The 239927-nt window shown below is 34.9% G+C and overlaps 5 protein-coding genes across 7 annotated transcripts; 2 read left to right on the top strand and 3 right to left on the bottom strand.

Annotated features, from left to right (window-relative positions):
- Positions 1–7576: 7576 nt before the first annotated feature.
- LOC128201124 (uncharacterized) lies at positions 7577–17095 on the bottom strand. The gene is made up of 4 exons (XM_052896913.1): positions 16817–17095; positions 10841–11014; positions 9508–9670; positions 7577–7750 (listed from the first exon to the last, which is right to left on the bottom strand). Exons 1-4 carry the CDS (start codon positions 16907–16909, stop codon positions 7671–7673), a joined length of 510 nt encoding a protein of 169 aa, XP_052752873.1. The 5' UTR covers positions 16910–17095; the 3' UTR covers positions 7577–7670.
- Positions 17096–76591: 59496 nt separating this feature from the next.
- Positions 76592–163602, bottom strand: LOC113509533 (octopamine receptor beta-1R-like). 2 transcript variants are annotated; one of them, XM_052896884.1, is made up of 5 exons: positions 163445–163602; positions 103076–103988; positions 83039–83236; positions 82095–82262; positions 76592–77915 (listed from the first exon to the last, which is right to left on the bottom strand). In XM_052896884.1, exons 2-5 carry the CDS (start codon positions 103864–103866, stop codon positions 77741–77743), a joined length of 1332 nt encoding a protein of 443 aa, XP_052752844.1. In that variant the 5' UTR covers positions 103867–103988; positions 163445–163602; the 3' UTR covers positions 76592–77740. The 2 variants fall into 2 exon arrangements, with proteins under 2 accessions (XP_052752844.1, XP_052752845.1); XM_052896885.1 differs by lacking the exon at positions 163445–163602 and adding an exon at positions 163331–163419.
- A 14306-nt stretch (positions 163603–177908) lies between these two features.
- On the top strand, positions 177909–205819 carry LOC128201104 (uncharacterized). Its single transcript, XM_052896822.1, has 5 exons — positions 177909–178014; positions 179832–179988; positions 181152–181304; positions 204869–205019; positions 205746–205819. The coding sequence occupies exons 1-5, from the start codon at positions 178004–178006 to the stop codon at positions 205817–205819; spliced, it is 546 nt and encodes a 181-aa protein (XP_052752782.1). The 5' UTR covers positions 177909–178003.
- Positions 203794–227629, bottom strand: LOC113514497 (uncharacterized). 2 transcript variants are annotated; one of them, XM_052896878.1, is made up of 14 exons: positions 227128–227629; positions 225943–227010; positions 223412–223554; positions 216865–221873; positions 215980–216110; positions 215324–215405; positions 213603–213751; positions 213036–213131; positions 212450–212648; positions 211376–211524; positions 209822–209978; positions 208874–208973; positions 207949–208059; positions 203794–207152 (listed from the first exon to the last, which is right to left on the bottom strand). In XM_052896878.1, the coding sequence occupies exons 2-14, from the start codon at positions 226817–226819 to the stop codon at positions 206796–206798; spliced, it is 7560 nt and encodes a 2519-aa protein (XP_052752838.1). In that variant the 5' UTR covers positions 226820–227010; positions 227128–227629; the 3' UTR covers positions 203794–206795. The 2 variants fall into 2 exon arrangements, with proteins under 2 accessions (XP_052752838.1, XP_052752837.1); XM_052896877.1 differs by having other exon boundaries at positions 227149–227629.
- A 381-nt stretch (positions 227630–228010) lies between these two features.
- Positions 228011–230220, top strand: LOC113514305 (ER membrane protein complex subunit 6). The gene is made up of 2 exons (XM_026898354.3): positions 228011–228241; positions 229003–230220. Exons 1-2 carry the CDS (start codon positions 228112–228114, stop codon positions 229209–229211), a joined length of 339 nt encoding a protein of 112 aa, XP_026754155.1. The 5' UTR covers positions 228011–228111; the 3' UTR covers positions 229212–230220.
- The last annotated feature ends 9707 nt before the right edge of the window (positions 230221–239927 follow it).

Genomic DNA, 239927 nt, shown 5'->3' with positions numbered 1-239927 from the left:
ATATCATAGATTTATGGTTATTTACATGACATATGGTACAGATTAGTTATTACAGTATAAAAGGTAAGTATATAAAGCATATGACACGCTTTTTTTTAATGGATGATACTCGTAATGAAATGGTGAACCCGCCTGCACTATCGGTATACACTGGCGGGGCACCAGTGAGGGATGATAGGTGTGTATGAAAGCATGGTCAGTTAGCCCATCGTGGCGAATGCAAGAAGTATTAATCACAATGGTTTCCAGGAAGAACCGTGTGGAGGTCGACCTAACAAGACTTGCTAGCAATGAGGCCATTGGTACACAATACTAACAATTCCCCCCCCCCCCCCCCCCCCCCCCCCCCATATAACACACTGTAGTGGCACCGCAATTCAGATAAGAATAATATCCGCGGTCTTTTATAATTTAAAAATACAGTACAGATTTTTAAATAGACGTCTATGGATGCAAGACCTAAATACACATGTAATGAATGTTGCACCTTCTACATAGTTCTGATCTCCTAGTACTTTAGAGAGTAACTTGTATCAAGGAATCAAGTTGTGCTACAGAGTAAGAATATGAAAAATGTCTATCAAAATCGGTTGAAAATTAAAAAAAAAGCTAATAAAATGCGAATAGGACTTGCGCAATAAGGGTTCCGTATAAAATCGTAATAATAATAACTGCAAATTTACGGTTTTTGGGTTTTCCTTTACTTGTGCTTACATATCGGCATGGCTGGCATACGAACGATAGTGAATGGCGTACATGTTTACATATGTGATTCAGAATATTTCATACAATATACAAGAAAAACCAACTTAATTATTAATTGATTTTGTCACAATTAAAGTGTTTTTTTTTTTGGGACACAATTTTTTATTGTAACTTGTGCCGTTGACTGTACAACGTACTTATGTTTGGCGGTAAGATCATAGATTATATATAGTGCCTGAAGGTAAGATCAAATGAAAATTGTCTGTTTGAGACCTTAGACATTCACAACGAATGAAAGCTATTGTGAATAAATGCTAGTGAAAATTGTAGACTAATAAATTATCCTTAAATTCTCACGCGTCCGTTCACAGTTGAAACGGTCCGAGGTCATTGACCGCAGGTACGAATTGTATTGTTCAAAATTGTCTAATTTATGTACTTCTATCTGGTTTTTAGTCGACTTCAAAAAGAAGAAGATTCTTAATTCGATTGGAGGTTTTTTTTTATGCAACTTAGAATGGCAAACAAGCTGACGACCCACCTGATGGAAAGTGGTAACCGTCGCCTATAGACATTAGCAGTACCATGAACATAACAGAGTATACTGTTACGCCCATTATACATAAAATTCAATATATAAAATTCAAATATTTATATATATATATATATATATATATATATATATATATATATATATATATATATATATATATATATATATATATATATAAATATAAATATTTCTATAGGTACACATTACAGAGAATTAACAATGTTATATTAATTTATACAGTACAATAATGCTTTGTTCAAGCTAACTCTCTAAAAATATGCGTATACAGCATGATCAAATCAATCGATAATTAAAAAAATATATCTACTCCTACTGTGTGAGGGTGTTCTTTAGATGTCAAGAGTTTTCAGCCGCATTCGAAGGCCTCTGCCACGGGTCACTGCACAACGGCTTTACGTGTTCCTGAATCGGTTTACAACTGACGCAGTTGTAAGGTAACAAGCGTAAAAAAATTACAACCGTGTCGAGAACCTACTTCTTTATGTAGTCGATGGAAAATTGTTTATTGCAATATGCAAAATTAAAAAAAAAAAAAACAAATTTTATATGCACTGTGTACATATGAACATTTTTTAAGCACACGTAATATTCTTAGGTATTTTTTTGATGAGTAAAAATGGTATAGTAACCCCGGCTGCGCTAACGGGATACGCTGGCGGAGCACCAGTGAAAGGCGATAGATGAGAATGATAACAGGCCAGTTAGCCTATCGTGATGAATTCATCAGGAATTAACCATGATAGTTTCCAGGGGGAACCATGAGGAGGACGATTTGGTTGGGTATATTGCTAGCAATGGGATTCTCAGTTTCCATTACTAACAATCCCTTTCCCCCCATTATTAGGTATTGTCATCATCATTATATCAGCTTTTAAATGTCCACTGCTGAACATAAGCCTCCTACTTGGAGGGATAGGGGGTTACCAGTACTTACCACGCTTGGCAAGCGAATTGGCAACCGCAGTTAAGCTTTGGAGATATTTTAATAGGGACGCTGCTATCCATCACTCGCCCTCCCTTAGTCACCTCTTACGACAACCACGAGAAAGGAAGGGGTGGCCTATTCTACGCCGGGACCACACAGCAATATTATAATATCATTCAAGTATATTACCCATACAAAGAGGAAATACTGTCAGTTACTTTTACCAGAGGGAGACTTTGTACAAAAGTCGATTGCTTGGATACCTCTGTCCCATTCGTGTTTCAACCGTGAAGCAGTTGTGTTTGCATGGCTGTGTTTCGGTTTGAAAAGTGGGATATGCCAGTGAATTTACAGGGTACAGAGGAATAACACCTGAGTCCTTAGGAATGGCAACGCATGGGGGGTATCATGGGCGAAACAGAATACTCTTATGTCCATGGTACTGCTCATGTCTATAGGCGACGATCACCACTGTCCATCAGGTGGGCCGTCAGCTTGTTTGCCATTCTAAGTTGTATAAAAAAAGTCATATTATGCATAAACTACTATAATTACTAATGGAGTGGATTTAATAGAGGAATACCAGAAGGGGGAGAGTTTTGAACAAGTCCAGGGTGATCGCATGGATATTAAGCTTGTAATGTACCTATGACGTTAACAATGGGACCGCTAGTTCGCAATCCACGTCGAAACGTAGGCAATAAAGAAACAGGTATGTAAGTACTATTTACATGTAAAGGCTTTTACATCGCGTTAAGTCTCGATTGTGTGTTAAAACTAAGTGTAAACAATGCAAAGGTTTAAAACTAACTATTCCCAAATACTATCAAGTTATCAAAAGACATTTTATCCTGAAGTATAAAATAAATAAAACTATTTAAACAACACTCACTATGCTCAATTTTGATTTTTTTTTATACAACTTAGAATGGCAAACAAGCTGACGGCCCACCTGATGGAAAGTGGTAACCGTCGCCTATAGACATGAGCAGTAGCATGGACATAACAGAGTATACTGTTTCGCCCATGATACCCCCCATGCGTTGCCATTCCTGATTAGCTGAGGACTCAGGTGTTATTCCTCTGTACCCAGTAAATTCACGCCATATCCCACCCTTCAAACCGAAACACAGCCATGCAAACACAACTGCTTCACGGTTGAAACACGAATGGGACAGAGGTACCCAAGCAATCGACTTTTGTACAAAGTCTACCTCTGGTAAACATACTGGATACAGTAAATACGCCGTCTTTGAGTTCTATACAATATAGACATTTATTAAATGTAGGTTTTTGCACATTTTAGGCACATTGTTCTCTTCTATACAATGTCATATTTGGACACGTTATCTTGAAAATCTGTTCAAGTAATCCTTTATATACTCCTCGTTGATATAAATCGAAAATTCTCTAAATGTAGTTGCAACGTTTTAGAGTTATTTGACATTAAAATAAACGTTCGGAAATTAATGATGTAATATTTCATTTTTTTTTAATTTAATTTTTTTTTTAATAGGCTACGACCACGAAATGTATAAAAATGATAACCTTAAATATTGGGGGGAAAAGGGATTGTTAGTAATGGAGACTGAGAATCCCATTGCTAGCAATATATCCAACCAGGTCGACCTCCTCGCGGTTCTCCCTGGAAACTATCATGTATAGAATAGAATAGAATATCTTTATTTCCTTTAACAAAATTAGCCTATGGTACAATATATCTATGACCCCACACTAGGCAAAGCCTGTCTCGTGGAAGTCAAAGCAAATTCCTATGATGGGCTAACTGGCCTGTTTTCATTCTCATCGATCACCCTTCACTGGTGCCCTGCCAGTGTATCCGCAGGCGGGGTTACCACTCCATTTTCATCCAATAAAAAAAAAAAACCTTAAATATTGAGACATCAGAAAAAAAAAGTTGAATATGTTTTTAAAAAGATGTAAGTAGGTGTATTCTTATAAACAAATCAAAACTGATAAGAATAATATTCAATTAATAGTATATAAACTATGAATTGAATTAAAATTATTAAAATATATTGTAAAACTATTTATGTGTATAAAGAATATAAAAAATAAAATCGCTTACTCAAAATTAGAGGAAGGACCACGTGCTAATTGACTTTATAAGATACATTGATAACTACAGGGCTGTTAACAATTCCCCTGAAACCGAGGTGTGTTATATAGTAAATAACACTCGTACGCTTAAATCTAAATGATCGCGTAGAATGCAGTTTTAGAGGAGTTTTCTCTCACGAACCCTCAGGTTGTTCGATACCGAATTAATGCATTGAGAGCCCAGTAGGTTTATTCTTGAATCGATAATGAATACTTGTCGTGTGGTCCTGGCATAGAATGGACTATCCCTTCTTTTCCCGTAGTTTTCGTACGAGGCGACTAGAGGAACTTAATGGTCAAGGGATATGCAGTAGCATCCCTCTTAAAATATCATGAAAGCCTAACTGTGATTGCCAATTCACCTGCTAAACGTAGCAACTACTGGCAAAACCTTCCTTATCTTATCTTATATTCGCATATGGGGTCAGCTAAGCCGTTGCACGTCGACCCATCGGAATCTTTTGTGCTCCCCCTGCCTTATACCATAATTTCATAGATCCTATGTGTTACCTTAACGATATCCCGCGGTTTAAGATATCTGTAGTCCCCTGGAAAACCTTCCTTACTAGGGAAGCCTATTTTCTGCAATGACCATTTAATGGCTAAATATGATGTGTAATGAATATTGATATCAATCCAATTTATTACCAATGATAATTGTACTGCCCTCATGAATTTACAATTTGGTTAGAACCAGGATCGGTTTGCAATAGTTTGCATTGGCATTGATATGCATCTATCCGAACAATATGAAACCATTATGTCGCTAGTGTTGCAATTTAAAATTGCGAACCTTTCCAAATCCAATATCCATCTATTGGAATTTAATTCATAACTAATTCCACAGGTATTGTTACCTTAAGTGCCTATGCTTAACAAAAACCTTAAAATGTCAGTGAATTGGCCATTTTGTTCGAAGGGTAAACGGTCCTCGAATCAAAGTTACGATCAAAGGTTGATTAAAATAAGCTGAAGAATTCGAGTTTGGGAATACTTGGAGTGTTCTTTCGCAGCGTCTATTGCTTTGTTGTTGTTGGCAGATTTATTGATTTGGAAGTTTACAAGTATAATTTGCTAGTTCTTATGCTTCGAACATTGTTTGCGTGTACTATTTCGAAGTTAAACAACTTCTGAATTCTTCGATTGAAAATTAACCTACTGGCGGATAATTTGTCTATTTGAAATTTTTTATAGTCACACATACATACATCTGTGTTTTCTGAGATTTTGGCAATCGCTACAGTGAATTTTGTAAAAAAAGTCCAGATTTTAAGTCACGGAAAGCCAGAGGAAAAGGACAAACCGAATGTTGATCAGTAAAGTAGATGACGTGTCTGTCTTGGGTAATTCTTTTAATGCGATTTGAAATAGCAAACCAACTTTTAGATCACCAGATTAAAATTAATAACTAGAGCCAAAAGACGTGAAAAGCACCATAAATATCACAAAGTATATTGCAATCCTATTCTGAGTTTGGGCACTTAGTTATTTTTTTATAACGATAAGTATAGCAGCTTAATATCAGATATATTAGGAAGATAATGGTAATTAAAATAAGAGCATTATTTTAATGATGAAAAAGGGGTAATAACCCCGCCAGCGCTGTCGGTATATGCGTTAGCTAACTTAGCTGTCTCCATGGTAAATTCTTCTATCGAGTCGACCTTCGAGCAGTTTCCCCTGAAAACCATAGTGGTTCATTCTCGTCAAATTCGCCATGGTGGGTGAACTGACCTGCATTTATCCTTACTTGTCATCTCTCACTGGTGTCTCGCCAGCCTGTACCATAAACGCAAGCGGGATTACCATTCCACATTCAGCTATAAAAAATACTGTTGTTAAAATTCGAAACCATAGACTATTTTCATGTGTTAAAAAAATCCTATGCAGACATTATACTGTCCTCGTCTGGTATCAATTTTACAGGGTGCTTTACACAAGTGAGACTGAAAGAAGATATATCACATTTATGATCTTTGTTTCTATTCTGAATACCTTCGAACTTAGTTGAGACAAAACTTCGCGAGAACGGAAATGAACGGCTGGTAGAACTGTGTTTAGCGGATTTACTCAGACGGCCGGTAAATGTCGCTGTGGCAGATATTAATGTTATGCTGGGAACATTAATCTGCTATGTACAAAAGTGTTATTATTTATATATGCTGTTTCTTATGACATCGCAACAAACACCCCCTATATTTCAAGCCAGTATCGATTGACAGATGACTGCCTAGTTTATCATTAGGTATTTATGTTTGGCTATATTGTGTTGTGACAATTTATTATCATATTTTATTTGTGAATTTCTAGCAAATTTTACCAGAGCGAGGCTATGTACAAGTCGTCAGTATGCGTACCTTTGTGCTATTCGTATTTTTTTTTTTACAACTTAGAATGGCAAACAATCTGACGGCCCACCTGATGGAAAGTGGTAACCGTCGCCTATAGACACGAGCAGTACCATGGACATAACAGAGTATACTGTTTCCCCCATGATACCCCCTATGCGTTGCCATTCCTGAGGACTCAGGTGTTATTCCTCTGTACCCAGTAGATTCACGCTATATGCCACTCTTCAAACCGAAACACAGCCATGTAAACACAACTGCTTCACGGTTGATACACGAATGGGACAGAGGTACCCAAGCAATCGATTTTTGTACAAAGTCTCCCTCTGGTATTTTTGATGTAAAACAGCTATATTTGCATAGCGATATTTCGATTTAGAAGGTACGCTCATCATCATCACATTAGCCTTTAACTGTCAACTGCTGAACATAAACCGCCCCCTTGGGAGGTTTCGCCAGTAGTTGCCACGATTGACAGGTGCAAGCATGCATAACAGCACGTATTTCACACTCCTCTCTAATCACACTGTTTCTTAATCTAGCAGCCTCCGTATCCTATAATATATTCGTATCTATCTATCCTATTTAAGAGCTGCGCTCTTGTCGGTGGAGCTCTTGCCACTCACTACGATTTTCAGCGAGTCGCTTCACCTCTTGATACGACACGACACCAACTCCTTCCTTGATCTGCCTGATGTAACTATGTCTCGGTTTCCCTCTCCCCCTCCTTCCTTCTATCTTACCTTCTATTATAATATTATATTATTAGTATTATATTATCTGTGCCAATATTATTTCAATAAAAAAATATCGATAATACAATCGATTTCCTAGAACTATCTTTATCAATTTTTAATTGAGCCACGATTCCGTGGAAGGGCAAATCAAACAAAAAGGAATGTGAAAGTCTAACACTTTATTCACGAAAAGTTTCACTTACAAAAAACAATTGACGAGTTCGCAGGACGATCTTGTTAATGAACAATTCGGGGCACGTTCAAAGCATTAGACCTTCACTGCTGAGGAATTTCAACGACATGCGAAGACTGTTGGCCACCATCACAAAATATGCGGTCACTGAAATGTGAATGAAATACAAATAAATTACACTTATTTCGTTTTTTTAAAATTTCATAAGTACACATTATATTTTAATATAATAACTACTGGTTTAACTTACTTGTAATTTAGTTGAGAAAGCTCGACTAGACTAGAAATCCCAAATGTTCCCGAAAGAATATTCGGGATTTTTAGTCGTGAATGACTAGGACGTGAGCGCTTGCGTTGAACGGACCGAGGTGCGTAGTCAGGGTCGAAATTAGTCGAGATTTCTCGACTAAAATATACGTAACTTAAACTGATAGAAGGGCAATGAATTCTTCACAATTCACCTATTACCCCTCAAGGTACGAGAACTCTGCCAACATATACTGTTAACGCAGGAGAGGTTTTTTTTTAATGAGTTATAATGGTAACCCTGCCTGCGCTATCGGGATACGCTGGCAGGGCACCAGTGAGGAATGATAGGTGAGGATGAAAGTTGGTCAGTTAGCCCATCGTGACTAAATCCACTAGAATTAACCACAACGGTTTCCAGGGGGAACCGCGTGGAGGTCGACCTGGTAGGGTGTATTGCTAGCAATGGGTTAATTAGACCCCATTACTAACAATCCCTTTCCCATTACTACTAGTATACTGTTATATAATTAATACCATTATATTTTCATCCACAAAAAAAAATTCCCACTCATTCTTCTTCCTTTTATTCTAAATCCTTTACTGTTCAGACAGTTCGCCTATGGAACTCACTACCTACCCTCGTATTCGGTGCGCTAAAACTCTTACTAGCTTCAAAACCTCTGTTAAATCTTACTACCTCTCACTTTAGTACTATTTTCCTGTGTTCTCTCTTCGTTTTCCTTCGTCATTTTTTTTCTGTTGTATGTGTGCTGTTAACTATGTGTATGTTTATGTATATATTTAATTGTGTATATATTATATATGTATGTATAATTATGTATGTATATATATTTGTATATGATAATATTTGTATATGATAATATTTATTTAATAGTGCGCCACCTACACTTTGTCTTTTCCTCAATGTCCTCTACCCAAAGGTTGTCTGGAAGAGATTGCTTAGCGATAAGGCCGCCTTTTGTATCACTTCTCATTAATATTTACTGTATTTGTTATTTCTCTTTTTACTTGGTACAATAAAGTGTAAATAAATATATAATCTATTGAGTCTAGAAACAATATATTATTCATAGGATTTCCTGAGCTATGTTATAAAGTAAGTGGGCACTAGAATACATTCCATAGACAGTGTTGATATATAAAATCTTAGTAAATAGAATGTACAATGCATTATGTTATTCTCAGAAAAGAATTTTACCGGTTGCGCAAAGCTTGAGCCACCTAAGAGCAGCGTTTGGTTTTCAAATATGTTCATATTATCTTTGTTATAAAGGATTGTATGTATCTATATATATAAATCTCGTGTCGAAATGACTCGACCGATTTTTATGAAATTTTCAAACGACTTCAAAAAAAAAAAGGAGGTGTTCAATTCTGTCGACCTTTTTTTTATAATTCCGTCAATTTTAATAATAATATTCTTATCCAATTGAATTAATCACATTTAGAAGACGTATGAAAATGAAACACGTACCAGATTAAGTTGTATCTTCAGGAACACAACTCTGAAAACCGCTACTAATTTGGCGTAATGCCGGAATATATAATGAACATTGTCTAGTTACAAATTATGTTAATACGTTAAGATTAGGCTGTGTCATTGCTGGCACGGAAAAAGTTAATGGCATACTAACGTAATATGTTACAAATGATAAGAGCACAGAGGACGCCACCCGCCAAGTAACAATTGGTGTGTACGAAGAAGCAGAACATAGCCAGAATAAAAAACAGCAGCGTAACGGTACCACTGTACACCACCGCGCCCCACTGGTATATTTCTATAAGGATTGGCAAGTTCTGGAAAGTATACATAATTATAACTAACTACATTTATTTAAAACTAATTCCATTCAAAAATATAATAATAATTATAACTCCTTCTAATGCTCCCGCTAAATCCACTTCGAGCTTATATTGTGTAGGTGAATGACCTACGTGTCTATCTCGTTCTAACGTAGCCGTTTCTCTTTTACATTACCAATCCATATACTTTGTGGTCTAAAATTTGTACAATTTTTATACTCAGAAGGACAAACAAGCTGACAGCCCACTCGATGGTAAGTTGTCATCTATAAACATGTATAGCTGCAAATATATTATAGAATACATTGAAAGGAAGAGAGAATACTAAGTACTTATCATGTATTGCCTTTACTTACGAATACCATCAGATCTCAATCTTTTGCTGAATATTGGACTCTATGGAAATCATCTTGTTTAATTCTTGTGAAATCGGTCACGATAAGCTAACTGCTTTCATCTTTACCTATATTCTCCCACTGTTACCCCTCAAGCATATACTAATAACGCAGGTGTGGTTACAGTAAAAAAATCCACGGTATATATACACGCATCATCATATAATCCGTTGATAGTCCTCTGCAGAATCTAGGCCTTTTTCTGCTAAGGGGCTTTTGCCAGTAGTCGTTATGCTTGGTAAGCGGGTTAGCTAGGTCAGGCTTTGGTGATACTCGTATTTAAAAAGGAACCCTCCTATTCCTCGACCTCCTAATCCCCGTTGTCGCCTCTTACGATACCCAGAAGAAAGGAGGCGATGGCCCACTCTACGCCAAGACTACACGGCACTACCTCGCGCATACATAGCAATATATCTTTTTTTTTACAACAAACACAAGGAGCAAACGAGCATGCGGCTCACCTGATGGTAAGTGATTACCGCCGCCCATAATCACCCACAACATCAAAGGCATTACAGGTGTGGTGCCGGCCTTTTAAAAAGGAATATGATCTTTTCTTAAAGATTATGTTGTCGTATCGGTTCGAAAATACTGCTGCTGGAAGTTGATTCCAAAGAGTGGTTGTGCGTGGAAGAAAGTGCCTTCAAAAACGCACGGTGGAGGACCGCCAGATGGTTGGGATGAAATTTTAGTTTATGGCGGGATTCAAGAGATTCATTTGTTTCTTATTTAAAGGAACAGGATGGTAAGAAATAGAGGATCAACTAACACAGCAAGCACCAATCAGTAGCAATATGCTGACTGCGCACAGCATAATGGACATTAAGCCAAGAGTGAGTTGTATACCGCTCTCTGTGGCTGAACTGTAGTTGGACAGTACAGCATTCATGTCCCAGAACCCTTTGACATGATTCACGTTGGGTACGAAAATGAGGCCAGCTATCTGAAAAAAAAATAGAATTTCTTTATACTGTTGGTGGGTCCCACGATTGATCACGATCTCGGTTTAAGATGGAGCAAAAATGGGTAAAACTAAAAAAAAATATTTAGATTATAATTCATCCGATCAATAATCTGGTGGAAACGTATTCTTGTTTATGTGGATGTTATCTAATGTGCTTATGTATTTGCAGAAAAAGTATTTTTTTACCATTGGGGTGGTAAACAAGCAAATGGCCCACCTGATGGTAAACAGCTACCTAAATATAGCCTGAATACCAGGCACGTCAGTAACACCAGGGACATTACGCGCGCGTTATGGACTCTGAGGAGTATGTGATTATGTTTATGAAGTTGTATAAGTCTACCATCTGTAGCCATAATCTGTGCTTAGTTTGGCTTTGCTTACTATATGTCCATTAGTATTTATATTCTTACTAGTTGTTGCCCGCAGCTTTGCACGTTTGGTGTCTGACTTCCCCTTTAAATTGAGATTTTTAAAAATCCTTTCTTAGTGAATCTTGACGTACTGTAAACCTGTATTGAAAATTTCAGTTTTTCTAGACTTAGTAGTTTTGGTTATATGTTCATCATCATCATCAAATCAGTTATTAACTGATCACATTTGAACAAAGGTCTCCCCATAAAGGGAGGTAGCAACTGTTGGCAAATCAGCCCAGGATTTGCCAATAGTTGCTACACTTGGTAGGCAGGTTGATAACCACAGGTGATATTGTAAGACGCCGCTGTCCGTCCCTCGGCCGTTATGTTCCCTAAGTCGCCTCTTACGACACTCACGGGAAAGGAATCCCCCATTATATGCCGGGACGGCACGGCAAATTATACATGTTTAATGCAAGATAATTATATTGTTAGTGAGAATGTGGTGTATATGTAATTCTTATAAAGTATAAGACATGCATTGCTATTTCAAAATAGATACTCGTGTAGGTAAAATGTACATAATATTTGGGAGTCAATGATATTATAAGGAAGTCGCGTACAACTTTGCCATAGGATAAAATTGGATTTTTCTTTTATGACATTTCAATTTGCATTTCTATGGTATTGGCATTCATATTGTGTACATTTAAAGCAATATCTCCATTCCACCAATTTTTAAATGGTTTTCATTATTCTTTTTGCAATCTTTAGGGTTTCCTTTCATTTATATTTTGTTACGATCGAAGTCTTTGTTTATTTTTTTAACACTTTATTGCACCAATATTACAGGGCATGTTAAAGAATTGTCAATAAGTATAGTGTGGTACAAATGGCGATCTTATTGCTAGGCAATCTCTTTCAGATAACCTTTGAGTAGTATGAATTAAAGAACAAATAGGTAGGTGGCACGTTAAAAAAATATATCTAAACATGTGTAAATAAGCACATTTATATCCACTCATAAATACATACATAAATATATATACATATAAATATATAACATTAACATATATGTATAACACAATTTTGGTAGAAAATAAGGAGGACTAAGTGATTATAAGGATAGGTAGTGGGATTTAACTAGGTTTTTAAAAATAGACAAAGATTGAACGCACCGTATAGAGGTAGGGAGTGAGTTCCACAAACAAACTGCTTGCACAGAAAAAGATTTAAAGAAGAAGAATGAGTAGGAATTTTGAGTTGGAAGTTGTCAGTACTACGTAAAGAATAAGAGTTGCTCTCGCCAAGTAATACAAAACGTTCTTTCAAATAAATTAGGTGTAGCTGGATTAATAAGAATTGAATAAAGAAGAGAAAGGATATATCAGTTGCGACGAAGACAAATAGAGAGCCACTTGAGCTGTGTACGATATTGGGATACATGGTCATATTTGCAAAGCCCAAATATGAACCGAATGTATAAATTTTGAAGACGCTTAAATTTATTTAACTGCTCTTCAGTGACATTTGAATAAAAGGAATCAGCGTAGTCAAGGATTGGGAGGAACAATGTAAGAGCAAGCGCGATTTTCGTGTCCGTAAAAAGAACCTTACGTAGCCTGCAAGGGGTCCAGTTGCCGCAAACATGCTTCTGTTAATTTCAGCAATCTGAGATGACCAGGATCAAAATTAATGCCAGGATTTTTGACGCGGTCGCTATAGTTTGTCTTTGTTTATTGTAAATTTAATTCTAATATGAAACTAATACTTGCAAATAATACAAACAGTAGATACTATATGTATAGTTTAAAATAATTATAGTTAAATTTGTAATTAATTATGCGAAAACTTATAAATACGTATCTAAAATATGGCGGAAACAGCAGTTTCATTAACTTGTGTAACCCACTGTAGTGTAATTAGGTAAATATTAATTATAACTTTAGGTAGTTACGAGTCAGAAATAAACTCACGTTTCAAATATATAAAATAAATAAATAATACGATATAAAAATAAAATAAACATTACACAAATTTTTATTTCCGCGAAAACTGTATGTAGTTTAATATATTGGAAATTGTACGAAGCTATACAGAGTACGAGAAATATAAGCGAAAAATATTTATATTTACTCATTTATATACGTAAATAAATAAGCGAAAATTCACTTGAAAAACTGGAGCGGAAAAATTTCGAAGTACTACTTATTTATTGATGTCTGTATATATGTATAACAATAATTGTATGATCTAAAAGAAGAGATAGAGCTTTGGGTATCAGCTTGTGTTGGATAGCTTAGAAAGTAGCAGCAGCAGAGCCAAGAGTCCTTCGCAGTCGACTACAACGCCACAAGTACCGGAACTGTATTAAGATACAGCGAGTCATTTCCTCTCTTGCCACCAGTATTTCCGCCTCAGGGTTGTGAGATGTGAATTCTTTATTTTATTCGTAAAGCGTAGCGGTTTTTGTATTAATTGCCGCATGCATTCTTATGTAAAATGTGAATACTATAACTATCAGATGGCAATTGTGAGTAGCTTTGACGTGGTCTAGTGTTTTGAGTAGTCATGCTCACTAAAATGTCCAGACTTGTGGCGGCGTGGTGGGCCGGGTCATTGGGCTCCCTAAAATATGGTCGAGCGCAGTGATGGCTGGCTCATCCGTCATACTCGTGAACGGGTGCTGCTTGTAGGGACTGGTCTGCTCTAATCACTATGACTGATTTCCTCTTATTAATTGTTTAACCAGTTGGTTATGTATTCAATATTTTTTCTTTTTGAGTATTTAATTGAATTAGTGCTAATTGGTGGTTTGTATTCACACACTTAAACTTAAAAATGTAAAGTAATAATAAAATTATTTAAAAGAGCAACACGCAAGTTTCTTGCTCGTTCTTCTTGTGATGAGACAGCTTTCCGAACGAGCGGTAGATTAAAAAAAATGTAATGACTTTTCAAAAGTGCTTCAATGTAAGTTTATTTGAATAAATGATTTTCTATTCTATTCTATCCTATTCAACTGCCAAATATTTTCGTCCAAATCGTTACGATTTCCCGAACTTTTTACCTTACCACAAACTTGTATAGTTTTTCACTTGGTTTACCATGTATCAGCAAAGTGAACAACGAAAATAATAAAAGCACCTTCCTTCTGTTTCTATTTTTACCTTATGTTAGCTTCTTCTTTCATATCCCGTCCTCTATTTTGTTCCTTCATTCATATATTTTATTATATTTTTATACCATTTTATTATTACCATATTATTTTAGTGTGTGGAACACTTTACAAATACCAAAACTGTCAAGAAATATTAGCCCAAGTTCTCCAAGCCAATTTTACTTTTCTACAAAAAATCTTCCAAGAACTTCATTCTTTGACGCAAAGCGCCAAATGCCCCCTGAAGGAGATTTCCGGATTAATGTCGAAACAATTATTCAAAGCGACAAACATAATAAGTTCATGAAATTGTCGTTATTTATATAAATACATACAGACATCGTTCAAAATAAACATAAGTTTTAATAATAATTCTTATACGAATGGTGTGCTTATAATAATAATAATAATCTTGCCAACACTGAGTACTTGCACAGACACAACCAGGTAGCCAAAATACTCCATCAAGAGCTAGCTCTGAAGTACGGCCTCGCGAATGAGAGGTTGCCGTACTATAAGTACGAGCCCCAGCCGGTCCTCGAAAGCGACAGCGCCAGGCTCTACTGGGACCGATCCATAATCACGGACAGGACCGTTCTTGCGAACAAACCTGATATCGTGGTGATGGATCGGGCACTTTCGAGGGTGTTTTTGGTGGATGTCACCATACCGCATGACGAGAACCTCGTGAAAGCCGAAACTGAGAAAAAGAAAAAATATCTCGATCTGGCTCACGAGGTGACCGAAATGTGGGGAGTGACATCCACCGAAATCATTCCAATCGTTATGTCGGTGAACGGTCTTATCCCAACCAGTCTGGAACAACATCTCAGACGGTTGGGATTTCAAGGCGGCTCAGTCCCAGGAAAGATGCAGAAAGCGGTGCTCTTAGATTCTGCCCGCATTGTACGCCGGTTTCTCTCCATAGGGCCCTGAACCCCGGCCGACTGTGCTTCTGCCGGGGGTTAGTTTGCCATCTCCTCTCCTTAAGAGGGGAGATGTGAATTTTGTAAAAATTTAAAAAATAATAATAATAAATAATTTTAATTCAAGTAAACTTAATAATCAGCATTTTTAAATAGTCACTTTTTTTTTATAAATCAACCGCCCAGTTCGGAATGCAATTTCAGCTGAGAAGAATGGCCAAGATATAGCTGTTACTTTTTTTTCAAATAAAAGTTAAGTTTACAACGAAAATTATGAACGGATAAAATGACTATCACGAACTTCATATTGATAAAAGAAAGAAAATAAAATGCTTCAAAGCTACAATCTATCACATATACAATGTGAAGCTGTGGCCTATCAACGTTTAGAAATCCTCGGAACGGTGAGGTCGCTCCTTAATGCTTGTGAAGATCCCAGGAAGCTTCTGTGCTTCTGGGCGGAGCTAGGTTGGCTGTACTAGCCACGACTCATACGCACAACGGCTCAAATGTGAGGCTAAGCGCGGAAAATAAAGTCCTATTTACATTTACAATCTATCACAGCATCACTGTATGTATATGAACCATTAGATCAATTTGTGGAATCATTAATTCCAAAAATGAATATTGCAGAACGTAATAATTCCAGGGAAATCACTAATCTTTCGCAAATTAATGTTTTTCTAATAGGTTTTTTATATATTTTTTCTTAATCGTTATATTAAATATGAACAAAATTCATTTATTAAAATATGTATTGTATTATAATTTTTTTTATTGTGCATACTTTACATGGACACATTAAAATGATTTAATGTATATAAGTTTTAATCATTAAAGTACATTTATTTTATATTTTACTAAATAAACATTATAGATATAATTTTATAAATATAAAAATAATCCCATTTTTTTTTGTTTTATACAACTTAGAATGGCAAACAAGCTGACGGTCCACCTGATGGAAAGTGGTAACCGTCGCCTATAGACATGAACAGTACCGTGGACATAACAGAGTATACTGTTCCGCCTATAATACCCCCCATGCGTTGTCATTCCTGAGGACTCAGGTGTTATTCCTCTGTACCCAGTAAATTCACGCCATATCCCACCCTTCAAACCGAAACACAGCCATGCAAACATAACTGTTTAACTGCTTCACGGTTGAAACACGAATGGGACAGAGGTACCCAAGCAGTCGACTTTTGTACAAAGTCTCCTGCCATTTCTCATTAAAACAAAGATTGTGTAGAAGTGTACTATGGCCTTGAAACTTTAAAACCAGTATACTAAGTAATATAGCCAAGAATTAAACTTTCAAGTTAAAGCATGTACTTACAAAGGAAAATATAGCTATCATAACGGTCCCAGCTCTAAGGAAACAGCAGAAGCAACAGCTGATTACTGTCGGCAGTTTGTCCATGTAATACATCTTGATTTTTGTTTCTTATCACCAGATTAAGAAATTATTTTATAATTACATATATTTACTTAAAATTTAATAATAAAATTACTTAAAATTTTATAGTGACTTTTTATTGTCTTCAATTTTACTATAATTTGACGTTAATTATACTTTTTTTTATCTATTTTTCTAGGAAAGAAGATGGTTGACAAATTATTAATACATATATGTGACGTAAGTTATTAGATAAAGAATGACAACTAATTCTCTATCGATTTAATAACGATTTAAGAAAAGTTTAGATTCTTTATTTGTTTATAATAAAACTTAGAATGACAATTAGGTCAACAGATGGTCTATCCGATTTAAAACGATAACCAGACAAGTGGTAACCAGACACAGTGGTAACCGGCACCTATAGAAAAGAACATGAATACATAATGAATTAATGAATGATGAATGATTATTCATTTATTTCTGTCATATCTCTCTGTTTACGGTATATCTGTCTGTTTATTGTATGGATAATCTGGTGGTATTATTTTATTGTTACCCTATTCCCTTTGGTCGCAACAGAATATCAGTGCTTTGCTCTTTTGAGAGCGAAGCAAAAACTGAGTTGTGATCATTTTGTATTGCTATGACACACGCATAAAAGGAAAAATTTTACTTTTTTTTTTCAATATTTTTTTTTTATCATTTCTCTTATCTCGCTTCTTATGTATATCAGTATCTGTTAAAGTTTGTGTTCTGTAAGTAATGCAAATATCTATCTATTTATCTACCAGAGGGAGACTTTGTACAAAAGTCGATTGCTTGGGTACCTCTGTTCCATTCGTGTTTCTACCGTGAATCAGTTGTGTTTGTGAATGTATTGGGTACAGAGGAATAATACCTGAGTCCTCAGGAATGGCAACGCATGGGGGGTATCATGGGCGAAACAGTATACTCTGTTATGTCCATGGTACTGCTCATGTCTATAGGCGACGGTTACCACTTTCCATCAGGTGAGCCGTCAGCTTGTTTGCCATTCTAAGTTGTATAAAAATAAAATAAAAAAAACTAATATCTATTTATTCATAAATATATAATACCAATTATCTACTTTATAAGTTTTATCAGCTTTTATCCGCGACTTCATCCGTGTGACCGGGATATGTTTACTGATCGGGATAGAAAGAAGCCTGTATTCTTCTTTATCTCACGTAATTCGTGGATACCAAATTCCATAGTTATTGGTTAAGCTGTTAAGGCTATAAGGTAACAAACTTACCGTGGGAGAAAGGGATTGATAGTAATGCGGACTACTGGTCCTATTACTAGTCCAGTCAGGTGGACCTCCACGTGGTCCCTCTGGAAAACATCGTGATGATTCTAGATGTATTAAACCCGATGGGCTAACTGGCCTTTTCATTGCCTGCCTTTTCATTCTCACCTATCGTTCCTCACTGCTGCCCTGCCAGCGTATACCGTTAGCTCATACTGGGTCACCATTCCACTCTCATCCTTAAAAAAAAAAACAAACTTACCGACACGTCGACACAACTCGTTTTTCAACTGCTAAGAAGCTATTTGTATAATATTTATTTTTGAAGACTGAGACTACAAGGGAGGTATAACAAATATGGCTACTCATGACTATTATGGATTTTTTATAGTATTTTAGGGGATCCATAGTATTGTTTATATTTGTAAGTGATCATTATTATTTTTTTTTATCGAATATTTTGTGTTTATCATTGGTTTGTTTGTCATTGCATATTGAAAAAAGTTAGTTTCGCGCTCACATCATGCCTGCTCATGATTGAGGGTTTCGGATGGGCCCGAAACTAGTCGAGCTTCCTCGATTAAAATGCACGTAAATCAAACCAGTAGTTATTATATTAATATATCGTCATAGTCGTAGAATACTGACGGATCTTTATATGTAATATTTGTCAGATCCGTCAGTATTCTACCACTATGACGATATAATGTGTACTTACGTAAATCTTTAAATAATAAGAAAAAATATATATATTTCTCATAGAATTTCAAGGTTGGAAAGCTAAACCCCTCCGTTTCGTGTCTGATATAATTAATACGCGTGTTCGCGTTAGTTACGGACTATTTGGATGCAAATTGATGGTAATCGCGGATGGAGGTTTCTACAGACTTGCGACTATAACGGTTGCGATTAGTCGACAGTTGAACAACATTCACGAAAAGTATTCAATGGTAGTTTGAAGCAGGGGTTCCTAAACTTAAGATAATTGAACGCCCACCAAATATCTTTTATTTTATCGATCCCTAAATCAAATGATTGCAAATAAAAAATACTGTAATTTAAATAAAAACGAAAGCTTTATAGTTTCCTTTAAATTTTAATGTAAAGAATCTAATTGTTTCACTGTGTAAATAATTTCGCAGAATTCTGGTGACTTTATTAATCCCTAGGTTTCGTAGAACCCACTTAAGGAATCGCTGGTTTAAAGGATCGCAAGCTATAAAGACAGTGAACCGGTTATACAGTTTGAAGAATTGTAGATAAATTCTCGTAATAAAAGTCGCATCCACATATTTTAAGGCATTTTGTCTAACATTAAATAGAAAATTTAAAACATGGAGACACATGTTATTAGAATTATCAACATGAGAGTAAATTTTATCCGTTTTAAAAATATGAGTAAAAATTGCTCCATAATTAGTGACGTAATCATATCAATAAATAAAAATTTTTTTAATTACCTTTATGTTTCCAAAATATTCTATAATAATTTTCTTTTCTATAATAATTTAATTTCTCCAAAATTTCGCTAACAGAAAACTTTTTACCCAAAATTGCGGAAAATACCCCAATTTGGCAACACTGATTAGTATAGGCCCTCTTAATATTATTTGGCCTTGTAAAACTGGCGAGGGTCGGTTAGTAATAAGTTAAACTAAAACAACATAACTCTATTAGTGATACGCAAAATTTGGTACTATCTGGTATTTGGTAGACCGCTCGCGCTCACGTACAAGTAAATTTGCCAACTAATACGTGAACTGTACCGTGACAATGTGGAACGGCCTTTCCTGTGACGTGTTTCATTCATTTTATAATTATTAATTTTGGATCCTTCGAAGGTAGCGTGAAAAAGGACTTAGTAAGCCAGCATAGTGTTCATAAGCAGCATAGTTTCAGTTGGTCGTATTCATAGGCCATATAGTCTCTGTCTATTTTTCGTGTGGTCTTGACATAGAATGGGCCGCCCCTTTCTATTCCGTGGGTGTCATAAGAGGTGACTAAGGGAGGTCAAGGGATGGGCAGTAGTGTCCCTCTTAAAACATCTTTAAAAGCCTAACTGCGGTTGCCAACCCGCCTGCCAAGCCTGTTGTGTGTGTGTGTGCCAAAGTAAGATGGTAAAAAATTAATGAAGGATTATGAGGTAAAGGACGACCAGAAGGAGTCTTTGTACAAAAGTCGTTTGCTTGGGTACCTCTGTCCCATTCGTGTTTCAACCGTGAAGTAGCTGTGTTTGCATGGCTGTGTTCCGGTTTGAAGGGTGGGATATGGCGTGAATTTATTGGGTACAGAGGAATAACACCTGAGTCCTCAGAAATGGCAACGCATGGGGGGTATCATGGGTGAAACAGTATACTCTGTTATGTCCATGGTACTGCTCATGTCTGTAGGCGACGGTTACTACTTTCCATTAGGTGGGCTGTCAGCTTGTTTGCCATTATAAGTTGTATAAAAAAAAAATGAATAGGTGGATACTATAGTTGTGGAAAGAATTCTGGTCTTATCAGTAAATTGATTCGCGAGGTCGGGATCGCACACTTTAAAAGTAAATTTCGGTTTAGTATGTGTTTTACCAAAAATGACTTATTCCCTGTAGTTACAGCACTATCATCTAGATTCTAGAACAAAACTTTAGATGCTGGCAACCCTTACTCGCGAATATTTTATAATAGGCGGCCATAATTATGTTATGTATAGAGAAGAACGAACTTCTGTTAAGTGTAAATTTTATTAAAGAGCATGATGAGTTAAAATAATTTATTAAAAGGTACTAGACACATTTTCACATGGCAACCCTAAGTTGAGGCTAATTGAGAGCATGAAATCAGGGTATATTTTATTAAAATTTAACCTCTTTTTTTTATACCACTGAGGTGGCAAACAAGCATACGGCCCACCTGATGGTAAGCGGTTACCGTAGCCTATGAACTCCTGCAATACCAGAGGTATTATGCGCGCGTTGCTGACCCTGAAGAAACCTCTTTAGCCCCCTTTTGAAGAATCATCTTTCATTTAAATGAAGTTTTATTAAAAATCTCATACCTGTAGAAATTAACAGCGGGATCTTAAACTATGAATAGGCGTGACCGGGAATTGTACCCTAGACCCTAATTTATGAAGGTCCTACAGGAGCAGGATTACCTAAACTACTACATGAAAGTTCATCAATCAAACCTGATTTAGGGCATGCGATTATTTAAGGTGAGCTAATTATTCGGTGTAAATACTAATGGTGCCTTAGTTTGCGGTTATAGCGTAATCTCAAAGGGCTTTTAGAGGATACACGTTAGGGTTGACACCTACACTAATAGTTGTTATCTCTTGCGGTTCTTGGTTGTGTTCATTAAAACAACCCGTTTATGTTCCATCCTTACTGCTTATGGCTTCTATTTATCTATCCTATTTAAGAACTGCGCTCTTGTCGGTGGAACTCTTGCCACTCAATACGATTTTATGCGAATCTCTTCATTTCTTGATACGACACGACACCAACTTTTTCCTTGATCTGCCTGATGTAATTATGCCTTGACCTCCCTCTTCCCCTCTCCTTACTCTATCCTTATGACTTAGAATAGAGTATTCTTTTGAGTACAAAATATGGCGTAAAATTTTTACAAATCTTTTCTTACTAATGTATTTAAATTGTAATTAGAGGACGTCTGTACATGGGACATCATCATATCATCGACCTGTTATGGGAATAGATTAAAAATTTTTAGGTAACTATCACCTAATTGTACAGACAGCATTATGAACATTACGCTGTGGCGTTCATGGTACATCTAGAGGGATGTCATTAATAAGAACTGAGATGTAAAATCCTGTAACTCAACTTCAACTTCACCTGTCCCCGTAAGAATGGAATACCTCTTCCTTTCTCGTAGATATCGTAAGAGGCAACCAAGAGAACTTATTGGTTGAGAGATGGACAGCAGAGTCTCTCTTAAAACATCACCAAAACCTCCTGCTGAGCGTGTCAACTACTAGCAAAATCCCCTAATAGGGGGAGGCCTATGTCAAGCAGTGGACAGTTAAAGCTGATATGGTAATGATGATCCACTTTTCAAACTGAAATAGCAACTCAATAATAGTGATAAATATAAAAAGACACGATTTAATAGATTTTAATGAATAATTTAAATATTACGATAATAATTTAGGTGTAGCCGTGTAGGTCCCGGGATAGAATAGGTCACCCCTTTCTTTCTCGTGGGTGTCGTAAGATGCAACTAAGGGAGGGCGAGGGATGGGCAGCAGCATACCACTTAGAGCATCACCAAAAGCCAAACTGCGGTTGCTAACCCATCTACCAAGCGTGCAAACTATTGGCAAACCCTTCTTTATTGGCGAGGCTATGTTCATCAGTGGATGATTAACGGCTAATAATTTACATCTTATCAATCATCAGACCTTCCCAATAAACTGCCATAAGGAGTGGTCCTCAGCTACCTGGATCCATTGACTCCCTTCGATTCAATAATTCACATATTACAGGCTATTTATGCTATAATACGCAAAAGATAAACTTGGCCCCTTCTAATTTTATACACCATCAATTTTCAACGAACCCGAGCAGCTATAAACAAGTGCGGGGTATCAAAATAAATAGGCGAGCTCGAATGTTCTTTTATACATACGTTAGGAACGGTTCCACACAGGCAAGAGGCCGTGACGGGGTCGTAACGTGAGCGTCGTTCTCGTAATACTGACGGCTGAAAGAAATTATCAACTTGTATTGTAAAATAAAATAGTACTCTGTATTTTTACTAGTATTTTTTTTTTAATGGGTGAAAATGGTATGATAACCCCGCCTGCGCTAACGGGATACGCTGGCGGAGCACCAGTGAAGGTTGATAGATGAGAATAAAAACAGGTCAGTTAGCCCATCATGATGAATTCATCAGGAATGAACCATGATAGTTTCCAGAGAGAACCGCGAGGAGGTTGACCTGGTTGGGTATATTGCTAGCAATGGGATTCTCAGTCTCCATTACTAACAATCCCTTTCTCCTCAGGATTTTACTAGTATTGTAAGGTGTGAGCCAAGTCAAATCTTGAGCTTCTTTTTAATATTGAAGGATCCTACGATTGATCATGATCTCGCCTGATGGAAAACAATGATGTGGTCTAAGATGAAGCTTGCGGCCCCACATATAGCCTATTCACATTTGTCCTAAATTAGTGCAGATTATGTTTAAATGGAAAAATATTAGCAGGCAGGGAGTTCCACTGCTTGACGTACGTATGATCAAGGAAGACTCAAAGCACTTCATGCGTATGGCACGTCTCTAATGTAAGGGTGGAGGCTCTCGCCCCGTCTGACCATCCAATGCCGAAAAGCTTTTATTTATCCTAAGTTTATTTATGTTGCTTTTTGTAAATAAAGAAAGTGGTAACTGTCGCTTATAAACATGACCAGTACCATGGACATAACAGAGTATATTGTTTCGCCCATGATACCCTCCATGCGTTGCCATTCCTGAGGACTCAGGTGTTATTCCTCCGTACCCAGTAAATTCACTCCCATATCTCACCCTTCAAACCGAAACACAGCCATGGAAACACAACTGCTTTACGGTAGAAACACGAATGGGACAGAGGTAGAATATATGTAAGCAACGCATAAGTTTAAAATTTATTATATACTCGTAATAATATACTTATTTATAATTTTTGATTGATGAAACATTGATTTGTATTTCATGGTTATGGAGGAGCGTGACCTTCTGACACAGGTGATAACCCTTACTAGAGGGTCACAGAAACTATCTTAGTATTGTATCAATTTTGTTACATATTTTTTTCATTTTTTCTTTTTTATTTTTATTTATAATTATATTGTCAAAGTAGTTTTTCGTGTGGGTTGCAACATATAAAAGTGGGCGCTTATGATCAATCCTTGCCATAAATAGAAAGATCCTTCGCAGCAATCTTTCATTGTTTCTACTTTTACAACAATAAAAACTTGTATTTTGTTATTGCGTGGATTGCGAAATAAAACTTTCTGTTTCTTTGTGTGAAACAATTAATTGTTCATATTTTTTTTTATCCAATTTGATATTGTCAAGTTATTTGGAGGCTTCATCGTCATATCAGCCTTTAACTGTCCACTGCTGAACATAAGCCTTCTTCTAGGATTTTGCCAGTATTTGCCACGCTTGACAGGCGGCTTGGCAACCGCAGTTAGGCTTTAGAGATGTTTTAAAAGGGACGCTGCAATATTTATTTATTAATTTAATAAATATTTATTTATTTATTTATTAAATAAATAAATGAATCGACAAAAAATAAATGAACTAAAAAGTCAACATGAAAAACTTTTACCGTTCTTCCCTTACGAAGTCTATCCGTGAAGTTCGGAATGTTGAGCCAATTCGCTCGCCATTTGTAAACCGGGACACGTTGCCCGGTAATAGCTTCACGCAGGGCATCTATGAACGATTTAGTTCTATTAGATACTTTTGTATCGAAGAATACCGTACAAACGAACTATGGAACTATAGTTTGTTGTTGCGTGTCTTGAAAACTCTATGGTTTTTTGTTTATATGAAACATTTCGAGGACAGTACACAATACTTCTAAGAGATGTATTAGAAATATTTTAATGACAGTGAACTGATTTTGTGACTTGATGCAGTGTCATTATTTCAGCTCTTAACTGCCCATTGCTGAATATAAGCCTTTCCCATAATGTCGAGGCAACACGGCCATGAGAGGGGGAAAGGGGTTGTTAGCAATGGAGTTTGACAGCCCCATTGCTAGCAATATGCCCTATCAGGTCGACCTCCACGTGTTCTCCCCTGGAAATCATCGTGAACAACTCTTGTTGAATTGGTCACGATGGGCTAACTGACCTACTTCATCCTCACCTATCATTTTTCACTGGTGCCTCGCCGGTGTATACCGATAGCGCGGGTGGGGTTACCATTCCATTATCACCCATAAAAAAAATACAGCCATGATAGTTAGATAAATAGGTAGATAAACACTTTATGCCATTTATGACACACGTAAATTAATAAATGAGTTTATACAATAAAATTATATACACTTTTTCAAATATAAAACAAAAGCTAAGATATGAAAATATGTTTTCGCCAGGTGTGTTGTCGTACAAAATGTGCGTTGCAATATTTTGATTAAAGATTTTGTTTCACAAAAAAAAAAAACAGACATTAGTAACAATACGTGTTATTTTGACTTGAAAACTACTATATTTTGATAAAATTTCTATGGCACCAATCTGTAAGCATAAATTCTTGTTAGATAAAAAAAAATCCTAAATCTAACTGACGAAGTTAAGAGGTAATAAACAACCGAATTGAATTCCTTTATTTTGAAGTCGTTTAAAAACAGTTTACATTTAAATGTAAAAAAAAAAACGTTTACTTTATAGCACGTACCCAGTCTCATTTACCTGTACGACAAATTTGCTCAAAAATACCGCAAAACCTTACTCCAGTTCCCTCCTAAAACTTGAGGTAAGATATGAAAATTTACATAATACCCTTAATTTACATATGTTCAGCCATATCTTGGGACCCTCTGGACCCTTCTATTGGTTGAGTTTTGTAAGCCTTTTATTTAGTGAAGTGAAGTGAGGGTACATGGGACCGGTCGTATGGAAGGCTGTAATTACTGTGATTTTTAATTAAGGCCCTTCATACTAAAGTCTAATGATTTTCAATAACATTTTTTTTTATACAACTTAGAATGGCAAACAAGCTGACGGCCCACCTGATGGAAAGTAGTAACCGTCGCCTATAGACATGAGCAGTACCATGGGCATAACATTTTTCCTTTGATGTGGCAAAGAATTAAACTTAGGAACAAGAAAGGCACTTCCGGCCTATCATATGAAAAAAGGTAAGAGTCGCCTGTAGAAATAAACAGCACCAAGGACAGAATGTCATGTTAGGACAGTTAGAAAAATGCTAAGATCTTCATCAGCCGTTAACTGTCCACTGCTGAACACATGCCTTCCCAATAAGTTATGACAGTAGATTTCATGCTTGGTAGCAGATGTGTAACCACTTTTAGGCAATTATGTTTGAAGAAGGATGTTACTGCCCACTCCACGCCTATTAATTTCGCTTAGTCGTCTTTTACGACACTTACGAGTACGGGAAAAGAAGCGGTGGCCAAACGGACACGATAAAGCACGTCGGCAAATACTTAAAATACTTAATGGCAACGCATGGGGGGTATCATGAACGAAACAGTATATTCTGTTATGTCCATGGTACTGCTCATGTTTATAAGCGACCGTTACCACTTTCCATCAGGTGGGCCGTCAGCTTGTTTGCCATTCTAAGTTGTATAAAAAAAAAAAACTTAAAAATAGATACTACGAATTATTGTTTCTTTAAAAGGAGAACTTTTAAGAGACCTACATCGTTCCATCTGTATCTCCTCTCGTTACTGCCCAATTGTCGTAACTCAACACATGTGATTTATATTTTCTATCATTTCTTGATATATTTCCATACCCTGTAATTTCACTGCCATTCATGATTTCACTATTTAAATCAAAAGCATGCGACATGTCAGTACAGTAGAGACTGTAGAAAATATGCGAGTTGGACCAAAGAGATTCAAGCAATCTCTTAACAAAATCTTCAAAAAATAAAGAGTATCTATCTGTCCATCTAGCTATCTTCCTCCATTTATCTATTTAAGTGGCATCGAGTAACATACATCCGAACATCTGTACAAACTTTCACATTTATAATATTATGTTTATTTTTAATATTAAAAATTAATTTTAATTCAAATGTTGCACGACTTTGGTGAGAACGCTCTTAAGGGCACTTAAGTTTGGACTTTGCAGCGTTGCGTGTAAAACGACGTGTAGAAGTAGGTTAAAGTATATTTAATATTGTCATATATATATATATATATATATATATATATATATATATATATATATATATATATATATATATATATATATATATATATATATATATATATATATATATATATGTAAAATGTCTGTGTTAAGTTAAACTAAACCACAGAATATCGTGTGTGTTAAGTTAGGATATAACTTATTCGTGTATCAAATTTCATTGAAATCTGTTTAGAAGTATTTGCGTGAGAGAGTAACAAATATCTTTATAAATTTACGATGAATGATTACTGCAATTAGAACACTTAAAAATCATTATAAACATTACATTTAGGGGTAAAAGCATTATTAGCAATGGAGTTTGACAGCCCCATTGCTAGCAGTGTCATCATTGCAGTCGTTAACAGTAGTTGCCACGCTTGGCAGGCGGATTGGCAGTCATAGTCAGGCTTTAGAGATGTTTAAGAGGGACGCTGCTGTCCATCCCTCGCTCTCCTTTAGTCGCCTCTTACGACACCCACGGGAAAGGAAGGGGTGGCCTATTCTTTGCCGGGACCACACGGCCCAAACATACAAACGAACAAATACATTTTTTTTATACAACTTAGTGGAAGTGGTAACCGTTACCTATAGACATGAGCAGTACCATGGACATGAGCAGACCCATGCGTTGCCATTCCTGAGGACTCAGGTGTTATTCCTCCGTACCCAGTAAAATCACGCCATATCTCACCCTTCAAACCGAAACACAGCCATGCAAACACAACTGCTTCACGGTTGAAACATGAATGGGACAGAGGTACCCAAGCAGACTAATACATAGACTAATGTACTTTGTTTGTTATTCAGTAGGTATACAAGATTATTTTTATCTGTTAATATTGTCAGTTATTAGTCAATTATTAATTAGTTCATGTAAATGTTACTACACACTTCGTCATATCAATTCTTCCTACAGCATATCCCTTCACCTTGGCGTCTCGTAAAACATTAATTTATATGAACTTGTTACTGGTATCTCAGGTGTTACTGTACAATTCAAGTGTCAGAAGTCAGGAGACGCTCTGTTCCAATATCAGTGGCGTCACGTCACATGTCAAGACTTCAAGAGCAGAAGCCTGCCTACATATATTGTTACTTAACATTTAATAAAATAATATATTTGTATAAGAACATTCGTAGAGAATGTTCCCGAGTGAAACGTAGGTTGATATCCAACCACGAATCTATATATATCAATACATATAATAAAATCGTAACTGCTCGCTGTCTGTATATGAAAGAAAGAAATCCTATTATAGGGAGGCTTTGTGAATGCAATAGAACCCAAACCAGTATTTTTTAGAATTTTTGTCCATATATATATATATATATATATATATATATATATATATATTTAAATAGACTTGTTTACCAGCACTTTTAAATCGTTTTTTTTTTTTCTAAATCTATAGAATTTAAAATAAATATTTACATAAATTATAAATCAATTTCAATTTAAATCACACACAGATAGATCTATTAGCAATCAGCTAGCAATATACCCAACAATGAGGCTGTATTTTTTTAAATGTATGAATATAGAATGGTATCTCCGCTGGCACTATCGGTATACGCTGGTGGGGCACCAGTGGGAGAGGATAGGTGAGGATGAAAGCAGGTCAGGTAGCCCATCGTGTTTTTTTTTATAGGTGATAATGAAATAGTAAACCCACCCGCGCTATCGGTATACACCGGCGGGGTACTAGTGAAGGATGATAAGTGAGGATGAAGCAGGTCAGCTAGCCCAACGTGACGAATTCAACGAGAATTGTTCACAATGGTTTCCAGGGGGAACCACGTGGAGGTCGACTTGATAGGGCTATTGCTAGCAATGGGACTGTCAAACTCCATTGCTAACAATCCCTTTCCCCCCAGCCCATCGTGATGAATTCAATAAGAATTAACGACAGTGGTTTCCAGGGGAACCGCGTGGAGGTCAACCTGATAAAGAATATTGCTAGCAGTGGGGCTGTTATATCCAATTACTAACAATCCCTTCCGCTTCTCGCAATGGAGTTGTCAGATCCCCAATACTAACACTCCCGGATTACTATTATTCCCGGATTTATTTTCTTTTTTTTTTTATTGAGATTTTCTATAGACGAAAGGGATGTACTAATGAGATACGTACATCGGACGTCGGACCACATAGGGAATATGTGAAATATGTTGAATAGGGAATAGATAGGGGATGGATTCATGGTTGGATGTAAGGTATAGATGGGTTATTGGTTTGTGGATCAATTAGTAGATTGGATATTTTAGGATGGTTTCATGGTTGGATAGATGATTGGAGATTTGTCTGGACATTGAAAGAAGGATCATTGACACGTTTTTAGGCTCTACGAGGTGCAAAAAGTGGATGAGTATAGCAAAAGATGTAATTTTATATAATTTATTAGGTGATTAATTGATAATTGAATAGTGATGATGTTGATTGATTGATTGATTGGTGTGAGAAGTTAGTAATTGATTGCAGTAATTGATCAATGAATGATTGGTATGAGTAATTGATGCTTGTTGCAGTAATGCATCGATGTATGATGGGTGTGTAATTGGTAATTGATTGCAGTAATCTATCGATGAACGATTGGTGTGAGTGATTGGCGATTGATTGCAATAATTGATCAATGAATGATTGGTGTGAGCGATTGATGATTGATTGCTGTGAGTGAATAATAATAAATTGAGGTGATTCATTTGTGATCGGTTACAATTATTATATATATATATATATATATATTCTTTATTGCACTAAAACATACAGTAACAACAATAAGTTAATAACAATGTTAGCAAAGGCGAACTTATCTCTAAAAGAGATTTCTTCCAGTCAACCTAACGCAGTGGCATAGGAAGTAGTGAGTGGGCAGTAGTAGTGCAAGACAGAAATTTAAATAAATATTTACATAAATTATAAATAATTATATATATACACATACATACACATATATATATATATATATATATATATATATATATATATATATATATATATATATATATATATATATATATATATATATATGTTCAAATTCAAATTCAAATTCAAAAATCATTTATTCATGTAGGACATTTTAGCCGCTTATGAACGTCAAATTTTTACATTATAATTTTATTTTTTTCCCTACCGTCCAGTTCGGTATATAGATCCAATTGAGAAGAACTGGCAAGAAACTCAATTGAATTACTTTTTTTTTTAAAGCCAGTTTATTTACAATGTATATTTATATAGGTGTCTATGTCTAACATTAAATGAAAATTCAGTGCATGAACAACTATTGCCATGCACACTCGTCATTCAAGTAATCGTTTAGTGAGTAATAGGCTTTGCTCAGTAAATATGATTTAACAGATGTTTTGAATTTATTTAAGGGTAATTCCAACATATCCTTTGGTATCTTATTGTAAATTTTTATACCTATTCCCATAAAAGACCTATTAACTTTTTCTAAACGATACTTGGGGACAGCAAGTTTGTCTTTAAATCTAGTATTAATATTATGAATATTGCTGTTTTTTGGAAATAAGTCAAGATTTTTATGAACATATAGGATATTTGAATATATAAATTGAGAAGCAACGGTGAGAATATTTGCCTCTTTGAATTTCTCTCTTAATGAGTCACGACTCTTCATACAGTAGATCGCTCGAACGGCACGTTTTTGTAATATGAATATATTCTTAATATCTGCCGCTTTTCCCCATAGTAATATTCCATAAGAGAGTAAACTATGAAAATAACTAAAATAGACTAATCTAGCAGTATCAGTATCAGTGTACTGTCTAACCTTACGCACGGCAAAAGCTGCTGAACTTAGTTTCGCTGCAAGGCTTTGAATTTGTGCACCCCATTGTGTTTTATTATCTAGTAATATATATATATACATACATACACATACATATACACACATACATACACACGTTAAATACAACATATAAATATCAGATACAAAAGAACACAATGATGACAGTCTTCTAATCATTTTTATATTTAAATTAAATTGGAAAGATAGAATGATTTTAATCTTTTTTTGAAGGAACTGCTAGACGGGCTATTCTGAATATTCACGGGAAGTTTATTCCACAGCTGTACAGCACGATATGCAAATGAGTTACCCATAAAATGGGTTTTACGGCTGGGAAGCTTCAGTACCCTGAACTGGTTCAGACAAAGACGTCTAGGCCTGGAAGGAGGAGGTAACAATTGGAACCGGGAACGAAGGTAGGAAGGAGAATTGGGATCATTAAGGATATTATATAGGACTGCTAGGACATGTGTCTCATGACGATGTCTAATTGGGAGCCACTTTAAACGAGTGCGGTATTCCGATACATGATCATATTTTCGTAAGCTGAAAATAAACCTTATCGCTAAATTTTGCAACCGCTCAAGCTTACTTAGCAGTTCCTCGGTCACATCTAAGAAACAGACATCGGCATAATCCAGAATGGGAAGAAGAATAGATTGTGCAAGCATAATTTTGGTATTGAAAGGGAGAAAGTATTGGAGACGTTTGAGAGAGTGATATGAAAAGTACATCCGTCTACTAATGTCATTAATATGAGAGGTCCATGACAATGTACTATCCATAATAAGTCCTAAGTTTTTCACTTTATCAGTATAAGATATCTTAGTACCCTCGTATACCAATGGAGGAATCTGAGACCATTCCAACTTACACCTCAGCCTGCCACTACCGACAATTATAGCTTGAGATTTGGCTGGATTAACAATAAGACCAAATGATTTAGCCCAGGAGTGAATAGCCAGTAGATCATCATTATTGATGCGAATGGATATCTGTTTCACTCCAGGATGTTGCACTTATACTGTACAGTGGTACTGTACAGGCAAAATAAAATATATTTTGTGAAATTATTTTTTTTATTATAATTTATTTTTTACTAACGTTTTCCCGCGACTTTGTCCGCGTGACCGAGGTATATTAATTAATCGGGAGGAAAAGTAGCCTATAACCGTCTCCTGGATCCCATCTATCTCTGCCCCAAATTATAATAATCGATTCAACAATTTAGACGTGAACGCGTAACAAACAAACAAACTCACTATCGCATTTATAATATTATATATTCATTAAGGATTATACATAATCATAGTGATAAAAACACTAGATATATATAAAATTATACTTGTTAAGTTCACAAGTCGCCAATAATTGCCGACTTAAAGCATCGCCAACGAAAACCATCCGTCTCCCTTACTCGTGATTTTGTCTGACGCACCAAAACGCGACTAATGATCTGTTTGCACTTGACACAGCCTATTCTATCACTTGTCACGTTGCGCACGTTCAAATTTAACCTCAAACGTATTGTTTTCAAGATACAATATCGCTTGTACGTGTTCCAGCAAACGCGATATAAATGCCAACCAAAATAGCAACCTATTTTCTTGTGCCTATTTTGAAAATAAACATCGGTTTTTGCTTTTCAATGTTTAAACTAAGTTTTGACGTTCATATAAATAAATTTAATTGTGTATTAAGTTCTCTTGTTAATTGGGTATTGTTTTTCTATATGTCTGTCTAGACTTGTTTATTTATATGTCTATTCTGTAGCGCCATTTACCACTCCAATTGGTACCAGAGAAAATTAGCGTTTAGGTGTTACGTATGAATGACTAAACATTTAGTTGGGGAGGGGAAAGGGATTATTAGTAATAGGGTTTAATTGACCTATTGCTAGTAATACACCGTGCCAGGTCGACCTCCACGCGGTTCTCTCTGGACACCATCGTGGTTAATCGTAGTGCAATTCGTCAAAATGGGCTAACTGACTTGCTTTCATCGTCACCTTTCATCCCTCACTGGTGCTCAGCCAGCGTATACTGATAGCGCAGACAGGTACCATTCCAATATCACCCATTACAAAAATAAAACACTTAGCTGAGTGGTGACCATTCAGGTCACATAATTTCTAATTAAGTATAATATAAGTAAATTTTTATATTCCCTTTTTCTTTAAGTTTATAATTGTTTATGTTTTAGATGTAATTGTTATTGATATGCACCAAATAAATAATTTTCTTTCTTTATAATAGTGACGAATTCCATTAGAATAAATCACGATAGTTTTCAGGGTAATGGGGAAACTAGACCTCCATTACTAACAATCCCTTTCCCCCAATTATAATTGGGGGTTAGCGTAATATACTTTCATTCGTATAACATAATAATTTGGTTTTACAACATGTTTTATTAGATATATTGGACATATACTGGTAATTAGTACCAATATTCATCTAAGGATATTTTGTGGCTGTATTTTACAATTTTTCTTATTAACAAGCAGTTTTTCAAATCAATGGTCACAAAATTAAAATATAACGAACATGGAAGTAAACTCCATCGATTGCAAAAAGAATCGTGAAAATCGGGCTATAATTAGCGACGTAATCGTTTAACAAAGCCCCAAAAAATTCCAATTAATTACTTCGAATAAGGAATTTGGAGGAGATTCTTAATTGAGAACTCTCTCTCCTTTGAATTGACTTAAAAATGGTTGCCCACTAGCAAGTTAACAATTTCACAACTTTCTTATCCGAACAACTTATTGATCCATAAACTGTGGAAGATTATAATAACATGCAAATAACTTGAACTTAAAGACTCAGGTTACGACAAAATGGCGGATTTTATTATTTATTCATGGAAGGCTTTTATACGTAATTCTTCTTAAGAGGCACGAATTTGTATTAAATAACAAATGGTGTTTTTTTTTTAATGATGATAATGGAACGGTAACTCCGCCTGTGCTTTCGGTATACGCTGACGGGGCACCAGTGGAAAAATTATAGTTTTACATATGGTGCTTCATTGGTACTCAGCTAGCTTCATATAATGGTACGAGAAAAAGACATAGCGATTGGAGCATTATTTACCAGAGGGAGACTTTGTACAAACGTCGTTTGCTTGGGTACCTCTGTCCTATTCGTGTTTCTACCGTGAAACAATTGTGTTTGCATGACTGTGTTTCGGTTTGAAGGGTGGGATATGGCAGTGAATTTACAGGGTACAGAGGAATAACACCTGAGTCCTCAGGAATTGCAACACATGGGAGGTATCATAGGCGAAACAGTATAATCTGTTATGTCCATGGTACTGCTGATGTTTAAAGGCGACGGTTACCACTTTCCATCAGGTGGGCCGTCAGCTTGTTTGCCACTCTAAGTGGCATAAAAAAAGAAAATCATGATAAATTCATCATTATAACAGTCGTTAATCGCCCACCAATTGGAAGGTTTATCAAGAATAAATGATGATTTCGAGGGGTAACCGCGTTACTGTCAAGCAGATAGAGTATATTGTCAACAATGGGGTCTGGCGTTCCCGTCACTAATAATCCCTTTCCCTCTTAACTGTGGCTTTAATTTAAGTCGGTATTTATGATCTACTAGCTATAGCCATGACTTCTTCCGCTTTACTAATAAATTTCATTAAAAGTTATTCAGCAATTTAGGCGTGGTTGAGTAATCATCGTCATCATTCCAGCCGTTGACTGTCCACTTCTGAACGTAAGCCTCTACTGTAAGAGGAGTTTTGCCGATAGTTGCCACGCTTGGCAGGCGGGTTGGCAACCGCAGTTAGGCTTTGGTGATGTTTAAAGAGGGACGTAGCTGCCTATACCTCGACAATTAAGTTCCTTTAGTCGTTTTTTACGACACTGACGAGAAAGGAAGGGGTGGTCCATTCTATACCGGGACCGCCTTTCAGTGTCGACACTTAATAAATATTTAAAGATCAATATATAAACTATCAGAATTATGTGTTTAGTATGTTTTTTTTTTTTTTTAATAATAAGATCCAACATTCTTTTTCCTTTTATTAATTTTTGCTTGTAATATACTAAGACAAGAATTCAGGTCACTTGACTCCCTTAGATTTTAATATCAACCAATACTATACAGCTATATTGGTGCAGACAAATATAGACATAGTCTGCGAACCCGATAGGCTAGATCAGGGGTTCCCAAACTTATTTTGTCTACTGCCCACTTTGAGAATAATAATATATAATAATAATAATAATTTATTTCAAAATAAATGTTACATTTTAAATATAGGTAAAACTCTGCTCCCTAAATAGGTAAATCCTGTACTTTAGGATAAGCAGTGCTCTTCCCTATACGGCATAAAGACACAAAATTATATAAAAAACAAACAATAAAAGTGAAGGTACTAATACAGTAATAATTTAATTTGCCCAAATAATATTTTGTAAATAAAATTTTGACTGTGTAATTTGTGAATGTATGGAATGGATGAGTTATTGTAAAATGGCAGTCATAACCTAAGATACTTACTACTAATAACAAATCTTCAGTTTCATCATATGTCTTACTTAATAGCCAATCACTAACAATTCTTTTGCATATGTAGAATAAATTATATCTCCCATTTTTTCATTTACTCAAAAACCACTATTATTTCAAAATCAACAAATCACCCAAGCCTCTACACAACGCCCCCGTTTTTTTTTCTGGGTCTCTTACCGCCCCTCTTTAGGCCTGCAGCACCCACAAGGGTGCGTTATCGCCTACTTTGGGAAAGGCTGGGCTAGATTTATCCATTCAGTCTCGATCTAACAATAGCTTATGTTCAGATTCGATTGAACGCCTCTATTTCGAAACTGAATATTGTGTTTAAACTGAAATAGTTAACTCTATTTTAATATTTTTTAACTTTTTTAACTTGGTATTGTAAAGTTAATATTTATTTTTTACTTTATGAATGTAACAGCTATTTAAGTAAGTATATAAACTATTCTATGTATTAATGTAGGATATAACCTACTGTACTAAATTTTACTAAAATTCGGTCAGCCGTTTAAGCATGATTTTTCTAACACAGGGACAAACGAGCATGCGGCTCACCTGATAGTAAGTGACTACCGCCGCCCACGATCACCGGCAACACCAACGGCACTTCAGGTGTGCTGTCGGCCTTTTGAAAAGGAATATGTTCTTTTCTTGAAGGTTATTATGTCGTATCGGTACGGAAATTTTACTGCTGAAAGTTGATTCCATGATAAATTAACTAAAATACAAAGGTATTATATATTATATTATGTTGACGATATTAGTAATATGTAGTATTATATACATACATACATATACAAACCATATTTTTTGTATCTCTCCATTTTTGTTTAGTTTATTACATTTTAAATAATTGATTTTGAAAATGTATAAAAACTGTAAACTATTCAAATTTTATATTTATTATAATGGGAAATTCATACTGGTACTAAAAATATGAAAGTGAGTTTGTTTATTTCTTTATTTATTACATTTTAACGCCTTAACAACTAAGTCAGTCGACATAAAATTTGCCATACTTTGAGTATTTGGGATGGAAAGGAAAGACTACTTCGTGTCTAGTGAACAAAGTCGGAAACACGACTTATTTTACCATATTATTAATCATAAAATCAGCCATTAACTGTCCATTGCTGAATATAAGCCTTCCCCATAAGGAGAGTTTTGCCAGTACTTGCCACGTTTGGCAGGCGAATTGGCAATCGCAGTTAGGTTTATAATTACGTTTTAAGACGGACGCTGCTGCCCTTCCCTCGACCATTATGTTACCTTAGTCACCTCTTACGACAGCCACGGGAAAGGAAGGGGTGGTCCATTCTGTTCTTGGACCACACGGTGGCATATTATTAATATATTAACATAAATAGAAATCTACCAGAGGGAGACTTTGTACAAAAGTCGATTGCTTGGGGGTACCTCTGTCCCACTCGTGTTTCAACCATAAAGCAGTTGTGTTTGCATGGCTGTGAAACACAGGTTTTAAGGGTGGGATATGGCGTGAATTTACTGGGTACAGAGGAATAACACCTAAATCCGCAGGAATGGCAACGCATGGGGGGTATCATGGACGAAACAGTATACTCTATTATGTCCATGGTATTGTTCACGTCTATAGACGACGGTTACCACGTTCCATCAGGTGAGCTGTCAGCTTGTTTGAGATTCTAAGTTGTATAAAAAAAAATGACCTTAATTTCATTTGACCTTGTAATATATTATCTACAGTTAAGAAAATAAGTTAACTGTATATCAAAAAGGAATTACCAGGATCTAGATAGGATATTACCAGATTGAAAAAGATGGATTTAATGTATTATATAGGTTCAGATTAGATCGGTTACGATACAAAAAGTTTCGTATTTTTCCGATCGCATTATGATTCTCTCTACCTTTGCACGAAATACGTCGGATTGCCGGCGAAATTACGGCGTTTCTTACAAAAGAAATCCTCAAAAAGTAGTTTAAGTGTAATGCGAAGTAAATAGAGATGGGATCCGCGAAAGCTGCTTCCCTCAGCCAATTATGTGGCGAGAGGAACTGACTTGTAGAGATGTAGTGTAGTGTACAAGTTTGTTACTATAGCTATCGGGAACAATGTTGTATTGAGTTTTAAGATTGAGCCAGAAAATAAAGAAACAATTAATTTTGTTGTCGGTTTATTTGATTTTTTTTTTCATGCAACTTAGAATGACAAACAAGCTGACGGCCCACCTGATGGAAAGTGGTAACCGTCGCCTATAGTCAAGAGCAGTTCCATGGACATAACAGAGTATACTGTTTCGTCCATGCGTTGCCATTCCTGAGGACTCAGGTGTTATTCCTCTATACCCTGTAATTTCACTGCCATATTTCACTCTTCAAACCGACACATAGCCATGCAGACACAACTGCTTCACGGTAGAAACACGAATGGGACAGAGGCGCCCAAGATTAAAATACTAATAGTATTTTCAGCAATTAATGTATTGAAATTATACTAATGTAAAAATAATATGAACTCGTTACTCATATTAAGTCTCCTTGTATAATTTTTCTTTAAGAAGTATAGAGACCAAAACAGTGAGTTTTTTTTAGAAATTTTATCTATGTGTCTGTCTGTCTGTAGGTTCGTACCTATCCCATGTTAGTTTTTGGAGCTACTGTATTTCTTTGCGAAGAAAAAATCCGTTTGTTGGGAAACAAATTATGTGTCCATGCATGATTCAAGGCACTAAATTTAAATATAGTTTACAACACATCTCACCCTTTATCGGTCCATTTTATTTGCTATATAAGTACTATGTCATAATTGAAGTAGCTGTATTTTTTGCAAACAAATGTGGAATAAAAATCTGTATCAAATATTAAAAGCAAATATCAGATATCTAACGATAGCAAAATTAATCAAGTTTCTATATAGAGTATGTAGTAGTAAGGCAGAACTCCCCTTATAGGGAAGACTTATATACAGCAGTGGACAGATAACAACTGAAATAATAATAAATATCCAAAAAACTTTTTGATATTAGCCGACATTTCACAAAAAATCACTAGCTAATATCAAACTGGCTAGTCCAATATTTTTAAAAAGACCTAAGCTTATTTGATTAATAACGAGGCTCTATCTATTATATTTTATGTTTACTAGTTATATTTATTCTAAATGCACTTTCTTTTATGGATAAAGTAATTTCCTTTAAGTGCACTCCGCAATCTTTCCAAGGCAAATTAATTTTACTGCAAACCATTTTAGCAGTAAAAGTGAATAATATTTTGCAGCGATTGCAGTTACGTAGATATTTTACGACAAAGCTTGTTAAGCAATTTGTTAACAAAATTGATTGGCGTGAACTTTCGCTTTGGTTCGTTAGGCGAATTAAAAGTTTGGTATCTTTTGTATTTTTGGTCTATTTCTTAAAAGTAAAATAAAAGTTGATCTCGTTTTAACGATAGTGAGTAATATTATTTGTTCACTTTATAAAATACTAAACAAATTAACACATAAACAGTTGCTAGCTTCAAAACTTTTGTTAAGTCGTACTGCACTCCTTAAGTATTGTTTCTCTGCGCTCTCTCTTCATCTTCTTCCTTCATTCTATCCTGTTGAATGTATCATCATTTCAGCCATTATCCGTCCACTGCTGGGCATTACCCTCCCCATTGATTGCCAAAAAGAACGGTCCTGAGCCACCTGCATCCACTGATTTCCTGCAATGCATGTATGTACGTTAATAATGTATTATATATTTATATATGTGTATATATTAGTAATTATATAATAGTGCGACACATACTCTTCGTCTTTTTTCTCAATGTCTTATTTCCAAAGGTTGTTTGGAGGAGATTGCTTAGTAATAAGACCGCTTTTTGTATCACTTTATGTTAAAATTTATTGTATGTAATTATTATTTATATAAATAACGCAATAAAATGTAAATAAAGAAATTAATTAATCCGAGTGGTAACTGTGGGTTATAGACTGGCTAGTCTATTGTCGTGGCTAGTTGACCGACTGTCTGACTGACATACGACTCATTTATAGTGCAAGCTGGTAACCTAATGGTACGTTTAGAGGTGGGAAGTTAGTGTTGAATAGTTATGAAGAAATTAGACTCCATTACAATCAAAATACCCTATCAGGTCGACCTCCACGCGGTCCGCCCTGGAAACTATCGTGACTAATTTATTGTTGAAGTCGTCATGACGGGCTAATTGACCTGCGTTTTTATACTCGCCAATCATCCCTCACTGGTGCCCCACTAGTGTATACCGACAGCGCAGACGGGGTTATCATTTCATTATCATCTATTAAAAATAGGTACGTTTAGACCCTATTACTAACAATCCCATTGTTAGTAGCTATCAGGTTAACCTCTGCGCGGTTTCCCCTGGAAAGCGTCGTGGTTAATTCTTATGAAATTTGTCGCGATAGGCTTTACCCTGCCAGCATTTATCGATAGCACATGCTGGGTTATCATTACATACACATCGATTAAAAAAATACTCTTACGACGTGTATAGCAAATTTCATCACGATTAATTGCTAAGTTTGTTAAGGCGGTAAGAGATAGCAAACATACGAACTCATATGTATTTAATATTATTAAGGATTTTACAATGCAATTCTGCAAGTAGCTATGGCAACAGTTCCTGCAAATCCCAAAGGAAATCTACTGGCATCTTGAAGTCTAAAATGAATTTAATCTGAAAGAAATGTAGGAAGAGTAGGAAATAATATGTAAATTTCCAGGGATTATTGAGAATTGAGTAATGAAAGCGCGATTAAAATGAAACGTGGATTGATAATTATAAGTTTTATTTCGCAATAAACATTGAGAAGGAAATAAAGTGCTTGCTTGGGTACCTCTGGCCTATTCGTGTTTTAACCGTGAAGCAGTTGTCTTTGCATGGCTGTGTTTCGGTTTGAAGGGTGGGATATGGCGTGAATTTACAGGGTACAGAGGAATAACACCTGAATTCTCATGAATGGCAACGCATGGGGGGTATCATGGGCGAAACAGTATACTCTGTTATGTCCATGGTACTACTCATGTCGATAGGCGACGGTTACCACTTTCCATCAGGTGGACCGTCAGCGTGTTTGCCATTCTAAGTTGCATAAAAAATATGCAACTTAGAATGGCAAACAAGCTGACGGCCCACCTGATGGAAAGTGGTAACCGTCGCTTATAGACATAGAAGTACCATGGACATAACAGAGTAAGTTGTGATTATAAGTATTAAGTTTGCATATGATCTATCCGTGTACCAAGTTTTGTTCAAATTCATTCAGCCATTAAAGCGTGACTAATTTACGAAGCAAGTTGGCAACCTGATGATGCGTTTTAGGGAAAGGGGATTGTTAGTATGTCTAGTAGCCTAATAGCCCCATTGCTAGCAGTTATCAGGTTGACCTCTGCGCGGTTTCCCCTGGAAACCATCATAGTTAATGCTTGTGGAATTTGTCGCGATATTATAATAATAATATTTATTTAATTAGACTACATAAGGCCCATTTTGTTAGTTACAAATTGACTTAACCTATGTTAGTAAATGAGCGGTCAAAACGCTCTTACATTGATAACTGTCCCACCAAATATTTTAGGATGAGATAGTCCATTTTATCAGCAATTGTCTTCAGGACACCGTTTGAGCTAACACGCACCCTACCCAACAGCGAAACAATTCGTTTGCGCCGTATTGCGTAAAAATCATCCGTACGCTCCCGTGCAAACACGTGTGACGCACTACAGTGACTAGGTAGCCCCAACAGTGCCCTGAAGGCCTTATTATATTGGACTCGAAGAGCATTGTAAGTTTTTTGACTATAGTTGACCCACAAGCTACTTGTGTAGAACACCTCACAAAAAGCTTTAAACAGGGTTATTTTTACTTGTTTTGTACATCTAGTAAACCTGCGAGCCAACATGTTACTTCTAACTGCCAATGCTCTTCTTTCGCGTTCTGTATCCAGGTCATCTTTTAAAGTATATCACGTTTTAATGGCTGAATGGATTTGAACAGAACTTGGTAAACGAATATCTCATATTCCAACTTATTTATTTATTTATTTATTCATTAGTACAAATATGTGTACATGGCGGACTTAATGCTAAAAGCATTCTCTCCCAGTCAACCATAGGGAAGTGTCAGAATACTCGAATACGAAACTTAAAACTTACAATCACAACTTACTCTGTTATGTCCATGGTATTAAATATACAAGTATTTAAATAACTTCACAAACTTTCATATTACTACGATCCGGTGCTTTGCAGACGACATAAAAAAGTTACCTAATTAAATAAAACCAACACTTGGGTAGGTACTAATTGTAGAAATTAGAGTAGTATTTAAGAACCGTTCATTTCGTCCATCGAGTTATGGGTTCGTCCCTTCATTAGTATGAAATATGACCTCGTTATATAAATGTCGAGGCAGTTTGAAATAGCAATAGACATTTGAGTTGGTACGGTCGACCACAGAAGTTCAAGAGCTCTATTACGTTGTAGTAAGCGTCAAGTATGAGGAAAATATCATAGTGCGAACATTATTTTTACTTACAATGGAACATTGTCATAATTACGGTTGCTATAACAGTGGTACATTGAAAAGATATATTTTACTTTATTTGAGAAAATCATATTTCTCAAAATTCATTTAATGTAAGGACAGTTAAAAATAAAACATTGATTAGTAGATTTGTTTTTTTTTTCAATGCTACTTAGAATGGCAAACAAGCTAATGGCCCACTTGATAGAAAGTGGTAGCCGTCGTCTATAGACATAAACAGTACCATGGACATAATAGAGTATACTGTTTCGCCCATGATACCCCCATGCGTTGCCATTCCTGAAAACTCAGGTGTTATTTCTCTGTACCCTGTCATTCTTTTCCCATGGGTGTACCCACGGGAAAAGAAGGGGTAGTCTATCTGTGCTAGGATCACGCGGCCAATGTGAACTATATTATCTACTAACTGTATTCCGCGGCTTTGTCCGCGTGAATGTACTCGTATGTAAGTTACCAGTAGTTGCCACGATTGGCAACCAAAAGTAAGCTTTGAAGATATTTTAAGAGGGATTCTGCTGCTCAACTCTCGCTCTCCCTTACTCGCCTCTTACGACACCTACGGGTAAGGAAGAGGTGGCCTATTCTATGCCGAAACCATATGGCTAAGTATCCTATGTGCTAAGTTAAATTATTATAGCCTACCTGTGTCATTATCATCATCAATGATTTATTATTTTACAATTAGATTAATTAACACATCGCAATGAATTCATCAGGAATTAACCCTGATGGTTTTCAGGGAGACCGCATAGAGGTCGCATTGAAAGATATCAAGCAACAGAGTTGCTAGTTCCTGTTAACTTAATAGTTAACGATAATTCTTTATTTATTTAAACTTTATTGACAACTAAAATGTTGTACAAAAGGTGAAGTTAATGCTATAGGCATTCTCTACCAGTCAACCTTTAGCGCTTCTTTGCATAATGGTGGAAATTTCCATCATAACATTGAATGCTCAAAAATTATATAAAATAACAAGTTTAAGTTGATCGTGTCTGGATACCTTTTTAATGTCCACTGCAGAAAAACAAAACATAGCTGTCAAATTTATTTTTTTAACCATTTTTCCTTTAATTTTAATCATAAATATTATATACATATATCCTTGATTTATTTCACTAATAAAAAAAGTCATGCAAAGAAGGGTTAGGATGTGATACTTGATGGTGTTTTAAAAAATATAAATAACAGTATTTCCGAACCGATACGACAACATAACCTTCAAGAAAAGAGTATATTCCTTTTTAAAAGGCCGGCAGCACACCTGCAATGCCGCTGGTGTTGTGGGTGATCATGAGCGGCGGTAGTCATTTACCATCAGGTGAGCCGCATGTTCGTTTGCCCCCTGTGTTGTAAAAAAAAGTTATTTATATTTTAGTATAAGATGGTAAATACATACATACTCTGTCCCCCGTCTATCCATTTGGGAGCTTTGAAACATAAACACATAATGACCAAAGGTTTCAAAGTCATATTTAACCTTTTTACGACGTGGTCTAAAAGCGACCTTCAGAGTTGGGCCTGTACTTTACGAGCTTGTTTTTTACCACTTTAAACCATTATAAAACTACCATATGACCTTATTGTACCACATTTTGTGCAATAAAATTAATTAAGTAATTAATTAATTCATTCATTCATTCCACAGTATTTTCAACCGACTTCAAGAACAAAGATTCTCAATATGATTGTATTTTTTATGTTTATTACCTCATAACTCTATTAGTTCTAAACTAATTTGCATTTTTTTATGTGAAAGGTCTTATAGTTTTTTTTTTTTCAAAATAAGTTTGCCAGTTCAGTTTTGAAATCAAAATATAACACTAATTGGCCATTTGGAGAATGAAAGAAGAATTATAAAAGAAATTTATCGAGCAAGAATGAATGGAGACATCGGTAGGGTCTGCCTTAGACGGACGTATATCGACCAAATAGTCGACGTGCTGAAGAAGGGCCAAATTAAAAGTCCCGTAACCGGCAAGCGTGTATGAAAAGATTGATGAATGTGGAAGAAGCGAAAGAGGTCTGTTTCAATCTAAGCGTTTGGCGTTCCATTGTTTCTGCCTACTCTAATGGAAGACAATGGGAGACAAGCAGATATGTTTGTAATGAAACCCCATTGACATGGTAAAATTTTGTAATTAAAACTCAGCGCGATACTTTCCCTTTGATTGAGGGATTTCCAATTATTGTACCTCACTAAACACTTTGTTTGCATTTCATTAAATTAGCTAACTTCTTAGTTGTACAATGTTTTGCTGGCGTTTGTTAAAATTAAACATGTTTTTGCTTGGCAAGGAGTTATTGTCTATGTAGTAATGAAGTAAGAATAGAATATCGACACAGAATTATTTAAGATTGTGTTCTATTTTCGAAAACAATCCGTTCTCAATTTTGGCAAACCAGTTATTTTGATTCAAAAACTAGTAAAACGATTTTGATAAAATTTCTATGAGCTATAAGTATATCTTTTAAGATAAAAAAAATAATTTTCAAATCGATTTACAACTGATGGAGTTATGATATAACGATTTTCAATTTTTTTCACTGCATAATTAAATTTCTGTTTCGCCAAAGGTTGACTGGCAGAGAATGCTATATAGTATTAAGTCCGCCTTTTGTACCTGTAGTATATTGGAAATTATTGTTCCTAAGGTTGGCAACATTAGAAAAATGTAATTAAGAAGTGTCATGGCGTCCTTCAATAAAAGTGTGCATTCATTTCCTAAGCAGTTTTTTTTTTATTATTATAAAGGCAAGTTATTTAAGCGTGCAAAGTACATCAAATGTTTTACAACATTATAGTACCAGACATTTTTTTATGATGTGGTCAATAAAGAATAAATAAATAACAAATATAAAAAATACAACCAATTTGAAAACCTCCTTATTTTCGAAATCGGTTTAAAAGCAAAAAAATATTAGGCACAATTGAGTGAATGTTACAGAAGAGCAAAAAATAATAAATATCTGATACGAGAGAACTGAAATTGTCACGTCTTTGTATATATTTGACATCTTGTTGTCGTATCAGCCGTAAGCTGAACATAGCCTGTCCCATAAGGTTTTGATAGTAGTAACCACACTTGGCAGGCGGATTGGCAACCACAGTCTGACTTTTGGTGATGTTTTAAAAGGGACGTTGCTGCCCATCCCTCCACTATAAGCTCCCTTAGTCGCCTCTTACGACACCCACGGAAAAGAAAGGGCTGGCCTACCCATGCTGGGACGTACACGGATATATTTAGCATATATATATATATATATATATATATATATATATATATATATATATATATATATATATATATATATATATATATATATACATATAAAAATGTGGTCAGTTATTTTGGCTAAATCACGCCAACTGGGGGGAAGAGATTGTTAGTAATGGAGTCAAATAGCCCCGTTATAAGTATATCCTGTCAGGTCGACCTTCACGTGGTTCCCCCTGGAAACCATCGTGATCAATTCTAGTCGAATTCGTCAGTCAGGATGAGCTAACTGACCTGCTTTCGTCATCATCTATCATTTCCCGCTGGTGTCCCGCCAGTGTATACCGACAGCACAGGTGGGGTTACTATACCAATATCACTTATTATAAAATCACGCCAACTTGCTCTGATAAATTTGTTAACTATATCATTTGACATAGAAAAAGAACTGAATTCAATGGTAATTTATAACTCAATAACGGCCAAGGTGGCGTTTAATACATTTTGCCTTTCCAGCGTTGATATATTACCATTCTTTTCTACGCCAGAGACACCTAAGACACCTACAAGACTAAAGCGTTATACACATATATGGTTTTATTTCGAAATTTTCGTCTCTTGCCATGTATTGTTGTTTGTTTCTCTAATTGCCTCTTACGACGTAATAAGAATGAGAAGAACTAGTGATATAAAAGGCAAAATTTAACCCGATATAATTTTTTTAATAGACGATAATGGAATCATTTAACCGTCTAATCCCGGCAAAGAATGGGCTGCTCTTGTTCTTGCGCTTGTCGTAAGAGGCGACTAAGGGAATTTAATCCTCGTTTAAGTAGCGTTCCTCTTAAAACTTCATTGGAAATCAACTATGGTTGCCAACCCGTCTGCCAAATATGGCAACTACTGATAGAATCCCCCAAAAGGAGGACTATGTTCAGCAGCGTAGAGTTAATGGTTGATTTGTTGATTGACAATGATGCCAAAGTATATACAGTTGCGATATTTATTTAAATTTTGTTCAGTAAGGAAGTGGGGGGGGGGGGAGATTAGTATTAGGGGCTATCGGTTAATTTCTCTGATTTCTTTTGCAAACTATTGTGATTAATTCCTGATGAATATATTACAATGGATTAACTGGCCTGAATTGATCCTTCAAGGGGTCATTTACTGTAACCCCGCTAGTACAGGTAGAACCACAACTCCGTTTTCAGTCCATTAAAAAATTCCACATGTATTATATATATATATATATATATATATATATATATACACTACACTAGTTATATAGAGTGAAGTACATCTTTTCCATTCAATAAATCTGGGATCACAGTAAGTGTCTAAGGTCAGTCAATGAACAATTAAATTCCCAATAATTTACCAATTTAGCATGTTCCACATTGTTGAATTGAATAAAGCCAAATTAACCGCTGGCACAAGTTAAAAACATAAGCGGATTGTATTTTTTTTGTAATATATTTCAATAAAAGTTTTAGTGTTACCAAACAAGAATATTGTGTTAATTCTATAAAAATTTCGTCACGATTATGTTTTTGTGTATTAGAATCTTAAAATATATTTATAAAATTTTCAATTATGAAGATAATCCCATTTAGTTTTCGTTGATCTATTTCAGCTTAAATACTGAATGTGATTATAATATTATATGTTTCCTACAACTTTCCTCACATAAATTAAAATAGAAATTATAAAGAAAGAAATAAATATTTATATTCAAGTATACTTAGATTTAAGCATTTTTGAATAGTCATTTTTTTCATTCAGAATTTAAGCCAAGAAAAACGGACTGTTGCGTTTTCAAAATGTTTAGTTATATAAATAATGAATTTGTGTGAATACAAACTACTAAGCAGTATCAGGTCATAAAATTTAAAATATATATAGTACGTAATTAAAACAAATCAATAGAATAACTCAGTTGCAGTGACCAGTCCCAATAGGCAGCACTCGTTCACGAGTATGACTGATGATATATATTAATATAGTCTACAATATAATTTTCTTATGTCCCGAATTTCAGATAATCACTTTGTTCAGTCGTTGAAACATAATTAGTATATAGTAGTATTAAACGAACAGTTTCCATTCATAATTAGTATACTTTGTAATACATAGAAAAGTTTTCAATAAAATTTACACATCCAAAGTGGTCAATACGGCTAATATAAAATAGTATTAGTGGGTTCAATAAAGAAACAGAGTTTATTCTCCTATCACTTGCACCATACAGGTCAAATTTCGTATTCGGCAGCTGTCAGTTTATTTGACAGTACCCTAATATTCTCCCTTGTGGTTATTAATTAAATATCCAATAACAATGTGATCAAGTTTTAATTTGATTAATTACCAACGGTTTTCACCACAAGTAGTATCCATTTTTTCATATCAAACTTACTTTATACGTTTATTTTTTAAATATTTAACATTTTTAATTAATTGGAAACAAAAAAAATATATAATTCTAAATTCGAATATCAAATTTCGCTATTTATTTAATTTGTCATACGAAATCTCAATTTAGGTACAAGTATAATATTTAATTTACTCTTATCAAAGCAATTACTTAATGTATAATAATATAATATATTATATTTAATAAATCTCATTTATCATTAAGTGCTTATAGCGAAATATTCTAAATATATATTTAATATAATAAAAGGCAAAACTGAGGTCGTTTCTGCCCTCTTACTACATTAATACCTCAAGCAATAAATGTAAAATTTTACACACACACACACTCATACGCGCATGCACTCGCACATGTACAGTACATCTACACTACTATAAATAAAGAGGAGAAAATGTTTGTTTGTTTGAAGGCGCTAATCTTCGGAAGTACCTGTAAGATATTTATTTATTGATTTATTCTCACATACACTGAGCAAACTTTTTACTTAATAATATAATTATTTAGATACACTCTCTTTTTTAAGAATATATATATATATATATATATATATATATATATATATATATATATATATATATATATATATATATATATTTATACATATATATATATATATATAAATTATACATGTTATATATGACAAAACAACATAAAAATTAAGATAACATAATTGTATAATAACATTATTTTATTTTAAAATTACAATAAAATAAGAAAAAAAACATAAGATGAATGTAGCAGTGTTTGTACAAAGTACTCAGCATATGTCGTAGTTTCATATCTGAAGCTACGACTCGATTTTTAGTAGGCCCTAAATATAACTAATTACTATAACGATATGAGAAATTCTTTTTTGCACTAGATATCACATTCTTGGGATAAGCTATCATCAATATTACGATATAAAGACGGACAAAGTCGGGGACACAACTAATGGAATATAAAATATACATTTTATTTTGTTTCAATATAATTCAAAGAGAATGAAAACTAATAATTAAGACAAAACTTCAATTACATTTTTAAAACTTTCTGTTGAAAGAGACTATTCTCAGAAATATTGAAATATCAAGAAACTGTTCCTCTAAACTCGTACCTCGTATTCTGAACAGTGCTATAAACCCATAGACCTTTATGTCCATAAGACGTTTGATATTCGAGCGAAATAAATGTTAACGGCGTACCTTTTTTATTCGGGTCCGGCCATACCCAGGTGGGATGGATCGGCGACGTTCCAATCCCCCGGGAAAGAAGTTGAGCTTACTAACACAATTACAGGGGCGTATCCGGTCCAAGTAACTGACGACAGCGGATTTATATATCTACTAGTAGTGTGGTTTGCTAACAATGTACCTGACCTGTCAGGTCAACTTTTACGTGGTCCCTCTGGAAACCATCGTGCTGAATTTCAGGTGTTTTCATCGCGATGGGCTAACTGGCCTACCTTTTCATCCTCACCTATCAACCCTCACTTGTACCCCGCCAGCGTATACCGTTAGCGCAGGCAGTGTTACCATTGTATTATCATCTATTAAATAATAAAATAACTGTGTACTGCGGCTCCGCTTGCGATCGTATCGTAATGTGGAAAAACCTATAACATTTAAGAAATGCAAAATGAATTTTGCAAATCCAGTAGTTCCAGAAGTTAGTATGTTCAAACAAACTTCTTTATTACATTACTACAGATTTATTTATTCCTGGATAAGGCTTGCTCAAAATTGTCCACCATAGGTTAAAATCTAACGCATCAGTAAGAATGTAAAACAAGAAGATGATTTCTCTTTCTTTATTATTATCAATGCAGTTGTTTTATGTAAAATAGAAGCCTTCCACACACTGTCTTCTTATACGAGATCTCCACTCAAAGACCTTCCTGTTCCAATTACTGTCGCTGACTCGACATATAGCCCATTTGGCTGGTCGCTTCAGCTAATACTTAGCAAAACTATTAAAGTATAAATCATCGGCTACAATAACCGCTTATCAGGTGGGCCGTATGTTTGTTTGCTATCTCATGGCAAAAAAAATGAGAATAACATTTACGAAGATTAATGAAATTAAGATATAAAGAAAATGGCATGAATTTACAGGGTACAGAGGAATAACACCTAAGTCTTCAGGAATGGCAACGCATGTTGGGTGTCATGGGCAAAACAGTATACTCTGTTATGTCCATGGTACTGCTCATGTCTATAGGCGACGGTTACCACTTTCCATCGGGTGGGCCCTCAGCTTGTTTGCCATTCTAAGTTGTATAAAAAAAATTGAATATTTACGCTGTTCTGATATAATTCTATTAAAAAATTAATCTATTAGTGTTCCTTAAAAAAATAATTTCGTTGCAATATCAAGCTGTAATAACACTATTAGAGACAAAGAATGCTTCAGAATCGTTTTGATTATTAAAAATTAATCATGTCATCACCGTGGCCATGTGGCCTGTCATAGAATAGGGCACCCCTCCTTTCCATCGGTGTCGTAAGAGGACTAAGGAGGGCGAGGGATGGCAGCAGCCTCCCTCTTAAAACATCTCTAAAGCCCGACTGCGGTTGTCAATCCGCCTGCCAAGCGTGGCAACTACTGGAAGCACCCTCAAGGGGAGGTTTATTTTCAGTAATAGACAGTCCAAAACTGACATCATGATGAATCATGATATTTAAAATGTTACATTACGTCTAAATTTAATATAGCTTAAATACGCCAACCGCTTATGACTAACACCACATAATTCCCAAGGATGTGTGGCAGTACTATCCACTAGTACATGTCATTGTAATTTAATATCTCAAACCGTATGTTTATTTATGTATGTATTTGTAGTTGCCTGGTAGTGATTGTGTGAATAACTTATACAATTAGACGGTAGTAATTATTTAACAGCAAACGCCATACTAAATAACTAATTATCATGTATTGTATGGGGTAACAACGCCTTTGTTTACCCTTAATTGGTTTAATTATAACACTATTATATTACATTAACTTTCATCTTGTAATACATTAAATATTCCCACCGGAATACATTCGAAATTATCCTAATATCAGATATCACAAAGGTACAGAGTAATATTTTGTATAAAACCATTTTATTTTATTTATTTATTTTTATTTAATAATCAAATGAAAATATGGTTCAAAAACGGAACTTAATGTTAGTAGCATTCTCTACCAGTCAACATTACCCTCAATTTCACCTACCGCTGGTAATGCCACACAGTAGAGCACTGTGTAGCATTAACAACAGGAGAGCAGTCGGCTTTAAATTTATTGCACTCAATTTTTGTTTTGTTTCGTTTATCCCTTCAAGAAAGACAAAGAAACCAACCCATACAGCTTATGCAACTATTCTAACCAGCCAGTGTTGTTTGTTGTCGAACATGCTGAAGTGTTCTTATTTTAAAAAATATAACATTCAGATACGTAGAACTTATACGGTAAATATTCGACTCCATTAATGCCTGAACAAATTTTTTTTTTATTTTCTTTTAACTAATCAATTTAAATAAAGAAATACAATATTGACGTTCTGTTTATTCAGTAAGAGACTAGCTCGAAGATAGACATCGGATCATAACTCAATATTTGTTTAGGTTACGTTACCTGTCTGTACTGCATGAATATTAATAGGTGTACAGTGACAAGCAAACTGAAATTAATAATACACGTGTTGTAGTTAATGGAATATGTCAATAGTGGTTTGTGATATTAATTAATTAGTGATATATTTACATCTTTATTTAATTCGATAAGTAAATTTTTTTATACTAGCTTTTACCCGCAATCGTATTTTTATTTTTTTATACAACTTAGAATGGCAAACAAGCTGACGGCCCACCTGATGGAAAGTGGTAACCCTCGCCTATAGACATGAGCAGTACTATGGACATAACAGAGTATACTGTTTCGTCCATGATACCTCCCATGCGGAATGGCAATTCCTGAGGACTTAGATGTTATTCCTCTGTACCCAGTAAATTCACGCCATATTCACGCCCTTCAAACCGAAACACAGTCATGCAAACACAACTGCTTCACAGTAGAAACACGAATTGGACGGAGGTACCCAAGCAATTGGCTTTTGTACAAAGTCTCCCTCTGGTAACTACCGCTTATTGGTACTTACTGGTGTTCACTACCATATCCCACCATACAAACCGAAACACATTTGTTAAATTAAATGAATGAATGTTAAAATTTCACGTTCTTTAATATAAATAAATAAGTATTATAGAAGTATATTTCTAACTGAATTAATATCTTAATCTTAATTAAGAGACCTGTGTAAAGAAACATCAATTAGCTGAATCCGGTAAAAAGTACATTTAATATTCACGCCAAACAAACGGTACAAGAAAAAAAAATTTAACGTCGAACAAACTCGAGACGTGGAGAAGGTCTTCACTTGTTGATTTAGGTAGGCAACGAGGCGGGTTCTTAGCGATGGAATATTTTAATAGCATCCGAGTCTTTGCAGACTTTTTGTATGCCAAACTTGAAATCTTTAGATAATATAATAAGAGGTTTATAAGAAACGAGATATAACAAAATCATTTACGTAAACTATCTACTCGGGACCACAGTCGGTGTATCCTGGTCGAAATGTCGAGATAATGTAGGTAAATTATTAGGTCACTCCTTCCTTTCCCGTGGGTGTCGTAAGAGGCGACTAAGGGAGGGCAAGGAATAGGCAGCAGCGTTCATCTTAAATTATCTCCAAAGCTTAACTGCGGTTACCAATCCACCTGTTAAGCGTAGCAACTTTTTTTTTATACAACTGAGAATGGCAAACAAGCTGACGGCCAACCTGTTGGAAAATGGTGACCGTCGCCTATAGACATGAGCAGTGCCATGGACATAACAGAGTATACTGTTTCGCCCATGATGCCCCCCATGCGTTGCCATTGCTGAGGACTCAGGTGTTATTCCTCTGTACTCTGTAAATTCACGCCATATCCCACCCTTCAAACCGAAACACAGCTACGCAAACACAACTGCTTCACGGTAGAAACACGAATGTGACAGAGATACCTAAGCAATCGACTTTTGTACAAAGTCCCCCTCTGGAAAAATCTCCCAAGGAGAGCCTTATGTTCAGCAGTGGACAGTTAAAGGCTGGCATGATGATGATGACTATAGTTTATTTAAATGATCGTGTCTCTTATAAACGATAAAACATTTATTTAAATAACTTTACTGATCAAAAGAATATATGCTACAAAAGGCGGACTTTATGTTAGTATCCCACCAGTTAACCTTTGGCGAAACATGTAGCGCAAAAGCTAAAAATAAGGCTGTATAAAAGTCGTATCTGAACCTACTCGTATATGAAATAAAATAAAAAAAATAACGTGAATGTTGCCTACGTATTCGTAAATATTTTTACATCATTGATATTAGTTTTTTTTTCTTTTCAACCGACTTCAGAAGGAATTTGGTTGTATTTTTTATGTTTGTTACCTCGTAACTCCGTCAGTTGAAAACGGATTTGGATTTTTTAGTTAAAAAATCTGACTGATCCCGTAGAAATTTTAACAAAGTCGATTTAGTAATTTAGTTTTAAATCCAAATAATATTATCACCCATTAAAAAATATCTTAAACTTTAATATCCTACTCGGTAGACAGTAGAAACTGTACTCTTAATCTATTTCTCTGATGATTTTTTTTTTTTATAAATTATAGTGGAATGGTAACCCCGCCTGAGCTATCGGTATACACCGGCGGGGCACCAGTGAAGGATGATAGGTGAGGATGAAGCAGCGGGTCTACCATGAAATGAAATTCCGATATTTCGGACTTAATTTCGTGTTTTTGTTTATACCAAAATCGGACCAATAAATGGAGTTTAACATTTCGTTTATCATACATCCTATTATAAAAGTCCAAAGGAACAATATTTTAACATTTTTAATATTTCCAAACGGCATGTATTATGTAATTTTAACATCAAATTTGTGTTTCGTTTGGCTCTGAAATTTCGGAAAACACTTCATGGTAGGCCCTCAGGTCAGTTGGCCCATCGTGAATTCAACAGGAATTGTTCACGATGGTTTCCGGAGGGAACCACGTGGAGGTCGACCTAATAGGGCATATTGCTAGCAATGGGGCTGTCAAACTCCATTGCTAACAATCCCTTTCCCCTCTTTCTGATGAATAACTACAATTCAATATATTTGGTCTTTTTAAACCTACTCGTAGTTAACGCAATAAGCGCAAGAAAAAGGCTGCTCCATTAGCCCAACAAAAAACAGTTAATAAATAAAATGGTGTCGCAATGTTCACCCAACTAATAAATACAGCGCAAGTAATTGATTGGAGTCCTCCTGAGCGGGGTACTTCTGTCTCGTTATTATTGTACCGTGAAAAGCAAACGCCCTATATTTTTATAAAGAACAATCTATAAGGAAATTATAAAGGGTTCTAAAAATAGATTTATAAGGAAATTGTTATAGGATAATATCGGATTATATTAGACATTGCAAGTTCCCCGAGGTACTTAGGTCGGCTGATCAAATTTGATGTACATAATTGTATGATTATAATACCATTCTTTTAAATATTAATTTTTCTAGTAATCTAGGTGATATTGTTAAAAAATAAGAGGTTTTTATGTTTCGTAAAATTTTTATATATGTATAAAAATGTATACACTTCAACACACATCCAAACAAACAAACAATGTACAATTAGGGATAATAAAAAAAGTGTCTTTATTACCCCTAATTGTACATTTGTTTGTTTGTGTAAATTGATTTATATTGAAAAAAAAAAAAAACTGAAATTATTATTCGAAATGTCTGATTACTTCTTGATATTTGAGAATAAATATTTTTTATGTATTTTGGAATAGAAAAAAAGTTAAGGGCCCTTCTGATAAATCGCCTCTAAATAAATAATTATGGTATATACCTATATTTCAAAAGAAAATAGCATTTTATGCCATACCTGCTAATTATGGTGTAAGTCCCAGCATAGAACATGCCACCCTTTCCTTTCCCGTAGGTGTCGAAGGGTGCTTATGGTGAAGGGATGGGCTGCAACGTCCCTATTAAAACATCACCATAAACGAAATATGGTTGCCAACTACTGGCATAGCACCCCTTATGTACCTATCGTGATACAATTTCAATGACTGAATAATATTGTAACAGATCCGTACACTATTTCTAAAGTGAAAGAAGTGTTGTCCTCCTCTCTCCTACTTGCTGTGCCCAACAGGGTCCATAATTGAAATGTTATCTACTAATTATATTATGAAATGCAATAAGAAATAAATAAATAAATATGTGGGAAGCAATGTTCAGCAGTGCACAGTTATCGGCTGGTACAACAAGAACATACCCGCTAATAATAGAAATAAAAGAATGTATTTTATTATATGAATGCATACTTATCATTTCAACTATAACAAACAGAGGGAGACTTTGTACAAAAGTCGTTTGCTTGGCCACCTCTGTCCTATTCGTGTTTCAACCGTGAAGCAATTGTGTTTGCGTGGCTGTGTTTCGGTTTGAAGGGTGGAATACGGCATGAATTTACAGGGTAAAGAGGAATAACATCTGAGTCCTCAGGAATGGCAACGCATGGGGGGGGGGGGGAAAGTATACTCTGTTATGTCCATGGCACTGCTCATGTGTATAGGCGACGGTTACCAATTTCCATCAGGTGGGCCGTCAGCTTGTTTGCCATTCTAAGTTGCATAAAAAAAATTTCAACTATTGTAAATTTAGAAATAAATAAATTATATATAATATTGTGAATAAAAGTTAATTTACAGATGGTTATAAATTTAGTAAAAGCACTTAACGAGTTATTCGACGGCGTAACGACTTCTTAATGGCTGTCGTACGATTTTCAGTGTAATTTTAATTAGAAACTTGTGTAATGAGTGGTTGTAACTGTGAAACGAGGGGGGAAAGGGATTGTTGGTAATGGAGACTAAGTATCCCATTGCTAGCAATATACCCAACCAGGTCGACCTCCTCGCGGTTCTCCCTGGAAACTATCATGGTTAATTCCTTGTGAATTCGTCATGATGGGCTAACTGGCCTGTTTTCATTCTCATCTGTCACCCTTCACTGGTGCTCCGCCAGCGTATCCCATTAGCGCAGGCGGGGTTACCATACCATTTTCACATATAAAAAAAAAAAACTGTGAAACGAATCGGAGGTTTAAAAGCAGTTTATGTTATTGACTAGTACGTGCAGTCTTTATCCGTATTTTTTTTTTTATGGGTGAAAATGGTATGGTAACCCCGCCCGCGCTAATGGTATACGCTTGCGGAGCACCAGTGAAGGGTGATAGATGAGAATGAGAACAGGCCAGTTAGCCCATCATGACGAATTCATGTTTCAGTTTCCAGGGAGAACCACGAGGAGGTCGACCTGGTTGGGTATATTGCTAGCAATGGGATTCTCAGTCTCCATTACTAACAATCCCTTTCCCCCTCTTTATCCGTATTGAACTATCTTCTATGCTAAGAGATTTTATTTTTATTGTATGATTATGAAGTAGTAAACCCGCCTGTGCATGGGGGAAAGGGATTGTCAGCATTGGAGTTTGACAGCCCCATTGCTGGCAATATGCCTTATTAGGTCGACCTCCACATGGTTCCCCCTGGAAACCATCGTGAACAATTCTTGTTGAATTCGTCACGATGGGCTAACTGACCTGCTTCATCCTCTCGTAAGGATGATAGGTGCCTACCGGTGTATACCGATAGCGCGGGTGGGGTTACTATTCCATTATCACCTACAAAAAAAAATTATGGGAGCACCGTTATTCCCTGTCTATGTAGTGCTATCTCATAAACTATTAAACACTCACTCGCAATCTTGCGAAGTATGTTCTCGATATAATCGAACTTGGCACACAGTTCCATAACTTTGGTGCTTGCTTTAGTTACTTTTGTATGTTACATAGAAATTTAATGCTAGATCCAAGTAGAACCAATTTTCAAAAAGAAGGAAGGTCCCTATTCTGTTGTTTTTTTTTTATGTTCGTATTACCTTCAATTCCAAAATTTTTTTCTTTATCTGAAAACTCATATTTACATTTTAGTCTCATATAAATTTAATTCCAAATCGTTTCAGTTGTTTAATATTTAAAGTTAAATAACTTTTAATATATTTAATATAAATAATAAATATTCCTTTTTAAAAGGCCGACAGCACACCTGCAATGCCGTTGGTGTTGTGGGTGATCACGGGCGGCGGTAGTCACTTACCATTAGGTGAGCCGCATGCTCGTTTGCCCTCTGTGTTGTAAAAAAAAAACTTGTTTTGTGTGAGAAACAATATTTAATTATTTAATTAGTTTTTACAATTTGATTCAAAAATTATTTTAGTTGACTTCTTTTTGGAATCGTTACTTTTATTTTATTTATTTTTATTGGGTTTATTTGTACACTTATTATTATTATTATGTGGATATTAAATTATGTCACTTCCAGTGGAGATTATTATGTTAGCACCACCAAATAATATTATTTTTAAATCCAATGATAGAGCAACCAAACGGCCGCCGAGGGACCAATTGTTACATTCCGACGGAGCGGCATTTTCATATTTTTACACTGCTCGCCAACAACAAATTAATTTATCATGCCTCTCGCCACGAACCGTCCACCAACTCTACAGTAAAACGTAATGTTGAGATAGAATCTGACAAATATTTTTACCATGCTTTCCAATTATTATATAATTAAAACAAAAAAAAAAACACAAAAGAAAGAGAGACTTCTGGTATTTATTTATTATATGTTTTTAAATTTCGAATACCTACCTAAAAAAATATTTGAAATGAATGTGTCATTTTGCTACATTCAGCAGTGGACAGGTAATCACTGGGTTAATGATGATGATAAAATATTATTTTCTACTAAAAAGAGAGGGAATGGCTGAAAACCAGCGCTGTGCAACTGACATTGCACTGGGACACTCGCAGCATCAGCTGAGCCGGTTCCTTTTGCCCAATATGAAACACTTCTTATATATGTGTCGGTTTGAAGGGTGGGATATGCCAGTGAATTTACAGGGTACAGAAGTATAACACACAATATATATATATATATATATATATATATATATATATATATATATATATATATATATATATATATATATATATATATATATATATATATAAGATATAGTAATGGAGACTAAGAATCCCATTGTTAGCAATATACCCAACCAGGTCGACCTCCTCGCGATTCTCCCTGGAAACTATCATGGTTAATTCCTGATGAATCCATCATGATGGGCTAACTGGCCTGTTTTCATTCTTATCTATCACCCTTCACTGGTGCTCCGCCAGCGTATCCCGTTAGCGCAGGCGGGGTTACCATTCCATTTTCACCCATAAAATATATATATATATATATATATATATATATATATATATTGTGTGTTATACTTCTGTACCCTGTAAATTCACTGGCATATCCCACCCTTCAAACCGACACAGCCATACAAACACAACTACTTCACGGTAGAAACACGAATGTGACAGAGGTACCCAAACAAACGACTTTCACCTATATCTATTATCTATATAATTATGTAAAATAAATTAATAAATAATATACGTGTTGTTATATGTGAAACAAAGAGTAATATCGACTTGAGAAGGGTAAGATGACGCGAGAGGTAACATCTTAATCCATAGAAGTGACAATGCATGAATTACGTCATGAATAATGTACATAAATTCGGCGTTATCTTGTTTCCCCATATACATTGACGATAACTGTATATGACGGACTAAATACAATCCTTGTTTCCCAATATTATTTTACTACACGAATAGATACTTATATATGTATATTCTAAGTTTAGATTATATAGATAGAGTATCTCCATACAAGTGCTTCAAGAATAGCGGGTGAAATTTTTATATAACTTTGCATGATAAATTGTTATGAGTGATTCCTTTATAACTTCTATATTTATTTTGTTTTATAATTTTTAGTTTTAATTAAAAATTAATTTTATTTATTAAATAATTAAATATAGATACATCAAAGTACATAATGTGCGTAACTTTTTGTCAGCTAATTTGACAATTAGCTAACAAAAAGTTGATCCGTTTTTGAGGTTCGATGCTCTACCTATATAATCCTTATATATATATATATATATATATATATATATATATATATATATATATATATATCCTTATCCTCTTATTCCTAAAAACTAAAACACTTTACAAATCTACTTTAACTGGGGGGTGGAGAAGGGATTGTTAGTAATGCGGACAACCAGTCCCATTGCTAGCAATATAGGTCAGGTAGACCTTCACAAAATCGCCCCTGGAAACCATCGTATTCACTTCCAAGTGAATTTATCACTGATTTACTTTTTCATCCTCGCCTATCATCCCTCACTGGTGCCTCGCCAGTGTATACCGTTAGCGCAGGCGGGGTTATCATTCCATTATAATCACATACATTTACCAGAGGGAGACTTTGTACAAAAGTCGATTGCTTGGGTACCTCTGTTCCATTCGTGTTTCAACCGTAAAGCAGTTGTGTTTGCATGGCTGTGTTTTGGTTTGAAGGGTGGGATATGGCGTGAATTTACTGGGTACAGAGGAATAACACCTGAATCCTCAGGAATAGCAACGCATGGGGGGTAACATGGGCGAAACAGTATACTCGTTTATGTCCATGGTACTGCTCATGTCTATAGGCGACAGTTACCACTTTCCATCAGGTGGGCCGTCAGCTTGTTTGCCATTCTAAGTTGTATAAAAAAAAAAAAAAAAAAAAAAAAAAAAAAAAAAAAAAAAAAAATAAAAAAGCTATTAATTCCTTATTTTCAAGCTTGTGCAAACAATGGGTTCTTATTTCGTTACTATGCCTACATATCTTATCTTATTTTCGCATATGGGGTCAGCTAAGCCGTTGCACGTCGACCCGTACGGATCTTTTGTGCTTCCCCCTGCCTTATACCATCATTTCATAGATCCTATGTGTTACCCTAACGATATCCCGCGGTTTAAGATATCTGTAGTCCCCTGGTTCTGGATAAGCCATTCCCAGTAGACTCATACGCATACTTGCTAACGAATCGCAGTTGCATATCAAGTGCCTTTGAATTTTAAAATGATTCCTTGATTAAAATGATTCTAACTCCACTACTGTTTTCACACTCCGGACACTAGTTGTGGTCACAACTATTCAAACAATTAACATCTGTACATGTGACAATGTGTGCATGTGTAGTTACGATTAACGCGGGAAAATAATGTTTGGGTGCTGACGTGAGGGGGTGAGGTCAGATCGCAGCGGGCGGCAGGGAGTGTCCATACTGTTTTTTAGTACTATTACTTATACTATGCTATAGTCCAATTACCAACATTCGTGGATTGACTACTATAAACGACCTCCCAGTGGCCCTAAGGTTTATAATGGATGAAAATAGAATGATGGTAACCCCGCCTATTCGGTTCCCCCACGCGGTTCCCCCTGGAAACTATCATGGTTACTGTATCCCGTTAGCGCAGGCGGGGTTACCATTCCATTTTCACCCATAATATATATATATATATATATATATATATATGTCGGCGCAAAATAGAATAAAAGACATTCTATTGACTCGAGACTTAAGCGCAAGAAATGGAGGGGAGCGCTGACAAAACGTTGGAGCGATAATGAAAGGAAGTGGGGCCACATTCGTCTGTCGGACATCGCGCGACTTTAACGGATCGTTGTGTCTCGAGTCTTAGCTAATATTATTTTAATTTAGTTTTAAATTATTATTAATTTGATATTATTTTATTAGTTTTTATGTCTTACATTAATGAAAATGATTGTAGTTTAAAAATAGTGTGATTTTGTAATTGCTCTAATTATTGATTATTATTAGTACACGCCCACGGTAGATTAGTTTTTGTTAACCATGTCTGAGTCGGAGGAAACAGAGCTTAGCTATGGCCATCTTCCGACCTATATATATATATATGTACATGTGCATGTTATTGTAGACAATCTATACATGTGTTAGTAGAGCTACTACAGTCTTCTCTTCCCTTCCCTTAGTCTTCACCTAACTGCTAACTCAATAAAAAATAATTATATCTTTAATTTGTTCATTAATTATGAATAGGTAGGTATGCTTCAATAAAATTTAAAATTCATCAACAATATACTCTTAAAGAAGTCGTAAAAATGGATTAATTTGTAAACTTTTTGTTGGGTGGAAAATTTCTTCACAAATTTATTCTAATTTGTTTTTATCAAGGCTTCTCCCCCCACTCCTCTCCCGTAAGTACAAGGTTGGGTACAAGAAAAAGGAAAAATTTGCAAAAAAATTTACAGGAAAAATAATTATCGTCACTTAATTTTTTTATGAAATATATATGTTTCATAATATATATATATATATATATATATATATATATATATATATATATATATATATATATATATATATATATATATATATATATATATATATGTAATATGAAACAAAATCACTTCCTGCTGTCTGACCTTATGTATGCTTAGATCTTTAAAACAACGCAACGAAAATGTGTTATTTTTAATGGATAGAGTGATTCAAGAGGAAGGTTTACATGTACATGCATAATTTAGTAGAGAAACACTGATAAATTTAGAGGTTTCTAATGTGATGTCGTAAATAAACACATTTTTTTACGCTTATACTCGTATTGCAAACGCTGGCTGAACCCTACGAAATAGATATATATATATATATATATATATATATATAGATATATATATATATATATATATATATATATATATATATATATATATATAATATATATATATAAACATACAATTATACATGTAAGTAACTTAACTTTTTAGAAAATATTTTACAATACAATTGACTATTGTAAAATCTTTTCGTCTGAGTTTTGAAGACATAAGTGGTCTGCGCCATCCATTATTATTATTTTATTATATTATATTCTTGTTTATTATTATTTATAATAAACAAGAAAGGCCACATTATTACGCAAACATTATGAAAATCTCTAATAAGGATATCACCGGTAAACAAACTCTATAAAACAATAATAATATACTTTAGCAAAGTTGGGAACACTCATAAAAGAAAGAAGAACTACTTTACTGCACTAATATAGGTTGATACTCCTACGACGTTGACATATTTCACTAGGTATATTGGCATGACATGAGACACGAGGTTAGTGCCTTCTGAAACAATGTGATTTTTAATAAATTCTAATGCACTTGAGGTTTTTTTAAAGATTTAAATAAAAAAAAAGAAAACATAAGTACCGATTGTGTATTGAAAAAAAATTATTTTATCAATGATTCTGTATTATTTTTATTTTGTAATTAATACAAAATCATTGATATAATATATGTATAATTAATTTATATTTACATTACATTTTAAATTATATTTGTAAATTACTTTAAAGTAAAAGGTACAAGTGAGAGAGGGAGGAGGGAGACTTTGTACAAAAGTCGATTGGTTGGATACCTCTGTCCTATTCGTGTTTCAACCGTAAAGCAATTGTGTTTGCATGGCTGTGTTTCGGTTTGAAGGGTGGGATATGGCGTGAATTTACAGGGTACAGAGGAATAACACCTGAGTCCTCAGCTAATCAGGAATGGCAACGCATGGGGGGTATCATGGGCGAAACAGTATACTCTGTTATATCCATGGTACTGCTCATGTCTATAGGCGACGGTTACCATTTTCCATCAGGTGGGCCGTCAGCTTGTTTGCCATTCTAAGTTGTATAAAAAAAAAGAGTGAGTAAAAAGTTTCACTTATTAGTACTTTTTGTGGGGTATAAATTGAATTTTAATTTAATTAATTGGTAGTGTTATCGTATAATATAATATTATAATAGTGTCTTTTGCCTCAACCAGATACAAACCTGATATCTCCTTTTCATCCTAAGATTGGCCTCAAAAGAACCTTGTGTATTGATTAAAACAAAAACTTTTCATTGCCTATTTAGATATGTTCGATTTATATTAAAAATTTGCTCTTTTATTTATTTCATAGAGAACCAAATAAAGGGAAAGGATAAGGACTTACTGGATTCCGTCTGCTGCCTTTTCTTTAGTCCCAGGTCACTAGTTTTCAGCCTTTCGGAAATTTTCTTCTTTTACACACACCACACGTCATGAGTTCCTTTTTTTAACTGTCATAAACTAACAATCGCATTTCGTGCAACAGAGGGCGCTTGTAGTTTTTATTTTTTTATTTTTGATAGGTGAAAATGGTATGGTAGCCCCGCCTGCGCTAATGGGATACGCTGGCGGAGCACCAGTGAAGGGTGATAGATGAGAATGAAAACAGGCCATTAGCCCATCATGACGAATTCATCAGGAATTAACCATGATAGTTTCCAGGGGAAACCGCGAGGAGGTCGACCTGGTTGAGTATATTGCTAGCAATGGTATTCTCAGTCTCCATTACTAACAATCCCTTTCCCCCCCGGGCGCTTGTAGCTATACAGCATGAATAGGGAGGGAGTTTTAAAAGGAATTATCAGTTCTCTAACAAGATATATAAAAATGTTTTTAATTACTTTTTTTTTCCTGTACTTTCTTCATTCATATATAATATATAAGATACCTAGTAACTATATAATTCTTTGAGATAAGTTAGTTACTGAAAAATTCATTTAACTCAAATATTTGCTACAGATTCAGCGAGAAATTACTGAAGGAACACGCATGCCTATAATTTTTATTACATATTTTCAATTCGCTATCTTATTAAACAAATAAAACAACTTTTGCATTTTAATACATATTATTTTATTAATTTAACGACATTTTTACACTCTTAAAAATTAAAATATTGCACATTTTTAATAATATACTATAAATTTACTCTCAATAAACTATTTATGTACAAAAAAATTTACTAATCTATATTTTTAAATAAATATCTATTATGATGAAAATTCTATATTTATTTTTAACATACAAATAATTTGACATTTAATATTAATGTTAATTTAATACTGCCTTATATAAATCATATATTTACTTATCACTTTTAAAAATTAAATTATACGTATATTTTTTTAATAGTAAAATTAAAATATAACCCGAGTTTAGTTTATTTTTCATAAATTTGTTATAAAATTACAAAACAAATGTGCGTTGATATGAGTTAGAATACATGGAACTATTATATTTTGATAACATTATATTTATTAAATTCTTTTATTTATTATATTTAATTTATTTTTATAATTATGTCCATCTGTTTAAATAAGTATTTAATAATATAAAATTTAATATTTAATTTAAAATTAATACACGTTAATTACACGTTCCATATATTTTAAATGTTATTATATTACGTATCTTAAATATAAAAGCCAATACTAATTATTTTATTTATAAGCGTAGCCTATTTTCCCGAAAATTTGCAAAATACATCAAGATCTTCATTTGACTGACTCTATAATGGTTTTGTGTTTACACAGGATGTACAGAAATGGATATGGCAAACCAAAATACAATATTTATGAATATCTATATCTTTCTTTAAAATATATGAGTAGAAATAAAAACTCACACATTTCAAATTTGCCCAGGCAATTTTCCTAAATTTTCCCTTCATAAGAACCTTCTTCAACGTGTAGGTAGCATAGAATAGGCCAACCATTTCTTTTCCCGTGGGTGTCGTAGGAGGCGACTAAGGGAGCATATCACAGAGTGATAAACAGTAGCGTTCCCCTTAAAACATCGCCAACCCGCCTGCCAATCGTGGCAACTACTGGCAAAGCGCCCCTTATGGGGGAATGCTACATTCAGCAGCGGACAGTTAACTGCTGATACATCAACAACCTTCTTTTGGTTTTAGTATATATTAAAAAAAATTGCCGAATTAGTCCAACCATTTCCGAGTTTTGCACTTGGCAACACTTTCAGCAAAATTATTCAATTTCATAAGTGTAGCGACATATTGTTAATGGGCTTGCATTTTTATTAATATACCTTCCATACACACTGTATAAGTATAATGTATGTTATCATACAACTTCATTAGAGTACTGTATGAAAAAATGTATGTATGTATGTGTTTAAAATTATAATAAAAAATTCTGAAATATACAGTTATTAATCAAATTCACAGCATATTAGTATTTACAAATTTATTAATAATTATTACATATATATACTTAAAAGCTTTGCTCCACTGAGTTTAAACAAAAGTATATAGTATATAAAATAAATGAATAAAGATAAATCAATGTATAACTCAAAATATGGCGTCTCTGTGCCATTTATGAGTAAATTACTAACAAATATCCAATCGTCCAAACAGAATTACGAATACAAACTTTTATACCTTATTAATATTAAAAAGGTAAAAAAAATATAAAGATATTTGGATGTGTGACTAACACTTAAACAATTGAATGAATTTAAAAGAAATTTAGTACATACATGGACCACATATTGGATTAATATACATGATACTTTTGTTTTATAATCTATGGAATACATCATAATATATACTATATTATTAAAAGAATTCCTGTACACATAAATATCTTTTTAAAAAATACAAACACGAACAAAGAACGTAAGTATCGTATTATGAAAACAATATAATTTATTTCTATTACAAACCCATTAAACATGAGAGGCAAACAAATTCTCACATATTGTATTGAAGCTTAACATATTAAATTCATTCATAGCTGTAACAAATCTCTTTTGTATAAGAACAATCAAATAACATGTCTGAGAGGATCGTCGTATATTTGTGTACGCCCCTCGTCTTCCATCTTGTTACAGGTACTTGTACAAATGTTTGTATTTATAGGCATATAGACAGAAGAATAATCATAAATTCGGATTTTGTTTTCAATATTTCACGGGATGATAATCCGATGGGATTTGTGTTGTTCGTAACCCATTTTCGAAGAGGGCGAGCTTCTCAATTCGTCTATTTATTTTATGTACGAATGTTACGTGACAATTTCTAGAATTAGGCATGGAGGTGAAGGGTGGGATGTGGCAGTGAATTTACAGGGTACAGAAGTATGACATCTTAGTCCTTAGCATTGGCAACGCATGGGGAGTATCATGGATGAAACAGTATACTCTGTTATGTCCATGTTACTGTTCATGTCTATAGGCGACGGTTACCACTTTCTATTAGGTGGGGCGTTAGCTTGTTTGTCAGTCTAAGGTGCATCGTAAAGAATACACCTGGAATTGAACGTGATGGTTTCCAGGAGGGTACTACGTGGAGGTCAACCAGAAAGGGTGTATTGCTAGTAATGAAATTGATAGTCTACATTACTACTTCCGGCGGAAAGGGATTGTTAGTAATGGAGACTGAGAATCCCATTGCTAGCAATATACCCAACCAGGTCGACCTCCTCGCGGTTCCCCTGGAAACTATCATGATTAATTCCTAATGAATTCATCATGACGGACTAACTGGCCTGTTTTCATTCTCATCTATCACCCTTCACTGGTGCTCCGCCAGCGTATCCCGTTAGCGCAGGCGGGGTTATCATACCATTTTCACCCATCAAAAAAGAAAACAATGCCTTCCATCCCAACACACCTATAGGTGAGGTTATATCCGTTAGGATACAAAAAGAAAATTAAAAGAAAACACGTCTACCAATTTAGATTCAAATCTGTTGAGCGTGCGTGATCGAGTAACAAACATTCAAACAACTAATCATTTAAACAATCAATTTTACATATTTTCATATTTCTAATATTAGTAGTGAAGGACAATCGATGAGCACTTTCTTTTTTAAATCGATCGAATAGAGAAATACGTCACAGAAAAAAAAAAAAAATTAACAGAATGCAATTCCGGCATCGCATTCCGCGAAGATATGCCCGTTCCTGCAATAGTGCGCTGATTAATGCTCGTACAATTACAGGAACGTGAAACGGCAATGAATGTAAAGCGGGAAAACGGAAATATTCCGTTATTAGTGAAATTGTAAAAACGTTTACTCGAAAAAATTAAGTGTATTTTGTATTGCCAAGTATTTAATATCTACTAATGAAATTCTTTTTTCTGAATAGCCAGCAACTTTCGGTACGCAAGTGGGTATTATTATTATACTATATTTAATGGCCGTGTCGTCCCCGCATAGAATAGTCCACTCCTTTTCCCGTGGGTGTCGTAAGAGGCGACCAAGGGAGGGCGAGGGATGGGTAGCAGCGTTCCTCTTAAAATATCTCTAAAACTTATAACTCCAGTTGCCAATCCGCCTTCTAAGCATGGCAACTACTGACAAACGACGTGCTGAAGATGAGCCAAATTAAAATTTACGAGTACTTTGTTCTTCTCAGCCGATAACAATTCCGAATCAGCAGTAGAATCATAAAAAATAACCATTTATATATTAACCAAAATATATTTAAACAAATATATTTTATTTAAGCGTGCCTATTCTATTGTAGTCACGTTTAAATCATACGTTAAAATTATTCACAATTTTTAATATTTATAAACTGCAGAATATTGATAAGTTATATGAATATTTACACTTTGATATTTTGTGCATTTATTTCTAAACACACTAGAAATGAACAGTACCTTATTACTACAATTATAATATAAACATTTAAACACGCTGTACAGTTGTCACAAAATAGGGTATATTTTTTTACATTCATTGGGATAATTATACATAAAGTTACAATTATTTGGCACCTTAACACCTACTTAATACATATTATATTTTATTACACTAAATACACTTAGATATGTAACAAATAAATTCACATTTCAATTACACTAAAATACATTTACTAAATCTTTTGTTTTTAAATTTTAAAATGTATTTACAGGTTATTACAGATTGTAAGAAACTAAAATTAAAACAGGCATTAATTCATATAATAAAATTATTATTTCTCAAGTTATGTATTTAGTATTTGACATTTTTATGTTGATAACAAAGAGTTTTTTAAACCTAATTAACACATTTAATAAAAAATCTGTTTGTCCATCTGTCAAGGCCCTTTACAGTGGTATCAAACAGAAGTGAATATCAAATACACAAATCTGCATCCCTTTGACGCTTTAATAAATCAAACTTCTAAGTCAACGCAATCAAAAGTAACAACCGTTTATAGCGAATATTTTGACATTTACAGGGGAATCAAAATCCACAAGGTACTTTCCCGTTGAATTAGAAACATGAAATGTGACAAGAGGTAATGTCTGACAGCACAAGTACAGGGAAAAATAGGAAAACCATAAATTTGTAGTCACATTCCAAAATAATGATATATTTTTTTCAATTTCTTTTTTTAATTATATCTACTTTGTACGGAGTCCTCGGCGCGCAAGTCTGACTTGACCGGTTTTTATTTAATTTACTGATATTTAAAAAAAAAACAAGATTATATATTAGCTGTGTGTCAAGTATAGGAAACAATACATAATGTAAGTTAATTAGATTTATTATATACATAACTTACTAACTTCCGTTATTTAAATAAAGAACAAATGTTCTTTAATATTTTAAATGATATAACTGTTTAATTAGCATTTTTAAATCAAGTGATTATTTAACGTGAAACTAAATTTACATTTATTTTATTTACTATTTATTTTTAAGAAGTCAAATAAATATTTAAGGTAAAATTTAAATTCTATTTACATTTATTTTAGATAACAAACAAGTTCGTAAGTTACGAAGCGATTTTATCGTCGTGATCTAAATAGGAAATGAAAATGTACGCATATTATTTTTAAATAAGATATTTTTTTAAATTTTCCATCGACAATAATGTCAAACCAAGTTCATTTTATTCTAAAATTGAATTGATCTCCACACAATTACATACATTTTGCTTTCCTAAACCACTTTGTACAGTTATGTAAAGTAAATTATTTCATATGTAACGGTTAAAAAATAATAATAAATTTAAAATATCTCAGAGAATTTTAAACTTATTTTAGCTCATATTAATAAGAATATAAAAATTTTTCAAGTAATATAAAATATTGAAACATTTTCTTTTCTTATAAAAATTGATTAATTAAATGAATATTAATGACCTTTGACCTGTCAACGCTTCAATTTGTCATTTTTCATTTAATTTATCTCTCTCTCTCTCTGGCTGATGATTGAAAGTGAATTAATGTACCTAGTGGCTGCCGAAAAATAACATTAAGAATAGCCAAGGAGAAAATTAAGATCAACCATAGATCAAAGAGTGGAGGTCACCTTTATACTAAGGAAGAGATCACCCAATCTAATTATGTTCACAACGGCGTAAATTTCTGTATTAATATAAATGATAAGTAAGAAATGGTTATATAAAACTTGTAGAATTCCACTGTTTTACTCGCGTTCTTGCGTTATTTGATGAAATTCAACAAAGGGAACTTGGAAACACATCTTTAAGAATGTTATGGTGTACCTATTAAGTACCGATAGCATATTGAGTTCTTTCATACAAAAGCCATTATCTTCTTCTGACTACCCTATTGTGGGTTATAGTCGTGAACACATTTTTTTATACAACTTAGAATGGCAAACAAGCTGACGACCCGGCTGATGGAAAGTGGTAACCGTCGCCTATAGACATGAGCAGTACCATGGACATAACAGAGTATACTGTTTCGCCCATGATACCCCCCATGCGTTGCCATTCCTGAGGACTCAGGTGTTGTTCCTCTGTACCCAGTAAATTCAAGTCATATCCCACCCTTCAAACCGAAACACATGCAAACACAACTGCTTCACGGTTGAAACACGAATGGGACAGAGGTACCCAATCAATCGACTTTTGCACAAAGTATATTGGCAACTACTGTTCAATCCTTCCAAGGGGGAGGCCTTTCAGCAGTGGACAGTTAACGGCTGATATGAACGTATGAAAACTTATAATAATGTCATATCGTCATAGTCGTAGAATACTGACGGATCTAACAAAGATTACATATAAAGATCCGTCAGTATTCTACGACTATGACGATATAAAGTAGGCTACGACACATGTATGCAAAGCACCTTCACTATAAATAACATATCGATTCAATAATTTTATTTATACATGACGACAATGTCTCAAAGTTCAAAGGTAAATATAAATTGCCTTCGTATGACCATTGCAGGAATATTTATATTCGAAATTTCATGTTTGTAGTACATTTTGCTGGCATCACTTCTGTTATTATTGATTTTGATAGATATTTTTATAAAACCTTGGAATGATTGTCATTCATTGGATGGAATGGCTCACTGGATGGAAAGTAGTGACCGTCACCTATTTACAGGGGTTCCAAAATTTTTTCAAATAACGTAACGTTCAATAAATACCTTTTATTTTATGGAACCCCATATCGAATGATTACAAATGAATAACACTGTAATTTATATAAGAACAAAAGCTTTTATTATATTTTTTTTAAAAGTATAGCACTTTATAGTTTCATTTAAATTTTAATGTGAAGAATGAAATTGTTTCATAAATAATTTCGCGGAACCCTGGTGATTTTTTTACGGAACCCCCTCTAGGAATCGCTGAAATATAAATATTTATTTTAATTTCTGTCTTGCACTACTACTGCTCACTCACTACTTCCTATGCCACTGTGTTAGGTTGACTGGAAGAAATCTCTTTTAGAGATAAGTTCGCCTTTGCTAACATTGTTATTAATTTATTGTTGTTACTGTATGTTTTAGGGCAATATATATATATATATATATATATATATATATATATATATATATATATATATATATATATATATATATATATATATATATATATATATATATCACGGTCATCCCAAAATACAGTTCGTACTAATCTAAATAAAAACATAATTAAGTACGTATAGTGATTTAACCGATAGACATGTGCTTGGCAGCAGAGTTCCTGGGTAATACAAGGTACTGGAGGAAAGGGTTGGCAATGGAGTTTGGAGAGACAGCCCCATTGCTAGCAATATACCCTATCAGGTCGACCTCCCCATGGTTCCATCCTGGAAACCATCATGAACAATTCTTGTTGAATTCGTCACGATGGGCTAACTGAGTGGGGTCATCATTCCATTATCATCCAGTAAAAAAAAAATACAAGGTACTGCTAAATCTTACTCTGATAAAAAAAAATTATATTAATGCTAGTTCAGGTATAGATTTGGGTATTTGGGTATTTTCGTTTATAGATACAGGCCTAGACCAATGTTCAGACAAAATTTGCACTGTCTATAGTAAAATTTGAAAATATAAAACTGGCATGAAAATGGAGCAATAAAGTAATCGTTTTGATTTAAAAACTAAACTACTCAACCGATTTTGATAAAACTTCAATAAGACCATTCTAAAAGTACATCCTTTTAGGTAAAAAAAATCTGTTCCGTCACTAGTCGGTTACAATCGACTCAGTGTGACGTCCCATCTCTAATACTGTAACCATATTATATTTCAAGAAAGAAAAAAAATTTTCTCCATTCGATTATCTAATAATTTAATATACTCGTAAAATCCATTAATACAAACATTAGAGTCAGATCAAAGTTATTTTAAATCAAGAACCAATACATCCTAAGCCGGACCATTTTCCTAATCGATTCATAAATGACGGATTTATTGGGTAACAAATATGAAAAAGACAAGCGGAAAATCATGTTTATGATGCTTAGAATGGCAAGCTGTTGGCTCATCTAATGGGAAGTGGTAAACGAGACATAAATAATACCATGGAGATTACAGAATACACTATGATACCCCTCATAGGTTGCCGTTCCTGTAACGGTAGACAGCGACATCTCTTGACTATGTTTTAGGGAAGCCAAGAGCGAAAATCAACCTAAATTTCTAATTTTTAAAATTCATTATTAATTAATAATTATAATTACTTACTTATTGTAATTAAGAATGTATGCTACGTAAGAGGTCTGCGTATGTAATTAAGGCAGTTAGAAACTTGATATCAGAGGGTCGTACCTTCATATGAGAAATAGGAATTAGTCAGCCCACACAGCCAGGAACTTGAACAAATACAAAAATCATCTTTGTTTTTTTTATACAACTTAGAATGGCAATGAAACTGACGGCCCACCTGATGGAAAATGGGGACCATCGCCTTTATTCAAATAGACTTGTTTACAAGCACTTTTAAATCGTCATTTTTTTTAATCTACTGCAGGATTCGGAACGTCGTTATCTGTTGAGAAGAGCCCGCAAGAAATTCACCAGTTACTCTTTTAATTTTCTGTTAACATTATGTGTATTTATTTAAATGTTAAATGGGCTGGTCACATAGCTCGAAGAACTGACAACCGATGGGGAAGAAAGGCTCTTGAGTGGCGACCGCGTACGGGCAAACGCAGTGTAGGACGACCCCCCACTAGATGGAGTGACGACCTGAGATGCATTGCAGGGAGTCAGTGGATGCAGGTGGCTCAGGACCGTTCTTTATGGCAGTCTACAGGGAGGCTTATGTCCAGCAGTGGACGGCTAATGGTTGAAATGATGATGTCTAAAATTACATGGTTGTTAAAAGCCCATGCATGATGCACCATGCACGCTTGTCATTCAACATGGACTATAATGGGAAATTGGGAAACCTCATAGGACTTGGCCAAGTTTTATGCTTACTTTCTTAGTCGGTTATCACTTAAAACTTTTAACTTCGATACACTATCGATCTTATATTTATAGTCTCTCTTGCACGCTCTCTACCACATACATTTTTGATGCCCAACTTGAGTCGGCTCCCAAGAAACTTGCCGGCGAAAATTGTCCGAACAATTTTATTTTTCTCTTTGCCGAATTATTTGGAACGTTTTGTTCCATCGAGAACATATTACACGTTTGGGAAATATAGGGGACTTAATTATTCATCAGTTTAAAGATGGATGCTTCACGCGACAACGGTTAGTAATGTAGTCTGAAATAAGTGTATTGAATGTTTGATGGCGGTATACACACACATACACATATCTTTATATATATATATATATAGATATCTTTATATATATGCCATAATTTACTAGAGGGAGACTTTGTACAAAAGTCGATTGCTTGGGTACCTCTATCCCATTCGTGTTTCAACCGTGAAGCAGCTGTGTTTCAGTTTGAAGGGTGGGATATGGCGTGAATTTACTGGGTACAGAGGAATAACACCTGAGTCCTCAGGAATGGTAATGCATGAGGGGTATCATGGGCGAAACAGTATACTGCTCATGTTTATAGGCGACGGTTACCACTTTCCATCAGGTGGACCGTTAGCTTATTTGCCATTCTAAATTGTATAAAAAAAAAAGCACATTACAAGATATAATATACAATGGCGGACTTGTCATAGAGAGAGCTCTTACAGTCTACCTTTTTTTTAAATTATAATTGAAGCTACTGTATACACTTTAAAGAAAACTATAGAATGTTCAAGGATAAAAACCATACAGGTAAACTCAAAATTAAACATAATGTATTATTTAATTTGTACACAAAAAAATAACTGTATACACCTACATAAATAACAATAATACATAAATAAACACACACACACACACACACACACACACACACACATATATATAAACAACACTTACATAAATAAATACATGTAATTATTTTTGTTATTTTAGAATTTTCTCTTGTCGGGACCACTAACTGATGTATTCTCTTTCAGCCAGCTCTATTCCAGGCCATATTTTTTACTTATACTTAACAATAATAGGCTCAATGTGGTCGAATCCACGACAAGAAGCTAGTTTTTTTATAACCGAAAATAACCTTCATCTTATCGCAATATATTTTCCTCTTCACGAGTAACATTTTCATTAGTTACGGACTTGACCTTTATAATACTCGAAGTACAATGGCAGGTCTGAATTGAATGGTGATATTACATGAGAAAGCTTTCAATAGTCACTCATACATAGTCAAGGTTTCATTTCATTCATCCATACTAATAAAAAAAATTTAAAAGTGAATCTGTTTGTAGATATAGGCAATATTGATACCGATCCAGTATATTGAATGGATTTCTCTAAAACATTGATGGCGGAAAAATGATCATCACCCATTTCGATATCATCTATATGAGAAGGAAGAGATTATGCCTCCAGGGTGTGAGTTTACAGCGCTACAACATCATCGTCATCATTTCAGCCATTATCCGTCCACTGCTGGTCATAAGCCTCCCCCATTAGACTGCCCTGAAGAACGGTCCTGCGCCACCAGTATTCTTAGACTCCCTATAATGCATTTCAGGTCGTCACTCCATCTAGTGGGGTGTCGTCCTACTCCGCGTTTACCCGTAGACGCTACAACATAGACACTGAGAATATACAGTAATATCTATATATTTTAGTTTTTTTTTATACAACTTAGAATGGCAAACAAGCTGACGGCCCACCTGATGGAAAGTGATAATCGTCGCCTACAGACATGAGCAGTACCATGGACATAACGGACTACTGTTTCGCTCATGATACCCCCCATGCGTTGCCATTCATGAGGACTCGGGTGTTATTCCTCTGTACCCAGTAAATTCACGCCATATCCCACCCTTCAAACACAGCCATGCAAACACAACTGCTTAACGGTTGAAACACGATTGGAACAAAGGTACTCAAGCAATTGACTTTTGTACAAAGTCTCCCTCTGGTTATTATATTGTGTCGTATTAAGAGGTGAAGAGCTGAAAATCGTATTATTAGCTGTTATAAGTTGTATAAAAAAATAAATATAGAAGTGAGTTTGTTTGTTTGTTACTTCTTAGCACATTAACGGCTGAACCGATCACTGTGAAATTTAGCAAAATGTGAGATGAAAAAGAACATAGGTTACTTTTTATCCCAGTAAGTGGGCATTTCCCGGTTACGTAGACGAAGTCATGGGTAAAAGTTAGTATTATTATAAACCGAGCCACGTCTTAATAATATGTAAATAATTTCATACAACCCTCAAATATTAATTCAAAACCAACACTTTCCCTTGAAACTGTTCGTTGGTGTTAATTCTATCAATTTACAAATCAATTAAACATCGTTAACTCCAAACGCCGCCGCTTTATTGCAATTTGAACTCTAGAATATTAATTTAAATATCATTTTCCTCTAGCGATTATTACAAAGGTGAGTTACTAATCGATTCCTCAGATTCCACTGTTCATTCCCTTTTTGATGTTTCAATTAGCGATGGGACGAAACAGGTCGATTCGAATACTGATTCGAATACTCACTAAGTACTCAGGTATACATATAGTATTTCAGATACACGTTATTCGAATACAGGTATCGAATCCTTGTAGTATTTGAATACTAGTCGCATGTTTATTGCATGTTTTTAACCAGCTTCAAAAAAGAAGGATGTTCTCGAATCAGTTGTATTTTATTATAATTATTACGTCAGAACTCCGTCATTTATAAATCAAGTTAGAAAAATCTTTTTAACTGAAAACTATTTAAGGTTTAGATTGGATCTGCAGAAATTAAAGCAAAATATATTCTTTCTTTAATGTAACTATTTTTTTTTTGTGAAATAAAAACTATCATGATTTTTCTGTTTTTGAATTAATATTTTTTTTGACATCTTATCGTAAATACTTTAGACATTCGATTATATAATTGCGTTTTTACACTCGAATTCGGATTCGATTATATTTTTTGCAAATACCAAAATTACTCGAATATCAAAATGGCCAATTTGGCACATCACTAGTTTCATCTCGATATCGATATCGGATGAAATGAAAGCCTTTTCAAGTTCCCCCGAATGAAACAATCGAGTTTTATTGAATTGTTGCTATCGATCAAAACGCTGAGACGGTTTTTTCGGTATTGAAAAAGTTATTCGGTGATCGTCAAAGCTATTATGGAAGATTAATTTGCATCTCCTGCGAAAACAGACTGATAAAGAGATAGAATTTCATTTTTATTAAAGAAAAAAAAACCGTACATTCTTTACGAATTATTTGTTTTTATCTTTTTTTTTGCAACTTAGAATGGAAAACAAGCTGACGGCCCACCTGATGGTACGTAGTAGCAGTACCATGGACATAACAGAGTATACTGTTTCGCCCATGATACCCCCATGTGTTGAATTCCTGAGGACTCAGATGTTATTCCTCTGTACCCTGTAAATTCACGCCATATCCCACCCTTCAAACCGAAACATAGCCATGCAAACACAACTGCTTTACGGTTGAAACACGAATGGGACAGAGGTACTCAAGCAATCGACTTTTGTACAAAGTCTCCCTCTGAGAATAACTCTATCTATCTATCAATTTATTTGCCATTTTGAGCTGCATAAAAAATTCAAAGTTTCAAAGTATCTAGAAAGCAGATATAAAAAAAGAAAATCTACACGTTTTAAATATTTCAATTATTTAACAAAAAAATAAACAATCAAGTAAAATATTTGTTGAAAATATCAAAGCAATTAGATCGTAGATTTGTAACAGGCATTACTGCAAAACACACAATTTTCAATAACTGTGGCCTTGTGTTCGATATATTTCCCTCCAAAAATATTGCGGTGAAAAAGTCCCTTTCAGTGTTCTATAAATAAACTAGAGGAAGCCGAGAGAGCTCTTTAAAGAATATTTGGGAGCAACAAAAATATATATTATTATAATAATGACAGCAGAGGCAATAGCCGGTATTTATAATAATTATTAATTAAGATTTTTTATAATTAAACCGTAGGTCTCGTATGAGGCGACTAAGGGAGGGCTAGGGATGGGCAGCAGCGTCTCTCTTTAAACATCTCCAAAGCCTAACTGCCAGGTTGCTAATCTGCATATCAAGCGTGGCAACTACTGGTAATCCTATCTAGGGGTGGTTTATGTCCAGCAGTGGACAATTAACCCTTCTTTGCATAATGGTGGAAATTTCCATCATAACATTAAACGCCCAAAAATTATATAAAAGAACAAGTTCACTTTAAGTTGATCGTGTCTGGATACCTTTTTAATGTCCATTGCTTATAATTAATATATAATAATGTGTGTATATATATATATATATATATATATATATATACATACATATATACACATACATATATACACATACATATATACACATACATAAATAATACCGTCATATTCAAAATACCTCCCTTTTGAAGCTAAATGAACGGCAACACACGAATAGTACCGTAAACATGTCAGTGTATTCTCAACTGTCCATAGTACTGTTCATGTATACAGGCTACCACTCACCACTCACCGTCAGCGATGCTATTCTATAAAATTTCACACTTCGTTACCCAATCAATTTCACATTCACTTCATCTAACTTTCGTATTCTGTAAGCGTGAGCAGTGACAGGTGAAGTGAAATTAGTTTCGAAAATTAAGGTGAATTCCTAAAGTTTGCAACACACCTACCTCAGTTCACTACGCCGTCGCCTTAACGAAATGGCCCTGTCATCGGTCTTATTTATTTGTAGAACACCAAATGTAAATCACTAGTGAATTTGCTAGTGAAATTTGAGATTGACTTTACAAAATATCAGTACAAATGCGCTTGTAGTGTTTACAAGCCCATTTGTAATAAAAACTCACTAGTGAATTTGCTAGTGAAATTTGAGATTGATTTTACAGAATATCAGTACAAAAGCGCTTGTAGTGTTTACAAGTCCAGTTGTAGTAAAAACTTACTAGTGAATTTGCTAGTGAAATTTGAGATTTTACAGAATAATACTACAATCTTGTAATCACTATAAGTCCATTTGTAATGCCTTTCTGCAAAAAAAAATCCATAAATTATAACCATCTTATTCATAATATTTAAAGAATTTGTCTTACAAAAATAACCGACATCAATTGTGACAAAAATCAGTTGTTTTGATTTAAAAACCAAACAACTGAAGCGATTATGATGAAATTTCTATGGAACCAATCTGTGAGTATATCCGTTCAAACTAAAAATCAGTTTAGAGCTGATGAAGTTTCAGAACTCAGTTAGCTCATGAAAAAAAACTACGCTACTGAATAGAGAACCTTCGTATTTTTGAAATCGGTTCAAAACGTTAAAGTCTCATAAATCTATTTTATCTACTGAAGTGTTTTGTCTTTTTCTTTCCTGCTAAATTCCCTGTTTGATAGAAAATGGTAAAATGTAACAGCTAAAATGGACTTGTAGAACATTTTAGTTTTTATGAATAAGAGGTTATTCTGTAAAACTTCTTTCGCATAAACAAAATTATGTTTCTAGAACAATCTCCTCCTGCCTGGAACAGGATGCGTGGGCTCTAAGAAGGTCGGCTGAGGTGGACTTGACACAGTTGTTCATGTGTATGTCAGATGATACGTTGGAATGGTGATGCTCGCGACGTGGACGGTGACAGCACCGGCGGCCGAAGTCTCCGCAGAGCGACCTGGTGATGAGAAATAAATAAATGAGTATACCAATAGGAGACTGTATGATAGTTGGTAAGTAATCATTTATGTAGATACAACATTTGTTTTCTGTGAGTTTGCATGCGTGAATTTTTTACATAGACTTGTGTACACAAAATGTTTGTATAGCGCGGGGATTAAACTCGTGACCTTCGTAAAGTGAGACAGTGTGTTAAACTACATCACCAAGATCGTCAATAAATATAAAGAACTTTGGTCCATTTGTGTCCCAAAAAGTCATTTAAATCCGTTCAGCTACTTAAGCGTGTTTGAATAACAAACATCCGAACATCTTTTATAATACACAGTAGCTAATTCATTACGTTGGTTATCAACAAATATCTCTGATTGTTCCATCAAAGATTACAGTTCTAAACATGTTAATTTTAATTTATACTGCGGTGCACGAAAAATATTAGAGAAAATTAAATATGAAAGAATAAACAAAAGGTAATATTAGAGAAAAAGATGATATGAGTACTGAGTACATTATTTGATTTTAATGTATATTACAGTGCACAAAACATATTTTAAGAAATTGAAATATGGAAGAACAAACAAAAAGTAATAAAGAATGAGATAAATTATTCAATATTGTATTATATTTTTTACAAAACAGTTGGTACGGGGCACATGGGAAATACTTTTTATGATTAAAAAAAATAATCACGCGTTAATAAGTTCTTTTTCTAAACCACTGAAGTGGCAAACAAGTATTCGGCTCACCTGATGGTAAGCGGCAACCGTAGCCTGAGAACACTTACAATACTATGGGGCATTACCCGCACATTACCGACTCTGAAGAAACTTCTCTATTCCTTTTTTTGTTTTGAAGAACGCCATACTGTAGTTTCTTGGAAAAACCTCGACAGGGAGCTTATTCCATAACCTGGGTATTCGTGGGAGGAAACATTTATGAAACTGCGTTGTGCATCTAGGCTCTAAGGCATGGGAGTGAACTCCCTTAAGTTGGCAAGCTCTACTGAACTGTAACTATGTGTATTGAATGGTATGAAAGACATTTTATATTATATTTAACGAAAGAGTGAAACCAATCGAAAACCACAAGTGAAATCCGAAACTAAAAACAGAAAAATGAAATCAAAAATTAAAACTACAAGTCAAATACGAAAGTGAACATTAAAATCCAAAAACTAAGACAAAAAACACAAATTGTATACATTGTTCGAAGAAGCCTCGAGTAGAACTAACTACCTTACAGTAGTAAACATAAGGTAGTACTTTACTGCATGATCGTTTATGACTTTTCTGGGGTTTCTAGAGATAGTCGGATTAGGTATCATTGTATCTTTGCTTTGCTTTGCACAATTGATTACGAATCCTTACAAAATATAATTTCGATAGGCCGCTATTATGTGGGATAATCGTTTCCAGGTTAGTAATGAGATATCGCCAAATCAACTTACATGACGTGTGGAATCAAAATCACTACCATTCTTTTAAGAAGGTGTTCAACCTATAAAACAACTTCTTTTTCCAAAGAAACGTGAAAGAATTGACGCCCTTTAATTTATTGCAGGGATGAAGTCAGTGGATGAAGGTGGCTCAGGACTGTTCTTTATGGCAGTCTTTACCAGAGGGAGACTTTGTACAAAAGTCGTTTGCTTGGGTACCTCTGTCCCATTCGTGTTTCAACCGCGAAGCAGTTGTGTTTACATGGCTGTGTTTCAGTTTGAAGGGTGGGATATGACAGTGAATTTACAGGGTACAGAGGAATAACACCAGAATTCTTAGGAATGGCAACGCATGGGGTGTATCATGGGCGAAACAGTATACTCGTGTTATGTCCATGGTACTACTCATGTCTATAAGCGACGGTTACCACTTCCCATCAGATGGGCCCTCAGCTTGTTTGCCATACTAAGTTGCATAAAAAAAGCAAAGATATCATTCTGTATTCTTGTGCACGTTTATCGTTCGTTATAAAGAGGTCTTTACATCCTTATATATAGACCTTCTTATAGTAAAAGTTAATCTGCTATAAGGGGAAACAAGTATTCTTATCTGCTAATGCGGTGCTAATGAATGGGATTGCTTTAAGGATAAATTTGTGCATGCTCCATTTAATCAAATCAGATAAGGGATAAGTACAGGTCAATGGTAGAGAGTGAATGGTCCGAGATTAATGGAAATGGAGAAATCTCAAAACATTAAATTCACTGTATAGATTCCATCGACATCAAAGAAGGAAGATCTCAATTAGGTTGTATTTATTTAAGTTTCATCATTATTATAACAGCCTGCCCACTGCTATTATATATATTATATAAGAATAAGTATCCCTTTTGGGATATAATAAAAATAATAATCTCATAATTTCCAACAAAATCAAAGTCGGATAAGAATAACGTAAAAGGGAATGAGAAAAATGCGAAGAAAATTCAAAACAAAGGCAATTCAGCACAAATACATTCGGGTAATTTATCTTAACTTTAATATCACGAATATTTTTGGGTAATCATTCAAACTTGAGTATTTGGAAATTCTTGATCTGCTAAAAGTGAATTTAGATAAAACAAAGGAGACCAAATAAGACACTAAACTAGGAAAAGAGTAAGGACTATGGTACGACATACAAAATCGTTAGTAAATACAGTTAAGAAAGGAACCTTAGAATGCTCTTAGAGTACTCTTTGTTTGCTCTTAGTGCTCTTAAAATACTTTTGGAATGCTCATAGTATAGTCTTAAATTCGTTTTAGAATACTCTTAGCGTTCTCTTAGATGCTCTTCTAGAGCTCATAGAATACTCTTGGAATGCTCTTAGAATATTCATAAAATAGTTTTAGAATTCTCTCAAAATGCTCCTAAAATATTCTCAGAATGCTCTTAGTATGTTCTTAGCATGTCTTTAAAGTTCTTTTAGAATACCCTTAGAGTTATATTAGACGCTCTTAAAATGCTCTTATCGTGCTCATAAAATATTTCTGGAATTCTTTTAGAGTACCCATAAAATAGTCTGTGAATGCTGTTAAACTGCTAACAGAATACTCTTAAAATGCTCAAAGAATACTCATAGAATAATCTTAAAATGCTCAAAGAATGCTCATAGAATACTTTTAACAGTTTCTCATAGTTTCTTATAATTTACACTAAACAAATATTGGATATTAATGGAAGAACGAGGATTCACACTTTTGGTCTAATTAAAACATTCAAAATTTAAGGAACCATCTCACTTTAGGAATGAATGGGTTAGCCAAAAGTTTATCACCTGCATAATCAAAAGAAGACGTTACTTATGTGATTTTCCAATATTTTCCAAAATTTTTGGATACATTTATAGTCATTGTGTCGTGTTACTTTGTTCCCAGCTGATTAATACTCTACAAAACAAAAACGGTCAATTAGTGTCATTATACAACATTCAAAGTTTTAAGGTTGGATTGTATTTTCAAAAAATTACAAATAATACTCGTATATCAAAAGTGCTTCAGAGAGGTTTTTTATTCATCTATTTAGATATCCAAAATATAAAAAAATAAAATTTATTTACTATATTATTTTTTTTAATAAATCATTGAATACAAGTACGAGAAAGACTTTTAATAATAGTTTCACTAAATATTTCTCTCTCTCTCAATTGTTCAGTTGTTTAGTAGTATTGTAAGAACAAAATTTATTATTGTTATCCGACTTATAAGTACTTACCTAATAGCACAGGTAATTTAAAACTTTGAAGTTTATTAATTTGTTAACTGCTTATAATTTTCCAATAAATTTGTGTATCGTTTCTCATTACTTATTAAAGAATGATCGGTTTCCCAGTATTTCAAAGATTAACAGGAAACTTTTGAAAAGGAATTGAATTTTCACAATTATTATCAAATATTATTAAATAGCGTTTATCAATTTGCATAAATAAATTATTAACATGATACATACAAATAAAATATATAAACAAAAGTTTTTAAATGACAATAAAATGTCTATCGAAATCTGTTGCGTGGTTTGGAAGAAGTAAGCGGAGAATTAGACAGACGCGGGTAATGTCTTTGTTTCATACTATTTAGAGACTATAGATGTTAATTACATATACGTTTTTAATGTTACAGAACAGAAAATAGATAAGAAGCTAGTGGAAAATATAAAAACAGTGGCAAATAAAAGAGAATGACAGAAAGTGCTTAAGTCTCACCGGCAGCACGAACCCAATGTTTTCCTGAATGCAGCTCTGAAGTCTCTGTTGAAGTACGCGTAGATCAAGGGATTGAGGGCCGAATTGAAGTAGCCCACCCAGAAGACTCCAGCTACGACTGGTGGTGGAGAGGGGCACGCATCCCCGCATAACGCCGTGATGATATACCTAACAAAAAAAAAATTGTATACAGTTTGAAATAGTTAACAAGATATTCTATCTGATAGTAACCGTTGCCTATAAACATGAATAGGTCCGTGGAACTACAAAATACACTGTAACCCCTATTGTTTCCCTCAAGCGTTGTCGTTACTGGTACCTAACAGGCTAGGCCTCAGTACTCTGTAACTATAAATTCACTACTATTTACCACACTTTACCAAAACTGAAACAGCTTCTTGGTGGCGAAAGGATAAGTCGAGCAAATATATCATCGTTATGGCAAAGAAATGATTGGGTCATATAGCTGGAAGAACCGATAAGCGATGTGAAAGAAAGGTTCTTGATTGGCGACCCTGTAGAAGCAAACACAATAAGTGGGATACCGCACTAGACGGAGCGATGGTTTTTTTTTACAACACAGAGGGCAAACTAGCATGCGGCTCACCTGGTAGTAAATGACTACCGCCGCCCATGATCACCCACAACACTAAAGGCATTGCAGGTGTGCTGCCGGTCTTTTAAAAAGGAATATGTTCTTTTCTTGAAAGTTATGTTGTCGTATCGGTTCGGAAATACTGCTGCTGGAAGTTGATTCCAAAGAGTGGTTGTGCGTGGAAGGAAGTGCCTTGAAAAACGTACGGTGGAGGACCGCCACTCGTCCAGATGGTTGGGATGAAATGATTTCAAAAGTATTGCAAGAAGTCAATAGATGCAGGTGGCTCAGGACAGTTTTATAATTAAGAGACGCAGACAATAATGATAATATAATTATAATAACTTACCATAAGAAAAATGGTAGCCAACACGCCAAGAAAGCTGACATGATGATTCCTAATGTCCTGGCCGCCTTCCTCTCTCTTTTCATCTTACTGCTGGCCATAGGCTGCATCTGTATACTCTGTCGCTCTCTCATCACCTCCCCCATGGAGATACCATTGATTTGAAGGTGCTTATCGAGTAACAACGCTGCTACCTTACTCCTGTGATAGAAAACAATATGTTAAGATTTCTTATATAATACCATTTAGAAATGGGCATTACATAATAGAAAAGATCCATCCCAAAGATCCCAAAAGAAATCCGTCTTTAATTATGACAAAACCAAATTCTGTGAGACTAATCTGTAACTATATTGTTATGTATTAGTAGTAATAGTTTTTTTTTTAACAGATAATGGAATGGTAACCCCACCCGCGCTATCGGTATACACCGGCGGGCAACCAGTGAAGGATGATAGGTGAGGATGAAGTAGGTCAGTTAGCCCATCGTGACGAATTCAACAAGAATTATTCACAATGGTTTCCAGGGGGAACCACGTGGAGGCATATTGCTGGCAATGGGGCTGTCAAACTCCATTGCTAACAATACCTTTCCCCCCAGTAGAATTAGTTAAGAATGTGTGAGTGGTTGCATCCACTATATATATGATTTACTTGTCGATAATAAACCAGTGTGCTACAAACCCATTCTCCCACTGTTAGATAGGCGTATACGGGCACGTGATGCGACAAGTCGTTTGTAGCTAATACATAACATATATCCTTTCAGATATAAAAAAAAAAAAAAACTGTCAGAGTTATGAGGTAACAATAATGAAAATAAATACAATCGAAATGAAAAACTCCTTCTTTTCGAATTCAATTAAAAATAAAAGAATGCCAATAGAGACACACATTGTAAAAAAGAAATGCATAAATACTAAACGAGAATGACCTATAAAGATCTGTTATTATATTATATAACTAGTTTTTACCACTGACTTCGTTCGCGTGACCGGAATATGCACACTGATCGATATAAAGCAGCCTACGTTCTTTTCCATCCCATTTAGCGCATTTATACCAAATTTCATAGTGTCGGCCTAAAACTGGTAAAATAATTTAACAGTTTTAGGCCGGCATAACTTCGAGATGATTCAGGTTCATAGGTTATTATAGTTTACCTAAATAATCGCGTTAGTTTCCGTCTCTTGTTAACCATAAAACATGCAGCGTGAACGTCTAAAAGTTAATATATAAGGCTTTTGTAATGATTTTAAAACTGTTTAATTCAAATAAACTCATTTCATTTCATTTACTTTCAATTTGTTTTATTTCTTTTTATTTCGTTTCATTTCATTTCATTTCACGAATTCACGGAAATTTATTACTCGTGTAGACATTTCACTAAGTAAGTGACCATGTACAAAATTCATTTGCTCCTACCACTATTCCATTCGTTTACTGTCGTGAAGCAACTTTGCATTGCGATGTTTTGGTTGGAGGTTGGGATATGGGAGTGAAATTACACGATACGGAGGCAGGACTAGTACCGCATTAGGGACACCAGGTGTTGACGGTTTTATTAGGTGGGCCGTCACATTGTTTAATATTTCAAGTGGTTTTTTTTAAGTAGTGTACCTAACACTTGACTCCTATTACCAAATTAAGATATTTCAGTTACTGCTAAGTATAACCTGTTTAATGTACTTCGCTCAATTAATATTAATTATAAATATATTATTTATATTTATTATATTTTTTTTATACAACTTAGAATGGCAAACAAGCTGACGGCCTACCTGATGGAAAGTGGTAACCATCGCCTATAGACATGAGCAGTACCATGGACATAACAGTATATGCATTTTGGAAACAAAATGTAAATTATGGATGACTAATACATACTGTACCTCCTAATGGCAAATACCAAGACAAAATGCACCCCAGTTCTTTGACTTGGGACCACTCCTTATGGTAGTCAATGGGGGAGAGGTCTATGTTCAGCAGCAGCCAGTAAATGGCCGATATGATGATGATGAATCCGTACTATTCAAACTAATGGGACGTCTTTCTTTTTTTTTTCAAATTATCTGAGCATGTCTCCTTATGAAATTTAATAATTTAACAATAAAACAATAAAAAATCTGTTATTTTGATTTCTAAACTAAACTTTGAATCGATTTTAATAGAATTTCTATGAGACCGATCTGAAAGTATATCCTTTCAGTTAAAAAAAAAATAGTTTTCTAAATCGATTATAAACGACGGAGTTCTGAGGTAACAACCAAAAAAAAAAATACAACCGAATTGAGAGCCTAGTTTTTTATTTCGAAGTGTATTGATAAAGAAACCTTTTTAACTTAGCTGTATAATACTTAATTTATAAATTGTTATTCCAATAAAAAGTTATATCAAAGGCAAGTACCCATGTTTATTAATTATGCTAAGTAGAAAAACAGATTAACATCTCATTATTTGGATTTCATAATTTTGAGCGAACTGTGTACCGTTTTATTGAATCAGGAGAACACTCTTGGTACGAAATTTGTTAAAAACAAGGGAGCTTTAATAAACTTTATTTTCGACGATATGTCGTTTAATGTAATTCTTGGTTGGCATAACATTTATAATAATATCTATTCTATAAAGAGTACTTTCTGATAATATTAGTATAGTTTACTAGAGAGAGACTTTGTATAAAAGTCGTTTGCTTGGGCACCTCTGTTCTATTCGTGTTTCTACCGTAAAGCAGTTGTGTTTGCATAGCCGTGTTTCGGTTTAAAAGGTGAGATATGGTAGTGAATTTACAGGGTACAGAGGAATAACACTATGAGTATAGTTTACTAGAGAGAGACTTTGTATAAAAGTCGTTTGCTTGGGCACTTCTGTCCTATTCGTGTTTCTACCGTGAAGCAGTTGTGTTTGCATAGTTGTGTTTCAGTTTGAAGAGTGGGATATGGCGTGAATTTACAGGGTACAGAGGAATAACGCCTGAGTCTTCAGGAATGACAACGCATGGCGGGGGGTACCATGGGCGAAACAGTACACTCTGTTATGTACATGGTACTTCTCATGTCTATAGGTGACGGTTATCGCTTTCCATCAGGTGGGCCGTCAACTTAACTGCCATTTTAAGTTGCATAAAAAAAATATAATCGAAGATGGTTTCCAATTTATATTCAGAGCTATTAGGCGCGCGTTGCCGACCCTGAAGAAACCTCTTTACCCTTAATTTTTTTATAAGACCAATCTAAAAGTATATCTTTTCAGATAAAAAATAATAATTTTCCATATCGGTTTGTAAATGACGAAGTTATAAGGTAATACACATTAAAAAAAATTGAAAACCTCCTTGTTTTTGAAGTGATTTGAAAATATGATTAATTACGAAACAAAATCTATTTATATGTGTACACATATCGCACAATTTCGCATACGAAATTCAAATATTATGAATCTATTACTACATATTATATAGTTTACTTAGTTTATCGCTAAGTTTCATTCGTCTATAAATACATGCAATAAAACTATTAACTGAACGTTATCTGTACATATGAAATATTCAAGAACAATTGATATGAAAAAAAAATAATAGAACAATATTTATTATATATGTACCTATATTAAGAGGAAGAGGAAGACCGAGGATTAACTACATGGGACAGATAAAGGAAACACTAGGCGTCATGTCATATAGGGAGATAAAGGATATGGCCTGGGATAGAGCTGGCTGGAGGAAGATGCATGAATTAGTTGCACCGACAAGAGGAAACTCTTAAATGAAAATGAATGACCTATATTATATTTCATATTTTCTTTTTAACATATTATGCTTATTATCGTATTTACTATTTATCTATACATTCTATGTATCTCATATATGTTTTATATTATATACAAACCTAACAGTAATATTTGTCTTATTGTTGCTTGTTATTTAATTTAATTGTTGCGCGCAGCACTCTTTGTATAGGCTTTTACAAAGACCAGCGTCGGTGAGCCGTAAGGACTGCCTGATTGCTCAGCAGCCAGATATCGATAGATATTTAATGACAAAATAGATATATTTTTAAAATGTTGTTTAAAATTTTTAAGTTCGTTTAAATAAACCTATCACACAAAAAAAACATTAATGATCAGTCATATTCATTATCGTACCCAACCCAAAGGTCCCCATGACACTTGCTGTATTTCCGCGTTGGATTGCTAGAGATGTCCTATAATAAATAAATAAATCTCGTTTTTTTTTTAATGGATGATAATAGAATGGTAACCCCACCCGCGCTATCGGTATACACCGGCGGGGCACCAGTGAAGGATGATAGGTGAGGATGAAGTAGGTCAGTTAGCCCATCGTGACGAATTCAACATGAATTGTTCACAATGGTTTCCAGGGGGAACCACGTGGAGGTCGACCTAATAAGGCATATTGCTAGCAATGGGGCTGTCAAACTTCATTGCTAACAATCCCTTTCCCCCCAATAAATCTCGGTTATGCAGGCGAAGTCACGGGTAAAAACTTGTATGTACATAAATTGAATACTAATATTTGCTCTTCATATTGATTGAACATATCTCAAACCAATTAGTGACTTGATATGGGTTACGTTTGAACCTACACACACGTATGTACATGTGTTGGTAGACACCTACACATATTGGGAACACCTTAACTCTTTGTGGTTTATTGAATTTGGTATTGGCAGCCATTTGTTCTCAAGTCTTTATTTGTTATTTGGGTGGGTGTTGGAAGATTATGCTGGTAATTACACTTTATCTTTCTGTCAATGTTTTTTCTATAGAAAATAATTTGAATCTACGATCTCATTAATTTGGAAATAAGTACAACATGTAGATAAACGGACAAACAGAAATAAATACTATATAATAGAATTTAATAGAAAGAAAAGAAAGAAAAATAATTTCTTTAGTGTTATACATAGACATTACTAGAGGGAGACTATACAAAAGTCGATTGCTTGGGTACCTCTGTCGCATTCGTGTTTCAATCGTGAAGCAGTTGTGTTTGCATGGCTGTGTTTCGGTTTGAAGGGTGGGATATGGCGTGAATTTACTGGGTACAGAGGAATAACACCTGAGTCCTCAGGAATGGCAACGCATGGGGCGTATTATGGGCGAAACAGTACACTCTGTTATGTCCATGGTACTGCTTATATCTATAGGCGACGGTTACCACTTTCCATCAGGTGGACCGTCAGCTTGTTTGCCATTCTAAGTTGTATAAAAAAAAATATAACAGTAACCAAATTAATGTTACAACCCTAGTGTTTATATACAAAATTGTATTAATGGTATTTAAACTGAAAAAAAAAAGTAAATTCCGCCTAGCTATCGGATTTTCTCAAAGTGATTGAATTTCTTTGATGTTCAAATATATATTAGGTTGTAATAGCAAATAATATTTTCGTAATATTTATAGGTAAATATGACATCAATGGAACCGTTTCGTTAATGATTGCGTTCAAAATTAAATAAAAAAAGATGTCTTATACCTACTAGCGGAAATTCTTTCTTAATCGTTAGTAATTTATATATTTATATAAAATGGTATAGTAACCCTGCCTGCGCTAACGGGATACGCTGGCGGAGCACCAGTGAAGGGTGATAGATGAGAATGAAAACAGGCCAGTTAGCCCATAATAATGAATTCATCAGGAATTAACCATGATAGTTACCAGGGAGAACCGCGAGGAGCTTGACCTGGTTAGGTATATTGCTATCAATGGGATTCTCAGTCTCTTTTTTTATTTTCATTTATAATATGGATATTAGGTTATACCAAAATGTACACAAGCTTATTTATCATTTAAAAGGATTTCAACCATGAGAATCCGTAAAGAGAAAGTAGTTTATTGGGCTTGTATATATAAGGTACAAAAATAATACTTTAAATAATAATACATATATATCAATTAACTCAACTGTTAATTGTATTGTAAAACTTTTCGTCTGAATTTTGAAGGCATAAGGGCGTCTGCACTATCCTGGCATCATTTGGGAGGGAATTCCATAATCTAGCAGTTTGCACAGTAAAATATTTGTAACCTTTATAGTACTAATAATAATTGGGCTATATGTTTATTTGCAACCTATAATAAAAAATAAAAGTACAAGAATTTAAGACTAGCATCTAAAACCCAGCAGCTAAAACTATGTAAGACCAATGAAAAATTAATAGTTTTAAACAATTAAAAATAATTTACATTAATACAATACAATAATTAAAATACAGTTTAGACTTGGGTATCTATCCGTTTTTAAAGTCGGCTCAACAAACACCTCGTCGTATCTGTCATTCAATTAATTCAATTAACAAAAGGAAATCTCGTTATAGCAAAGTTTCAAGAATTGATTTAAGTTAATCTAGCTGAGTATGAAGAGATTTCTAGGCAGCCAACTTTATCACGTCAACGAAACGATAACGAAAACAAGCAACTTGTACGCAGTACAGGAATGTGGCGTAATATTAAAGCTATGTTTACACTTTTAGTATGGTTTTGCGCCATTTTTTATGCAACTTATAATTTTTTTTATGACAAACAACAACAAACACAACTTAGAATGGCAAACAAGCTAACGGCCCACCTGATGGAAAGCGGTAACCGTCGACTATAGACATGAGCAGTGCCATGGACATAACACAGTATACTGTTTCGCCCATGATACCTCCCATGCGTTGCCATTCCTGAGGACTCAGGGTTTCATGCTAGAAACACGAATGGGTTAGAGGTACCCAAGCAATCGACTTTTGTACAAAGTCTCCCTCTGGTAAGATTTATATACAGTGACATAACATGTACGCATTTTCTTCCACGCACAACCACTCTTTGGAATCAACTATCAGCAGCAGTATTTCCGAACCGATACAACAACATAACTTTCAAGAAAAGAGCATATTTCTTTTTAAAAGACCGGCAGCACACCTGCAATGCCGTTGGTGTTGTGGGTGATCTGGGCGGCGATAGTCACTTACCATCAGGTGAGCCGCATGCTCGTTTGCCCCCTGTGTTGTAAAAAAAAGGTCAAAGTTTAGACAATGTGTGTCGAAATTGTCCCCGTTCCGCGTTATGCTGCAGCCGAGGAGTTACAGCGCTGATTTTCAGCGGGAGCCCTTCGGATAGAACTTTCTTTTATTTAAATTTCAATATCATTGACTTTAATACTCATATAATAAGACTACATACTAAATTTAACCTCGATAGCAGCAAGAAAGCAGTTACGCTGATTTTTTTTATAACATAGATCGCAAACTAGCATACGGTTTACTTAATAGCAAGTGACTAGGGGGTAAAGGGATTGTTAGTAATGGGGTCTAACTGACCCATTGCCAGTAATACACCCTATCAGGTCGACCTCCACGCAGTTCCTCCTAGAAAATGTCGTAGTTAATTCTGGTGGACAACATCAGAGGAATTACAAGTTTACTGTTAGCTTTTTAAAAAGAAATATGCTCTTTTCTTGAAGGTAACAATGTCGTATCAGTTCGGAAATATTTCTGCTAGTGAAGACAGTGCCTTGAAAAACCAAAATTTCAAAATAATTTCGAAATTACATCTTATAGTAGACCTTCTGACCCTCTCGTCAATCCCCTTTCACTGGTGCCTCGCCGGCTTAAACCAAAAGAGCAGGCAAGGTTAGCATTCCATTTACATTCATAAAAAAAAAATACCGTATTTCATGCATTCCATTTTCATACACAAAAAATGCCGTGTGTATATAATATTCCTTGGCGCTTCCTGTTTGTCAACCATGTAGATCCAGCATAACAATTGTATCACAATTTACATTCATGGCGTCTCCTTTCCGTCGGTTTATGGCGCCAACGTGGAAGGTATATATTATTTTCCGAGATCTCTGTTTATATTCCGTGTATCTAACATATACTGAGTTACGCATGATTAGTGTCATGGACGCTAATATATTCTAATACTAGCTGTTTCCCGCAGCTTTGGTCGCATTTTTAATGTATTAATTGTCCTATATGTAAGTTAAGATAACCTATTCGTGAATAAAATTTCATACAAATTCTGAACGGATTAGTAGGGTTAGATTTTACATGAAAGAGTAATAAAAATAAAAAAAAAAAAAAACCAGAGGGAGACTTTCTACAAAAGTAGATTGCTTGGGCACTTCTTTCCCATTCGTGTTTCAATCAAAAAAAAATCCATTATCATTTTTTTATGCAACTTAGAATGGTAAAAAAGCTGACGGCCCACCTGATGGAAAGTGGTAACCGTCGCATATAGACATGAGCAGTACCATGGACATAGAGTATACTGTTTAGCCCATGATGCCCCCCATGCGTTGTAATTCCTGAGGACTCAGGTGTTATTCCTCTGTACCCAGTAAATTCACGCCATATCCCACCTTTCAAACCGAAACAGCCATGCAAACACAACTGTTTCACGGTAGAAACACGAATGGGACAGAGGTGCCCAAACAAACGACTTTTGTACAAAATCTCTCTGGTAAATTATAGCGTTTATAGTAGTATAAATATATAATAACAATGTATTTTATATATTTATTTATGTAACATATACTTTTAGCTTATATAGACAAAGCATGAAGTCTCAAAAACGGGTCAACTTTTTGTCAGCTAATTATCAAATTAGCTGACTCACTTTTTATCAGTGTTCTATATACTTACACATAAAATGTATCTGGACGCATTATTTAATAAGTAAAATGAGTATAATACGTATTAAAAAAAATTAAAAATTATAATACAAAATAAATATAGAAATTATAAAGGAATCATTCATTATTAAATAGGCGACGTGCTGAAGAAGGGCCAAATTAAAAGTACCCGTAACCGACGAGACGTGTATGACAAGATTGATGAATGAGGAAGAAGCGAAAGAGGTTTGTTTGAATCGAAGCATTTGGCGTTCCATTGTTTCTGCCTACCCTAATGGGAGACAGGCGTGACAGATATGTATGTATGTATGTCATTCATTATTATTTATCACGTAAAATTGTATAAGCATTTATATGAAGACACTCTATCTATATAATCTAAGCATTTTCTATTATAAGTACTTAGATGTAAGGTATGATTATTTGCATATGTTTTATTAGCATGAGCGTTTTTCTTTTATTTTTATTAGTTACACTTCAAGCGCCAAATAGCTATCATACTTTTTCTTTTCTCCTCTACCCAAAGGTACAGATTGCTTTAGTGATAAGACCGCCTTTTATATTTCACAAATGTAATATATATTTATCTTTGTATTATTTTTTATTTTATTTTTATTTTATTATTCTTTAAATGATGTAATAAGGAGTAAATAAGTATATAAATAATATGTTTTTTTTTTACAGCACAGGGTGCAAACGAGTATGCAGCTCACCTGATAGTAAGTGACTACCGCCGCATGGTCACCCACAACACCTACGGCATTGCAGGTGTGCTGCCGGCCTTTTAAAAAGGAATATGCTCTTTTCTTGAAGGTTATGTCGATGATGATTCTAATGACAACTAGTATCAGACATCTTTTTCCATTAGGTATAATATCAGCTTATTTGTTATTCTCAGTAATATACAAAAATTAACTCTAACGTATTCGGTTTTAGATTTTTTTCTGTTTTATATGCATTAGCTAAACATATCTTGCTTCTTCACTTTTACATCTTAATATTTTTTTTCATACATATGTTATAATATAAATAAATAACTGCGTTTTTTACATTTGTATCAGCCGTTAACTGTACATGTTGAACATAGCCTACCTCATAAGAAAAGTTTTGCCAGTAGTTGCCACGCTTGGCAGGGGTGTTGGCAACCGCAGTTTGACTTTTGTTGATATTTTAAGAGGGACGCTGCTGCCTATCTCTCGATCGTAAGATCCCTTAATCGCCTCTGACGACACCCACGGGAAAGGAGGGGGTGGCTTATTCTATATCAAGACGTACATAGCTACATACGGTTCTTTATATTATATTTACGCAATTATAAAAAAAAAAAATTAAGAAGAATACAAACAGACATACTTAAGAATACCATTAATGTTTTTATTATACCTACAGGAATAGAACTCAAAACCATTGAAAAATAAACCCTTACACCATCAAGACTACAATTTTCCACAATTTTATTTATAAAATTGAAGTGAGTATAAAAAAAGACTTTCCATAAAAACCTACGAGAAAGAGTTATAACAGACTCTATATTAACAGATGGAGTCATGAGATTTAGCATGTTATATTATATATATACAAAACATTTATTTTTCTGACCAATCTCATACGAGTACATTAAAAAATCTCTTTAAAAATAGCATTAAGTTATTATTCGAATCTCGTATAATAGCGACAAGGTCAATAAAACCCACAATGTCCTATTTCTACTGAACAAATTAGAAACCTTATAAATTTAAACTCAAAGTTGTTACGGAAGTTAGATCAAATGGTAGGCAAAAGCTAGATAGCGTCGGATTAACCTCTATTGTACTAATTAAGTTTACATAATTTACATTTAGACTTGTTATTTTTGTACTAAATTTTAATGGCAAATGAAATAAAAACTGATAAGAATAACTATCGTTGTTTATGAACAAATTCACTGTTTTTTTTTTTTAATTTACTCAATAACTTCACAAGCACTTCTCCTTCACCTATTTAATATTCAGGGTTTAATTAACATTTCTCGCAAAATACTCTATTAATACAAACGAATGACGGACAAAAGGCCCTATGTCTAATCTTATATAAATTTTCATCTTGCCGATTTTCCTTACCTTAATGAGATGAATAAAAGGAGTGGTCCCAAGAGTGAACCTTGTGGGACGTCTTTCACTTTTCGCTTTCTAATTAATACTTTATGTAAATTTTTCTCGATTTTAGACTTTGACACAGAGGTGAGAAAATTTATTACATAAACGAATTTTTTATTGATCAAATATCTATTAAAAACCTTCGGAATTTATTTTTCATTTATCTATTTCTTACTGAATTCCGAAATGTGGTCGATGGATACTAAAACAACTCCAATTACGGACCCTGTTGGGTACAGGAAGTAGGAGAGAGAAGATAACCTTTTCTAACTTTAGAAATAGCTAATTAGTTAGTTACAATATTATCCAATCATTGAAATTGTTTCACGATAGGTAGGATTTAAATTTGGATACTTTCAGATTTTTGTTATGAGCATTGAAATTTATTCAACGCATAGTAGTAATATAGAATGTTAATTAATTGTTAAATAAATTCATGATATGTTATTATTATATATTTTCGTAATATTTAAATGCTACAAAAATTTTTAAAGTTGCACGCTTGACCTAAGTAGATTTTGTAAGGTACTTTCAACTTATAAGATCAAATGTTTTATACCCAAAATCATAGAAAATAAAATTATTAAAAATTAAATTATTTAATATCAGAGACTTAGAACTGAAGAAAAAATTTAGACATATAATTTAAGATTTTGCTATATAACTATTGATTACAAAAATAAAACATTTAAAAAAAAAAATTACGAAGAAGATAAAATATAAGCATTGACAGAAAATTCTTCTTTTTAAAGTCGGTTTATAAATACGGACGAATTCAGAATTTTCTCACTTTTGATGTCGCTTAAAAAACTATTAAGGTAAGATATTTTTTCACTTTCAGGTTTTAATCAATGGCACCTAAAAGTGAGTTTGCTATAACTATACATCGACTGATAAACTAAAATTGAGAGATATTATGGCAAAAATATGATTCCGGCGAACCCTTATAATATTAGATTCATAGTAAATGACTCGTGACAAATTCTGAGGGTTTCGTGAAATATAAGAATGCCACGAAAGTACGGCAGATGTCGTATGTACATTCACTCTACTGATCAGGAAGTAGAATAGAATATTTCATTGGTTATCTTACTTTAAAAGTAAAAATAACAACTATTTTAGAAGACAATTAAATCCACGCGTACAATGTAACGGAATAAAAGTGGCGTAATACATATAAAATAACGAACAAGTACCATAAATGGTCCACTTGATCAAAAGAGGGTATTGTTACCTATAAATATAATTAGCAACATAGATCTCAGAGCACTGTGATGCTCGCAGTTGCCATTCCTGAAGACTTAAGTTTTATATTTTAGCAGAGTAAGTCCCGGTATAAAATAGGCCACCCCTCCCTTTCCCATGGATGTTGTAAGAGACGACTAAAGGAGATTTTGGTGGAGGTATGGACATTAGTGTCCCTCTTTAAATATCGTAGCGCTCTTTAAACCGAAACACGCCATGCATGCGTAATTACTTCACGTCAAATCTATTAGTGAGACAGAGTTACTCATCTTTATCATCATCATCATCATCATCATCATCATCAACATCATCATTATTATATCAGCAATTAACTGTCCACTGCTGAACATAGGCCTCCTCCTTGAGGGTTTTGACGGTATTTGTCACGTTGGCAGGTAGGTCGACTAGCAGACCGCAGTTTTGATGACATTTCAAGAGGAACACTGCTGCCCATCCCTTGACCATTAAATTAATTTAATCGCCTCTTACGACACCTGCGAGACAGGAAGAAGTGACCTATTCTATAGTGCAACCATATTGCTTACTATAGTTCTTCATACAACTGGCTTTTATCTCTCTGGTGAATGGCATATCTTAATCGAGACTAAGCCAAAAACTTCATTATTTAATCGCAACACTATAAAGCCCACTGATGACTTATGTAATTTACACCCATAATTTAGAACTTTAAGTGCCATAAACTTTCAATCAATCCATGAAACAACAAAAGCCCATTAGTATTCTGACCAAAGTTACGAACCGCTGTTTGCGACTACCTTCATTTGATTTTGTATATTGATATTTTAAAGTAAAATGTTGACCCTTCTGCAATCAGCTTGTGATCCTTAAAGTTTGTAGATTGTTTGGAATTATTTTGGTTACTAATTAATAAGGAAAGCGTTCAGTTTTTAACTTATCTTGGTATGATCTTTTTGTTTTAGATATTCTGGAATTTTCGAATATTTTACTTTTTTGTTTACTCAGTGCATTACTATATAAAATTATTAGCATATTTTTAAGGAACTATTGTAATAGTTGGCGTGTGATCCCGACATAAAATAGGCCACTCCTTCTTTTCTTGTGGGTGTCCTAAGAGGCCACTAATGAAACTTAATGTTTGAGAAATGGGTAGCAACGTCTCTCTTAAGACATCACCAAAACCTAACTTTTTTTTTATATATAACTTAGAATGGCAAACAAGCTGACGGCCTACTTAATGGAAAGTGGTAACCGTCGCCTATAGACTTGAGTAGTACCATGGACATAACAGAGTATAATGTTTCGCCCATGATACCCCCCATGCGTTGCCATTCCTGAGGACTCAGGTGTTATTCCTCTGTACCCTGTAAATTCACGCCATATCCCACCCTTCAAACCGAAACACAGCCATGTAAACACAACTGTTTCACGGTTGAAACACGAATGGGACAGAGGTACCCAAGCAAACGACTTTTGTACAAAGTCTCCCTCTGGTATTATCAATCTGACAAACGTGGCAACTACCGGCAAAACCCTTCAATAGCAAAGGCAGTCTATAGGAGAGGACAGTGGACAGTTAATTGCTGATATGATGATGATGATGATGATGGATGATGATGATTCAGTGAAAGTGAATTTTCTAAAGAAAAATTTAAAGTCTACCATACTTACTAACGTCCTCCACTTTTAAGTTTCGATTTTAGCCTGTATTTAAAGTAGCAATGTTGCCTTTTCGGTCTCTGTTCCAGGCAGGTCGACCACCAGGCGGTCTCTCATGGAGACCATCACTATAAATTCCTTGTGAACTGGTCAATTTTACTGTCGTAACCATTCAAACCGAAACAAGGCGGGGGAAAGAGATTGTTAGTAATGGAGACTGAGGATCCCATCGCTAGCAATATACCCAACCAGGTAGACCTCCTCATGGTTCACCCTGGAAACTATCATGATTAATTCCTGATGGATTCATCATGATGGGCTAACTGGCCTGTTTTCATCCTCATCGATCACCCTTCACTGGTGCCCCGCCAGCGTATTCCGTCAGCGCAGGCGGGGTTATCATTCCATTTTTATACGATAAAAAAAAAACGAAACAAAGCCATGCAAACACAATCGCTTTATGACTGAAACATGAGTAAAACATAGCTACCCAAGTAGATGCCTTTTATACAAAGTGAACTCTGGTCAACGTGACAATTTTTATATTTACCGTCAGTTGTTACATGCTTTCATTTAACTTGCTTCTTACGCGTCTTTCCATTTTTCCGGTTCATTAATAATTCATTTTTATAACATCCAATCGAGCCTATATACCATAGACAAAATAATGATTCTATTTATTTATTATATATTGTAATGTTGGCAAATAAAAATAGATCTAATTATAAACCGTTGAGCACAGCAAATACAACGATATGAGGAAAACCTTTTTTTTTTCTCCATTGAACTAATCATATATGTATAATACTAAATACTTTTTTTTTTCTACATAGACAAAGGAATCATTTCTTTTTATAAATATTGTTAATAGAAAAATGTAAAAAGAATGAATTAAGTACTTATTTATTTAATCTTCATCATATCAGCCCTTAACGGTCCATTGCTGAATATAAACCTTACCCTTGGGGGGTTTTGCCAGTAGTTGCCACAATTGGCAAGTGAGTTGGCAACCGCAGTTAGGTGTTTTGAGATGTTTTAAGAGGGACGTTGCTGCCCATCCCTCGACAATAAGTTCCCTTAGTCGCCTCTCACGACACCCACGGGAAATGAAGGGGACCGACACGGCGACTGATTTATTTGCGAAATATTAATAGGTGTATTTTTTCCATGAAGAAGCCTGCATATAACAAAATGTCAATAATACTGAGTTGCCATCCATAAGTACCTACCAATGCCAATAAATATACAATAGATACATATGTTTATGTCAATTCCAAACATTTATTTTATATTATTTATTTTACATTATGTTGTGACGATATTTGTGTCATAAACATAATGTTATTCTTAGCCTTCGTCGAATCGAATAAGTCCAATTGCAACAGTCACCATAAAACTGGGATATAAAACCGAATTATAAGTTTCTATAATTTGGTTAAGTAAGTACATAAATATCCCTTCCATTCCCGTGGGTGTCGTAAGAGAGGGAGACTTTGTACAAAAGTCGTTTGCTTGGGTATCCCTGTCTTTTTTTTACAACACAGGGGGCAAACGAGCATGCGGCTCACCTGATGGTAAGTGACTACCGCCGCCCACGGTCACCCACAACACCAACGGCATTGCAGGTGTGCTGCTGGCCTTTTGTTTTGTTTGTTTGTTTGTTTTGCCATTTCTGAGAACTCCGGTGTTATTCATCTATACCCTGTAAATTCACTGCCATATCCCACCGTTCAAACCAGAACATAGCCATGCAAACACAATTGCTTCACTGTAGAAACACGAATGGGACAGAGGTGCCCTAGTAAATGACTTTTATACAAAGTTTCCCTTTGGTAAACTACTTCTAGATAGCGTGTTAAGATTAAACATACACCAGATTTTTAGTTAGACAGTAGTTAGAAAGTGGTGCAGTAGATTTTTTGTGATGAAGGAACAAATATACAGACAGATAGATATAATTCGTAAAAAAAATTGTTTAGGTATCTACCAGTCGTATAAAGATCCATGACTTCTTAAATACCACCTATGTACAGACGTCCTCTAGGTACTATTTTATTATAGCTGAAATAATGATACTCTTTTTAGACACAAGTAAAATGAGATAATGGTTTTATAGCTATTTTAAGGAGTCTTATAACCTTTATAATTTACGAGGAAAGCCGCAACTTTGATAAAAGCTGAAAATTTAAGTGAAATATTAAAAATTAAAACACTCTTCGAACAACACCTCAGAGGGGAATATTTTAAGAACATTCTGTTTCTCGGCTATTTGGCTTTTTATAGTACAACTAGCTGACTCGGCAAACGTTGTTTTACCATTAACATTATTTCTAGAACTATACATAAAAATATATCGTACTAAAATTATTATATTCGATTGTCATCTTGCAACCCTATTACGGCATATAAAAATCGCGATTTAAAAAACAGGAGTTGATCGTAAAAGCGTGAAAATTTGAATTTGTATGTATTTTTCCATGCTAAATCATAATAAAATCAAAATAAATTTGTGAATTTTTTTTTAAAAAATATTTAGGAGTGGGTCACCCTTATCATTGAGGGGTATGAAAAATAGATGTTGGCCGATTCTCAGACCTACCCGATATGCACACAAAATTTCATAAAAATCGGTAAAGCCGTTTCGGAAGAGTTTGGTGACAAACACCGCGACACGAGAATTTTATATATTAGATGTATTTCTCTTTGTTTCTTGAGAAAAATCATTCAATTTCATTGATAATGGTTTTGTTGTAAGATCATGTATGGATCCCCTAATCACTGTCACTGTCAATGACTGACTGACGGCATGACGTAAATGATGTTCGTAATGAGAGATCGGTAGACCATTATTAGTAAATAATCAGATTTTTTATTGTCTACTAATAGTTATAATAATAATGGAGTCCTAAGAAATAAATCCTATTAATATTATAAATGCGAAAATATGTAACAATTGATGGATAGATGTTTGTTACTCTTTCACGCAATAACTATTAAACGGATTTCAATGAAATTTGGTACAAATGTAGTTTATATTCTAAGTTAGCACATTGTATAGTTTACGTACTATTTACTTTATGTAGTTACGTGGACGGAACCGCGAAATACAGTTAGTCTGTATCCATAACAAATTCTTTACTTCACATAAGAAATTAAGATGTTTGCATGTTGGTGACTCAGTCACATTTAAATTGCTGAACAGATTTGAGTGAAATTAAGTACATGAATAGATTATATTCTAATTTACTACTATATATTTTATATACTAAATCACGCATAATTGCGGAAAACACCAAGTGTAATATAAAAGTAAAAGATGTAGAAAAAGCGAGCTTAACTATTTAACGCTGCGATCTTCCAGGAAAACTCATCTGTCAATCAAAAACAACTATAGATAATGTTTGTGTCAGATGTCTGTTCATGTAATAAACTATGGGATCTAATTAAACTTGGCGTAGCCCTCTATTATAAGGTTATTAATTTTGATAATAAAACAACCGACTCCAAATGTAGGATATTATTATTGATTCCCTTCAACATACTATAATGGAAAACTTATAAAAAAATATAATTAATCACAAGGAAAAATCCTTAGAATTAAGATAATTGAGGGGTAATTCCTTACCTTAAAAGGCTCAATGCTCTACCTTAAAATGAAGTACCCCAAGATAAATATATTTTATTTATATAGATTCGCTTTTTCGAAGTCACTTAATTATGACTTCTGCCCTATCAAAAAGTTATTTTGTCCTACTTTAAACTTGGGTCTAGCTATAGCCCTAGCACTAGTCTTTAGACAATTTAACACTTCGTTAGGCCATTAAAACACCAAGAAGTAATATAAGTGAAAAATATTTCAAGAGGGACAGTGCTAACCATTCCTCGCCCTCCTTAATCGCCTCTTACGACACACACGGGAAAGGTAGGGGTGGCCCATTCTATGCCGGGACACACACCGCAATTTTATACTTTGCACATATCTAAGTTACATTTGGTTTTTGTTAATTTCTATCTAAAATCTAAGTTAAATTTGAAAATAATTTTTGATAATACCTGATACTGAAATAGAGGGGGGAAAGGGTTTGATAGTAATGGAGTGAAATAGCCCAATAGTAATAACTAACAATATACCCTTGAGGTTACCCCGCAACCATTCCATTATCGCCCATTAAAAAAAATACTGAAATAGAAGATATGACATAATGCCCTCTTGGACCGTACATTATAACAATCTATGGGGGATGTCTATGTTCAGCAGGGAACGGTTAATGGCCGATGACGAGAATGATTACTTACTTGGGTACTTTTTCGAAATTTTTACAATTTTTTTTTAAATCGCGAACTTTTTGTGAAAAATGAAATAAGCGTGGAGTTCCATGACATAATGTAATGGAAAACCATCACTTTGTGATCGGCAAAATGAATGAAATCGTGTAAATTTGAAGAAATCTTTTTGAGATTCGCCCAAAAAATTACAAAATCATATCTGGCAATCCTTATGGCAGTGAAAAAAAAAGGTATTTGCTTTTCAATCGACTTTAAAAAGGAGGTTATATTTTTTGTTTGCTATGTCATAGCTCCATCAGTTCTAAACGGATCTAGATTTTTTTTTATCTGAAAGGATATATTCACAGATTGGTCCTATAGAAATTTTATAAAAATCGGTTCATAAATTTTATTTTGAAATCAAAATAATATGTCAGATTTGAAGTTGGATTGTTTAGTGGGACACAATCTTAAATGCCAACTCGTGGGGGGTATCATGGACGAAACAGTATACTCTGTTATGTCCACGGTACTGCTCATGTCTATAGGCGACGGTTACCACTTTCCATCAGGTGGGCCGTCAGCCTGTTAGCCATTTTAAGTTGCATAAAAAAATTATCTACTAGATTTAATATGTATAAATTTCAATTATTTTAAAAACTAGCGACCCGCCCCGGCTTCGCACGGATGCACATTACATCACATTACAAACCTCTAAAATTATCAGTGTTTCTCTACTATATTATGCATGTATTATACATATAAACCTTCCTCTTGAATCATTCTATCTATTAAAAAAACCCGCTTCAAAATCCATTGCGTAGTTTTAAAGATCTAAGCATACATAGGGGCAGACAGACGGGAAGCGACTTTGTTTTGTACTCTGTAGTGATATTTCTATGACAGAATCTTTGAATATACCTAATAGACATATAATAGTTTCCCGTTATGAAAATCCAAGGAACACAATCGTGGGCGTGGCGGCTTTTTTGTTTATTGTCTTCATAACTTGTTCGCGTTGTAACGATTACGATCTCTCAGCCAGGTCCTTTATTATGATCAAAATCTAAATGTCGCTTTTAATTTTTTTATTATTTTTTTTTATTACAAAGCAGGTAATAAACTCTGACCCTGCACAAGGTGAATGGAATTTATTACCTTTCTTATGTGCAAAATCGATAATTATTAGAGATATAAAAAAAAATATATAGCGTAGAGAGGTACTACTACCATATGACCTTATTGTAACACTAATTTTTAGCAATAAAATTCATACATTTATAGATTCATTCATACACTAATCATACATCATATATACATGTTAAATGATTATTATCAAAAAGTAGGGACCCAAAAATAGATTGAACTTGAAAAGTCGTAATTTTGAATTTAGCAGACATCAGAAGCGTTGCATTTTAATTTAAAAATTCAACTAGCTTCTCGATATTGAAAAATACCATTATTCGAGGGAATTAATATTTGAATACGCTCACCCCCTGTCTCATTAGATTCATATATGCTCAAAGATATGTGAAGGTAGTAAGGCTTACGTGGAAAACAATGGTAACAGTCAGCCAATGTCTACCCCAAGGAGGGAAGGGACTACTTGTCCCGTTGCTAGCAGTATCCCACGAACAGTCAGGTTGTGGAATGAGCTCCCTACCGAGGTTTTCCCAAGAGACTACAGCATGGGGTTTTTCAAAAGGGGGGTTAAGAGGTTTCTTCAGGGTCGGCAACGCACGCGTAATACCTCTGGTATTGCAGATGTTCATAGGCTACGGTAATCACTTACCATCAGGTGGGCCGTATGCTTGTTTGCCACCTCAGTGGTATAAAAAAAGTATACCCTGATAGATCCACCTCTCTTCGATGCTATCCTAAACTATTGTGCTGAAATCCACGTGTATTCATCACGATGGGCTAACTGACCTGCCTTTTCATTCTCACCTAACATGCCTCATTAGCGCCCTGCTGGCGTATACCGTTAGCACAGGCGGGGTTACCAATCCATTATCAATGACTACCCCATAAGTTATTACGGTCGTGAGCATATTTACTTATAGAACCTTAAAACTAATATATTACTAAATATATACATATAAACACATACCTATACAACATCCTCTCCTGTCGATCGGCCTCCACATAAATTCTATAGTACATAAACAACATAATTACACCAGGAATCCAGAAACTAACACTACTCGATATTACCGCGTACACTTTGTTCACTGTAAAACTGCACACTTTTGGATACTTTTTCCTAAAGTCCATATGATCGTCTGTCGTGTACCAACCCATAAAGATGGGGAGGAAGGAAACCAAGGCGGGACTGCACCAAACGACAGCGAGCATGATCCCGAGCTTCCCTGTCGTCATAATCAGCGGGTAATCCAACGGTTGGACGATCGCATAGTACCTGTCCACGCTGATACAGCACAAGTGGAGTATCGAAGCTGTTGAGAAGTAAACATCTAAAGAGTTCCAAACGTCGCACATAAAATAACCAAAAAGCCATTTGCCATTCGTTATTTCCACGCTGAAGTTGAAGCACATCGCCCAAATAGCCACTAGCATGTCGGCGAACGCCAAGGAGACGACAAAGTAATTGGTGATCACCCGTAGTTTCCTATGTCTCATCACCGACACGATCACTAGTAAATTGCCAAATATCGCAGCCAATATAATGAACAGCATCACAACACATTTCAACACGACCAAGAACACCACGATCGGATCGTCCTCGAACTGGTTGGCGTACACCAGGTCGCTGCTGGTCTCGTTCAGCTCCAGCGTCTTGTTCACGTACGTGTCCGTCAAATACATGGATGTTGACAAATCTCTGAAGTCCAATGTGAAATTGTCGCCTGCTCCAATACTCAACACGACTTCCACTTTCATGTTTCACATTCTGTCAACTTGGGCGTTTAAGTGAGGTTTATCTCTTTTGTTAGGATGAAAGGGCTTGTCGTATGTAAATTTCGGATATAAGACGCCATTGTGCGGGATGGCCGCTCGAGTACCTGAAAAAAAGGAAGCGTGTGTGAGATTTCTTTGTGATTTTCTCGCTTGGTTAAATTCCCATTCGCGATTATTGCTGCGGACACGTATTGTGTTTTATCTGAGGGATGTTACATTGATATACTCGTGCATGGAAATTATGTTTCGGTATATCTTTATTAATATATAAATAACGGCATATATTTATATTATATAAAAAGCTTTCTATAATTATTAATTAATTCATATTTTATTATTTATTACTTGTATAATGTAGTAATTATAATTAATTCAAATAAAATTACACTAATGAATGGAAACTATGAGTTGGTATGCATCTGAAATAAAAAGATGTTATTTAATTTATTTATAACTAATTTAATATTTAAAAAAAAATATACTAATTCTATGAAATTTAGTAATCTATTTAGACGGCTGTAATATAAAATTTTTCATCATTTTACACTGACACCACGTTTCTACATTGTTTATTCAAATGAAATTGTAACTAGTTATTTAAATAAATTTATCTTTTTGTTTTAAAAATTTTACATGCTATTTGTTACTTATTATTTTTATTTATCTAAAATGTACTTATCCATAAAAATAAGACTTTAAATTTTGCACGCCATTAAAACAATGTGGGTAAATATGTGATTCTATTACACTAATTATTTTTTTTTTATTTTATTTTATACAAAAATAACACAGCTCTTAAAAAATAACTTTTATGCTAAGTCTCTTATGAATACAGCCAATTTTTTTTTTTTTTTTTTTTTTTTTTTTATAGAACTAAGAATGGCAAACAAGCTGACGGCCCACCTGATGGAAAGTGGTAACCGTCGCCTATAGACATGAGCAGTACCATGGACATAACAGAGTATACTGTTTCGCCCATGATACCCCCCATGCGTTGCCATTCCTGAGGACTCAGGTGTTATTCCTCTGTACCCAGTAAATTCACGCCATATCCCACCCTTCAAACCGAAACACAGCCATGCAAACACAACTGCTTCACGGTTGAAACACGAATGGGACAGAGGTACCCAAGCAATCGACTTTTGTACAAAGTCTCCCTCTGGTGATTAACGGATTTTATTTATACAAACAAAATTTATGATTCCAAAGCGAGGTAGGCAAGTTAGAGTGGATGCATGCAAGTAATATAAGCACATGTATGAAAGAAACCATATATAATAATGAGTGTCCATAAAGTTAAGTTAATTGATATATAAAATAATTAAAATCCATGTTGCTAAAGTTCAGACATTGACAGCAATGATTAATATCTATTTTAACTACATTTATGCAAAAAAAAAATACTTATTATTATGACTATTGTTGCACTCGTGCCAAATCAAAACGGGTCGCTATTTTAAATATGACATTATGATGAGATTGGCATCAGTAATTAATTATTACTAATTTGTTATATGTACTTTTTTTAATGGATGATAATGGAACGGTAGCCCCACCTGCGCTATTGGTATAGGGCACCAGTGAGGGATGATAGATGAGGGTGAAGCAGGTCAGTTAGCCCATCGTGACAAATTCAACAATAAACCAATCACGATGGTTTCCAGGGGAAACCGCGAGGAGGTCGACCTGATAGGGTTTATTGCTAGCAATGGGGTTGCTAATCCCCATTACTTAACAATCCCTTCCCCCCTGTTATATGTATTGTCAAATATAAGACTCTTAAAAAGTAACGGAGACCAACAGACGACGGAACAAGTACGCTATTTGTATATAAATTGTATTGTATAAAAAATTCAAACTCAAAATTTCTTTATTCAAATAGGCTTGTCTACAAGTACTTTTAAATCGTTATTTTTTTTTAATCTTCTGCTGGGTTCAGAAAGATGTTATCTGTTGCGAAGAGCCCGCAAGAAACTCAACCGTTACTCTTTTAAATCTCTGTTAACATATATAGATGCTTATGTCTAAAATTACATGGTTAAAAGGTTTGAAATACAGTTATAGTTACAAATATCTAATAAGTACATAGTTGGATTTACACTTGATAGTTTTTTTTTCTGTCAATTATAACAACAATTTTTCAAAAGTTGTTACAAAAGAATCATTTCTTTCAAACATTGTTCCTGTACTGAAGAAAAAAACAACAATGAAAATTGTTATTTGTAATTAAAGATCTAATTGATCCCTTTACAGAAGAAACCATTATTTTTCGAAATAAATAATATTGGAAAATATTATATTAAAAACATAATTATACTATAAAACTCAGCCGACGTTACTTGAACGTAATTGTAATTTTTGGAAACCTTTATATTTCTCCACACGAATGCAAGAGCTCTGATATAAATTTATTCGACTATTTTTCTTTTACAAAAGCTCCGTGTGAAAAGGGAAAAGGTTCATAGGTTTGTTTTCAGTCAGCGAATCCGACTCATGAAAATGTTTCCGCTCTTTGCTTTTAGTGCAACCGAGTAGGTACTTAAAATGTGCTGAAAATGAAAACAAATACTATAACACTGGCCACTAGGAATTCCTTATCGTTAAAATAAAATGTAGCCAACATGTATAACTTCTCAGATAAAATATACTAGTATTTATAGAATGTAGTGTTCTTTTTTCGAATGGGCATAGATTTTTTTTAATGGATATATTTGAGGCATGGATAATATTTGTGGCCAGCTCTAGGGAGGGAAACGGAGTGTGAAATATAGAGTAGCACTTAACGATGTATCTGTTTATTTGATTTGGTTATTTTTTTTAATTCAATTTTTTTTTTGATACTTTTTATGTCTTATCTAGTTCAGTTTATTTCTTTACATACATTAACCATATTTTTCTTTCAATTAACAATATACCTACTACAAGCCTTTTCACTTACAGTACCGTTACTTACTAGATTTTTATACTATATGAAAAATCATTGAAATATTTCATTTCTAGATAGTGTATCAAGATAAAATATATACCAGATTTTAAGTTAAACCTTAAGATATACAACTGTGAATACTAGTCGTGCCAAATCTATTAATATAAAATTGATAAATATTTTTAATCTATGCTCGCTCAACTCATTTGAATTTCCCTCGCATACCTCTTTACCTACACACTGGCACTGTTTTATCTACAAGTTTACGCATCAATCCGCTGTAGCGCTGCTGGTGAAGAAAAAATTGAATCGTCGTCAGTCGTTAATATGGCCACTTCAATCGCATAGAAAAATCCCTTATTCTGACGTTAAATTAATCCGCTTGAGTAAAACAAACATTACCGTAGTTCTGTAACTGTACAGCTGGCGTGTGACATCTCATGTGATAAATTATATATCAGTCTACCTATCTAACTAACTTTCAAGAAATTCGCTGCAGAGTAGTTCCACGGAGATCAAAGTACTATGCCAGTCCATACCTACATAATTTCTACATTCTAATTGATCCTTAATTTTAAGCATTTTGTAATATTTCATTATTATTGCATTTAAAATTAATTTGGGCAGTACTTAGCGTTATGCCGAAACAAAAATATAGACAAATGGACAAAACTTATAAAAAAAAAAATCTACTGTTTTTATTAAGGCCCCTCATATTATTTTTTCTTGAATAACTCCCATCTACAGACATTGGTTTAGTTAAAATTTAATTGCACATATATTAGTCGAATAATGTACTGAAATTGCAACAGTGCTTTTATTATACAACAGGGAATGGCATATAAGCTGACGGCCCACCTGATGGCAAATGGTTACAGTATTATTGATATTACAGAATACACTGTATTGCCCATATATGCCCCAATGGGGTACCCATTGCTACTCCTAAGAACAAAGCTCCAACACTTACAATTTTTTCCCATAATACCTTCTCTTTTAAACTAAATGAAAACAAAAAGTAACTAACTCAAACATAGAGAGGGGAAGGGATTGTTAGTAATGGGGAGATTAGTCCCCATTGCTATCAATATACTCTATCACGTCGACCTCCACGCGATTCCCCCTGGAAACTATCGTGACTAATTTATCGTTGAATTCGTCACGATGGGCTAACTAACCTGCTTTTTCATCCTCACTGGTGCCCCGCCAGTGTACACCGATAGCGCAGGCGAGGTTACCATTCCATTAATTATCATTTAACGCACACAACACACTTTTTTAATTTTATAATTTATATATTATAAAATTAAAAAAGTGTGTGCGGGTGTAGTCGCATATTTCTGTAGAATAAAGTTTCTTTCTTTCAATTGCAAACGCAGCTGTTTGTGGACAAAAACTCGTGTAGGACAAAGCTACACATACAGACGAATCTACAAAGTGTAATTAGTAATATTAATAATTAAAATACAGCATCATATTTTAATTACTTTGATGTCCTTAAAAGAAGACATAGCAACATTTTGATGTCTAAATTGCGTAAAATTTGCAGAAATAAATATAATTAATTAGTAATAACGACCTTGATTTAATTAAACACATTATTCAGAGAGCTATGATATGAGTTTTATGATATCATAATAAAATTATAATTTTAACAGCTTTTTCTGGCGACTTCGTCTGCGTAACCGAGGTAAAAAGTAGCCTATCATCTTCATAATCTTATATAATACGTGTACATCAAAATTCGAAGTCATTACTCAACCCATTATGACGCTAAGAGGTAACAAACAAACTAGAAAATTCACATCTCCCCTCTTAAGGAGAGGAGATGGCAAACTAACCCCTGGCAGAAGCACAGTCGGCCGGGGTTCAGGGCCCCAGGGAGAGAAACCGGCGTACAATGCGGGCAGAATCTAAGAGCACCGCTTTCTGCATCTTTCCTGGGAGTGAGCTGCCTCGGAATCCCAACTGTTTGAGATGTTGTTCCAGACTGGTTGGGATAAGACTGTTCACCGACATAACGATTGGAATGATTTCGGTGGATGTCACCCCCCACATTTCGGTCACCTCGTGAGCCAGGTCGAGATATTTTCTCTTTTTCTCTGTTTCGGCTTTCACGAGGATCTCGTCATGCGCTATGGTGACATCCACCAAAAACACCCTCGAGAGTGCCCGATCCATCACCACGATATAAGGTTTGACAAACAAACAAACAAACATATTATTATTTATTATTATTTCAGCCATTACCTGTTCACTGTTGGACATAAGCCTTCCCCATAAGAGGGGTTTTGCTAGTAGTTGTCACGCTTGGCAGGCGGGTTGACAACCGCAGTTAGGCCTTTGAGAGTGTTTAACCTCTCAACTGACAAAAAATGCGCATCTGTGTCGCGTCCGGTTAGCAGACATATAGTTAATATTGTCATATATACCTACTATTTTGTCTAAACTAGCTTGACGATAAGCTTAAATTATTGTAAACAAACCAGCATCACCACTGGTGGTGACTACCACCGCCCATGATCGCCCGCAACACCAACGGTATTGCAGGTGTGCTGCCGGCCTTTTAAAAAGGAATCTTTTAGTCGCTTCTTACGACACACACGGGAAAGATCCCCATATCTGGGTATAAATTATGTTTTAAGTATCAATTATATTTATGTAAGCAATTTTACTCGAATGGTTTAAGTTCTAAACTGTTTATGTAAGGGTCTGATCTACTGATTTGTCTTTATTTTCAGATTTTGTATCATCATCATCATGAAGGCCGTTAATTGTCCATTGCTGAACATAAGCCGAAGGCAATGTCAATCTTCGAGCGTTGACAGCCACACAAATACTATGCTAGCGGAATTTATTCTTTGGAATCAACTTCCAGCAGCAGTATTTCCGAACCGATACGACAACATAACCTTCAAGAAAAGAGTATATTCCTTTTTAAAAGGCCGTCGGCACACTTGCAATGCCGCTGGTGTTGTGGGTGATCATGGGCGGCGGTAGTCACTTACCATCAGGTGAGCCACATGCTCGTTTGCCCCCTGTGTTGTAAAAAAAAAATTGAACAAAATATATTTAATCAAATACCTAGTGATAGGGACTTCCGCAAGACAACACCTAGTTCAGTAAAATATTTATTATACACTCGTAAATTCCGTTGAAAATTTATAGACATCCGAAGTTACCGGTTCCCCGTTTAATTGAAATATGTTACTTTGTTATAAAACAATAAATTGCTGCGCTTATACCGGTTTGGGTGGTAATAATTTATTGGATTACTAGTTAAATAAGTTGAAACTGTAATTATGTTAAATATTATTTTATTTATTTTTAACTAATCGCCCAACGCGCTGTATAGTCCCAGCGTAGAATAGGCCATCCCTTTCTTTCCCGTGAGCCTCGTAAGAGTCGACTACTAAGGAAGGCGAGGGATTGGTAGCAGCGTTCCTCTTAGAACATCTCTAAAAGCCTAACTGCGGTTGCCATTCCGCCTGCCAAGCGTGACAACTACTGGCAAAACTCCCCTTATGGGGAAGGCTTATGTTCAGCAGTGGACAGTAAATGGCTGAAATAATAATGATAAAAACATACTTACGTAATTATTTTTTTACCATTACAAATAAAGAAATTAAATAATTCCTCCTAATAACAATAGTTTAGATTTAAAACGTAGGTAATATTAGGTGGTGTTGTTTTCAACCGACTCCAAAAAGAAGTCCAAACTCTGATTTGGTGGCACTTTTTTTTTATGTGTGTTACCTTATAACGCCGTCAAGTCTAACCCGGTTTGGAAAACTCTTTCTTATCAGAAAGGATATACTTACAGCCCATAGAAATTTTATCCAAATCGGTTCAATTTTTTAGTTTTTAAATTAAAATAACTGGTTTTTTCCACAATTGAAATAGATTCTTTTCGTGGAACATAATCTTACGTATATTATTATGATTTTTATAAAAATTTTTTTTTTTTATACAACTTAGAATGGCAAACAAGCTGACGGCCCACCTGATGGAAAGTGGTAACCGTCGCCTATAGACATGAGCAGTACCATGGACATAACAGAGTATACTGTTTCGCCCATGATATCCCCCATGCGTTGCCATTCCTGAGGACTCAGGTGTTATTCCTCTGTACCCAGTAAATTCACGCCATATCCCACCCTTCAAACCGAAACACAGCTATGCAAACACAACTGCTTCACGGTTGAAACACGAATGGGACAGAGGTACCCACGCAATCGACTTTCGTACAAAGCCTCCCTCTCCCTTCAATCATTTCAGTTTGTACGGGATCAACGCAGAAATATTCAATCAGCAAACAGCTTGGCCAGCTGGCCTTTTTTAACCGACTTCATAAATTTTTGTTTGTTACCTCATAACACCATCAGTTCTAAACCGATTTGGAACATTCTGTTTTTTTTTAATCTGAAAGGATATTATATTTAGAGATTGGTACCATAGAAATTTTATAAAAATCGCTTCAGTGAAATAAATTATAAACCAAAATAACTGGTTTTATCACAATTAAAATTGTTTTTTGTTAAACACAATCTTTATTTCAAGGAATATGTATGAGTAGCTACTTGTTGTTAGTAGCGTTCTCTAAAAACGACACCCAATTAGATTTATCCAAAAAAAACATGTGTCTCCAAGGCATTATGGACGGACGCATCTGCGTAAATTTATCACGGCACGTAATCCGAGTAAAGTTTAGGGTCGGCCCTAACCCACAAGTTCGTTTACATTTTGGCGGCAGCTCCGATATTATTAATAAGCTGTCATAGCACCCTTTTACCTTAATAAGTTCCTGTAATCTTAATATATAAACGTGCCTTATTATTTTTATTTTATTATTTCTCATTCATAAGTATTGATCTGACTAAGGGAGGGCGAGGGATTGGCAGCAGCGTCCCTTTTGAAATATCTCTAAAGCCTAACTGCGATTGCCAATCCGCAATAGGAAGGAAAGGAAGATAGGAATATACATCGAGACCATTGATATAAAAAAAAAAAATCGTTTTACCAGTAGTTTATCAGAGGGAGACTTTGTACAAAAGTCGTTTGCTTGGGTACCTCTGTCGCATTCGTGTTTCAACCGTGAAGCAGTTGTGTTTGCATGGCTGTGTTTCGGTTTGAAAGGTGGGATATGGCGTGAATTTACTGGGTACAGAGGAATAACACCTGAGTCCTCAGGAATGACAACGCATAGGGGGTATCATGGGCGAAACAGTATACTCTGTTGTGTCCATGGTACTGCTCATGTTTATAGGCGACAGTTACCACTTTACATCAGGTGGGCCGTTAGCTTGTTTGCCATTCTAAGTTGTATAAAAAAAAAAGTTTCCATGCTTGGCAGACGCAGTTAGGCTTTGGAGATGTTTTAAGTTCCCTAAGTCGTTTCAAGAAAGGAAAGATATTCTATGCTGGGACCACACGAATGAATGTTTAATTTTATAAAGGTATTATAAGCACTTAAATTTAACGTCGACAGCTGGCTTAATATAAACCAACACTTACTGGAGAATTTAACCATTAACATAGTAAAATACATTGGGTCGTAACTAGAACATAAACTAAAGTCATCATACACTCTATATGACCTGTTTCTTGTCGACAGTTATCCAAAGACCTCGTCAAATACAAACTTCATTAGCAAATATAAAGGACTATGCATGTTATTACTAGTATGACGGAGATATATGTATATACTAAGTTTTACCCGCGACTTTATCCGCATGACCGAGATTTGTTTACTGATCGGGATACAAAATACTTCATCTTTTTCATTATTTTAATTTTGTTGCGTTCAACCTAGAAGGGTGAGCAAGTTGACGACTTACCTGGTAGAAAGTGGTAACTATCGCCTATATATAATTTCACAGGAAAGAATAAAAAGGGAGCAGGTTGTCATGGAATGTTGCAAATGCTCATGGGCTATTTACTTATCATCAGGTGCGCCGCATGCTGGTTTGCCCCCTGTGTCATAAAAAAAGGAACTAATTTCTGTTAGTTTTAGTAACATTTGTAATCTAACTAGCTAAAACATTCTCATATATATTTTGGAAAAATATAACGTTTAGACGTGTAATTTTTAGGGTTCCGTACATAATGGTAAAAACAGAACCCTTATAGAATCACTTTGTTGTCCGTCTGTCAAGACCCTCTTTCTTAGAAACGCGTGGAGGTATCAAGTTGAAATTAATATCATATACTCAGGTCTGCAATCTCTTAAAGCTGTTAAAACATCAAGCTTCTAAATCGACGCATTTAAAAGATACGGCCGTTTATGTTCCATTTATATCGCATATTTTGACATTCGCAAAGGGAATTTAAAATAGAGGGTACTTTTCGTTGAGCTATAATAATGAAAATTAGCAAGAAGCAATTTGATGTACATCATGTACACAGCTAAAAGAAAAAATCTGAAAACCGTAGATTTGTAGTTATTTCACAAAAAAAAAATACTTTATGACTTTATACCTCCTTGCGCGAGTCCGACTCTCACTTGATCGGCTTTTTTTATTTATAGTAAGTACTCGACTCAACTTTTTTCTTGTGCTATCAGAAAAAAAAATTACAGTTTAAATTTCGAAATTTAGGTGCCATTTTACGAAAATTTACATCACTAGTTCATCATATCAGCCTTTTTTTATACAACTTAGAATGGCGAACAAGCTGACGGCCCACCTGATGGAAAGTGGTAACCGTCGCCTATAGACATGAGCAGTACCATGGACATACCAGAGTATACTGTTTCGCCCATGATACTCCCCATGCATTGCCATTCCTGAGGACACAGGTGTTATTCCTCTGTATCCTGTAAATTCACGCCATATCATCATTCTCATCCTTCAAACCGAAACACAGCCATGCAAACACGACTGCTTCACGGTAGAAACACGAATGGGACAGAGGTACCCAAGCAATCGACTTTTGTACAAAGTCTCCCTTTGGTATAAAATCGTGTCTACTATTGCACATAGGTCTCCTCCTATTGAGGAGTTTTGCCAGTAGTTGCTATGCTTGGCAGGCTGATTAGCAACCGTAGTCAGGCTTTTCTGATGCTTTAAAGAAAAGTGTTTGCCTATGTCAGAGTGTGAACTAACGATTTGTTTCAACAAAATATATGTGTACATTTTCCCCACCATTATGCTTTGTTCATTAAAACTTTTTATTCCTACCGTAGAGTCAACGAATGGAGCCAGGAAACCGAAAGCGGAAGCGGGAGCGGAAATATGTGTGAGGGTCACACCCTCTGATGGAATGAGTTTTTAGTTGTTGAAACGCTTTACATGCGCGTTTAACAATAATAGCATCAGAACTATGCTCTTTTAATGTGAAGTATTAGATATGTGGTTAAAATTATTGTACAGGGAGCCATAATGCATTAGTACCTAACTATGAATGAACGCTCATGGGTAACATGGGTATCATTCAGTATATTATATTAGATCCATAGTAATACTCGTGTCCATTCGAAACGGTTACTAAATTTCATCGAGTGAAAGTTAACTTGTCCACGAAATTTACTAAGCCCTCTTATTTAGCTAATTCTTTCACGCACAACCACATTTTGGAATCAACTTCCAGCAGCAGTATATTCGAACGGATACGATAACATAACTTTCAAGAAAAGAGCATATTTCTTTTTAAAAGGCCAGCAGTACACCTGCAATGCCGTTGGTGTTGTGGGTGATCACGGGCGGCGGTCACTTACCATCAGGTGAGCCGCATGCTCGTTTGCCCCCTGTGTTGTAAAAAAGTGAATAATTAAAATCGGTCCATTGTACACGCAGTCTAGTATAGTATGTAGTATTTATCTTGTCATAATTAAAGTGGCTGTTTTTGTCTTAATCTAAAAAAAAAAAGTGATCGTTTTTTTCTTATAATTGTTAATATCGAATTTATATTCTATATATTTATTACTAGTCGTATCTCATGGCTTCATCCGCGTGAATCAGCATACAAAGTATCCTATATGCTAAGTTGGGATATAGCCGACCCATGTATCAAATTTCGTTCAAATCCGTTAAGTAGTTTTTGCGTGAAAGAGTCACAAACATATATCCATCCATCGTTACCAACTTTCGTGTTTATATATTATATTAAAAGGATAGGATATATATTGTTTTTTTTTTTGTTTTTTTTTTTTTGTTCTTGTTTTTTGTATGCTACTGTGTAAGTCGCATGCTTCTTTGATTAAATTATTTCTATCTATCTCCTTTCTTTCTTATTTTATTTATCAAGTCTAAATTTTATAATATAATTTCATAGCCACAACGGATATATATTTTTTTTCTTATACCGCATGATATAAAAAGAAAGTTAAAAGTGAAGACGTAAAAATATATTAGACAGGCTTAATTTAGAGGTTTAGATAAAAGTTTGTATAAAACGTTATGTCGATATTATATTTTACGGTAAAATATTTTTAGAACCTGCTGGAATATATTACCTTCATTTTAAGGCTTTATTAATCAACTAGCTTTTACCCGTGACTTCGGTTCACATAATCGGTATATGTCCACTAACTGGGTTCAAAATTAGCCGGTAGTATTAGTAGTTTTTACTTTATTCTACATTCCGAATTCCAGGTAGTATTGTGCCATATTTAATAGTAATTAAGTTAAGACGTTAAGGGGCCAAGAAATAATGAACAAACTCATTTTTAGATTTATAATATTAGTAAGGACTTACTATATGTGTTCATACTAATCATCGATACATCATAAGATGTTGTAAAGCCATTGGATTGAAAGTATGTAAAATTAGAATGCAGAATCTTATCTAAAAGTGTTTAGATTTACTATGTTTTTTTAAACTACTTAGAATGGCAAACAAGCTGACGGCCCACCTGATGATGATGAGCAATACCATGCACATAACAGAATATACTGTTTAAATCATGTTTTCACCCATGATACCCCCCATGCGTCGCCATTTCTGAGCGCTCAGGTATTATTCCTCTGTACCCTGTAAATAATGCCATATGGCAGTGAATTTTGGAATTTTGGTGAAAGGTAGTCTAGCCTTCAAACCCAAACACAGCCATGCAAACATAACTGCTTCACGATAGAAACACGAATGGGACAGAGGTGGCCCAGCAAACGACTTTTGTACAAAGTCTCCCTCTGGTACAGAACTTAATCACGCAGACGAAGTTGCGGGTAAAAGTTAACATTATATCAGCCTTTAACTATCTTCTGCTGAACATAAGCCTCCCCCTAGGGAGGTTTTGCTAGTAGCCACAGATTAGCAGGCGGATTGGTAAAATGTTGGCCTGGGAAGTGGTGGCCCGTTGCCATTCTAAATTGCATAAAAAAATTCCCGGATCGAGATAAAAAGCAGCCTATATCCTTCTTCATAATAAAGAATAGAAGAGGCAAAATGCTGGGCCACCTTATACGACATGACGATTTTTTTAAGAGCATAATAGAAGAAAAGATAGAGGGCAAAAAAGGAAGAGGAAGACCGAGGATTAACTACATGGGACAGATAAAGGAAACACTAGGCGTCATGTCATATAGGGAGATAAAGGATATGGCCTGGGATAGAGCTGGCAGGAGGAAGATGCATGAATTAGTTGCACCGACAAGAGGAAACTCTTAAATGAAAATGAATGAATCCTTCTTCAGTTCATACAATACGTGTATGTCAAATTGCATAGCGATAGGTTAAGCCATTAAATCACCAATGACGAACAAACAAACTCACTTTCAGATCTATAATAGAGTAGCAAGGATTGTGGACGAAGTCTTTATGAAGAAGTCACTTCTGTCAACGTCAAAACGTCACCGATGAATAATTTAAATGTATTTCGTTGTGGAAAATTGAATAAACGAATACATTACTCATATTTTATCGTATTTGGTTAGATGAAAGGAAAATAAGGAATATCAACAGGGGTTTAATGGAGTGTACACAATGAGTTCTGGAGGGTACAGATCGAATAAAAATGTAAATTTTCCATTGAATATCTTTTGTGAGCGGGCGACGGTTCGTTATATACATTTATAATTCAAATCTATCGACAAAATCTTAATTGTGATAATGAAGCATTATCAGGCATCTAAATTATTGTAATTTTTAGTTTTTAGTAATTACGTTGGGGGGAGGGATTGTTAGTAATGGGGAGGTTAGTCTTCATTGCTATCAATAGACCGTATCAGGTACCTCCACGCGGTTCCGCCTGGAAACCATCGTGACTAATGTATCGTTGAATTCGTCACGTTGGGCTAACTGACCTGCCTTTTTATCTTCAACAATCATCCCTGACTGGTGCCCCGCCAGTGTATACCGATAGCACACGCGGGGCCATCATTCCATAAAAAAAAATTACGTTTTATTTAAACTAATATACTGATTGCTAAATGCTACTCTTAATATTATTTACACGAATTAATTGTTATTTAAGTAATTTTTTAAGGTCTTGTTTTTGATATTTATAGTACATAGATGAGGGGGGAAGGGATCGTTAGTAATGCGGGCTACCAGACCCATTGCTAGCAATATACCCTGTCAGGTCGACCTCTACGCGGTTCCCCCTGGACACCATCGTGCTGAGTTCCAGGTGTATTCATCACGATGGGCTGACTGACCTGCTTTTTTCATTATTTACCTATCATCCCTCACTGGTGCTCCGCCGGCGTATGCCTGATCGCTAATTATCACTCCATTCATTATCCATTAAAAAAAAAGTACATAGATGTAAGGTGTATATTTATATACACACCTTACATCTATGTACTTTTTTTTTAGATAGATTATATTTTTTACATATTTGTATATTGTATATAAAATAAAAATATTGTTATTTTGCGGAAATCCATATCACTGGTTACTTAATTAGGATTATTTTATTTTATTTCACTATCATGAAATTATATCGAAATCATATTTAATTATATTATATTTATTTCACCATCAGTAACTATGCATGTAATTGCCAACATTCAAAGATTGACTATACTTTGATTATTACCAGAAATTAATTACAATTAATTTAAAATTAATTATATTAGAAGTTTGAGCGCTGAACGGTTAACACTACGCTCCGAGGAGTGATCTATTAATTAGTCTGAAGATGTCTAGTTTAGAAATGAAACACGTGTCGCAAGTTGTGCGTGGACAGAATGGTGATCGGAGATTGATGGCTAATATGGAAGATTGTAGAACTTCTAGTAATAATAATAGTAATCAATCTTCGAGTATTGGCAACAAAATATTTCTAATAGAATAACCTTTATTATTTTTTATAACACATAAGGCAAACGAGCATACGGCTCACCTGATAGTAAGTGACTACTACCGCCTATGAGCACCTGAGGAACTGCACACGATACTGGAGAAATTGCAGGTAAGCTGCCGGCCTTTTAAAAAGGAATATACTATTTTCTTGAAAGGTGCAATGTCGTATGATTGAGAGATGCCTATTAAATTTGCCGTATTAAACGAAATTAATTCTACAAAGCATACAAGTAAGGCGTATATTTAAATACCTAACAATACGTAAACCCCTTTGTGTGTTCTACCTCTTATATTTATACTGTGTTCTAAAAAAATATTTGAAATGATGAAATTCCTTCTCACATGCTCAAGACCTTGTCCGCGGCCATTTGGCCAGTACGCTTTCAGAAAAGTCTCCTCCTGCGAATGCTCAGGCTGTGGAATGAGCTCCCTGGCGCCATTTTCTCTAGAGACTACAGTATGGATTATTTTAAAGGCATATTAAAACTTCTTCAGACTTTACACCCCTAGTGTTACAGGCGTCCGTAGATTGTGACTGTTATCATCAAATAGACTGTACCTGATTGCCACCTTTGTGGTATAAAAAGAAACAAAGTAAGTAACCCTGAATCGATTATTTATAAGGACAATATTTATTATTTTGATGTTAAATAAAATATATTTTACTTATAAAAGAATAATTCGCTCTGTAGCGCAATCGTGAACTTAATTCCTCCACTGAATTCTCCTCTCTTGACATCGCTCGAGGGTCATCTTAGTCGTTCTACGAATAATAAATTATTATCATTTGTGCCACTACGAACGGCGTTCTTTATTTAAATTTAAAATTTTTAAAATTAGTCTTACCATGAATTTGACAGAATGTCTTTTGTCATTATATACGTAAGCCCACTAGACTTCGGACATAAAGACATTTGTATGAAATCTATGTAACTAGTTCTTTTTTTTATGCAACCTAGAATGGCAATCAAACTGATGGCCTACCTGATGGAAAGTGGTAACCGTCGCCTATAGACATGAGCAGTGCCATGGTTAGAACAGAGTATACTGTTTCACCCATAACGCCCCCATGCGTTGCCATTCCTGAGGACTCGAGTGTTATTACTCCGTAGTTCATTAAATGTAAAATTTTGAGCTACGTATTTTATGACACCTGTCGAATTTCATATTTTGGGCAATGTAATATTTATTTATTTATTAAAATTAATTATAAATAGTTATGCAATTGAATTAATATTCATTAATTTTATTATGTTAAGACTTCTAAATGGTTGCATAGATTAGTCAGTTACTTCTATATAAGAGCAATGTCGACTATTAAGTAATGTATTCATATATAGTGATTACTTACTCCGTGGCGGCGATAATTTTTTTTATAGATTCTGTCTGTCTGCCTGTATATTTGTTCTGGCATCATGCAATAAATATTGCACCAAATTAGATGAGGTTCTCATAGTGATATCCCTGAAGGTCTGAATTAAAAACTGGTGCTTATTTTATCATCAATACGCCATCGAGAAGTAATCTACGTCATTGATTTATTTACTTCTAAAATCTACGAGTACGAATAATGGACAAAAGGCTAGTTTAAAATAGAAAAAATAAGAGAAGAACATAGACTATTTTTAACATTTTTTTTTATTTTTTCCCCAATTAACCAGTATATTGCCGTGTAGATCCCGGCATAGAATAGACTACCCCTTCCTTTTCAGCGGGCGTCGTAAGAGGCGACTAAAAAAAACATAATAGTTGAGAGATAGGCAGCAGCGTCTCTTCTAAAAGATCACCAAAAGCCAAACTGCAGTTGCCAGCCCGCATGCCAAACGTGGCAACTACTGGTAAACCCCTTCTTATGGAAGAGGCTATATTCACCTTAACTTGTTTGCAGTAACTAATAGAATGAAAAATAAACCATTTGTAAACTAAACAAAATGGGAACCAAAAATAAAATTTTCTTATTATTTCCACGAGAATATTTGGACAATCGGCTTTACAGAACAGCAATCAAATATTCATCTCGTCAATTTGGGCTTGTTAGCGAAACAATATAAAATTATATCAAAGTGGAACAACGCGAATAAACAGCGAACGGTGGGAGTGGCCAACTTCCACAAAAACAAAAGTGGAAGTACTTATGCAGGGCTTATGATTGAGTTTAAAACAACCGTACACAATTTTGTATGAAGGTTCTTTATTAAGCACTTTTTTTTCTTCCTATATTAACCGTGAAACAGTTGTGTTTGCATGGATGTGTTTCGGTTTGAAGGGTGGGGTATGGCGTGAATTTACTGGGTACAAAGGAATAACACCCGAGTCCTCAGGAATGGCAACGCATGGGGGGTATCATGGGCGAAACAGTATACTCTGTTATGTCCATGGTACTGCTCATGTCTATAGGCGACGGTTACCATTTTCCATTAGGCGGACCGTCAGCTTGTTTGCCATTCTAAGTTGTATAAAAAAATTTATAAGGAATGCAGCCTAATGTATACAGCCATATTAATAATTAAGAGTTTAGTATTTAGAGTAGTTGCCGTGTAGTCCTGACATAGAATAGGCTATCTCTTCCTTTCCCATTGGTGTCGTAAGTAACGACTAAGGGAACTTAATGGTCGACAGATGGGCAACATCGTCCATCTAAACATCACAAAAATCCAAACTTGCCAAACGTGGCAACTACTGGTAAAATCTTTCTTATGAGTGAAGTCTTTGTTTAGCAATTAACAGATAATGGCTGATATGGTGATGATGATGATGAAAATGAAAATTCGAAACATAGTTGAGTATTAAAAACTTAAATAATTTGATTTTATAGAAACTTAATTATTACTTTTTCTATTATGGAAATAAAAAAGTATTTTCCAATTCCAAATTTGAATTCTTTTTAGAAAAAATATTAAATAGATCAGTGCCTAGATAGTTCATTGCAATATAAATAGATGATAAGGGCATTCATTGTTAAAAAAAAAATTGGACTAGTGAAGACAACCACATAATCAACTGTTTTTAGAGTTCCGTACCACCAAAGAAAAAAAATTTTTTTATGGAATGAAAATGGAGTGGTAGCCCCGCTTGCGCTAATGGGATACTCTGGCGGAGCACCAATGAAGGGTGATAGATTAGAATAAAAACAGGCCAGTTAGCCCATCATGATGAATTCATCAGGAATTAATCATGATAGTTTCCAGGGAGAACAGCGAGGAGGTCGACCTGGTTGGGTATATTGCTAGCAATGGGATTCTTAGTCTCCATTACTAACAATCCCTTTTCCCCCCTTACAGGATCATTTCGTTGGCCGTCCGTCTGTTAAGACGTTTTTTCTTAGGAACGCGTGGAGGAATCAAGTTTAAATTAATTTCATACACTCAGGTCTACAATCTCTTGAATCAGTGAAAAAATCAAGCTTCTAAATCGATGCAATCAAAATATACGGCCGTTTACGTTGACATTTATATCGCATATTCGCTAAGGAAATCAAAACCTATAGGATACTTCCCATTGACTTAGAATCATAAAATTTGATATGAAGTCATGTCATGTAGCACGGGTAAAGGAAAACCCTCGTAAATATGTAGTTATTTAAAAAAAATGATAATTTTGTACGGAACTCTCGTTGTACGAATCCGACTCGCACTTGATTGGTTTTTTTTTATATATATTCGATATAGTCTGATTGATATTTTTAAAGAAGGAAAAATAATTACAAATTGATTTTTTTATACTACTTAGAAATGAATGAGCAAGTATCTGTAAAATTGACTAGAAATTTATAGGGCGGTGGTTTTCGTGACGTAGGTGATCACTATGGATGGGTCGGGATTTTTGGCCTCAAGGGAGTAATAACGGCTGGCCCGAGGGCGAGAGGCCGAGTGGCGACCCATATTAATGTTATAAATCCGAAAGTGAATTGGTTTATTTTCAGCGTGAAATTGCTAGATCGAATTGAAAATTGGCTTACAACTAGATTTACTATTCAATTTTCGAAAATTTTATAAACAAATATTGGTCATATTGTTTTAGTGCCAAGCAGTCTCAAATTAAATGATTTTTTTTAATGGATGATAATGGAATGGTAGCCCTGCCTGCGCTATCGGTATACACTGGCGAGGGATCCAGTGAGGGATGATAGGTGACAATGAAAGTAGGTCAGTTAGCCCATGATGACTAATTCCACAAGAATTGAATACGATGAATTTCAGAGGGGACCACGTTGAGGTCGACCTGATAGAGTATATTGTTAGCAGTGGGGCTATTAGACCCCATTACTAACAGTAATGGGGTCTAATAGATTATTAATAATGCGAACTACCAGTTCCATAGCAATATACCCGTACGTGTGTGTGGGGTACGTGGTGGTATCAGGTCGACCTCTACGTATTCCCCCCGGAAACCATCGTACTGAATTCCAGGTATTCATCAGGCTAACTGGCCTGCCTTTTCATCCTCACCTATCATCCCTCACTAGTGCCCCGCCAGCGTATACCGTCAACGCAGACGGAGTTACCAGTCAATAATTATTCGTTAAAAAAACTCATGAATTGGTCACTTGAAAATAAAAAAAAAATGTTTTTACATAATAAAAAAAATTGTAAATTAAACTGAGAATCGATTTATATGACGTTATTGATAACATGGCCGTGTGGTCCCGGCATAGAATAGGCCAACCCTTCCTTTCCCGTGAGTGTCGTAAGAGGCGACTAAGTAAGAGATAGGCAGCACGATCCCTTTATTTATACCTATCGGTCTTTTCAATTGTAAAGATATTTTATTTATTTATTTTTAACTATAACATTTAAGTCGATTGGTACACATGTATGACTGTAACTACTAATGAACTGTCAGTTTTCTCATATTGGGTTTGCTGGAAGAAATCTCTATTGGAGATAAGCTCGCCTTTGTGCACTATTATGTTTGTTTTTACATTTCAATAACCTTTTGTGTACAATAAAGAATAAAGAATCCCTTTAAAATATCTCTAAAGACTGACTGCGGTTGCCAATTTGCCTGCCAAGCGTGGCAACTACTGGCAAAACTGGTGGATGGTGGACGCTTATGTTAAACAGTGGACAGTTAAAGGCTTATACATAGATGATGATTATGAATACAAGTGTTTATACTATGAGGGAATCATAATACAAACACTTTAATTATGAGCAATTTAATTATGAGGAAATAGAACATTGTTTAAAAAAAGCAAGTGATATGAAGTATAGATTAAAAAGAGATCCGGACAGACTTGTACTGACAGAAATACCAAGATCAGACAAATATAAAAGAAACTGCCTTACTATGTGCGTTCATATATATTATATAATAAAATTCCAAATGATATTAAAGATTTAAATGTCACTTTATTTGGGAAACGATTATATAACTGGCTAAAGGAACAGAATTTTTATGACGTAAGAGATTTCCTTGGTACACGTTTTTGACATTTGGTATTAACAAAAATTTTTGTATATCTAACAATGATTGATAATAGGAAACTGAGTATGCATGCTATATGACTTTAGCAGGACATGTGCACTCTTAAATATAATTATTACATCACTGTATACCATGTTTTAAGCAAATAAATATTTATTATTATTATTATTATCGAATTAGTGACCATAGGAAGATAAAACAGTGTAATAACTACCACTTGAACATTTAAAAAAATATGAAAACATCGACCGAATTGACGTTCTTTTTTTTAAAAAAAAAAACAATGTTTGACACTTCACCATGGTTATCAATATTGAACATTTGAAAAAAAAAATATTGTTTTACGTTCTTTTTTTTTTAAATCAAAGCTTTTCACTTCATTACGATTATCAATATTGAAAAGTATGAAAATATCGACCGTATTATTTTACATTCTTTTTTTAAACTCAAAGCTTTACAGTCAAACATTTTATAGGAATAAATCCTTTCAATTACGAAAGGGAATCGGTTTACAATTTACAATAATTGACCACAAGCATTGTGGCTAGATTTCGATCTGTTACCCTCTCGGTTACTCTATAAATGGGTCGATTATCTTTGATGATTATACATATCGGATATTTACGGGATCAGAATAAATTCAGTATAGTAAATATTTATTCATTATTTTTATTCTTTAGGTTTTTTTTTTTATACAACTTAGAATGGCAAACAAACTGACGACCCACCTGATGGAAAGTGGTAACCGTCGCCTATAGACATGAGCAGTACCATGGACATAACAGAGTATACTGTTTCGACCATGATACTCCCCATGCGTTGCCATTCCTGAGGACTCAGATGTTATTCCTCTGTACCCTGTAAATTCACGCCATATCCCACCCTTTAAACCGAAACACAGCCATGCAAACACAACTGCTTTACGGTTGAAACACGAACGGGACAGAGGTACCCAAGAAAACGACTTTTGTACAAAGTTTCCCTCTGGTTTGAGATTGTGGTTTTAATTCCAGGTGGATTCATCATCATATCAGCCTTTAACTGTCCACTGATGAACATAAGCTTCCCCCTAGAGGGGTTTTTCAAGTAGTTGCCGTGCTTGGCAGGCGGATTAGCAACTGCAGTTAGGCCTTGGAGATATTTAAAGAGGGACGCTGCTACCCATTGCTCGATTACACAGGTAGATTAATCGATGGTAATTCTGTTTTTTTTTTATACTACAAAGGTGGCAAGCATATAGCCCGTTTGATGGTAAACTCGTGTCATTATAGGGGAATCCAACTTATGTATTAACAGATCCACAACTTTACAATTTAAATATATTTGTATTAAAGCGACTTACCAAATTATACGTCCATACTGGTCAATGCTCAATCAACAACTATTCACTGTTGGTCGTCACTTCTAGTTTTTATGTTGACTATTTTTGGCGGGTAAATAATTATTACGGAAATGACAAATCACTATTTTAATGTTAAATCAAATCAGCAACGGTGGCACTTGACCAACAGTTACGTTATGTTACAAATATAATAAAATATTGGTATACTAAATGTAAGAATGCTAACAGTTGATAAGTTATTCGTAACTGAAAATAGCAAAGGAAATAAACGGTCCACCTGATAGAGAATGGTAACCTCCCCCTATAGACATAAACTACCTTAGTCACGGCACAATATAGATAAAATCATTTTTATGGCCAATCAAAATTTGAAATAACTTAATATAAATGCTAATAGGTTAATACATAAAATTTTGCATAGTAAAAAAGTAGAGTTGAATTTAACCCTCGGATCCGTGTTGGACATTTTGTATTTTTTCCAAAATATTTTTAAATTAAAGTATTTCCGCTCTTACGTCTAGCGGGCAATGTGCTTTAATTAAAATAATAAAAGGACCAAAATTACTCGTAACTTTTATAATTTTTTGTGGTCTAAGTTATAAGAGATTGTGCTACATTTTACAAATAAAACACAAAAAAAAAATTAAATATAATACATTTTTTAGATCATAATATAGATTTTTTTAGATTTAAGTTGGTTAACTTAAGATTTTGCTGAAAAAACACGCAAATCCATAGTAGATTTTCTAAGTATAGCTTTTGGAACAGTTGGAAAGCGATACATAGGACAACAAAATGCTCGTATTGTCGCCATTTTTAGTGAAAGTTACCATTTCTACTTGACTTGAAAAATTCTCGTTAATCAAAGTCAGAAAGATTTATGACAACACAAAAAATTTGTTACTATATTCATATATAGATAATATATCTACCTATAATATTAAATGGAAAAATTAGGAGTTTGATCCAAGAATATTCGAATACTTTCGAATGCTCGGTTCAAAAATGCTTTAATACACAACTCATTAACATCACAAAACCAAATTACTTATTTATTTATGAAAAATAGAATAAATAGTATTTTATAGTTAAAATTTTTAGTCAATAGATATTATATTTTAGGTTAGAACTGTCTCAAATGTTCGTGTAAAGTTTATGTTACGAACAATTTCGTCTATAATCTTCCGCTGCCTCTTATGACTTGGTCCATGCGGATAATCTGCAGGTAATGGCGCACGCAACTTTATAGCCCAACACTGTTCAACAACAACCATTTGAGGAGGAGCTCGTTAAGTAAGCGGGAGGACATACAGCAGCTTCTTGTCAACAGGTACCTTTGTCTCTTTCCATCCTACTAAGTACTATATTTCCTTCCTTTTCCCTTTTATAATTCAGTATACCTTGATAAGGTGAAGTTTTAAATGGAAGAATCGAAGGTTAATACGTAATAAATATCTCACGACAAAAGAAGTTACGTAATAAATTAGAATGAAACTCTATGTCCTTGATTTTAAAGATGATAATGCAGATGCTGTAAAATATAATAATGTTGGACTCACGAACTTGATAATTGGAACTTTTTATATGAAGTTTGGTAAATGAGCTGACGGTCTACATTAACAAAAGTGACAATCATCATGTAGAGATTTAAATTTACTTCACCAGATAATTTGATTTTACCAGAGGGACTTTGTACAAAAGTCGATTGCTTGGGTACCTCTGTCCCGTTCATGTTTCAACAGTGAAGCAGTTGTGTTTGCATGACCGTGTTTCGGTTTGAAGGGTGAGATATGGCGTGAATTTATAGGGTACAGAGGAATAACACCTGAGTCCTCAGGAATGGTAACACATGGGGGGTATCATGGGCGAAACAGTATACTCTGTTATGTCCATGGTACTGCTCATGTCTATAGGCGACGGTTACTACTTTCCATCAGGTGGGCCGTCAGCTTTTTTGCCATTCTAAGTCGTATAAAAAATATAGAGATTTAAATAATGTGGAATGTGCTGTGTCATTTCTTACTCAATATTTATAAATTGATGGATCATCATCATCATCATTTAAGCCATTATCCGTCCACTGCTGGACATAAGCCTCCCCCATAGACCGCCATAAAGAACGGTCCTGAGCCACCTGCATCCACTGACTACCTGCAACGCATTTCAGGTCTTCACTCCATCTAGTGAGGGTCGTTCTGCACTGCATTTACCCGTACGTGGTCGCCACTCAAGAACCATTCTTCCCCATCGGTTGTCGGTTCTTCGAGTTATGTGTGTTGATAGATGGCGTTTAGTAATTTAACTCTTTGACAATTTTTTGAAATATTAAAATCGTGATAAATAACAATTGTCACATAACAGAAGCACTTAAGACAAGATGTGGTATTAAGCCACAGATTATATTATATTCTATCTGTCTTCAAGCCCCTTGTGGGGTAAGTAGAGAAAACCAAGTACTTTTTTCTTCGTCCATTTTCATTACTCATCTCATGTATGCCCGCCGGTACCGGTTACATTTATAAATAATATCCGGCTCGAAGGACTACGAATGATTTACTTAGTTATTAATTTTTGTTCGCAACTACGTTCACATGACTGGAATATATCTATTAATTGGAATAAAAAGTAGTTTATCTCTTTCTTCATAAATGATGCAAATTTTTATTATGATTGCTTGAACGGTGAAAATTTAAGAATGTAAAATTAAAACAACAAAATAAAAACTCACTTTTATCTCTATAATATTAATGAAGATAAAACAAGAAACAATATTTAATTTATCTGTAAAATGTTTAATATAGATCAATATGGCCCTTTAAAGCATGATTTAAATTTAAATGAATATTTTCAAAGATATTACAGATTTAAAAGGCAGGGCAACCCGCCCCGATTTCGCACTAATGCAATATCATAACACCCGTACGAAGACGGGTTGCTAGTACTTTTTTTTTTTGATGAGTGAAAATGGTATGGTAACCCCGCCTGCGCTAACAGGATACGCTGGCGGAGCACCAGTAAAGGGTGATAGATGAGAATGAAAACAGGCCAGTTAGGCCATCATGATGAACTCATCAGGAATTAACCATGATAGTTTCCAAGGGGAACCGCGAGGAGGTCGACCTGGTTGGGTATATTGCTAGCAATGGGATTCTCAGTCTCCATTACTAACAATCCCTTTCCCCCCGGGTTGCTAGTACTACATAGCCTAAGGTCGATACCGTGACATAGATAGCTACACGTTTAACAAAAAAAAATGTTCCACCGATAAAATAAATCCCCGTAACATATACACAAGGGATAGGGGCTTTTGAATATTTCAGGGTTGAATTCTAATCTCTTGGCAGGGACATATTGACTTATCGTTGCCTACACAAGTGATTTACAAATAGCATCCACGGCAGACTCAGTGGAGCGTCGCGTTGTCTCAAGTCGGCAATCGACAGGCGGGGGAAATCTGCCACGTTCAAATACATGTAGGTACTAGCTCTTACCTGCAGGCGGAAAGGGATTGTTAGTAATGAAGACTGAGAATCCCATTGCTAGCAATATACCCAAACAGGTCGACCTCCTCGCGGTTCCTCCTAGAAACTATCATGGTTAATTCCTGATGAATTCATCATGATAGGCTAACTGGCCTGTTTTCATTCTCATCGCTCACTCTTTACTGGTGCTCCGCCAACGTATACCGTTAGCGCAGGCGGGGTTGCCATACCATTTTCATCCACCAAAAAAAAAAGTTCATACCTGCAACTTTGTCTTTGAGGTCGAGATACAAAGTAGCCTAAGTTCTTCTCCATCCCCTGTAGTAACTGTATATTAAATCTCATATCGAATGTAGAGTCAAGAGATAACATTTTTTTATGCAACTTAGAATGGCAAACGAGCTGACGGCTCACCTGATAGAAAGTGGTAACCGTCGCCTATAGACATGAACAGTACCATGGACATAACAGAGTATACTGTTTTGCCCATGATACCCCCATGCGTTGCCATCCCTGAGGACTTAGGTGTTATTCCTCTGTACCCTGTAAATTCATTGCCATATTCCACCCTACAAACCGAAACACAGCCATGCAAACACAACTGCTTTACGGTAGAAACACTAATGGCACAGAGGTGTCAAAGCAAACAACCTTTGTACAAAGTCTCCCTCTGGTGAAATTTTATGTAGCATGTTTGTTATCTCTTTCTTTTAAAGTTTTTTTAATGGATGATAATGGAATAGTAATCCTGCCTGCGCTATCGGTATACGCTGGCGAGGTACCAGTGAGGGATGATAGATGAGGATGAAGCAGATCAGTTAGCCCATCGTGACGAATCTAACAATAAATCAGTGACGATGGTTTCCAGGGGGAACCACGAGGAGGTCGACCTGACAGGGTATATCGCTAGCAATGGAGCTACTAATCCTCATTACTTGTTTCATAATTTTTGCATCTTTTTAATGCGTAAAAACTAATTATATTTATTAAATAATTTAATAAAGATATGTCAAGATACATTATGTACGTAAGTACGAGTATATAGAACACTGATAAAAAAAACGAGTCAATTTGACAATTAGCCGACAAAAAGTTGACCCGTTTTTTAGACTCAATGCTCTATCAATGTAATCTAAACTAAAAAATGTTATTCATAATCGGACTATAGCAAGCCAATAAGATAAAAATATCAAAGTTATAATTCATTCATTCATAATATATAAATTTTAAGTTACAATACTGTAACAAACAAACAAACATTGTTAACACTACAATATATATTTTTACCCATAAAAAGAATATGGTTCAAGTCTCTGCCCACCTATATTATTTTTCCCCTTAATTTATATAAGAGATAGTTTTGGGAAGAACAATTTACCCGTCTCAAAACGCCACGTGTTGGGCGTGGCAGTCTAATTTACTTTTAAATTATACGAGTACAAGGCTCCATTACATTGAAAGTTGTACCGTCAGCGTCAAAAGTTAAGGTTAAAATTTAATCCGTATGATACATCCTTACCAGTTCTTACTTGTTGTACCAGACGTTAACTCTCTAATGCTGAACATAGACTGCTAGTATTTGAATCATTGCGGAATGATTCACATGCTTGCTAACATACAAAAAAAGAAGTAGGTTAGTTCAATGTTATTTATTTATAAGTGTAACAATTTAATTTAATAATTTAATAGTTTATATTTGGTACAAATTGATTTTTTTTATACGACTTAGAATGGCAAACAAGCTGACGGCCCACCTGATGGAAAGTGGTAACCGTCGCCTATTGACACGAGCAGTACCATGGACATAACAGAGTATACTATTTCCGCCCATGATACCCCCCATGCGTTGCCATTCCTGAGGACTCAGGTGTTATTCCTCTGTACCCTGTAAATTCACGCCATATTGTTAAAATTATGAAAGACCTGGTTGCCTGTATTAAAGAATTTATTTATTATTTATTATTACAGCCTTCCCCATAAGACGGGTTTTGCCAGTAGTTGTCATGCTTGCGCAGGCAGTTGGCAACCGTAGTTTCGGTGATGTTTTAAGAGGGATACTTCTACCCATCCCTCCATATAAGCTCCCTTACTCGCCTCCTACGACACCCATGGGAAAGGAAGGAGTGGCTTGTTCTATACCGGAACCTATACGACTAACTAATGCCTATTAGCTCTTACTAATTATTATTAGTTTTATACAGTTTTTATCAGTTTTTACTAATTCTTACCAATTGTTACTAGATCTTACCAATTCTGACCAATTCTTATTCTTATTACCGCTGCTAAATCCAATTACTATCTTCTCCACTTCGGAAATCTATAGATGTTATTCATGGGTGCAAATGGTATAGTAACCCCGCCTGCACTAACGGGATACGCTGGCGAAGCACCAGTGAAGGGTGATCGATGAGAATGAAAACAGACCAGTTAGCCCATCATGATTAATTCATCGGGAATTAACCACGATAGTTTCCAGGGGGAACCGCGAGGAGGTTGACCTGGTTGGGTATATTGCTAGCAATGGGATTCTCAGTCTCCATTACTAACAATCCCTTTCCCCCCAATCTATAGGTGTTAATCTGTACTTTTGCTGCTAACCATACCTGAACTCTAAGTTGGGGCGAATTGGTGCATGAAAAACAAAGCCTAGTGAAGGGTTAACCTTTTTTATACTTTAACACCTACCCGATATTGATTTCACAGGGGAGACTGCGCCATTGAATTTTTCTAGTCATTTCATCTGATTTCTGTATAGAGGAGAAAGATAATGTTTGTTTTGCGTGATTATTGTTATATCTGGAAAGCAATATGTATGAAGCGCCATTTAGAAAAATTTACAGAAGAAAAAAAAAAATTACTCAATACATACACTACCCCTATCAGAGGGAGATTTCCCCCTAAAGGAGAGGCTTATGTTCAACAGTGGACTGTTAAAGGCCGCTATAATGATGATGATTTATAATTGCCATATTTCTATGGTATACTATGCATATAAGTACTGTGTGGCGTGAATTTACTGGATACAGAGGAATAACACCTGAGTCCTCAAAAATGGTAACGCGTGGGGGGTATCATGGGCGAAACAGTATGTGTGCGTACTGTTATGTCTATGGTACTGCTCATGTCTATAGGCGACGGTTACCACTTTCCATCAGGTGGGCCGTCAGCTTGATTGCCATTCTAAGTTGTATAATATATATATATATATATATATATAATAATTATTATAAGAAAGCAAAGATAACGTTTAATTTCATTCTACACCACTTTTATACACTATAATTTCATGTTTCCCCAAAATTACATTCCTACATTTTAACGGAGCCATTTCAGTGGTTGTATTATAATAAATATTACCTTTCATGTTACAAATTAGAACAGCGACCTTGACGATGACGTCACGCGACAGTCACAAAAATAATATTAAACCTTTTTAATAATATCTCGTCGTTTAGAAAGCAGGAAATCTTTATACTTCTCACGTGTAGACATTATGGTAAAGAATTTACTTATGGATAAGTTATCGCCGAAAACGGAGGTACACGGTAGTGGGTAATGTACAACAATATTTATACATTGTTCTTCAAATATGTTAATTTTTTTAAGCAACTTAGAATGGCAAACAAGCTGACGGCCCACCTGATGGAAAGTAATAACCGTTGCCTATAAACAAGAGCAGTACCATGGATATAGCAGAGTATACTGTTTCGCCCATGATATCTCCTATGCGTTGCCATTCCTGAGAACTAAGATGTCATTCCTCTGTACCCTGTAAATTCACTGTCATTTCCCACCCTTCAAACCGAAGGGGGGAAAGGGATTGTTAGTAATGGAGACTGAGAATTCCATTGCTAGCAATATACCCAACCAGGTCGACTTCCTTGCGGTGCCCCCTGGAAACTATCATGGTTAATTCCTGATGAATTTATCAAGATGGGCTAACTGGCCTGTTTTCATTCTCATCTATCACCCTTCACTGGTGCTCCGCCAGCGTATCCCGTTACCGTTACCATACCATTTTCACACTTCAATCCGAAACACAGCCATGCAAACAACTGCTTCACGGTAGAAATACGAATATGATAGAGCTACTCAATCATTTCTACAAAGTCTCTGGTAAAATTATCTGGAAAATATTAGTAATCCAATATACCCACAATCACCTTTTGTCATCGCACCGCTCGCCATCGATAGGGAATCCATTCTCACACGCTTGAACCTAAATGGTCACGTACAGGGCGATTTCGAAGGAATTTTTCCCTGCGAACACTCAAGTTGTGGAATAAGCTCCCTGCCGAGGCTTCCCCTAGAGTATGGGTTTCTTTAAAACGAATATATTAAAGTTACCTTCAGGGTCGATAACGCGCACGTGACACCTCTAGTATTATATTATATTACAAGCATCCATAAGCTAAAGTAACCGTTTATTATCAGACGATGTAAAAAATACAATATCGAAATATATATATATATATATATATATATATATATATATATATATATATATATATATATATATATATATATATATATATATATATATATACATAGAGACTTTATACAAAAGTCGATAACTTGGGTACCTCTGTCCCATACGTGTTTCAACCGTAAAGCAGCTGTATTTGCATGGCTGTGTTTCAGTTTGAAGGGTGGGATATGGCGTGAATTTACTGGGTACAGAGGAATAACATGCGAGTCCTCAGGAATGGCAACGCGTGGGGGGTCTCATGGGCGAATCAGAATACTCTGTTATATCCATGGTACTGCTCATGTCTATAGGCGACGGTTACCACTTTCCATCAGGTGGGCCGTCAGCTTGTTTGCCATTCTAAGTAGTATAAAAAAATATAAAATAGGCCACTCCTTCCATTCCCGTAGGTGTTGTAAGAGGCTTCTTAAAACATCTCCAAAGCCAAACTCCAAAGCAAAAATTTACGGAAATTTGAAATAAACCAATAAGATTGTTACGACAAATGGGAAAATGTGGAATGAAAAATGAGGAATGAAGGGGACATGGTAGTAAAGAGTGAGGAAAACTTAGAAGGAAATTAAATTAGCTAAAAAACCTGGAAATTAACGTCCGGGAACAAGCTGCATTCCTACGGGAGGCTAAAAAAAAAGCCAAACTGCGGTCACATATCCGCCAGCCAAGTGACGACTACTGGCCAAACCCCCCAAGGGGGGTTCAGCAATGTTAAAGGTGGATATGATGATGATGATGAAAGTAATGATAAATGTATACCATAATTTCACGGTATTGTATTATTATTACAAATACAAATAATGATCTAAACGCAGACATGCTCAATATAATAACAAATTACGTCGATCAGTCAACATGCCCGTCCTTCCTCGATGGTTAGGTATGTATGTAGGTACGGGGTAACCTATTCATCGCATAACCCTTTTAGTGACCCCGGACCCGCGATTTATTTTTGGGAGAAATCTAATTTTTGTACGGAAAATTGTGTGTTGAACCAATACCGTCGGTAACAATCGGCGGTTTTTTTTTCAACGATTAATTGGCTTTACACGTATTTGTTACAAATTAGCCAATATATATAATGATTCAATTTTCATCCATAAAAAAAAACATAATATCCGAGTCTTTTTTTTTCAATGGATGAAAATGGAATGGTAACCCCGTCTGCGTTATCAGTATACGCTGGCGGGGCACCAGTGCGGGATGACAGATGAGGATAAAGCAGGTCAGTTGGCCCATCGTGATGAATTCATCTAAAATTAACCAAGATGGTTTCCAGAGAGAACCGCGTAGAGGCCGATCTGTTAGGGCTATATTTCATTACTAACAATCCTTTTTCCCCCTTATTCAAGTCTGTCAGCTGGTAAGAATTGTAACGACGGTAGATGGGGAAGGAAGTTTTCTTGGTGTAAAGGTAGCATAATAAACGACGAAATGTGGGGGTTCTTCTAAAATTCTAAATGGACCGATGATATTAAAAAGATATTAGTGAATGGATGCGGGAAGCTAAACTTCACACATGCCAGATAATGACTCGTTTTATCTCATACGTACGGTAGCGATAACATATCTATCAACAAATTCGTTTGCTGCTTAGAGACTAGCGTAAAGATAGATTTTTTTTATACAACTTAGAATGGCAAACAAGCTGACGGCCCACCTGATGGAAAGTAGTAACCGTCGCCTATAGACATGAGCAGTACCATGGACATAACTGTTGGTATACTGTAACATGGTATACTGTTTCGCCCATGATACCCCCCATGCGTTGCCATTACTGAGGACTTAGGTGTTATTCCTCTGTACCCAGTAAATTCACGCTATATCCTACCCTTCAAACCGAAGCACAGCCATGCAAACACAATTGCTTCACGGTTGAAACACGAATGGGACAGAGGTACCCAAGGTAATAATATATGCCAAGGTATTTATTTAGACAGATTTCAAAATGTATCATAGTATCGTATTTATTCTTTATTGCACAATAAAACTTTGTACAAGTAGCGAGCTTACTGCCATATGACATTCTCTACCAGTTAACTATTAGATAAAAACAGAAGTGCAGATGTGGTGAAAAATATGTGACATAATTGTAATAACATACTGAAATAATAATACATAAGAAATACACATATAATACATAATCATTACTCTTAATATATGTATATGTATATACTAATACATAATAAATTATATTATGTTTATATATTCAGTGAAACTTGGTTAAGTTGGACCTGGATAAGTGAGAAATTGAAGCTCATGCTGAGGTCCCAACAATTTGGCACTGAACTTCGTACCTCTGTTAGTGGTACGAAGCGAACCTTCATATCTGGGATTCGATCTTTCAATTTTATAGTCATAATTACCTCTATAACTGAGACAGCCTGTGAATTATACATTCATTAACCTCTGTAACTCGGGGGGCAAAGGGATTGTTAGTAATGGAAACTGAGAATCCTATTGCTAGCAATATACCCAACCAGGTCGACCTCCTCGCGGTTCCCCCTGGAAACTATCATGGTTAATTCCTGATGAATTGATCATGATGGGCTAACTGGTCTGCTTTCATTCTCATCTATCAACCCTCACTGGTGCCCCGCCGGCGTATCCCGTTGGCGCGGGCGGGATTGCCATTCCATTTTCACTCAAAAAAAAAAAACCTCTGTAACTCAAACAACGTCAATTTATCACCTTTCTAATTTGGACTATTTTGCATTTCAATTTGTTACTTACTTATTTTTATTCTACCCGCAAATTCTGCACTAAATTAATTTTGAGCCTCAATGACCTTCAGTTTTAGTTTTGCTTTACTATCATAGAGATGTTTATTTGAAAAATACCAAAACGAAGGCTCAAATCGTTATCAGTACGTGAAAAACTGAAGTTAATATCCGTTTATAAAACGGGGAGGAATCGCGGTGAAGTCTATGAATGAAACCCTCTGTAAATGAGACAGATATTTATTTATACCTGATGTTTGCGCGTTTCCTTAATTTTGTATATATATATTATACAACTTAGAATGGCAAACAAGCTGACGGTCCAACTGATGGAAAGTAATAACCGTAGCCTATAGACATGAGCAGTACCATGGACATAACAGAGTATACTGTCTCGCCCATGATACCCCCCATGCGTTGCCATTCCTGAGGACTCAGGTGTTACTCCTCTGTACCCAGTAAATTCACGCCATATCATATATAATATTAATATAAATTTATTCTTATTAATCTGTATTTATATGCTATTTTAATAATAATAATAATTGGTACCAAGTGCTAAATTCCTTTCCCTTGATCCTATTCTATTCAATCACCGTCGTCGTCTTTACCTCCGAATTACAACAACCAATGAGGACGCCGGAAGCTTCTAAAAAACTTCAGAGCTTTATATATTTTACATAACAGAGTATACTGTTTCGCCCATGATACCCCTCATGCGTTGCCATTCCTGAGAACTCAGGTCTTATTCCTCCGTACCCAGTAAATTCACGCCATATCCCACCCTTCAAACCGAAACACAGCTATGCAAACACAACTGCTTTACAGTTGAAACACGAATGGGACAGAGGTACCCAAGCAATCGACTTTTTATATATATATATATATATATATATATATATATATATATATATATATATATATATATATATCTTTATTGCACTTGTAAAATACAATGTTAATGCATTTATAAATATTGTGAGCAAGGGTGGACTTATCTCTGACAGAGATCTCTTCCAGTCAACCCAATGCAGTTAGAAAACATGTTGCTAGCGGGCAGCTGAAGTGACAAAGTCTCGAAAATCGACGAGCAACTACGTATAAAATATTAATAACATTGTTGTGCTGTTTATGAGGTTACCGCTTTCATAATTTGAAGTGCTGTGTTTCTAGACAATATTTTGTGTGTACATTGGTGATAAAGTGACGAGGGAATCAAGGACATCATATAATAAATAGCCTACGACAAAACGGTGAGTCCGGGGGAAAGGGATTGTTAGTAATGGAGACTGAGAATCCTATTGCTAGCAATATACCCAACCAGGTCGAACTCATCGCGGTTCCTCCTGGAAACTATCATGGTTAATTCCTGATGAATTCATCATGATGGGATAACTGACCTGTTTTCATTCTCATCTATCAACCTTCACTGGTGCTCCGCCAGCGTATCCCATTAGCGCAGGCGAGGTTACCATACCATTTCCACCCATCAAAAAAAAAAAAAACGGTGAGTGCTTATATCCTTTCGTTATCAATTTCACACCTAGATTTATTCCTATAAAACCCACCACCTGCATATCTGAAACACTGGATAAGTGAGATACCCCTATAAGTGAGACAAATTTACCCTTATTGTCTCACTTAACCAGATTTCACTGTATATACAGACAAAAATAGTGGGCATAACTAGAAAATATTATTATGATTAATACACGAGACTTACATGGCCATTAATATCAATTAATCTTTCTAGGTCCATACATTAATCATGTCATATTTACTTATGATATTATTTCAGCATTCTAAAAAATAATATTTTAACTAGAAACTAAGTAAATCTTACAGGCACGTTATATATCTAAGTTATATTTATTATATATTTATTTATTTAACATATACTATTTAAGTACTTAGATATACAGTGTGCATGGTATTATTTGCATATGTTTTATTAACATGAGCGTTTTTCTTTTTTTTTATGCAACTTAGAATGGCAAATATGCTGATGGCCTACCTGACGGAAAGTGGTAACCGTTGCCTATAGATATGAGCAGTACCATGGACATAACAGAGTATACCGTTTCGCCCATGATATCCCCCATGCGTTGCCATTCCTGAAGACTCAGGTGTTATTCCTCTGTATCCTGTAAATTCACTATATATATATACACACACACACAAGTCCCTTTTAAAACATCATCAAAAGCTTAACTGAGGTTGCCAAGCAAATCCGCCTGCCAAGGGTGGCAACTATTAGCGAAACCCCCCAAAGGGGAGGCTTATATTCAGCAGTGGATAGTTAAAAGCTGATATGATGATGACGAGCCACTCTAAATAATAACTAATCAAGTACAAATCTAATAATGTTTTTACGATTCGACACAAATACTAAGTCAAATAAACGTTTTCTTAGAATCTTAGATAATACCTACCCTTTGAGGATTATTTCTTTACTTTCTTACCTAATACCTAATTGTATTAGTACATTACATCTAATAGTAGAGCTGAGCAGATTAATTGAATTTAAACATTTTTTATTCATTTACTTTTATTATTTACATATGTAGGTATATAGAGCTGTTTTTATTGTATTATATATTCAATTTTTTACTGGATATTGTTTAGTTTATCTTTAATTGTACGGTTATTACCCTTATACCTTCTACAGTTTTCTTTCAGCTTCTCAAAGGTTGACTGTAAGAGATCCCTTTAGGTGATAAGTCCGTCGTTGTATATTAAATTATTTATCAGTGTTTAATTTGAATTATGTACAATAAAGATTTTACAATACAATACAATTTTTTACAGAACACCTTAGAATATAAACATACGGCCAGCCTGATGGTAAACGGATATATTTATCTAATCTATTAATGCCTACTGTACTACAATGCAGCTGTTATCAATGGTCCATGATTTGACAGTGACATTTCTTTCTTTCTAGTAAAATTTTAAATGGTAGCCCATCGTGACGAATTTTACTAGAATTAACCACGATGGTTTCCAGGGGAAACCGCGTGGAGGTCGACCTGACAAGGTGTATTGCTAGCAATAGGTTAGTTAGACCCTATTACCAACAATTCTTTGCCCCCCCCCCCCACACCACCGTGTTAGTCAAACGTATCCAAAATGTATTGTTATTACTAGGACCCCGCGAGTTGCCATGGCTCGTGCTGAAAATCAGCGCTGTAGTGTCCCTGACACTACAGCATAATGCTGAGCACGGACCTCATTTTGCAAGTATTGCGACGCACGCACACACACACTCATTTTGGATGAAACTGTTATAATACGAATTGCTTTTTATTTTTTTATATTCTTTATTTATATATAAATATTTTATGTGTAGTTTCGTTATTATAATTCTTAATATTTTTTTTAACCCCTGTGTGGGTGTAGTCGTATATTTCGGTTAAATAAAGTTTATTTCTTTCTTTCTTTCAAATCTTAATAAAAATTTGGTACATGGATAGGTTGACATTTTGGATTTTTTTTTTTACAACACAGGGGGCAAACGAGCATGCGGCTCACCTGATGGTAAGTGACTCCGCCGCCCATGATCACCCGCAACACCTACGGCATTGCAGGTGTGATGCCGGCCTTTTGAAAAAATATATGCTTTTTTCTTCAAGATTATGATGTCGTATCGGTTCGAAAATACTGCTGCTGGAAGTTGATTCCAAAGAGTGGTTGTGCGTGGAAGAAAGTGCCTTGAAAAACGCACGGTGGAGGATACTATATAGTAGAGGTGGCCGGTCGATTTTTGAAGTAGTTACTAAGAATAATTTGCAGTTTTTAATATTTTCCCTCTTAATAAAATAAAAAATACTACAATACTACATAATTGTGTACTGAACTATGTCGTTTTATTTGTGATTTCAAGAAGTAGGTAATTGGTAGATCGCGCAGGGTTTCGTCAGTTAACAGTAAATTTTTGGTCTAGTCAAGTCCCATCCCTGATATATAGCATATAGAGATTTATGTGGGCAAAGTCGCTGGAATCAGCTAGTGTTATATAAAACTTATTGACTTGTTTTATACTACGAAGGTGGCAAACAAACACACAGCCCGTCTGATGGTAAACAGTTACTGTAGTATGGTAATAGTAGAACATAAATAGGGGGGCGAAGTCTCGCCTTAGACTTAAGGGCTCGATACCACCATCATTATCCGTCCACTGCTGGACATAAGCCTCCCCCATAGACTACTATAATTGATACTACCATAATGCAGACTAAATGAAGATAATAATATAAAAATAAATATTGTTTTTTTTTTTATACAACTTAAAATGGCAAACAAGCTGACGGAAAGTGGTAACCGTCGCCTATAGACATGAGCAGTACCATGGATATAACAGAGTATACTGTTTCGCCCATAATACCCCCCATGCGTTGCACTTCCTGAGGAGTCAGGTGTTATTCCTCTGTACCCAGTAAATTCACGCCATATCCCACCCTTCAAACCGAAACACAGCCATGCAAACACAACTGCTTCACGGTTGAAATACGAATGGGACAGAGGTACCCAAGCAATCGACTTTTGTACAAAGTCTCCCTCTGGTTTTAAAAATAAATAAATAAAACATTTTTTTTTATTAAAATACAAAATAATTACTTGTTTACGCGTCCCACTGCGTTTCGTTTATTCAATTCTTATCCTTACGTACAGCCAGAGAATGGAATTTCCCGGCGTCTGTGTTTCCGGACCCGTATAATATTATATGTGGACTTTGATAAAATTGCGTGCCGTGCCTCCGAACAATCTATTTATCACTACGGCAAGTCCCTTGCGGTGCAAGCAGAGAGGATCAGGTATCAACGCCCTACATATATTTCTTCGACATCATCTGCATTTTTAAATAAAAATTGAGTTTACAACAAATACTATAAATGTATACAATGACTATCACAAACTTCGTATTTTATAAAAAGAAAGAAAATGAAAAGCTACAAAGCTACAATCAATCACAGTATTCTTGAACAGACCAGTCCTTTGTAGAAGTCCCTCTGTCCCATTCGTGTTTCAACCGTGAAGCAGTTGTGTTTGCATGGCTGTGTTTCGGTTTGAAGGGTGGGATATGGCAGTGAATTTACAGGATACAGAGGAATAACACCTGAGTCCTCAGGAATGGTAACGCATGGGGGGTATCATAGGCGAAACAGTATACTCTGTTATGTCCATAGTACTGTTCATGTCTATAGGCGACGGTTACCACTTTCCATCAGGTGGGCCGTCAGCTTGTTTGCCATTCTAAGTTGTATAAAAAAAAATGGTACGTAATAAATAATGGCCGCTTCAGAATCGACCCCAATATGTCATATTTTAGGGAAGCTAAACGATGACAGGTGAACGTATAACATCCCGTCTACCTTTGTTACTCGTGTGATTGTAAATAAACACGCGATATTTGCCAGTAGGTGGCGCTGAAGTGGAGTTTATTTGAAAATCGCACGCATCGCTCGCTGCGCTCTTCGCTTCCATGAGACGTAAGTCTTGGAATATTCAGCTAATCGCGTGTAAGCCATTCATATATCGATTGTAAATAAAAATGTAATAAATGGAGAATAAATTTATGAATAACATAAAAAAGGTGGTATTTTTTTTTGCATTTCATATACTGTATATTTGATCTGATATGTATGTATGTATTTCGATTATTGAGGATTATTTGCACTTAATAGATTTGCTCACGTCAATTAAATTTAAAATATAAAGTACCTTAATTAATGTAAACTGTTTCTAACTAGTGTTATAGTATTTATTAATAGGGTTTCAAAAATATTTGTTTGCCTAGATGTTTTTTAAATTACGATAAAATAAAAAAGATTTTTTTTTATACAACTTAGAATGGCAAACAAGCCGACGGCCCACCTGATGGAAAGTGGTCACCGTCGCCTATAGACATGAGCAGTACCATGGACATAACAAAGTATACTGTTTCGCCCATGATACCCCCTATGCGTTGCCATTCCTGAGGATTCAGGTGTTATTACTCTGTACCCTGTAAATTCACTGTCATATCCCACCCTTTAAACCGAAACATAGCTATGCAAACACAACTGCTTCACGGTAGAAACACGAATGGGACAGAGGTACCCAAGCATTCTCAAAAAACAAAACAACAGCACCACACAGCACGCGGTATGTTTCTTTATCTTATATAACTTATCATTATGTAGAGCCGTTGACACATATACATTGTTTGTTTCGAGAATTTGAAACTTTTTTTTTATTTTTTGATATCATAAAAAAAAATTCCCGTATAAAAAATTTTTGACCTTATTAATGAATACTAGTTTTAAAGAATGGGCTACGTTAATTAAAATACTATAACATAACATACATGCCGTGTGTCTAAGGAAGGGCGAGAGATGGGCAGCAGCGTCCCTCTTAAAACATCTCTAAAAGCCAAATTGTGGTTGCCAACCCGCCTGCCAAGTATGGGCAACTACTGACAAACCTCCCCTTATGGGGAAGGCTTATGTCCAGTAGTGGACAGTTAACGGCGGAAATAACAATATAAATAACACACTGTAATATAATAAGTTTACTATTGTAATCTTTTGGAGGAAACAATAAAGAGTATCTATCTATCTACTGTATATTGATCTAAATTAAATGGCCTACCTGTGCACCAAATTTCATTCGAAACACTCTCTTCAATTCGTTTAAACTTAATTGAGTAGCATACATCCAAAGATCATTTCAAATTTTAACAATACAAACATTAATACGACTTACGTTTTCGAAAGAAATTGTGAAAGTGTTTATTTATCAACGTTAGACTTTAAACAAATTATATATTTTTTTTATTGTTTACGCTAATATGTCTGCTCATAACAAATGATTCAAGTCGAAAGCCCCAATAAATTTATTAGAGCGCCTTTTTATCTCTACGGGTGGTAAGGAGACGGGGGGCGGGGCGGGGGGGGGGCGCGGTAAATAAGAGGTATTTATGAAAGTCACCCAAGTGACGGCCGCCATTTTTTATCTGTTCTATTTGTCTCATCTACGGGATATAGCTAAGGAAATCGAAATCTTGGAGCCAAATGTTTTTTTTCTTTCATTTTTTTTTTATTACCTGCTCTTTATTGCACCAATTACGTAATGATAATAATAAAAAATACAGAAAATAATTAAAGTGATTTAAAAAAATAAACGGTCTTTTATTTAAAAATAATTAATTTTATTTCACACTACCCTCAATATGTATTGTATGTGTTATAATTTTTTTCACCGCATAATAAAATTTCTGTTTAGCCAAAGGTTGACTGGGAGAGAATGCTATATAGTATTAAGTCCGCCTTTTGTACCAGACATTTTTTTTGTAATGTGGTCAATAAAGAATAAATAAATAAATATGTATACCCTGTATATTTGTTCCGACATCACACGAAAACGACTGTGCCATATCAGATACGGTTTTCAAACTATTATTCCTGAAGTCTTCCTTGCTACATCGTCTAGAAGTTCTATTTTAATGGTTCTCCCACTTTTGAAATTTACGCATAAAAAGTGACAGACAAAAAGCTAGCCTTTAATATTATTAATATGTTGTAGATGAACAATGAACATCTGCCAAATACCACGCCACTTGATTGTTTAATCAACTGGAGAAATCCAGTTTTGAGCGTCCCCCAAAATTTGCACCCGAATAGAAACAAAATGAAGGATTGCCCAGGGTTGGCGAGCTTAGAATTATTAATTAATATTATATACCTATATAATATAATAAATTATAAATATGAAAATTAGTAAAAATGCTTGTATCATTATAATCACCATCAGATCGGCCATTATCTGTCCACTGCTGAACAAAGGTCTCCCTCATAAATGGGGGAGATCCCCCATAAATTTTGCCGATAGTTGTCACGGTTGGCAGGCAATTTGAAAACTGAAGTTAGACTTTGGCAATGTTTTAAGACGGACGCTGTTGCCCATTCCTCGACCATTAAGTTACCTTAGTCGCCTCTTATAAGAGCCTTGGAAAAGGAAGGGATGGCCCATTCTATGCTGCGACCACATAATATGGATTGTTTATATATTTTAACTTAATCATGATCAAATGGTTAAACGGATTCGAATAAAATTTGGTACACGTGTGGGTTACATATTAATTTAATCCTATATTAAGGGATTGTTAGTACTAGAAGTCTAAAACCTCCATGACTAGCAATATACCCTATGTCATCAGGTCGACCTCCACATATTTCCTCCTGAAAAACATCGTGGTTAATTCTTGTTAAATTGGTTACGATGGCCGTCAACTAGCCTGCTTTCATCCTCACCTATCACTTCTCACTTCCCCGCCAGCGTATACCGATAGGGCAGGCGTGGTTCCCATTTCATTTTTACTTGTTAATAAAATAACGTAACCCTTTGTTGCTTCTTCATCTTGTTTTTATGTAATTAAATTTATATAATTTATTATTCGTTTTATTTGTGTACATATTGTTAATCTGTATCATTCTTTGAAGTGAACACTAAAGAGTTTTCATTCATTCTTTCATTCATTCATCCATTCATTCATTCTTTCATAGGATGCAACTAGTAGACGATATATTCTATAATATAAATATTATTACAATGTAATAATGACGTGACAGCCCTAATAACACTACAGTGCCCACCGTTTCAATTTATGGAAAGAGACAATGGTTTGTGTATGCTTCGATAACCGACATACGCTTGAACAAACAAATCGACCGAACATTGTTTTGTTCTTGGAGTGTAACGATTTCTTTACGGTTTTTGAACAATTTCAATACACAAATAGATAATATTGACGATTCGATGTACACAGTTGGTTAAACTTATGAGTTTTCCAGCCAATCTGGCAACCTATTTGGAGTTAGATAACATAGAGTGGGAACATAATCGTTAGGATCTTTTTAAGGGGGTATTCTATTTTTTTTTTTTTTATTTATGTTCTTAACATTTTCTCTAAGTTTGTAACTAATATGTATTAATATGTATTTGTACTAATATGTGTAAGTATATCTGTCACAGATATTTATTATTTTATATTATTTTTACAGATCTATTTTTTTTAACTCGCCACCTTTATTCTTTAATTCTTTCTACCCAAAGGTTGGGGGGGGGGGGAAAGGGATTGTTAGCAATGGAGTTCGACATTGCTAGCAATATGCACTATTAGGTCGACCTCCATGTGGTTCCCCCTGGAAATCATCGTGAACAATTCTTGTTGAATTCGTCACGATGGGCTAACTGACCTACTTCATCCTCACCTATCATCCCTCACTGGTGCCCTGCCGGTGTATACCGATAGCGCGGGTGGGGTTACCATTCCATTATCACCCATTAAAAAAAAACCCAAAGGTTGTCTGGAATAGATTACTTAGCAATAAAACCGCCTTTTGTACTACACTATACTTATTGAAAATTGTTTTACAAATCCTGTAATGTTGGTGCAATAAAGTTAGTTAAATAAATAAAAAAATAAATAAATAAATAACTTAAAAGCTGGACTCTATATCTGTATATATAAAACAGGATACTGATTGACCGACTATCCCATATATAAATGCACAACCGAAACTGCTGAATCTAAAATCATAAAATTTTGCACATACGGTCTTTATACTGTGCATAAGAATAAGAAAGGAATTTTGAAAATTCAGGAGGTAAAAATTCCCAAATCCACGCGAACGAAGTCGCGCGATCTTAATTAGATTTTCATATTTATATAGTAGATTTTGTTACATTTTAATAACGAGCAATATTTCAATAATCACTCATCATTATCATCATCATTTCAGCTATTATTCGTGCATTGCTGGACATAAGCCTCCCCCATAGACTGCCATAACGAACGGTCATGAGCCACCTGCATCCACTGACTCCCTAGAATACATTTCAGGTCGTCGCTCTATTTAGTGGGGGGACATCCTATACTGCGTTTGACCGTAAGGTGTCGCCACACAATAACCTTTCTTCCCCATCGGTTGTCGGTTCTTCGAGCTATGTGACCAGCCTATTGGTACTTCAACTTGCTTATGCTTCTGTCTATGTCGGTTACGTTGGTTCTTTTGCGGATATCCACGTTTTAAATTATTAATTATTTTAAATTATCAAATTATATGTATTTGATATTTTTGTGCATTACAGGTTTTTGTGTTTTATGCACGAAAAAATATTAATTCACTCTTGCACCACCTGCCCATTTCTATCTGTTCTTAAACCAAACGTTGTCTGTAAGAGATTGCCCTAGTGGTAAGACCACCTTTTGTACCTTTATGTCTATATTTCAATCTGTATTTATGTTACTGTATTTCACTTGAATTATTCACTTGTCATTGTATATTTTTATTTATGGTGCAATAAAAAATATAATAAATAAATACAATAAATTAATCCCACATTTATATAATGTTACATTCTCATATAGAAGCCATGAAATCGTGGCATTATATTCTCCCACCGAAGTTATTCGACCAGGATATCAGAATAACGGAGGTGTACGAAAAACCAATTTGCTTGAAATTCTGTTTCGAAGCACCTATAGAGTGCTCAATCAGTGAAGTACATCAGCGCACAAGCTGACCGCATCTGGATGCGGGCCAATAATTTCCCAATACTCTCACAACCGTAAGTTTCCAACGCTGCAAATGCGAGAGTTTGCTGTTCATAAATGGTATATTATAAACTATACGTTTATTCAAACAATAGTATGTACAAACAATGCTATCTCCCTGTTTAATTAACACAATGACATTAAATTTGCATGCCCACAATTTAAAGGCAATTAAACAGACGCCAAAAGTTTCGTCACATGGTCTTTATTGCTTTAAACGTCTGTTTGAAGCTAATAAATATTTCATTTTATTTCATTTCATTTTAACACTTTTATGTATTTTTTTTAATGGATGATATATTTTTTTATACAACTTAGAATGACAAACAAGCTGACGGCCCATCTGATGGTACGTAGTAACCGTCGCCTATAAACATGAGCAGTACCATGGACATAACAGAGTATACTGTTTCGCCCATTATACCCTCCCATGCGTTGCCTTTCTTGAGGACTCAGGTGTTATTCCTCCGTACCCAGTAAATTCACGCCATATCCCACCCTTCAAACCGAAACACAGCCATGCAAACACAACTGCTTCAGGGTAGAAACACGAACGGGACAGAGGTACCCAAGCATTCGACTTTTGTACAAAGTCTCCCTCTGTATAATATTCTCAAAAAACAAAGCAGCACTTCCGCGATGGTTACTTCCTTCTTAGTTCTAAAATAATGTTTCATATTATTTTATGAAGAGAAAAACACACAATAAATGAGTATCACAATAATATTGTCAGAAACCCAAAACTACAACACAAAAGAGCGACCAATCAGTTCTCATAATATTATGGGGCGCCGTCGCACAATGATTGATGGCGGTTTCGGGATGACGTGGGAATGTGTGCTTATCGAGACATAAAAAATATTTTCTCCGTTTGATAATAAAACTTCATTAGGATTTTATTTTTCAACCGATTTCAAAAAAGAAGAAGGCTCTCAATGCGGTTGTATTTTTTTTACATTTTTGCTACCTCATACAAGCCGACTTAGAAAAATCTTTTGTTTATCTAAAAGGATTTACTTACATATTAGATTCGTAGAAATTTTATCAAAATCGGTTCAGTAATATAGTTCTTTTTTTTATACAACTTAGAACGGCAAACAAGCTGACGGCCCACCTGATGGAAAGTGGTAACCGTCGCCTATAGACATGAGCAGTACCCTAGACATAACAGAGTATACTGTTTCGCCCATGATACCCCCCATGCGTTGCCATTCCTGAGGACTCAGATGTTATTCCTCTGTACCCAGTAAATTCATGCCATATCTCACCCTTCAAACCGAAACACAGTCATGCAAACACAACTGCTTCACGGTTGAAACACGAATGGGACAGAGGTACCCAAGCAATCGACTTTTGTACAAAATCTCCCTCTGGTATAAGTTCTTATTTTTTTTAGGGAACTATACAACTTTAGTAACTTAATAATTAAACATATGTGAAATCAATTGAAAGCTACCACATAAAGTTAACGAAAACCGATATTAGGTACAGTCTAGATAATTTATGAGTGGGCAAACATCATTAAAAACATTGAATAAATAATTTACGACAATTTTTCTTATATAAATGCTGCTTCTATTAAATATATCCATTTTATTAATTTTACTACTATATATATATATATATATATATATATATATATATATATATATATATATATATATATATATATGTGTGTATATGGTATACCCATAACTGGCGAGCGTGTATGAAAAGATTGATGAGTGTGGAGGAAGCGAAAGAGGTTTGTTTAAATCGAAGCATTTGGCGTTCCATTGTTTCTGCCTACCCTAATGGGAGACAGGCATGACAGATATATATATATATATATATATATATATATATATATATATATATATATATATATATATATATATATATTATGTCTACAAAACTCAGACGAAAAGATTTTACAATAGTCAATTGTATTGTACAATATTTTCTAAAAAGTTAAGTTACTTACATGTATAATGATTATATATACTAATATATATATATATATATTGTATATATCTCCCCTTTTATGAGAGTAAAATATTAAGTAATATATTCCAGGTATTGTTATTATATAAGTCATTAAGTGTAGTAATTCCCCTATTGGGGAGTTGCCAGTAGTTGCCACGCTTGGCAGGAGGGTTGGCGACTGCAATCAGGCTTTGCTGATGTTTAAAAAGGGACACTGCTTTCCATCACTCGACCATTAAGCTCCCTTAGTAGCCTTTTACGACACTTACGGGAAAGGAAGGGGTGGTCATTCTACACCGCGGCACAAATCCCTTACATCGTTAAAAATCAAATGACTGGTTTTGCTACAATTAGAGTAATTTTTTTTGTAGAACGCAATCTAAATAGGTATCAATCTAATACAGACTTTGTGTAAAATTTATTTAGTTGTGTAAAAAAAAAGTACCCGTACATGCTATTCAGTGTTGCCAGATTAGATATTTTTCCCCAACTTTAATTAAAATTTTTTGGGGAAACCAAATATCTCTGTCGTTGTTTGAAGTCGATTGACAATGTTTCCCATGGAAACGTTAACAAGGATGGTATACCGTTTTATTAATAGCCGATAATAATCGATAGCGGCCCAGTATATTAATAATCTCCGCATTTGACTGGTGGCTGATGCGTTGTGGTCAATCGATAGCGGACGGTCGTTAATCACACCTTCGTGTTCACATAGAACGTTTTTTGACCGCTACAGTAACTAGTTATTAGGTGGAAGTAAAGACAGACAGTGGAGGGAACATATTTTTACATAGAATCCTTATTAATATTATAAATGTGAAAGTGAGTTTGTTTGTTACCTTATTGCGCCTTAACGGGTTAATCAATCACTATGAAATTTGGTATACACGTATTATATGGGATGGAAAAATATATAGGCTACTTTTTATCTTGGTCAGTAAACATATGCTGATCGCGCGAACGAAGTCGCGGGTAAAAGCTAATACATTTGTTTAAGAAATGTATTTTTCATATCGAAAATTTAGTTTGAAAACAAATACTAGATGGCGTTGTTGACAATGTAAAAGTCGCTATTAAGGTTTCCTGTGTTTTGATGACCTGCCCTTAGAGAGAATTAATAAATTAATCCTATCATTCTAACTGTATCGTGGTTGTTTCATTCGTCAGTATTGGTGGCATATTTTAGACTCGCGTTACCTAGTTCTTCGTATTTAATAACTTTTAGTCTGGACAAAACGATTAAAGTCATTTTTACAACAAAAAGATATTTATTTACATTTTATTGCACTATTTAAGGAATAATATATAGTTTTATATTTGTATTATTCTATACAAAAAGCGGTCTTATTGCTAAAGCAATCCCTTTCAAACAACCTTTGGAAAGAAATGGAATCTCTATCCAAAATTGAAATTTCTCTTTTTAAGAAAATAAATTTAAATATTTCAAATAATTTATATATATAAAGAAAATTATTCAAGGAAACTTAATTATAAATAGTTTTAAATAGTCATTTTTATATAATTGTAACGCCTAGTTCGGAATGCATTTTCAGCTGAGAAGAACGGTCAAGAAATCCAACTGTTGTTTTGTTAAAAAAAGAATTGAGTTTTACAACGAAAATGTGAATGGATAAAATTACTATTACCAACTAAATACTGATAAATTAACAGAACTAATAGTGGCGTAAATTCTTTTGTTGATGGAAGACTGGAAGATGTTTTCAAACTCTGGACTGGAAAAGAAATGGTATAAACATCAATGACGAATACATCACTCACACCTTCGACTTGTCAATAATATAGTAATCATGGCAGAATCCCTCTAGATCTTGAATACTATTCTTAATAATCTCAATAATGCTTCTCAACAGGTAGGACCTCAGATGAACATAGACCAAAATCATGTCTAACGTCCATGTTATAGCTACACCGGTTATCATAACGCTCAAAGTTGACCTGGAACAACTTGTTTGACTAGATAAATCCAAAACAAAAAATCAATCGACGAATCGAACTCGGCTTGGTAGCGTTTAGAAAACTACGCTACGTTTTCTCATCCAAACCATAAAGTTTGAAGACGAACATCTTTAACCAGTGCGTGACCTACCAAAACATGATCCTATACAGTTGCGCGTATGCAAAAGCTTCAAGATAGCAAGCTATGGAAAGGGCTATGCTATGAGACTTTGTTTGGGTGACAGAATCCGAAACGAAGATTTACGCAAAAGAACCAAAGTAATCGACATAGCCCGAAGGATAAGCAAGCTGAATTGGCTATGAACTGGTCACATAGCTGGAAGAACCGCTAACTGATGAAGAAAAAGTTTTGAGTGGTGACCCCATACGAACAAATGCAGTGCATTGCATTACAGATGACCCCCCCACTAGCTGAAGTGACGACCTCAAATACATTGCAGAAAATCAATGGATGTAGGTGGTTCAGGGCCATTATTTGTGTCAGTCTATGGGGAAGGCCTATGTTCACCAGTGGATTTTGGACATATAATGAAGAATTCTATTAATAAGCTTTTAGTAGTTATTACAATTGGGCGGTCGATGGTACGCAATGTATTCGTACATCAATATCGAGTTGTCGTTTAATGTTAGTGCTATCTAATCCCTAGTTTGAACGGATGTGTCAAGTTGACACTTATCACATGACAGATGAAAGGCAATATCCAGCCCCTACACAAAACGGTCAATACTAACGATCACCTCTATTTAAATATCTATAAGTGAAACTATAAGAATAGAAACTAAGATTATCGATTCTTATGGTAGAACAATATTTAGTCAGGTTTAGAAACTGTCGTAGTTAAATCCTGGCCAATAAGCCACGGTACGTTAATTAATTCCTCATTGATACCCCGTCAGCATATGAGGGAGGGTTTGGGAGGGGGGGTTTTGTTAGTAATGCGGACTATCAGTCCCATTACTAGCAATATACTCTGTGAGGTCGACCTTCACGTTGTCCCTCTTGGAAACCATTGTGCTGTATTCCAGGTGTAACTGACCTGTCTTTCCATCTCGCCAATCATCCCTCACTGGTGCCCCGCAAGCGTATACCGTTAGCGCAGGCGGGGTTACCATTCTATTATCATCCATTAAAACTACAAGCGCCCTCTGTCGCACGCAATACGATTGTTAGTTGTTGACAGTTAAAAAAAGAACTCGTGACGTGTGTTGTTGCGTAAAAAGAAAAAAAAATCGAAAAGGCAGAAAACTAGTGTCCTGGGACTGAAGAAAAGGCAGCAGAATAAATCCAATAAGTCCTTGTCCTTATTCGGTTCTCTATAAAATAAACAAAAGAGTAAAATTTTTATTCTACCAGAGGGAGATTTTGTACAAAAGTCGATTGCTTGGAAACCTCTGTCCTATTCGTATTTCTACCGTGAAGCAGTTGTGTTTGCATGGCTGCGTTTCGGTTTGAAGGGTGGGATATGGCGTGAATTTACAGGGTACAGAGGAATAACACCTAAGTCCTCAGGAATGGCAACGCATGGGGGGTATCATGAACAAAACAGTATACTCTGTTATATTCATGGTACTGCTCACGGCTATAGGCGACGGTTACCACTTTCCATCAGGTGGGCCGTCAGCTTGTTTGCCATTCTAAGTTGTATAAAAAAAAACCGAACACATATATAGATTAAATATATTTATATCTTTCTGAATTATATCTTTATAATCCCACACTTAGAAACTCGGTTTCTGCACATATTTGCCTTAGATATATATTACCTAGTATCTAGTCATAAACAATGATTATTCTTGTTCATAAAACAACAGTATCAGCAAATAATAATGTGATATTACTCGTATGAAACATATTGTGTAAAAAGAGACATTACTATTTCACGGAAACGTTATATGAAATGGATATTGCCTTGAAATTGCCTCATAATGCCCAATAAACTTTGCTTTATTGGTCTGTCAAACATCTCGTGATGTTTAAGTATTTATTAATGCTCGTGGATACTATCAAACTGAGATATCTCTTTTTAGGTTTGCCTTGTTTGATGCTGGTATTTCCTTTGTATTCGAGTAGTTTATCATTTGTATATTATATATATATAATATCAGACTGCCATGTAGTTTCTTAGAACTACGACCCTTTTCTTTTTTCCTGTGGGTTCGTAAATATAAAAAATATAGTAAAAAAATATATATATATATAAAATCCTATGTTTGACACATTATAGTCAGATATAAAACGATTTGGAAATTTCTTTATTTTTTTTATCTACAAGGACATACTTATAGATTGGCCACATAGAAATTTAATCAAAATCGATTCAGTTATTTAGTATTCGAATCAAAATAACTGGTTTTGTCACAATTGAAGTAGGTTCTTTTTTGTGGAACACAATTATTTGCCGTGTGGTCCCGGCATAGAATAAGCCACCTCTTCCTTTCTCGTGGGTGCGTAAGAGGCAACTAAGAGAGATTAATAGTCTTAATAGTCGAGGGATGGGCAGCAGCGTCCCTCTTAAAACATCTCTGAAGCCTAACTACGGTTACCAACCCGCCTGACAACTACTAAGCGTGATAACTACTGGCAAAGTCTATGGGGAGCTCTGCCCCTACTTTCAGCAGTGGGCAGACAACGGCTGATATATATATATATATATATATGTACATAAACCATTGTAACGCGAATTTAAATCTCAATATATTTGATTACTTTATGTTTAGTTAGATTGTGTCACCGCGGACTCGAACGTTTTATAATTTACATCGTACATTACCGTATCTGTGATTACCCTATTTTGGTTAGAAAAGGCTTACTAAGCTTTGAGACAGTCGTACATTAAATATGTCTCTTGTAGGGTTGCTGCATTAGTTCTTACATGGATAATTAATAACCCACCTTATCTGTTATTTCATTACAAAAACTAATTTAAAAACAAATAAAATGTATTTGATGGATTCATTAACTGTCTCCTTGACTAGGCGTCACGTAAAAACCATTAAATATTAAACTATAATAAATATTGCATTAATGGCTAATGTTAATTTAGCAAATTACTAATTTCTTTTAATTATTACAAAAACATATTCCGAAGAATAAACAATTGACACGTTTTTTTTAAAGTCGGTTAAAATTCATTTCTAAGGAATCTCTTACTGTCTAGTAACTTGTTACGCACAGACATATCAATATGCCTCTATTTTAATAGATTTCATTTACAGTATTAAAAAAAAACAAATGGTTATTTTTATATTTCTTTTTAACGATATTCAAAAAGCAAAATCTGTCAATATTTATTTGAGGTTATATTATAACGTAACCGCAAAAAATCTTATAGGATTACATCACCAAATACCAGAGGGAGACTGTACAAAAATTGTTTGCTTGGGTACCTCTGTCCCTCTCGTGTTTCAATCGTAATCCTTTCGGTTTGAAGTGTGGGATATGGCGTGAATTTATAGGGTACAGAGAAACAACACCCGAGTCCTCAGGAATGGCAACGCATAGGGGGTATCATGGGCGAAACAATATACTCTGTTATGTCCATGGTACTGCTCATGTCTATAGGCGACGGTTACCACTTTCCATCAGATGGGCCGTCAGCTTGTTTGCCATTCTAAGTTGTATAAAAAAATCATCGAAAAATAAGTTTCTTTCTAAAATGATACATTTCACTTAACCTGTGTAGTAAATGAAACAATAGCGCCATCTATTATTGATACGAATGAGATGTTTATTACTATAATGTCTGTTACAAACTTATACAGGTACTGATTTACACGGGTAGAGCCTCGGGGCATAGCTAGTATGCAATAATTATACACATTTCTCATTGTCTATGTTGTAGCGCTGTAAACTCACACCCTGGAGGCATAACTTCTACATATTATTGTTTTTGTTCTTATTAACTGGTCCTCAGAGAACAGCGGACACTATGTCCGAAGGACATGTTTTTTTTTACACTGATTATTTATTTTATACGGAATATTTTTAATGTATTTATGCTTCATGATCATCATTTCGGCCATTATTCTTCCACTGCTGGATATAAGCCTCCCCCATAGACTGCCATAAAGAACGGTCCTGAGCCACCTGCATCCACTGGGAGTCCCCTGCAATACATTTCAGGTCGTCACTCCATCTAGTGGGGGGTCGTGCGTATCTACTAATAATAATAATAATAAATTATAATTAAATTTTTCTACACACAAAACGAGTTTCATCGGTACAAAACCTCATATGAATGATGATTTAGGAACACATTGTGGAAATGTTGCCAGATTGAGATATTTTCTTTTATATAGGCGACGGTTACCACTTTCCATCAGGTGGGCCGTCAGCTTGTTTGCCATTCTAAGTTGTATAAAAAAAAATACTTTCACCATTAAAATTATTCATTATCCCAGAGTAACATAAGATATAAAGATATGAAGTAAGGAATGAAAGTTGGTATGGAAGCGAGCAAAGCCGCGAGTCGAAGTTACTAACGAATAAACTCAAAAACTACTGGATCGATTTCAAAAACCCTTGCACCATTAGAATGCTACGTTATCCCTGAGTAACATAGGCTACAGGTTTTTTTTTTTTTAAATTATATCTATCCATGTGAAGTCGGGTCGTATCGCTAGTTTTATTTAAAACTAACGGCCGGTCCCGGCTTTGCACGGGTGGACATTTTTACATTTTAAAAAGTGGCCATTAAGGCTACATACGCGACGGAAGCTTAAAAATGGAATAATTTCTCCCGTTTTCCCAACATTTCCCTTCACTGTTCTGCTCCTATTGATCGTAGCGTGATGAAAAGTATACTATAATCTGCCCAGGAGTATGAAAAATAATTGTGCCAAGTTTCGTTAAAATCCGTCGAGTTATTTTTGTTTCTATAACGAACATACAGACAGACAGACAAAAATTTTATTGAATGCATTATTGGCATCAGTATCAATCACTAAACAACCCCTATCGTTATTTTGGAAATATATTTCATGTACAGGTTTGACCTCTCTACAGATTTATTATAAGTATAGATTAAAAATTAAGCGCAAAAGATACAAGCCAAAATACAGGTACTAATAGAATTATATAATCTTTACTAAGATTATAAATAAGAAAGTGCGTTTGTCTGTTTGTACCTATTAGCGTTTTAATAGCTTAACCAATCATATGGGATGGAGAAGAACATAGTTGTTTTATCCCGGTTAATGTACATATCCTGGTAACGCAAAGTCACAGTTGATAGCTAAAATAAATAGATTTATCAAATTTTTATTTATAAAAATACTTTTATAAATAAGGAAAATTAAAAATATATCCTGGCAACCCTATAATAGCTTGCATACCCTTACCACATTTATTTCACCACTAATTCAAATGGATTAGGGTTGATATGTTAATCCTTGACCCCTCCTGTGATACCTTAAGTGAAAAGTTTTTGGTATATTTTTTTTCAGACCACAGCCACATATTAAAAAATATATACTCCCTGGGGGAAAGTAATGAGGTCTAATAGCCCATTGGTTGCAATACACTGTATCAGGTCGACCTCTACACGGTTCCCCTGGAAGCCATAGCGGTTAATTCTTGTGCAATTGATCATTACGAGTTAAAAGATCTGCCTTCATACTCAACCCCCCTTCACTGGTGAAACACGAGCGTATACCGATAGCATATTCGGGGATAAAATTCCATTTTCATCCATCCATTAAAAACAAATTTAATAAATCCCCTTTTAGGGCAGGACATCAAAACACAAGAAAATCTTAATAGCGACTTGTACATTATTAACAACGCCATCTAGTATCTGATTTAAAAAGGAAACTTCTATATAAAAATACATTTCGTCATAGTCGTAAAATAATGACGGATCTGACAAATATTACATATATAGATCCATCATTATTCTACGACTATGACGATTTCTGAACTAGTTTATATTAAATTCGGACGCCACCTGAAAGTAGTCCATTTTATTGGGCTTTCTACTTCTAAAATCCACGTGTACGAATTAACGGGCTAAAAGGTAGTCTATCAATAATAATCCACATATCCAAGTACTATCCAAAATTTTCTTTCAATACGAGGTAAATATTAACTAATTACATAACTAGACAGTTTGGTATTGGGTTTGATTCCAATTTACGATTCCATTAAGTGCCTCAATACCATTAATAACATAAAGAAAGGTAATACCAGTTTACACAGCACACCTGTATCTAAAAGTCATCAGAATTAATAGAATAATGGCGAAGTTACATCAAAATTGTTTTCCAAATAAAACCTACTTCATTTGTGGTAAAACCAGTTATTTTTTTCTCAAAACTAAACTACTAAACTATATATAGAGTGTATCTTTTCAGATAAAAAAGATTTTTCCAAATTTCTATATAACTGATGGATTTATGAAGTAATAAACATGAAAAATTATTGATTAAATTTTGCTATACTAGAGGGAAACTGTACAAAAGTCGTTTGCTTGGCCACCTCTGTCCCATTCGTGTTTCTACCGTGAAGCATTCGTGTTTGTACGGCTGTGTTTCGGTTTGAAGGGTGGGATATGGCGTGAATTTACTGGGTACAGAGGAATAACATCTGAGTCCTTAAGAATGACAACGTATGGTGGGTATCATGGGCGAAACAGTATATACTCTGTTATGTCCATGGTACTGTTCATGCCTATAGGGGACCACGATTACCACTTTCCATCATGTGGGCCGTCAGCTTGTTTGCCATTCTAAGTTGAATAAAAAATAAATAAGAAAAAACCTCAAAGAGAATTCATGTATGTACTCTTCATATGAACGTGGTAATATCTTTACATTATGTACTTTAGTGCATTAAAATAAATTGCCACCACTTTGTATAAGGAATGCCCAGTTCTTAGTTTTGTTTAAAGGACAAATCAAATTGCATTTTCTTTCACTGTAGTCACTCTTTTCCTTTCTCCTTTACTTTACTAGATTTGTCATATTTCCTTGTGTGTACTATGTATATATATATATATATATATATATATATATATATATATATATATATATATATGTATATATATGTAGTATATATTATTTGTTATAATAAGTAGTTTAAAAAAGTATATGTATTTGAAGTTTTCATGTATCAGGTTATGGAATGAGCTCCCTGCCGAGGTTTTCCCAAGAGACTACAGCATGGAGTTATTCAAAATAGGGGTAGAGAGGTTTCTTCAGGATCGGCAACGCGCGCGCCTCCAATACTTCTGGTGTTGCAGGTGTTCATAGGTTTGCCGTCGAAGATGTGGTGAGTGCGAAAGCGAACCCATGTCTCCGACATATAGCACCTCGAGGGTATATCGTCTGGTTTTTGGTGGGTACACTCCCGCCTTACGGGGGGATTCCCACAGTACCCATTCACCTCTCACAAGGTGTATGGGGCTGCATAAAGCATTTTCCAGACGTTAAAAAAAAGTGTTCATAGGCTACGGTAACCACTTACCATCAGGTGGGCCGTATGCTTGTTTGCCACCTCAGTGGTATAAAAAATCTTAAATTTTTGTATTATAGATATGTATTATCTTGCGCCATCTACCCGCTTCTATCTGTTCTCCTTTAACCAAAGGTTGTCTGTAAATGATTGCCCTAGCGATAAGACCGCCTTTTGTACCTTTATGTGTATATTTTAATCTGTACTTTATGCTACTGTATTTTATTTTAATTATTTATATGTCATTGTTTATTTTTGTTTTTGGTACAATAAAGAGTTAAATAATAAATATATAATAATAAAAAAATATAATTCAACCGAATTGAGTACCTCCTTTTTAAAGGCGGTTGAAAACCACTATCAGTGCCGGCGACTTCGTTCGCATGACCGGGATAAAAGTAGGTAATCTAGGTCCTCCGTTCCAAACACTATGTATAAGTATATCAAATTTAATAATCCATTAGCCACTACACTGGCTTTTTCTCTAATTCATTCAACTTTCAGGTTATCAAGCACTTGAATGTTTTAGCTTTTGACATTAGATCTGCCTCAGGCAAATTAGCATTCAAGCATAAACTACGTTATTTTTATTTAAAATTCACAGAAACGTAACATGTTTTAGACACTTCGCCTTATCTGATGCGGGTTTTCCCTTGTATTTGAGTAATTTTTCGTCTGACTTTTTTTATACTACTTAGAATGGCAAACAAGCTGACGGCCCACCTGATGGAAAATGGTAACCGTCACCTATAGACATGAGCAGTACCATGGACATAACAGAGTATACTGTTTCGCCCATGATACCCCCCATGCGTTGCCACTCCTGAGGACTCAGGTATTATTCCTCTGTACCCAGTAAATTCACGCCATATCCCAACCTTCAAACCCACACCACGAAACACAGCTATGCAAACACAACTGCTTCACGATTGAAATGAATACATTATATATATATATATATATATATATATATATATATATATATATATATATATATATATATATACTTTTTTTTATTACTGTTATAAATTAACATTGTTCATTACGTTCCATCGTCAATTATATTTTCTGTTATTCTTGTTTACAGTCAACTAGAAGATAACAACATGGTGTTAAGTCCGCCATCTAGGTGTATTAAAGTTTAATACATAAATAAATAATGATTTTGATTTCATAGTAGGATTTAATAATATTCCTTATATATAGTTAAAATATCTGTATATGGACCCAATAACAGATATATTCATGTCTATTATCCAATATTTAGCTAATATTGAGTACCTGAGGATAATACATATCAATATCCGACCGCTTTGGACTATATCGAAATGGGTGACGACATTTTTCCGCCATCAATGTCCAATAAATACCAATATATAGATATTACATCGGTACTGATATTGCGCATACCAGCTATATAGTTCAATTCGTGTGGTTAGTACGTAAATTCAAGGGTACAAATAAACCACATAATCTAGTTATTCTCGAATTACACGGTTCCCATCTAACTTTTCCCGTTATCGTGAGATGAAGGAAGTTTTTGAACTAACTGTAATTTAATTAGACGTGGTATTTTCAACCGACTTCAAAAAGGAGGAAATGTCCAATTACACTGCTCTTTCCATATAAGACGAAATCTAAATCGTTAGAAAGACGTAAAAAAATGTTCGAATCTCCCGTACTGACACAGCGGCGCCATCTGTTGGTTTAGTATAGGTGAATCAAAATTTGTTTCACATTGTAATATCTTTTTTTATGCAACTAATTTTTTTATGGCAAAAAATTTAATGGCTCACCTGATGAAAAATGACAACCGTCTGAATCTGAACTTGTTTCAATAGAAATGGAACAATAGAACAGTGAATACCGAATGGGACTCCCATTCAGCATACCTTTAACCTTCAAGAAAAGAGCATATTCCTTTTTAAAAGGCCGGCAGCAAACCTGCAATGCCGTAGGTGTTGTGGGTGACCATGGGTGGCGGTAGTCACTTACCATCAGGTGAGCCGCATGCTCGTTTGCCCCCTGTGTTGTAAAATATATATATATATATATATATATATATATATATACATACTGTGGTATTCGTCAATACCAGAGCGCTAAAACGGAAACCATTCACGAGCCTGACTGATGAGTTATTTATTCATTCAAAGACATCATTACCGAGTCAAAGAAGTAAAATTATTAACATAATTTTTTTACAATAGACAAAATATTTTCATGATAATTTAAACGATCCTTGCCTTAGGCAGATATGATTTTGTACTTGTAAGTCTAAAAATTAATATTCTGATTTCTATTTAAATTTATTTATTTTAACCTTACTTAGTACTGAGTTATTTAACTATGCGGATTTCTAAATGGATAAATACCTATCCATTACAAGTATTATATGTTCTTTTAGAACACTATAAGTCTGGGGGAAGGGATTGTTAGTAATGGGGTCTAATGAACCCATTGCTAGCAATACACTATCAGGTCGACCTCCACGTGGTTCCCTCTGGAAACCATCGTGAACAATTCTTGTTGAATTCGTCACAATTGGCTAAGTGGCTTGCTTCATCCTCATCTATCATCCTTCACTGGTGCCCCGCCAGTATATACCGATAGCGCGGGCGGGGCCACTATTCCATTATCACCCATTAAAAAAAAAAACACTATAAGTCTAGTATTATAATTGCATTTCTTATATGATCATCATTATCAGCCTTCAACCGTCCACGGCTGGGCAAAACCCTCCCATTAGGGGGTATTGCCAGTCGTTGTCACGTTGGCAGGTTGATTGGAAACCGCAGTTTGTCTTTGGAGATGTTTTAAGAGGGATGCTGCTGCCCATTCCTCGCGTTCCTAAGTCGCCTCTTAGGCGATACCCTAATATAACGATACCCACGGGAAAATTAGGGGTGGCCTATTCTACGCCGTGTGACCCCGCCATTTCTTATGTATATCATTCATTTATTATGACCAAATACTTCTGAATGAAATAAATAAAAAAAAAAAACTACAACTAATCAGAGAAAGAAGATAATATGTTAATTGTCACCGCACTATCGTGACAATCACGAATCATGGCGTTCTTGTGTGATGTGTCCAATGCGTTGGAGTAATAATAATACACAGTTACACCAAACACCTGCTTCTCAAGCTGGAAGACTATGTATTACGAGAAAGCAATAAACAATTGGCCATACAAGCTCAAACATTCAAAACCGCACAAATTCAGAAAATTTCGTTTCTTAAATTAGCCCAAATAGGAATCGAATTTTTCCAGAGGGAGACTTTGTACAAAAGTCGATTGTTTGGGTACCTCTGTCCCATTCGTGTTTCAACCGTGAAGCAGTTGTGTTTGCATGGCTGTGTTTCGATTTGAAGGGCGTGAATTTACTGGGTACAGAGGAATAACACCTGAGTCCTCAGGAATGGCAACGCATAGGGGGTATCATGGGCGAAACAGTCTATTATGTCCGTGGTACTGCTCATGTCTATAGGCAACGGTTACCACTTTCCATCAGGTGGGCCGTCAGCTTGTTCGCCATTCTAAGTTGTATAAAAAAAAATCGAATCTAGGTCCCCTTCTACACAAGTCAACTAACCCACACTACGAAGATTTTGATAGTTGTGGGAATATCTATACATTGGCTTACAAACGGTATCGAAGCCTTAATCCTTAGGAGAGATTTTGCCTCACTCTGCGTGTTCTACTGTCTGTACAACGGATTGTACTCAGAGGAATTATTCAATATGATGCCCACGACCACTTTCTATCATCTTACAACTCGCCATTGAGAGGGAATTCATGCCCATTCCTTAGAGCCTGGACGGGCGCGTACAATGCTGTTTCTAAAATGTTTCCTCACACAAATGCTCAAGTTACAGAATTAGAAAAACATCTTGATAGGGTGTCAAGATTTTTTCCAAGGGACTACAGCATGGGGTTCTTCAAAAAAGGGATAAAGAGGTTTCTTTAGGGTCTACAAAGCGTACGTAAGGCTCCTGATAATGCAGGCGTGGGCCGCATGCTTGTGTGCCACTTTAGTGGTATAAAAATACCTATTTATTGATTTTATATATTCTGCTGTCCTTCTTGGAATCACTCTTAAAAATAAAACTCACTGGGGTCCTCACATTCAAAACCCTGTAACTAAATTAAATTCTGCGTCGTATGTTGTATACAAGGTTAAACAAATTAGTTTATTTTAGTTAATTTCATAGTATACTGTCCTATGGGTTATTACTATGGGATAAAGCAGTCGATTTTTTTCACAAAAACGCACAATTAGCGCGATTTATTCTATGGGACGTCGTGAATCATGAAGAAAGATATTTAAAGAAGGAAATATACCGTAAATAAATATAAATACAAATACCGTAACTTCAAAACACTTAACGCAAACATTTTGTATTTACGCAAGAATCTTCGTTTATTAAAAAAAAAGCTATCTCAATACTGTTAACACTAGATACAAATATTTATACTTTTTGATCAAAATCTATGACACACTAAACGATTACTTGAATAACAAATGTGCACGGTGTTAATCGATCATGCACGCTTTTGACGACCGTGCAATTTTAGATATAGTGCATTGAAATAAACACACATAATGTCAACAGAGATTTAAAAGAATAACTGTTGAGTTTCTTGTGTGCTCTTCTCAACAGATAACAACTTTCCGAACCTTGCATTCATAAAAAATGACAATTTAAAATTGCTTGTAAACAAGACAATTTGAATAAATATTGGTTTGAATTTGAATATTTATTACTAGTGATGCAGCCCGGCTTTCCATGGATAGATAGAATTTTTGAAAACAATATAAATCCTTTTTTTACTTCCTGATGATGTAGGTTTTAAGAAATGAAAGAATTTTTAAAATCCGTTGAGTAGTTTTTGGTTTTAACCATTACAAATAATCAAATCTTTTCTCTTTCTAATATTATTAATATAGATATAATTAAAATATGTTCCAAATCCAATAAAAAAAAATCAGTTATGGCAAACCCATTTATTTTGATTTAAAACTAAGCTACTAAATCGATTTTGATGAAATTTCTGTGATACCAATCTGTAAGTATATCCTTTCAGATAAAAAAGAATTTTCCAAATCGGTTTACAACTGACGGAGTTATGAGGTAACAAATATAAAAAAATACAACAAATTTAATACCTCCTTTTTAAAGTCGGTTAAAAAGGTGACAAAACACCGCGGTAGTTAAAATAGACTTGTTGAAGATAAGTTTTATGAATACTTACTTTATTTTATTGTTAACAAAGAAATGAAGACAAGAAATCACAAGACAAATAATGATTATGAGAAAGCCTTTCAAAGACATGACTTGTACATAACACAATAGGACTGAGGACGTACTTATCACCAAAAAGAGGATTTATTCTTGTAGGTACAATCCTCTGAACATTCTTGAAGTGGACATCAGATAAAATTTGTCAACTTTCCGCGTAAAACCGAACGCGACACAAGTTTCCTATAAATAAAATCTATTTACAATAGATATAAATATCAAATTATTTGCAGCACTCAGGTAATTTACTCTTTTTTTTTTAAGTGCTATGACGTCATAGCACTAATTTGCATATTCTTACTGGTGATTAATTAAAATGTTTATGTAAAATTTTCAAATGTATACACATCCAATATTATATTGTATTATAGAACTTGGATAATTTCCCATTAATTTTTATCTTCATTACAATAAGGTTATTTTTTTTTTAGTATGATCATGACGCTAATTGTCAAAAATTAATAAAACTGATTTTTATACAATAACAATCGTATTTTATAAAAAGAAATAATTTACACCTACTTACCTTAATAAATTAATTTTATTTACCAGATATAGAATCGTAATTCGATTATTAATGTTTTATAAAAAAAAAAAAACAATCATCGTACTTTTAAAAAGACAATAAGTACAAACTCACCTAACAAAATATTTTCGGATCACTTATAAAAAAACATAATTGTCACACACTGGCCATTACACTTTTTATACAGCCATAAACAATCACATTCACTTTTTAAATTTTTGAAAATGGAACCCGATTTCTTATGTTGGACAGACCGACGTGCGGCGAACGTCGACCGTGGCAAAAGACTGGTTGAACGCTGCAGTACTGAAATACCTATAGCTTATAGCGCAGGTTCGGATTACAGGGGTGCGTTTCATGTCTATACACAGTTTTATGGTGCAGTCAACCTGCATAATGTAGTTTAGATGTATTAATGAGAGAACCATAAAATTTATACGCTCACGCACACGTAAACGGAATAGTCGAATAGAACAAAATTTGGAATTCGTGTAATTATCTATTATTACGTACTTGTATATACATATATATATATGTACATATAACAAACTTTTAACCTGACGATATCTATAGAGGAAATATTTAATTAAAACCGACCTGATGGAAAGTGGTAACCGTCGCCTATAGACATGAGCAGTACCATGGACATAACAGAGTATACTGTTTCGCCCATGATACCCCCCATGCGTTGCCATTCCTAAGGACTCAGGTGTTATTCCTCTGTACCCTGTAAATTCACGCCATATCCCACCCTTCAAACCGAAACTCAGCCATGCAAACACAATTGCTTCACGGTAGAAACACGGATGGGACAGAGGTACCAAACCTTAAGTTGTATTAAAAAAAAATACCTAATTTCAGCAGTGGACAGCGAACAGTTGATGTGAAAACCACTTGTTAACAACTAGACCGACATTTTATTACTATTTCCAGCAATACTTATAAAAAAATCTATTCAATTTAATATTGGACAAGATTCTTGTCGCTGAAATTAGTTCGTTGACTTCTTCCAATATCATGGGAATTGGTATTATTACATTTTTCGCCACGACAAGAGATGGTCATACCAAATTTTTCTATCTATAAATGAAATTACAATGAAATCCAACGTTACAACGTGATTGCTACAAACCTTCAGCGAATTAGTCTGAACGGCCGAAAGTTTATAACAAATATATATAGGGGTTTACCCGTGAAAATAAAACATTAGTTCAATCTTAGATTAATTGATTAATGAGAGAAGTGTCTTTGTGCAAAATAATTTGAGTAATACATCATCTACCCGACTGCCGAATAGAAAAGGGTACTGTTTTCAATATAAAGTTTACAAGTAAATTTAAGAATTCTACCGATATTATAAATTTGAAATTTTATAAATATGTCAGTTTACTTGCACTCAAATACTTGAATGAATTTATATAAAATTGATATATCCGTGCATCTTCCACAGTATCCCACTTAAAACATTGTCAAAAGCCTAACTGTGGTTGCCAACCCGCATGCTAAGCATGGCAACTACTATCAAAACTTCCCAAAGGGAGACCTATGTTTAGTATTGGACAGTTAACAGTTTATATAATAATATATAATATTCTTGGCTGTGTGGTCCCGGCACAGAACAGGCCAACCTTTCCTATCCCGTGGATGTCGTAAGAGCCAACTAAGGGAGGGCGAGATATGGACAGGAGCGTCCTTCTTAAAACATCTCTAAAACCTGACTGCGGTTGCCAATCCGCCTACCAAGCGTGACAACTACTGGCAAAACCCCCCAAGGGGGAGGCTTATGTTCAGCAGTGGACATTTAAAGGTTAATATGAAGATAATATAATATTTTAAATGTAGCATTCGATCGAAATGAACATAGATATCCGACCGGTGTATCGAAAAGGGCGATGACCTTTTTCCCGCCATCAATGTCCATAGAAACACATTTTTTTTATACATCTTAGAATGGCAAACAAGCTGACGGCCCACCTGATGGAAAGTGGTAACCGTCGCCTATAGACATGAGCAGTACTATGGACATGACAGAGTATACTGTTTGCCCATGATACCCCCCATGCGTTGCCATTCCTGAGGACTCAGGTGTTATTTCTCCGTACCCAGTAAATTCACGCCATATCCCACCCTTCAAACCGAAACACAGCCATGCAAACACAACTGCTTTACGGTTGAAACACGAATGGGACAGAGGTACCCAAGCAATAAACAAAAGTAATAAATGCAAGCAACATAATTAATCAATATTCAAATATCTTCTATACTTATAATAAATCTGTAGAGAGGTCAATTCTGTACATGAAATATATATCCAAAATAACTATCAGGCGGTGATTAGTGATCGATACTGATGCCAAAAATGCAATCAGTGAAATTTTTGTCTGTCTGTCTGTATGTTCGTTATAGAAACAAAAACTACTTGACGGATTTTAATGAAACTTGGTACAATTATTCTTCATACTCCTGGACAGGTTATACTTTATAGTATACTTTTCATCACGCCACGATCAATAGGAGCAGAGCAGTGAAGGGGAATGTGTCTGTTACATCAAAACCACTGAACCGTGAGGAAGGACATAGGCTACTTATTTTACGAAAAACGACAACAAATGGTAAATGGTAACAGGTAGTTAATAAATATTAGGAAATTTTAAGATCTTCCCTTAGCAATCACCAATATTTAGTAAATCAAATTCACTCATTAATTCATTCAATAGTAAAATAGATAAATCCATATATTTTGATGCACATTGCTTGTAGTAAATTTGTATTATTATTATTATTATATTCTTACTCCGTCCCCATACGGCACGGAAACACCTGTACACCGTGCGGGGGCCAATTTGGAAAAGTTCATTTCACAAATTGGCCCGATCGAGTATCGATCCCGGAACCCTGTTTACGCAAAGCGAAATATCCACTAATGAGCTACAGACGACATCAAATTGTATGTTTACACGTATAATGAATACTTCAAAACTGAAATATGGAAAACTAACTGTGTACCGTGACTTTGCACGGATTAAATTAGAAAAAAAATTTTACTTATTATTTATAATATTTAATATATAAGTATGTTACTGTAGGGTAATCTATTTATATAATAATTTAACTATGTAATTCTAACTTTACATGAATATGGTATATTCTTTAGCAATATAAAAGTTGTAAGCCTCTTAGTAGTAAATAGAAATTAAGCACAAGTTCACACAGTTCATTTGTTTTAGATATCATTCTATTAAATCATATATTTACTTATTTTACTTTGCGTTTGATATATAATAAATAATATAACATAAATACCCAACTTCTCTTATCTCTTTATCTTCAATCCATTGATACTTATTTAACTATAGCTTCTTTAGGACTTCCATCAACAATTATTGTGATATATTTTATATAATGACCACGCGGTTTACTATACTTGTTCACTCTTGATTCGTCAGGGAGCTCCGCTCTGTTCAACGGTTGGATAAGAAGTGTCTGTCACCCGAATAACAATCTTTTATATCTACAGGGCCGAATTCGAGTGAACAAGTCAGCGAGACCATGTGTTTTTACAATTTCATTACTTTTTATTTAAATATCATGATAATTCATAAATATAAAATCAATTAAAATATAAATTAGTGTTTTATATATATTACAAGAATAATTCATTACAAAATTTGGTATAACAACAATTTTAATATTTTATTATATTTAAAGTAATTAGTTTGATTTTTATTAATAAATGTAGGTACACATTTTAAGACAAGATGTTTAAGAAAATTAATATAATTTAAAATAAATATCTAACACACGCGTGAATCGTTATATATTTATTTATTTATTCTTTATTGCACCATTTAAAGAATAATGCTATATATACATATATATAGCCGTGTGGTCCCTGTATAGAATAGGCCACTCCTTCCTTTCCCATGGGTGTCGTAAGAGGCGACTAAGGGAGGACGAGGGATGAGCAGCAGCGTCCCTCTTAAAACATCTCTAAAGCCTAACTGCGGTTGTTAAACCGCCCAAGCATGGTTGCCATACTGGCAAAACCCCCTCTAGGGGGAGGCTTTTGTTCAGCAGTGGACAATAAAAGGCTGATATCACATAAACACACGCACACGCACACGCACACGAAAACAACACGCACACGCACACGCACACGCACACGCACACGCACACGCACACGCACACGCACACGAACACGCACACACACACTATATAGATATTGTAACTTAAATATATAAATATATATGTTATATATTACTCATCTCTAGTAACACCCACGTTTCGCCGAACATTTACAGTATCAGAAATGACCGGTGTAAAGCCTACCGCACTAATTTGGTTTGTTATTAAAACTTCCCATCAATAGAAAGTTAATTTCAAATATTCGAACTCGGGACTTGCGCGAACTAAAACCCAAAATAATTAATATGCCTAGAACGTGACGTTCTGTATCATATTTATATATACCTATATGAAGAAGATTTAAAACAATTTAAGAGCCTAACACATGAAATATGTAAATGAACTGAACAAAACCTGTATAAATAGATTCATTCTCAGATTGTGTGTACAGAGATATAATTCAGCGTATATTTTGTCTTCCTTTCTTTGTTATAACGTTGATATACGATTTACATAATTATGTGAGGAGCCCATTTGAAATCATACAAAAACATTGTGCGCAAAATATTCATTCAACGATGTAAATACTTTTTTTAAGCCTACTCTGTACTTAGAGTACTTATCTACTGAGTTTTTATTCATCTTTTTTTGGTTATGTTAATCTCTTTATGAAGAAGTAAAGAGACTAAGCTCGAGATATATGATTTTAAAAATTCATTTGAATTTTGAATAGTTGATTCTTACTTTGCATTTATTTTTAATCTATAAATGGTGACGTAAATAAAGTTATGAAAGGAGTAAAATTCCAGACAAATTATCATACTGAAGACTAGGCAGCATGGTCTCCGACCTTAGCCTGTTCCATAACGGAACAAACGTACTAAAAAAAAATTATGAAAGGAATTGAAAAAGCGCGGGAACTCTTCGTCTAACCTAGAAGAGATCTAGCATAAAAATGTTCCAATAAACATGGTCATTAAAGAATAAATAAATGAGTAGGTATATATTATCAATAGGAATGACAGTGAAACTTTAATTGTAGTATTTGCCACCGCATTGACCTCTATTGTTACAAGTGCCTTCATTGATTTGTCCTTAGAAACTTCGTAAATTAATAATACGTAGAGCACTAGTATATATAATTATTAGTATTGCTACTTATTATTATCTCTGTTATTCTAATCTCCTTAGACTTCTGATCTAGTACTTCTTGGGAAAATTAATACTTTATAAGTATCTATTATTCTAATCTCCTGTAAACTCATGTTTACCTAGTACTTTTTGAATATTTTTTTTTAATAGAACTTGGATTGGCAAACGAATTGTTGACCTACCTGATTGATAAAACCATGGCCATGGTTATCACAGTGTGTAATGAAATACACTGGTATACCTCATGCGTTGTTATTCCCGAGAATTTCGTTGTTATGCTTTCATGCATATATAAAAAAATAAATAAGTTTGTATTTGCATTGTATAAATTGCGCCAGATTGCAACCCTACAGACTGCTCTCAGTGCATATCGTGGATTTGTTTCATCGGCGTTTAGTTATGGTTTGATTATTTGGAGGAATTTCTGACATGAAAAAAGTTCTCAAAACGCAAAAGATATGTATAAGGGCTACAATGTGCGATGCCAGGAATATTGAAGGCCATTATTTAAAACATTAGGTATCCTTCCCCTGCCATATATGTATATATTTGCTATATGTAATTTTATTGTAATACGCAGAGTTATTGAATACTTACGCACAACTCAAGGAAGGCACTAGATCACATAGAACAAAAAAAATAAACTTGTGATACCAAAAAAAAATTTCACCTTGTACCAAAAGATTGCTTTATTTATGGCCCAAAAAATATATATTAAACTACCCTCAGATATTATAATCCTTTCCTTGAAAATTAAAAAAAAAAGCTATCTTTGGCGTTTAGATAGGCTCTTATAGTATGGGAGAACATTATGCCTTCACTTCCTAAAAATATTTGATATAATTCTTTATTGTACATTTTACAATATTCATTGTCATAGAAAAATTGTATATAAAACATATTTTCTAATATAAAAAAAATAAATAATCTGTAATACTTTAAGACTTGACATGGGTTGTAATTTGCTATTGGTATGACATATAAAATGTAATTATTAGTTTTATTTGACGATATTGGGCATGTACCTAAACAAATTTATTATTTTATACTATAAAGTATAAGATTTTTATTTAGATATTTTAGATACAGATGTTTTATAAATAATTGTTTAGACGGAACTAGAAAAAAAATCTATGTAATCATCCTGAAATATTAACACAATATGTTATTTCAAAACGGTTACATAGATTCCTTTATCCAATTTCTTCACATAAGGATAGTGCCAGTTCTTAAATAACAATTTGTTAAATAACAAGTGTAGGTCATCTGAGACAGAGTAATTACTTGCTCTTAGATAATCTATGACTTAGGCTCGTGAGTTATTGGAGGCAAAGGACATTTATTTCTGCCAAAAACACTTTAAAATTTTAGATTTTTTTTTAAGATGGACATGTCACGTGTCTAGAGAAAATCACTAACAGGAATTTGTTTATTGTGATTGTAATATAAGTATTCCCTTTTCCATCAAATTGTCACAATAGAGAACTGAGGTACGTTCTTACTTCCTATTTTATCCTTATAGTTTACCAATGGGAATATTATTACTCATTTCTCGGAATCTCACTTCTAACATTCGATCATGTAGGTACCTATGTACTTTAGATATTTGCCTTCGCCGAAGGACGATACAAGAATAATTTAAGATTGTGTTTCACACAAAAAAAATATTCAATTGTGGCAAAGCGAGTTATTTTGATTTTAAAATTAAACTATTTTTTTTTTTATTTATTAAAGGTGTACACAACAGGTTACAATCAATAACATTATAGACTTTATATAAAGATAACAGATTGAACTAGATTGAGACCCAGACAGGTGTACACACAGCATGGTTAAAGCAGTCGGCAAACAATGTTAAATTATAAAGTTATATAAAGAAAGCATATGAATGCGGTAAATAACAGTGAAGTACATGCAAATAATAAAAATACATAAAGATATGGACATGTCAAAGAGACTTGATGGCTGATTGTAAAATGCTTTTGAAACTAAGGTTGGATAATATATAGCAATATCTATATATCGCAATATCTATATATAGCAGTTAAAATATCTATGCATATACTGGGCTCATAACATCGGTTATCCAATATATAATAATTAAATGAAAAACTCGTTCATAATCAATACGGATGGGGGGAAAGGAATTGTTAGTAATGGAGACTGAGAATCCCATTGCTAGCAATATACCCAACCAGGTCGACCTCCTCGCGGTTCTCCCTGGAAACTATCATGGTTAATTCCTGATGAATTCATCATGATAGGCTAACTGGCCTGTTTTAATTCTCATCTATCACCCTTCACTGGTGCTCCGCCAGCGTATCCCGATAGCGCAGGCGGGGTTACCATACTATTTTCACTCATTAAAAAAAATACGGATATCCAACTGGTATGGGTGACATCAAAATGGGTAATTATTAATGTCCAAAAGAACCCAATAAATAGATATCGAATTAACCCATCCCTAATGGGGGGAAGGGATTGTTAATAATGAGGTCTAATTGCCCCATTACTGGCAATATACCCTATCAGGTCGACCTCCACGCGGTTCCCCCTGGAAACCGTCATGTTCAATTCTTGTCGAATTCATCATGGTGGGTCAACTAACCTGCATTCATTCTCACCTATCATCTTCCACTGGTGCCCCGTCGGTGTATATCGATAGCGCGGGCGGGGTTACCATCCCATTTTCACTCATTAAAAAAAAAACCATCCCTAATTGTAACTATTTTTAAAAAAAATTTAACGAATGAAAGAAAAACAACTAATCTGTAAGTATATCCTTTAATTATATTAGATATATAATATAGATTTATAACTGACGAAGAAAACAAAAAAAAAAAAAACAATAAAATTTGAAAACCCACTTTTTTTAATCGATTTATCACAATATTCGACCACGCAATTGGGACTAATCATATATAATCGGATCACACTGTACTCGATTACTCCGCGGCCAATTAAGAAAACAAGGGTGAGGAGCAAATGGAATAACAAAATCGCTGATAGCTGGGATACTGATGACCTCGTTTGATTTTCCATTCTTTATTTGTAAGGCCAACACTGGGCCACATCTAAACAGCTTCCCGAAATAACTAACAAACGAATCTATTTATATTATTTTTTTAATACTTAAATAAAAATGCCCATTTATTATCCGATGTTCATTTTTTTATATACAACTTAGAATGGCAAACAAGCTGACGGCCCACCTGATGGAAAGTGGTATCCGTCGCCTATAGACATGAGCAGTACCATGGACATAACAGAGTATACTGTTTCGTCCATGATATCCCCCATGCGTTGTCATTCCTGAGGACCCAGGTGTTATTTCTCCGTACCCAATAAATTCACGCCATATCCCACCCTTCAAACCGAAACGCAGCCATGCAAACGCAACTGCTTTACGGTTGAAACACGAATGGAACAGAGGTACCCAAGCAATCGACTTTTGTACAAAGTCTCCTCCATATACATATGTAACGGGAAATTAATGAACTCATTGTGTTTTTGTCGTTCCCGACATATGTTTCGACTTCATCCGGAAGTCTTCTTCAGAGGGCGTTCGGCGCTTTGCGTCACAGCGTCTCGCCTCGCATGAAGTCGTAACGTAACAGTTGTCAGAAATGACAAAAACACTGTGAGTTCATTAATTTTCCCGTTACAAATGTATGTAGTTATCGTAAATACTTTAATAACTAAAAGAAAATAAAGTACAAAATACAGACTTATTGCTAGTATCAGTCTCTACACTCTACCTTTGGAATGAACAGTGAATTACGAACTTCACTTCAGCGGTACTTCACTAATGGGATAGGTAGAGATAATAATAATTAATAATGTATATTTATACACAATAAATAGTATAAGTAACATAAAATAATTATTATAATAGGCATAAGTAATTATTAATTCACTCTTGCGCCACCTGCCCATTTCTATCTGTTCTCCTTTAAGCAAAGGTTGTCTGTAAGAGATTGCCCTAGCGATAAGACCGTCTTTTGTACCTTTATGTGTATATTTCAATCTGTATTTATATTACTGTATTTCATTTGAATTATTCACTTGTCATTGTATATTTTTATTTATGGTGCAATAAAGAGTTAAATAAATAAATAAATAAGTAATTATAACTATTGAATAAATGAATATACTTTATTTGCATTATACGATATAGGAAATAAGCAAGACAATTAATAAATATATGTAATGATATATATATATATATATATATTTATATATATATATATATATATATAAATCAATAAATAAATATAATGATACAGTTGTATAAATAGAGTAAGGCGGTGTTATTGCTGAGAGCAATCTTTTCAGGACAACCTTAAGGTAATGGATTAATTGTTGTACAAGTAGATATGATAGTACTGTATAATTATAACTATTGTACAATCTATGAATAGAATCGATAGAAGAAGAAACGATTATTCGCAAATATGAGATAGAATGAGATGGCGACATGCACTGTCTTGTTCTTTCAATTCTTCTTAATGCAAGCGGTAACTGTAACGATTCTATGGATAGATTCTTTCACCAGTTGTCTAAGGTAACTGTTGTCCGGTCCCAGAAAGGGAATGCCATAGGCACAATTCTTAATCTATGCTGTCACTGAAAATTTGAAATTGGATAGCAAACATGTGTTTTAAAGATTTGGAAGCGAAATATAAAATAGATGCAAAGATTTTAATAGATTTTAATTTTTTAGCAATTTTAATTCACGGAATACACATACATACACAATAGTAGTTTATGTTGTATCTTAGTTATGTATGAATATGTTATAAATAAATACATTTTTTTTTCGAGAGACATCAAATCTTTGGGTCAGTAAACAAAGACAATAAAAACATATTGTAACCATCTAAGATATAGGAATAACTAAAAAAATACCCGAAAACTAATCGTGCAAAAGTATAGCCAAATGTCCGGAAAATGGGACGATACGGTGAGGTATAAAATTTATTTTCTATTTATGGACGCCTGGGACAGAGAAGCTGCAGGGAAAACTTAGCAACCATGACCCCCGCCCGCTTCTTGTGAGAACGTGTCAGGGCTGTCAACTCTCTTTTTTCTAACCGAAACGCCAAAAGAATGTTAATGTTTACATGTACATTTCTTTTTAATATTGGTAAAGGGCTAGTGTTGCCCGAAACGAGACGCAATATTCTCATGTACATTTATGGTTACATAGTACCATGGACATAGTATAACGTACTAAATACTGGCAGATCAGCAATGCAATAACAAAATCTAGACAAAAATATTATACTAGTGTGCAAGCAAGTAATCATCACGTGTATGCGTGTTTTGTAAATGTGTACACGTGACGGATAGAAATTTGTATGAAATTGAAGTTGCAAAAATAGCAAAAATTCAAGTATTTGTTATAATTTTAATCTCAGTCTCGATTCAAGGGCATTCGAAACATTGTTATCATAAATTTGATATTTTTTCTACCAATTCTTCTATAAAATATTTAGTTTTTTCTTATATATAATATCGTGTTTAAAAGTAAAAATATTTACAACTTAATTACATAAACAATGTGCGATTATGTGGTTTATTTTTCTTATTCATGTTATATTTAGGTGTAACAAACTACATTCACTTAAAACTACGAGTAATTCCACTTCAAAACGTAAAAATAATTAGCAATTATATTGTTATGTTCATACTTCTGCCAAATCAGCTTCGAGCATGTATTGTGCATATTATAGTCATATTTTCTATCTCGCTCTAACATATATGTATTGTATGTTCTCTCTTTTACATTGCCAATCTATATACTTCATAATCTTAGCATAGTACAATGTAGATGAGATGGCAACAATGTTGTCACTGTTTAACTTTGGATTTTCTTATTTAAATTTGTTTTCAAATCGTGCAAGTCACGATTGGACTGGTCTGCAGACGACGTGATACGATCTTCTTCGAATTGTCGGAAATACAGTGCTTTAAAGAGTAATATTTTTAAATACAATAAACCGAGATGAAAGAAAACTCTTTTATTAAAAAAAAATAAGCGATTCGTCGATAATTATAATCAACTTTCAAATCTAAGAACAAGGAATTACATAAAAGGAATGATAAAATAAAAACTATAAATCATATGGTCGCCTCCTTTCCTTTTAACGCAAATATAATTAGTAAGAAGAGGACAAAAGATACGCCATCGGTTGCTATTTTTCTCAATTCATAGAAAATGTGTAGGTATGTATAATTTTTGTTCATTTACATGACTAGATACACATATTCGACAAAATTTATGTAGAAAGTATGTAAGCAGGTTGTATCTGAATATAGTAGAGTTACACAGCCGTATAACATTTTCTATATACTGGCCTACTATGAATTGAGATAAATAGCAACTGATAGTGTATCTGTCGTCCTCTTTTTACTAATTATGTTTGCATAAGAAGAAAGGAGGCAAGCATATAATTTACAGTTTTTATTTTATCATTACTTCTATGTAATGGCTTGCTCTAGGTTTCAAATAGAAATAAAAAAGAATACATAGTTAAATTGAGTAGATACAATCTGAAGATGTAAACAAACAAATCGACCCGTCCATGAGATAGTCTGCTGATGTCCAATAGTTGTACAAATAAACAATGGATCAATCGAGTTAATGTTTATTTTTAATTTATTATTTTTTTCATTTAAAAAATGTTACTATGATGATTTCAAGAAAACTTAGATACCTTTGCATCAAATTTCATTAAAACAGACTTGTAGACACTTTGTATTTGTGGTGAACTAAAATTAACTTTCTCAGAAAGATTTGGGGAATAATTACAATTGCTTTAAGCACAACTCCAATACAGAATTGTATCAGCTAAATCGCCCGCTAGGGGAAGGGATTTCCTTAAATTCTTAGGCATTTAAACGATTGCGTAGGTCGTAAAAGTTGCCTTTACGTCGAATTCGAGCTTACACAATTCAGCGATTCGGTTTTTACAACGATTCGATTTATAAATCAGCCAGCCAATACACAATTCTGGCGTATATTATTCGAGTGTAAACTTGACGAAGGTAATTCGTTTGCCTTTTCCGAATAAACAGATTAAATATGGCGTCAGCAACACCGATGAGAATTTTTTAAGATTTTTCTAAGTCAGTGGCGCGCAGTAATTTTTTTTTTCGACAGATAGTCAAGGTAGACGAAACAATGTTTCGATTTGAAAACTGAAATATGAAAGTGACAATTTCTGGTTAAAAAATACTTTAGTCAGCCTTTAACTGCCCACCGCTGAACATAAGTCTCTCCCTTGTTGCCAATAGTTGCCATGCTTTGCAGGCGAAATGGCAACCGTAGTTAGGGTTAGATGTTTTAAGAGGAACGTCCTTGCCCATCCCTCGCACTCCCTTAGTCGTCTCTTACGACACCCACGGTAAAGGAAGGGATGGTCTATTCTATGCTGGAACCACACGGTAAACAATGTTTATAAATTATTAAAAAATGTAGATACAAATATAATAAAATTAAATGTATTTTGTTAAAACACAATTATTTCGTTCATGTCCGAACTCACGACTTTTGAAATACATAAGTAAACTAAAAATCTACTATAGGTAACAGGTAATTATTTTTATTGAAAAATAAAATTGACATTACGAAATATAAAATCGACAACCCTATAACCTTAGAAAGAGATGCGGGTCAAGAGATCCCCTCATGTGTAGTGGCCACAGTGCAAGTGACATCTCGTCTGCCGCGGCTTCATTACTGTTGTGCTCGGCGGCGCGATACTATCTCCGCTCTGTCATCATCTATACTTTCCGAAGTACATGTCTATATCTAACATCTATGTTTATGTAGCATATACTAGCTGACTCGGCAAACGTTGTTTTACCATATACATTATTTTTAGAACTTTACATGAAAATTTATCCTACTACAATTATTATATTGGATTGCCATCTTGCAACTCTATTGCAGCATATAAAAATCGCGATTAAAAAACAGGAGTTGATCGTAAAACGGTGAAAATTTGAGGTTGTATGTATTTTTCAATGCTAAATCATAATAAAATAAAAATGGAAAAATTTCTCAAAAAAAATAAAAAAAATTTTTTGGGGTGGGTCACCCTTATCATTGAGGGGTATGAAAAATAGATGTTGATCGATTCTCAGACCAACCCGATATGCACACAAAATTTCATAAAAATCGGTAAAGCCGTTTCAGAGGAGTTTGGTAACAAACACCGCGACACGAGAATTTTATATATTAGATTTATATATATAAAAGTAAGGGACGAACAAACAGAAATATCAATATTTTAACTATCGACCGAATTTACGTGTAATTAGATCTAAAAAACTCGACTAGTTTCATAATCAATTCATGGTCCTTAGTCATAAGAGATAATTAGAAGTGATTATATGCCCGTGTCTATAGGCGACGGTTACCACTTTACATCAGGTGGGTCGTCAGCTTGTGTGCCATTCTAAGTTGCATAAAAAAAAATGTACCGGAGTGTAATGAAGGAAATATACTCGACTGACGATTCCGTAAAAGCAAACACAATATATCCTTCTTCTACCCACTTTTAATTTGTGAAAATAGAATGCTAACTCTGCCAACGCTATCGGTATACGCTGGTGGGACACCAGTGACAAATAATTGGCGAGGAAAAAATCAAACCAGTTAACCCAACATGACCAATTCGACAAGAATTAACCAAGCTGGTTTCCAGTTGGAACTACGCGAAGGTCGACCTGATGAGATGTATTGTTAACAAAGGGACTATTTCACACTATCATTAACCAATCCCTCCCCCCCCCCCTCCCCGCCTCATTAGATGGAGGGATGATTTTAAATACGTTGTTTAGAGTCAATGAATGATGAAATTAAATTATTAATAAAATTATTTTAATTGGTATTTTATTAATAATGTAATTGTGAAAATTGCAATTCATTAAAATTAATTAACAAGTAGGTCGCGGATAAAAAAATATAAAAATTACAGATTAGGTTAACCGCGAATGGTAGGTGGTCACAAAATTTTTTTTACATATTATGGGATCGCCTGTGGGAGAAGCCTATCTTGAGATAATAATGACGAAGGGGGTCGCGCCATGAAAAAGTTTGAAAAACTGTTCTAAACTTTTACGACCGTATACACTATTCTATTTTATGGTACTAAAATTTCTAGCATACATCTGAATACGTAAAAAATTGTCTATGGATTTATTGATTCGCATCACTGGCCGTCAATTTGCATAGTATCTACCTATTTGAATTTTGACTTGAATATAAAAACTGTAGGTATAGCGTCAAAAACATTTTACAAAGCGTCAACATCGAGATTACCATAAAATATGAATTTCAAATCGTTCACAAACAAATATGTTTTGCTATAATAAAAGGAGTTATATATGTGTAAAAAGTAAGTACAAATTATAAAACATATTCGATGATATTGATTTTATATTACTGATTATTCATCATCATGTCAGCCCTTAATGGTCCACTGCTGAACATAAGCCTCCCCCTTGGGGGGTTTCGCCAGTAGCAGCCACGCTTGGCAAGCGGGTTAGCAACCGCAATTTGGTTTTTGGTGTTATAAAAGGGACGCTACTGCCTATCCCTCGACCATTAAGTTTCCTTAGCTGTTACAATAGGCACGGGAATGGAAAGAGTGGTCCATTCTCGAAGGGATTGTTGCTAATTAGGAAAATAGCTTCTATTGTTGGCAATATACACTGTCAGGTCGATCAGTTGAGTTTGCATGGCTGTGTTTCGGTTTGAAGGGTGGGATATAGCAGTGAATTTACAGGGTACAGAGGAATAACACCCGAGTCCTCAGGAATGGCCACGCAGGGGGATATCACGAGCGAAACAATATACTCTGTTATGTATTTTATACTGTTGATGTTTCTAGACGACGGTTACCACTATCCATCAGGTGGACGTCAGTTTGTATGCTATTCTAAGTTGCATAAAAAAAATCTACCGAAAGCTACATTACCAACGAGTAACAAAAGCTATTTTATTTTCAAAAAACGGCGCGAAGCCATGGCGCGTTGGTAGTAAAGAATAAATATATATAACGAGCCCTATTTACCGTCACAAATTTTCTGAATGTAACAGTAAACTCTTTTGTAAATTTCTCACGTCCACTTGTTGACTTGAAACAAGAATGATTCTTTATTATAAGTATTAAGGAAGCTTCGAAACTCAGTAAATACTTTTAAACGTTCAGTGAAATTACAGAGTTTGAAGACATATCACCAGTGCTCAGGAGTGGCAACGCGTGAAACGAACCTGTTTTTTTTTAATGGGTGAAAATGGAATGGTAACGGTAAATGGTAACTGGTATACGCTGGCAGGGCACCAATAAGAAATAATAGGTTAGGATGAAAGCAGACCACTTAGTCCATAGTGACGAATTCCAGACAAATAAATTATAATAGTATCCAGGGAGAAGCGCGTAGATGTCAACTTGATAGGGATAGGGTATATTGCTAGCAATAGAGCTTTTAGATCGTATTACTAATAATCCCTTCCCCCCCCCCCCCCCGCCGTGTGAAAGTTACCATGGACATTATCTCCATGGTGCTTTTCTTGTCTAGACGACGATTGCAATTTCCATCAAATGGGTCGTCAGCTTGTTTTCTATTCTATGTTACATAAAATATAAAATAAAGTTTAAGTCAATTTTTTTTCTATAATTCCTTCCAATTTAAAAAAATATATATTTTATTTATATTTATTAGCATGCCACATGGTACAAATTAGTTATTATAATAAATAAGCATATAAGACACGTGGTACCCCAATTTGCAAAGAGAGAGAGAGTACCATCCACTTTTAATGACAGTATATATAGATAAAATTATATATTGTACAATGGTTTATTATTTGTTATTTATTCATTTTATTAGCAGATATTTAATTTTAATGCAACTATATATGATTTTTTTATATAAATGCATAATTCTAATCTATTTAATTTTTATAACTTTAAAAAATTAAAATTTTTAAAACTTAACTTTACACGTGTTATGTTTAAAAAACTTAACACGATGATAAATTGCAAGTAGATATTACTCACATACGTAATTTTTATTGCCAACATTTCGACGTGGATTGCATCACGTCGTGGTCACAACTTAATGAGTCCAGTCTAATCCCGATAGTATGTTTAAAATGTGTCAACAACGCGGAAGTTTAAAATTAACTGTTTTTTTTTTCAAATGGCAGGTTTATATGTCCATGTCCTTTCTGGACTGCCGAAGATGTCCAATTGGCCAGTCACCCCGTCCACCGCACACCAATAGACAAGCTCGGCTTCACTTTCAGATGTTGCTGGTGCATACCCCTCAGGCTGGCTACCATATTCGTCTGTTTGGTCACATTTGTAAGTTTGTAGAAGTTATTTTTAACATTTATATATTGGATTTCTGAGATGAATATATTGTTTTTCCAGAAAATTAAGAAAAATAGATAAAGCATAAGACTTTTGTCTTGAGGAGGTCCTGCTTATGGTTAAGGAAAAGAGACAAATTATTAGAACTATTGAGGACAGAAGGGAAAAAATGTTGGGACACTTGATACGACACGACGAACTTATGAACATTATAATAGAAGGTAAGATAGAAGGAAGGAGGAGAAGAGGGAAACCGAGGCATAGATACATCAGGCAGATCAAGGAAGAAGTTGGTGTCGTGTCGTATCAAGAGGTGAAGCGACTTGTTGAAAATCGTAGTGAGTGGCAAGAGCTCCACCGACAAGAGCGCAGCTCTTAAATAGGATAGATAGATAGAAGACTTTTGTAATCAATTCTCAATACCCGTTGCATCACATTTTATTGGTCAATAAAGTTTAAATATAAGAAAATTGGCCGTGTGGTCCTGGCATAGAACAGGCCACTCCTTCCTTTCCCATGGGTGTCGTAAGAGGCGACTAAGGTAGGGCGAAGGATGGGTAGCAGCGTTCCTCTGAAAACATCTCTAAAGCCTAACTGCGATTACTGGTTCGCTTTCTTCTGGCCAAACTGTCCAACAGGAGGTTTATGTTTAGCAGTGGAAAGCTAAATACTGACATGATGATGATGATAAGGATATTAAAAAATGTAATTTTTTTTTATAACACAGGGGGCAAACGAGCACGTAGCTCACCTGATGGTAAGTGACTACTGCCGCCCATGATCACCCACAATACCAAAGGCATTGCAGATGTGCTGCCGGCCTTTTCGTACTCGGTATTTTCTTTCTACTTCGTAAATAATTTGACGTAAAGAAACATTACAGTATTATTATTAGATATTACAGAGTGGACATCCATGATTTCTTATACTTTTCAAGTCTATACATAAGAGTTACCGCTACCATACACATACACTCTGTTATGTCCATGGTACTGCTCACGTCTATAGGCGACGGTTACCACTTTCCATCAGGTGGGCCGTCAGCTTGTTTGCCATTCTAAGTTGTATAAAAAAAAATAAAAAAAAATCTGGTGGACCGTCAGCTTTTTGCCGTTTTAAGTTTCATAAAAAAAAAAACTATATTTTTTCTACAGATGTGGGCAGCCTTGGAATTAATAGGAGTAAAAAAGTTGATGTCCGATATATTTGAAGGTGACTCGGCTGTCTATTACACTTCCATGATTTACATTTTCCTCACAATATCTTTAATTTTGGCATCTGGAATACTTTTAATAGGTATCATAGTTGTGAGTATTTATATCAACATCTAGATAATAATTATATATATATATATATATATATATATATATATATATATATATATATATATATATATATATATATATATATATATATATATATATATATATATATATATATATATATATATATATATATATATATATATATATTTTTTTTTTTTAATTTTATTTAAGTACACTCAGTAAAAAGCAGTTTTAATAGTCCTTTTTGTGTGGGAAAAGGGATTGTTAGCAATTGGGCTTAATAATCCCATATTGCTAGCAAGGGGATTCATATCAGGTCGACCTCCAAGTGATCCCCCCTGGAAACCATCGTGAACAATTGTTGAATTCGTTACGATGGGCTAACTGGCCTGTTTCATCCTCACCTATCATCTCATACTGGTGCCCCGCCGGTGTATACCGATAGCGCGGGTGGGGTTACTATTCCATTATCAATCATTAAAAAAATAGTCCTTTTTTTTTAAATCTACCACCCAGTTCGCAATGCAATTTCAGCTGAGAAGTACTGGAAAGAACTCGGCTGTTGCTTTTTTAAAAGTTAAATTTATAACAAAAAATTAATGGTTAAAATGACAAGCTTCGTATAGCCCTGTAGGTCTCGGCATATAATATAACCCCTTGCTTTCCCTTGGGATTGTAGAGGCAACAAACGATTACTTGAATGACAAATATGCATGGTGTTAGTCGAACATGCACGAGCTTTTAACGACCATGTAAATTTAAACATAGTAGATACATTGAAATAATGTTAACAGAGATTTAAAAGAGTAACTGTTTTTTTTTAATGGGTGATAATGAAATAGTAACCCCGCCTGGGCTAACGGTATACACTGGCGGGGCACCAATGAGGGATGATAGGTGAGGATGAAAACACAGGTCAGTTAGCTCATCGTGATGAATACACTAGGAATTCAGCACGATGGTTTCCACGTGGAGGTCGACCTGGTTGGATATATTGCTAGCAATGGGACTCTTAGTCTCCATTATTAACAATCCCTCCACCCCCCAGAGTAACAGTTAAGTTTCTTGCTGGCTCTTTTCAAAAGATAACAGCTTTCCTAATTTTTTTTCAAACGGACCGTTTGCATATTGTAAATAGTATAAAAAATTGATTCGGGAACTAGGTACATCGTATTATTATATATACATACAAATAATAGTCCAGATTTAAGCACAAATATTTATATATTTTGCCGTGTGGTCCCGGCATATCCCTCCTCACGTCATTCCTACATCTCCCGTAGGTGTCCTAAGAAACAACTAAAGGAACTTAATTGTCGAGGGATGGGCAGCAGCATCCCTCATAAAAAGTCACCAAAGCCTAACTGCGATTTCCAATTCAACTGCCAAGGTGTCAACTACCAGCAAAACCGCCTTTATAGGAGAGGCCTTTGTTCAACAGTGGATAATTAACGATCCATAAAAGGAATAAGCAAGGTGAAGTGGCAATGAGCTGGTCACATAACTCAAAGAACCAACAACCGATGAGGGAAAAAGGTTCTAGAGTGGCAACCCGTACGAGCAAACGCAGTATAGGACGAACCCCCACAAAATGGGGGGACGATTTCAAATGCATTGCAGGGAGTCAGTGGATGCAGGTGGTTTGGACCGTTGCTTAGGGCTGTCTATAGGGGAGACCTATGTCCAGCAGTGGACTGATAATGGCTGAATGATGATAATGATTTTTTTTTTCAGAAAAGTTACTACATACTCAATATATACGTATGGTATGCATTTATGTACAATTGTGTATTTCTAACTGTACGCATATTAGGTACAGCGCTCTATATAATGAAAACTGGTGGGTTGCCTCTGAGAAAATCTATAAAAATTATAGGATCCATTATTTGGGGTTGTTGTAAGTATATTAAAATCTTTTAAATAATCTTAAAGGTAATTTATTAATTTTCTTTTTTTTTCTTTTTTTTTTCTTTCTAATATCTAAATAATGGCAACACAATCACAGTAATTTCTTCAAATTATACTTTTAATTATACTAAATACTAGAATGTTCTAACTTAGTTGTATTTCACCACTAGAGGGAGACTTTGTACAAAAGTCGTTTGCTTGGACACCTCTGTCCCATTCGTGTTTCTACCGTGAAGCAATTGTGTTTGCATGACTGTGTTTCGGTTTGAAGGGTGGGATATTGCAATGAATTTACAGGATACAAAGGTTTAACACCTGAATCCTCAGGAATGGCAACGCATGAGGGGTATCATGGGCGAAACAGTATACTCTGTTATGTCCATGGTACTGCTCATGTCTATAGGCGACGGTTACCACTTTCCATCAGGTGGGCCGTCAGCTTGTTAGCGTGGTGGTCGACCTGACAGGGTGTATTGCTAGTAACAGAATAGGTAGTCAGCATTACTAACAATTTTCCGTGGAAGTTGTAAGAGGAACTGAATGGGAATGGTCGAAGGATGGGCAACGTCCCTCTTAAAACATTACCAAGGCCTGAGTGCGATTGCCATCCCGCCTGCCAAACGTGACATAATGCCAAACCCCCCAAGGGGTCATGAGGACTTATGAGGCAGAAGTTTTTTTTCTTCTACCCACTCATCTATTTAATCAACCATCTATCCAACGGTTCCCCCCAAAAACCAACGTGATTAATTATGTCAAAGTCGACTTGACTTCATCCTCACCTATCATCCCTCACTGGTGCCCCGCCAGTGTATACCGATAGCGCAGGCGGGGGTCACCATTCCATTATCGCAATCGGTAGCGATGGCGATAATGAACTCGCTACGTTTTTAAGCTGACGTAGGTCTGCTCAAAAACGTAACGAGTTCAGAACTGGATTTTTTTCACTGTACTGCCACAGAGTAACAAATTTACGCAGAAATGCATTTTTAATGTTTATTTTTTATAGCATAATTAAATTGTTTTTATTATTATTAATTTTTGTCGATTATTGTATTATTATAATGTTCTTATTTTTTAATTTTTGGTAAGTGCATTGTTAAATCAATTGTTCACAATTGCTCAATCATTGTTAAGCAATTGTGAAGCTTACCATATATATATTATAAATAAATAAATTATCGTCCATTAAAAAAATTGTTCCATATTCGTTTAATTTAAATCCACCTTTACACAGTTATTATATTTAATAGAGAATGCAATTTTACTAAAGTGTTTTTTTTTATTATGGTATTCGAAATGTCAAAGCTTTCCACTAAATGATATTTTATGGCGTCAATTTGTAATACACTACGAGTATAATAGTGCGCAAGGCGTTTACCTTTATTGCATACTAGTCGTCTGACCCGGCTTCGCACGGCTAATTAGAATTTTTGGAAAAAAATATATAAAGCTTATGTTACTGTACTAATGTAGCATAATAATGGTGGAATTTTTTTTTAAATCAGTCCTGTAATTTTTGAGTTTATTCGTTGTTAGCTTTGACATAAGAGGTACAGAGGAATAACACCCGAGTCCTCAGGAATGGCAACGCATGAGGGGTATCATGGGCGAAACAGTATACTCTGTTATGTCCATGGTACTGCTCATGTCTATAAGCGACGGTTACCACTTTCCATCAGGTGGGCCGTCAGCTTGTTAGCCATTCTAAGTTGTATAAAAAAAACATGAACAGTACCATGGACATAACAGATTATATACGGTGTCGCCCATGATACCCTTCATGCGTTGCCATTCCTGAGGCTAAGGTGTTTTTTTTAATGAGTGATAATGAAATGGCAACCCCGCCTGCGTTATCGGTATACGCTGGCGGGGCACCAGTGAGGGGTGATAGGGGAGAATGAAAAGGCAGGTCAGTTAACCCATCGTGACGAATTCCATTAGAATAAACCATGATATATACCATCATTGGTGTCCATTCCATTTTCGCCATAAAAAAAACCCCGTAAAGTAATGTACGGAGTGAAGATAGAACATTTGAGTTATTTTAAAGCTACTATAGGCTTAAATCATTACATAGTGACCCGGCTCAACTACTTAACGAGCCCTCCAAAGTTGGGAATCGGTCAAAATGTCGCTATTAATCACCGGGAGGTGACCGCGGTTAATATCGCTCAACTTCGTTGATTGACGACATTTATTGATAATTCGGTATTGTTAATTGGGAATCGAATCTTTATCGAATATATTAACTAGGAACTAGTTACTATTTTGCTACTGTTATGAGCGGTGGAAGGGGAGTGGGGGGAGGGGGATTGTTAATAATGAGATTTAACTACCCCATTGCTAGCAAAATATCATCATATAATAAAATTGATAATAGTATCAGGTCGACCTCCACGCGGTGCCCCCTGGAAACCATAGTAGTAAATTCTTGTTCAATTGATATCACTATAGGCCAACTGACCTGCCTTCATCCTCATTTATCACCTTTTACTGGTACTCTGGTAGTGTATATTCCTGGTGTATTTATCACTATTCACTGATGCCCCACCAGCGTATACAGTTAGCGCAGGCGGGATTCATTGTCATCCATAAAAAAAAAAAGATAGCGGAATGAAACTAAATAATTCTAATCAACTAACCAATGATACGAATTTCCACAAAATAATATTAAGTGCCATACTGTTCTGATAGATGCATATTGGTGCAACTTGCCAATGCAAACTATTTTTTTTTTATGGGTGAAAATGGTATGGTAACCCCGCCTACGCTAACGGGATACGCTGGCGGAGCACCAGTAAAGGCCAGTTAGCCCATCATGATGAATTCATAAGGAATTAACCATGATAGTTTCCAGGGCGAACCGCGAGGAGGTCGACCTGGTTGGGTATATTGCTAACAATGGGATTCTCAGTCTTCATTACTAACAATCTCTTTCCCCCCCCCCCCCCCAATGCAAACTATTGTAAACCGATCCTAATTATAGCTAATTCCTAACTGTCGTTACATGAGTGCAGTATTAAATTGTCATTAGCAATAGATTTGGATCGAGATCGATGTTGGATTCAGGAGTTATCCTACTGTTTGTTTGTTTGTTTGTTTATTATTATAATTTAATTGCTATCTATTTATATACAATTATTATTTTCTTTTGTTTGTTTTGTTTTGATTTCTTTTGTTCTTGTTTTGTGCGCTGCTGTGTGGGCCGCGTGCTTCTTTGATTAAATTATTTCTTTCTTTCTAAGTACAGTAAAATATTTGCAAAGAGCCAATCATAAATAACAGGTATGGTAGTCGAAAATTCATTCCATTCATTCCGTAACAGTCTGTGGTTTAATTACTCTAATGTTGAACTAAACTTCCCAGTAATTGGTAGAGGGAAGTTTCGCCCCGGAAATTCGAAGACGTGACGTAGCGTGAAGGATGTGGTATTCTTAGTTTGGTACAGTTAACAACTGGACACGAGGTGTCCCGTCGTACGGGAAACGGGATATCCGAAGTGAACAAAAATAAGTGCGATTTTTTTAGCAATTATACCTATAAGTTTATAGGCTGTGGTATTTTTTTATGCAACTTAGAATGGCAAACAAGCTGACGGTCCATTTGTCACAGTCTGTGTGTTCGTTTGTTACCTTATAGCGCCTTACCGGCTTAATCAATCACTATGAAATTTACTATACACGTACTATGTAGGATGGAGTTTTTTTTTTTTATACAACTTAGAATGGCAAACTAGCTGACGGTCCACCTGGTGGAAAGTGGTAATCGTCGTCTATAGACATGAGCAGTACCATGGACATAACAGAGTATACTGTTTTGCCCATGATACCTCCCATGCGTTGGCATTCCTGAAAACTCAGATGTTATTCTTCTGTACCCTGAAAATTCACGCCATATCCCACCCTTCAAACCGAAATACAGCTATGCAAACATAACTGCTTCACGGTATATCAAATATTGCTTTATTTTTCCTCTATTCAATAATGCACCGCCTACTTATTTCTCAGTTTGCCCAATTATTGACTGGTAGAGAACACCGTCCGGTGTTAAGTCCAGCAAATTTACATAGTGATTTAACTGTGAATTAAATAAATAAATAAATGACACAAAATAAATAAATATCTTCTCCCCTTCTCATTATTGATTTGTTTTGCATTTTTATTTCTACTAACATAGTTTATGTCAATTATTACTAACAAAAATGGATCCTAGTTATCTGTAATAAAAAAAAATATTATTATTACACCCCCTGCTTTACGAAGGCGTTTAATTTGTTCAAGTTTTAGTACATCCACTCGGCGCAGTTCCCGCCCGACTGAAGTTTTAATATGTGGTGGCGTGGAGCCCTACAAGATATACCGGCGCGTTCCCTTGATCTATCGACCCCACCTCAACATTTACAAGCCTTTCAATATCGTAACTTGCTATATCTGTAAATAAACAAGTGCTCGCCGAGCAAGTAATCAAATCAGAACGTTGTTTGAGAGACGGCACCGCCTTTATGTTATCGGAACTGGAATATGAATCTATGCAACCATTTAGAAGTATAAAAGAAGTAAAATGAATTAATAGTCGATGTTATGCAACTATTTATAATTATGCCTCTGTCTAAGATATTTAAATTAAATAATATTGACCCAACTATAAAGAGGAACAGAAGAAAGACTTTTTGCCTGCAGTGTGACGTTATTTTACATAAATAATCCAGAATTCTCGCCATTACACCGGCAATATCCAATAAATTTTGTGCATAATTTTTGACATTTATATTGAAGCGAAGTTAGCGCAATATAATTTAAGATTGAGTTCCACAAAGAAATACCGACTTCATTTGTGACATAACCAGTTATTTTAATTTAAAAACTAAACTACTAAACAGATTTTGATAAAATTTCTATGGGACTAATCTGTAAGTACGTCCTTGCAAGTAAAAAAAAAAAATCCAAAAAAAGAGTTATTAGGCAATAAACATAAAAAAAACGAATTAGGAACCTCCGTTTTAAAGTCGTTTGAAAAAGGAATTTAGTTAGAAAAAAAAATAACATTTAGCACAACGTAATCATCAATGACTACACACGAGAATGTGAGATACTGGCCACTGACCATAGATTAAAAAGACGGTTATAGAATGTTTAAATAAAGCGCCCATTAGATGTATACTTTACGACACTTCACGCTCTATCTAGATGTACTCCTATATATATATATATATATATACGATCTAGACTTTAAACAAAGTTTAACCTTAACATTAAAGTTACAAGTTATGTCTGCTGAACAAGAATACGAATCTTAAAGGGTGATTAGTAACACAATATGGTCTCCACTCCCCATCCCCTTTACGTAGAAAAGTAATCATTTCTAAGAGCCAACACGAAGTTAACACAACGGTTGATTAACAACTTCTTAATTACACGATAAATTACAAAAGGTACTTAGGCAATTTATAGAGAAGACAGCGAATAACCTATAAATAGAGACACATAGACATGGACTAAATAGATGTCGCATGTGTAAATAGTTGCGTGTTCAATTTTAGTAGTAAATTGAAAGCTCTCACTAAGATTAAAAATAAATGGTTTGTGGTTTCTACAAGGAAACTATATGGGAAAGAGTTTAGACAATTGATAAAAAGTACAAATGATTTGCTAAAAAAACCAAAGAATTCATTTATAAACACACGCACGCATGCATGCCAATGAACTATGTAACGTTTTGTTGAACCATTATCTCTTTTTTACATATTTTAAAATAAAATCGCCTCCCGCCGTATGTACGGTTAGATCTTTGAAACTACGCAACGGATTTTAACGCCGCTTCCATCAATAGATGGAGTAATTCAATAGGAAACTTCATACGTATAGTTTAATATTGCTTTGTGTTAATAAATAATAATGTATAATAACATCCTTTATAACTTCTATATTTATTTTGTCTTATAATTTCTGCATTTTTTTACGTGTTTACGCAAACACTCATTTATAATTAAGGATATACAATACTAATAAAAAAAACGAGTCAGCTAATTTGGTAATTAGCTGACAAAAATTTGACCCGCTTTTGAGGCTCGATATCTATATTTATTTATTCATTAGTACAAATATGTGTAAATGGCAGACTTAATGCTAAAAGCATTCTCTCCCAGTCAACCATAGGGAAGTGTCAGAATACTCGAATGAGGTACTACTAATTATTGATATACATACATACTAAAATTACATATATAAACGAATAAATATATATGAATAACAAATATACTTACACATATATGACATATACTATATTATACACGAATTTGGGAATAATATAAAGCACTTACTGCTCGGATAAAGATGAAAAGTGAGCGTGAACACTTTTTTGAAAGACGGTTTAGTCGGTAGTCTCTTAATGGCATCAGGAAGCGCGTTCAAGAGTCATGAAGAATGTAGGAGAAAAGAGTTTGAAGCGTAACCAGTACGGTGAGAGGGGAAAGATAATTGGAGAGTATTATTGGAACGAAGGTTACGTTCGTGAGTTTCAAAAAGATATTGGAATTTACTCCTTAAGTAGTTAGTAGACTGGGGGTTTCGAAGAGTGTAGAGGGTACAAAGAGATATATACATATTTATATATATATATATATATATATATATATATATATATATATATATATATATATATATATATATATAATCTAAAATATCAGTATTCTGTAATAGTTTTCATAATCAGTTTAATATAAAAAATATACATAAATTATGTGGAATTGGGAAAGCTATTTAAACGAATACAATCACTCGATACTGGCATCATATTAGTTTCTACATTGCACCCGTGCAAAGCCGAGGCGGATGACTAGTATTGTATAATATTTTTAATTAAGATCGTGGAATCCGGATTTAAATTACTTCATAATAATATATTCTTTCCTTAACAAAGAAAAATAGTTGTGTTTATAGTCACCAAATAAATATGGACCTACACAGAAGATTATATGACAGAAGAAGCAGATTCTGTAACAGAAGTAAACCTTATCGATTGCAAAAGAATCGTTAAAATCAGAGGGCCTACCATGAAATGTTTTCCGAAATTTCGGAGCCAAACGAAACAGAAATTGGATGTTAAAATGACATAATACATGCCGTTTGGAAATATTAAAAATGTAAAAATATTGTTCCTTTGGACTTTTATGATAGGATGTATGACGAACGAAATGTTAAACTCCATTTATTGGTCCGATTTTGGTATAAACAAAAATACGAAATTGAGTCCGAAATTTCGGAATTTCATTTCATGGTAGACCCGCAGCACAGAGTTGGTTATATAATTACGTAATACAGCCACAAAACGTCAAACTAATTATAAACCATGAGCTTTAGGCTATCCAACTCGAAAATCGATAACCCGTGGGAAATAAACGCAAGTACTTTTATTTCCCATGGGTTATGAGTTTCACTCGAGTGAATGGAGGCACCATAAAGCAAACGTAATGTAAACCTCCCATTCCATGGAACGACTACTTCAAACGTGATACTCGAAGCCAGTGGATACAGTTGGCTTGGGGTCGTACCTTATAACAGTAAAGAGAGGAGGAAGGAGTTGCTAACAATGAAAGCAAAGCCCCATTGCTAGCAATATACTCTGCTAGGTCAACCTCCATGTGGTTTTCTCTGGAAACCATCGCGGTTAATCCATGTTTTTTTTAATAGGTATAAATGAAGCGAGCAAGGCACCAATGAGAGGTAATAGCTGAAGAAAGAACCTGAAAGCAGGTAAGTGAGCTCATCGAGACGAATTCCACTAGAATTAACCACGATGATTTCCAGGGGGAACCACGTGGAGGTCGACCTGATAGGGTGTATTGCTGGCAATAGGTCAGTTTGACCCTATTACTAACAATCCCTTTTCCCTCGGTTATTCCATGTTGCAATCGTCACGATCTATGGGCTAACTGAGCTATTTTCATCCTCGCCTATTAAACTTCACTGGTACCCCAGGGGGTAAGGGATCGTTAGTATTAGGGGTCTAACAGCCTCATTTCTAACAATATAACCTATCCGATCGACCTCCACGCGGTGACCCCTGGAAACCATCTTGATTAACTGTTTGTGAATTCGTCACTATGGGCCAACTAACCTGCTTTAATCCTCATCTTTCACTGATTTCTCGCCGGGGTTACCATTACTTTGTCATCTATTAAAAAAAAACACTGACATCCCGTCAGTATACACCATTCTGTCTTCACCCATTAAAAAAAAAGTGAACAAAAAGCCTATATTCATCCATAGACAATATATAAACGTGAGACGATGATGGAACTCAAGTAGACCATTTTGAAATGGCAGTTCGAATGGCAGTCAGAACTTCATGAATACAATTCAAAGTGAAACAAACAACTTTGAAGAGCACGATTACTGTTTTACATACCTTACATTGTGTACGGACCCTAATAATCCCTTTACATACGTTGGTTGGGAACTTTACACGAGTTGGAGACACTTCGTGAAATTGCGACATCTGGGTGACTTAAATTTATTCGAGTCTCGTGTTGTCTTTACTTTTGACATTTATGACTGACGGCCCACATAATGAAGTGGTAACCGTCGCCTATAAACTGTGATATTTTTTTTTTTTTGGGTGATAATGGTAAGATCACCTCGCCTATGTTATGGATACATCTTGGTGGGGCTCTAGTAAAGAATAATAGGTAAAGATGAAAGCTAGTCAGGTAGCACATCGTAAGGAATTCCACAAGAATTAACCACAATGGTTTCCAGGGGAAATCGTGTGGAGGTCGACCTGATATGTATGTATGTATGTCGACCTGATAGGATACACTGCTAGCAATGGAGCTGTTTTTTTTTAATGGGTGATAATGAAATGGCAATCCCTCCTGCGCTATCGGTATACATTAGTGGGACACCAGTGAGGGATGATAGGTGACGATGAAAGCAGGTCAGTTAGCCCATCGTGCCGAATTCCACTAGAATTAAAAACGATGGTTTCCAGGGGAAACCGCGTGAAGGTCGACCTGAATGGACTCATTAGACCCCATTTCTAACAATCCCTTTCCTCCGCAATGGAGCTGTTTTGTTAATGGGTAAAACTAAATAAATGGGAAGGTAACCCCACCTGCGCTAACGGGATACGCCGGCAAAGCACCAGTGAAGGGTAACCCATGAGAATGAAAACAGGCCAGTTAGCACATCACGATGAATTCATCAGGAATCAACCATAATAGTTTCCAGGGGGAACAGCTAGGATGTCGACCTGGTTGGGTATATTGCTAGCAATGGGATTCTCAGTTTCCATTACTAACAATCCCTTTCCCCCTCAATCAGGGATATAATTATGAATATCACATCATATAGCCGTGTGGTTCCGGCATAGAATAAGCCAGCCCTGGCAACAGTCAACCTCTGACTACCCTATTAGGGATTATAGTCGTGAATTAATAATATACTTTTATTTTAATAAACCACCTGGGTGGTGCAGTAACATCAAGCTAATTTACGCCACTAATGGGACTAGTGCCGTGCACAATAATGGGATATTAATGTGTGGTTATGGGATTATAATTGTCGTAACGATAAACCCGTGCCGTGCCGTACCGTGTCGTGACATGGCAAATTATAAAAGCGTCTAAATTGTATTTACCTGTTTCATACAACATTTCGATATAACCGCGTTACTACGAACCGCGCGGTAATTTTGTCTCCGAGGCCTGAGGCGAAATATTGCGCTCGATCGTAATGTAATTTCATATCGTCTTATGCGACAGTGTTTATAGACGAGTTGGGAACTTATCGAGGTATCTATCTTCTACAGAACTAATATATAGACAGAATTATTATTACATATATTTACATGGCTGTGTTTCGGTTTGTAGGTTGGAATATAGCACTGTATTTGCAGGGTACAGAGAAATAACATCTTGGTTGTAAGGAATGGCAATGCCGTGTCAGGCCATGCAGTGTCCGATGCGTGAGAATAATGATAATAAATGCTACACAGTCACACCAAACACCTGGTTCTCAAGGTGGAAGACTATGTATTACGAGAAAGCAATAAACAATTGGCCATACAACCTCAAACATTCAAAACCGCACTAATTCAGAAAATTTCGTTTCTTAAATTAGCCCAAATAGGAATCGAATTTTCCAGAGGAAGACTTTGTACAAAAGTCCATTGCTTGGGTACCTCTGTCCCAATCGTGTTTCAACCGTATAGCAGTTGTGTTTGCATGGCGGTGTTTCGGTTTGAAGGGTGGGATATGGCGTGAATTTACTGGGTACAGAGGAATAACACCTGAGTCCTTACGAATAGCAACGCATGGGGGGTGTCACGGGCGAAATAGTAAACTCTGTTATATCCATAGAACTGATCTTGTCTGTAGGCGACAGTTACGATTTTCCATCAGGTGCGCTGTCACCTCGTTTGCACAAATTTATACAGGCCTATATTCAGTGATGGATAAACTATTGGACAGTAGACAGATAACGGCTGATAACGTTCAATTTTCTGACAAGAGGTTTCTTCAGGATCGGCAACGCGCGCGCAATACCCCTGGTATTGCAGGCGTTCGTAGGCTATGGTAACCGCTTACCATCAGGTGGGCCGTATGCTTGTCTGCCACCTCAGTGGTATATAAAAAAAAATTTAAGCATTCCCTTCAGTAAATTCCTATCAGTAAGGTTACAGTGACCGGAAACATCATAGTGTTTAGAAATCCCTCATGAAATACATGAGGGATAGGGGGGGAGGGATTGTTAATAATGGAGGCTAAAGACTCCATTGCTAGCAATATACCCAAACAGGTCGACCTCCACGTGGTTCCCATTGGAAATCATCGTGCTGAATTCCAAGTGTATTCAACACGATGGGCTAACTGACCTGTCTTTTCATTCTCACCTATTATCCCTCACTGGTGCCCCGCCAGCGTATACCGTTAGCGCAGGCGGGGTTGCCATTCCATTATCATCCCATAAAAAAATACATGAAGGATATTATGGGTTTCATAACGTATTCCATGATTTTGATGGCCATGGTGATCACTTTCCATCAGGTAGGTCGCATAAAAATATAATAATAATAATACATTTTGATTAATTCTTTGTACATGAAAACTCCGTTTCTCTCCAAATTCAGTTTGCAAAATTAGAGTCGGATAAGTTAAGAGGGGCATTTCATTTAAAACGTAATAACCAGCAATAGAATGTAGAATGCAGACTCATTATTCTTTCAACTATCAAATGCACTCCTGCACAAATTACCCCAGTCACAAGATATATAACAGCAGTTTACTTTTTAATTACTCTTAACTGTAACTAAGAAGTCTGTTTGAAATATATTCTTCGAGCATTATCCCTGCTATTACAATAAAATATATAGTCTCTGTTCTTACTTGAGATATTTGAGACTTTAACGAAAAACACCTACTAATGCTCCAAGTATTTACCTAATCATTTCTTGAGTTATAGTAATACCAATCATTCACGGCAATGATTGATTGAGTCACCAAATATTCTCAATATTTGGTGACTGATTGCCCTGAATGATTGGTAAATGATAGCAGTATGTGATTGCCGAGAGTGAGAGGTGTTTGGTTTCTATGAGTGATTGCTAAATGATAGCAGTAAATGATTGCCAAGAGGAGTGATTGGTAGATAATTGATTCCCGTGAGTGATTGGTAAGCGATTGCAGTAAGTGATTGCCGCGAATATTTGATAATTGATTCTCGTGAGTGAATGGTAAGTGATCGCCGAGAGTGTTTGTTTTTCACGAGTGATTGCTGAGTAATAGCAGTGATTGTCGAGAATCTTTGATGATTGATTCTCGTGAGTGAATGGTAAGTGATTGCCGAGAGTGTTTGGTTTCCACGAGTGATTGGTAAATGATAGAAGTGAGTGATTGCCGAAAAGAGTGATTGGTAAGTGATAGCAGTGAGTAATTGCCGAGATAAGTGATTGGTAAGTGAAGTAGTAAGGATTGTCGAGAGTGTTTGCATTCCATGAGTGATTGGTAAGTGATAGCAGTGATTGCCGAGAGGAGTGACTGGTAAGTGATAGCAGTGAATGATTGCCGAGAGTGTTTTTTGATTGAGTGCCGTGAGTGATTGGTAAGTGATTACAATGTGTGATTGGTAAGTGATTTTAATAATTTATTGCCTATAACGTTTGGTGATTGATAAGTGACAGCATTAAGTGATTGTCGAGAGACTTTGGTGATTGATTATCGTCAGTAATTGGTGATTGCAGTAAGTAATTGCCGTGTGTCATTGTTACGAGTGATTGATAGATATGGTGAGTGTATCTTATGGACGCGTGTGCTTTATATGACCGTTGGGAGCACATTAGTCGAATATCGCTAATGTCAAACAATAGAATACAAATGGAAACAAAAATTATGTTTATAGATAACCATATGGCCGTGTAGGTCCCTGTATTGAATAGGCCACTTCTTCCTAAGGGAGGGCGAGGGATGAGCTGCAACGTCCCTCTTAAGATATCTCCAAATCCTAACTGCGGTTGCCGATCCGCTTGCCAAGCGTGGCAACTACTGGCAAAACCTTCCAAAGGGAAAGCTTGTGTTCAGCAATGAACAGTTAAAGACTGAAACGATGATGACAATAATATATGAAAAAAGCGCAGGTGAAGATGAAGGAAAATCAGTTGAGTCATGAAGAATTCATCGAAAATTGAGGATTCTAGGAGATACCGTATGGAGGCCAAGACGTATACGACCTGGCCAAGATATATTACTGACAATGAGGCCGCTAATCCTTGTTGCCAATATTCTCTCCGCCTTACAACTCTAGATACTCTGGATAATCCATAAAGGATCAAGGACGTTATTTATTATACCTATTTATTAACTACGTTATAAAAACAAACAGCATTGAAATGGAAGTGATCAATCTTCTTCGAAATTGGAGTGGAGATTAAATCCTTTCGGTTGAAAATTTGATATCACAAAAGGTGATTGTTAGATAAATCCCACTGACGGCACCGGGGACTCGGGAACGAGCAATTCTGATAATGAAATTTTCAATTAAACAGGAAATATTTAGATCGAATCGCGAAATGTTGGAATTCGTAAACAGATGGAAATATTACAATTGGATATTATAAACCTATGAAATTACATGTAGTAGTATAGATACCTAATGCTCGTTCCCCGGGAGAAATGGTGGGGGGGAGGGATTGTTAGTAATGCGGACTACTAGGCCCATTACTAGCAATATACCCTATCAGTTCGACCTCTAAGTGGTCCCCCTGGAACCCATCGTGTTGAATTCCAGGTGTATTCATCACGATAGGCTAACTGGCCTATCTTTTCAGGGAGGAAGGGATTGTTAGTAATGTGGAGTACCATTCCCATTGCTAGCAATATACCCTATCTACCTAATACTTAATTTATCAGAGGGAGGTTTTGTACAAAATTCGTTTGCTTGAGTACCTCTGTCCCATTCGTATTTCTACCGTGAAGCTGTTGTGTTTGCATGGCTGTGTTTCGGTTAGAAGGGTGGGATATGGCGTGAATTTACTGGGTACAGAGGAATAACACCTGAGTCCTCAGGAATGGCAACGCATGGGGGGTATCATGGGCGAAACAGTATACTCTGTTATATCCATGTTACTGCTCATGTCTATAGGTGACTGTCACCACTTTCCATCAGGTGGGCCGTCAGCTTGTTTGCAATTCTAAGTTGTATAAAAAAAATGTTTATTACCTCATAACTCTGTCAGTTTTAAACTAATTTGGAAAAATTCTTTATCTGAAAGGATCATACTTACAGATCAATGGTATATGAATGTTGTCAAAATCGATTTAGTAATTTAATTTTTAGGACAAAATGAGTGGTTTTGTCATAATTAAGATTTTTTTGTGGAACATACCTAATCTTTAATTATTAAGGCGATGGCCAAAAGGGTTATAATTTCTATAGATATGTACAATCAATGTCGCCAAGTATTTCAACAGTATCTACAATGACATCGTCAGATTTAAAGTACTTTAAATACACGTAACTCGATAATAACCCACGTGATACGAGTATATTTACAGCATCGCGGACTAATGACTTGATGAGAAATAAATGGGGCATGCCTAGCGATCCAACCGCACCGCCACGTGTACAGTCAGCAAATACATCTTGGATATAAAAAAAAAAATGGGAAATAAATAAAACCTTAAATTTTAAATATTATAAAAATATCATTTTTTGTTTCATTAATTTTAATTATACAATTGTATGCAACGCAATAAATGGTAATGGGATGGTAACCCCACTTGCGATATTAGTATACTTTGGCGGGGCACTAGTGAGGGATGGATATGTGAAAATAGTAGGGATGAAACCAGGTCAGTCAGCCCATCCTTATGAATTCAACAAGAATTAACCACGATGCTTTCCAGAGGATAATATTATATTATCTGTGCCAGAGGTAACCGCGTGGAGATTGACCTAATAGGGTGTTTTTTTAATGGATGATAATTAAATGGTTACCTCGCCAGCGCTATCGGTATATACTGGCAGGGTGCCAGTGACGAATGATAGTTGATTATTAAGCAGGACAATTGATCCATCGTGACGAATTCAACAATAAATCAATGACGATGACATTCAGGGGGAACTGCGTGGAAGTTGACCTAATAGGGGTATATTGCTAGCAATGGCATTGCTAATCTCCAACAGTCCCTTCTGCTCCCGATAGGATATATTCTAGCAGTAGGGAAATTAGACCCAATTACTAACAATCCCTTTCCCCCCGCGTAACCAAGTTATATTAATTGTTGACATGGGATAAAAGAGGGAGACTTTGTACAAAAGGCGTTTGCTTGGGCACCTCTGTCCCATTCGTGTTTCAACTGTAAAGCAGTTGTGTTTGCATGGCTGTGTTTCGGTTTGATTGACTTTTGTCACTAGTATTTTTTTTTAATGGACGACGATAGAATATAAACTACCTACCTGAGCTATTGGTATACATTGACGGGGCACCAGTGAGAGCAGATGCTAACAGGTTGATAGGAGATAATAGGTGAGGATGAAAGCAGGTTAGCCCATCGTGACGAATTCGAGAATAAACCACGTTTCCTGAGAAACCGCGTGGAGGTGAATAAACAATTTATCTATCTACTTAAATACGATTAATTTTTATCCATTAAAGTATCAGGCGTTTTCAAATATCGTAAATAAATGAATAAAATCATCAACATAACATTTATTAAAACATCTGTGTGTGTATGTATATATATAATAATGAGTAGGGATAATATTTATATTATCCCTACTCATTATTACATATATACATCTCTATCTATATCTATACATCTCCCATATTTAGAACTAACAAAATTTTTCATCGTGCCTCCCACCAAATTGTTTATAATTACTCCTCTCCATCCAAAGGTTGCCTGGAAGAGATTACTCTTAGCGCCTAAGGTCGCCCATTGTTTTCTCATTGTGATTATTTCTTGTAATTATTTATATTTATAATAAGTTTACTATTGTAATCTTTTGGAGGAAACAATAAAGAGTATCTATCTATCTAAGTATCTGAATTCATCTAATTCATGATTAGGTATAGAGTAAGAAATTAAATTTTTAATTGTTTTATTAATCCTATATTTGCCGACGGTACGTACGTAGAGGAAAGGTTAAAGGTATTTGGGGGTATGGAGAAAAAAATATAGATTATATAAAATATTTAAATATCATATACGAAATAAAAAAAAGGCTTCATCTTTTTGTATTTAAGTTTTTTTAAACTACAAAGGTATCAAGAACCATCAGAAGGGCTGTAAGCAGTAGCTTTTTAACTTGTAACTTGTTTTTAATGGACGATAATGGATTGAAAGATATCCAACATTATAGATACTTATACACCTATACGCTATTGTTGGGTTAATATTGAAGTATTATTATTGAGGACGAACTCAGGTCATCCTATTGTGACGAACTTATAATTCATCTATTGCCAATCGACAAAATCAGTTAATATAACCAACTTTTAGACTTTTCCGCTGCATATTTTATTTTTTTATTTATTTATTCATTAGTACAAATATGTGTACATAGCGGACTTAATGATAAAAGCATTCTCTCTCAGTCAACCATAGGGAAGTGTCAGAATACACGAATGCGGTACTACTAATTATTGATATACATACATACTAAAATTACATATATACACGAATAAATATATATGAATAATATTATTTATAAGTGATAAGAATCATAGCAATTATTTAAATAAACTATGATAATTTACCGTGAATGTCGTAAGAGGTGACTAAAGGAACTTAATTGTAGCGAAATGAGCAACAACATCTCCCTTAAAACATCTCTCTTAAAACATCTCTTTTCATTTAAGAGTTTCCTCTTGTCGGTGCAACTAATTCATGCATCTTCCTCCAGCCAGCTCTATCCCAGGCCATATCCTTTATCTCCCTATACGACATGACGCCAACAGCTTATCTTAAAATATTACCAAAGCCTAATAATTGCAGTTGCCAACCCGCCTGCCAAACGTAGCAACTACTGCCAAACCCCTTATGGGCGAGGCTTGTGTTTAACTGTGAGAGTTAACGGCTGATATGATGATGAGGAGGGAAAAGGGTTGCTAGTAATGGGGCCTAATAACTCTATAGCTAGCAATATACTCTGTCAGATCGACCTCCACGCGGTTCCTCCTGGAAACCATCACGTTCTTGTCGAATACATCGTGGTGGGCCAACTGGCCTGCATTCATCCTCACCTATCATCCTCTACTGGTGCCTCGTCGGTGTATACCGATAGCGCGGGCGGGGTAAAAAAGGTTATCATTCATTTCAATATCGCCCGTACCCGTCGGATATCTATATTAATTCCGAACGGGTTCTTCGTTTCGACATTAAATATTGGATAACAGACATATTCGTTATTTGTCCCAGTATATAGATATTGTATCTGAAATATATAGATATTACAATATTTTATTTTTACTCATTAAAAAAAAGATATGATGATAATGACTTTAATATTACTATTACTGACTTTAATTGAATTATTAATTGTAATTGAATTGAATTATTATAAGTGAAAAAACACTCCCAATTAGAATACGATCCTAATCTAAAAAGCGACAAGCGCAGAAAATGTTCTGTCTGCCGTTCTCTTGCCCTCCGCACTAGTCTCTCTCAAAACTTCCTCTATTTTTTTGGACCCTACATTTACAATATACTGAATTGTTTGTTGAATATATATGCCTTGCATAGACCAGGTTGCAAAAAATCAATTATCAAATATCTAAAACCCCTCAATTATCAGCAACCTGAAGGTTTTTTGTCTCCATCAATTTAAGATCTCCTTAAATAAGTACCAATGGCTAATGTTATTTATATGCTGTAAGTGATACAAATAAATTTTATATCTATCTCTACTTTATTTAGTTGAACACACGCACGCACGCAAGCACGCACGCCGCACGCACGCAAGCACGCACGCACGCACGCACGCATGCACGCACGCACGCACGCACGCATGCACGCACGCACGCACGCACGCACACACGCATAGTCTGTATTTTGTAATTAACTTCGCCTAAGTTATATATAAGAAATAATTTATTAGAAATAAGTTTTAATGTTAAGTTTATTCTTGCACCAAATCTTATTATTGTTATCTGTGTATTATAACACTAATTGGTTGCCTTGTATTTGCGTGGTCCATGGAGATGGGGCACTGGTGACTTGTAACACAGGTTCTTCAAAACCTACCGCAAGTACCAGTCTCTCACAAAATTGGTCTTCATATCAAATTGTACCTCAAGTTGTCACTTTATACTGCCTTTTGTGAAGAGAAAATAAACCATTCATTCATTCATTCATATTACTAAATGTCAGAGAGCTATAGTTAGTCATTCCTATAGAGCACTAAAAGATCGAACAAGGAAATAATACGTGGGTGTCATTATAATTTATATACCGTTTCAGTACCTCACTATTGACATATTAAATATATTGAATTTATTATTCGAGCGGAAAACGTATTTGAATTAAATAAACCCTAAACATTCCAATATGATCAGGGCCGAATTTAGGGGACGACGCCAGCGGGGCAAATGACTGGATATTTATTTCAAATGTAAATGTGTGTACAAAACACTACTAATGAAATATTATATTATACGAGTATATTGTACTTATAACAAAAAAGATACAGCGATTAGTTTAACAACTTGTTAGCAAATATTAGTTCATTTCTGAAAGAGATCTCTTCCGGCCAACCCACTGCGGTGAGAGAGAAAATGATTAGCGGGTATTCTAATGTAGGAAATGTACAAGAGTAAAAAAATCGCAAATTGTAAATTAATTGTAATTCTGTATACTAGATAGTTGATATATTATTATTTATTAATATATTTTTGTGTGTGTGTGCGTGTTCGTGTGCGTGTGCGTGTGCGCATGCGTGCGTGCGTGCGTGCGTACGTGCGTGCGTGCGTGCGTGCGTGTGTGCGTGTGTGCGTGCGTGCGTGCATGCGCGCGTGTGTGCGTGTGCGCGTGCGCGTATATATATATTTTATAATAGTAATCCCCAGAACGACAAAATGATTTCACTATGAGGTATAATATATATTCAATTTAATAAAGTTTGTACGTGTAGTGTAGTTGATTGGTTTGATTGATTGATTTAATTGATGTGGTTGATTATATGTGTGTTAGATTGGATGTGAGTGAAATGGGTTTGACTACATGCCGGATTGGACATCGGATAGATTGATATGGATGATGATTGGTATTCGAGCATCGTATTAGACATGGGTAATATTGGTACATCACTAATATCTATATATTGGGTTATTTTGGACATCGACGGAAGAAAAAAGGTCATCACTCATTTCAATATCGCCCGTACCCGTCGGATATCTATCTTAATTCCGAACGGGTTCTTCGTTTCGACATTAAATATTGGATAACAGATATATTCGTTATTTGTCCCAGTATATAGATATTGTATCTGAAATATATAGATATTACAATATATTACCCACCCTACATGATCTCATTCAATTAACGATGGGATTGGCAGCGTAAACAATGTACAAAATATAACTTGGATAACAGACATATATTCGTTGTTGGGCCAATATATAGATAATGTATCTTAAATTAATAGATATTACTATATATTAACCACCTGATATCTTATTTCTTTTTTAAAATACTGTCTCTTTCGACTAACGATGGGATTGGCCGCGTGAACAATACACAAGATACGACAATATACATATATTGCATTGATATAAGATTTATAAAAGTGAAACAAAGCTGTAATATGAAGACACGCAGCTATAAACCACATCTGTAAAACATTACGGGGCACCGTAACTGCCGAATGGCCTAAAATAAAAACATTATGTTGCCGTATTGAATATCCTAAAAGGTAAACGCATAATTCATACTAATTTATAATAATACTTATATGTACGTACTTATTTTTTTAATGCACGATAATGTAATGGTAACCCCGCCTGCGCTATCGGTATACACTAGCGGGGCACCAGTGAGGGATGATAGGTAACGATGAAATCAGCCCATCGTGACGAATTCCACTAGAATTAATCACGATGGTTTCCAGAGGAAACCACGTGGAGCTCGATCTAATAGGGTGTGTTGCTGGCAATAGGTCAGATCCCATTACTAACAATTCTATTCCCCTTGGCGGGCGGATTTTTTTATAGGTGATAATGAAATAGTAACCCCCACCCGCGCTATCGGGATACGCTGCCGGGGCACCATTGAAGGATGATAGATGAGGATGAAGCAAGTCAGTTGGCCCATCGTGACGAATTCAACAAGAATTGTTCACAATGGTTTCCAGGGGGAACCACGTGGAGGTCGACCTAATAGGGCATATTGCTACCAATGGGGATATCAAACTCTATTGCTAACAATCCTTTTCCCCCTGGCAAGCGGGTTGACAGCCGCAGTTAGGCTTTAGTGATATTTTAAAAGGACCGCTGCTGCCCATCTTTGAACCATTTAGTTAGTTAAGAGGAATAAGACAACATAATTGTCGCGTACAGTACCTAACCTAACCGCAAATTTGCGGGGGAAGGGATCGTTAGTAATGGAAGCTGAGAATCCCATTGCTAGCAATATACCCAACCAGGTCGACCTCCTCGCAGTTCCCCCTAGAAACTATCATGGTTAATTCGTGATGAATTCATCATGACGGGCTAACTGGCCTGTTTTCATTCTCATCTATCACTCTTCACTGGTGCTCCGCACAGCGTATCCCGTTAGCGACGGGGGGGTTACCATATCATTTTCACCCATCAAAAAAAATAACCGCAAATTTGCAGTCAAAAGTACTAATAACCAATAATTTTCAGTCAAAACCACTTTTAACCAACCTGTTCAGTCAAAAGTACTTTTACTGATTTTGCTAATCAATAGTACTTTTGACTGGTTAAGAGTTTTAACTGCAACATATGTATAACATGATTTATTTTTGTTTGAATTTTCTGTTTAAAGAATTGTTCTTTTAGGAAGCAATCCTATCCCCCGAGAGACGATGGCACGCTATCTTAGTGCTTTTAAACTCAATCACGCTCGGCGAAATAAGGGATAGAAATAAAACAAGAACATATTAATGCTTTATAGTTTATTTTTAATGAAAGCAAAATATCTTTATATTTTTAAAACATAACATGATCTGTCCTTTATATAATAATAACATTACCGTAGATGTCAGGCGTACATACGAACCAAAGAATACATAAGACCAGCTATCTACATTTTCATTCGAATAACAAAATACATTTCCAAGAATCCTACTTTAAAAAATGGCAGTTTGAATATTTTTATTTTACAAAATTCGAATTCTCTCAACTATTTGGTGTTGTCAACGTTTATTTTCATTGAAAAAAAAAAAAAAGTTTTAAATATAAAACACTGTCCAGTTCACGTTGCAAACAGAAAAATTCTTTATCCATGTTTACGATGATATTTACACAATAATTTACATTTCATTATAAGTATAAAAAAAAAAAAATCTTAGTTTGTCTGTCTATATAATCAACACGGTATCGAGAAGTATTGAATTAAAATTAATATATCTTACTACTATTATATTATATTATATTCACTAATGGTAATACAAGAATAATAAAACTAAATATGTGTCACATAAAATAAATATTGTCACATTAAGATTCAATAAATTTGCATTATACTCATTCTCAAATGAAGTTACCAAGTTTCATTCTCCGTTTACTGTCATAATGTTGGCGCCTTACCTATATATATATATATATATATATATATATATATATATATATATATATATATATATATATACATATATATATATATGTGCTTTTATAATGTACTGTAGTATAGCCTTCAGTGGGTTCACCTTTCCAATGAATAAGGGACTACTCGCACTTATTCAGCTGCATTCGCGTTTCGCTGAACGATTTTGGTCACACTTATACAGCTCTGCTTCTATCAGCCGCGTACGGCGTCGTAAGAATGAGAAAAGCCGTCATAGCGTGCTATCTCCGCTGAAACGCTTGTCTACTGCGTACGCCGTTGAATATGCTGCATTTCATAAAAATAAAATAATTATAATTACTATGAAATACGTCTGCACTCTTTAATCCTTGCGTACATAAAGATTATGCAATAATAAATCAAATCAATACAGAGACAATACAAGTCGCAACTTGTCGACAAGGAGTCGCGAAACATCACTGTAAAGAGCTGTTTCGCCGCGTTCGACGGTGAATGCGGCGGAACAGCGCTGAACACTCTCTATAGCATTCGCATGATAAATACACATTTATCCTCATTTTATAGTGAGTTGCCGCGAAACCAGAATAGACGCGAAAAGCAGAATGGATGCGTACATGTTTTCATACAAAATCGTTGTTTTCTTTGGACAAAAGCTGTTCTATTGAACTGAATAAGTGTGAGTAGTCCCTAAGGGTACGCGTCCTCGGAGACCCTAGCTATCACTATCGTATCCCACATAGTGACATCCTATCCCTTCCTCTCACCACACCATATCAGCCATTAACTGTCCACTGCTGAACATAAGTCTTCCTCTATTTGAGAAGTATTACCAGTAGTTGCCACGCTTGGCAAGCGGGTTGGCAACCGCAGTTAGATTTTGGTGATATTTCAAAAGGGACGCTGCTACCGATCCCTCAACCATTCAGCTCCCCCAGTCACCTCTTACGACACCCACGGGAAAGGAAGAGGTAATTCATTCTATGCCCGGACCACACGGCGACCTCTTCCTTTTAACTCCTTTAATCCTTCTTTGCATGATTTTTTTTTTTATTGGTGAAATGAATCATGTTCAAATTTAAAAGAAAAATGGTTAAAAAAATAAATTTGACAGCTACGTTTTTTTGCAATGGACATTAAAAAGGTATCCAGACACGATCAACTTAAAATGAACTTGTTCTTTTATATAATTTTTAGGCATTCAATGTTATGTTGGAAATTTCCACCATTATGCAAAGAAGGGTTAAAGATACTATTAAAAAACCATTTAACGATTCTTTCAAAAATTCCAGTCACCGACACGCTTGCCCAGTATGGTGACTTAGGAGCATATATACCTGACGATAAAAACCAGTGTAAAAAGTAGACGCTCGTACATGTTGGAAAGCAATGCGGAAGGCTCATATTAGGCAGTGGATAAACACACGCTGAGACAATAATGGTACGATAATACACTATTTTTACTACATATTATAAAATAGAGTTGCTAATAGTTGCCACGTTTGGCAGGCGGATTGGTAACCGCAGTTAGGCTTTGGAGATGTTTTAAGAGGGACGCTGCTGCCTATCTCTCGCCCTCCCTTAATCGTCTCTTATGACACCCACGGGAAAGGAAGGGGTGGCCTATTCTATACCGGGACCTACAAGGTTACGCATCTATTTATATATCTATTATACTATTCAATACAACACTATAATACGGTAAATTATAATAGCACTTTATTTCTGTTGTGACACAATGATGCGCGCAATCACCTCAATTTCGTCATTTTATAAAAACATTTACAATACAATTACGCGAATCCAATCCAACAGCCATAAACCATGTACCCAATAAGGATGATGGAATAGTGTTTATTGGGTTAAGCTAGTACCACATTAAGCGTATTCAAACAAATGAATCAACTACTAACGTGACCAATCGACATGAGAAATATACAAAAGTTGCCGATCTTCCGTCGACGGAAAACCCGCGCGTCGACGACCGAACAGACGCCGAATGGGAATTTTTAACGACGTTACGTCGTTATAACAACTTATCTACCACACATTCCGATCGAGAGTAAAAAACTGTAATACAATTTTATTGTTCCGACGCGGATGATCGGCGACTGAAAGTCGCTCTAATGTGACACTAGCCTTAATCGAGACGCAACAGACGACAAGTTTGACAACTGCATGAATATACATTTCTTGTGTTGTTTTTATTTCTTTCTTGTATCATTTCTTGCGTTGATAAGCGTCACTTATCCGATATACATATATATACATATATATATATATATATATATATATATATAAATAGATATATAGAATAACAAATACTATCTACCAGTACATATTCAATCCAAATCACTACTTTTGTCGTCTTGCAACTTTATTTTTTTGACACTCGGGGAATTTTTGCCGTTCAGAATTATGTCCTCGGTGGAGAAGCTCACTCTTTTCCGCTTCGAAGCCTTCTGATTTCTATCTCCTTCTAGACTGCTCAGTCTACTGCACTCCGAGTCGCTTGAGAGTCCGTTTGTGGCGTTTTTTATAATTAACAAATCTTTTTCTATTTCAGTCAACTCTCGGGGCTTGGCCGGGCGGCCGATAGGCCGTTTCGATTTGTTTTTTACGGATGGCGACTCCTCTTTTTTCCGCTTGTTGTATGCACGTTTCGCCGCCACCTTCGGCTTTTTCTGTTGGGTGTCATTCTGAAAAATAAGTTCTTTTTGTTTTAAAAAATAAAATAAAGATATTGCAAAACAATAACAATGACGAGTACTTTATATACTGGAAAAAAAAAGCAATAATTTCCGTCATAACAGAACACTTTGATGAATTTTTTTTATACAACTTCAAACGGCAAACAAACTGACGGCCCACCTGATGTCAAAGTGGTAACCGTCGCTTATAGACATGAGCAGTACCATGGACATAACAGAGTGTATTGTTTCGCCCATGATACCCCCCATGCGTTGCCATTCCTGAGGACTCAGGTGTTATTCCTCTGTGCCGTCAGCCTGTTTGCCGTTCTAAGTTGTATAAAAAAAAATTTTATAATTTGATTGTATAAACTCATTTGTAAATTTACGTGTGTCATAAATGGCTCAAATAAAAAGTTTATCTATCTATCTATCTAATCATTTGCTGTACACGCTACTCCCAGGAGCGGAAACATAAACTTTAGCAAATTTCGAGAGGTTTGGGTATTGTTTTTCATTTACAGACCACCACTTGTAAGGATCAGCCTTCCGATCTAAGCGAATAGTTTTCAAATAAAAATCTAACTCATTTGCCACAGCATTCTCTACGTTCTTTCTTAGTTTACTGGGTTATAACTAATAACCCAGTAAACTATATATATACAACAATAAGTTAATAACAATGTTAGCAAAGGCGAACTTATCTCTAAAACATACATATACACATACATACACACGTATATACATATGTTAAATACAACATATAAATATCAAATAAAAACTATGAGAGTCGTCAAGCACTCACCTGTTTCGGTTTAGCTCCAATATAGCCGCTACATCGCTTCGCGCCGCACAAACACCGCTTCTTGTCTATTCCCGCGCATTCCAGATTGTAGTTGAATGTCACTTCACTGTTCTGTAATTTTATCGCAAAAAAAAAAATTCTACTGAAAAATCGTAGGGCTTCACCCTCCTTTTAGATTGTTGTATCAGACATTAATTGCCCAGTTCTGAACAACTCTCCCCATAACGGGGGTTTTGGCAGTAGCCACGCTAGGAGGGAAATGCATTGTTAGCGATGGAGTCTAACAGCCTCACTGCTAACAATCCATTTTATGCCAGTAATGTTACTAATTACCTTAATTACTAGAGGGAGATCAATACCAGAGGGGGACTTTGTACAAAAGTCGATTGCTTGGGTACCTCTGTCCCATTCGTGTTTCAACCGTGAAGCAGTTGTGTTTGCTTGACTGTGTTTCGGTTTGAAGGGTGGGATATGGCGTGAATTTACTGGATACAGAAGAATAATACCTGAGTCCTCAGGAATGGCAACGCATGGGGGGTATCATGGGCAAAACAGTACACTCTGTTGCATGACATTGCATGGCATGTTGTTGACATGAGCAGTACCATGGACATAGTCCATGGTACTGCTCATGTCTATAGGCGACGGTTACCACGTTCCATCAAGTGGACCGTCAGCTTGTTTGCCGTTCTAAGTTGTATAAAAAAAAAAATAATTAGATCGACCTCCACGTGGTTCCCCCTGGAAACCAACGTGGTTACTTTTTGTGGAATTCTTCACGATGAACTTGCATAAGAATGAACAAGACAATGCACATTGCCATCTCATTCTATCTCAAGCATTCGGTAGCGATAACAATTCTATCGACAGATTAATTTGTGAACTGTCTAGGGAGAACTAGATATTTATTGTTGTAGATACTTACCGCTGGTATATCATTGATGGCGAACAGTCCAACTCTGACGTCACCGAGCACTGTCCACTTCTGGGTCTCGCAGTTTGGTTCACAGCAGTGGTTCATGAACCTGAAAACATTACAGTCAATCAATAATTAACATTTTCGTGAATAATAGATACTAGTGGGAGACTGTACAAAAGTCGTTTGCTTGGGCACCACTGTCCCATTCGTGATAACATGAAGCAATTTTGTTTGCATGGCTGTGTTTCTATTTGAAGGGCAGTGAATTTACAAGTTACAGAGGTCAACTGAGTCCTCAGAAATGGCAACGTATGAAGGGCATCATGGGCGAAACAATATTATACTCTGTTATATCCATGATACTGCTCATGTCTATAGGCGACGGTTACCACTTTCCATCGAGTGGGTCGTCAGCTTGTTTGCCATTATAAGTTGCATAAAAAAATACATACATACCTAAAGGAAGTTCGAGCATCTTGGATTGAAGTTAACAGGAGCGTTTAGAATGGACTAGTAGTGGTAACAATTCAAACTGGGAGCGGAAGTACAATGAAGAATTGAGATCATTGGTCTTATTTTTAAAGACTTGCAGTAGCGATGACGTATCTATCACTGGAGGTCAAGGGAGGCTGGTACTACAAAACCTTATCTCATTTTTTCGCATATAGGGTCAGCTAAGCCGATGCACGTCGACCTATACGGATCTTTTGTGCTTCCCCCTGCCTTATACCATCATTTCATTAATCCTATGTGTTACCCTAACTATATCCCACGGTTTAAGATATCTGTAGTCCCCTGGTTCAGGATAAGCCGTTCCCAGTAGACTCATACGCATACTTGCCAACGAATCGCAGTTGCACATCAAGTGTTCCATGGATTCCGATTTTTCCCCGCACAGTCTGCAGTGTGCCCGAAGACAGACCCATCTACAAAAGCTTACTAGTGATAACTCACCTGGCCAGGTTGCCCTTGGGTCCGGCGTCGATCATCCTCTCCTTGTCCAAGGTCAAGAAGTAGAAATTCTCGTCGCGTATCTCGTGTTTCCTGTTCATCCGTCGCTTGAACTCGTCTTCATCTATTAACTCGCCTACATACTCTATCACAAATTGTCCTGAAACATATTATGGTATACGGTATAAAATGAAGTTTTACCAGAGGAAGGCTTTGTACAAAAGTCGATTGCTTGGGTACCTCTGTCCCATTCGCGTTGCAACAGTGAAGCACTTGTGTTTGCATGGCTGTGTTTCGGTTTGAAGGGTGGGATATGGCGTGAATATACTGGGTACAGAGGAATAACACCTGAGTCCTCAGGAATGGCAACGCATGGGGGGTATCATGGGCGAAACAGTATACTCTGTTATGTTCATGGTACTGCTCAGTCTATAGGCGACGGATACCACTTTCCATCAGGTGGGCCGGCAGCTTGTTAGCCATTCTAAGTTGTATAAAAAATACATACATACCCAAAGGAAGTTCGAGCATCTTGGACTGAAGTTAGCAGGAGGATATATATATATATATATATATATATATATATATATATATATATATATAAAAATTAATGCCACTTTTCGTTGTAATTTTATAACTCAAAAACGGGCTCACCTATCCAAACCAAATGTTTACGCTTTGTTCGGACTATTTAGTAGAGGGTTTATGTGAAGTTTGCACAAAATCTGTCGAGCGTTTCTTCATTTATCACATTTTCTTGTAGCAAATGAATTCAATAAACGGATCATTTTGTTAATGGGGATTTTTGTGTCAAATTCAAACTTTTTCTAAGATGGGGATTGTGCTTTTTTTTTTACAACACAGGGGGCAAACGAGCATGCGGCTCACCTGATGGTAAGTGACTACCGCCGCCCATGGTCACCCACAATACCTATGGCATTGCAAGTGTGCTGCCGGCCTTTTAAAAAGGAATATGCTCTTTTCTTGAAGGTTATGTTGTCGTATCGGTTCGAAAATACTGCTGCTGGCTGTTGATTCCAAAGAGTGGTTGTGCGTGGGAGAAAGTGCCTTGAAAAACGCACGGTGGAGGACCGCCACTCGTCCAGATGGTTGGGATGAAATTTTAGTTTATGGCGGGTTGTACGATGGTGAAAATCAGCAGCAGGTATCAATTCGAACAATTCTTCAGAGCACTCCCCATGATAAATTCGGTAGAAGATGCACAGAGAGATGTGCTGTCAAATTGAAACTTTTTTCAGTGTTGACAGTACAGGCATGTTGTTATGTCATTCATGCGGTCATTTCATTTTGGACGTGCTTCGATTAAAGCAAATTGTCAGCGATATTGATGTTAAAATTATTAGTTTTTTATTATTTCACTTTATACGTAACGAAGCACGTACCGGGCCACTAGTTATACATAAAATATAATGTAAAAATATATTTAAATATTATGTTTACCTTGTCGTTCAATAACGTCGTCTCTGACAATATACTTTAAATGAAAATAACTAGTGAAAAATTGTATTTTATCATGAAACAGAGAATATATCTTACCAGCTCTGATGTCCTCTAAAGTTTTCAGCCCCCAACCTCTTTGTGGGGTGCGGTACGGCACTAATTTGGGGTAAAGACGTTTCTCGAATGCGCGATTGTTGCATCGATCGCCCGCACGGCAGCTCGGCCCACATTCTGTTAGCAACATTCTAGAACAAAACAGATTATGGCTATTATGAATATATGCATCTATGTATCTGTTATATTATGTTATGTATCTACGACTATATATATATCGTCTTAGTCGTAGAATACTGACGGATCTTTATATGTAATCTTTGTCACATTCGTATATATATATATATATATATATATATATATATATATATATATATATATATATATATATACACATAACAGATATATGTGTAGGTTATTATGTGTGTAGGTTTATTTTTATATTGTTTATGTACTTTTATTATTTACATATGTAGGTATATAGAACTGTTTTTATTGTATTATATATTCAATTTTTTTACTAGGTATTATTTAGTTTAACTTTAACTGTACGGTTATTACCCTTGTACATTCTACAGTTTTCTTTCAGCTTCTCAAAGGTTGACTGTAAGAGATCCCTTTATGGGATAAGTCCGCCATTATATGTTAAATCGTTAAATGTATTCAATATGAATTATGTACAATCAAGATTTTATAATAATAATAATTATGGCTATTGTCTTAAACTCCTTGCATTTGGAAAAGAGTACTATTCTAATGTTCTTGTGACATGCATTGTCCCTGAATTTAAAGCATTACCTATCTAATATCCAATGGTTTTAGTTTATAAAAGCTAAATATTCTTATATTCTCTATGTTGTATAATGCAAAAAACAAGTATATAAGTGGGCCGTCAGCTTGTTTGTCATTCTTTGTTGTATAAAAAAAAAGTTTTATTTTTTATTTTATATTTTTAATTTATAGATAAATATTTTGTGTGTGTGTAGTTTCGTTATTATAATTCTTAATATTTTTTTTAACCCCTGTGTGAGTGTAGTCGCATATTTCTGTAAAATAAAGTTTCATTCTTTCTTTTACTAAACTATGTAGTATAAAAAAAATATGCAAGTGAAATACCTGTTAAGGCACTGTGAGTAGGGTCCACAAGGGTCCTCTTCGTCAGGGTTGCAGTCGCACTGTGTGAGCGAGCTTTCCTCTATATCGATTCTCTTCCCACAGAGGGAGCCACAGGGCTTGTTCACTTTGAGTTTCACATAATGTGGCGGTAGGAGTGAAGACGCGATATCCATAGATTCTTCCTCGTTTGGTTGAGCGGCTGAAAACATTTCAAATCTGGCATGAGACTTTATATTACACTAACGACTCGCCCTGACTTTTCACAGGTTTCTTTTAAAAAAAAACAACCCATGTTATTTGTTAATAATGTAGCTTTCTATAAAATGTGAAAGAATTCTTAAAATCTTTTAAGTATTTTAAGAATTTATCTCTCGCACAAACAAACAAAAAAATATTTTCTCTTTACAAAATAAGTATAGAAAAGTTTGTTACCTCTTTATGCATTAACGGCTCAACCAAATATCATGAAAATTGGCATACACATAGCATTTAGGATGGAGAAAGCTATAGGCTAAGGCTATTAACCTCGGTCACGCGCACGAAGTCGCACGTAAAGGTTAAGTAAATCATTAATCGCAATACATACCTTTCAAAATTTCGCACGCTCTCTGCGCGTGCTCTATTGCAGTTGTGAATGCGGCGTCTATTTTGGATTTTTGACTCGATATTTTACCGGAGTCACCTGAATTGGAAACATAATAATATAATATTAATAAACTAAATAAACAATTTAACATTATTGTTACACAAAATAACAAAGATTTCAATTGTGATAAAACATTTTAAAACTAAAGTTCTGAACCAATTTTGATAAAATTTTTATGAAACCAATCAGAAAACATATTCTTTCAAGTACACCAATGGAAACGTAACAAATAACCATTCAACTATTTCTAAATATATTTATAAGAACGTCAATATCATGTGTTGGTTAGATTAAAATTACTGGGTACAGAGGAGTAACACCTGAGTCCTCAGGAATGGCAACGCATGGGAGGTATCATGGGCGAAACAGTATACTCTGTTATGTCCATGGTACTGCTCATGTCTATAGGCGACGGTTACCACTTACCATCAGGTGGGCCGTCAGCTTGTTTGCTATTCTAAGTTGTATAAAAAAAAAGATATATTATTTCAGTTTAAACAAACTTACCTTCCTGGAAGGGGAAGACTCTGCCTCTATTGACCCAATAATAATCGTACTGGCCGAAAAATCGGACAACAAACTCGCCAGGAGAGTGTTTCACCGCCATTATATTGTCGGGGATTTCAGACGGATGCAGAATTAGTCCTGGCCACCATCTGTTGACAATGGACATTTTACATTGGCATATTTATGACTGCAAACTAGTAATAGATTTAAATCAAATTGTGCTTATTCGTAAAATAGTAATTTCGTAAAATTATGTAATTTAAACCTTGCCCCTATATTCATAATAACTAAAACGTCCTACAACCCCCTTTTAACCATTACACTGTTTTGTCTCTGTCTTTCGACTTTTTTTTTATACAACTTAGAATGGCAAACAAGCTGACGGTCCACCTGATGGAAAGTGATAACCGTCGCCTATAGACATGAGCAGTACCATGGACATAATAGAGTATACTGTTTCGCCCATGATACCCCTCATGCGTTGCCATTCCTGGGGACTCAGGTGTTATTCCTCTGTACCCAGTAAATTCACGCCATATCCCACCCTTCAAACCGCAACACAGCCATGCAAACACAACTACTTCACGGTTGAAACACGAATGGGACAGAGGTACCCAAGCAATCGACTTTTATACAAAGTCTCCTTTTGGTAAACTCAACTTGAGAATTTAATGCAAAAGAAAAAGACAAAAAACTACAATGGCTAAAATAGATTTATGAAACTTTGGACATTTTTATGAATAATCAATAATGAAAAAAAAAGAGGTTTTTTAATGGATGATAATGGAATTGTAACACCGTCTGCGCCAACAGTATACGTTGGTGGGACACCAATGAAGGATGATAGGTGAGGATGAAAAGGCATGTCAGTTAACCCATCGTGATAAATACCCCTGGAATAAAGCACGATTGTTTCCAGGGAAGACCACGTGGAGGTTGACATGACAGTGTATATTGCTCTACCTTTCTCTCTGTACTTATCCATTGTTTATGCCAGGTTGTCTGTAAGAGATTGCTTTTAGCGATAAGGCCGCCTTTCCTATATGCACATTCTGTATAAATACTCCTTGTATACATCTCTATTGTGCGCAATAAAGCGTTTATTATTATTATATTGCTAGCAATGGGCTTGATAGTCTACTTTATGCAGTAACCATTCCTTCCCCCCATGAATAAGAGGACTAGGTCAAGAGGTAGGTTTAAAGAAATAGCCCCATAGATACAGCCCTATTGTCCAACTAAAATTAGTAGCAAATAGAAACATTATTACATTACCGCTTATACAACGGATTGTGCTCAGAGGAATTATTCAATATGATGCCTACGGCCACTTTCTATCATCGTACGGCTCGCCATCGACAGGGAGTTCACCCTCATACCTTACAGCCTAAATGGTCGCGTACAACGCGGTTTCAGAGATGCTTTCTCCCACGAACACTCAGGTTATGGAATGAGCTCCCTGCCGAGGTTTTCTCAAGAGACTACAGCATGGGGTTCTTCAAAAGGGGGGTAAAGAGGTTTCTTCAGGGTCGGCAACGCGCGCGTAATACCTCTGGTATTGCAGGCGTTCATAGGCTACGGTAACCGGTTACCATCAGGTGGGCCGTATGCTTGTTTGCCACCTCAGTGGTATAAAAAAAAACATACAATCAATTAAACAATTATAATTTCTATAACTATTGGGCACACGGTTCTTTTTACAATTTCATTAAGTTCCATACCTGTAGTGTCCTAGTTTCACCCAAACCATTTCACCGTACAGCGGCAGACGGCCCGTCTCACAGTCTTCGCACATGTAGCCACCTGAAAGCAATACATATATCATTAAGCAGAGCAAATACCTAGAGAGAGGGGGAAAGGGATAGTTAGTAATGGAGACTGAGAATCCTATTGCTAGCAATATACCCAACCAGGTCGACCTAGCGGTTCCCCCTGGAAACAATCATGGTTAATTCCTGATGAATTCATCATGATGGGCTAAATGGCCTGTTTTCATTCTCATCTATCACCCTTCACTGGTGCTCCGCCAGCGTATCCCGTTAGCGCAGGCGGGGTTACCATACCATTTTTACCAATAAAAAAAACCCGTGAGATACAATTTTTTTTTAAAGAATGACGATGGCATGGTAACCCCGCCTGCACTATTGGTATACGCTGGCGGGGTACCAGTGCGAGATAATAGGTGAGGATGAAAGCAGGTCAATTGGCCCATTGTGACCAAATTAACAAAAAAAAATAACCACTACGATTTCCAGGGGGAACCGCGTGGAGGTCGACCTGATAGGGTGTATTGCTAGCAATGGGGCTATTAAACCTCATTACTAACAATCCCTTTCGCCCCATCGCGAGATACGATACGATATTAGTAGTCACATACCTTCCGGTGGTTTGATGTTAAGGCACTCAGCATGGAAGGAAGTAGGACAGTATTCACAGCATATGAGGGTACCGCCCAGTGCACAAATGAAACACCAGCCGGTGTTGACGTGGCATGGGACCTTGCCAGGCCTGGAAGAATTGTCACGTTATTAGTAAAGTGGCTTAGAAATACTATTTTCAGGTATTGATAGGCTATAGGCTAGGGCCTATTGTTAAATTAAGAATTAACAAGTAAAAAACTCTAGAAATCATCATCTTCCTACCCTTATCTCAATTATTATTTGGGGTCGGCGTAATATGGTTTTATCCATATTACATAAAGATTTGGCTTATAGTTTTACAACCGGTCGCCTGCCTGATTGTTAAACCTCTTTGAGAATTCAATAAAATAATGAAAAACAATACATAAATAATGAATAACAATGATATATATATATATATATATATAGCTTTTATAGCTTTTAACCACGACTTCGATCGCCGATGTTCACGCTGATCACGAATTTTGTACAAAAGTCGTTTGCTTGAGTACCTCTGTCCCATTCGTATTCAACCGTTAAGCAGTTATTTCAGTTTGAAGGGTGGGATATGGCAGTGAATTTACAGGGTACAGAGGAATTACACCTGAGTTCTCAGGAATGGGAACACATGGGGAGTAACATGGGCTAAACAGTATACTCCATTATGTCCAGGGTATTGTCTATAGGCGACGGTTACCGCTTTCCATTCAGCTTGTTTGCCATTCTAAGTTGTACAAAAAAATTGTATGGGTAATTTTAGTCATGGTTACATTAAGGTGCTATATAACAAACAAACAAATTTACTTTCACATAATATAAAAAATATATTAGTAAGGATAAATAAAAACTAGTTAAAATCTTACCTGTGTTCATAATGTCGAGGACAAATGATAAGTGATCCAGTTAAGATTTGGCTTCCTGCCGGCAAACATTTTGTGAATGTATGGTAAGTAGCTGGACACCTCACGCATCTGGCCAACTTATCACCACTAAACCTTGTCTTGCATCCCCTTGGGTCATCCGACACGCAGGTATGACAAACATGGCGAGGACAACTCAACGCCTCCACCTGCTCGTTCTTTTTCTTATTCCGTAAAATTTCACCCGAACTGAACTGTGTTTGAGGCCAGTGGACCAAACATTCAATGTGATAATATTTATAGCAATGAGCAACTTGACATTTCTGTCTGTACTCCACACCAGTCTTCGATACAGCCTGTTTGCACACAAAACACACTGGAATATCATACTTTTGGCAGTCATTGCACTTAAAATCTGAGTAATCGATATTTTCTTTCTTTGGCTTCAATTTTACGTCGACAATCTCACATTTCCCAGCGACACAAGTGCTCCAATCAACACCGTCATCACTCGAGTATGAGTCGTATTCCTGATTATTAGAATCGAGAATCTCTTTCATTTTATCAGCCAGTTGAGCCTCGAAACTCTCAGCGTCGACTACACGAGGCTCGGCTGCTATAATATCTTCAATGGACATGTTATGATCATCAGATAAATCCTGAGATCTCTCATCACTGTGACTTCCTGAGTCTTCAAGATTTTTAGACTTACGCCCAACCTTTTTCTTCTTCTTTCTACCTCTCGACGGTATTGGCACTTCTACTATTTCTACTGCTTTCCTTACACAGTCAATATGATACATGTTATTGCACCCTTTGCATTTAATGAGATTATTGGTTTTTTCACATATTTCACAAACTTTCTCTCTGATCAGTCCTTTGAATAAATTTGGTTTAGGCTTGGTTAATTCCTCAAAATATAATTCCACTTCATCAACCTCATCTTCATCCAACTCTACAACTTCAGTTTGTACTTCATTTGTTTTTTCAAGTTTAGATATTTCATACTTGGGTTTGGATCTTATTTCAAATATCTCCAATTCCTCATCTACATCTGAATACTCTTCATTATAATAAGGTTGGGAGGTCTTACGCTTAGGTTTATCTTTGAATGTAACATCATCAACTATGAATTCCTTCTCTGCTTTAATTTTTTTTCTAACTTTCTTTGGTGGGGTGTCATGTTTTAATCCTTTTATCAAATTGGACTCATTAATTTCGTCATTTTTTTTAATTTCAGACTTCACACTTTCTTCATAGAGCCAGGTTTTATATAAATATAATGTTATTTCCGCTTGTGTCAATTGAGGGTTTTCGTCAATCAAAGCATCTTGTCTAAGTTCTAAATATTTAACGAACTCAGGATCTTCAAAATTAAAGCCCGATTTTTCTGCTGTTTTTACACGTTTACGTTTAGATATAGAAATATCGGAATCTTCGGAATGTATTGATATGGTTTCCGAATCCAAATCGTCTTTAATTTCATGTTTCCGATTTTCTTTGTATATATTTTCTGAATCTGGTTTTGTGTAATTTTCTTCAGATTCATCATTTACAAAAGTTTTAATTATATTATCATCTTTTAAATCGTTTTCTAATTTAATTCCTAAATTAACTAATTTTATTTTTTCATCAGTTTGTACCACTAATTCAGTATTTAAAGGGTTAATCGTAACAGATTCTAAGTTATGTGAAACTTTTGTTTCAATATCTTCTAACTTTGCCGAATCCAATTCTGTAATATTATTTATTTTACTAGTTGTTCCTAAAGTAGCATCTATTTCATTCATAAATTTATTTGGCAACTCCGAAATCTGTTGATATAGCCAATGTTTTAGAGAACGTTTGGTCTTGTTTTTTGTGAGAGATTTATTTGCAACTTTTTCGTTTTTTACTTTACCTGTGATTTTTATTTCTTTAATAGCTTCTTGATTTGACAATCCTTTTATCATATTTGTTTGTTTAATTTCATCAGTCTTTCTAAAATCTGACTTTAAATTTTGTTCATATTCCCAAGTTTTATATAAATATTCTACAATCTCATCTCGACTTAAATCAGGATATTCAACTATTAAATCGTCAAGCTTAATATCCAGATATTTTAAAAACTCTGGATTCTCCAGTTTATTAACCTTTTCTTTGAATTTTTTAAGTTTATTTCTTGTTACAGACAGAGGCTCGTTATCTTCTGAATTAATAGAAGAAGTTTCAGTATCTAAGCAGTCATTAAATGCAGATTCATGGTATCCATTCACTTTAGAAGATTCAGCAATATCATTAGTTGATATATTCAAAGAATTATTTGTAATAGGAATTGTGCCATGACTTAAATTGGCAACATTTTCCGACTCATTATTTAAACTACATATTTCTACATTATTTAGTTGATTATTACCAGAACACAATTGGTCTTTACATACTAAATTTTTATCTAAATCGAATTCATTAGTTAAATTTGTAAAATTATTATCCTTATTTACATTTTTGTAAAAATCATGTATACTATAACTACAAATATTATCCATGTTATCATCGACTTCGTTCTTTCCATCATCGGCCTGTTTGTCAATGACATTAATTTCTTTATTTTTAGCAAAAAAATCTTTGTTTCCTATTGTTTCCACATTTTCCATGGCAAAATCAGTATCAGAAATTATAGTACTACGAATATTTTGAACACTACTATTAAAAACACAACATTCATTTTTTAATGTGTCTATTATATTACCTTCTACATTGGTTTCTGCTGTATTTTCATCAATGGATATTTCCATATTAGATTTCGATTCCACTTCTTCCAAGACAATTTTCGTACTTATAGTATTTTTAATTGTGTTTAAATCAATACTTAAATCAATATCATTTATTTTCATTATATTAGTAGTAACTTTGGTATTATCTGGTAATTCTATTATCGGTTTCGTAACACTCAAAACGTTTGTATGAATTTCGCTAATGCTAGAACTTTCTTGATTATTACTAACTACCTTTTTAAATACATCGGAAGCATTATTGATATGAGATTCTAATTCGGTATCCAACAAATGTTTGCCATTCTGATGTGTAACGTCATTTATCTCTGTCAATTCTTTTCCTGATTCTTCAACATCCAGATCTTTTGTATAATTTTCGCTAACATCAAGAAATTCTTGATTACCATTAATAATTTTATTATATATATCTGAACTATCAATGTTATTAGATTCTAATGTTACCCCATACAAACATTCACAGTTTTGATTCGTAATGTCTTGTTCAGTATTTATAACTCCAATATCACCATTCTGAATAAAGTGTGGGGCACATGGATCAATAGATGTCACTTCGTTGGCATTAAGATTTTGTTTCATATTATAATTTGTTATGTCACCATCCATTTCATTATTACTGCAATTATTAATTAATTGTTTGCCTTTTTCATTTGACAAATCATTACTAGAATTTACGTTAGTATATTTCACATAACAAACATTTTCACCCACTATTGATATTTTAGAGTTTGTTTCATTGTTAACAACAACAGATTCCATGTCAGATGTATTATTATTATTAAATTCGTTTACTATTTCGTGTGACATTTCGTTAATTAAATCGTTTGATTTATTGTTTGTTTCACTATCCTTTCGTGAATCTGAAATATTTTCTGGAACATCTCGGTAATTGTCTTCTGAATTGGGTAAACATGATAGTTTTTCTTTAGTAGAACAACTTATTTTAGAATTGTCTATATTTTTGTGATCGTCGTTTTCATTCATTATATAATTTGATTTATTCATGTTTGTTTCACTGTCTTTTCGTAAATTAGAAATATTTTCGTGAGAACCTTGATAATTTTTTTCTAAATTCAGTATATTTGATGGGTTCTCTTCATCACAAAAGCTTATTTTAGTACTATCTACATTATCGTATCCGTCCTTTTCTAAACATGACATACTAAGTAGATTCTCCTCTTTTAATTCTTGACTTTCATTTTTCAACTGAATATAATTTCTGTCACTATCATAATTTAAATTAGAACTACTTGACTGACTATCATCTTTCAAGATGGAGATATTTTCTTGACTATCATTAAAGTTAGTTGTATCCATTTCATTAACAGAAACTTTAATATCATCATATATACTTTTGGTATTATTACTATGACTGTTACTATCAAAATTTTCAATGTCTTCATTTAATGTTTCTGTTTCAGTGGAGCTTTGCATCATCTTATTATTATGGCCTATATCACTGTCATGTTCTTTGTCAGAGTGGTTTTCTACTTTGGCCATAACTATAGAATCAATAGGATCATGAATCTTTTGGTCGAAACTGTCAGCATTTTCGTTATGCTTCGATGAAGATAAAGTACTAATATCTATATTGCAAATGGTACTGTAATCATGATCATTATGATTACACAATACATTCTCATTTAGATTATCAGATTTTCTTAAACTATAAGGCTTTTGTATCATAACAGGTTTAGATGATGATTTAATTTTCTTATTAGAATTTGAATTATTACGTATAGAATTGAGAATAGTACTTTTAGTTTCTTTTTGCAGTACTTGTACTCTTCCTTGAGATTTCTCTGGTGTTTTTGACTTAGCTTTTTGTAACCACCTATCCATATGGGACTGTCTTTGTATTTTAGTAATACCAGTTTTGGCGGCCATATTATCAAGACATGCAGTGACTACTTCAGATACATCAAGTGATTTATTCCGTGATTTATTTCTAGACCTGTCACAATCTTCAGGCTTACCATCATCTTCAGAAAACAATGTATCATATAAACTCTCACTTAATGATACATCACTGTCAGTTCGAGTTATTTTTCCACTTCTATTATGTTTTGGGGTGCATTTTAACGCTCGCTCTTTCAATAACATATCATTAAGGATATCTATCCTTAATCTTTTTGGTTCTCTTAGCAATATTTCTGCTTCTTCAACAGACTTGTTCCATTGAGGCAGTTTCTTTTCAGATACGAAAAAAGCTGAATAAAATCTTGGATCTTTCTTCTTGGCCTAAAAATAAAATGATAAAGCTTTGATATATCAAAACAGTATAAAAAGAAATTTCACATAAGAAATCAACATAAAATTTTCATTATTTTGTTGTCATTTATAAATTTATTTTTATAGTTTGAGATATTTTGTTCAAAAATTGTCTTACATATAAATAATAATTGTAATCTTGTTCCCTACTACAAGCTGTCCGTTTCAATTTAAAATGTAAGATATATCCATGAAATTACTGGATGCAGATACATCTTAGTTCTTACTATATCTATCACCATTTTTCCAGATCACCAATTTTACCAGGGGGAGACTTTGTACAAAAGTCGTTTGCTTGGATACATCTGTCCCATTCGTGTTTCAACTGTAAAGCAGTGATATTTGTATGGCTGTGTTTCAGTTTGAAGGGTGGAATATGGCAGTAATTTTACAGGGTACAGAGGAATAATACCTAAGTCCTTAGAAATGGCAACGCATGGGGGATATCACGGATGAAACAGTATATTCTGTTATGTCCATGGTACTGTTCATGTCTATAGGAGACGGTTATCACTTTCCATCAGGTGGGCCATCAGCTTGTTTGCCATTCTAAGTTGTATAAAAAAAAATCAACTATGTTATATATGTCAACTTATATACAATGTTTTTGTGGGTAGTACATTCTAGACAATCTGTATAGAATCTATAGTATATTGCCCGATCACCATTTTTAACCAATACGCATTTTTAGCAACTAAATTATTTCAGCAGTGTGAAAGTTTAGAAGTTAATAAATTAGTTCAGATAATAAAGCTGCATATCACACCTATGTACCCACACATCATTACATATTATATATAATACAACAAAAGACGATTGATAACAAATCCCCTGTTAAACAAACTATATATATGCTATATGAACACTTACTTATATTATTGTACATTAAAGTTTAAATATATATAGGCTTTTGGATATATATATATATATATATATATATATATATATATATATATATATATATATATATATATATATATATAGGCTTTTGGTATACTTGTTTGTTATGGTAAAAAAAAATCAGTAAACAATACTACTCTAAACAATGAATGTAAATAAAATAGCTCCAATTAATACATTAATTGTATATTTCGCTTTGGCTGTGAATTAAGACACAATATATTTTTTATGTTAAACCAGGATATGGGTAATCTATCTGTATATGAAATCTCATATAAATTCATTGAGTAAATTCAGCGTAATTTAATGACATGCATAGAAACATAATACTAAATATTTACATTTGTTATTTCCTACTAAAATTATTAATAAAATAATGTTTAAAAATGTTATTCACTTATTAATTACAACAAATAAAATATAAATTAATGTACCATAATGGTTGGCTGGTAAAGAATACCTATATCATTGAGCCATACCAAGTTGCCTTTTGTACCATATTTTATTGGACAACAAAGTTTAAACAAATAAATATATACATAAGTAAGTTCTTAAAATGTTTATAGAAAAATTGTATAAAACAAAAATTTATTAGTTATAATACTTACAGAAGGGCTAAATTGTTCTCTCGTGGCTTCAAACTCTAATTGTCCCAGGAACTTTCTCAACATGCTATCAACAATCCAGCTACGCCGACCATTGTCTCCAAAGAATGTGACATGTATTACGTCCCGTTCTATACGCCCAAACACTGGAAGAAGATGTTCATTTTTTGTTTACAAAGAAAATAAACACAAGTATATTGTAATGATTGCATTGGAATTGTCCAACAACTATTGGGTTATAATATTTAAAAAACATTTTAACTTAGATATATAAATAAGAGTTATGCCAATGAAATAAGAGGAGTCTGTCATTTTTATTTTATTTCTCTTTTTTAACAAATTAATATTTAAAAAATAGGTGTAAAATGGATTGGATATTGACTATTGATACACAGGAGTTGGACCTTATGAGATAATGGAAGTCAGCTATTTTTTCAATATTTTGTCTTTTTGTTGTATTTTTATTTTGTGTAATATTAAAAATTAATAGCCTTTAAAAATGGTGAAATACATCTTCATGTCTTCACATCAGTTCCCTTATGGGGTAAACGACTTTGAGATTTACTAATATTTTTTTGTATCTCAAAATACAGAGAACATTAATATAAAAAGCCTGTAATTTATTAAAAATTTAAAAATATGCGTCTTCTGTCATTCACATTCCAATAAAAAAAATATTATATATTTAAAAAAAAAACTAGCATTTTGCTCAATATGTTGTATGTATGAATTTGATATAGGAAAACCAATGAAATAGACCAGACCCAGATGGTGGTATCAAGATCAAACCTATACCAGGTTTTAATTTAAACCTTCAGGAAAAAAAGGTGAAAGCCACATCCAATTTGGTATAGTAACTTTTACATGATTCCAGAACAAACATACAAAACTTCTTTAAAATGATGTTATGACATCTATTACTATTATTATGGTATATATATATATATATATATATATATATATATATATATATATATATACGAGGTTTGTCCGGAAAGTACGTATAAAAGTTTTTTAAAAATTTTATTTTACAATTATTCAGGTAAATCAATTTTATCCCCTTCAAAGTACTCCCCCTGTGACATAATGCACTTGTGCCAACGCCGTTTCCACTGTGAGAAGGCTCCTTGAAAGTCCTCTGGTTGTAGGTTTCTCAGCTGCCCCGTCCTAGCTTTTTTTATCTCATTTATGTCCCCCAAATGCCGCCCCCGAAGTACCAATTTGGTTTTTGGGAACAAGAAGAAGTCACACGGGGCCAAATCCGGCGAATAGGGGGGGTGTTCGGTCACCGTAATGGAATTTTTACTCAAAAACTCACGGACAACAAGAGAGGTGTGGGCAGGGGCATTGTCGTGGTGAAGAATCCAACGCCCCTCTCGCGCCAATTCTGGACGAACTCGTGCCACACGAGCTTTGAGGCGTCTGAGCACATCGACGTAGAATTTTCCATCAACTGTCTGGCCTGGAGGGACGAATTCTTGATGGACAATCCCCCGAACATCGAAAAAAACAATCAACTTGAACGCTTTCTCGGCCCTCTCTGAATCTTTTTAGCCACTTGTGGACGGTTGGTTCCTTCACAGCATCATCCCCATAAACTGTTCTGAGATCGGCAAAAATTTCACGGCCATTCTTGCCGAGTTTCGAGAGAAACTTGATTACGACGCGCTGCTCTTCAACGGAAGCGGGCTCCATGCCGACGGGGTTTCGTTAAGAGGTAACTTCACAGATGGCGTGACAAGCCAGTTCGCACCGCACGGCGGTCAGACCAGAACTGAAGCATTGTTAGGGACATAAGGAAGGGGTCCTGCGCTTACCTGGCCTCCCCACTCCTCTTTCTCGCATTCCAGAACACTTTTATACGAACTTTCCGGACAGACCTCGTATATATATATATATATATATATATATATATATATATATATATATATATATATATATATATATATATATATATATATATATATATTTATATTTATATTTATATATATATATATATATATTTTAATATTTCTCCTGTAGACACATTGTCTAGTTTTATTATATTTGGACAATTTTATTATATTTATGAGTTTTTTTTTTAATCAAATTTTTGTTGAGGCTTTAGTACACCGGAGTGACTATGCCAGCCTCATAGGGATTGTCTGAAAGTCAGTCTGTCAGTCCGTCAGGGACACCTTATGAGATTTATAAAATAAATCATGTTAAAATGAAAATGAAGCCATTACAAATAATTAATATGTTTCTGTGTGTCTCTAGAACTTTTAACATTGATTTTTGATAACATTAATTGATTGAGTTTTTATTAGGTAAAAGAAAATGTTCATAGAAACAATAAATAAGTTTTCTCTAGAAAAATATTTTCAAATCCAACAGTAAATTAATCAAAATTAAGTGTACTGTCATTGTAATGTATTTTAAAATTAATAAAAAATTTTCTGCCTAATAAAATTATTTTCAGATAAAAAATTTGATTTCCCTCTCACTTATTGGGAAATCGAGACAGAAATAAATGTATACCAAACAATACTTACATTTTTTCTTAACAAACATATCGCTGAATGGTTCTCTTGTTATAATACAAGGCCAAAATGGATATGTACCCATTCTGGCCCAAGCCAAGTCCCCAACTTGATACTCACATTTGGCCTCCAAATCAAACAGTTCATTCTTAGACAATACATTTTTAACATCTCTATTTTCTTTCTTTTTCTTTTTGTTAACATCAAAATCGAGGGTTTTCACAACAGATGCATATCCCTGTTGAGATTTCGCATTGCTATTCAGTCCATACTTTTCAGATGACCTTTCTAGAATATTGCTCAAGTGATTGTTGGATTTGGATGCACTTTTTACTGGTGAGAACATGTGCTTTATCAATGTAACATTGTCATCCTTGTCTCTATTCTGAATTAAATCTTTACGTACATACACTTTTGTTACTTTATTAGTTGGAGAGATGTTTTTCTTCTCCTCAGAACCAAATCGACTCAGGGACATATTCTCATTGTAAATATTCTCTATTTGATTATCAAGACTGCTGTCAAGTGACATAATTTTTGGAGTAGTTTTAGGAGATTCAAGTTTAATCGGTGAATTTGATGCATGCATTTTATAAACTGGCGAATGGACCTTTACTGGAGTCTTCTCAAGTGATGGGGACTTCGCAGCCTTTATGACAATTTTTTCATTCTCTGAAAATTCAGTATCCGATTTAAATCGACGAGCCCGACCATATCTACTCGTGCTTAGTCCATCACCTTTGGTGATCGGGGATGTTACTCGTGCAGTCAAATTTGTTTCAAGTTCTCGTTCAACGAGTGACCTCTTTTTTGGTTTTGTTCTTGCTGGCATCAGACTGTTATCTGATGTTATGCCATCACTACTCATGTTATCCTCAGATTCATCCATTTTATTTAATATTAAATCATATACACCTCTATTTTACGGTACCACGTAAGTAAATAAAGTTGTTTCGAAAAAATCGTAGTTTACGATTAATTTATTCGAATCTTATAGATAGCTGCATAAAAAAATGCATTGTTGCACGCCAGAGTGTCACAATCGTACCACAATCATCGAAATTAGGCTAGGATTTACAACTGAAACAAAAGAATCAAAATGAAGTTCACTAATACGAGAAAATAGGTTATTTATATAATTTTCTAAAATATTCCATAATAATAACAATGAAATATGAAATTTATAAATGAACAAACCATAAATGAATTCACTCTTACATTGCGTCAACTCTCGGCCTCGTGATTTGCTATATGCAATCAAGAAATAAGGAGATAATTTGTTCCCTTGGTAGCTATGAGACCAGTGAAAATCGAAAACTTAATTTCCTTTTTTATACAGAAATTATTAAGTAATTACACGTTTTAATAATATTTACTCGAAGGAAGAATTATATAGTTGCCAAAATATTAGCTAAATTTAACAGCGTTAATATATCGTTCGTACAAAGTCCTATTATTATATCGAGAAAGGGACCACTGTAAAATACACGCGCGCCATCACTTAATTTTGACACCAATATCAACAAAGTAACTTTATAAACTATAATATCAATGTTTCTGAATATGTGATAATTTAACTTGTAAATAAAATAACATTGAAATATTAGCATAAAATATTCAAAGAATTAAAAATGAAAATAAGTTTACTGACGCTCTGCCGCGAAAACGAACATGGACAGCAGTAGAAGATATTAATGTGTGCGTGAATATCGGGATGTCATTTTTCAAAATACACACAATCATAACGTTCACACCAGTAAAAAATTTCAATGGCTTCACTAGTAAAACTGTTTTACCGATGCTTTCAAATACACATTGACTGACAGCTGAGTTGACAGCTGCCAAACAGCTATTTAAATGTTTTCTTCTGTTTCTAATTACTTCAACCTCAAAATATATAGAAATTTTAAGATATTTTGGAAGATTTAAAAAAATAGGCGGTTTAGTAAATTATAAATAGCTAAATTTTAAATATTATGATCTCGCGTTGTAAATCGAACGACTTGAAAAAATTGAGACGATATTTCAAATTATTCCTATTCACCCCGTATTTGGTATATTGTCAATGTTAATGTCAAAACCAATTCGTCAGACTGTCATATTAATTGCCTGTTATTGTTTTTCACACAATTATTAATTTTCTTCAAATTTATTTATAAGGTAATAAAACAGTTTAGTATAATGTCTGTTACGAAAGGTAAAGATAACAAACCCGAGCCTATCGCTTATAGCGAAGCAGCGTTAAGGAACAATGCAGTTGTAGTAGAATACTGTAGAACATCCATGGCAGCTTTATCAGGATCCACTGCAGGTAATTATACAATATATTAAGTCTAACCAGCTAACGAGTGGGAGAGACATCACCAAGTCATTATTGTAAGGTCTAATATATTAATTACTTAAGTTTGTCCAATGATGAGCATGCTTATGTACTATAATACAGGATTAACCATGTTTTCGGTATAAGTATGTTTTCAGCTATTTTTGTGTATCTTTAATGTGGATTGAGAAATAAAAATTATTATTAAACTTCTCTGGACGGGTTTCTCGGGAACTCAGTGTTAAAAAACTGTTGTTATAATTTTTTGCTTACTATACTTATAGTCTGTGATTATAGTTTATTAAGAAACCCCTGATATCATCACCAGGTAAAGTTTACCATGCTTGTAGATGGTCATTCACAGACTAGTTATTATTTTGATAATAGGACTATGCCCTCAAATGACCACAATGATGAATAATGATAGAAATAAACAATTTAAAAAAATAATGATTTTTTACTATGAAAGTACTGGCAATAGACACGTGTTTCTCACTATTTCACAACAGTTCCTTTTTTGTATTAAGAAAGGTAAATTTTTTCGCATGTTTTTTACAACAATCAATATTGTGGACATGAAAGTATTGTGTATAAACTCCTTAGTTCTCAGAAATAATAATGAACCAGGGACTTTATAAGCATCTGTGGGTTTTATGAAATATTCTCTAGTGCTATTCACATTTGATAAATAATTTCCATCAGGTGAGCATATTTGCCAAAGCCAAATCATAATTAAAAACTTTTTCTTTCAGGTGTCCTTGGTTTAACAGGATTATATGGATTCGCCTTCTATGTTTTTGCTGTGGTTAGCTTATGGGTCATGTTTATGTTGAAGACTGGACCAAATTGGCATAAATATTACATATCCAGGCAAAGTTTGCTCACAAATGGATTCTTTGGTGCACTCTTCACTTATGTACTCTTCTGGACATTTATTTATGGAATGGTTCATGTATATTAAGCACAAATAGGTATAAAATATTAGGTATTAATAATTATTTGAAATTGTTAATTGATGGTATTTGTTGAGATATGTATGTTGACATGGTATTTAAAATACACATATGGGCACTGTAAACTGATTTTAAATAAAATGCTAATCTAAAACAGTAAAGACAAATAGAAATATATAAATTTGAGTTCTTTTTCACTATAGAATATGTTTTATATAATAGTTATATGCATATGGCTTTTCTGCAGATTAGGTATATTTCCAATGAAGGATCTGCCTTTCCTTTCTTTTAATAGGTACATTATTTTTAATGAAAATTTATCATTGTTATCACATTTTTACATTTAAAACATTACCTAGTATTGTGCTATTATAGCAATAGTACATTTTATGTCCGCTAGATGGCATTGTATATAGGAATTCAAGTGGAATACTGAAAATGTAATGCAGAATGATAAAGAAATTTTGTAAACCGAAGAATCTTATTTACAAAAACTGTTTAAGTTAAAAATATATTAAACCATGCTTTTTACACACATACATGTGTTCACAAGAAATTAAAATATAAAAAGAATACCAATATAAGATATACCGAAACAGACCAATATACTGATGATAGGTTTGAGGTCTCTAATGTTTTTTTTTTTTTTATTTTCTGTTTTCGGACTGTTGATTATATGGTCAAGTAGTCTTAGATAGGTGATTTATGACAGTTTTACCAAATCTGATTGTTAAAATAAGTTTTTATTTTATGGCCTCAAAGAATAATAAAATTCTTTGAACATTTAAAATGTAAAAAATCCTTGATTTAAAATGGTTTTGTTTACTAATTCTTTTATCATTATTTGTAAATTAAATTGATATACATATTTCAGAGTATCTTGTATTTTAGAAACCTTAATGGATTCCCTCATATACTGGGCTTTTTTAATTCCCTTGCTACATGTGTATAAAAGTACTAAGCATTTATTGTTATAAGTCAACTGTTATTTATATATAATATAATTATACTATATAAAAAAAAACTTGTTTTTTTATTTACTCAATCACCTCTGCATTTTGGTTCAGCTGACTGGATCAATTATACTTATTAAAAAAAAAATTACATGTTCCTGTGATCAGACCGGAAGGCTAGTAATTTTCTCTGCTATCTGTATTACGCCATAAATAAGCAAAGATCCATAAAAAATTTGGAGGGAAGTTTGAAATTAAAATAGTTTTATTTATATAGTGTGGTGGATAGAAGTAAGGAGAATCGTGCTTGTGTGTGAAAAAGTGTATCAAAAGGCATTAAATTAGTATGGAGCAGGAGAAGTAAATTTAAAAAAAAAGTATTAAATGTGATTCTTTATATGGCAACAGTCATTTTAGTGGACCAGGGCCTCTAGACAAGTGGCAAGCGAATTCGTCGATGGAATCGACATCGCTAGCGAGTCCGTGAGTTGGAATGAGTCATCCGGCGTTGCTATCTCATTCTATTTCACGGACTCGATAGCGATGTCGATCCCATCGACAATTTCGCTTGCCACTTGTCTAAAGGCCCAGGTTGGACTTCTTGTAATGGCCACACAACTAAGAATTGTGTAACAGAGAAGACACTATCGTCTCTATCTCTCTTTCATCTACGCCGCTTTCATAAAGCTGCATTGTATTTTGTCCTCTTAATAAAATAATAAAACGCCTTTTTTAATTAACCCTATAATACAATATAATTATCCAAAAATCCCTTTAGGAAATAAACAAGGAAAGCAAAATTTCTGCTTTTTAATGGCGCATTTTTCAAAAGGAAACATAGTTATAGTACATAATTAAAAAAAAAATAGTAAATAAAAATATTAAATTTTTCAACGTGATACACTTCTCTCTATTAACAACTGCTAAATTCATCTCATACTCTTGCTACTCTAGCGTCATTCTCGAGAGATTTGGAACTTTTTGCAGTTTATAGCTGAACACTCGCTACTGTTACCTATTGACGTATTTAAAATTATCCATACCGCTGGCCCCTTATATACTCTTAGACATGTTTTTGCAAAGCCTTGCTCGTATCTTGGAGTAAAAACTAGACGATTCTGAATTAATATCATTCACTATTAATTTTATTCATTACTTGTCGTTGATCGAGCTCGATAGTTTGTCGACACGAACATAGCCGATTCGACCCGATCGTTGTAATGTTTTTTTGTGGGCAAGAGTGTTGCCAATTTAAATTAGGAAATGGAGTAAAAAATGGCTAATTTTCGAAGTGATTTCAAGTAATACAGCATTAATTTTTATCCAATTAAGTACCTTAAATATATTGTCCATTTAATATAGATCAATATGGTCCTTTACAGTATATAATTTAAATGAGTATTTCCGAAGATATTACAGATTTAAAATGCAGGGATATAGCGGTACGGCGGTACCGATCCGGCCGGCGGCGCGTGCCTATATAATAGCGCGTCGAAGACCGCGGTTCACCATATAGCATTTTTTCATATTTGTATTGTCTAATAACAAAAAAAAATTGTAAACGTTATTTATAAGGACACTGTAGTAGGTAGGTATATTCAGTATCAGCATTGCACCCGTGCGAAGCCGAGGTCGCACGCTAGTATATAATAAAATTTGTTTTCCAAGGAAGCAGATAAAAAAACAGTAGATGATGATTTTAGAAAAAAAAAAAATATTACGTCTAATATATTTTTTTTAAACAACATTCCGATTCACCAGAAGGGCAAACTTTTCATTTCACAATGGGCTAATAACGACTGAATATGAATGATCGTAGGTAACGATCGTAACGTATGATAAAATTGCCCCGTTCCATACAACCGCGTGTATAATAGCGCTTGAAACTTAGCTAAACTGGTTACAAGAGCTATTAGTTTGTCTATCAAGCGATAACTCCGCGATTGCCGCCGCATTGTATCGATAAACTTGCGAACTATTATTAACTTTGTGATGTTCGTTTAAGTTGGTAGCATAATTTAATAGTGTGTTGATTTATACTGTGAATCTTGTAACTATGTGAAGAGTTGTTTGTCATTTCAGGTATTCTCAATCTTAACTTTGACGGTGACGCACTTGACAACTATGTCAAGTGCGTCACCAAAGTTAAGATCCATCACTCTTTTTTCATCACAAGAAACGGTTTGAAGTTTGAAGCATTTTCCAACTAAGTTGTCGTGCGCTTGATCTTACATTACTCTGTGGTCATATCTGTATTACTGAGGGGGTACGTTAAGCATCAAAGACGGGGGGCAGATACTGGCCACATATACGGAATTTAGAAGTACTACTGTTTTTTTCTTTTTAATGGGTGAAAATGGAATGGTGATCCCACTTATGCTATCGGTATACACTGGCAGGGTACCAGTGTGGGATAATAGATGGAGAAGAAAGCTCAGAAGTCAGTTAGCCAATCGTGATGAATTATAATTTACCACGATGTTTTCTAGGAGGAACCATCTGATAGGGTACATTGCTAGCAATAGGATCTTTAAACTCCATTACTAACAATCCCTTTCTCTCCAATCTCCAAGCACTACCGTTGTCTATCTAACTAAAGTCCACACTTAGACATGAAACTCGTGTTCACTCTAATAAATCAATTAGATAATATCCCATACAGTTCCAATGTTTGTGGACCCAATACAAACATTAGCATTGCTCTCAAACGCCACTGATGTATTTTTAAGTCCACGCTTAGATTGGTTTCTGTATATAAGGATATCACTGATTTGTTTTACTCCATTGTTAGTCTCCGAGTGTATTTAAACTAGATTGCTTCGGATGAGATGTTTGCGATGCTCTTGTGGATTTTAGAAATAACCGCTACCTACTATTGCGTCGTTGATTACAGTATTTTATAAGCTTGAATTTTATTAATAAGACAGATGAGAATGGTTTCTAAGGGGGATCACGTGAAGCTTAACCTGGTGAGTTACTCTTGAAATTAATTTCAATAAATCAATATTGGAATTGAGACGTTTCGCGCTTTCGTACAATATTGCGACATAATGTTTTGATTGATGCATATGAGTGTAACTTTTAAGGGGTGTTCTTCTCTAGAAATCTGTCCGATTTAGAATAAGAGCATACGGGTATGCGACCCCGGCCTCTCGAGCCACTGCAGTGTCCCAGTCTTTTCCGCTATTGCAATGTCGTCATCGTCCCCTTCCTTTCTCACATAAGTTCCTTATTCCTCACATTTACTAATTTCCTTTACGTATTTCCAACGTTCCCTTCCTTTTTTTCTCAATCCTTTCCTCCATACCGTAGGTGGCGGAAACCACCAATAAATGCATTCCCAAAAAGGTTTGACGTCAGGCAGGCGGTTGGTCGTAAACCTAAAAACCAAATCTTTTAGTAATATGGATAAAACCATATTAAGCCGATCCCAAATAATAATTGGGATAAGGGTAGGAAGATAATGATGATTAGTGTAACTTGTCTAAATCAAAATATGATCTAAATCAAAAATGCAAAATATTGTAAAACTATACCAATTATAATTTAATCCTTAACTGTTATTTCATGAGTGCAGTATAAATTTGTCATTGACAATAAATGGAATTGATATTAGATTCTAGAGTAAACTCGCAGGTTGGATAAATTGCTAGCAATGGGGCCCTTAGTCTCTATTATTAACAATCCCTTCTCCCCCTGTATGGGCAGTTTGTCCTTATTCCTTGTTATCTGTATAGAAGAAGAAAAAAAATATTGATTACATAGAAAAATTGGTGAACCACCAACCCGATGATCAGACGACACTGCGGATAGCAGTGAACGAGTTTTTTTTTTTTTGATGGGTGATAATGGTATGGTAACCCCGCCTGCGCTAACGGGATACGCCAGCAGAGCACCAGTGAAAGGTGATCGATGAGAATGAAAACAGGCCAGTTAGCCTATCATGATGAGTTCATCAGGAATTAACCATGATAGTTTCCAGGGGAACCGCGAGGAGGTCGACCTGGTTGGGTATATTGCTAACAATGGAATTCTCAGTCTCCATTACTAACAATCCCTTTCCCCCCATTGAATGAGGTTAGCATGGAATCGTTATAAGAGATCTCACAAAATGGAGTCCTACGTCCAGCAGTAGGTTGATATTGACATGGATAGATAAATGCATAGATTAAGAATAGTACCTATCTACATAACCTAAAATAATTACACGATTTAATAAATTAATGGGTTTTCTTAATCTATATTGACACTTTTTTTTAATGGATGATAATGGAATGGTATCACCACCTGCGCTATCGGTATATACAGGACATCAGTGAGGAATGACAGATGAGCATGAAAGCAGATTAGTTAGCCCATCGTGATGAATGCAACAAGTGTTTATCACGATGGTTTCCAGGGGGAACCGCGTTGAGGTCGAGAGGGCTTGCTAGCAATGTGACCTTTGATACTCATTACTAACAATCCCTTTTCCCCCTATATTGTCATTTTATCTAAGAGAGACCCTATTTAATTTCAGCACGAAACGCTCTTGAATTTTAAAATAAAATCTAATTACAACATAATATAATATTATGTTCTAATTAGTATGTGTATGAATACATTTTGGCCTACCTAATTGAGATACCTGAGAGAATTTGTTGAGGCATTATCCGCTAACCAGATTTTATTAAAGAGCTCTTATTAAGGATAAGAGAGAGACAGCTCTACACTAATAAATAGAAATAATTTGCTGTTGGAGAAGGACAGAATGTCATGCATAAAATAAAGACAAGAGAAACAAATAATTTTAATATTTTATGTCAGCGGTAACTCAGATTAGTTGCTTGGTATATACTTGCAGTAGTATTAGGAAATTAAATATTCGAAAATTAAATAAAAAAAAATGTATTAGGTTATTAAAAATGTTGGTCGGAAAATAAGAATTGTAAGTTTTAGAGACTAGCGATCTGCTTCAGCTTCGTACATGTAGATAGAAGAGATAAATTAGTATTTTATATTAGCTCTAATAATGTTTAAGTCTTTTTAAAATGTGACAGATAATACAAATATATAATAATACGTACAGGGTATCGTGCTTTATTATTAACACTTTTATTTGTTTCACAGTGACTGTGTTTATTTATTTATTTATTAAATAAGGATCACCTACAACTTTTACATTTTACATGCTACTTGATCAATAATACAAAAAATAATTTTGCCTAATGTAAAAGTCTTTTACAGGCGAACACCACATGCACTATTATAATATTTAATAATTATTAACAATGACAATAACAATATCTGAATAATAAGTAGATTAAGTACTTATATCTAAGATTTTCTTCAACAAATTATATCTGCTGTTGATGGATCCAAAATTGATGTCAATTTGATCGTGGTGAACATTCAGAATCCTACATAATCTGGGTACAGGCGAGTTGGCTCCTAACACTGTTTTTTTTAACGGAGGACATAAAGGTGTTATCTGTTTCCGAGGTATTCTAAAGGGAACACGAAAATTAAACAATTTTAAAGCATTTGTGGACAATTTATTATATGCGTCAGTATTTTAAAACCAAAAGAAATGTCAATAAAATCTCTGCGTTTTTTTTTTTTTAATGAGATGATATAAAAATGCTTCAGCTTGTCAATGTAAGAGGAGTTTTTTATTCCTTTATTAAGTCTTTTTAAAATGTGACAGATAATACAAATATATAATAGTACGTACAGGTTATCGTGCTTTATTAATAACACTTTAACACTAGATTCTAAGATACGAGAGGTGTTTGTGAATAAATTCTAAGATTTACAGTAGAATCTCGATTATTCAAGCATTGATTATCCGAATATTCGATTATGCGGACAAAACAAGGCGAATCGGATCCTATACAGTTATTAGAACTAAAGCGCATCAGGTACTTGAACGCAATGAAAAGATGTAACTCATTACGTCAAAGATTAATAACTAATTATTTCCAACAAAAAAATTAAATTATATAGCTATTATGTAATCCATTATCTTATTACCAGAGGGGGTCAGAAATATATAAATACTAGCTGACTCGGCAAACTTTGTTTTACCATATACGCTATTTCTAGAACTATACATGAAAATTTATCGTACTACAATTATTATATTCCGTTGTCATCTTACAACCATAATGCGGCATATAAAAATCGCTATTAAAAACAGGGGTTCATCGTAAAAGGGTAAAAATTTTAAGCTGTATGTATTTTTTGATGTTAAATCATAATAAAATAAAAATTAATCTTTTGTTAAAAAATTAAAAAAAAAAAATTTAGTTGTAGGTCACCCTTATCATTGAGAAGTATGAAAAATAGATGTTGGCCGATTCTCAAACCTACCCGATATGCACACAAAATTTTATAAAAATCGGTAAAGCCGTTTCGAAAGAGTTTGGTAACAAACACCGCGACACGAGAATTTTATATATTAGATATATACCGCAGATAATATCAATAATCTATCTTACTATACTGTGTTCTTAACACATTTGTTATTTGCTTTGCTCCGCATCGTAGGAAAGATTTCTATAGATGTGATTGTTCTAAGATTATCCGTACCATACGGTTAACATGGGAAACTCGATTCACGTAGCACTTACTGCAGGACAGACGGACAGATTTACTGCGGTCACAGACTGGGCACATTTTTACGTCGTCGGACTAGAGTCGTGGATTTATGACATGGTAGTATCGTGACCAAGCAGTCCATAGAAAATTATGGGATTAAAATGTCATTAATATTAAAAAAAAAACCGTGTAACAATAAAAACGTGGTAGTAAAATCCTCAGCTGAGTCAGATGTCTGCATTAACCTCGGAAATTACTGTTGCGATTTTAATGGGGTTTTCTCTAAAAGATAGACCGGTTCGTTAGAAAGATTTGGTTTGAATTGCGTACGTATTATTATTTAGATACGATTGACTGCTCGTGTTTCGTTAGTAAACTGGCCACTAGACATAAGCCTTCCCCATAAGGGGAGTTTTGCCATTAGATGCCACGCTTGGTAGGTGAGTTGGCAACCGCAGTTAGGTCTTTGGTGATATTTCAAGAGGTACGCTGCTGCCCATCTCTCGACCTTAAGTTTCCTTAGTCTCCTCGTACGACACAGGGTGACCCATTCTTTGCTGGGATCGATACGGCGCATTATAGAAATACTGTTTTAATAAAGATTGATATCAATCTATAAAAAATAAATTAACCAATATAATAAAGGTGTAAAAACCCTAACAAAGATGTAAAATGTTCAATAAAACAACTAATAATTTTCCTTTGCACCATAATATTCATTCAGAATGGTGGTCTGGTATATTCGGGACAAAATGGGAGATGTGGATAGGGTCGGATATGTTGAAACTGATGATATCTGACAGGTTGCGTTTACAAGGGACCGTTATTTGATTTATGGGTAGTTGTAATATAATAGTTTAAGATCCCGCTGCTGATATGTGCAGGCATCGAAATTTTCAATTATACTACAATGGCAAAAAACGAAAATGTCTTTTAAAGGTAATCCTGTTGGTGTTTCCTTGCAAATGCTAATTAATTCATCTAAAAGTCTTACATGCATATGAAATCTATCGCCATTAATTAATTATGCTATATTCTATGCTTACATACATACATACATATCACGTATCGCCTGTCTCCCATTAAGGTAGGCAGAGACAATGGAACGCCAAATGCTTCGATTCAAACAAACCTCTTTCGCTTCTTCCACATTCATCATTCTTTTCATACACGCTCGCCGGTTACGGGTACTTTTAATTTGACCCTTCTTCAGCACGTCGCCTATTTGGTCGACATACGTCCGTCTAGGGCGGCCCCTATCGACATCTCCATTCATTCTTGCTCGATAAATCTCTTTCATAATTCTTCTTTCATCCATCCTCTCCAAATGACCAAACCAATATTCTATGCTTAATAAAAGGTCAATTATCGTTAGCCACCCCAGCTACGACTGTATTTTATTATATTTTCGTTCATTTTTATTCAGATCAATTACTTAAAAAAAAACTGATACCTACAGATAGCAGCAGCGGGATCTTAGACTATAAGGGACTAGATACGGCCTTCTTCACAATGTTGTCAATTCCGGATCAATATTCTCTATTTTCACAAATACCTAATTTACTTTTCAAAATTAATACTTCTCGAAACAACTTAATAAATAAATAAATAAAATTAATTAATAAATTAATAACAAAAGTTTTGTTATAATTGAAGTATTTTTTATGGAACATAAAATATAATTATGAATGTAAAAGTCAGTCAATTGTATTTTTTTTTATGGGTAAAAATGGTATGGTAACCCCGCCTGCGCTAACGGGCTACGCTGGCGGAGCACCAGTGAAGGGTGATAAATGAGAATGAAAACAGGCCAGTTAGCCCATCATGATGAATTTATCTGGAATTAACCATGATAGTTTCCAGGGGAAACCACGAGGAGGTCGATCTGTTTGGGTATATTGCTAGCAATGGGATTCTCAGTCTCCATTACTAACAATCCCTTTTGACCCTGTATAATATTATTGTGTATAATATAATGTAATATTTAAAGTGAGATGAAAATTAACTTTAATTGAGTATATTTTAAAAGTGTTTAAAGGGCATCAGGGTGTTAATCACAGCATCCTGGCATCGATATCCATTCGAGCGCCTTCTAATTATGCTCGAGCACGTCTAAGGAACTTTCTCCATGCTCCACTGAGAAGAATAGAGCTAGCAAAACAGGCTCCTCTTCCACTAGCACGGACTCTGCTCAACGGTGTCATAAGCCAGTATCCGGACTCGGATATGTTGACTTATACTACTGGTCGAGTTTCGCAGAATAGCAATACATTATTTAGAAAATATCCAATAAATAAATGTTATTATGTTTTTTTTTTTTACAACACAGGGGGCAAACGAGCATGCGGCTCACCTGATGGTAAGTGACTACCGCCGCCCATGGTCACTCACAACACCTACGGCATTGCAGGTGTTCTGCCGGCCTTTTAAAAAGGAATATGTATGTTTATATGTATTGTGATTGCTAAGGGAGCGAATTGATATCGATCTGTATATATATTTATCCTTTCAGATAATAAAGCATTTTTTTATGTGAAAGGTTGCAATGTATGGCTGCGTTATAGGTATACACTGGCAGAACCCCATTAAGAGCTGATAAATGAGGATAAATACAAGCCCCTATGGTTTCCAGGGGGGCACTACGTGGAGGTCGACTTGATAGAGTATATTGCTAGCAATGTAGTTATCAGACTCCATTACTAAGTTATATCTTAACTTAGTATATAACAATTTATATACCGATTTTCACTGGTGAAGCCGCGGAATATATAGCTAGTATTTCATATATCCGTTATCGGACCAATACATAGATATTGCAATACTCGATATTACCCAATCGTTAGGATAAATTCACATTGATAGTAAGCTAACTTGATCTAAACGTGTTCGATAAAAAACAGTGTTGCCAACTCAAATTGACAGTAGGATTCCCAATAAAACGACACGAATACAATTGTGAGCTTCAAATGGAAAAAGAACTTTGTGATGAGGCTTAAGCTGTCTATGATTGATGTGTTTTCACCTCGATCGATAAAGCCGATCGGTTTGAGCGATCTTTTTAACCAACTTCCAAGGGAGGAGCAGGTTCAGGTTTATACATTGGGTTGTACCTTTTTTTTTTATCTTTGTTACCTCATAAATCCGTCATAAATCATAAATTTTACATGGATTTTAAAAGTTCTTATTCATCTG

The sequence above is a fragment of the Galleria mellonella genome, unplaced genomic scaffold, assembly GCF_026898425.1.
Source record: "Galleria mellonella isolate WM207_F2 unplaced genomic scaffold, CSIRO_AGI_GalMel_v1 utg35, whole genome shotgun sequence".
NCBI lineage: Eukaryota > Metazoa > Arthropoda > Insecta > Lepidoptera > Pyralidae > Galleria > Galleria mellonella.
Note: the sequence above shows the minus strand (reverse complement) of the source record. Positions and strands in the feature narration are given on the sequence as shown.

Coding starts and splice junctions, on each gene's coding strand:
- LOC128201124 (XM_052896913.1), bottom strand. CDS start 16,909: ATGTATTACATGGACAAACTGCCGACAGTAATCAGCTGTTGCTTCTGC. Junction 11,015..16,816: donor TGATAGCTATATTTTCCTTT/GTAAGTACATGC, acceptor TTTTTTTTTCAG/ATAGCTGGCCTCATTTTCGT. Junction 7,751..9,507: donor TATCATTTGTAACATATTAC/GTTAGTATGCCA, acceptor TTCACATTTCAG/TGACCGCATATTTTGTGATG.
- LOC113509533 (XM_052896884.1), bottom strand. CDS start 103,866: ATGAAAGTGGAAGTCGTGTTGAGTATTGGAGCAGGCGACAATTTCACA. Junction 82,263..83,038: donor TGGCTACCATTTTTCTTATG/GTAAGTTATTAT, acceptor TTTTTTTGTTAG/GTATATCATCACGGCGTTAT. Junction 77,916..82,094: donor ACATTGGGTTCGTGCTGCCG/GTGAGACTTAAG, acceptor TCTCATCACCAG/GTCGCTCTGCGGAGACTTCG.
- LOC128201104 (XM_052896822.1), top strand. Junction 181,305..204,868: donor TTTTAATAGGTATCATAGTT/GTGAGTATTTAT, acceptor AAATCAATACAG/AGACAATACAAGTCGCAACT. Junction 205,020..205,745: donor ACATTTATCCTCATTTTATA/GTGAGTTGCCGC, acceptor CAAAAATTCCAG/TCACCGACACGCTTGCCCAG.
- LOC113514497 (XM_052896878.1), bottom strand. CDS start 226,819: ATGGATGAATCTGAGGATAACATGAGTAGTGATGGCATAACATCAGAT. Junction 221,874..223,411: donor GAGAACAATTTAGCCCTTCT/GTAAGTATTATA, acceptor TTTTATTTTTAG/GCCAAGAAGAAAGATCCAAG. Junction 208,060..208,873: donor CCATCAATGATATACCAGCG/GTAAGTATCTAC, acceptor ATAAAATTACAG/AACAGTGAAGTGACATTCAA.
- LOC113514305 (XM_026898354.3), top strand. CDS start 228,112: ATGTCTGTTACGAAAGGTAAAGATAACAAACCCGAGCCTATCGCTTAT. Junction 228,242..229,002: donor TTTATCAGGATCCACTGCAG/GTAATTATACAA, acceptor TTTTTCTTTCAG/GTGTCCTTGGTTTAACAGGA.